Below are 276439 nucleotides of genomic sequence, written 5' to 3' on the forward strand. Positions count from 1 at the left end.
TTTTGTTTGCAGGTTGGTGGCAGGGGTCGGGCTGGGAGAGGCACACCAAGCCATGTTCAGGGCTTCCTCCTGGCTCTGCGCTCAGCGATCATTCCTGGCAGTGCTCTGGGGACCACCTGGGGGGCTGGGGATCAAACCCCGGCCAGCCACATGCAAGGCAAGGGCCCTACCTGCCATGACTCCGGTTCCTAAAATTTTTTCCCTTTGGGAATGACAAATTTGCCACATCCCTGAAAGCCGAGTTTCTCCACATGGTAGAATCTCACGGGTCAGTTTGGTCCTTCCGGGGCACCTGGGAATACAATCAACATTCATTTATCCGGGGGAAAGCCTCGCTCCTTCCCAGACCCCCAAACAGCCCATCTAGCAAACCATGCCAAGCAGGAACGTTCTAGATGACACCTTTGCTAGGTGGGTGTCTGGGGGCGTCTTGGCCATCATCGTCTGTCAGATAAAGGAGAAAGTCAGACCCCCAAGCTGGTTTTTATCTGGAGCAATATATTTCACTTTGGAGCGGGGCGTGGTTTGAGCTACCTGGTAAGGCTCGGGGGCTACCCCTGGCCCAGTGCTCAGGATTGGCCCCTGGCCCTGTTCAGGGATCAGATGAGGTGCCAGGGACTTGAGTCAGGTCACAGACATGGCGACTGTATGAAAAGCACGTGCCTCCTCCCGTTTTGTCTCTGTGGCCCTAAATTTTAAAAAAATTCAGATTTTTCTGAATACCATCGCTGGGGCCAGAGAGATCACTCAACAGGCTGGAGCATAAGCTTCTTCCTTTTTGGTTTTTGGGGTCACACGTGGTGGTGCTCAGGGTTTACTCCTGGCTCTGTGCTCAGAGGTCACGCCTGGTGGGCTCAGGGGACGCTGGTGATGGAACCTGGGTTGGCGGTGTGCAGGCACACACCTGCCCACTGTACTGTCTCTCTAGCTCCGGGGGGCATGTGCTCAGTGAGCAGGACCTGGGATTCCCCCGATGCCCCCAGCACGGCCTGGAGTAAACCCTGCGTCCTGCTGGTTGCAAACTGACCCACCCCTGCCCTCCCACACACGGGATAAGTGCCGGGGCTTCCCTGGCAGTGCCTACAGCCTCCCGGACAGGAGGGTGGGGTCTGCTCACACACACACACACACACACACAACACACACACACATGCGCGCACACACACACACGGACACACACACAGATGCGCACACATGCACACACACATGGACACACACACATACACGGATGTGCACATGGACACGCGGACGCATACGCACACACACACACACAGATTTGAATAAATTCGCCCCAAAGTCTTTCCACTCATGTGTATAAGAGAAAGTTCAAAGGGGGGCTGGACACAGAGAGCCACCCGCTTGGAGCAGAAAAGCAAATGGACTATGTGTTAAACCGCGCCAGCATGCCTGCCCGGAGGGGAAAGGGTGTTGCCCCATTCGCCCAATCCTCTCTGGAAAGAAAGATGGCGGCCGCACGGGAGCCTTGTGGACAGCAGGTCTGAGCCGGGGGTGGGGGGGCGGCAGGGGCCTCATGGGAAGGGGGGCACTCTGGGCCGTCCTTCACGCCCGACCGAGGTCACCAGCTGCCCCCCACGAGCGGCTCTCCGGCACGGCCACGACTCCAGAGCACAGAAACCAATCTCTTAACTATCTAACTTTTAATAGAAATACTTCCAGGGTTAATAAGTAAAACAGCAGAAATCCAAAACCAACATCATTTTATTCTTAAACCAAGTTGTAGAAAGCAAATCATTTCACAACGCTGTTTCAGCATGTCTGATTGGGGAGGGGGGGTCGTAAACTCTAAACAATAATGGTGCATCTTCTATCGAAACAATGTATCTAGTCAAAGTAGATAGAGTATTAACTAGAACTCATCTGCCTCACAGGAATTGGGAGGGGTGGGAGGTGGGGTTCTATTGGGGTTCGCGGTTAAAAATAAGCATTGGTAAAGGGAAATGTGTTTGTTATCTACATAACTGAGACCTAAACCTGAAAGCTCTGTAACTTTTCCCACAGTGATTCAATAAAGAAATAAATTATAAAAAAAAAAACAACAAAGGGGGGCTGGAGCGAGGTCTCCGCGATCTGGGACGCAGATTCTGAGTGCGGGAGGTTAGGGGGCTCAACCCCTGGCACCCAAGGGACCCCCGGCACTGCTGGGCGTGGCTTGAAAGCAACAAAGAGGCCAGAGGCAGAACTGGGGTGAGGGGGGGCTGGGAGGAGCCGGGCGGCCCTCACCAGGGGCTCTTGCACTGGTCCTCGGCCGACTGGCTGAGGTGGGCCCCCGGGGACCCCCCGGCCTCCTGAGATCCACTTGGGAGACCAAGCACAGCACACGAAGAACCGAACTCGGAGGGATGGAGTAACAGTGAAGCACGGAGGGCGCTGGCCTTGCATGTGGCCAACCCGGTTTTCATCCCCGACATCCCAGACATCCCTGAACACTGCCAAGAGGGATTTAAATAAAGCCAGAGCCACGAGTAAGCCCTGAGCATCACCGGGTGAGGCCTCCAAACCAAATAATAATAACAGTCATGATAATAATAATAGCAAAGTAGCTCCCGTTAATACCCCAGGTCACCCTGCCCTGTCCTTGCTCCGTGCAGGCAGCCCAATGGACCAGGGGCCAGGAACTGTGGCCCCTGCTGGTGTGTGGATGGGGGGGGGGGGTCGTTTCCAAAACACAACTGTGATGTGAGGACTGTGTGGCTCTGCTCCCCCGGCTGGGACCCTGAGTACAGACCTGAGTTGTCGGCACGGACGCGTCCGTATTCCCGTGAAGATGAGAAGCAGCTCAGTTCTGCAGCGGTGGGTGGCCCCTTCAAGACGCTCTTTGGAGGCCGGTGCCATAGTACAACAGGTTGGGCATTTGCCATGCACGCGGTCGACCTGGGTTTGATCCCTGGCATCCCATTGGGTCCCCCGAGCACCACCAGGAGTAATTCCTGAGTCCAGAGCTAGGAGGAACCCCTGAGCATCGCCGCGTGTGACCCAAAAAGCAAAAACAAAAAAGAGAGACGCTCTTTGGATGGGGGGGTGGGGGGATGGGGGCGCCACTACCACAGCAGGGCATCTGCCTGGCACACGGCCAATCAGGACCCTTCACCCCACAGCACCCCATAGGGTCCCGAGCCTGCCAGGAGTGATGACTGAGCAGAGAGCCAGGAGTCAGCCCTGAGCACTGCAGGGTGTGAGCCAAAAAGCAGGAAAAAAATTAAAGATGGTCTTTTACATTCGGTCAAACAGAACAACAAAAATTCACTTCTTTCTTTTTTGAGGCGAGCGATAGCACAGCGGTAGGGCGTTTGCCTTGCACGCGGCCAACATGGCCGACCCGAGTTCGATTCCTCTGCCCCTCTCGGAGAGCCCGGCAAGCTACCGAGAGTCTCTCGCCCGCACGGCAAAGCCTGGCAAGCTCCCCGTGACGTATTCGATATGCCAGACACAGTAACAACAAGTCTCACAATGGAGACGTTACTGGGCCCGCTCGAGCAAATCGATGATCAACGGGAGGGCCTTTACTTTACTTTACTTTACTTTACTTTACTTTTTTGAGGCGAGTGGGGCCGCATCTGGTGGTGCCGCAGGGCTGGACAGGCTCTGTGCTTGGGGGCGACTCCTGGCATGTATTTTTCGGGGGTGGGGGAGCTCCGATGTGAGAATCTGTGCTCATCCCGTCTAGCTCTCCCCGTTCCTTCTCACCGGGACAGGGGGCCTATCCCCGGTGGGGACCCCCTTCTGGGGTACCAGCGTCCCCTCAGAGCCACACCGTCCCTGCCTCCCTCTTGCTCCGGCCCTGCTCCCCCGTTTCCAGAGCCGTGTCTCACCCAAACTCACCAAATCCAGCCACCAGCCCGTCGGAGCCGAGTCTTCCCACGCCTGGCCAGAGCCGCACCTATAAGCACACAGATCAAACCGCAAGCCCGGAGGCCAACTGCCCGACGCCCTAGCAGCAAGCCGCCCCAAATCCAGCCGCAAACGCAACCAAACAGACAAACAAAATGATACCAACGGGCTGGACCGATGGCACAGCGGGGAGGGCATTCGTCTCGCATGCCGTCTTCGACCAGGGCTCAATCCTTGGCACCTTAGAGGGTCCCCCGAGCCTACCAGGAGTGACTCCTGAGTGCAGAGCCAAGGTTAGCCCTGAGCACCGCCGGGTGTGGCCCCAAAATAAACAGACAATGCCACCAAAGCAGCCCTACCAGGCCTCCCGGGGCATCCTCCCTCTGCGGGCGCCCCTCCTACCTCCTGACGCCCAGCGGTAGACTCCGTTCTCTCTGGCCGGCTCCCGGATCTCTCCCGGCGCCCCCACTTCACAAGACCCCTCCCCCCAGTGCTCGTGATGAATCCCCAGGGCTCTGCGCACCAGCCTCTGAGCTGGGAACCGGCAGGAGGTTCCCACAAGCAGATAAAAGGTCCTTGGGGTTAGGGGAGCAGCCTGGGTCACTCAGACGATGGGAGGCTGTGCCCCCCCCACCGCACCACTGTGTCCTCAAATCCTTTCCTCGGCCTCTGCCTGTCCACCCTTGCCCCTGCCAGCTCCACCTCTGACCTCTGCAGCCTTTCATATTAAGGGGTAACTTTCCTGCAAGAAGCTTGGGACCACCGGGACCCTTCTCCCCGCCTCTCCATCTCCGTCTCTCTGTCTCCCTGTCTCTCTCTCTCTCTCTCTCTCTCTCTCTCTCTCTCTCTCTCTCTCTCTCTCTCTCTCTCTCTCCTCTCTCCCTGTCTCTCCATCTCCCCTTCTCTCCATTCCCCGCCTCTAGTCTCTGTCCCCTTCCTGCCTCTCCCGTCTCTCCCATCCGGGCTCCCCTCGGTCCTCGGTGCCTGACCCAGGTGGTCTCGGAGCCCGGCTCCGGGATCTGGTGGGAGTCCAGGCAGCACTGGGGGGCTGGATGAGGACAGGGGAGTGGAAGGGGTGGGGGGGGGAGGGTGTGGGTTGAGCTCACCTTTCTTTAGGCTCCCGTTGTGCCAGCCCGTGCCTGGGTCCCGGACCCCCTCTGACAAAAGTGCGGGGGTCCCTGGAGATCTAGGACAGGAAACAGACTGGATGAGCCCAGAACAGACGTCCAGCCCCCCCCCCCACACACACACGATGATGGGGTGTAGGGTGGGCGTCAGAGGCAAGAGACACCTGCACCAGCTCCCAAAGGCAGGCCCGGGGCACCCACCCGGAGCAGTCAAGTCATGTGGTGATGGGGCGGGACCACTTGGACCCAGATGGGGCACAGGGAAAGACGCCCCTCCCCAGGGCAGGGCGAGCTCCCAGGCCCCAAGGCATCCATTCAGTTCCAGCACCCCCAGAGGGAGACCTGAGTCACGAGTGAGCCGTGAGGAGGTCTTGGGCACTGCTGGCTGTGACCCCCAAACCAAAAGCCAGCCACAGGCAAGAAGGAGTGAAATGGGTCAGAGCCACAGCACAGTGTTGGGGGGGAGGGACTCGCCTCGCAGGTGCCAGAGGCGGGTCTGGTCCCCGCCACCCCCAGTGCTGCCATGAGCACCCCCCAGGAGTGAGCCCTGAACACAGAAGCAGGAGGAAGCCCTGAGCAGTGCTGGGTGTAAACCCAAGAAAAGCCAAAAAAAAAAAAAAAAAAAAGAAAGAAAAAGTTTATTCCCAACATCCCATATGGACTCCTGAGCACTGCCAGGAGTAATTCCTGAGTGCAGAGCCAGGATTAACCTCTGAGCATTGCAGGGTGTGACCTGAAAAGCAAAGAAGAGAAAACAAAAGAAGAAAAAGTTTATGGGCCAGGGCAAGAGTCCCAAACGGGGGCAGGCACTTCCGTTTCTCTTAATGATGACTTTCTGGCTGCATGATAGGGACACTCCCCGCACCGGCCCATGGCCTCGAGTGTGACTGGCTCGTCCCCCTGAGAGGTGCTGAGGTGATGTCCCCCCTCGCCCTGCACCAGACCCTCTGCTCTGCATCGGGGAGATCTACAGACCAGACGCCCCGAGTGTGGGGGACACAGGGTCACCTACAGGCCCACACCGTCCCCGGGGCACCGGCCACCCCTCCCCCGCCCTGGCCTCCAGGGCCGACTTGGTCCCTCGCTCCAGATGACGGGGTGGGGGGGGGCATTGTGACCTCACGGGTGTGACCTCACAGGTCCAGGGCCTCCGGGCACAGCACTGGGTTGCTCATGACAGGAAGCCCAGTGGTGAGCTCAGTGCTGGGTTCTGCCCGTAGAGGTACAAAAGTCCTGGTGCGGGGGGACCAAGCTCAATGGCCCGCGTATGATCCCTGGCATCGCATGGTTGGTCCCTGGTGCCCCCACCCCAGACCCCAGATGCACACGGTCCCCCAGTTTCAGATCTGGACGAGGGCAGCCCATGCTCTGTGTGCAAAATAGCGAGAGGGTTGCTGAGGGATTCGGTGCTCAGCCAGGACCACCGCCGTGCACCAAGGTTATGTTCCAAAACTGGGACTCCAGGAGGAGGCAGAGAAACACTCAGTGGGCAGCTGGGACACCACTAGGGCCGTAACCAGTGACCCCCAACACAAACACTGCCCCATCAAGCTTAGCACCAATTCCCTGCAACCCCCGTCTCCTCCACTAATGGGAGGGGAAGGCCCACCCCTTGCACTGTGCTCCCCCAGCGCTCTCCTGGCCCCCAAGGCCCCGGGGGCCGAAGGCTTTTGTCAGCCCCCAGTCCCAGCCCCCGCTCCAGCCCCTCAACTGCCCCCTGGGCCGGGTCCCTCCGGCTTCCATGTTCTCTGCAGCACACGGGGATGTGACCCACAGAGGCAGTGCTCTCGGGGACACCCGGGTTCCTGCGACCAGCTCAGCCGTAAACGGCAGGCAACGCTCCACCGGAGGGTCAGTGATGGCAGAAGGGGCCACCCCCTCTCACGGCCCTGGCCCAGGCCTGGTGCTGAGTAGATGCTGCATAAAACCCCCAGAAGGGCTGGATGGCCGGCCTGCACCCCCGGTCAGCCCCTGGCGCACTGGCCCTGCCCTAGCCGGGCTTCCTCTGGGACAGGGGTGGACTCAGGGCCTTGGGCTTGGGGGTACCACTCTCCCCCGGGGCTTCAGCTCTGCCAACACTTACACAGCAGGATAGTGATGAGGCCAGAGACATGGGACATGGGACAGGGGGGAGGTGCTAGCCCAGGTTCGAGGAGAGGCACCCCATGTGGTCCTCCAAGCACTGCCAGGAGCAACCTCCAAGCACAGAGCTAGGAGTAAGCCCTGAGCATGGCTCCCGCCGCCCCCTTCCCATCCAAAAAAAGATAAAACAAGTAAAATAAAAGGATGACGGTCTTCGGTCCAAACCCACATATGTGTGGTTGCCTGCCAGTGGCCTCCCTGCACCCCTACAGGGGCACTGGGTCCCCCAGCACCAAAACCTCCGGCCTGCAGGGCTGGACGAGTGAGGACAACCCCGGGGCCATGAGCACGGTGGGGGCAACACCCTCCCCAGAAAGTCATTTATAAGATGGGCTCCGTGGGCCCGTGGGTGCCAGCCCCCACTGGATCCTGGTTCCATCCCTGGCACCTCGCATGGCCTGCAGAGCACGGCCAGGAGTAACCTCTGATCAGGAGTCAGTCCTAAGCACCCCTGGGCGCGGCCCCAAACAGACACCAACTGGCTTTGATGGAGATGAGGCACTCGTCTGGCCAAGTACGGGCTCTCTGGGCGGGAGTTCTGGGTTCGATCCCCCCACCCCCGTCTGTAATTCGGAGATCGCTCCTCCTCCGACATTTCTGGGACTCCCACACCAGGTGCTGGCCCTGAACTGGGCACTGGACATCCCTACCCCGACATGGAGTCACCTATTTTTGAGGGGGGCGGGTCACACCCAGCAGTGCTCAGGGGTTATTCTGGCTCTGCACTCGGATCACTCCTGGCAGTGCTCGAGGGACCCTATGGGATGCTGGGAATTGAACCCGGGTCAGCCGTGTGCAAGGCAAATGCCCTCCCCACTGTACTATCACTCTGGACTCTAGCCTCACTTTCTTTTTGGGGGGGGAGGTGGACTTTCTGGGTCACACCCGACGATGCTTAGGGGTTATTCCAGGCTCTGTACTCAGGGGTCACTCCTGGCAGTGCTCGGGGGGCCCTATGGGATGCTGGGGACTGAACCTGGGTGGGCCGCGTGCAAGGCCAACACCCTCCTCGCTGTATAAGGGCTCTGCTCCCTGGACTCCCTCTGGACACTCAGCCCCTTCAGGGCCTCCCTCTTCCCTGGACCCCAACATCTTCACTAATAAGCCCCACACTCTCACACCACCACGTTCTCTGCGCTTCTGGGGTCTGCCTGGGCCTGCAGGCTGGCTGGAAGGGCATGGAGGCGGGAGGGCCTCTGTGTTGTGTGTGGGGACAGGGTCTTTTGGGGGAGCGGTCCACCTAGCAGTGCTCAGGGCTGACTCCTGGCTCTGTGCCTGGGATCACTGGCAGGCTTGGGGCAGGCGAGCCCGATGGAGTGTCGGGGATCGAAGCTGGGGCGACTGTGTGATTTTGAAAGTTTTTTTTTTTTTGCTTTTTGGGTCACACCCAGTGATGCTCAGGGGTTCCTCCTGGCTTTGCACTCGGGAATGACTCCTGGCGGTTCTCGGGGGACCCAGTGGGATGCTGGGAATTGAACGCAAGTTGGCTGCATGCAAGGCAGATGCCCAACCCTCTGTGCTATCACTCCAGCCTCCGATTCTGAAAGTTTTATTTAAGAAACGGGCCAGGGCAGAGGGGGAAGGAGCTCTGAACAGCAAAGGGGCACCAGAGAGAGAGAGAGAGGGGGGGGAGAGAGAGAGGAAGAGAGAGAGGAAGAGAGAGAGAGGGAGACAGAGAGGAAGAGAGAGGAAGAGAGAGAGAGAGAGGGAGAGAGAGGGAGAGAGAGAGGAAGAGAGAGAGGAAGAGAGAGACAGAGAGGAAGAGAGAGAGAGGAAGAGAGAGACAGAGAGAGGAAGAGAGAGAGAGGAAGAGAGAGAGGAAGAGAGAGAGGAAGAGAGAGAGACAGAGAGAGGAAGAGAGAGAGGAAGAGAGAGAGACAGAGAGAGGAAGAGAGAGAGGAAGAGAGAGAGGAAGAGAGAGAGGGGAAGAGAGAGAGAGGAAGAGAGAGAGAGGAAGAGAGAGAGGAAGAGAGAGAGGAAGAGAGAGAGGAAGAGAGAGGAAGAGAGAGAGAGGAAGAGAGAGGAAGAGAGAGAGAGGAAGAGAGAGAGGAAGAGAGAGACAGAGAGAGAGGAAGAGAGAGAGAGGAAGAGAGAGACAGAGAGAGGAAGAGAGAGAGAGGAAGAGAGAGAGAGGAAGAGAGAGAGGAAGAGAGAGAGACAGAGAGAGGAAGAGAGAGAGGAAGAGAGAGAGGAAGAGAGAGAGACAGAGAGAGGAAGAGAGAGAGGAAGAGAGAGAGGAAGAGAGAGGGAGAGAGAGAGGGAGAGAGAGGGAGAGAGAGAGGAAGAGAGAGAGGAAGAGAGAGGAAGAGAGAGAGAGGAAGAGAGAGAGGAAGAGAGAGAGACAGAGAGAGGAAGAGAGAGAGGAAGAGAGAGAGAGACAGAGAGAGGAAGAGAGAGAGACAGAGAGAGGAAGAGAGAGAGGAAGAGAGAGAGAGGAAGAGAGAGAGGAAGAGAGAGAGAAGAGAGAGAGAGAGGAAGAGAGAGAGAGAGGAAGAGAGAGGGAGAGAGGAAGAGAGGAAGAGAGAGAGAGGAAGAGAGAGAGGGAGAGAGGAAGAGAGAGAGAAGGAGAGAGAGAGAGAGGCTAGACGAGGGTAGATTCTGTGAATCCAAAGGCAGGCGGACGCCAAGTAACCCCCACTTGCCTGAACCCCCAATTCCTTCTGGATCTGTGCCCCCTGCCCCGCCCTCCCCGCCCCTCCCCCAGCTTCCACACGTGGACGTGCAGTGGACCGGCCCCCGCCCCGGTCTGTGAGGTAGGGCCTCTGTGAGGTCACAATCCCCCGGGGGGATATAAGAGGCCCCCCAGGGACCCCGGGCTCACAGCCCACGAAGTTCCACCTTCCCCAGGTTGGCCAGCTCCACCCAGGAGAGCTCTCTCCTGCCCCCCAGCACCCCGGCCCAGCCCCCCCTCCACCATGGCCAGGTGCTGCCGCAGCCGCAGCCGTAGCCGCAGCCCGCGCCGCTGCTGCATCCGCAGGCGACGGAGCCGCAGACGGAGGAGACGGAGCTCCAGGAGGCGGCGGAGGAGAAGTGCGGGAGGGGGCACCCCGTCCCTGGGGGTGGGGGTGGTCCGTCCTCCGTCCGTCCCTCTGTCCCTCCGTCCGTGCTCACCCTCCCCTCGCCCCGTCTGTCCACCAGCATGCCGCTCCCGCTATGGGCGGTACAGAAGATAAGCGCCCGCACCAGCCCGGCACCACCTGAAGCCGCCCCCGTCCGCCCTCCTGCCACTCCTGAAGATGCCACCTTCACTGCCCGCAGGAGCCTGTTGACGAACAATGCCGCCTGCCAATAAACGTTGAGGAAATGCTCACTCTGTGTCCTTGGCTCTGGGGTCGCGACGGACGGGGCGGGCACTGGCGCCGGTGTGGGTGTGGGTGCAGGGTGGTGTGTGTCCGGGGAAGGCCAGGGGCTGGGAATCCCCGACGGCCCCAGCCCTGGGCTCGTGTCCTGGGATCTCGGCATGCGTGGCTTGACGCGGGGCTGAAAGTGGCCCAAAGTGGTCCCTCGCCTCCGGCTCATCCCGCCGCCCCCCTGCCCCCCCGCCAGCCCAAGCCTGTCCCGTCACACTGGTTGATGTGTCCCCCACCGGGCTGTGGAAGATTCCCCCCACTCAGTCCTAAGTTTCTCAACGTTTGTGAAGGAGCCCCCCTGCGCCCTCTGTCCAGAGGAAGGAGCAGTACCTCTCCTTGACACAGGGTGACTTGGCTGCCCCCTGGGCATCCCCACCCAGGGGCTGAGCTGTTGGGGGCACGCCGAGCCCTTCTCTGTGTCCGGGTCACCAAGCTCACAGTAGGCCAGGGACCCTGCTCAGCGCCACCTGGGCCTTCAAACACGCCAGCCAGCCTCCCACTTCTTGCCCCTCTGGGTCTCCTTGTCCAGCGGATCCTTGAGCAGAAGCAGAACCATGTGGGGGGACCCCAAGGACCCCAGGGAAGGGCCCTCTCTGGCCAGGCAGGGGCTGAGGGAGTGGGGCCTGTGGGTCCCTCGAAGTGGTTGGGCAGTGGGTCGGGAGCAGGTTCTCGCCTCGCGCGTCTCAGTTGGGGCCCCAGCCCAGGACGGGGTCCCCCAGGGACGGGAGGAGGATGCTTCCTGTTTCCCACAAAGGCGTGTTCCCTCAAAGCTGGCATCTCTGCCTCCCTTTTCCGCCCTACACAAACCTCGGGGCCCTCCACTCAGGTCCCCAAAAGCCCCCACAGACACATTTGGAGCTTGGGGACACCTGGTGTGCCTGGGAGTTGCCCCGGCTCTGCGTCTGGGGGGCTGCTCTCCAGAACCCCCACTGTCATGTCACAATCACTCTGGGGCCGGGGGGGGGGGGGAGCCAGGGGCTGCTGGACTCCCTCCTACCCCCGCCCCCGCCCCCTCCATCCAACCCGCCCTGACTGATTTCTAATCCTGGCTGAGGGTTCCCAGAGAACAGAAGGGCAGTCTTTGGTGGGGACCTGAACACCCCCAACCCATACGTTTTTTTTGGGGGGGTCACCACCCAGTGATGCTCAGGGGTCACTGGCCCCAGATCACTCCTGGTGGTGCTCCGGGGACCCTACGGGATGCCAGGGATCGAACATGGGTTGACTGCACACAAGGCAAGAGCCCTCCTCGCTGTTCTGGCCCCCAAGACACTTATCAGGGTGGCCTTCAAGTGGCCGGCTTCTCTTCTGCACCTGTTTCCCCTGGAGGAAAAGGCACTTCCAAGTCTGTTGACTTTTGACACTGGGCACGATGTGGACAGATAAGTGGGATGAAGCCCCCAGGCCAAGACTGTGCCAAAGGGAGTGAGGATACACTTGGCCCCCAAGATGGTGATGGAGATGCCCAGACTGATTTTTCTGTCTTGAGCCTATGCTCAGCAGCGCACGCAGGGGTCTTTGCTCTTGGCTCAGTGCCCAAGGGGTCAGTGCCGCGGGTGGGGGCCAGGGCTGAGCCCCCTGGGTGCCGAGTCTCACTGGGCCCTTGCGAGCCCACTCTCAGGTCCCCTGGAAGTGAACCAAGACGGGCTTTTTTGTTGTGTCTGTGTCACAGGCAGTGATGTTCAGGATGTCCTCCTGGCTCTGTGCTCAGGAATCACTCCTGGCAGTCTTGAGGGACCCTGTGGGGAGCCAGGGATCGAACTTGGCTCAGCAATTTGTGAGGCAAGTGCCCTCCCCACTGTCCCATCGCTCTGGCTTGACAAAGTCTTTCTGTTGATTGGTTTTGGAACGACACCCAACTGTGCTTAGGGCCGACTCCTGGCTCTGCACGCAGGGATCACTCCTGGCAGGGCTTGAGGGATGCCGGGGATGGAACCCAGCTTGGAGCACCCTCCCTGCTGTGCTATCCACCCAGCCCAAGGCAGTTTACTTTTCAACAGTTTTGAGGTTTGGTTTCGTTTGGGGGCCACACCTGAAGATGCTCAGGGGTTCGTTCCTCTTGGCTCTGCATTCAGGAATCACTCCTGGCGGTGCTCGGGGGGACCATCTGGGGTGCTGGGGATCAATCTCTTGCTTCTATCCCCCGTTTTTTTTTCTTTTTTGGGTCACACCCAGCAATTACTCCCAGCAGTGCTCGGGGGGGCCCTATGGGATGCTGGGAATCGAACCCGGGTCGGCCACGTGCAAGGCAAATGCCCTACCTGCTGTGCTATCGCTCCAGCCCCTCAGTCCCTGTTTTTATTGAACAAACTTGACTTAGACGTTGGGGAGAGAAAGAGGGAAGTCTGTGTTCCAGAGGGAGTCTGGAGACTGGGATCCCAAGAAGAGCATGTGAGGGGCCGGGGTGATGCTTAAACAGGCCGAGGGGGGCACTGAGGGGGCCTGGTCCTTCCCTGGGGCCTGGCCGGTCAGGGTGGGGACAATGGGGGGGTGGGGCCGCCGGGTCATAGTGGGGGACCCCCTTTATATACAGGCCCCCAAAGAGGGCCCGCAGACCAGACCCACGTTACCAGCATTGGCCGGCCTCACCAGCAACACGGCCAGTGGCAGCCCCCCAGGCGGTGCGCGGCCTTCGGAGAAGCATGATGTCACTCTGTGTCAGGACTCCGAGCCAGTGCTCTCTGCAGGGCCACTGGCTCCAGGACACACAGGGCCAGGAGCAGGGCCAGAGCCAGAGCCAGAGCCAGGGCCAGGGCCAGGGCCAGAGCCCCGACAACATCCATGAGGACAGGAGGCGGCCCCGTGCCCGGCCCCGTGCCCGGCCCCGTGCCCAGCGCAGTGCCCGCAAGAAGCCCTACGGGGCGCGTGCAGCCGGCCCCCGGCGCCAGCGACGCACCTGCAGACGCCGGAGACGTGGCCAGGGCTCGGCCCGCGGTGGCTCGAGCCAGTTGCGCAGGAGGAGGGCGAGAGGCTCCTGAGGCTGGAGCCCCTGGCCCCTGAGACCGCGCCCCGCCCCCAGGACCCCAAAGATGCCCCCCGGAACCAGCACGCTGAGCACAGAATGTCCGAATCCCTGCTGGGTCCCTGCCCCCCGACCCCACGAGACCAGAGCAAACCCCCCCATGCCCGACGGACGAGCCCACGAGATGGAGCGAGAAGAGCGAACAGTGTCACCATCATCCAATAAAAACGCAAGCGGCACATCTGCGTCTGTGTGTCCTTTATGCCGACGCCACACACCGGGGGTGAGAATGAATGGGGCCGAGGGGTCACCTCCCACCCAAGTCTGTGCTGGTCTCTCATCTTCTCGCTCGCTTGCCATGCTTTCTCCAAGGGTGGCCCCAAGCCTGGCGCTCAGGTGTCAGGAAAGTGGGAAGGGGCCCCAAGGTGGGACGGGCCCCAGGGTGGGAAGCAAGCGCCCTTCACTCCAGCGCAGGGGGCTGTGGTAGAGAGGATGTGGTGCCTCCCAGGGGCTGGGTCCCCACTCGCCTTGGAAGGGGGCCACTTCCAGGAGTTCCCCGGGCCTCCGCTCCCATGTCCCAGCACGGGGCTCAGTCCCATCGAGGGCCTGGAGATCAGAAAGTCCAGTGGTCCCCCCCTTGGCCTGAGGATCTTGGGGTCAGAAGCGAGCAGGATCTGGTTTATGTGCTGCTGGGTTCAGGAGCATCCTGCGGCCCCTCCCCTCCCCTGCCACGGAGGGTGCAGGGGTGTGGGGGAGCGAAGGCCCTGCCCACCCTCGTCTGAAAGGCGGGCCTGGGAGCAGGAGACGCATACAGGGGTGAAGGAACACACCTTGCATCCCGTGGTCCTGCTGGCTTGAATTCCAGCCCCCCTGGCCCGCCCGGCGCTGCAGGGTCCAATCCGGGGTGGGAGTGGGGGAGATCCTCACCCGCATCCCCACGCCCCTGCATGGACCCCCTGGTAGGGTTGGTTGGGAGTTGAGAGAGCAGCCTTGGGCATTCTGGGTATGGTGTGGGGGGTGCCCGTTGACTCCTCGTGGGTGGATCAAGGGTAATTCGGAAGGATTGGAAGTTTGGGCTTGGGTTGGGCCTTGGTTCCGGACCTTCCCTGGTGGCGGCTGCCGTGGGCAGAGCCCCCATGCCCTCTGCAGCCCCTGAGTGGCCACAGGTGGGGGTGTTCCCTGTCCCAAGGGGGGAGTCCCTCTGATTTTTTATTTTTTTGGCTTTTTGGGTCACTCCCGGCTCTGCACTCAGGAATCACTCCTGGTGGTGCTCGGGGGACGATACGGGATGCTGGGAATCGAACCTGGGTCGGCCGCGTGCAAGGCAAACACCCTCCCCGTCCCCCAGCTCTCCCTCTGCTGATCCTTCACACACTCAGTCTCACTGTGGGGAGGCATCCGTGGCTGGCCTGCTTCCAAAAAACTCTGCTTTCTGTTTTATTTTTGTTTGGAGGCTGACCCTGGAGATGTTCAGGGATGACTCCTAGCTCTGCACCTCAGAAATCACTCCTGGCAGTGCTCAGGGGACCTTATGGGGTGCCGGGGAGGGAACCCAGGTCAGAACCCGTGAAAGGCAAAGTGTCCTACCAGCTGGACTTTCTCTCTGGCCCGGCTTCCAGAAAATTCTATCTCCGACCCTCACCGGGGCTAACAGAGGAACCGGCCAGTGCCCACACTGAGGCTGGGGGTGGGGGTTGGGCTCAGGGCGTGGGTGAGGTTCAAGCCCGTTGCCGCAGCCCGAGTGAGGTATCCAAGGGTGGGGTGTCCTTTTGTGACCTCAGAGCCCTGCCCCGCCCGCAGCCCCCCTGCGACGGCGGCTCCCCCTGGGGTCCTGAGAGGCAGCCAAGGGGAAAACGGAGATGGGGTCGCGCTGTGCCAAGCTCAGCACGGGACACGGTGGCCGGGGCCACGAGTCGTCCATGAAGAAGCTGGTGGCCTGCGTGAGCCAGGATAACTTCTCCTTGTCGTCGGAGGAAGAGGAGGAGGACGAGGAGGTGGAGGAGGACGAGGAAGAGGAGGAGGACGAGGAGGTCCCGGTGCAGGGCAAGCTGCTGCTAATGGAGCCTGAGCAGCAGGAGGAGACATCGGAGGAGGACACGGTGACCAGCACGCAGAGCCCCGAGCCGCAGCCCAAACGCCCCTGACCCGCCCCGGACGCGCCCAGCGCCGCTGCAGGGAGGACGTCGAGAGAGTCAATAAAAAGTCTCTGAGCACTTCTCCTCTCTCTGGTCCCCTTCTGCGCCTCGTGGGCGCGTCGGGAAACGTCTGCGTGCACGCGTGAGAGCCAGCACGTGTGTGAGCCTGCCTGCACGTGTGCTCGGCACCCCTGTGGTCCTGCCCCTCGCCCCACGAGGTCCCCTGGCGGCCACTCAGCCGCCCTGGTCCTGGCTCCTCCGTGAGAGCCGACCTCCGCGGTCACCATCGAAGAGGAGGGGGGGAAATGAGGAAAAATGAGACCCCGAGGGAATTCCTAACTTTTGAGCAGCTTTTTAAGAATATTGGCCGGCTCAGCGACAGGGCTCAGGAACGGGATGAGCGGACCCTGAAGCGTTTGAAAGAGACTCAGGTGAGGTTCTCAGATGCTGGCCAGGATGGGTTTTGTCTTAGAATCTAACTTTCTGTTTTTCTGTTGTTTTTTTTTTTCTTTTTGGGTCACACCTGGCGATGCACAGAGGTTACTCCTGGTGGTGCTCAGGGGACCATTTGGGATACTGGGGTGTGCTATCACTCTAGCCCCTAGAACTTCACTTTGGTCCCAATGAATATTTCACAAATGAAGGATTGAGAGAGACGCAGTGGATGAGCTCAGAACCCGATGATCCGGCCCTTTTCCTTGGGCTGGCTGGCTGGTGGGCTCTCCCAGGAAGACCTCCATGTCTCACTCCTACCAAGGGACAAGTGGTTTCTCATTGCTGGGCCACACCGGGCAGTGCTCAGGAATTACCCCTGGCTCGGTGATCGCTCCTGGTGGTGCTTGGGGGACCCTCTGGGGATGCCGGGGACTGCACGGTAGATGACCGTGTGCGAGGCGAGCACCCTCCCCCCTGCCCATCTCCCGGGCCACCGATGAGGGCTGGTCTTCCGGAAGCAGCTCCCGACCGATCAGCCCAAGGGGCAGGGGACTCACCACTGTCCCTAAGGGACGGGGCAGGCGGGCTGGAGTCCTGGGCAGCAGTAGCGCCCCTCAGCCGCCCTCTGCCCCCGCCGGCTCTCAACTCCGCTTGTGCCAAGGAGCCTCTGGCCAGAGGCCAGCCCGCCGTGAGGGCGTCCTGTTCCTTTACCCCAGAGGACAGAGGTGACCTGCCTCACCCCAGCAGCACCCCCTACAGATCTCAGCAGGGTACGGGTCAGGGCACCCGGCGCTTCCCGGGGTGCCTCCACTTTTGGGGGGTTACGTGCACGGGGCCGTGGGAGGCCCCTGGACTCCTTGAAGATCCGGGCCCCCCCGCCAACTCCGTGAATCCAGCCCCCAGGGCAGCCGGCTTTGCCCACCTGCCCCCCTATCCACAGGGTGTCAGGACCTGCCCCCCAGGAGAACAAACGCCATTGCCACACGGTCTCCTGCTGAGCCGGGACACGGGGAGTCCGGAGTCGCCCCTGCCAGCCCCTCCCCCTGACCTCCTGGCTCCCCGAGCAGCCGAGGGCCAGACGAGTTGCTCTCCGCTCTGGGCCTGTCCCCCTGTTCCACTGACCATCCTGCTGACTCCAAGGGGCGAGCAAATGTCCCCTGCTGGTACTGAGGAGCGGGGCTGGACGCAGTCTCCTCCCGCCTGCCCACGGTCCCAGCTCCCGGGGATCCAGGCTACGACACGGCACCAGTGCTCTGAGGGCCGTGGGGGCCCCCGATCGGGACCTTCAGCCCACCTGGCGGATCCAGAGTGCTCCCCACAGAGGGGGGATGCAGATGGTCTTGGGGTAAAGATCCCCAGGCGGTGAAGGGCAGGGGCTTGGTGATGAGGGGGTGGGGCGCATGCAGGCCTCAGGAGCTCCACTCAGAGCCAGGAAGGGGAGATGAGCCCCCAGAAGCAGACCATGACGTATACCGGGTCCAGAGGGGTTTCGGGCCTGCCGGGGTTAGGGTGGGCGCGAAGGAGGGAGGGCCCTGAGTGGGCAGAAGGCTGAGACGTGCTGACCCTTAGGGCGACTACGGGCAGATGCGCCAACGGCTCCCTTCCCCGGGGCCAAAGCCCCGAGTGATTCCAACTGAAAGGAGGGGCTTCCGGAGAGGTGGTCGGGAGGCAGAGCCTGCAGAGGGGCAGTTTCAGGGGCCCCCTGCGGCCACATCCAGCCCCCAGAAACCCACTGCTGGAGGAAGTCCCCGGGCAGAGGAGAGCACTGGGTCCCGGGAGGACTCAACTTTCCTCACCACGTGTCTCGGCCGAGGAGGGGTGGGGACCCTCGCTACATCTCTTCCCACTGTGAAATCCAGCTGGGGAGGGACTGGGCTGGACTCGTCCAACCCCAACCCGGGAGCTGGCCAGCCCCACTGGGCAGGCACCAAGCTCTGTGTCAGGGGCCCCTCCGCCCAGTGGGATGAAAGCGAGAGGGCCTGGGAGACAGCGAGTGAGTGGACGGTGCCTGGACGCTTGGGGAGGGGGCTGGGCGCAGTGGACTCCGCGGGAGTGAGCTTGAGAACACCGACCAGGGGCGATCTGCTCCTGGTCACCCCCCATCATTAACCAGGGCAGCGGTGGCCCCCGGGGTCCTGCAGCTGCCCGCCTGCTGGCCCGCTTGTGACACTGGCCTGTGTGAGGGGCCGGCCGGCATCACAATGCGCCGAGCTATATAAGCTGGCGCCCGCCGGGCCCCCCCTGAAGCTGGGCGTGCTGAAAGGGGAGGAGGCGGCGGCGGGCTGTGACCCCCCCAAGCCTGGCCTCCCATGGACACCAAGACAGAGGCCCACTCCGCCACCCGCGCCCAGAGCCACGCCTGCCACTGGTGTAGTTGCAGTCGCTGTAGCCAGAGCCGCGGCCAGAGCCCCAGCCCGGCCGGCCACCGCAGCGGCGCCCCCGGCAGCCAGAGCGCCCGGCGCAAACGCACCATGCGGGCCCCACGCAGCTCGGCGGCAGCGCGGGCCGGCGCCCACAGCAGCCCCTGCCCCAGGTACAAGAGGCAGGAAGAAAGAAAGGCAAAGAGATGGAGAAGAAAGGCGGCCGAACGGAGCCGGTGTGCGCACCAGGCCAGGAGGCAGGGCAAAGGTACGGGGGCCAGGAGGCAGGGCAGGGCGGCCGGTGGGGACGAGCCTACGAGCAGCCAGACGGGAAGAGGCGGGGAGGGTTGGAGGGTTGGCCGGGCCCTCGAAGGGAGTAAGTGAACAAAGAACGAACAAGCCACGGGGGGCTGGTGGGCTGCGCAGGGTCAGAGGGCGTCAGGAGGCTCTGTCCGGGCCCCTCACGGGTGCCCTTCGCACGTTCTCGCCCCTAGGATGGAAGTAACCGCCGAGCCGGCCCCCACGACCGTTCCTCACTCACTTCCATGCCAAAGAGAAACGGCGACATGCGTGTCAAACATTCTGCCGGGGACACATTTCTGCAGGGAATTCTACACAACATGGATTAAAGCTTGTACACGGACAGGCAGCCCTGGTTTCTTGTGTGCTGTGTGTGTGCGTGTGCGTGAGTGCGTGTGTACACGTGTCCTCATGTGTGTGCATCTGTATGTATGCGTGCCCCTGCGTGTACGGGCATGTACACTGCGTGCACACATGCATATGTACATGTGTGTGCCCGCGAGCTTGCACACGTGTGCTCGCATAAGTCTGTGGCCACTGTGATAGTGGAGGTCTGCGGCTTGGGGAGAACCAGCCGGGGCGGGCGGCAGGCCCATGGAATGCAGGCCTGGGCAGTGGGGTGATGCCCCTCCGCACGTGGACATACGGGGGCCAGTGGGCACGGCTCAGATGTCTGAGCCTCAGCCAGGGACGTGCCCAGGGGACTTGTGCCCGGCACGACGTGCCAGGTGGCCGGGTTGTGGGCAGGGCAATGTGGAGTGCCTGCACTAGGGGGCGGGGCGGCGAGAGGAATAACCCCCACAAGGCAAACACAACATGCGATGCGGCGGCTGGTGTCTACTCTGGCCCTGGCCAGGACGGGCTGGGCGGGAAGGATGCAGAAGAAGGGGCTGGCTCATGGCAAGGATCGTTCCATCCTGCAAAGGAGCACTGTGCAGGGGTATAAGGGCACCAGAGAGAGGCACCGGGGAGGTGCTTGCCTCGCAGGGGCCAAGTTCCCTCCAGTCTCCAGCGCTTCACCTGCCCACCTCAGCCATCTCACCCATCCACCCGCCTGCCTCCTGCACCCATCCAGCTGCCGGCACTCCCTGGAACTTCCCCCTCTGTCTGAAAAGCCCTCAAGTCCAACCTCACCACCTCCAGGAAGCACTCGGGGACTGTGTCTCCCTCCCCCAATAGAGCCCCACTCCCTTGGTCCCAGCTGGTCTCTGGGGTGTCGCTGGCTGCCTCCACTTCTCCCCACTCGTGACTCCTGTGCCCCAGGAAAATGCAACCCTGGGGCAGGGGGAAAGGGGGTAAGCTACCACGGGGCACGCCAGGGACTCAGCCTGGGCAATACCGAGTTCGGGCTCATGTTGGTTCCAGCCACAGTGTCTGGAAAACCTTTCCAAGTTGCTGGACGTTTCACATGTTCAGGGACCCCCTACCCGAAGCTGGGGCGTGAGCAGACAGCTGGCCAGGCTCTCAGTGGCTAGAGCAACTCCTGGCCCCGGTGCCCTGCAGTTGGGGGGGTGCAGGCAGGGAGCGCCTGGCCACTTCAGGACTGCACCCCAGGCCAGAGGCCGCTTTGCCTGGCCAGAAAGAGAAACTGAAACTGCAGCCACACACACACACACACACACACACACACACACACACACACAACCCACCCTGCAGTTTTTGGCACCATCCTGGGTGGCCTTTGGGCTCTGCCCAGAGGGCAGGGGGGCGGCAGTGGGCTGGGTCAGGGCTCTGGGTCCTCTTGAAGGGCTCTGTGCTCCACAAGCACCGCTGGGTTTTGGGGGGGTCTCATGGGGGCCAGAGAGGCCAAGGGGCCGGGGCTTGGGGTCTCACGGTGGGCCCAATCTGGCAGAGTGGACATCCCGGCTTCCAGGCACGTGCCGGGTGCTCAGATGGTTTCTTTTCCTGGGTTTCTGGATCTGGTTTTATTTTGCACCCTGGGCTGCAGAAAAACGAAACCAAGAGGCTTCTGGGCAGTGGAGGACGTGGCCGGCGAGGGCAGCTCACGTGGACACTCACCTCTTCTACAGCTAGGATGCTGGTGGGGTGGGGGCAGGGTGCGCCCTGCAGATGACCCCCAGCCCCCCTCCCCCCTGATGGGCACCTGCAGGGCTGTGAGGCCTTGGAGGACAGGGTACATACTCTTGGGGTCTGGGTTCGGCTCTGCCCCTTGTGAGCTTCAAGACTCCTCCCCAGGCAAGAGGCTCCCCCATCTGAGCCTCAGTTTCCCTTTCTGCGAAATGGTTGCTCAGCTGACACCCACCCAGGCTTTGGCTGTGGGGCAGGGAACCCCACAATAAAGAAGGGATCCTTGCTCCTTCCTGGCAGGGGAGGGAGTCGGGGCGTGGTAACCAGAGGGGGCTGAGGTGCAGAGGGACCCCCAAGGACCCCACTGTGGTGGTCGGGGAGGAGGGGCCTGGGTCTCTCTGGGCCTGCCCCTGAGACAGGCTGGCAAGTCGAGAGGGCCCCAGCTTCTAGAAGGCACTGAGTGGGAGCTGCCGGCCACCGAACTCCCACCCAGGGGTGCACACACAGCAGACACCACAGGTACCAAACCCCTTTGCCTGCGGGGGGTGGGGTGAGGATAGACAGGAGCGCTCACAGACCGCTAGCGGGATGCAGCGGGGACACTTACAAACTACAGGCGGGACAGGACTGGCTGGTTGGGGGGCGCTGGCTCACGAGGAGGGGGGGCGCCCCCGGGCTCTGGCCCATCTCACCCCTGATCCACGGGAGCTTAGAACGGCCGCGCCGAGGGCCACAGAGGAACTCGGGGTGGGGGTGGGTGGGGGGAAGGGGACGCCGGAGGAAGGTGGCCCTGTCCCCCTCCCGAAGGACTGCCAGCCGCGGCCCAGGCTGCAGCCCGGCGGCGCGAGCCGCCTGCAGAGGCCGCTGCGGACCGGCGGCGCGGAAGCCCGCCGCTCCGGGCTGGCGTTTCGGGGTGACCCGCTCCCCCCAGCCCCGGCCCCCCGAGCGCTCTCCTCCTCCCTGGGCCCCGCAGCTTCCCCGCGCGGCAGGGGCCGTGAAGTCTCACGCGCGCGTCCCCCCAGCGCCGCTCGGGGGTGCCGGGTGCGCGGAGGGGCCGGGGCGATGCTCGCAGCAGGGAAGCGGGGGTGCGGGGAGAGGGGAGCCGGCCTGGGACGCCCGGTGCCGCGTCTGAGCGCGGGACCCCCAGCACGCCCGTATTGCGGTGGGAGGACCCAGAGCGCCTCCGCACGTGCCCCCCGCGCCCCGACCCCTGCGGGGAGCGCCCGCGTCCCCAGCTGTCGCGCAGCTGGACGCGCGCCGAGCCTGGCGGGGCGGGGCGGGGGTGGGTGGGTGTTGGGGACCGCGGGGCCGGCCCCGCCCGGCTTCCGAGGAACTGGGCCCACAGGCGGGCGCCCCTCCCGGCCGCCCGGCTTCCTCCGAAGCCCGCGGTCAGGTCGCTCGCCGCTTCCCAAGAAGTCGGGGCCGCGGACACGCGGGACGGCGGCCTGGGAGGGGCAGCGCGGGGGGCGGGGGGTGGAGGCGGGGGTGGCGGCGGGACCCCCAGGTGCGAGGAGCGGCGGCGGGCGGGTGGGCTTCTCGGGGGCGCGGGCGGCACGCGGGGGCGCGGGTGGCCCCCGGGGGCGCGCGGGGCTCGGAGCGCGGGCGGTCCCGGGGCGCGCGGGGCTCGGGGGCGGGTGGGGGGCGTGGGACCGGCCCAGCCGGCCCGTCGCGTCCGGCCCCCGCGAGAAAAGAAACCGAAAGTGGCGCTGCGGGGCGGGGCGGGGCGGGGCGGGGCGGGGCGCGGCGAGCGGGGCGGCGCGGCGGGCGGGGCGGCCCGAGCGCCCGCATAAAAGGGCCGGTGCCGGGGCGGGCGCGGGGGAGCGAGCTGCGGCCGTGGCTGCTGCACGGCTCTCGGCCCCGGAGCATGCGCCAGAGCCGCCCCGGAGCCCCCCGCCAGCCCCGCCCGCGGCGCCCCGCGTCCCGCCGCCAGGTGAGCCCCGGGCCGGAGCCGGGAGGGGGCCGGGGGTGGGGGCGCGCGGGACGGCGGGGGCGGCGCGGCGGGGTCGCGGCGGCCGGCCCCATCCCGGGCCGACCCCGGACCGCACACCCTCCGCACACGCACACGCGCGCGCACACGCACCCCGCACCCCGCACCCCACCCCGCCCCGCGAGCGCGCGGGTGCACGCGCGGGAGTCCCGCGGCGCCGCGTTTCTGCCGCTCTGCCCAAGTGGCCCGAGCGGGCGCCGATGCCCCGGCCCGGCCGGCAGGCGGCGGCCGTGGGCGGCGAGAGTCCGGGCAGGCGGCGCCCCTGGCACCCCTCCACGCCCCCCTGGTCCTCCCCGGGCCCCGGGGCCACGCGGGAGCGCCCGCGCCCGCGCCGAGCCCGCGCGCGCCCCGCTCACCCGCGCCTCTCCGTGTCCCCGCAGCGCAGCCCCGGACGCTATGGCCCACCCTCCCGGCCGGCCCCGCGTGTAGGATGGTAGCGCGCAACCAGGTGGCAGCCGACAATGCGGTCTCCTCCTCCACGGCACCCGAGCCCCGACGGCGGCCCGAGCCCTCCTGCGCCGGGGCCCCCGCGCGCCCGCGGCCCTGCCCGGCGGCGGCGGCGGCGGCGCCCGGCCCGGGCCCCGGCGACACGCATTTCCGCACGTTCCGCTCGCACGCCGAGTACCGGCGCATCACCCGGGCCAGCGCGCTGCTGGACGCCTGCGGCTTCTACTGGGGGCCCCTGAGCGTGCACGGCGCGCACGAGCGGCTGCGCGCCGAGCCCGTGGGCACCTTCCTGGTGCGCGACAGCCGCCAGCGCAACTGCTTCTTCGCGCTCAGCGTGAGGATGGCCTCGGGCCCCACGAGCATCCGCGTGCACTTCCAGGCCGGCCGCTTCCACCTGGACGGCAGCCGCGAGAGCTTCGACTGCCTCTTCGAGCTGCTGGAGCACTACGTGGCCGCCCCGCGCCGCATGCTGGGCGCCCCGCTGCGCCTGCGCCGCGTGCGGCCGCTGCAGGAGCTGTGCCGCCAGCGCATCGTGGCCGCCGTGGGCCGCCAGAACCTGGCGCGGGTGCCCCTCAACCCCGTGCTCCGCGACTACCTGAGCTCCTTCCCCTTCCAGATCTGAGCGCGCGCGCGCGGGCGCGGCAGCATTAGCGGGCGGCCGCCGGCGGGCCTGGTTACTCTGTTTCCCAGTGTTGTTACATTGTTATTCTTATTGTTATTATTGTTGCGGTCGCCGTCCCGGGACCGCGCGGGCGCCCGCCCCGCGGGGGGTGGAGGGGCGCGGGGCCCCGCGCGGCTCCCCGCTGGAGAAGACCCTCCCGACCTCCCCCCCACGGGGGGGGGAGGCGCCCCCCTTCTTGGTGCTCCCTCTGGGTCCCGCACCCCGGTTGTTGTAGCAGCTTGACTTAACTGTGTCTGGGGCCAGGACCCGAGCCCGTACCTCTCACCCCTTCATGTTTACATACACCCAGAATCTTTGCACAAAACAGGGGTTGGGGAGGGTCTCTGGCTTGATTTTTCTGCTGTGCAGAATCCTATTTTATATTTTTACACCGGTTTAGGTATAATAAACTTTGTTATGAAAGTTACTTACTTACTTTTGGTTTTCCTTTCCAAGGAAAAGAGGATACTGGTGCGCGGGCTTTGCGCAGGGGTTTGAGGAGGTCCGCGGTTCGGCATGGGGCCTGAGAGGGGTGAGGGGACACTCCTCACCCGCTCGCTGCCTGGTTAGGGGTCTGGGTGCTGGGGCATGGCGGGCCGAGCTGGCAGTGGGCTGGTCCGCGGACCACTCGACTCTCCACAGCCGACCCTGAGCCCGGCTCCTCCTGGGTCCCACAGGGGAGAAGCCCCCGGGGGCGTCTCTGGCTGAGCACCCCGCCTGTGATGTGAGAGGACCAACTGGCCCCAACTGGCCCCGGAGGAAACGTCTCTCATTCTGAGACCACAACCACTTCCAGGAGGCGGTGGGCGGGGGTGCGGCAAACGCAGTCAGACCTGGCATCCAGGGAGCCCGGGGCAGCGGGCACTGGGGCAGGGGCTAGACTTCGCGGGGGTCCCCCCACCCCGCCCCCGATCCGGCTCCTGCCCTTTCTTGGGGGGAGGAGAGAGGTGGGGTGGGGGGGAAATGCAGCTTTGAGAGCCTGCAGGCGGCTTGTGGTCTGTGGTGCTGGAGGGACGTGCTAGTGGCCTGGGGCAGGCCTGCTGCTGGGCCCCTGCTGGCCCCTAGGGGCAGGTAGGTGTGCCTGGGAGGATGGGTACTGTGGCCTCATGGGATTTGGGGTACAGCCGAATTTTGGTTGTCCCCTGTCCTGCAGAGAAGCAGAGCAGAGTGGCCCCCCGTGTTATGTTCCTGAAATTAACTTGATAGCGGGTGTGTGTGTGTGTGTGTGTGTGTTTGTGGGGTGTGTGTGTGGCAAGCTTGTTCCACCAAGAGACAGGGTTTTAGAGATGGTCTCGAGGTGCCTCTCTTTAGAACCCCGTCCCCAGGGTCCTTCCCTGGGCCTATCCTGTCCCAGGGAGCTGTCCAGAGGGCAGCCGACAGGCCCTCTGTGGGGACCCAGAGCACTGGTTAATCCCCAGGACCGGCCCAAGAGCCATGAACCTCTTCCCCATTGGACAGAAGGGAACACTGAGGCACTGAGGTCACATGGCTTGAGACAGACAGAGTTCCTTCCTTTCTCGTTCTTAGTTTTGGGTCACACCCAGCAGTGCTCAGGGCTGGCTCCTGGCTCTGTGCTCAGGGGTCACTCCTGGAGGTCTCCCGGGAGCACTGCTGGGGGTTGGCCCCTGCTCAGTTGCATCCAGGGGCCCTCCCTACCCACTGTGCCTCCCTACCCCCTGGAGCCAGACTTTTAAACTGCATCAAGGCTGTGCCACCAGGTCATGCTGCCTTCCTGCCGGTGGTCCCCACGGTGGGACTTGGGGCACTGTGCCAGGCCCCCAGTTATCGCAACCGGAACGCTCCATCTGCCCGCAGCTTTGCCATCAAGGTCTTGTTAGGCTCGAACCCACAGAGGGACAATTACTAGGTCACCAACAGTGGGAGCTTGGATTATTATTACTATTATTATATATTTGGTCTCTCTCCCCTTTAAACACAGGTCAAAAATCCCAAGTCCACGACACAAAACCCTTTTCCCTCCAAAGACCTCAAAGGAGGCATTTCTGGCGGTGTTCCCCATAGCCGGCCCCTCTTCGCGCACTTCTGGAGAAACCCAGACGTTGCTGGGGCACCCCAGACCCCAAGTGGTGCTGGGCCTTGGGCACAGGGTTGGGGGGGTGGTGCATGCCGTGTGGTGACTCCCCTGGTGAAGTGATTCTCAAACCTCAGGCTCATGATTCAGCAACACTGACGTCAATTTACAAGAATGAAAAGTGAGAGGGTGTGTGTGTGTGTGTGTTTGTGTGTGTGTGTGCGTGCGCGCGTGTGTAGGGGGGTGGGGCCTGCAGAATGGGGGAAAAGAGTCTTTTGTGGGGGCATGGGGAGGCTTTACATTCAGAGGTACTCAAGGCCATGCTGTGTTGGGGGTGAAATCCGAGGTCCGGGGCCAGAGCAGTAGCAGAGCAGGTAGGGTGTTTGCCTTGCATGCGGCCGACCCGGGTTCGATTCCCAGCATCCCATAGGGCCCCCCGGGCACCGCCAGGAGCAATTCCTGAGTGCAGAGCCAGGAGGAACCCCTGTGCATCGCCGGGTGTGACCCAAAAATTAAAAGAAAAGAAAAAAGAATTCCGAGGCGCTCGCCACCCATCTCCCTGGCCGGAGGATTTCTTTACAGGGACACGGGCATCGGGCATCGAGGCTCGTGGAGCTGGGGCGTCAAGGCCTGCTTGAGAAACGGGGCAGGGGCGGTTCAGAGAGGGGCAGTCACTTGGGGTCCCACAGCTGCAAAGTAGTCGCCAAGACGCGCCTGAGCACAGCTGAAAGAAAACGGGAGCCGCTGGGGATGTCACACAGACAGGAAACGAGAGTTTGTGTGTGTGAGTGGGGGTGTGTGTGTGGGGGGGCGGCTGCATCCCGCGGCCCTGCCTGGCGGGCTCCATCTCCCAACCGCAGCGGCAGGAAGTGGAGGTGCGGACGCCTCAGAGCACGGGGTGGCAGAGCAGCCACGTGGCCGGGCCCCTGGGTGCTGACAGCGGGGGGCTGCCCGCCAGGCCGGGCCCTGGCACCAAGCGGGCATCGTTCTAAGGTGGCGGGCTGCGGCGGACACCGCAGATCTTGCTCCCCTGGCGGTTCCCTGGCGAGGCTCAGAAAAGAAAGTGCAACCAGGGAGGAAACTGCCCGTGAGTGACGGGGTTGGGGGTGGCACAAGGGGTGTCTGGGGCGGGGCATGGGCTGGTCGGGGAGGCCTCGGAGTCCCCACCCTGGACAGACACCGGCTGGACTTCAAGCAGGGGCTAGGGTGGGTGGACGTGTGTGCAGGGATAGCGCGCCCCACTCGCCGCAGGGGAGGACCTGGGGGTGGCCAGGTGTGACCAGGCTCCAAGCTCTTCCCCGTGGGTCTGTTTCCGCCCCCTTCGTTCAGGGCAGAGCGGACCCCAACTCCGGAGCAGGATGCGCAGGACCTGCAGGGGCTGGACAGCGGCCAGGGAAAGGTGGCTGGACGCGCCCTGGGCCTCCCACCCTGCCCCCCCCAACAGGTCCCCACCCCCACCCCCGGGGCGCTCACTCAGCACCCTCTCCCGTGCCCTCTCCCGTGCGCGCTTTATTTCAGTGCGACTGTATTTCATTAGCTTCCCGGCCTGGCCCCAGCGCCCAGGGCATAGCCTTGCTCTCCTGCTCAGTGACAGCTGCTGGCCCCGGGGGAGTGTTCGTGGGCAGCAAATTCACGCAGAGGCCAAGAGCGCGCAAGGCGGGTGCCCGGGGCACCGTGGTTCCCTGGCCCAGCGATACACGCACCAGCCTGGTGGGAACTCGATTGTCCGTAGCTGGGGTGTTTGGCCAGAGGTGACCCCCCCCTTCTCTCTGCACGGTGCACGGACCCGGAGGGGATGCTGCCAAGATGAAACGCCAGTTCCACGGCCCACCGCCCACCAGCCCTTCCAGCGCAGCTCCACGCGCTCCCCACAGGCAGGACGTGGGAGGCTGCTCCTTAATGGGCTACCAAGTCCAGCCTCCATCTGAGCGGCGGCAACGTCAGCAGGAGAGCACAGTGACGTCAGCATCAGCACAGTGGCATCAGCATCAGCACAGTGGCGTCAGCATCAGCACAGTGACGTCAGCATCAGCACGAGAGCGCCGTGGCGACCTGCCACCCCGCTGGAGTCCACGTGAAGCTCCGGCCCCGCGGGGTCCCGATGCCACCGTGTGCGTGCTGCCCGCTGGCCATCAGCTGGCCGGACCCTCCAGCCCCGGGAGCGTGCCAGGGAGTTTCACGAGAGCGACCTCTCTTCCCCGTCCCCCCAAGTGCCCGGTGTCCGCACTCACACCTGCCTCCCACAGCCCCATTGTGAGATCCAGATGAAACAAAAGGGTCCTTGACACGAGGGGATATCCATGGGGGTCTCGTCTCGATGGCTTTGAAAAAGTGCCTTTTGGGGCTGGAGGGATACAGGCTGAGGACGGTGCTTGCCATGCTAGCGCCAACACCCCACAGGGTCCCTCGAGTCCCACCAGGATGATCCTTGAGCACAGAGCCAGGAGTAAGGTCAGAGCATTGCCAGGTGTGATCCTCCGCCTCCCCCCTCCCCCCCAAAAAAGCCTCTTCCTAAGCTCCAAGTGCCCACTCCTTACAAGGGGCATCCTGGGAACGAGACCCGAGAACGGCCGGAAGTGCTTTCCCGTCCCTGTCGGTCAAGCTGAAGCTCTTCCCCGTGGGTCTGTGTTTCCGGCACGTTCCCTGCTGGCCACTCTTCTCTTTCTGCGGTTGCCCTCTCTGAGGAGGGCAACCAAGGCTGGGGGTTCTCCAGGCAGTCAGGAGCCCCCGCAGCAGGTGGGGACGCCTAGACACCAATTGGCACGGGCCAGGCCAGGAAAATATGAGAGGGACGGTGACATTCAGGGGACCTGTGCAGAGAGGCACAGCCTCCCTCCCCCCGCGGGCACAGCCGGGAGCGGCAGGGGAAGAGGGTGAGGAGGGGGCAAGCCTTGGCACTCTGGGAGGCAGCAGAGGGGGCCCGGGATTCGGGTTCAAATCCTGATGGCGACAACTGCATGTCCATCGAAGGAGAGCCAGGCCCCTTGTGCCCTACCGTCGGCTCAGGCCCCAAGGCTTTCCCGCCAATCACCCCCAGAGGAATTCTCCTGATGGGTGTTCCTTCGAAGCCTGCAGCTGCCCAGACGCCTCTAACGATCATGAACAAAAAACTTCGCATTGGGGTTGGAGCGAGAGTGCAACGGGGAAGGCGTTTGCCTTGCACGAGGCTGACCCGGGTTCGATCCCCAGCATCCCATAGGGTCCCCTGAGCACCACCAGGAGTCATTCCTGAGTGCAGAGCCAGGAGGAACCCCTGTGCATCGCTGGGTGTCCGTCACTCATGGGTAGTTAAAAAAAAAAAAAGGCTCACATCACACATGCGGTTCTGTGTCCTGTTTGCTGTGCCTGGAGACCAGCTCACCCACGCCTGGAGACTGATGCTGAGCACCTCACCGAACGCTGGCGAGAATGGACATCCTCACGACGGTCATGCAGAAATGCAAGGCACAGGGGCTGGAGACGGGGCGGTCCCCAACACCGTCTGTGGCACGCCAGCAGCCGTCCCCGAGCACAGAGCCAGGACTAAAGGGCAGAGCGATGCCAGAGGTTGGCCCCCAGGCCCCCAAAATAAACACGCCATTCACGACCTACTCAATCACTTTGCCGTGAGGCTGGGAGGGGTGCCGTTGGAACTGTCGCCTTAGCAGCTGCTGGCGCCCTGCTCGTCCGCCTGATCTCACGACCTCTGCCTCGTCACGGGCACACGCTGAGCTGGCCAGACCTGCGGTCGCCCCGCTCTGTGTTGTGGCTCTTGCCAGATCTTCCCAATATCCTGCTCTTCCATGAGTGTCTGCTCCCGATCAAGTCCCCTCCCTGCCCCGTTTCCTTCTGTCCGTTTGAAGGCGGGTGGACCAGGGTCCGCTGCGGGGGAGGCAGAATCCCCTGCAGCGAAGCAGCGGTTGGAGAAAAATGCACCCAGTGCTTCTCTGTGTGTGTGGTGGGGGGCTGGGATGAGGGGCCCAGACAGACAGACGTCGGGTGTTCCTGTCACCATCACCCAAGGGACCAGCCTGCCTTCCCCCGACCTGTCGGGAAAGTGTAGGGAATCTATCTCTCTTTTTTCTCTTTGGGTCATACCTGGCGATGCTCAAGGGTTACTCCTGGCTCTGCACTCAGGAATGACTCCTGGCGGTGCTCGGGGGACCCTATGGGGTGCTGGGACTCGAACCCGGGTTGGTCGTGTACAAGGCAAACGCCCTCCCCGCTGTGCTATCACTCCAGCCCCAATGTAGGGAATCTAAATTCTATCAAAGTGGCCCTTGGGGGCCGGAGTGACAGTCCAGGGGGTAGAGCGTTTGCCTTGCATGTGGCTGATCAGGTTCGATCCCTGGCATTCCATTTGCTCCCTCCAAGCACTGCCAGGAGTGATCCCTGAGCAGAGAGCCGGGAGTCAGCCCTGAGCACCGCCAGGTGTGACCCCCAGACAAATCAAACGACCTGGTCCCACTTAATGACCCCCAGGATGGAGTCCCCCAGGCTGCCGTTGCGTACCAGGAGACCCTGCCCAGTTTGGCTGTTGTGGGTATGTGAGCCTCAGTTTCCCCAATTGCAAAAATGGGTGTGGCATCCACAGCTCCCAGGGGACGGGGGCCTGAGAGGCGATGGGAAGCTGCTCAGCGCAGAGAAAGGGTGGGAAAGGTTGGGTGGGCCATAGGAAAAGACCCCCTCCCCACTGCCCAGACCCCCACCCCGCCTCCTTATCCCCAGTCCACCGGAGCCCTAGAGCTAACCGAGGCACAGGAAGGGCGGGAGGCCACCTTTCCCCGGAGGTGGATCAAAATGAAACCACCTCGGGTCCATCCAGAAGGGCCTGCTAGCGGCCTCCCAGCCCAGGGGGGAGGAGGCTGGGGCCTGGGGCAGATGTGCCCGCGAACCTTGGATTCCAGATGGGGACACGGGAGCAGCAGCTGTGGAAACCAAGAGCTGAACGTGCACATCTGACCACGTTCGTACCCTCCCTTCTTCCTGCCATGCCCCCCTGCACCACGGAGACGACTACTGAACTTCACATCCCTTAGCTTGCATCATCCCATTTCACAGGTGAGGAAACCGAGGCCAGAGCGGCGGCATTCACGGCGCCAGCGATGCCCAGAGCTCTGTCACCCGTACTGAAACATGAGCAGTGAGACCCCCCCCCCCCCGCCCCCCGGCCCCAGGCTCCACTTCCACCATCTCTCATCAGGACCCAGCCTTTGGAACGTGGAGGGGAGGGCGAAGCCTTTGATCTGTCCCTTGGTTGCTCCTTCTCTCGGCAAACTCCTACTCGACCTTCAAAACCCCACTCAGCCCCTACCGGGAGGTGGCCATGCAGAGCTGCCTGTATCCCGCCGAGGGCAGCGTGCCTGGGTTTGCTCTGCCTTCCAGATGGGGCAGCCCGTGGAGCATGGGCTGGGCCGGTGAACTGTGTAGTCAAGAGGAGCTCATCTGCCCCTTGGGGGTCTTTACGTAAGTCTGGAAAGTCACCGTCATGAGCTCGCTGGCTGAGCACTGACAAGCTGGACGGAGCTTAGACGCGCATCTGGCCGGGCTCTCGAGAAACGGGGTGCGAGTCCCAGGAATAAGGACCCCCTGACCGTCACGGCCGGCACCGGCAGCACCACGTGCATGCAGGAGTGATGGGGTGAGCTGGATGTGCCAGCAGTGGGGGGGGGGGGGGCGCGGGAGGCCCCACCCTGTGGCTCCCAGGAGCCCCCAGCGCCCCTTCCCTCCCCGTGTCCAGGAGAAACTCTTTTAGGTTTTGTCTCAGTGTGTGTGTGTGAGGGCAAGTGGGAGATGCATGGACGGTGGGTTAGAAAGGAGTGGCCAGGGGCTGGAGCACAGCAGGGAGGGCGTTTGCCTTGCACGCGGCCAACCCGGGTTCGATTCCCAGCATCCCGTAGGGTCCCCCGAGCACGGCTGGAAGGCATTCCTGAGTGCAGAGCCAGGAGGAAGCCCTGAGCACTGCCGGTATGACCCAAAAAGAAAAAATAAAGGAAAAAAAGAAGAAAAAAAAAAGGAGTGGCCAGTCTGAGGACCACTTAGCTAATGAGAGACGGAGGTCGGAGGGCGCAGGGAGGGAGGGGACGGAGGTGAAGCTGGAGGTGACACAGGGACAGGGAGCCAGGGATGGGGTCAGGCAGAGGGGGCGGGGGAGGGGAAGCGGGCGAGGATGGCAGAGGCGAGGGGAGCAGGAAGGATGGGAGGGCGATAACCCTGCAGGGTGCAAGAGACAGGACCAAGGAATAGCACCGGGGCCAAGGCGCTGGCCTTGCGCGCGGCTGACCACGGTGTGGTCCCCAACCCCGCTGGTGCAGGGTCCCCCTGAGCACAGGAGTCATCCCTGAGCACAGAGCAAGGAGTCAGCGCTGAGCACTGCCGGGTTGGGCCCCCTCCCAAGAAACGAAAACAAACAAGAGTGCAAGAAAGGACAAGAACGGCCGGTCCCCTTAGCGCACGTCTGGGGACAGGTGCCAGGTGCAGCAGTGTCAGCGGCCGAGCGGGTCCGAGGCTCCGAGCTCCAGCCCGCGGGGCACGAGAGACACCACCATGGGGCCACTCTGATCCCGGCCTGGCCTGGGCACCCGGGCACTGGACCCTGGGCTGCGAGAGCAGTACCTGTGCCTGTCCCCTCCCTACCAGGAAGGTTGGCACCAACCCCCTCCGGTGCCAGAAGAGAAAGTAAAAGTGGACGCGGGCCTTTCCCGTCCTCGGCTGGTTTATTAGAAATCATCTGCCTAAACTCCCAGGGGTGTCGGCAGGCAGGACTGTGCCCGAGACAGGGTGAGGGAGGGAGATCGGGAAAGTTCGGAGGGGGGATGGGAAGGTGCTTCTGGGGAGCAGCAGGACTTTGATTTCTGTTTCCCTTAGGTGGTTGCTGGAGGCCTGGGGGTGGGGCTGGGGGCAGCAGGGTAAGTGGAGGCAGGAGGGAACTGCAATCTGGAGGGGCTGCCCAGAGGGGTGGCTGTTTGCTGGGCGGGAAGGACCGTGCCTGGGTGGGGAAAGGCATCTGCTGAGTGGGAGCCTGCGGCCCCTCCCACGGTCCCGACCAGCGCCCAGAGAAGACGCGGTGGGGTCTCACTGTTGTTTGTTTGGCCACATTCAGAGGTGCTCAGGGCTGACTCTCGGCTCTGTGCTCAGGGCTGACTCAGGGTGCGAGTCCCATGAATAAGGACCCCCTGACCTCTCTGTGCTCAGGGCTCACTCCAGGCTCTGTGCTCGGGGCTCACTCCAGGCTCTGTGCTCGGGGCTCACTCCAGGCTCTGTGCTCAGGGCTCACTCCAGGCTCTGTGCTCGGGGCTCACTCCAGGCTCTGTGCTCAGGGCTCACTCCAGGCTCTGTGCTCGGGGCTCACTCCAGGCTCTGTGCTCAGGGCTCACTCCAGGCTCTGTGCTCGGGGCTCACTCCAGGCTCTGTGCTCTGGGATGACTCCTGACTCTGTGCTCGGGGATGACTCCTGACTCTGTGCTCAGGGCTCACTCCTGGCTCTGTGCTCAGGGATCACTCCTGGCTCTGTGCTCAGGCTCACTCCTGACTCTGTGCTCAGGGCTGACTCCTGGCTCTGTGCTCAGGCTCACTCCTGACTCTGTGCTCAGGGTTCACTCCAGGCTCTGTGCTCAGGGCTCATTCCTGACTCTGTACTCAAGGCTGACTCCTGGCTCTGTGCTCGGGGATGACTCCTGGCTCTGTGCTCAGGCTCACTCCTGGCTCTGTGCTCAAGGATGACTCCTGGCTTCGTGCTCAGGGATGACTCCTGGCTCTGTGCTCGGAGATGACTCCTGGCTCTGTGCTCGGGGATGACTCCTGGCTCTGTGCTCAGGCTCACTCCTGGCTCTGTGCTCGAGGATGACGCCTGGCTCTGTGCTCGAGGATGACTCCTGGCTTCATGCTCAGGGATGATTCCTGGCTCTGTGCTCGGGGATGACTCCTGACTCTGTACTCAGGGCTGACTCCTGGCTCTGTGCTCAGGGCTCGCTCCTGGCTCTGTCCTCAGGGATCACTTTTGGGGATCCCCCAAGGGTCGGGCGCCTACCAGGCGAGAGCTTGACCACTGAACTTTCTTTCCAGCTTGTTTCTTCAGTTTTTGCAGAAGGAAAAACTGAACGCAGGGATCAACTGCCCAAGCGGGGCTTCTGGTGCTGTGGCATCCTCTCCCACTGTCTCCTCGCCCCCCCCATGAGGACACGCAGGGCGGAGGGCTGAGAGTGCCGGAGTGGCCTGGGTGGGCGGGCAGGTGGGGGTCATGCCCCAGTCCGGTGCCCCCCCCTTCCTCTGCTGAAGCACCCAGCCACGAGTTCCCTGCCTGCCCGCTGGTCAGAACTAGAGGGGGCAGTGAGAGCCGGCCTCAGGGTCAGCGGCAGGGCCCACCGGCCAGCTGGGGTGCAGGGTGGGTCGTGTGGGACGTCAGCTAATGCCCGGGTCTGGCTCAGTGAAGACACAGCCCCTGGCGCTCCAACCTTGTCCCTCCTGAGACTCCATTGCTGGGGGAAATGGGAACTCAGCCCTGGGCCCCAGCTGGCGTCCTCACACCTGGAGTCAGCCAGGCCTGAAGCCCACCTCTAGACTTAGCGAGTGTCTCTGGTTGCCTAGGTCCCTCGAAGTCCCGCTGCTGCCCCCGGCCACCCGAAAAGCCCTGGGCGGTCAGAATGTGAAGACCAGCTGGGGCCAGAGGTCCGGCTGGGTCAGCACAGAGCACGACGGAGTGGTGTGTGTGGAGGGGGGGGGTGGAGAGGCGGTGCTATTTGGGGCGTATGGGGCACGACGATTTCGCCTCTGGGACGAGGAGGATGCCAGCACCCCGTTAGTCAAGCTTCTTTTTGGTTTGTTTTCGGGCTATGCCAGCAGTGATCAGGGATAACTTTTGGTGGGCTCGGGGCACCCCATGGGGTGCTGAGGACAGAAGTGCCCCACCCACTGTACTACCTATCGTTCTGGCCCTCACAGTTCTCTTTAGTACTTTGGTTCTTGATACTGTAGACAAGAAATTTGGTTTTAATACTCTGGACAATACTTTGGTTTTAATGCCCTTTTTTTGTTTTTTGGTTTTTTTTTTGCTTTTTGGGTTACACCCGGCGATGCACAGGGGTCACTCCTGGCTCATGCACTCAGGAGTTACTCCTGGCAGTGCTCAGGGGACCATGTGGGATGCTGAGAATCGAACCCGGGTTGGCAGCGTGCAAGGCAAACGCCCTACCCGCTGTGCTATAGCTCCAGCCCCTGTTTTTTTTTTTTTTTTCTGTTTTGGTTTTAATGCTTTTAAGAAATTCCGCAGTAAAAAGAAAAAATCGCTTCCTATATTTTACAGACTTAATTAATTTGGTCCTTGGGCCATACCCAGTGGTGCTCAGTGCTACTCCTGGCTCTGTGCTCAGAAGGGACCCTCAGCAGGAAGAATTTGAAGACCAGCTGGGGCCAGGGGTGGGCCCCAATGGCTCAGGGGGCCATAAGTGATGCGGAGACTGAAACCAGGGTCGACCATGTGCAAGACTTAACCTGCTGTCCTGCAGCTCCAGCCCCCACCCTCCGACCCCTGGAGATGGGATGCCTGTCGGTGAACACCTGCTAATCCAGGCCCTGTGGGGTCTCCGGGAGCTTTTCCAGGGACACTGACCCTCCGGGGAGTCTCTGCGCATGCCCCCCGCCCCCGGCTTCAGCCCCACTGCCACAGTTCTTCTACACATGGGGACTTGCCCCATGCATAAGGTCTCCATTCCCAGGGTCCTCCAAGGGTGCCCGGGCGATTACTGGCCCATTTCTCAGATGAGAACATGGAGGCCCAGCAAAATAACAGGCCCAGCTGACACACGTCAGAGCCTAAACTATGCCGTGAGGCGGAACACAGGGTGGTCTGTGACTCACCCCCTGCAGGCTTGTGTCGGGAACACGCCCAGGGCCCCCTCCCACCCCCCAGCGTGCTTTGGCGGAAGCAGACCGCCCTGCTGAATCCTGAGCCAGGGGATAGGGTCTGGATGCTGCAGGCTCTGCCTTCGTCCTGGGGGATGACCGGACAAACCTTCAGATGCTCACGTCGAGTTTTCTGACGCCCGCGTGGAAATGCCCCAAGACGGGCCGGCTGGTGCCTGACTGGGCGCCTCAGCCAGTCCAGCTGCACCGGAGTCTCCATTCTGGCCCCGGTTCCTGCCCTCCCTCCTGTGGGGGCTTCACACCCTGGGTGGGCACCCGCCAGGTGCCCTACCTGGGGCTGAGCCCGGGGCCCCCACGGAGCCCTTGGGATGGCGTCAGGCTCGTGTGGGTCGGATGTGGGTCCAACCCGTGTCCTCGCCCACCTCGGGCTCACAGGGCAAGTGCTCTGGCCGCTGGCTGGACCAGGCAGCTCCCGGCGGGGCACATGACCCACGTCCAGTGCCCAGGTGGGTTGACCCTGGGGCAGGCCCAGAGCCCGGAGGATGGACGTGAGCGTGTGCACAGGCTCCACGTGGCCGTGGCTGTGGCCTGAGCGTCAGTGTGCTTCCCATAGGCCACGGAGATCCACCATCTGCCGTCAGAAGCACCAGGCCCAGCACCTCCATCCGGTGCCACCCTGTGGCTGGGCCCAGCCCGCCGCCTGCCTGCCGTGGCCCCTCCTTCCCCGCCCCCTCATTCTGTCTCCCCCCACCCTCGCCTCTGCGGCTGGGTCTCTATTTACAGCCCGATTTCTGTGAACTGGGGTGGGGGGAGGAAGTGACTTATTCCAAATCATCTCGGCCGGCCAGCGCAGGTGGCAGCCAAGAACCCTGTCTCTGATGGCCCAGCACCCCGCCCTCCCCCGCCTGGGGGTCCCCCTGCTCCACTCGTAGTTTTCTGTTTGTTTGGGGGCCACGCCCAGCGGTGCTCGTGACTGTGCTAGGGAGCACTCTCGGGGGGCTCTGGGGTGCCGGGGACCGACCCTGGGGCTGGCCGCGTGCAAGGCCAGTGTCCCCCCCGCCCCCGCTGTCCTGTCGCCCCGGCCCCTCCACCCACGATTTTCAAGGCTCAAACCGACCGACAGAAACGGAAACTGTAAGCTGTCCACTGAGCGGGGGTCCCGGGTGAAGGAAACGGGGAGCAGGTTGGACGAGCCCCCCCGAGGGTCAGCGGCAGCCTGGGGCCGCTGGGTACAGGGACGTCTGCCCTCCCTGGGGCACCCAGGGGCCCCCGCTGCTCCTGCCAGCATCCCTGGGGCCCCTGGAAGGACCCGCCCGCCCGGGGAGGGGGCAGGGGGCCAGTGACGGGCGTGGGGGCACATTTCCAGGTAGTCAGGCTGGAGGGTGACGGCGGGGGGCCGTGGAGGAGGAGGCCGAGGACGGTGCAGCCTGGTCCCCGCCGCCACCAGGCGCAGCCGGTCTTCGGGGAAGTGTCCCCGCCGAGTTCCAGGAAGCGTAGCACTGCTCAAACCTCTTTCTTGTGGCCTGGCCGTGGGGGGGCCGCTGGCAGGCCCGCACCCCGCAGGGGAGACAGCTGGGGCAGAGGCGCCCCCACACCTGGCACAGACGCTCCGACTGGCCCGCCCGGGCTGGGGGGGGGAGACAGCCAGGCCCCTCCCAAGGGGGCCTGGGCAGCGGCTGGGCCGGGTGAGCTGCGCCTGGAGGGGCCCATGGCGAAGGGTTCGTGCCGCAGGCCCAGCTCCTTTTCCTACACCCGACCCTGGCGTCATGAACATGATGGGGGGGGGGGGGCTGAGCCGTGCCCCCCTCCCCCCGCAGGTGATAACTGTCCCGTCGGGATATAAACTAGGCCCGGCCCTGAGTGAGGGGGACACAGAGAGGGAGGGGTCAGGATGGCCACCGTATGTGGGGGGGTTTGGCGTGTCCCACACAGACCCAGGCGCCCCACAGTGCCTGCCTGGGGACGGGCCCGCGCGCCCTCACTTCCCTCCTTGATTTGGGGACTCGTGGCCGCAGGCTGGAGGGCAGAATGCAGGACCAGGGGGGTGCAGGAAAGGGCCACCCCGGAAACATCGGGGAGGAGATGGGCTGCCGGAGACCACGCAGGGGAGATGCAGAGCGGGGGGTCGCCGGGGGGGACCAGAGGGAGACGCAGAGCGGGGGTCGCCTGGAAATCACAGCCAGTGGGAACGGAGGGGGGTGCGGAGACAGATGGGCAGGGGGGCACGTTGGGACAGGCCTAGCAGCTTCCACCCTGGAGAAGCACCTCCAAGGCCGGCCCGGCCCGGCCCGGCCCGCTGGCCACCGGCTCCTCACACACACGGCCGGCTCCCGGGCACAGCGGCACAGGCCTCTAGGACGGCCGCAGACCCCCGTTCCCTGCCACTCGCATGCTCCCCACGACCTCCCTCCTGGAGCAGGATGGTGGCCTTTCCGAAGCGGGGACGGTCGGGGTCCCCCTTCAGCACCCCCGGGGTCCAGAGCCACTACCTGCAGGGAGGGTGCTTGCCTCGCACGCGGCCAGCCAAGCTTGACCCCCAAGACCCCACAGGGTCCCCTGGGCACCACCAGAAGTAACCCCTGAGCACCATCGGGTGTGGCCCCCAAACCAAAGAGTGATAGACTTTGGGGTCCCCCAGGACGGGGGCAGGAGCCCCAGTGGACCCCAGATCTTGGGCGGGCCTGAGCCTGAGGGTGGGTGAGACAAGCTGGGGCTGAACACGCAGCTCCAGGGCGAGAAGGTCCGGGCAGGCACTTGGGGCCCCGGGCAGGGGACTGGGGGGCTGGGCTCACTCACAGGTTGCAAGCAGGGGCGTCTGTCCTCGCCGAGACCCCGCACACGTCAGAGAGACGCCCTCGGTCTTTTTTTCTTTTTGGGTCACACCCAGCGGCACTCAGGGGTTCCTCCTGGCTCTGTACTCAGGGGTCACTCCTGGCGGTGCTCGGGGGACCCTATGGGACGCCGGGGATCGAACCTGAGTGGGCTGTGTGGGTTGACTGTGCTTCTCCACTACAGGGACGAGGCTCAGAGAGGGCAGGACTCTTGCCTGGGGCTGCACAGGGAGAAGGGCCAGAGCCTCGATCCCCAGATCCCACAGGGCTGGATATGGGACCGAGGGCCCCTGGTGCCACAGGCAGTGTGTGTGTGTGTGGGGGGGGGGGGGTGTCCCAGGGTCAAAGAGGAAGCCAGACTTTTTTTTTCTTTTTGGGTCACACCGGTGTTGCTCAGGGCTTCCTCCTGGCTCTGCAACTCAGGAATGACTCCTGGCGGTGCTCGGGGGACCCTAGGGGATGCCGGGGATTAAACCCGGGTTGGCAGCATGCAAGGCAGCCGCCCTCCCCGCTGTGCTATCGCTCAGGCCCCGGAAGCCAGACTCTCGAACGGCATCCCGCTGGGACGGGTGACGGAAGGGAAGAACTGGGAACAGCCGGGTCGGGCCGGCCATGGCAGCAGAGGTGACTCTGGAGCACTGAAACCGGATGTGAACAATGGGGCCCCGGCCGGCCTCTGCTGGACCTGCAGGATGGCCTCCCGCAGCCCATCTGGGGGGTCCCCTATGCTCTCGGCCCCGCAGGGGACATGCAGGTGACCTCCAGGAGGTCAGAAAACTCTCTGCCTGGCCCCACTTCCCAGGACCTCTGCCCACTTACCTGGTGACCACACGGGGACCCCCTCCCTGGCCTGGGGCCTTCACTGAGAGTGAGTGGAGTGGGGGGTGGACAGCCCGAACACGAGCCCCTTCCCCCTGCCCCTCTGGGGCTGTCCCCCAGTAGGGTCCTGACTTCCTCTCGTGGACGATCCGGGCTGGCCTGCTGGGGGGGGGGGGGTAGGGAGGAGGGGGAGGCTCCCAGGGGCCCCGGCTAAGCCCAGGCTGTTCTCCCCATCCCCCACGGCTCCTCTGGGGGGTGCCTGGGGGCCAGAGCAAGGTCCACGGAGCCGCCCGCCTGCAGCCCCGGCTGTTCAGGGACGGCGGGTGGGAGGGGCGGGGGGTACAGGAAATACGGCTTGTTCTTTCTCCAGACCCCCCTCCCACATGCCCTTCCGCGTCTGAGTCGTGTGCGGCTGCGATGCCCACCCACGGGCGGGCAGCAGGGCCCAGGGAGGCCGCTGCAGAGGGCCCGTCCCCCTTCTCTCTGCTGCAGGACCTTCGCACCTGCAGTTACTCAGAAGAAGCATAGGGGCCCCGGGCGCCCCCTAGCTCCGCCTGCAGTGCTGCCTGGTGGCCCCGGGGGCCCAGCTGCTTCACTTCCCAGAAGGGGAGACGTGGTCCCAGGCAGAACAGAGCTGGGCCCCTTCAGGGCTGCCGCCCCCCCCCCCCCAGCCCCCACTGCCTGTTTCCGCTTCTTTCTGGCACCTGGGTGGGCGCAAGGCCCTGGGCTCTGGGGATGCACTGGGCGCTCCTCCAGGCTGGCCGGGGAAGGCAGCGATCTGGGCGGTCCCCCAGGCCTGGCCCCCTGCAGGTGGACACAGCAGCCCCCGTTTCCAGGTGGGCGTGCGGCCCAGAAGGGAGGGGGCTGGCCAGAACACAGGGCCGGGCCGGGCGGGCGTGGGCACCGTCCCCCAGACCCCACTGCCCTTTCCCTGGCTCCACGGAGGGGGCCTGGGGAACCCCCGAGGCAGGAAGAGGCAGAGCAGAAAGTGAAAGGGGCCGGAATGTGGTGAGAGAAAGCAGGAGGCTGGGCGGGGGAGGGGCCGAGCACGGCAGCGGGACCCTCGGGCTTCTGTTCTGCTCTGCCCACTGCAGAGTGGGGACAGAGGGTGGGGCGAGGCGCCAGGGGCGTCTTCCCAGACCCACAGGAGCGCCAGGGCCAGCTTCACCTGCACTGGGCTGTGTGGCCTTTGGCAAGTCACTGTGACTCTCTGGGCCCTCGGCAGACCTCGCTTACTTCTGGGGAGCGTGCCGAGGAGGAGCTGACTCAGGGCCCCCAAAACACGGGGTGCAGTCCTGAGAGGGCTTAGCCCCCAGCGGGTCTCTCCCACCTCCTGCACACGCAGAGAGACACACACTCAGACACACAGACAAGGACACACACGCGTAGAGACACATGCATACAAACACACACAGACGTGCACACACAAACACACGTAGAGACACATGCACACACACACAGACATGCATGCACAAACACACATGCATAGACACATGCACATACACACACACACACACACTCACAGACATGCACACAGACATGCACACACACACACACACACACACGGAAAGTCCCAGCAGCGGGCAGGCGCGGAAAAGCAGGGGGGACTCCTCAGTGCTCAGAGCAATGAATGCAGAGTACACAGCAGGTGCTTCATTAATGCTGGTGGAGGTAAGGAGGGAGGCAGGACGGGAGGGAAGGGAGGAGGAAAGAAAGACGGAAGGAAAGGCCAAAGGAAGGAAGGGGTGAAGGAGGAAGGGCTTTGAAGGGGGGGAGGCTCTGAGGAAGGAATGAAAAGGGAAGGAAAGCAGGAGGAAGGAGCAGAGAGGGCAGGAGGGAAGGAAGAAAAGGAAGGGGCCAGAGCGATGGCACACGGGGAGGGCTTTTGCCTTGCACACAGCAGACCTGGGTTCGATCCCCGGCATCCTACAGGGTCCCCCGAGCACCGTCAGGAGCAATTCCTCAGTGCAGAGCCAGGAAGAACCCCTGAGCACCGCCGGGTGTGACCCCAAAAAAGCCAAAGGAAGAAAAAGAAGAAAACAAAAGGAAGAAAGAGGAAGGAGGAAAGGGAGGAGGAGAGATGGAAGGAGGGTGAGGAGAGGAGGGAGAAGAGGGGGAAGAGAGGAGAGGAGAGGCAGGAGGGGAGGGGAGAGTGTGGGGGGGAGGGGAGGAGGAGGAGAGGGCGGGAGAGGAGGGGGGGAAGGCCTGTCCCGCTGCTGGACTCTTGTCCAGCGGGCGGGAGGTGTCCCCTGGTGCAGGTCCTCCTGTCCCACGCTTGCTCAAGACAGCCGGGTGGCGCCTTGCGACCTGAAAGGCGACACGCCCTCCTGCCGGGGGTGGGGCGAGGGTGGCAGCCCTGTGGTCACCAGCAGCCCGGGGAGGTGACAGGAAGCCCAGGGGACAGGCTGTTCCCAGGCTACCCAGAAGCAAACGGCGAGAACTCGCTGTTCTGGGACAAGCCAGGCCCCGGTGCTGCAGGGTCACCGAGTCCGGGGTGGGGCGCCTGGCCCGCTCCGGCCCCTGGGGGCGCCTCTGATCTCTGCGGGGAACCGGCTGCTTTCCAGGAACCGCGGCCCGGGGCTGCCGGCTGCGGCCACGCGCTGGACCTCGGCTTCCTGCCCTGGGACGGAGGACTGGCAGCACGTGGGGGACACGGTGCCGGGGCTCCCCGCTTGTCTGAACCCAGGTCTGCCGTGTGCAAGGCAAAAGCAGCTCCCGAGAGCAAACGGCGGTGGGTGGGTGGCACGCCAACCTGGACGCGGCCAGTGTCCACTTCCTGCGCGTCCCCACCCATCACCTTGGTCCTGCCCGGCCCCTGGCGGGCTCCCATCTGCTTCTCCTCCGGCGCATTCACCGGCCGGGAACAAGCCCGAGGACACCGCGTCACACCACCTCGGGGCCACCTGCTCGGGGTCCAGGTGACACGCAGGACAGGCCCCAGGCGGTGTCCAGGGCGCCCACATGCAGCCAGGACCGAGCGCTGGCCACCCGCCAGGCAGGTGGCCTCTCCCTGCCCTAGCGCCCCCACCATCCGGCTCCTCGCTGAGCTCACTGGACACTGCCCACCCAGCCAATCAGCGGCCGGGCCGCGCTGCCCCGGTGCTGCTGGACCTCCACGAGGCGCAGAGGCAGGACTTTCGGGTCCGGAGCGGGAGCACCGCTGATTGGCTGCGCGCAGGTCACATGCCCTAGAGCTAGTGGGCGTGGCCAGTTTAAGCTCCTCCCCCTGGGGCATTGGTCCCAGGTAGGTGGATGGGCGCTGAGTTTCCAAGTGAAGGGGGTCCAGGGGATGGGGCGGCTCAGGCTTCTGTGTCTTCCGCGGGAGAGGCCCTGGGGATCAGCTCCTGGGTCTCCTCTGGTCTCTGTCACCTCTCTGGGGCCTACGGCAAGGGGGTTCTTTTTTTGGTCAAAAGATAAAAATCCACGCTCAGCGGTGCTCAGGGCTAAGTCCAGGCTCAGGGAGTCTCCTTGTCTGACCTCCAGGTGTGTCTCTGCGGCCACCTGTCGGGCAGCCGGCCAGGGCGCCCAGCTGGGGCTTGTGCAGCTGCCTGGACAGAGTGGGAGGACGGACAGCCCAGGTGTCCTCTGAGCTGGCCAGCACACCTCCCCATGCGCCCCGCCCCGCTCCCGGGCCAATGAGGCACCATGAGTCCTCAGGGATCCCTCTGAACGGGACTCAGGGCATCAAACCCGGTCAGCAGCGCGCGAGGCTGCCCCCTACACCCTCTGCTTCCCACATGAAATCCACGGTCTCTGGGCCAGCCCCCACACCTGAAAGGACACCAATAGTCTCATATGGCACATGTCAGGAGGGGGGAGACTTTGGGGGCTGAGGGAATCCCGTGGAGGGGGGAATGCCTGGTCCCACTGGGGGAATCCAGGAGGGCTTCGTGGAGGTGGCAGTGCTGAGTCTTCAAGGATGAAGGAGAGTTAGAACGAGGTGGCGATGGTGGGGGTGGGAAGGCCGGCCCCCGGAGAAACGCAGTCTGGGAGGCTCTTGGGAACCTGTGAGGTGCTCTGCCTGCTCTGGGGACAGTGAATGAGACCGGGGGCAGGGGAGCATGGCTTGCTAAGAGATGGGGCTGCACTGTGTGGGCCGGGAAGGTCCCCCTTGAGGGGGACCCTCAAGGCCATGGAGTGGCACGGTCGGTGGGAGACTGGAGACAACCCTTGGGGCGGGGCGGGACGCTGGCAGGGCAAGGTGCGATCCCCACCCCCCGCCCCCTCCCCTGCCAAGCAGGCTGGTGCCGCATTGGCAGGGAGAGGACCCAGAGGCCCGGCAGATTCTGGGTCGAGGAGGAGGAGGCAGTTGGGGGTGTGTGGGAGAGAAGCCAGCCCTGGGCAAGTCCTGGTCCTGCCTGCGTCCTCAGTGTCTTCTCTGTGAAGAGGAGGGGGGCGTGGTGTTCACCCACCGGGGCAGAAGGAAGCCTGCAGGGCCCTCCCTGCTTCCGGCTGGAGGGGCCCCACCACAGCTGGACCTCGGGGAGTGGAAGCTGCTTCACAGGGGACACACGGGGTGGGGGTGGGGCGGGGGGCGGCTCCAGTGCCCACAGCTGGGAGAGACCAGGGGGCCCTAGGTCTGGGCTGTTCACACCCTCGGTTTCCCAGGGGGCCCCTGGGACCATCGGGAGATGCCAGCATTCCGGGAAGCCCGCCTAGGAGAGGCCCCGGTTTCCCCCTATTTGCATAGTGACTGGAAGTAGGACTCATGGTGCCTCACTGGCCCTAGGGGGATTGGGGGCATGGGGGGGGTGCTGGCCAGCTCAGAGGACTCCACCTGGGCTGTCCGTCCTCCCACTCTGTCCAGGCAGCTGCACAAGACCCAGCTGGGCGCCCTGGCCAGCTGCCCAACAGGTGGCCGCAGAGACACACCTGGAGGTCAGACAAGGAGACTCCGGGGCAGGAAGGCAGAATGTCAGCAGAGGCCGCTGGACGCCCCGCCCCGGGGTCAAAGTGCTTCTGCTCCTGCCCTGCCCGCTTCCCAGAAGGACCCCGCAGCGCAGGAAGTGGGGTAGGAGGGCGAGCGGGCAGATCCGGCCCCTCGTTTCCCGGCCCCTCATTTCCTGGCCTCTTTCCCCAAAGCCCGACAGGACTTGAAGCTGGAAGCCTGGGGTGGGGGTGGGGGGCACTTCTCGGAGATACTACTGCAGGACATGACAGATCTGGGACTGGGGGGGAGGGGGCGGAGCCGGGATGGAGCCCTGGACTTCCTGAGCCCCCGACTCCCCGCCTGGAACCTCCCGGCTGTGTGAGCTGCCCCTGGGGGCCAGCAGGGGGGCAGAAACAGGGCAGGAAGGGGACCCAGCTGGGCGCTTCTGCTGTTCGGGGCACCCTCATCTCAGGTGCCCTGCGGGGGTGCTGCTCCTGGCACCCTGGGGCCATGGAGGTGGCACAGTGTGGAGTGCAGGTGTGTGGCCCCAGGGCCCATCCCTGGCACCCAGAACCGTAGAGAAGAGGAAAATGGAGAGGGAAGTGGAGCACCCTCTGGGGGCTTCTGGACAAGGCCCCTGGGAGCTGGTACCACTGGGCATCGGTCTTCCCTCTGAGACTCAGGTTCCACACTTGCACAAGCCGCCTCCCAGGAGGTGCTGGGGGTGCAGAGATGAACCCCACGGCAGTAACTGCACCTCTGAGGCTGGGAGGAAGATGCAGGCCTGCGGGGGGCTCAGCGACGGTCCCCTGGAGAAGGAAGTGTCCCCGGACCAGCCCCAAGGGGTGGGGGGTGGGGGTGGCCAGTCGAGGCCCCTGGACACAGCCTTTGTCCCTCCTTGGGGAGTTTCCGAGCCTCTCACCCAGCAGGGGAGGCTGGCGGGGGTGGCCCCGTGCCTCCCCCGGGCGCCCCTGCTCTCCCCTCGGGCCCCCGCTGGCACCTCACGGGCTCGCCCTCTCTCTGGGTATTTTCTCCCAGTCATAGACAGCAGGGCTGGGCCCGGAGCGGCAGGACAGTGGGGAGGGCCTGGACTTGCACACGGCCCATCTGGGTTCCATCCCTGGCCCCCGAGCCAGGAGACAGCCCTGAGCACACTAAGGTGTGCCCCAAAAGCAAAACAGAAGCAAACTAGCACCCACAGGAGGCCCCGCAGCCACTCGGGTGGCCCCTGGGGACAGGGGGAGGGAGGGAGGCGCAGCACCTGCTCAGGAAGGGGCCTGCTTCACACCTCCGGCCACCCAGCCCCCAAGTCCTGCTCCAGAGAGGTCCTCTGGCCGCCTTCTCCCCAGGGAGCCCGCACCCCACCCAGCCTCCTCTGCGCCTGTTAGCTGCCCAGGGCCTCTTTCCTTCCTCAGGCTTGGTCAGAGTTGGGGGGCCGGGCGAGCACCTGGGGGGCCAGTGGGTCTGCACGCTGGGGCAGGCTCCCTGCTGGCTGGAAGTCGCCTTCCTACTCTGAACCCCCCAACCCAGACCTTCCTGGGGTGGTTCCACCGACCCCAAGAAACCCCCAAACAAGTGTGCTGTTTTTTTTTCTTTTTGGGTCACACCCGGCGATGCACAGGGGTTCCTCCTGGCTCTGCGCTCAGGAATCACTCCTGGCGGTGCTCAGGGGACCCTATGGGATGCTGGGAATCGAACCCGGGTCAGCCGCGTGCAAGGCAAACGCCCTCCCCGCTGTGCTATCGCTCCAGCCCCCAAACAAGTGTGCTTTTACCGACGAAGGTGACCATAGGAAAGGGGGTTCAGCTCTGGCGCCCCCAGCCGGGAGAGGCCCCCAATTTCCAGGCTCCCCGACCAGAACCTTCCCATGGTGCCAGGGGTGCGCTGGTGGGTGGGTGGTGGTTTGCCGAGTCTGGCCACTTGTTCTGTGGGACAGTTCTGTGTTTTCCGCCCCTGCGGATCCAGGGACCGAACCCAGGGCCTCACACGTGCAAGACAAAGGCTCTGTGGTCGGCGCTTCTGCTCACAGACGTCCCCCGGGAGGGAAGGGGAACGGAGTCTTCGCTTTACGCAAGGGGAATGCGGAAGGGGTGCAGGAGCAGCACACTGGGATTTTGGGGGTGGGGTCGGCCCCAGCAGTGGCGGCAGCCGCAGTGCCATGTGGGAACTGGGGGTCCTCCCTGGGCTGAGGTCTGGGGGGGCGCAGACCAGGAGCACCAGCAGGGCGGCGAGGGGAGGGCCGGGGGTCCGCCAGGTTGCTCCTGCCATGACCTCCTGGAGTGAGTCAGTAGGTGTCACGCCTCCCCCCCCCCCCCCCAGTCCTGATGTGACTCAGGGAGCCTCTGCTCCCTGCCCCCCTGCGTGGCCATTGATTCCCGCCCCGGCTGCCCACTCACCAGGCCAATCAATGCTGGAGGTTCGTCCGGTGACTCACCCTCATTCATTAGTAATAAGCAGCACCCCACCCCCCACCCCCGGCCAGGCGGCTTCTACCTGTCCAGGGCAGGCCTAGACCCTCTCCTCTCCCCCTGCCCCCCCGTGATCCAGAGGGAAACCGAGGCACAGTCACGCACTCACTCGTCCCTCCCGGAGTCAGGCCTCTCCCCCTGTAGGTAGAGCCTGAGAACACCCCAAAATGGACATTGTGGGGGGAACCTTCCAGCGGGGCGGCGCCTGCATCGGCCTGGGGCTTTGCCTCAGAAGTGACTATTCCCTTGGGCCACAGAGGACACGCCCCTTCATCTGCATCTTCCCCCGGGACCCCCAGGTCTTGGGGACCTCGACCCTTGCAGGGACACAGGCAGAAATGTGGTCCAGCACTCCCTGCTCAGACCACCTCCCCTCCCAGGCAGGACGGCAGAAGCTGGGGGGCAGGAGGGAGCCCTGGGAAGGCGGAGGGCTTCTGGCCAGGAAGAGACACGGTTTCAGACCAATACAGGATGGATGCCAGGGCTGTGGAATGTTCTGGAACGCCAAGTGTGGCTGAGGGTCCTCCTTCAAGCCGCGGTTTCCCTGTGGTCTCTGAGCTTGGCTGTGTGTCCCCCTCACCAGGAGGTCTGGGGGAGTGCAGGGGCCCAGGGGTCCACCCTCCGTCATTTGTTTTTTTTTTTTTTTTGCTTTTTGGGTCACACCTGGCGATGCACAGAGGGGTTCCTCCTGGCTTTGCACTCAGGAATCACTCCTGGGGGTGCTCAGGGGACCCTATGGGATGCTGGGGATCGAACCCGGGTCGGCCGCGTGCAAGGCAAACGCCCTCCCCGCTGTGCTGTGGCTCTGGTCCCACTATCCTGATCTCACAACAAAGCTACAACACTTGGCCTTGGGTTCCAGCAACCCAGCGGAGCCGTGTGGGAACCACTCAGAGGTGCTGTGCCCGGGGGGCCTCTGGGGTGACGCCTTAGGGTCTGGGCTCTGCAGGGCAGCACCTCACCGCACCTCACCCTGACCTGGCTCAGACAATGCACCCCCCTCCCAGCCCCCCACCCCTGGCCCCTTGTTCCTCTTTGTGGCTGATCTGGGATTGGCTTTCCTGGAGCTGCCAAGGCCAGAGCGGTGGCACAAAGCTGGGTCTGGCTTTGCCCGCAGGAGCCCTTGTTTGGTCCGTGGTGCCCGGTCTGGTCCCCAGAGCACCATCAGGAGGGGACCCTGAGCTTCGCTGAATGTAGTCCACTGTCACTGTCACTGTCCTCTCATTGTTCATTGATTTTGTTCGAGCGGGCCCAGTAACGTCTCCATTGGAGACTTTGTTGTTACTGTGTCTGGCATATCGAATACGTCACGGGGAGCTTGCCAGGCTCTGCCGTGCGGGCGAGATACTCTCGGTAGCTTGCCGGGCTCTCCGAGAGGGGCGGAGGAATCGAACTCGAGTCAGCCGTGTTGGCTGCATGCAATGCCCTACCCACTGTGCTATCGTTCCAGCCCAAAAGTTGAAAAAAAAAATTAAGGGGCTGGAGTGATAGCACAGCAGGTAGGGCGTTTGCCTTGCACGCAGCCAAGCGGGGTTCGATTCCCAGCATCCCGTAGGGTCCCCCGAGCACCACCAGGAGTCATTCCTGAGTGCAAAGTCAGGAGTAACCCCTGTGCATCGCTGGGTGTGACCCAAAAAGGAAAAAAAATTTAATTAGTAATAAAGCTCTTAATATAGCTCCATCTGTGAATGAATGAATACGCGGAGTGCTATGTCTGTGGGCTCTGCTATGCTCCTGGCCGCGTGCCCACTGACCAGCGGCCCTGGAAGCTCCCGCAGCTGTGCAGAGTTCCAGGAAGGAAGCAAGTGTGTGCTGTGGGCCTGACGAGGAAACCCAGGCGTGATGGGGGGACGGGTCGGGGGAGTCCCTCAAGTCCATGACCCCTGTGTGCTTGGCCCCCTCACCTCCCCCTCCAGCCCCACGGCCAGTGACCACAGCAAGGACCACGTCGGTTACGTAACCACCGGGCACGACTCTTCCTTCTAGGAACGGGCTGCCAGGAGGCTTCCTTCAAAGAAGCAGGCAGGCCCCGCCCCTGCTGGCCACTCCCAGGCCTGACCCAGCACTCTGTGCTCGGTGCCATTCTTGGCCAGGCTAGGGGGCAGTCGTGAGCTTGTCTGGGCACCCTGAGGTCAGGCTAAGTCTCTCCCCACCTGCCGAACTCCCAGGGGGTCTGCGTGACTGAGTTTGGCTGTTTTTATTTTGTTTCTTTGGGTCACGCCCAGCAGTGTTCCAGATGGACTCCTGGCTCTGTGCTCAGGGTCACTCTGGGTTGGCTGGGGGTGGGGCATATGCAGTGCCGGAGATTGAATCAGGGTCGGTTGCCAGCAAGTGCCCAGCCCTCTGTGCCCTCTCCAGCCTTCCATGAACGTGGCTCTCAACATCGATCTGTCCCTTTCCTTTGTGGCTGCCGCCCGCGTGAGGCTCCCTCACGCCCTGGAGGTCCCCAGGAACCCACCTGACAGGCTGTGGGGCTGCAGGCTGGCGCCCTGCCCCTGCGGAGCCACTCCGGCCCCTCCGAGTCCTGAGTGCAGAGTCCTCATTCTGCTGTCTCATGGCTCCATGCCCTCGGCCCATCCCGGTGCGTGCAGCAGATTTCTCCTTCCGGTGCAATCACACCCCACAACACAGGGTCCTGGGTCACTGACAAGGCGTGGGTCACCCCGGGACCCTGTCTGCTGTGCCCCCAGGTGTGGGCGAGAGCTCTGAGCCAGGCCTGGGGCTTCTCCTCGAAGAACCTGTTGACGTGGCTTTGGCGCGTGCCCAGAGAGGGGCTGCTGGAGCAGACGCGGGTTATGGGCTTGGCTGGCGGTGCCCGGGGAGGGCACAGGGGGCCTCCCCCAGGCAAGGTGCATCTCTCCGCTGCACCGTCCTCGAAGTTCTGGAACTCTCTCCCCGCTGTTTCCAGAGGGGCTGAGCTGGGGCCCCCCTCGGCTCCCAGCCGTGTGCACCAACTCTCTCCTCTCTCCTCTTGCCCCTGATGGTGCTGGCAGCACTTTATTTATTTATTTAGCTTATTTTTTGGGGGGGAGTCACACCCGGCAATGCACAGGGGTTATTCCTGGCTCTGCACTCAGGAGTTACTCCTGGCGGTGCTCAGGGGACCCTATGGGATGCTGGGAATCGAACCCGGGTTGGCCGCGTGCAAGGCAAACGCCCTCCCCGCTGTGCTATCTCTCCAGCCCCAGCACTTTATTTTTTTATTGCTTGGTTTGGGTGGATAGGGCGCGGCGGGGGGTGGGGGAGGGGAGGGTGCCCAGGTGGAGCTGGGATGTAGCCCTGGTCCAAGCGCCTGGCTTATAGCGTGCGTCCCCTGCCCACGAATGCACTTCGAGCTGACACTTTTGGGAAGCAAAGGCAGGAACGGACAATTCCCTATAGTGCCGCAGGGACATGTGTGTCCAGGGAATGGTCAGTTCTGGCTGGGGGGGGGGCTCTTTCCTATATGGAGAGCAGAGACCGGACCCTCTGAGCAGGACTGAAACGCAGGGATAGGAACCAGAGCAATAGGACAGTGGGTAGGGTGTCGCCTTGCATCGCCCATGTCAGCCTGCATTCCTAAGCCTGAGAGCTCCTGCTGCCAGCAAAATGACTCCCAGAGCGGCATCTTCAGGGCATCTGAATGGTCCAGTGCTCGCATCAGGGAATGTGGCATGGTTCAGACCCGGCTGGGGGGCGGGGGCAGGGGAGGTCTTGAGATGCCAGGGATGGGACTCGGGTCCTGGTGTGTGCAACACCCGCACCCTGGCCTTGCGTTTTTGGTCCTCCATGTCCGCAGCCCTGAGCCCCGTATGTTGGGGCGGGAGGACCCGCCCCTGCTCTGCTCCTGGGGACGGGCGGGAGTCAGGGCTTGCCTGTCCCCACCATCGGCCGCGCCCTGCCCTGGTGGCTCTGTGGGGAAGCCCCATATCAGTCCATAGCGTGCAGAGATAAGTGGGTTCGGGAGAAGATGCCCGTGGACGGGCTCCAAGCAGTTCCTGAGAACTGGCTGGCAGCGGGCGGGAGAAGGCGGGGGCCCCGCCCTGAGGCTCTGGGGCAGCCAGCTGTTGGGGTGGGGGTGCCGTCTCCCCCAGGTGAGCAGCCTGGGGACTGGGGGGCCTCAGTACCCCTATCTGTGCTGTGGGGCTCCTCCCTCACCAGGGACCTCTGTGGGAACTGGCCCCTGGACCCCGAGGTCCAGCCTGCAGCTTGCCTGGGCCAGCACGACAAGCTGTCGGCACTGAGGATGCTGGGTGAGGGCTTGTGGTCCCTCCCAACCCCCGTGGGGAACCTGCGGGGAGGAGGCCATCACTGCCCTGTCCACACCATGCCATGGGGGCCCAGCCCTGGTGCTTTCCCAACGTTTCCGCCTGACAGTTTCACACAAGCCAGTGAGCCTGTTTCCGGGGCTCGCCCTGGAACAAGCCCGTGTGTTCTGGGCCAGCACCCTCCCTGGCAGGGACCTCATGGGCTCTTTCACGGGTGGGCATCCTTCCGGCAGCACCCGGCCCTGTAGTGTGTCTCCCCCCCGCATCCAGAGGCTGCGTCCTCCGAGGCAGGGATGTGCAAACGCAGGCCGGAGCCAGCACTGGGCCGAGGGGGATGGGTGTTCTGGACGCGACCCGTCTACTGCACTCCTCCCGGCCACTTCGGGAAACAGGGAGCCCCCGGCCCAGGAGGTTCCAACTGCCCGGCCCCAGTCCCACAAGGAACAACCCATCGCCTTCTGGTAACTTTTCTCTTTTATTGCCAAGTTCCGATTTCATTTCCGCCCTCGTGCTCGGCACCCACGGCACGTGGGTCCTTCCCTGAACCTGCCCGGGCCTGAGCTGGTCCTGGACGCCCCTGCCCGGGGACAGCGCAGCTCAGTCGGCGTGGACGCGGCGGTGTCCACGGTTTCGGTTATTGCGTGGAGGGGGGCGGCGAGCCGTGGCCCCGCCTTGGTGAAACAGGGTCCCGAGCAGGGAGAGAAAATCCAGTGTGTGAGCTGTCTCCTCCCTGCTGGGGGCCTGGAGACTGCAGGGACTCGGGGGGGCCGGGGAAGGGGTGGTGCGGGGACGATGTTCCTTCTCACAGGTGGGGGCTCTGGGGTCCCCATGCTTCTCCCGGGGGCAGGAGCTCATGAACTTGTAGTGGGGTCCCAAGGGCTCACTCCAGCGCCCCCGAACTGGAGGGTCCTGGTCTTGCGGGTGCCGGGGCCAGCTCAGCCCTGAGTGGGGTGGACACCAGGCCCAGAGGAGCTGGGGGGACAGGGGCTCAGCAGGGACAGGGCTGCGGTGAGCTGCTGGTTTTGCCGAAGCCCCACCCTTGGTCCCACCCGCCTCCTCCCTGAGGCCTGCCGGCCCTCCTTCATGGTCGGACCCATGAAGACGGGACCTAGTTGGGGTTGGGGGACCTAGTTGGGGTTGGGGGGTGCTCCTTCTCCAGAGCCAGCGCGGAGACCTGCCTCCTGTGAACCCAGACCCTCCAGCCGAGGACGTGTCCTGGCGCCAGCCCAGGGCCAGGGTCCTGGCCCCACTTGGCTGGGTGGGAGTTAGTACCGTGCTGTCCCCCCTTTCCCTCTGGGGGGCCCTGGGTGGTGCTGGGGGAGCCGGAGCAGCATGCTGGTCGCCGGGGAAGTAGGTGCCCCGGCCTGCGACGGCCCCTGCCCCGGGCCACCTGGGAGCCTGCTGACGGGGCTGGCCTGTCCCCCTTTCCGAGCTGGGTCTCTGTGGTCTCTGTGCATTTGAGGCCGCGGGGGCAGAGTTCCTGAAGGGCTGAGGCCTGGCCCTGGCTTGGCTGGCTTGAGGGAGGACGGACGACCCTCGGCTAGGGGGCAGGGGGTCTCGAGGACAGCGTGTGCACCCGGCACCCAGAAGATCCGCGCAGGGAGAACAGGAGGGGGACACCCGAGTGCCTTTCGCCTTCTGGAGAGGGAGCTGGGGCTGGGGCAGCCAGGCAGAGTTGGGGTCCAGTCCGGGGGCGGGGGCGGAGGATGGTGAAGGGAACCAGCTGGTGTGTTTGCAGCCTGGACTGGGGCAGGGGATGGCACCGCCTATTGGCACGCCAAACCACGCCCATTGGAGGCGGAGCCTCGGTCGCATCAGCCACGCCCACCGAAGGCGGGGCCTGTTTTGGGACTCCCGCCGCACTGGAGGCGGAGCCTTCACTGCTGTGGCCACGCCCACTGGAGGCGGGGCCTGTTTTTGGAGTCACTCCACCCTGGAGGCGGAGCCTCGGTTGCCTCAGCCACGCCCACCGAAGGCGGGGCCTGTTTTTGGACTCCCGCCGCACTGGAGGCGGAGCCTTCACTGCTGTGGCCACGCCCACCAGAGGCGGGGCCTGTTCTTGGAGTCCCACCGCCCTGGAGGCGGAGCCTTCACTGCTGTGGCCACGCCCACCGAAGACGGGGCCTGGTTTTGGAGTCATGCCACCCTGGAGGCGGAGCCTTGGTTGCCTCAGCCACGCCCACGGAAGGCGGGGCCTGTTTTTGGAGTCCAGCCGCATTGAAGGCGGAAACTTCACTGCTGTGGCCACGCCCACCAGAGGCGGCACTGGAGGCGGAGCCTTCACTGCGATGGCCACACCCACCGGAGGCGGGGCCTGTTTTTGGAGTCATGCGGCACTGGAGGCGGAGCCTTCTTTGCTGTGGCCACGCCCACCAGAGGCGGGGCCTGTTTTGGAGTCCCGCCGCCCTGGAGGCGGAGCCGTCACTGCAGTGGCCACGCCCACCAGAGGCGGGGCCGTCACTGCTGTGGCCACGCCCACCGGAGGCGGAGCCTTTCCAGTCCCAGCTCAAGTCTGGGGACCCACAGGGAGGCGACAAAGGAAGGGGTGGGGTGGGGGCCCAGGAACAGCCTTTCCCGGCCAGGGGCCCCGACAAGGCCCAGGGCCCCCTCGCGCGTTGGCCTCAAAAGCCGTCTCAGGTGTCCAGAGGGCGACTCCGGGGCAGGGCGGGCAGGGCCAGTGCACGCGCGTCCCGGGGGGGCAAGTGGGCGTGGGGGGTGCATGGCCCCGCCGGAGGGAGGGGGGCGCGGCTGGGGCCGGGGGGACAGGCGCGTCCCCGCACCGATGCACTGACCCCAACAGGCGTCCTCCCTCTCTGGCCTGCGTCCACGCGCTCCAGCGGCCAGGCGGACTCCAGGGGCAGCGGTGCTCAGTCTTTTCCCCGCGGGACGCTGCTCCCGGTGGCCCGTCCACGTCCGGCCTGTGTCCGGCGGGAGAGACGGGCCCTGGAGACTGGGGAGGAGGGGCCAGATGGAGGGAGCCCCAACTCCTGGGCCTTGGGGTGGCATGAGGAGGAGGGACGGTGACCAGGAGGCCTCGGCCAGCGGGTGTTGAAGAACCGCTGGCTGCCCCGTGCATCTCCGGCGGAGGTCAGCAGCGTGGACCCTTCTCCGCGGGGGTCCCCGGCCCTGGACTCGGCCACTCAGTGCTCCGCAGGGGCCGCTGCGGCCTCCTCCTCGCCAGGGGCCTTGGCGGTGCCGGGGGCGGTGGGCGTGGGGGGCGGCGGGGGGACGCCGGTGAGGGTGCGCAGGTGATGGGAGTCCACGGGCGGGACGAGGGTGGGCGACTCGGCGCTCAGGGCGTTGGGGGCGTCCTCGCAGAGCAGCGAGATGGTGGGCTGCTGTGTGGGGAGGAGGCTGGGGGACAGCTGGGCGGGCTCGGCCTCAGGGCTCCGGGCCTGTGGCCGGCTGGGCCTGGCATCTGCGCCCCCCTCGTGGACAGTCAGCAGCTGGTCGGCGAGGTGGGCGGGCTGGTCTGGAGTCGTGCCTTCATCTGGTGAGGGGGCAGAAGCAGAGATGGGGGCTCAGGCCCAGGCCCGGGGGAGGGGGCTGCACACCCGTCCACTTCCTCCTGATCTGGGGGGGCGGGAAGCTGGGTCAGACGCCTGCCCTGGGTCTGGGGGGCAGCACCGGGGAGGGACCCTGCCCTGCGACAGGAAGAGAACCTCAGGGCGCAGGTCCGCCCCCAGCCGGGCTTAGGGGGCGTCTCTGGGCTGACAGGGGGCCTGGCTCCGCTCCCGGCTCCAGGCTGGGCCCAGGATCTGCACTGGCCCCAGGGAACTTGCCCCCGAAGCCTTATGAGAACAAAACGAAACACCCTCTAGAACCTTTTGTTTGCAAAACCCAAACAGCCGATCTCCAGCTCCAATAAGCACCCACAAGAGCTCAAGGGTGGGGGTCCCCACAGCGTTCCGAGGGGGCGTGGAGAGGGGCACCTGAGCCCAAGGCTGCGGCTACTGGAATCGGTGTCCCCCCAACTCTGGGGCAGGGGACAGAACCCGCCCAATGTGCCCCAGGGTTGGTCCAGCAGGATGGGGAGATGGGGTGGGGGGGCGGGGCGGGAGTGGAAGGTGTCATCCCTGCAAACCACCTAGAGCTTCCACTTCCGGTCAGTGGGAGGAGAGGGAGGGCCTCTCACCTGGAAGCCAAGTTCAGTGTTTCAGGGTTGGGGTGGGGTGGGGTGGGGGTCAGGGGTGTCCTGGCTGCAGGTGCTGAACCCAGAGCCTGAGGGCTGCTGTGTCGTCTGGAACCACTGGAGAGCCAGATTTTTTTTTTTTTTTTTAAGTTAGAAGCCAAAACAAAGTGGGGATGCAAACGGATGAGAACAGAAAGCTGAGAGCAAAATGCAGGCAGGACACAGGCAGGACACAGGCAGGACACAGGCAGGACACAGGCAGGGCGCAGGCAGGGCGAAGGACCTGCTCCAGGCTCCGAGGAGCAGAAAGAACCAGGACAGAGAAGCAGTTCCTGGGACTTGCTTCAGGGGACATTTTTTTTGGGGGCAGGGTGCAGACCCCAGGGGGACTCAGGGCTGACTCCCGGCTCTGTGTTCAGGAATCCCCTCCAGGGAGGGCTTGGGGGACACTGTGGGGTGGCAGGGACTGAACTCAGGTTGGTTGCGTGCGAGGCAAGGGCTGGACCTCCCCTTTTTTTCTTTTTCTTCTTGGGTCACACCCGTCAATGCACAGGGGTTCCTCCTGGCTCTGCACTCAGGAATGACTCCTGGCGGTGCTCAGGGGACCCTATGGGATGCTGGGAATCGAACCCGGGTCGGCCGCGTGCAAGGCAAACGCCCTCCCCGCTGTGTTATCGCTCCAGTCCCACCTCCGTATTTTTAAAAAAATTAATGACTTAACAGCACTATACACACAAAGCTGGCTTGTTTTTTTGCTTTGTTTCTTGGTCACCCTAGTGGGGCTCAGGGCTGACTCCTGATCCTGTGCCAGGGACCACTCCTGGCGGTGCTGCGGGCCCATACGCGGTGCCAGAAATCAGCCCTGGGCTAGCTGCATGCAAGGCAGCGCCCCCCTTGCTACACTCTCTCTCTGCCCCTTTAAATGGCCTCTAATATTTATAGGAAAAGAAAAAACCGCTTCATCCCTCCACCCAACAGTCCCACAACATTTCTTCTTTTCCCTTTTTTCGGGGGGGAACACACCTGGCGATGCTCAGGGGTTCCTCCTGGCTTTGCACTCAGGAATGACTCCTGGGGGTCCTGGAGGACCCTGTGGGATGCTCGGGGCGGATCAGGGTCGACCGTGTGCAAGGCAGATGCCCTCCCCGACGTCTCGTCTCTGCCCACCCCTGTGACTGTCCCACTTTAAACTTGGGGCTGTTTCCTGACCGTGGGCGATAGGGTCGCCCCTTGAGAGGGGCAAGGGGGCCCTGCTGGGTTCTGCCGAGCAGCCGTGCGACCCGGCCGTGCTCGCTGGACCTTCCGGCCAGGTGGCGTCGTGCTGAGCTCCGGGTCCAGGAGGCAGGGGAGCTGCCAGGGCTCGGATGCGGGGTGGAGGCGGAGGATGGGGGATTCATTCCTGATGACCCTGCTGCCCCGGCCTGAGCAGACACAGAGCCAGGGGGTCCCTGTGGCCCCTCTGGGGCTGGTCAAGGGCGGGTCCAGCTCCGGAGGGCAGACAGGAGGAGGGGAGGGTGTCGGGGGGAGGCGAGCACAGCACGGAGGAAGCGACATCCAAGCACAGACGACACGGAGCCCGGGTCCCTGAGCTGCGGGCAGCCTGGCCGGGGTCTAAGGGCAGCCTGGCCGGGATCTAAGGGCAGCTTGGCTGGGGTCTAAGCGCTTGGCCCGGGCCCAACCTAAACCCTCCACGGAGCTGAGCGGGGAGGGGGTCTGGGAGAAGCGGAACAGAACAGAAAAGAAGCAAAGGCGCTCGGTGCAAATCCTCCTGCCCAGCCCCGGGGTGGGGGCCTCGCCGGGGGGCGGGGGGCCCGCCCTGGCTCCCCACCTGCCTGCACAGAGGCTGCAGAGGTGCTGGCGGCTGCGGTCGAAGCACTAAACCCAGTGGCCGCCGTGGCTGTCGGCCTCCGACAGGCTGAACAGGCGCCGGCGTCCTTTCCGGCCACTCCTGACTAGAGGGAAGCACAGGACAGTCAGAGGCCGCGGGCGAGAGCGGGAGGGGCGGGGCGGAGGCGCCGGGGGGCGGGGCGGAGGCGCCCGGGGGCGGGGCGGAGGCGCCCGGGGGCGGGGCGGAGGCGCCCGGGGGCGGGGCCTGAGATCCAGAGGGGCCCAGAGGGGCGCCCCCAGAGCTAGAGAGGTGGAGAGGAGAGCCCGAGGGGTGGAGCCGAGAGCCCCAGGGGGGGACGGAGAACCCGAGGGGCGGGGCCGAGAGCCTGAGGGGCGGGACCGAGAGCCTGAGGGGCGGGACCAAGAGCCTGAGGGGCGGGGCCGAGAGCCCGAGGGGCGGGGCTGAAAACCCGAGGGGCGGGACCGAGAACCTGAGGGGCGGGGCCGAGAGTCGAGGGGCGGGGCTGAGAACCCGAGGGGCGGGACCGAGAGTCAGAGGGGTGGAGCCGAGAGCCCAAGGGGCGGGACCGAGAACCCGAGGGGCGGGGCTGAGGGTCCGAGGGGCGGGGCCGAGAGCTCTAGGGGCGGGGCCGAGAACCCGATGGGTGGGGCTGAGGGCCCGAGGGGCGGGGCCGAGAGCCCAAGGGGCGGGACCGAGAACCCGATGGGCGGGGCTGAGGGTCCGAGGGGCGGGGCCGAGAGCTAGACAGGCGGAGCCCAGCGCCGTTGGGGCAGGGCCTGAGATCCAGAGGGGCAGGGCGAGGCCTAGGGGGCCCCACGCCCGACACCCCCTGCCTGCCGGGCCTGGAGGACCACCAGCGGCTGGGGTCTACACAGGGAGAGGAGGGCTGGGCACTGCCAGGGGAGGGGCATGTACGAGCCTGTGAGAGCCTGGGTGTGTCTGAGCGTGTGAGCCTGTGTGTGTGTGTGTGTGTGTGTGTGTGTGTGTGTGAGCATGCATGAGTCTGAGTAAGCGTGTATGTACGCACGTGTGTGAGCACTTGAGCAGATGTGTACACGTGTATGAGTGTGTGTGAGCCTGCGTGTGCGAGTGTGTGAGCCTCCTTCATGGGCGCACACGTGTGAGCCGTGGGGCGGGTTCTGTAAGCGCCCTGGGTCGGCTCACTGATGTCGCCTTTCCAAAGCACCAAATGCCGATGGCAGCGAGTTCAGCCCGGGAAGTGGGCAGAGGCTGCCAAGGCATGTCCCTGTCCTGGTGAGCTGGGGCGAGGGAGGTCGTGGTGCTTCTTGCAGGCCCCCAAGTGGGGATTGTGGCAGTGCTCCCGTCCGCAGCTGGGGACCCTGGTGACGGGGCTGTGCCTCCCTCCTGCCCCCGACCCCAAGAACCCTACTTGCGGGGGGGGGGGGTGAGCATCCCTGATGCTCCCTGGGTGTCTGAGCCTTATGTGCTTATGTGGGGGCCCAGTAGGGAGGGGCAGGGCCGACGGGCTCCCAGGTCTGCACAGTGCCTGGACCCCATGATGGCGGAGACGGCGTGGGCTCCCCCAGAGCTTCTGGGACCTCCATGCGCCACCGAAGACTTCAAAACCGGGGGCAGAGCCAAGGGAAGTGGGTGACTTGTCCCCTGGGGAGGGACCTCTCAGCCACCCCCACCTCGGCCATGCCCTCCCGAGCAGGGACGCCTGCGACTCATGGGGGGTTAGGGTTAGGGTTAGGTCTGCAAAGCCCTGGGGACAAAGGCCCCGGGGTCATCCTGCCCACAGTACTGGGGGTTCTGGGCCCCCTCTTCTGCCGGCCCTCCCCACCCGGTGGGGCCTGGCGAGAGAGGCAAAAGGTGCTGGCAACAGCTAGTTCTGCTCCTGCAGAGACCGTGGGGACCGCCATGTGGCTTCTCGAGGGCCCTGGGGGGCCGCAGGGGGCCACCGGCAGCTGTGGGTGGGGAGGAGCCTGGACACGTGCTCACAGGCTGACAGGGACCCGCTGGCCCAGGTGAGGGATTTTGGTGTCTACAGAGCTCCGACAGGCAGACTGGCCTCAGGCTTTGGCTGTCACTGCATAAAAAACGGGAGCCGAACCCACCCCCACCCCTTCCCCTCGTCCCCCTCCCAGCCTCCGAGAGCGGCCAGGGACCAGCTGGGAGGGAAGAACCCTGGACAGGGCCTGAGTCAGGGCTAGACAGGAGCTGCCAGGCCCCCCCGCCCTGTCATCTCTGCGACAGAGGACACATCGGTGGCGGGGTGTGGGGGAGGTGGGCACAGGGAGGGGGGCTCCAACACCGGCCCTTGGCGGAGGCGGGGCAGGGAGCACTTGCATAGCCCACTTGGGTCACGAGGGTCTTTGTTGATTGGTTTATTTTGGCCACCTGGAGCACTCATGGCGGTGTTGGGGGGGAGGGGAGGAGAAGGACCCTGCGCGGGGCTGGTTCCATTTCAGGCAAAGAAACCCGGGGTTGGGGGCGCAACTCTGGAGTGAAGACGGGGGTGCGGGTGTGTGAGGGGGGTGAGGACAGGGCGCCTGGCACACACCACACAGACAGAGACGAGACGGGCGGCAGAGCACGGGCACACGGGCATATGGACACAGCCTAGCTCTGAGCTCACCTGATGGGGGGGCTCAGACACAGCCGGGGGGGGGCATCACCTCAGGGCAGGGCCCAGGGAAAGAGGAAGGTGTGAGTGAGGGTGTGGGAGGGTGGCAGAGGGGCCGCAGGGGTGCCCTGAGGACCCCCAGCCAGGCTGGGTTGACCCTTTGCTGGAGAGAAAGGAGTGGGTGTCCCTCCACCTCTGGCTCCGGGCCCCTCCGTGGCCCCAGCACTGGCCCCCTTGGCATGTCGCTCTGGGGGACGGACCCCAGGCTGGGCTGGATCGAGTCAGGACTTAGGAGCAGGGCCCACGTGCAAGGGTGTGTCGCTCAGGGTAGCTCTCCTCCTGGGAGAGGGTTCTGAGGCGTGTGTGTGTGCGTGTGTGTGTGTGTGTGTGTGTGTGTGTGTGTGTGTGGTGGCGGCTCCTCGGGGCGCCCCCAGGCCCACCCCAACTTCCCCTGCTCACAGGGTCATGGCATTTGTGTAAGGTCTGGGGAAGAGGGATGCAGGACACAGAGGCTGCTGCCCAGTGTAGATGCCGACAGTGGTCAGTGGCTGGTCACTGCGGGGAGAGTGAGACTCAGACTCGAGGGTGATCACAGGGCGGCGGGGGGGGGGGTGTTGGACTCGGCTCTGTCATGGTAGGAGGGCCGGTCTGTGCCGGGAGCTGGACCCCCAGACGCAGTAGCCAGGAGGGGCCCGTGCTCCCTCGTGTCTCCCTCCCCCACTGCACCCCGGGGCCAGTACCTGAGGGGCTCTGGGTGGCCGAGGGGGTGGACGATGAGCTGGGGCCGCCTGAGTCGCAGTGGCTGGTGGTCCCGCTGCTGCCGGGGCTCCCACTGGCGGATGGCGGCGACGTGGAAATGCTTTGCTGGTTCAGGCACTGGGCCACGGCGAAGCCTGGGGGCGAGGCGGCGGTGAGTGAGGGTGGGGTGGGGTGGGCGGCCTGGGCCCTGGAACCCAGCTGCACCTGGGAGGGCCCCACCCGCTCCCGGCCGCAGGTCCCTGTGGGGGAAAGCGGGGTAGGGGGGCTGAAGTGGGGCCCTGAAGCTGCCCGGCCGCCCGGGCCCGTTTGTCTGGTTTGCCTGCCCGACTCGCCTGGGGCTTCCTCCGGGCACTGCGCTGAGGAATCTCAGGCGGCAGCTCTGGGGACCCACGTGGGGGCCGGGGACGGAGCTGGGGTCAGCCGCACGCGAGGCAGGTGCCCTGCCCCGTGTGCTGCGGGCCCATCCCAACAGACGCCCCCGTCCGGGAGGGGGTGGTGGCCTCGGGAGCAGGGGTGGCCTGGCCCAGCTCCATCCTCCCTGTGCTCATCTGCGTGCCTGGCCCAGAAGCCGCAGAAGCAGACCAGGGCCTGGTGTGTGCTCGGCCCTGCAGGTCCTCGGGGTGCCTCTGAGCCTGGGGGCGTGGGGACCACCTCGTGCGGGAGACCCCGAGACAAAACCGCGCCTCCCGCGGTCCCAGCGGGGGCCGAGCATGGCCGCTGCTCCCAGACCCGCTTCCAGGGCACAGCGTTTCCGCCACAAATACCCCCTCAAGCCCAGACTCCACGGGGGTGGGGGGAGCACTGAGCCACCGAGTCCCCCAGGGAATGACCGCCAGGCCAAATGGGGGCAGAGTGGGACAGGTGTCATCTCGCCGCTCGGCTTGGTGCCTCTTGGGAACTCAGAAGCCCCAGCCCTGGACGCCGCTGCTGCCCACCGATTCACACTCAAGGCTCCTGCGCCGTGACGGGGTCCGTCCATGTGTCTATCCGTCTGTCTGTCCATCTGCCTCCCTAGAGGCAACGTCTGGGCACAGCGCCGTGAGGCCTTCTCCCCTCGCACCCAAGTCCCTGCTGGGCCTGGCCACGGGAACAAACCCCATGACACTGACGGGCAGCAAACTGGGGGGGGGGTCCATGGGGCAGCTGGGCCACATCAGGAAGCAAGGAGGGGGCTGGACAGCTCCCCACCTCTTCCTCTTGTGGGACAGCGACCTGGGCTCTGAGCGAACGGTTCATCAGTCAGGAGTGGACACTCGGACCCGGCCGTGTCAGCCGGGGGAGCCCGGGGACACACAGAGGACTGGGCAGGGCTGCGGGTCACGGCCTGTGCAGCCCCCTGACTCTCTCCCCCTCAGACCCCGGGTCTGCACACAGCAGCTCCACCTTTTTGGGTCACACCCACCGATGCTCAGAGGTTACTCAGGAATTACCCCTGGTGGTGCTTGGGGGACCCTATGGGTTGCCGGGGATCGAACCCGGGTCAGCTGCGTACAAGGCAAACGCCCTACCCATGGTGCTATCTCACCCGTCCCAGCTCTGCTCAACTTTGCTCCGAAATTGCTCCTTCACGAGAAACAGAGAAGCCGGTGGAGGGGGGGAGGGACCGTGCCGGGCCAGGGGCTGCACACGCCACCTCAGGTCACCCTGGGCCGAGGGGCTTTGGGGTCTGTCGTCAGCCCTCGGCCCACGTGGCCTGGGATGTGCCTGCTGGCCCGGGAGGAGCTGGAGGGAGGAGCGAGGGAGACGGTGGGGCCAGGCTGGGCTCTCTCCCCCATGACATCCACACCCACCCACCCACCCACCCAGCAGTGTTCCGTCCAGTCCTGCCCTGCACAGGACCAGGGTGGCAGCCTGGCAGGGAGGACCTGGGCGGCCGCTCGCCTGCAGACTGCAGCATCCACAGCCCTTGGTGCTGGGAAACAGGAAAAAAAAAGTCAAGGGGCTGGAGCGATATCACAGCAGGTTGGGTGTTTGCCTTGCACACGGCCGACCCCGGTTCGATTCCCAGCATCCCATAGGGTCCACCGAGCACTGCCCGGAGTAATTCCAGAGTAACTGCAGAGCGGGGCGGGCGGCTGGGCAGGATGGACATGCGACGTGCAACCTTCTGGTCCCCGCCCCTCAGAGACTGCCTGAGACCTGAGCCCCCGGGGAGCACAGGAGGGGCTTGAGGCAGCCGAGGTGGCCCCAGGGCGGGGGGCTGGTGCGCACAGGGGCAGGGCAGTAGGAACCGGGTGTGGGGGGGTCCCCTACAGCCCCCACACTCACCACTGAGGCCTGAGTGATGGAGAACGTTGGCTCCCTGCACTGAGCACCCTTTGAGCACCCCCTGACCGTAGCCCGCCCTGGTGCGCCTCCCCGGCCTCTGCAGAACCAGGAGGCGCAGACAGGTAAGCCTGGGAAACGGGTGTTTCTAGCTCCTCCCTGGGTCCGGCCTGAGTGACGTCAACCCTCCCCCCCCCCCCGCCCACCGGCCCCTCAATCACTAACTAGCTGCACCTCCAAACGCTTCAAGACTTTTATTTCCGATTGTGTCAAAGGGGGTCATACATTGGGTATACGAAAATAGTGGGGCACTTGCGGTCTTAGCCTATCAGGCGCTCCTTCGTGGCTGAATCCACTCGGATTCTAAGCACTAGGTCTGCAAACCTGCCGAGGAGGACAAAGGGGCTTTCAGGGGTGGCCCTCCCCGCGCCCGGCTCTGCCCTGCCCCCGCGTCACAGCTCGCAGGCTAGGTCTGGTGCCCGGCCCCTGCCCGCGCCCGCCAGCTTTACCGTTGGGAAACGAGCGACCACAGCGAGAGGCACCAGTCCCGTAGCCAGAGCACAAGCAGGGCCAGCAGCCCTGGCTCCCGCTGCCCCTCTAGGGAAGGAGAAGCAGAGGGGCGTGGTTAGACCCCAGGCTCACAAGGGGTCCAACCCTCTGGGCCCGACGGGGAAACACTGGCCACGACGCGCGGAACCCGGCCAGCAGGGAGGAGGGACGGAGCCCTCCTGGGACGGGCTGGACGTTCAAGCGGGGCCCAGCCTGGGATTACCGGGGATGGCACCCGGCTCGTCACAGTCCCCCGCCCCGGGACCACGCGACCGCCTTCCGCTTGTCAGCACTGATCTTTGCCGGCCGACGGGGTGACGGGGGACACAGAGCCACGGACAGGATCCAGCCCCGACGACCAGCTGGAGCACCGGTGTCACGGGCCCGGAGCAGCGGCCTGCGGAATCTGACCAGGGCCCTCCCTCGGTGGCGCGCCAGGCAGTCTGTGTACTGCTGGCATGGGACGCGAGCGTGCGTGTGTGCGTGCCTGCGTGTGCCATGGGGGTGTGCTCTTTGTGTGTGCGCGCGTGTAAGCGTGCTGCGCTTGCCTGTGTGCACCCTGAGGGCTGTGGAAGTGTGCTGCGTGTGCATGCGTGTGCATATAAGTGTACGTGGTGCTCTGCGGGCACCCAGGTGCTGTGTTTATACGTGTGCAGGGTGCTGGTGTGAGATGCTTACGAGCGTTGTGTATGCCACGCTGATGCACACACGTGACAGCGTGGCTTGGGCACCTGCTGTGTACATGTTATCTGCATGTCAGACGTGTTACGTTTGTGTGACGTGTTGCTGTATGTGCCGTGTGCTCATGAAAGTGCTGTTCACGCCTGTGATGTGTCGGGCGTGAGACCAGTTGTAGTTACTGGTTTTGGCATAGCGGATACACAACGGATAGCTTGCCAGGCTCTTCCGTGCGGGCGGAATACTCTCGGTAGCTTGCCAGTCTTTCCGCGTGACCGCGTGGCCGCCCACCTACCAGACGGTCAGACTTCTCCCTCAAGATCATGAACGATCGGTTTGAGGCCCTTCATGTTCCCGGAGCGAACAGACGCCATCGGGCTACACTGGCACGCGACGGGGACGAATGGAGACGTTACTGGCGCCCGCTCGAGCAAATCGACGACCAACGGGAAGTTAAGTGATTAAGTGTCGGGCATGTAACACCTGTTTATGCACGTCCTGTGTGTACGTGTTGGTGTGCGATGCACACGCGTGCCTGTGCCCATCTTAGAGTCACCTAACCACAGGGGTGCTCCCCGGTGGGAGAGCGCCGGCAGGGGACTGTGCATGGCTGGAGGGGCTCCCGCCGCGTCCCCCCCACCGGCCCGCCCCACCCCCTCCCCATCTGTCCTGACGAAGCGGAGCTGGCGGGCTGATGGAGACTCGCCCGCGGGTCTGCATTTGTAGTTTTGACTTATTTTTTTTAAGTATTATTAATATTTCATCATAAAAGTATTGATTTCCTTTAACTAAGAGACTTTAAAGTTTGCTGCATCCTTAAGCATGATTTTATTATGTCTTGGGGCCAAATGTTTCCCCCCCTCCCCCCCCAAGGACTGCTCTGCCTTTTCTATAATGTGTGTCAAGAAGAAGAAAGGAATTGATTCGCCGAATCCTGCACTGCAGGCAACTTTGATGCAGGCGCAGGGCTGGGAGGCGGACTTGACCGTGGAGACCTCGGCATCAAGGCCCTGTGCTTTTGCGGAAACGGGGGCTTGGGGGGGGCCGGGGCGGTGGCACGGTGGGGAGGGCGCCCGCCTCGCTGGCTCAATCCCGAGCCTCGCCGGGTGTGGCCCCCAAACAAAATGGAATCAACACAAAATAAAGGAGGGGGCTCCATCCCAGAGGGGACCCCCAGACTCGGGCTCCTCCCAGGCGCGGCATCAGGAAAACCTTCCCCAAACCGCCTCCCGCCACTCCTGCCCAGCCTCCCACACGGCCGGAGCCCAGGAGGACACGCCGCCGCTGGGCCGGGCTTCCCTCTGGCTCGCTGGACCAGCCCGGCAGGAAGCAGGCGCAGGGCGGCTGGCGGGCCGAGCGAAGGCGCCGTGAAACGCGTCGGCGTCGAACATCCTCGCTCCTTCCTCCCGTGTATTAGTAACCTGGGTCCGCGTCACCACGTACCACCCTTCTTCCCAAGAATCCAAGACACAACGGACAACGCCAGGGCCGCCGAGGAGGGGGTGGGGGGGTGGGCGTGGGCGATTTGGGGCCCCCCCCCCCTCTCTCTCTCTCCCTCTCCCTCTCTCTCTTTCCTCCCCTTTACGGTCAGCCCCACGTGCTCACAGCCGCCAGTTCCTGGAAGCGTCTCAGCCTCTCCCTGACCCCTGGCGCCCGCAGGCAGATGGTTGGTGCCCCAAATATCGACAGGCTGCAACTCCTTCCCCCAGCCCCCCTCCAGAAGGGCGCGGGGTCAGGGGGAGGCTCGGGGGAGGGCCGGATCACCCTGGGGATGGAAAAGGTTTCGGGAAGTGTCACCGGGGGCCCTTCTCCCGGGATTCGATCCTGTGGGCTCAGAACAGAGCTGCGGGGGGTGGGGTGGGGGGGTGGTCACGGGAATGCCCGAGGGGCCTGGCTCCAAAGCTGGCGGGGATGGTTCCGGAGCTGCTGGTGGCACTGGCAGCCATGTCAGGTCCCAGGGGCACCGGTGCTGGGTGCTGGGGATTCGAACCTTCCGTCTTTCCCTAGGACAAGGCAGCACTTTGCCTTGGGAAACAGATAAGGGGGCCGGGGGGGGGGTGCGTTGAGGGTGCCAGGCCCCCAAACCAGCGGCACCTCTGGTCACCCCTGCACCCCACCAGAAGGGAGATACTTCCTGGGACGTGCCTGCCAGCTGGCCGGCCACGGGGAAAACAGGCTCCATGCTTTTAGTTTTTCCCCTTTCCCTCCACTGGGCTTTTCTTCATCCAAGTGAAATCGTCCCGAACGCCGGGCCTCCAGTCCCACCGGCCTTCGAAAGGCGGGACTCCATCCGAGATCAATGCTGGCCCCTGGATCGCCGGCTAATTTTATCTTTCCCTGCAGCCTGCGTCCCGCTCGGCTCTCGGGGCTGGCTGCGGGGGGCTGAGGGGCACGTCTTTGCCCGAGCCCCCAGTTCCCGGGTGCCTGGGATGGTGCTTTGTTCTCTGAGTCCACGCCCCCCCGATCCCCGCCAGCCCCTCCGGAGAGATTCCTGGGCAAAGCCGTCAGGTGGCCTGGCTCTGGGGACCCCCTTCCTGCCAGCCTCCCTGTGTGCCCGACGTGGCGGGTGGCTGGCCACTCGGGGGGTGGGGGGCGGCAGGACATGGCACTGGCTTCTCCCGCCTGTCCAGCTGCCCCCGGGAGTGTGGTGTCGCTGGGGCGGGGGGAGGGGGCTTGTTGCCTGGGCAGGTTTCTGAGCTTGTGGGGGGCGGGTGCGCCCTGGGCAGCTGACTCAGGCTCTGGTTTCCAGGGTGCCCTGACCCGGACGACCTCCTCTGGTGGCTGGAGAAGGGAATGAAATGAGTTCCTGGGTGGGGGTGCAGGGGGAGCCAGCCACCACCGAGACTCTGCTGCAGGGAAGGGAAGGGGGCTCCCTTCCTGCTGGGGGCACACAGACAGGCACCTGGGGTAGGGGACGTCCATACACCGAAGGCGGCCTCTGAGGACACCCTGGCTCCTGCAGGCAGTTCCTAGGGGGTAAGGGGGGGATTCCGTACCCGTCTCAGTCCCACTGAACCCCCAGGATCTCCGACGATGACCTTCCTGGGAAAGAAGGTCATGCAGCCGTGAGTCCGTCAGGCTGGACCCTGACCTGCAGGACCCCAAGTTCTTAGAAAGGGGGAACAGCGCCGGACGCCAGAGCGAGGGAAGTGCCTGTCCTGCACGCGGCCTGTCGGGGCTCCATCCCTGGCCCCCAGAGGGTCCCCGAGCCCCACCAGGAATGATCCCTGAGTGGCGTTCCAAGCTCCACCCCCCCATGCCAAAAATAAAAAAGTGGGGGGGTTGGGCTGAGGAAGAACTGGGGGAGGGGTGGCAAGCCAGGCCCCTGAAAGACCCACCCGGGTGGCTTCCCACGGGCTGACCCCTGCGCCCACCCTCCAGGCCTGGCAGCTGCCACGCCCCTTCCCGTGAGGTGCTGCCCATTGCCGGCAGCAGGAAGTTGGCGACCGACACACGGGGCAGAGCGGTTGGAGGGGGAACCCGAGAAGCCGGACCTCCCCGCAGAGATGCGGCGGCGGCGGAGGGGACGGGGAGAGTCCCCAGAACCAGAGTTCTGATCCGATTCCAGAACCCACAGCAGGCAGCCCCTGTCAACCACAGACACACGGTCTGACGCTAAACCCCAAGGCCCCACTGCTCTGCGACCCAGAGCCCCCTCCCCCTTTTCTCCCTTTTATTTTCCTTCTTTTGGGTCCCACCCGGCGATGCTCAGGGCTTCCTCCCGGCTCTGCATTCAGGAACCACTCCTGGCGTTGCTTGGGGGACCCTGCGGGATGCTGGGAATCGAACCCGGGGCAGCCGCGTACAAGGCAAACACCCTCCTTGCTATACTATTGCTCCAGCCCCCTCCCCTTTTCTCAGGGGGGTGCCCACGGGGGCCCCGGGGGTGACTCAGGCCTTGACTGTAGCACATACAGGCCCAGAGCTGGTGGCCGGAACTCAGGGCCTCTCCTGACCAGGCGGTACTGCGGGGGGGTGGGGTGGGGGGAAGGGGGCATAGCAACGGCTGGGCAGCAGACTTGGTGCCCGAGAATGCCACGCAGTGCCCCCATCCCTGAATTCTCGAACGCTTCGGGCATCATTTGCCAGGGAGCCCAGACATATGATAAACTGAGTCGCGCCCTCAGCTGGTCTCAGGCAGCGAGGGTCAAACACCACACAGGAAAGACACACACGCACACACACACACAGTGAATGGTGCCCGTGTTGCTCTGAAGGTGCAGACACCACTTCTGGCAGGACTCGGGGGTCCTTAGGGGATGCCAGGACAAGCAAGCAGGTCGGTCTCATAGAAAGCGAGTGCCCTCCTGCTGTGCTGCCTTTGGCCTCTGGAGCGCTGGAGCACCGGCCTCCCATTGTTCATGGATTTGCTCAAGCAGGCACCAGTAGCGTCTCCTTGGTAAGACCTGTTACTGTTTTTGACATACTGAACAGGCCACGGGGGCCTGCCAGCCTGCCAGGCCCTGCCGTACGGGCGAAATATTCTCGGTAGCTTGCCGGGCTCTCCGAGAGGGACGGAGGAATCGAACCTGGATCCGCCGAGTACGAGGCAAACGCCCTACCCGTGGTGCTATCACTCCAGCCCATCTCTGGTCTCTGATCTTTAAAAATAAAGACCGGCCGAATTCACCTACTTTTTGTTTGTACTGGTTTCGGGGACACCCCCAGTGATGCTCCAGGCCCACCTGGCTCCGAGCTCAGGCATCACTTCTCGGTGCTCGGGGCACCACAGGGGGTCGGACCCGGCGGGCGGCCTGCCAGGCAGGTGCCTTTCTAGCCATCCTACGGCTCTGGTCTTCATCTTTTCTTTTTCCATTTTTTTTTTCTTTTTAGCAACTAACAGCCAGAAATAAAGCAAGCAAACAGCACAGAGAAGGAAGACAGGTGAGCACCGAACGGAAACACAGCCCAGGTTCGTCTTGGGGGTGGGGGGATGGTGCCAGTTTCCTCTCCGGCCCCCCCCCCTTCGCCCTCTAACTTCCTACACGTGTGTCAATGCTCCGCCCCGTGAGAGCACACGGCGAGCCGTCACGGGGACCCCCACCCCCTCCCATCCCCCTTCCTCGGGGCCAGCTCACCCTCAGGCTCGGGGACCTTGAGGGGGGCCCAGGGGACGGTTCTGCCCCCCCCCCAACTCCGGCTGCCACGAGCTCAAGGAGCCCCTTGGCGCCTCTCACCCCCGCCACCGCCAGTTTGACTCAACGTCTCCCGGGTCCCGCTGTCCCTGACGGCTCTGCCCCCTCTGGCCTTTGATGGCTTTTCGGGAGTTTATCATATCGAACTCCTGTCCCTTTCCAGGAAACGCTGTTCCACTCTCTTCCCTCTCCCGAGTAATAAATGACCATGCCAGTTAAGTGTGTCTTTGCAGCGCGCGTGCCCTGCCCCCAGATGCAGCCTCGGGGGTGGGCAACGTGGGGCATCCCCGCACCCCCGCCAGTTAGCCCCCGGGGGGGTCTCCTCCAGGAGCTGCCGTCCATGCAGCTGGAGCGCTATGCCCCCCGCTGTCCCGGGTGGGGGCTGGAGCCAACTGCTGGGGGGTTCAGATAGGCCTGGATTTTCCTGGGCACAAGACAGCAACACACGCCTCCTCGCCCAAGGAGTGTGGGAGCCCAGGAGCCAAGCTGGCCCGCAGCCACCACCAGCCAACCAGGGTGGGTGTGATGGGCACTGAGGCCGGCCCTGAGTGGGCACCACCAGGCGCCACCGTCCACCCCCCCCCCCGGCCCCAGCAGGGATGCACACAGCCCCTGCCACTTGCCTCGCAGGCCCGCACTGTGCCCCGAGCGTGCAGAGCCCAGGACCTGCCCTTCCCCAAAGTCCTGTCTCTGAGGTCAGACCACAATCCACAGAGGTTTCTGGAAGGGAACGAAGGGCAAACAGATCGCAGAGTTTACAGGAAAGGCAGGGGGAACAGGAGCCTATTTTACTAGCGAGAACAGCATCCTGTCTTCAGAGTCCAGAGAAAAGGGAAAAAGGCCAGTTGGCTGACGTCCGGGGGGGCCGGGCCACCTCCCAGCCTCCACGTGGCCTGGGGACGCGCCTGCCGCACCCAGGGGCCCTTCTTCCCATTGGGCTGCCTTCCAGGAAAACGCGGCATGAATTGGATTCTTTGACAACCAAAGCGGGGCGGGCGCACGTGAAGAAAGCGATCTGGTCTCTGGAGGTGACGGCCCGAGGCAGCCCAGCACACTCAGGGCCCGTGGACTGATACCCGCACTGGAAGGGGCCAGCTCAGGAGAGCCAAGTGTTTGGAGCGGCACAGCCTGCAAGACAGGGGCTGCAGGATCACACGTGCACACGCGAGCATGCACACACACATGCACGCACACATGCACGCACACAGGCATGCATATGCAGGCACACACGCACAACCACACATACATATGTGCACATACACCCACACCCAGACCCACACCCACACACCCGCCACGGCTGGCCCTGACTGCAACCCAGGGCCGACTCCCACACTTTCCCCTGGATTCACGCGGAACTGCCCAGCCACACTTTGAGCTGGCCGCCCCTGCCTGGGTCATAAATCACCTCATTCTTCTCATCAGGCTCGAGCCCAAGAACTTTCCCTCCCAGCCGAATTCATCAGAAGGATGTGCAGGGTCAAATTCCACCTCGCCGCGTCCTGCTGACAGGAGGGGTGTGGTGGGAACCCGGGAGAAAGAAGCCTGGCACCTTCCGGGAAACCGGGACCTTGGGCCGCCGGGACCCAGAGGGGCAGCGAGGGGGATTGTGAGTCCGGTCGAGGGCTGCAGGGTCCCGGGCGGCTGGGGCCTCCTTCCCAGGGAATCAGGGCTGCCTGGATCTGCTGGCTGTGTGGCCACTGGCTGGCCAGTGTCCTGCCTCCCTGGCCGCAGCGGGCACCTCCTCTTCAGACCCTCCCTGGACTCACTGCCCTGTGGGTCCCTCTCTGGTCCACGCCCCCAGCTCCAGAGTGAGGGGGTCGGGGACACAGGTTTTCTTCAGGGTCCCCTCACGGTGGCAGCTCTGGACAGTCCCTGGGGCCCAATGCCCGAGAGCCGAAAGGGCCCACCCCTGAGTCCAGAGTGACCAGTGCCAAGCACACTAAGGGGCACCAGAAGGGTCGCTGGCTCCACCAACCAACCCGCCATCCTCTGTCCCTCACCCGTCCATGCGTCCGTCCGTCCACCCATCCATCCATCCACCCATCACTCATCATCCACATCCATCCACCCACGGACTCCCTCCTCAACGACCATCCACACATTACTCACCCCTCAGCCATACGTTTACTCGTCCCTCCCTTCCTCCCTTTCCAAGTATCATGCATCTATCGCCAGGTGATGCACCAGGAGCCCGACATTCGACATTCAGCAGGAAACTCTCTCTCTCTCTCTCTCTCTCTCTCTCTCTCTCTCTCTCCCTGTCTCCCTCCCTCCCTCCTTTTCTTTTTCCCTCTCTCCCTCTCTCTCTCTCTCCGTCTCCCTCCCTCCCTCCTTTTCTTTTTCCCTCTCTCCCTCTCTCTCTCTCTCTCTCTCTCCTCTCTCTCCGTCTCCCTCCCTCCCTCCTTTTCTTTTTCCCTCTCTCCCTCTCTCTCTCTCTCTCTCTCACACACACACACACACACACGCACGCTGTCCTGGCACCCATCAGAGGCTGCAAAGCTTCACCGCTCTCTCTGGCCCTTTAAGAACCGGTCAGTTCCCTGCAAGGGTCTCAGGGCACCCAGGGTGGGAGCGGCTAACCCCTGGGCATCTCCCGGGCAATGCTGACCGGTGCAACCCACAGGAAGAACAGAGGATGCCAGGTCTCTCCCCTGGCACCGTGTCCCCTGCACGCTGCCTTTGGGGGTGGTGAGCAGTAGACGGGACCCCCAGCACCTCTAAAAGAATAAAGCATTCCCCCCCGCAAGTCCACGCTTCTGCCAAGGCTGCCCCGAGTTCAGGATCCATTGCGGCCAGAGGCAGAGGGTGCAGGGCGGCCCGTGCTGGAGCTCGGGGCAAGGTCAGGGGTGAGGAGGCGAGGCCGGGGCCGTGCCCTGTGTGTGGCAGCTCCTCCGGGCCCGGCCACCCTGAAGGCCTGTGAGGGTGCGGCGGGGGCAGTGTGTGGACCCTGCACCCATGCAGGGCCCGGCTGCCGCACCCAGGGGCCACTACAAAGAGCGGCAGGGCCACGGCGGTGCCCGACATGCGCCGGCAGATAAGACCGTCCGAGGGGAAAGTGTCGGAAGGAGCTGGTGCAGGTGGGTGGCGGGCGGGCGGGCGCTCCCACCCACCCCCTGGGCAAGTCTGCCCCAGGAAAACACGCTGCCCTGCTCGCCTGGGGACAGAAGCCGCGGGGGCAACGGGCTCACGGCGGGCAGCGGGTAGCTGTGTGTTGGCTGTGGCTGTTTCAGGGCCACACCTGGCGGTGCTCCAGGGTTCCTCCTGGCTCTGCACTCGGGAATTACTCCTTGTGGTGCTCGGGGGACCACATGGGATGGCAGGGATCGAACCCGCGTCAGCGGCGTGCAAGGCAAACGCCCTCCCAGCTGTGCTGCCTCTCTGGCCCGCCCACAGAGCAGTTTCACCCAGATGTCCAAGCGAGTGACTGATGGACACGGAGCGGTCTGGGAAAGTTGGGGGCAGGCGGCCCTGGTGGCCGCTGTCCCAGGCCAGGGTGAGGCCTGGGCCCCGGGGTGGGGTGGTGGGCGGTGTCCCGCCAAGGTGGGTCCGGGCGGTAGGTGAGGGACACGCACTTCTCAGGAACTGAGACCTCCTCCCTCTCCCGGGGGCCAGGCCGGGCACGGTGGCCCCGTGTGAGGGCACCCGTCTTGCCAAGAGGGCTCCCCCGAAGCGAGGGCGGACATGGGTGTGTTTCTGGGGTGGGCCCAGAGTCGCTCCGTGAGAAGAAGCATCCTCAGGATTCCTTCGTCCATCAGGGCCTGAGTCGGGGCCACAGCCTGGGTGTCCCTGAAGAAATGGGCCTGATGGTTCCCGGCCTGGTTCTAGGCTCCGTGCACTGTGGGGCCTGGAGCCGGCTGTGCTGGGGGGTGAGGTCGCAACCCGGGAACGCACCCCAGCGCCCGGAGCTGCGTCTGCCGACAGGGAGAACAGTGCCGGCTTCCTTCTGCCCCAAGGGCTGGAGACGGGGAGCCTGGCGTGGACACTGGGCTGGGGGCTGGGGGGCAGGGCTGAGGCCCCGTGAGCAGTGGCTGGCTCCCGGCCCCCGGGCTCCCGGCGCGGCTGCAGGAAGGCGCCCGGGAACAGTTCACTTTTCTGGTCCCACTTCAGTGCAGGCGTCCAGAAATAGATTCTTCTCCGGCTGGAACGTGCCCAGGGGCGGGGCCCGGCGATGCCCTGGCCCCAGACCAACAGGGTCTCCTGTGGCGGCACGGGGAGGCCGTTATCTCCAGAATCGGAATAGGAGAGTTCAACCCAGAAGTGTCAAGCCCGTGTCCGGGATGGCTGCGGGGGCTGATGGGTCTGGCCGGGGGGGGGAGGTGGCGGAAAGAGCCAATGAGGACCCAGCAGGAGGCGGGTCGGGGCTGGGCTCCCTGAACCCTGTCCCAATGTGCTGAAAGCCGGGGACTGCACCTTCCCAGGGACCTGCACAAGGAACTGTGTCTGGGGCCAGAGTGATAGTGCAGAGGGGAGGGCGTTTGCCTTGCACGGAGCTGACCGGGTACGATTCCCGGCATCCCATAGGGTCCCCTGAGCACCACCAGGAGTCATTCCTGAGTGCAGGGTCAGGAGGAACCCCTGAGCATTGCCGATTGTGATCCAAAAAGCCAAAAAATCAAATTAAATGAAAAAAAAAAAAAACCCACCCCACAACAGTGTCTTACTTATTTTGGCAGAGCTCTGGGATCAGTCCTGGCTCTGTGCTTGGGGATCGCTGGGGGAGGGGGGGGTGCTCAGGGGACCATGTGGGGTGCCAGGGATTGAACCCACTTCCCTAGAGCTCTGGCCCAAGGGGCAGCGTTTGGCCTCGGGAGCCGGGCGGAGGGAGTGAGCTGCAGTCTTAGCTTCGGAAACAGGAAAGGGCTGCCTTGGCCACCAGCCGAATGAACGCCCGGGGGGGACCCAGAACGTCTCTGAGAAGTGGGAACATCCTCTTCTCTCTCATCCTTCGTTTCCTCCTGGATGTCAGCTGCGGGCCAGGGGCCTCTCCCTGGTCACCTGCCGCCTGGCCACCGGACAGCTCGGCGGTGCTCTGGGCCACCGAGGCCGCCTGGGCAGACAAAGGGAGCCCACGCGGGGGGCCAGCGCCAGACGCCTGGGAACGGGCGGTGCTCGGGGGTGGGGGGGGGCCCGCCACGGGAGCCAGACGCAGAAGGCCACGTGCCCGGCAAGCCACAGGCGCCGTCAGAGTAAGGAAACCCAGCCACGGGGAGAGGGCACGCGGCCATCTGACGGCGAGAACATGCTGGAACCGGGAGAGGCCCGGTGGTAGCAGGCTGTGGACGCAGGGACGCCAATGCCACTGGGCGGCCCCTGCTGAACACTTTGCTCTCAGCTTCCCGAATTTCCCCTGGTGAACAAATAAACTCCACCCAGGGAGTGGAGCCGGGCAGGGCTCTGGACCACATGAGGTGGCCCCTCCCCCGAACGGCCGGGGCCAAGGGTGACAGCAGCCAGTGAGGTGCACACGTGGGGGGTGTCTCATGGATCAGGCAGGCTGGGAAGGGCCGGTCCTACACCGTGGGGGCCCGTGAGACAGCAGAAAAGAGGGGCGGGGCCGTGCCCACACCTCGGCTCAGGTCACTGGCGACCATCAGGAGAGTGCGTGAGTGTCCCCCCACCTGTCTTCACTCTGTGCCTCCCGGCCTGGGGGGCCCTAAGTCCTCCTGTGAGGGGCGACCTGCCTCGTGGCCCCACAGAGCGAGTCCCCTGCCCTGGCCCCCAGGGGATCCTCTGGTCTGCCTGGTGCTCAGATGCGGGAAGGTGCCAGCGTCTCTCCGCTCGCTGGGGGGGGGCGGGTCTGGGCCCCAAGACGGGAACAAGGGGACAGACGGACCTGCCCTGCTTCCCTGCAGTTCTCCAGTGGCGGGAATGACGGTCGGGAGGAAGGGCAGGGGGGTTCTCAAAGGGGGCTCTGGGGAACCCCGGGGGCGTCCAGAGTGGACGCGATCACAAGGGTGTTTCCCTTGTCTGTCGGCTGTCCTGGGAGTGTGGACGGACCTCCGGAGGCCACGCGACCACAGGGCTGGGTGCAGAGTGGATGGGCAGCCTGGGGTCCCGCGCGGGGGCGGGCAGGGACACGGGCGGGGGGGACATGGGTGGGGACGCAGAGCCCCTTCCCCCACCCCGAGCGGCTTCGGCATTTGCGTGCAGGGAGCGGGCGTCCCGGCCCCTTGAATGAACGACCAGGAGAAGCGCGCGTCTGCTGCCAGAAGCTTCCGCAGATGTGATCTAGAGGACGCGGGGAGGGGGACTGGGAGGCCCGTCTTGGGGGGGCAGGGGCAGAGCAGGTGTGGCTGCGGGGTCTGCATGCCATCAACCGAGGGGCAGCGGGAGGAGCCGGGGGCCTGGGGGGACACGTCGCACCCAGCTCTGCTGGGTGTCCTAGAAAGATCCTCCTGGCTGGGCGGCAGGGAGGGACCCACGGCCCGGGGCTTGGGGCGGGGAGTCGTCTGGGGGTCCAGCGGGGGCAGGGAGCGAGAGGGCAGGAGGCCCCCAACCCTCTCCCCTGGCTGAGACCCTCGAGGTGGCCCCTCGGCCGAGGTGGGAGGGCAGAGGCCTCCGTGAGATATATGTGCCATGGTGGGGGGGTACTTGCAGGGGTGGTCAGGGGGGAGGCCCCGCCAAGGGCGGCTGCCCGGCTCCCGGCCAGCTCCCAGCAGGCCCGGCCTCGCCGCCCACTGTGCCGCCCTCCCTGCCCGCTGTCCTGAGGGTCCCTGCCCCGCCCCCCAGGCTGCACCGCGGAGAAGTCCCTAGAAAGCGCCAACATAGAAGGAGCATGCGTGTGGGAGGAATGTGACATCCGCAGCCCAGCCGGGTTTATTTACACACCGGGTGCCAGAAAGGGCCGAGCCTGGAGCAGAAGCCGCCCCCTCCCCCCTGGCTCGGCACCTTAACCCCTACGCTCCCGCAGCCCTGGAGACAAGCCTACTGGGCCGGCCTTGGCTAGCGAGACCACAAGCCCGGTTTTCCCAGGCGCCTCGCCTCGCAGACGAGGTTTTCGTTTTTTTGAGTATTTGTGGTTCACACCCGCCGATCTCGGGGGCTACTCCTGGCTCTGGGTGGTGGTCGGGGGTGGGGACCGTAATGGATGCTGGAGGGGAACCCAGGGGGGCTGCAGGCAAGGCAAGAGCCCTCCTGGCTGGACTACGGCTCCAGCCCCAGGGGTGAGCGTTTGAACGGAGGGGCCTGCCGGAGCATCTCACGGGTCCTGGGCACGAGGCCAAGGGCAAGGTCGGGGTGCGGAGAGGCCGGGGCGGCCCGGGGAGGGTGGACACAGACACGCCGCAGCCCGCGCGCCACACGGACAGACCCTTCTGGAAGGACACGGCGGAGGCGATGCCCTGGAGACCCAGGCCCGAGCAGGCTGCGGCCTCACGCACACGCGGGTCCAAGTCCCTCGCCACATGGCCTCGGGGCACACGGCCACCCTCCCCTTCCCTCTCCCCCTCTCTGCACCCCCAGGTCACTCTGAGGCACACAGCAGCCTGCAGACCTGCACCAGTGGGTGCCCGGGGACCCTGCGGTAGGGGGGATGGGGCCGGGGTCGGCCATGTGCAAGGCGGGCACTTCCCGGCTCTCCATCCCCCCACCTGGGCTTCTTTGTTTCGTTCTGGGGCCACACCCGGAGGTGCTCAAGGCTGACTCGGGGTGGGGTCCGGGAGCCCCTACGGGATGCTGGGGATCAAGTCCTGGTTCCCTGTGTGCGGGGGCCAGGGCCCTCCCAGCTGGACCACTGCTCCGGCCCCCTCCCCCGCCCACTGGGGTTTTAAGCCACACGCCTCAGTCCGTGTGTTTCTAAAACAAACCAGGCAGCTTGAGTGACCGCGGGGCAGGGGGTGGGGGCCTGCTTCCCACCACAGCCGCGTCAAGTGCCAAGAGACGGTGAGGCTGGACGGGTCAGCGGGGGCTTTCCTGAGTCTCGTCACCCAGGGGAAGGCTGGTCCAGGGCCGGGCGCCTGCCTCCCTCCTCGAGGCATCCGACTTTCCTGTCCGGCTTCTCCCTGGGAACTGGAGGAGCCGGGAGGAGCCTCGGTGGGGGCGCGGCCGCTGCCCGGGACCCCGAGGCCGCACCTCTCCCGGGCCTCCTTGAGGAACCACACACACGCGCGCTTTCCAGTCAGTTCACAGGGAGGAGGAAATCGGAGGAAATCGCTCTCCCCACAACCACATTACTGATGATCTTACTATTTCCAAGAAATTTCCAAGAAGTTTCTGAGTCTCCCTTCTGAGAAAACGCTCCCACACCCCCAACAAGCCTCTGGAAAACCGAACCCAGGCGGCACGACACCAAAGGTTTCTTTCTGGGGCTGCGACGCGCCTCCCTCGGGGCGCAGCGGGATTCTAAGAACAGGGGTGGGTAGGGGGGCTTCAGGGGGCTCTGTGCAAGGCGGCCTCGGAGCAGGGAGATGCTCGCGCGGGGCCCCCTGCCTGCAGGAGGCAGCCCAGGTGCTCGCCTGCCGCTGGGAGCGTGTGCGGGCCGGGGGCTTACCTGGTACCTTGTCCACAGACGCAAACACCGAGCGCTGGACGGTGGGGTCGCTGCTGCCCCGGCGGCTCTGGTCATAGAAGCGGAAAGGCAGGTGCGACGAGGACGAGGAGCCGAGTCCGAAGCCCAGGACTTCCGTGGCGGGCTGGATCGGGAGGTCCAGGAGGGCTGCGGTCAAACAACACTGTGGTAGCTGCTCCCGCGTGGCATGGCACAGGCCACCAGACCCGCAGGACGTGGCACGTGGCACCAGACCCATGGGAGTGGCTGAGGTCCCCATGGCCACGGCCTGACCCTCACGGGCACGCTGCCTGGGACACGCCACAGAGGCAGCTGGGGACCCCAGTGAAACTCCCGAGATCCCGCCCGGGGCTCAGATGAGCACTGCTGCCGGGGGATCTCGGGAGCAGGTGGGGGCCAGCCCCTTCTCAGAGTCTTGGCTTCCACATACGACACACCAGATCCCAAGGCCCAGGGGGAGGCGGGGGGGCTGCCCAGCCCCTCAGATTCACAGAGAGACTCGCCCAGGAAGGGCGTGTGGGACCCCGCACACGCGCAGGGCGTGCAGACACCCTCCCCCTGCCCCCACCCCCTCGACCTTCCCGTCCACCCGCACACACACAAAAAACATCTCATGACAGAGCGACTTGGAGGGGCTTTTAAAATCAATTTAAGAGACACCCAAGCCACTCGTTCCCGCAGCCACTTGACAGCACGATTCTCAATTTTCCAATGAAATATTCAGCCTTCGCGCCAGCAGCGAGGAATCGCCTGGCGTTAAAAAAAGAAAAAAAAAAAAACCCTCCGAAAATAAATCTTCGGGGAAAGAACTGAATGATTTACGTCACTTTGCACATTACAAGCCGCTTCTGTAATGATTCTGCAGGCCAAGTTTCAGGCGAGCGAGTGATGAGCGGGCCTTGGGCGGTGGGCAGGAGACAGAATGAAACCGTCACCGACATGCAGGCGTGGCCCAGCGGGGGCTCATGACCAGCTGTCCCCGAGCTGCCCAAGATGGGACTCGTCCCCACCCCCCTCAGCCTGGTCCATGGTACTCAGGCCACAAGGATCCGGCGGTGCTCAGGGACCACACGGGGTGTTGGGGACTGAACCCGGGTCACCCGAGTGCCCGGCCAATGTCCTACCCACTGTGCGACCTCTCTGGCCCCCGCACCTCTGAGACACTGCTTCTCAGGAAGTGGATCCTCCTGGCCCGGGGCAACGCGGGGGGCTTCCTGCGAACTGCCCAGCGACCCCCATGCCTCAGAGTCCAGCTGGGTGGCCCCGGGGAGGGGCGAGCTGGGGCAGGAAGGTCAACGTGGCAGCCCCTTACTGGACACGCCCATGTGCAGTGGGACGGAACAGGCCCTCCTGACGTCTGGCGAAGGGGTGGACACGTGTCCGCCTGTGCGGCTCTGTGGCCCCCACGCTGTGCTGCCTCTCAGAAGCGTCGGCCCTGCCCTGCCTCCCGGCCGCTCTCTCCAGGAGAGGGATACTCCGGGCGGGCACTCGCCCTGCTGCCCGCGTTGGCCCGGGCCAAAGTGGAGGTGTGGGGGCCCTCGGAGCCGGCCCCCACGGGGGACCCCACCCACTCACTCACCCGCGATCCTCTGCATCTTCATGCGGCGCGCCTGGATGCGGCCCTTGGCCAGGCGCTGCTTGGCGATGATGCAGCGGATGTGGTCGGAGAAGACAAAGGTGGCCTGCAGGATGGGGAAGGGCCGGGAGTGCGGGCTGGAGGCCGGCTTATGGATGGTGATGTTCAGGGCCCGGCTGTCGTCCTCCACGCCCGTCACCTGCATGTCCTGCGGGAGGCAGAAGGCGGGAGCGTGTCCGGCGGGCTCAGGAGGAGGGGGCTGCTTGGAAGTGGGGGGACGCATGTCCATGTCCGGTCTTAGGAAAACAGGTCACACCAACCCCCACCACTACCAGATTCAACTACTTTTTTTTTTTTTTTTTGCTTTTTGGGTCACACCTGGCGATGCACAGGGTTTCCTCCTGGCTCTGCACTCAGGAATTATCCCTGGCGGTGCTCAGGGGACCATATGGGATGCTGGGAATCGAACCTGGGTCGGCCGCGTGCAAGGCAAACGCCCTACCCGCTGTGCTATCTCTCCAGCCCTTATTTAAATTATTTTATTTTTTTTTGCTTTTTGAGTCACACCCGGCAATGCTCAGGGGTTCCTCCTGGCTCTGCACTCAGGAATGACTCCTGGCGGTGCTCGGGGGACCATATGGGATGCTGGGAATCGAACCTGGGTCGGCCGTGTGCAAGGCAAACGCCCCACCCGCTGTGCTATCTCTCCGGCCCCTCAACTACGTTTTTGCTTGGTTTTGTTTTGGGGTCACACCCGGCGATGCTCAGGGGTGACTCCTGGCAGGCGTGGGGGGGACCCTCTGGGGTTCCGGGAGTCACACCTGGGTCAGTTGTGTGCGAGGGCAAGTGGCCTGCCCCTCGCGGTGCGCTGGCTCTGGCGGCCAGGCTAGCCCCAGCAGGAGACAGGGAGGAGCGTGGGAAGCAAGGAGTCCCCCTGGGCAGCCGACACTGACTGTGGGGGCCTGACGCCTACCCCAGGAGCATTTGTCAGCTGGAGAATAAAATTCACAGAAGCCAGGGGTAAGGCAACAGTCAACCCCCAAAGATTCTTTGTTGTTTTGGGGGCCACACCCGGCGATGTTCAGGGGTTACTCCTGGCTCGGCACTCCGGAATTGCTTCTGGCAGGCTTGGAGAGACCCCCTGGGATGCTGGGGCTCGAACCCGGGTCAGCCGTGTGCAAGGCACACAGCCTCCTCGATGTACGATCACTCCTGCCCCCGCCAACGATGATTCTTGATTCTAAGAATCAAGAGATAATGGGCCAAAACTCCTGGTGCCATCTGGCACGATCTTAGATCTAATCCCTTGGCTTCCTGTCTGGCCAGGGACAGCCTGCAGAGCTGCTGCACCCAGAGGGGCTGCCTCCCTTGAGGGCTGGAGGCGAGCGCCCCTGAGAACCAGCACCTTTCTGGCCTGAGCCGGAGGAGACGGGGAGGCTGGAGGGAAAAAAAAAGTCAAAAATACTCATGTGGAGCTGGAGAGATAGCACAGCGGGTGGGGCGTTTGTCTTGCACGCGGCCAACCCGGGTTCGACTCCCAGCATCCCATAGGGTCCCCTGAGCACCGCCAGGAGTAACTCCTGAGTGCAGAGCTAGGAGGAACCCCTGTGCATCGCCGGGTGTGATTCAAAAAGCAAAAAAAAAAAAAAATAATTTAAATAAGGGCTGGAGAGATAGCACAGCAGGTAAGGCATTTGCCTTGCACGCGGCCGACCCGGGTTCGATTCCCAGCATCCCATATGGTCCCGAGCACCGCCAGGAGTAACTCCTGAGTGCAGAGCCAGGAGGAACCCCTCTGCATCGCCGGGTGTGACCCAAAAAGCAAAAAAAAAAAAAAAAAAAGCTCATGCTAGGGCGGGCAGAGGGCAGAGTTTTTGCCTTGCACCCGGGCAACACGAGTTCGATTCCCAGCACCCCACAGGGTCTCCCGAGCACCGCCAGGAGTAATGGAGTGATTCCCGAGTGCAGAGCCAGGAGGAACCCCTGAGCATCACGAGGTATGACCACCCCCCAAAAAAAGCTCATGTTCTGGTGATCCCACTTGGCATGGGGTCTCTGCGTGAAAATGTGGCGGGGGGAACCGAGGGCCAGTTACACGTTTGGGCGGGAGCACTTGGCACACAGCGACAGACTGACAGATTGCAGCGGTTGGAAGACAACCAAGAAAAAAAATAAATAAATCAAGAGGTTTCTGTGGCTCTCACTGTCTGACAGGACACGCATTCATGTCTCCAGGGCGGAGAAACGCTTTTCTGACACCAGTGAGGCTTGAATCCTCCTAAAGGAAACGGATCAGCAGACTTGATGCAGGAGCAGCTGATCCCCGTGACGGGCGTCCCCTCCCCGTCTCGGGACGGGAGAATCCTGGCTGCCGCGTCCCTTCCCTCAGACTTGGCACAGGGCAGCTAGTGCCCAGAGCTGGGCAGCTCTCGAAAATGCGAACTTGAGCGGAGGAGAAAGAGCCGCAAAACAGCGTCTGCTGAAGCCTGGGGGGTCATTCTGGGGAACAGCGCATGTGCGTGTGAGTGTGTGTGTGTGTGCTGTGTGTGTATATGCGTGTTTTATGTGTGTGTGCATGTGTTTGTGTGTGCGCGCGTGTGCATACGTGTGCTGACATGCCCTTGGGGCGCTCGGGGACAGGTATGGCGGGGTTGTGGGCTGGAACCCTGAGCTGTCTACGCTTCCGGTCCTGTGAGCTGGCGCTAGTCACCATGAGGGCACAAGGAAAACCCCAGCCCCAAGCCGGCGTTTGGCACTTCAGAGCGGAGCAGGGCGAGGACAAGGGAAGCCTCACCAGCCGCCAACGCCAACAATCATTTTTCGAGAGGAATTTGGCAGGATTTGTGTCTGCTAAAAATGGGCCTGTTCCAGCTGCCTGGGCGCTGCCTGCTCGGGAAACCCAAGTCCCGGCGCCCGAGGACGCACAGGCTGTGGGCGGGAAGTGTGGCCTGGCACCCTGGGCGGCAGCAGGAAGCCCCACGGACTGGGCCTCCACCACAGCGGTGCTGAGGGCACAGGGACATGGTCTCTCACACATACGTGTGACACACAGGGACACTGTTGCTCACACATGTGCACCCCTCACTTGAAAGGAGCCTGTGAACTTGGATTTGTGCGTGCAACGAAGCAGATGCCAGTTCTGGGAGAATCCTGCTGGTAACAAGGGAGAGAGCTTTTTTTTTTTTTTAAAGCGTGTGTGTGGGGGCTGGAGCGATAGCACAGCGGGGAGGGCGTTTGCCTTGCACGCGACCGACCCGGGTTCGATTCCCAGCATCCCATATGGTCCCCCGAGCACCGCCAGGGGTAATTCCTGAGTGCAGAGCCAGCAGTTACCCCTGTGCATTGCCAGGTGTGACCCAAAAAGCAAAAAAAAAAAAAAAAAAAAGGTGTGTGTGTGTGTGTGTGCGCGCGCGCGCGCATGCTTGGATTACAGCCAACAGTGCTCAGGGATCACTCCTGGCGGGGTTCAGGGGACCATACAAGGTGTCAGGGAACACACCTGGGCCAGCCAGGTGTCAGGCAAACGCCCTCCCTGCTGTACTGTACGTCCCCAGGCCCCCGGCAGGGGGTTCGGTGGGCAGCTGCAGTGGCGGACTTCACGCCCAGCACGTGTGAGGGTCCCAACTTGGTCCTAGTGGTCCCCGGCAGCGCTGGGCCGGAACAGCTGGCTTGGGGCTGCCAGGCGCGTCCGGGCCAAAGGAAGACCCCATCCCGCGCACGCAAGGCGCCAGCTTTTCCCGACCCCCGCGTGCGGTGGGCTCCTGGCCACGGCCGTACCTGCAGGAGACCGGCGAACTTGACCACGCCCCAGCCAAGCCTGGACACGTCGGGCTCCACCAGGCTCATCTGGTAAATGTCCACGGCCAGGAAACGCTGCACCATGCTGCCATCCTTGGTGATGACCGTGCAGGCGATCAGGTCGCTGTTGTCTGTGGAGAGAGCGTGGCCCTGTCAGACGTGGCAGCGCGCCTCCTGGGGCCGCGTGCTCGGGCCCCCACCCCTGCATCTGACACCAGCCCCCTCGGGCCACGCTGGGCTGCGGCGTGCGCGTGGGTGTGAGTGTGCGTGTGTATATTCGTGGGTGTGTACCCACGTGTAGGTATATGTGTGAGCACATGTGTGTGCTTGCGTGTGTACGTGTGTATGTGTGAGGGTGCGTGCCCGCGCGCGTGGGAACTCCTGTCTCTGTGCTCCGGGATGCGTGTGGGGCAGGAGCAGCCCCTGCACCCCTGGGCCCGATTGGGGTGTGAAGCACTTGACACTCGACCGCAGCGAAACCAAACCCAAGACAAAGGAGGACACAGTGAGGGCCTCGGGCCAGGAAACGGGGCGGCAGGCGGTGGCATAGGAGAGAGAGCATGCGGGTGCCCGGAACACACACCAGAAAGGCAGCCCTTTCTTGGCTTCTGCGTCAGCGTGTCTGCTCAGTGGGTGGCAACCAGCATGGGCGCTCTGGGCCAGCAACACTGGGTAGGGGAGCACTGGGCAGGGAGCACTGGGCAGAGAGCACTGGGCCAAGAGCACAGGACCCCGAGCACAGAACCTGACCAGACGGTGTCGACGGCAGCTGACCCAAACTCCACCCCCACACCTGGTGGTCCCTGAGCACTGCAAGGGGTCGGCCTGGGTAAAGCCGAGTGACCCCCGGTGTGGCAGGGCCTCAGCAGCACCCAAGCCCCACACAGCTACCCACAGGAGGCCCCCGGGGGCCACAGCAGCACCCAAGCCCCACACAGCTACCCACAGGAGGCCCCCGGGGGCCACAGCCAGCAGGGAGCACTGGGGAGCACTCAGGCACTGCTCCTGGCACAGCTCAGGAAGCCACATGTGGCGTTGGGTGGAACCGGGGGCTTGGCCCTCGGAGCCGCCTCTCTGGCCTGCACGGGTGATTTCAAGGAAACGACACAAGCAGGAACCAACTCGAAGGCCTCCTAGAAGGGGGCGCCAGCCCCCCGCCCCGTGGAACGCCAGGGCCCTGTTTCTTTTCTTTTCTTTTTATTTTGCTTTTTGGGTCACACCTGGCGATGCACAGGGGTTCCTCCTGGCTCTGCACTCAGGAGTTACTCCTGGCGGTGCTCAGTGGACCCTATGGGATGCTGGGAATCGAACCCGGGCCGGCCGCGTGCCAGGCAAACGCCCTCCCCGCTGTGCTCTCTCTCCAACCCCAGTCAGAGCCCTGTTTCAATCTCAGCCCTGGGCAAGCTGAGGAGAGCGAACGGCCTGTGGGAGGCGGCGTGTGGAGGGAACCTGACCTCCCGCCCCACCTTCCACCTGCCGCCTGCCCTCAGTGAAGAACCGGCGGGTGGGTGACGGTGCAGGAAATGCTCTGAAATGCATATTAAAAGCCCAAGTCAAAAATCAGACATGCAGACAGACCACTGGGATGGCTCTGGAAAAGGCATTTGAAGTTGACTGGTTGGCTGATTGGTTTCTGAGTCACACCCAGGGGGGCCAGGGGCTCCTCCTGGCTCGGTGCTCAGGGGCTTGTTCCCTGGGGTGAGGCTTTGGGGGTGCCCGTGGGACCTCGGGCTGTAGAACCTGGGTCCTCTGCATGCAAAGCTTCAACTCCAGCCCCCAACTGTGTTTTGGTTTTTTGTTTCTAAAGCAACTTCCTGGGGCTGGAGAGACAGTTCGGAGGGAGGCTAAGCCCCTCGTCATGTGGTCGGCCCACCCACCTGATTCCATCCCTGGAGGGGGCACAGATGCTGGGATGACACTAAAGGCATTGAGTGATAAGTGATTTTTTTTTTTGGAAAGGGGGGCAACCCTGGAGCGATAATACAGCGGGGAGGGCGTTTGCCTTGCACGCGTCCAACCTGGGTTCGATTCCCAGCATCCCATGGGGTCCCTTGAGCACCACCAGGAGTGATTCCTGAGTGCAGAGCCAGGAGGAACCCCCAAGCATCGCCGGGTGTGACCCAAAAAGCTAAAAATAAAGAAAGGGGGATAGTTGGCAAAATGTTTGGGTGTCTTTGGCTCAGGATGAGAACTGGATCTTCCTCTGCCACCAAGTCACATGTCTGGAAAAGACTCCCTTTGTGGGGGCTGGAAAGAGAGCGCGTTGGGTACGGCGCCCGCCTTGCACGCTGACAACCTGGGTTTGATCCACGGCACAACCAGGAGTGATCCCTGAGCACAGACTAAGTCCCGAGCAGTGTGAGATAGGACCCGTTTCCCACCTCCCCTACTTTTTTTCAAATTAAAAAAAAAAAAAGTGATTCCCAGAACAAGTTCACACAGAATCTATAGATCCTTTGTCTAAGTTATTCTTAGAAAAGTGTGCGTGTGTGTGTGCGTGTGTGTACGTGTGTGTGTGTGTGTGTGTGTGTGTGTGTGTGTGTGTGTGTAGGGCAGGAGGAAGTTTCTTTTCTCCAGTTGATATCTGAGACATTTTCCTCAATGAGCAGCTTTTCCGAAACAGAAGACAAAACTCACCCCCTGCCCTGAAGGGTGCTCCCTGCTCCCTGCTCCCTGCTCCCTTCCTCTCCTCATCCCCCTCCTCTTCCCTAAACAAGCCAGGCCGGCCAGCCAGGAGGGGCTCCAGGGCCACCAAGAACAGAACCGGAAGAGCAAAACCCCAAAGAGGAAGCTTTCAGAAACGCGATTGGGACATCAAAGGCCGTGAGAACCGGGCGGATTTCAGAAGAAAACTGAAAGGCAGAGGCTGTGGCCATGGAGACGACCAGCCGCTCGGGGAGGGGGCAGGGCCCCCCACTTTCCAGAAGCGGGGGTGGGCAGTTAGGAGAAGCAGCTAGCCTCGTCCCAGAGCTGCAGTGGGCTACGGCCACTTTCGGGCTCCCTGGACCCGGTCTGGTCCTAGAAAAGTCCCAGCAGGTGGGCAGGGAGGGCCCAGAGGTGCTGGACACAGGGGGCTTCGGGCAAGCGGGCCGGTGGGCTTCCTTGCTGACCCCGGGCAGGTGCCCCCGGGGGGTCCAGGGTCGGACATCAGTCAGTCCCTGCCTGATCTGGGACAGGAGAGACGGGAGGCAGCGCCCCCCCACCCCAGCTACCCCCTCACTGTTGGAGCCCTGGGGCCTGGGTTCGAGAGATGCGGCTGTTTCTGCCCCTCCTCCAACTGGGCATTTCCCGTGGTCCTGCTGTCCTCTCAGCTGGCCCCCGGGTCTCCTGCTGTGCCTCCCCACCTCTGGATGGCCTGGGGCCCCCAGGGGACCTCGTGGCGGGGGGGGGGGGCGGAGGGGGCAAGACAGAGTTTGCAAAGGAGAGGAAGGAACACAAGCAAATAAAACTAAGGGTGATGGACTGGGCCCAGCACAGGGGCACCCTGCTCAGGGCGGAAAGTCAGAGAGGGGGAGGAGGCGGGGAAGGGAGGAGGAGGGGAGGGAAGGGAGGAAGAAGGGAGAGGGAAGAAGAGGGGAGGGGGAGAGGAGAAGAGGGAAGAGGAGGGAGGAGGAGGAGAGAAGGGGAGGGAAGGAGGCGGTTGTATCTGCGAAAAGCTCTGAGCCCAGGACAGATGAGGAGACGGCGCCCGGACTGTGCCCAGGGAGGTGCCCACCGCCCAGGAACCCAGGAAGCAGGCTGCCTCCTACCCCCGGCTGGCAACGCTGCAAAGGTCTGGTGGCATCTAGTGCCAGCAAGAACCAGGAGCTCCGCATTCTCTGGAATGCCAGCAGGAGAATCCGCGGGCATAGAACCCGGGAGGGCCCGTCAGCGCCTAATCAGCCCAGCATTTCCTGTTGCCCTGGAGGGGCAAGCACAGGCCGGGTGGGGGCAAAGGCACAGACACGGCTTAGGCAGGGGGGTGTTGCCTGGACACGAGGGACGAGGGGAGGATGGCACAGGGGTCGGTGCGGCCAGGTGGGCAGCACATGTCTCTGGGGGGGTCCCCCCGGCTCTGCAGACCCCATGCCCACCCGCCGGGCGGGACCTTGCCAGGTGGATGGAGAGGGGGATGCAGCCAGACGTCAGGGCTGGTCAAGGGTTCCACGCACTGAGGCACTGCAGGAAGGGCCCCAGAGCACTGAGCGGGGAGCAGCCCCAGAGCCCCACCAGGTGCGGCCAAACCGAGGACAAGGACGAGGACGTATCAGATTGGACAGAGGCACCATCAGGCGTATCGGAGTCCTGGGAGGACGTCACGGCTTAACGATGATTAAGCTCAGTTCTACCCACCCAGCTCTGTTTTGTGTTTTGGTTTGTTTGTTTGGTGGGGGGTGGGGGGCACGCCCGGCAGTGCTCAGGGCTGACTCCTGGCGGGCTCAGAGGAGCACTATGGGGAGCCGGGTGCCCAGCCAGCACCCTCTCCGCTGTCCCGTCTCTCCTGCCCCGGGATTCACGGTTTATCAAAAGGGAGCACCGACCCCATGGATTCCCACAGCGCCCGGCGGGGCGGCCAGACATGGGCTGGTCCTGCAGGCCCGTGCAGGGGTGAGGAATAATAGCCCTGAAGGACTTGGGAAGGGAGAGGCGGATCCCGCCCCGCGCCCCTGCCTGGCCTGGTGGCCGTGACCAGCGGGGCGGCCCAGCTGCGTTGGCGGAGAGGCGGCTCTCTGCAGCCCGGACTCCCTGGCCTCAAGCCCTGACTCCCGGGGGCGGTGTGTGTGGGGTGTGCTTTCTGCAGAAAGAGCTTCTAGACTTGGGGGCTTCCTGGAAGGCGTGCTGGGCGGCGAGGGGCAGCTCCGAGAGGCCTGGAACTCCCCTCCTTGGCGGCTCCAAGCCCTCCCGTTCCCCAGCGTCCTGCTGACCCTGATGCTGGGGTTGGGGCTCGGGGGTCGGGGTGGGGTGAGGGCACGGCAGAGGTACCAGCGGGCCAGCATGGCCAGCACAGGGCCCAGGTGTGTCCCAGCAGGGCCTGGGAGGTGCCTCAATGTCCAGCACCCCCAAATCCAGCACTCTGGACCCTTGGACCCCAGACCGCCCACTGGCTCCGCCTGGCCCGGTGGCGGTTGAGACCAGCAACTCCAACACCCTAAGACCGTAGGGCACAGGAGCTGAGCGGGGTCCTGGGCTTCCTGCAGGGGTGACTTTGCCCGGGGCCAGCTGAGGCTGGCCTTGGGGGCATGGCAGCCCTGGACCCCTCTTGGCCTCCATGATAGATGTTGAACCCAGGGACAGGGTCGGTGGGGGGGGGGGGGACACGGCAGGGGCTCAGACCAGGCCACCACGTCCGCCTGCGGGAGCTGGTCCCACCCAACGGTCCCTGACTCGCTGCCCCTCTCTGTGTCTTCTGGGTCCATCTACACAGACTCCCAAGGACCCCCACCCGCCCCGTAAGGGGTGATGTGCAGGGCCTGGTACAACCTCCTACCCCCCCCCCCCCCCGCCACTGTCCAGGCTTGTTACCCGGGGCCAGAGAGGGTCCCTGTTCTCGCATCCCTCCAAGAAGGGCTGCCCCGATCTCAGGGAAACTGGGGGAAAGAGGAGCAGGGGTCGTGGGCTTCCGGGCCAGGGGTCACTAGGTGGAGTTGGGCGTCTCTGGGAAATTGGACCTGGGGCATTGACGGCCAGGGACAGGAGGTGGCGGGGGGGTGGCCTTGGCCGGCCCAGAGATGCTGGGGCTGCAGGGGGCTGGGAGGGGGCAGAGTCCACTCACTGGGGGCCCTGGGAGATGCTGCAGGATCCCCAAGGGGGCCGGGTCGGCTCTGGGCGAGGAGCACCCCAACCTTCCGGAGCCCAATCAGGGCAGGGAAAGGGCGCTGGGCTTTCTGGAGGCTGAGCTGGGTGGAAGGTGGGTTCCCGCGGGGTGCGAATGGGCCCGTTCAATTACACCCGCTCCTCCTGCCGCCCGCCCCATCAATCCCGGGAGGAAAATTAAGTTTCTGCACCAGCCCAGCGACAGACAGCGAGGGTTATTTGCTGCAAGGACCAATCAATGACTCTGTCTTCTTTGAAGCTCCCTGAAGCCGCCCTTCCCAGCAGGGGACCGGGCGCTGAGCTTCCTGGACGGAGGGCGGGAAAGGAGGGCCAGCAAGGGCTGGGGGGCGGGGGCAGTGTCTGGGGGGGCCAGGCGAGACCCTCTCCTGAGCCCAGCAAGATGAGTGAGTGCTCAGTGCACGGTGCCAGGGCAGGACACTGGGGTGCGCCTGGAGGGTGCCGGTGCTCGGCTGAGGGGCCCCGCGGGCACAGGAGCCCCGCCACCTTCTGAGGCTGAGGCCCGAGGGCCGTGCGGAGGACTCAGCCAGACCTGAGTCCCATGAGCCTGGGGGGCCCGGAGGCTCCGTCCCTCCAACGCACGTGTGGCCTTCCACACCACTCGTGTGTGCACAGCCCTGGGGAGAGAGAGAAGCGTGTGCCCGTGTACACAGGCACGCGAGTCCCTATGCATGCACACGTGGGCACGTGCCTGGTGACAACGAAATCCTCCCAAGGCAGGAGTGAAAGCCCAGCGTGCAGGGGGCAGCCCAGGGGGTCTCCCCGTCCCCCGCCAGGAGCAGGGCTGGGGAACACGGCAGGACTTCTCGCAGCTGGAGGGGCGCAGGGCTGGCGGTGCAGCAGGCAGAGGGAGGGGAGCTGGCACCACCGACGGCGTCTGCTGACCGGGTACCCGCGGCCGGGAGGCGGGGCGGGTGGGTGCTGAGGTGCTGAGCCCCACTTTCTGGGAAGGGGCTCCGGGACGTGCGAGCCACGGCGGGGGACCCACTGCCCCTCATCTCCGCCCGCCCTCAGCCCTGTCTCCCCGCAGGGTCCCCAGTTCCTCCTTCTCCAGAAGCTGAATTCACGGAGAGGCCGCGCTGGGCGGGCGATTACCAGAAACCGCGGCCCCGCGAGCCGGTTCCGAGTAGAGCCTTATCGGCTGGTGCAGCGGGGCTGACGCTGACGCGCAGATGAGTTGATCAACCCCCCCACCCCCCCACCCGCGTATTTGCATGGGGACGTTGCGTAATTTCCTCCCCGCCGAGGGCACTCGGCTCCGAGTCACCTAGCCGGGAGGCAGCTGAGCGGAATCCTCGAGATTTCCAAGAAAAGATCTGAAAGCCTCAGAGCAGCATCGGCAAGGCACCGGGCAGAGCGGGGCGGTGTGGGAGGGGGCAGGGCACTGACTTTTGATTTCAGCCCGCAGGCAGCGGAGTTCCAGCCCTCCTGGGGGGTGGGGGGCGGCATGTGCCGCTGCTATCTGGGGAGGCCCTGGTGCCCGCTCCCTTCCCTGCTCGCGCCCCTGCCCCCCCCACCTGGGCACAGGCACTGGGCGACACCACGGGGCGCCAGGGGCGGGGGGGGGGGGGAGGCGTCTCTGTGCCTCAGTGTCCTTATCTGGAAAACGGACTCACAGCTCACGTCGAGCAGAGCCTGGGAGGAGCCGTGCCAGGAAGGAGCAGGCAAGGCTGTGAGTTCTCTCCGCAGGGCGGGCGGGTGGGCACTCCGCTCTCTCCCTGGGGGACCTGGCCTCCGGACTTACCAGGCCCCGCCCACCACCCCCTATTCAGGGGGGAAGAAAAATCACTGTGTTTGGCGGCCAGTCTCGGTGGTGCAGGGATGGACGGTCTCCTCCGCTCCTCCCGGTTCCGCCCGCCAAACGGCGGCTCCTCCGCTCCGAATTGAGGGGGTTGGGGACGGGGACGGGGGCGGCCTGCCCCCACACCGCTTTTCTGATGGGAAGGGACATCTAAATTTCCTACCAGGGGACACGTTTATGGCCGCCTGGCAGAAGCGAGTCCAGAGCGAACGCTTACCGGCACAGCAGTCTGACTTTTAATTAGCTTGTGGGAATCCGGAAGACTTCAGACAGTAACAGTCAAATACGGGGAGACCTCTACTGGATGCGGGTCACACCTTGCCCCGAAACTGGAGCCCCACACGTCACACGCATCCCCCAGGCCCACGCGGGCCGGCAATAAACACGCGGCACCAGGGCACCGCCGCCGAGGCCGTTCTCGCCCCCACACAGCCCGACGTGCTCAGCTGGGGGGGGCTTCTCGAAATGAGGAATCGGGGTTTCAGAGGAGGCGCAAATGAGACGCTCAGCTGTTTCCCGTTGAATCTTTTCTCTCTTTAGAAATATACTCTGTGGGGCTGGAGCGAGAGCACGGTGGGTAGAGCGTCTGCCTTGCACACAGCTGACCCGGGTTCGATCCCCAGCATCCCGCAGTGTTCCCCGAGCACTGCCAGGAGTCATTCCTGAGGGCGTGAGCCTGAGCACCCCGGGGGTGTCACGCAAAAAGCCGAAAGAGATCGCTGTCACTTGTCTTGTCCTCCCGTTGTTCATGGATTTGCCCAGTAACGTAAGTAAAAAAATAAATAAGTAGATGAATGAGTAAGTGCTTTGTGGGGTCAGAGCGACAGTACAGCAGGGAGGGCACCTGTCTCGCACGTGGGGCTGATCCGGGTTCCACCCCTGGCATCCCATGTGATCCCCAGTGCACCGCCAGGAGTCATTCCTGAGTGCGGAGCCAGAAGCAAACCCTGCGCATCGCCGGGTGCGACCCCAGAAAGTCACAAAAGAAAACACAAATATATGCTTTGGGCTGGAGGGATAGCCAAGAGGGGAGGGCATCTGCCTGACACCCAGCTGACCCAGGTTCCAACCCCGGCGCCCCACGTGGTCCTTTGAGTCCAGCCAGGAGTCAGCCCCGAGCACAGAGCCCGGAGTCAGCCCCGAGCTCCGCCAATCATGGCCGTGAACAAATAGAAGTAAATAAACTTGAGTTCGTACTGTTTGATCAAATCACACATCGCCTACACATGGATCCTCCCCTCCACCCATCTCTCCGGCTCTCGCCCATCCGTGTCCATCCGCCCATTGGTCCAACCACCCATTTCTGCGTCCACCCAGTCATCGCTCCCCCCTGCCCCTCCCATCTCGCCCCCTCACTTAGGGCAGGTCGTGCTCACCTTGGAGGCCTGGCCTGAGGCCCGCAGGGGAAGGACCCAGGTCATGTCAGGGGCAGGGGTGTGTGTGGGTGGGATGGGCGTGGGTGTGAGCAGGCGGGAGGGCCTGGGGGGGAGGGGGTGGTGGAGCTGCAGGGCTATTTATTCAAGCCCACAAGGAGCAGGGGGCGCAGGGAGGGTTGTCGTGGCAACGGAAGGTCTCCGGTGGGGTTCCTGATGGAAACTTAATCCAGGTCTTCGAACAGAAGTTTGTAATTAAGACGCGGCCAGGGACTTCGGCTCCCCGTGAAAAGACAAAAGTGGGGGGTTTACTAAGGATCCAAAACCCTCCGACGGCACTCCCACCCCTTCCGTGATCAACGAGCCCACTCGATACCGCGACACTGCGTGTGCCCGCTAAGTACCAAGGACTCGGGGGCGAGAGGGGCCCGTAGCCCCGGCCCCACCCACCCACGCCGCTCGCAGGCTGCAGGCGGGCTGTGAAGACACGTGGAGTTCTGTTGGCGAGTGCTGGGCCAGCACGGTGGGCACAAACGGGTCAGCGCCTCCTGCACACAGGCTGGAGCCCACAGGGGCCGCAGGCTACCAGAGCGTCCCCCGGCATGTATTCTGGGGAGCGGACGGCTTGGAGGGAGCACGGAGACCCGCAGGGAGGAACGGCGGCCATCGGCGAGTGTTCGACGGGAAAGCTGGGGTCCAGCAGGGCACCCTCCCCCCTGCACCCCTCGCACACCCCCAGAGGAGGTCCAGTTCCTCCACACACCCGAGCCCCGATCCTGTGAATGGGTTCCACGGGCCCGGGCTCGGGACCAGCCGGGGAAGGGGCGCGGACCCCCAGCTAAGGCACAGCCTTGCCCAGAGCCGGGCAGGGCCAGCGGGAGGCAGTTCCCCCCAGTTCTCAGCTGCCCTGGCTGAGTACTGGCCGGGGAAACCCAGGCCTGAGACCCAGGAGGAGGGTGAAGAGAGACAGACACCGGGGTGGCTCTGCAGGGCCCGCTCCAGCCCTGCCCTGGGCCCGGCCTCCAAGGACCAGCAGCTTCTCAGGTGGGGTGGGGTCGGAGCAACCCCTGGAGGGGAGCCCCTGAGGGGCTCCTGGGCAGAAAGCGGAAGTCCCGAGGGCGGGGAGGAGGAGCAGAAGATTCCTCTGTGCCAGGCCCCAGGCCCTGGTCCTTCCCATCCACAGCCCAATCTTGCCCAGGATTCCGGGGATCGGATCGGTCTCAATGCTCAGCCAACATCGGGCTCTTGGGTCTGAGGGTCTCCCTCCCCAGCCCCCCCCCCCCAGCTGCTGGGCCAGTCACCTGCCCGGGGGGCCCAGGGTGTGGCTAGGACAGGGCGCCCTGAGGGCACTCTGGGGTGACTGCAAAGTCGGCAGATGGAGGCATTCGAGTGGCCTGCTAGTGTCACCCGGGGGCGGCGTCCTCCTCCCCCAGCCCCCAGCCCCCAGGCTCAGGCCTTGCATCAGGGCTGCAGGCGCCAGGGGACTCACGGCCTGGCCCACATTCCAAGCAAAACAAAACACAAATTCTGTTTTTCTCTCTCTGGACTGAGACACCAGGAGGCCTCGGGCCATTCGCCAAAGGGAAGCGGGCAGGGCCTCGGCGGAGGGGGCATCTGGGTCTGTCACACCGCCCTGGACGCGAGCAGGTCGCGGGCGCTCTCTGCTCTTCGGCTATGGGTGACTCCAGCAGAGAAGACGCAACGTGACCCGTCAGCGGGGGAATGACGTGAGCTAAGGTTGTGGAAAACATTTCTGGTGTATCAAATTCTTTTTTTTTTTTTAAAGCTTTTTGGGTCACACCCGGTGATGAACAGGAGTTGCTCCTGGCTCTGCGCTCAGGAACTACTCAGGGGACCCTCTGGGATGCTGGGGATCGAACCTGGGTTGGCCGCGTGCAAGGCAGACGCCCTCCCCGCTGTGCTATCCCCCCAGCCACGCCCCCCACCCCAGTGTATCAAATTCGAATTAAAGATGAACACACACACAACGGAGATGTGAAAAGGCACTGACAGGGGGTGCCTGGCCCCCGGGCACGGGCTGGGGCCTGGCTAGGGCAGGGGGACGCGGCAGACCGGCAGAGCGAGCCGGTCAGGCCCAGGGGACCCGGCTGGCTGCTGTGAGCCCGGCCTTCCCCGAGGGCCTCTAACCTGGGCCTGCCCTTGAACGTGCGGACCTCCAGGGTGGCCAGAGATTCCAGTTCCTGTGTGGGTGGGGGGGGGGGGGGCAGAGGGAGCCATGGGGCAACGGCAAAAATCTCTGGATGAGGGCAAGTCTGAGGCCGGGGGAAGCCGGCCAGGCCCGGGGAGGAGTCGGTTTGTAAAGAGGATGGAAAACTGTGGCCCAGCCAGGACTTCCCTCAGTTCCCACCAGCGCCTCCCTGAGGCCAGGCCCAGGCTCTGTGGGTTCCGACGCCCCGTGGCCGCTGCCACGCTGTGGGTGGACACGACCACAGCGCTGCTGGGGCTGCCCATGAGGGCCGAACCGGTGCCGTGGACACTGCGCCCACCACAGCACCAGCACCGCCGGGAACCGTTGCTTGGGACGGCCGAGACCATCCTGGCACCCCCTCCTGGAAAGCAAAGGGAGGTGACGGCCAGCGGCATCAGGAGACACAGGCCTGATGCGGACAGTCACGCCACGGAGCCAAGGGGCGACCTGACTCGGTCACAGTGGGCGGCTCATCTCTATGACGGATGGGTCACACTTTCATTCCCAGAGACTGGCGAGAACGTCGGGGTGGGGGCAGGGGGTCCTCTGCAACCTGGGTCCCCCTGGGCTTCCCAGGAGAGGAGTCTGGAAGACGCACCTGGCGCCCTCCAGGGGAGGGGCTGCGGTCTGAGGACGGCCCTGGGCAGATGGGGCGTGAAGGGGAGTCCACGCAGACACTGGCTTCCAGGCTGAAGCCACAGCACTGCTCCTGAGACGTGCCTTGCACGCAGCTGACCCGGGTTCGATCCCCAGCAACCCATATGGTCCCCCGAGTACTGCCAGGAGTGATTCCTGAGTGGCGTGACCCTGCGTATTGCTGGGTGTCACCCAAGGAGCAAAAAAAAAAAAAGAAAAGAAAAGAAAAGAAAAGAAAACATAGCCTGGGGATGCGCTTCCCCTCCCGTCTCTGGCTGGCTCTGCCGTGTGCCAGGGCAGAGCAACTGTGGGAAAGGCCCAAACCGGCTGGTGAGGAGGAATTGGTGGGGGATGCCAAGGCCCCGAGCCTGACGTGATGTGTGTGTATGTGTGTGTGTGTGGGGGGTGCGCAGTGTGTGTGGGCGCAGCCGTCGGCGGGTTTTCTTTGTTCCCCGGCCCCTGGCTCTCGCTCGCGCCCCCCGCCCGCCCCCTTCCTGTCTCCCCGCGCAGCCAGGGTCTCCCCGGCCCAGAGCCCGGCCACCCACTCGTTCCTGCCACCACGGCGCACACCGGAGACGGCGTGCCATTTAAGAGATCAGCGGCTCAAAGAGGGAAGGGGCGGGAAAGTGGGGGCCGCCCCTCACAGGAGAAACCAGTCACGGAAACTCTGACAGGGCCCGGGCTGCGCCCGCCTGCACCTCACCAGCTGAGGGCCCGAGGAAGCCCCAGGGTGGCAAAAGGTTACGTGTCTTTCGGTGGCGGGCCCGGGCGGGGTGGCTTTTTCCACCCGGCGGGGCAGACCTCGGCGACGCCCCGCTCTCGCTCCCAGAAGGGACAGGTAGGGCGCCCTGCTGGCGTCCGGGGGTGTCGGCGTGGCCGGGGGCCGCTCCTCGGGCACCCCCACAAAGCTGGCCTTTCCGTGGCGCCCCGAGAGGGGACAGGCCTGGCGCAGGGGGGCAGGCGCCCGAGGAGAGGGCAGGGCCACTTCTGCAGAACGCCGTGCGTGAGGTCAGTTCTCAGGAAGGACATGCCAGGCGGGGGTGGGGTGTCAACCAGTGCCTGGAGGGAGGAGCGACCCTGTGCAACCTGGGCCCCCTCCCCCCAGGCCACCTGCACACACCCCCTCCCAGCGGGCGGCTGGAGTCGGGAGTGGGGGTGGGGCGGCTGGAGTCAGCTGGGACGGTCGGTCTGGGACCCGACCCGGGTCCCTTCATTCATTCTCCCTGGGCAGCAGTCGCCGGCGCCTGTCACTGGGCCGGCCCCCCCCCCCCACCAGGCAGAGCCGAGTGCAGCCTCTGCCCCCCCCACCCTCACCTCTGTCCCCCCCAGAGCTCAGTCCTCTCCCTACACCGCGCCTCGTGCCTGGCCCATGTCGCCTCTGGGAACGAGCTTGGCTGCGGGAGGTCCCAGGGGGCTACCCCCAGGGGCCAGGCAGCAGGTTGCTCCCCAGGCCCACGGCGGCCCCCCTTCCATGCAGGGAGACAGGCTGGTGTCCATCGCGCCCCCCTCAAGTCGGCTGGTGATCAGGACACGGGGGCTGGAGACCCTGTGTCTGCACGCTGGCCCGGCCCAGCCTGGCCTCTTTGCTTCAGATGCCCACAGCGGGCCACGGCCTCAGGCTCCCCGACGGGGCAGGGCAGCAGGGGCTCAGGACAGGAAGTGTCCGGGGGGACAGGGCAGGAGGAAACGGGCTCAGGGGACAGGGGACGGCTCAGCCTGGCTTCCCAGGACACTGCTGCACGTGTACACATGCGTGTGTGCGTGAATATGCGTGTGGGGTGGTCACTACCTGCTTCTAGCCCTATTGTCCACTTGGCACAGGGTGGCCAGGCCCAGTCAGCGAGACTGACCACTGCCCACATGGAGCTGTCTGGTGAGAGCCCCCACGAGACTGGGAAGCTTCTGGCACGGGGGTTCGATCCCCCAAACCGCCCGGTTTCATAGAGAAGAAACGGGTCTGGGCTTCAGACCTCGGCCACGGGCCACACAGCAGAGGGGACCAGGCACCCTCAGCCCAAGCCAGCCAGAGCCCAGGGCGTGCTCCCCCCACAGTGCTCGGGCAGGGGATGGACGCGAAGGGAAAAGGTGGCCGTGTTTCTGGGGGAGAGCTGAAGCCGACACAGTCCCCACCGGGGTCCGCCAAACCGCCCTCGGGGGGTGCAGCGCCCACCCAAGGCAACCCCACAGTGAGCCCCGCCAGCCGGTGGGCACAGAGCCACCCGCTGGACCAGTCCACGGGCCTGCTTTCCTGGCACAGATAGTGGGGTACTCCCCTGGGGGTGTCTCCGGTCACTGAGTGGCCTCAGAGACTCAGTCCATGGCCCCCGGAGGTCGACTGATTCAGGCGCTGTGCTGGGGTGGGTGGAACCACCAGTTCCAGCAGAACGCCCCAGCAGTTCTAGTTCCCAGAGAAGGGAGCACTCAGACCCGAGTCCAGGAGGGAACACTCAGCTTGAGTCCAGGAGAGAGCACACATGGCCCCGGTACCTCATGGCAGCCCTTCAAAAGGGGGTGGGGGGTGGGCACTGCCCCCAGCACACAGGCTCCCTCCCGCGCTCCAGAAGGCCGAGCCCCACTCTCGCCTCTGCCTCTGGGTGGAACCGGGTCACGGGCAGGCAGGACACGCGCTTCGGCCCTGGGCCCCCTCCCCCCTGCTGACCTCCTGGACCTGATCCGGGTCCCCTGGAGCGGCCCCGCTGCCCACCCAGCCTCCGGGAGTGTGGGGGTCTGGCTGCAGCCCGAGGACGGCGGCTTACCTCAGTCTCTGCCAAGGAGCGGGGCGCAGCGGTCAGCGTCCATGGGGCTGTCCAGCCCCTTCAGCAGCCCCCAGGTCCCTGCTCTGCTCCCCGCAGCTCAGACCGTGTGCCCGACTCCACAGACGCAGGCAGGAGGGAGGCAGGAGGGATGGAGGGAGGGATGGATGGAGAAAGGGAGGGTCCAGCCGTCGGGTCCAGGCATGGGTGCGTGTGCGCCTGCGGGCGCCTGTGGGCGCGGGGGCCGGACAGCCCGTCCCCGTGCAGGGGCCAGCTCTGGGTTCGTCTGAGGAGGCAGGGCTGGGGGTGCCGCGCAGTGCTCTCACGCCAAGGAGATCTGGCCAGGCCCCAGAGAACAAAGCACACGTCCTTCTGGTACCGTTTTAAAATAAACGGGTGCGAGGGGGCGGCTGGGGGGGGGGGGCAGTGTGTGTCTTGAGACGCAAGCTGAGTGGGAGGGACAGGGCCCAGCCAGGAGCCTCATTATGGGGAGACAGGACCCGGCTGGGACCCTCACACGCTGGTAGAGGAGCAGCTGTCCCTGAATGGCCGGTGTCCACGGAGCCATCCCCGAGCTGGCGGCCCCCACCCGGCGGGACCCTTCAGAGCGGGCCTCGGCACAGGGGAGAGGCTGACTGCGGCCGGTGAGGCTCTGTCTGCAGGATCCGGCCACGGACAGTGGTCAGTGGGGGGGGGGTGTGGGACAGTGGGCATTTTCTGCAGGGGCAGTCTCGTGGCCACTGGGGCCCCCGGCAGCCCACATCTCACCAGTTCCCGGCCAGGACCCTGGGCCTGGTGGAACAGAGGACTCCAGGGGCGTGCGCACGTGTGAACTCCCTCCGCAGGGCTCCATGCCCGGGCCAGGGCCTGTGGGCAAGCAGGGTGCAGGAGAGCCCCTTTCCACTGCCTCTCCCAGGGACGCCAGCCATGCCCGGTGGCACCAGCCCAAGGCCCGTGCAGTAGGGACCCGTGAGTCTACATCGGAACCCCCAAGACAAGGCGGCAAGCAGGGGCTTCCCACAAGGCCGGGGGAGCTGAGCGGCATCCAGTCCCCTGGGCTGAGACTGATGGCGGCCTGCTGGGGGTCCCGGTCTATCTGGAGACGCTCCTGCCCGGAGGTGAGCGTTTTGCACACGGAGGCCCTGGGATTCGAACCCTGGCACTGGAGGTGACCAAAACCCCAGGATGTAGAAAGAGAGAGGTGGGCTGCAGCACCAGGTGGGCTGGACTGGGGCAGGGGGCGGGGTTCAGCCGAGTCAGGTTTTCTTAGGGGTATTGGGACCCCCCCCTCCCCGCCCCGTGCCTCTGATCCTGCCACAGAACCTGCAGTCTGCACTGGGTCAGGTTAGGCTCTGCTGGGCGAAGTGACAGGGACGGACAGGGACAGCTGAGGCACAGGAGGCCAACACATGATCCCTGCCTGCTGTCCTGACAGGTAGGCTGAGTCACACGGGGGGGGGGGGGGCAGAGCAGGAGCATCCCCCAACCCTGGGGCCCCCAGAGTGGGGAGTGGGTTGAGCCCAGCGCGGCCCTCTGGGTGCTACCCTCGCAGTATCTGGGGCCTGGCCGCACGTGCTTCGAGGTTCCTGGCCAGGGAAGCCACCTCGGGGGGCCGGGGAGGACCCCCAGGTGAGGCTCGGTCTGATTTAGCTCCAGTGCTGACGTCCTGACCGGCCTTCAGCGCTTCCCGGGGGCCTCTCGGAAAGGGGGCGGCGGCTGGCTCTCTCCACGAGGCTGGCCCAACCGCCCGGATTCTGACCCGCTTCCAAGTTCCTGGTGCAGGGACAGGCCCCTGTGGGCAGCATGTGTCAGAGCTCTGTCAGAACACGGCGGGTTACGGGAACGCCCGGGGCTGGTCAGCCCGGCTCGCTCCGTCCTTCCCATTCATTCACGGCCTGGGTTGTGCTTCCTCTCCCGGCTGCCCAGGATGGGGAGGACCCTGAATCACCGCCCGCTTTCCGGCACCGGGCAGCAGGAGGATGGGGAGATGGGCGGGAAGGGCAGGCTGGGGGCCAGGGAGGTCCGCGGGGGGCAGCGGGGAGAACACAAAGGCAGAACATCGCACGGATGGGGATCAGCCAGGGTCAGCACAGGGGGGTGCTCAGCTGGGGAGAGGGACGGCCTGGCTGAGGGGGGCCAGGGTCAGCTGCCCCGCAGCCGGCGGAGTCCACACATGTGGTCAGTAGGGCCTGGCCAGGCCCCTGCTGCAGCCGGGAGGGAGACTTCGGGGGTGGACCAGTATCTGAGTCTTCCGGGCTGGAAAAGTGGGTTCTTTTTTTTTTTTTCTCAGGGCTCTACACTCAGGAATCACTCCTGGCGGTGCTCAGGGGACCCTAGGGGATGCTGGGAATCGAACCCGGGTCGGCCGTGTGCAAGGCCAATGCCCTCCCGGCTGTGCTATTGTTCCAGCCCCAAAGTGGGTTCTTTCTGATCTCCCCTAGGGGATCAGGGCTGGCTGGGGGTGGGGGCTGACTGGGACCCGCACCCCCACCCCAGGTGGGGCTTCACCTGCTCCATGAGCTGTGGGCTGCCCAGGGCCGCTGGGTCTGCAGGGTTTTGTGTTTTGCTTTTGGGTCACACCCTGCAATTCTCAGGGCTGCCTCCTGATTCTGCACACCGGGACTGCTCCTGGGATGCGGTGGCTTGAACCTGGGTCAGCCGTATGCACGGCAAGCACCCTCCGTGTGGTGCTCTCGCCCAGGCCTCAGTCTGCAGGACTTCTGCCGGCTGCTGCGGGGTGCGGGGTCAGGAGCGTGAGATGAAGACTGGTGGGGGGAGGACCCCGAGAAGCCCTGCTTTCTCCCTAAGCAGACAGAGACGCTGCCACCCCATGGGAGAGCTGGCCGCCCCCGGCGTCCTCGCCCGCCCCAACGGAGCTGACTGAGAGACAGATGAGGCCCCCCCACGCGCTCTCGGGCCCCGCCGGGCAGGTCCATGTACCCAGTGGGGCTGCCCGGCCCCGCTGTCAGCAAGACTGGCCCTGGCCTGTGCAAATGTTTCTTTCAAGGCTGAGAGACCACTGCAGGCAGGCAGGGCCCCGGGAGATGGAGGCGCCTCTTGGTCCCCCGAAATCCTCCACAGACTGGGGGAGCAGGTCTGCCCACTGTGTCCGGGAAACAGCCTCATGACAGAAAGAGGGGAGCCCGGGGCAGGGGCTGGGCTGGGGGCTGACATGCCTCCGAGCCGGGGGAGTCCCCTGAGCTGCACCCACATGTTCCGTGGGTGCAGACAGGGTCACCGGGGTCTGCTGTAGGGAACTCAGCCTCCACCCAGGCGCGGGGACCCCCACCCCCAGTGCTCTCATGCAGGACGCCCTGGCTGTGCTCCCACCTGTGGGATGCCCACTGGAGAATACTCGACTCCAGGCCCTTTCCCCGGCACCCCAAAGTTCCCGTGGATGCCCTGGACGCTGCCGCCAGGACCCTGCCCTGCCCACTGCCCGCAGGCCCAGCTGGTCTGGGTGCTGCGGGCAGACAGACTGGTGGCAGCTCTGGGGCGTGAGTGCCTGCACCGGGCACCGTCCCCACCTGGAGTTGGATCCAGCCGGCCTTCCGAGTCCTGAGTCCTGGCTCAGCAGGACTGGTCACTCTCCCCTGCTGGACCTCGCCTTCTCCCGGTCCGCCGGATGGAGCGGAGGCCACCAATCTCGCCCCCGGGAAAGGTCCAGTGTGGCCACCAGGACGCCTGGGTCCCAGCCCTGGAGTGACCCCGGGAGCAGAGGCCCTAGCACAGTGAGGGGGCGGCCCCTGAACACGGCCGGGTGGGTGCCAGAGGAGGGTGGGACGCGGCTGATGTCGGGGCCCCCCATGCCAGGCTGGGGGGGTCTCAAGGCAGGGCGGAGGCGGGGCGCGTGGGAATCGTGCGCAGCGAGACAGCTGGCCAGGGCCGCTGGCTCCCCGCCAGGAGGGAAGATGCCACCTCGAGCCACCAGCCACGGGGCAAAGGGCAGCGGGAGCCCTTTCAATGACAGGAGGTTTCCTGAGTCTGCTGCCCTGTGGAAAGCCCTGGGTGCATCGAGAACACAGGCCGGCCGCCTCGCGGCTCCAGGGCTGCGAAGGGCGACGCACACAGGGAAACGCAGGAGGGAGTTCGGAGGCTCCCGGTGGGAAACCCGGCCAGCAGGGGCTTTTCCGGGGAAGGGTTTGAGTGGGACTTGAACTTGGCACGGAAAGGGAAAGGAAAGGGGGGCAGAGAACTCGGGGTTCTCCGATCTAGCGCAGTGGGCCGGCCTGAGACGGGGGAGAGGGGGGAAGGGGAGGTCAGTCCCGCGGACGTGGCCACCCCCAGACTCGGCGCATCTGGGTCAGGGTCAGCTGCCCGGTCTACCTGGCAGCTCCCAGGGGCCGGGACGGGCTTGAGGGTCGCGCTGTGGAGGGCACTGGTGAGGGACCCTGTCTGTGCCCCGTTCGGGCCTATAGGTCAAGGTCGTACAGCGTCTGCCAGTCCACGTGTGGGCTCCTGCCACCCTCTGAGGAGGCGCCCCCTGCCCCAGCGGTGGAGCTGTGGCCCCCTCCCGTGCACAGTGACCGAGGACTTTACCAGCCTGCTGAAGAGACGCAGGCCACGCCTCCCATAGGACACACCCCTCGCGGGCTGCACCCCTGCAGGACATAACTCTGCAGGACACACCCCTTCGCAGGACACTCCCCCTCATAGGACACACCCCCTTGCAGGACACGTTTCCCCCCCCCCCCCCCCCATCCTGGTGGCCTGGAAGGAGGCTGGACCCCCAGGGTGCAGCAGGAGAGAGGGGACCGCCACACCAGGCCACCACAGCCAGCTCACCTGACGCGAGCTGGCAGATGGGCTTGGAGGGCTTCAAGGGGGAGGAGCTGGAATCCGACCCCCACGACCTCCCTCCCCGCCCCACACAGGTCCCCTGAGCGCCGGCAGGGGTGAGCCCAGAGCTAGAGCCAGCAGTGAGCCCGAGTACTGCTGGGTGCGGCCCCAAATGAAGACCAACTGAAAAAGAGTGCGGGTGGGGAGCGGAAACTGGAACTCCTGGAGAGGGGAGGGAAGAGACTTCCAGAACATTCCTCACTCTCTAACCCTGTGGTTCTCACCACTGGCCACAGGCTGGGCTCCCCCAGGGAGCAGGGAAAAGACAGAAAATCCAGGGCCCGGTTCGTGGGACAGATGACTCACACGGCGGCAGCTGGCATTACCGAGTGAAATTACTTCCCAGGCGCCGGGGTCAGCCAGGGCCAGAGGGGACCCCGAGGTCCGCCGGGCCATGGCCAAGCACAGCTGGGGCACATCCCTCGATGGGTCCAGCACTCCTTGGCAGCACCGGGCACAGCACACAGCCGACGTGCCTTTGAGGGGCCAGTCCCGAGACCCTGGGATTCCTCCTGCCAGCCAGGGGAGCCGAGAGCCCACCGACCCGTGTCTCAGCTCGGAGGTCCCCGTGTCGGCGGCATCCTGGCCTCGCGCCTGCCCTTCCCGGGGCTCCCGACGGCTCCTACTGACCCTCGTCTAAGCGCCCCCCTTTTCTTGATGCTCCACAGGACACGCATCTCCCAGTTGCCCTCCTGGGCTGGGCAGGGGTGAGGGGGATTCCCCAGGAGGAATCCGACCCCCACGACCTCCCCGAAGGGCCAGGTGGGAGGACCGCAGAGGACAGTGTCCTGGGCTGGGGCAGCTTCAAGGTTCCTGCAGGGGCATGGCAGTGGATGAGAAACCCCAAGGCTGGAGGTCGAATGCCTGTTCCCCCCCACGGCCCCAGGCTGCTGACGGGCTGGGGGAGGTGGGCAGACAGCTCAGAGGGGCTGTGGCCAGGGAGTACTTGAGAGGCAACGGAGCCCCCAGCCAGCCACATGTGGCCCGGGGCACAGGAAGGAGCAAAAATTGGGGTGCGGGAGGGAAGGGGCATGGGGAGGGCCTGGTAGGTACTGCCAGGCCCGGGGTCACAGGGCCAAGGGGAGCCGTGGGCTGCGGGCGGGGAGTGGGGCTGACCCCGATCATGGTAGTTTCCAGCAAGGAGGCTGGGCAGGGTGGGGGCCCTGGAGATCGGGAGGGTGGTGTCACTGGCGATGGGGCAGGGTCAGATTCTGGATCCACTTGGCCGGCAGGATATGCCCGGAGCTTGCGGGCAGGACAGGAGGAGGGAGGCAGGGCCTGGGAAGGTAGGGATGTTCTCAGCCAGGAGGGGCCGGCTTCGAGTGGGAAACAGCTGCCAGTCTTCTAGGTGACACCTGGGACCCTCACTGCCTCACAGAGCCCTGGGGGGGAGTGGAGGCAGCCCCTCCCCTCGCTGGCCACACACACACACACACACACACACACACACACACACACGCGCGCACTGGCAACACGCCACAGACGCCAGGGGCAGTGCCTGAGTGACGGGGTCCTGAGCCCCCTGCTGCCTGGCCCCCAGAGAAGACTTCCAAGGGTGGGAGGGGCTCCCCGAGCACACCAGAGCCCCTCAGACCCCTCCGATCAGAGAAAGCGAACTTGTGCCCAGTTCCAAACGCAACCCGGGAAAAGCGACCTTCGTCCCACGGACAGGAACCGGTAATCGCGAGGCAAGGATGGGACCAGCTCGGAGCTCGCTTCTGCTAACGCAAAGAGTCTCACCTTTCGATGCCTGCAACGGCACCGGGGAACTCTGCTCTGCAGAGGCGGGAAGAAGATGCCCGTTTGTGCCCTTTTCAGAACGAGGAACGACTTCAATCCGAAAGCCCCCCAGAAAGGCAGAGCCATTAGGTGACCTTGAGAGGTCAAGAGAGCATGTGTCTCTAATGCAGCTCAATTATGATGGTGAGTTTATAAAACAGGGCCAGATTACAGGAATATACATTAAACCACATCAATGAGCAGTACTGGGGGGAAAAAAAAGGTCCAGCAGACAGGTACCAATCAAATAATCAATACGCAGGAAACCGCTCCATGGCCCCGCTTTAAGGGAACCAAATAACGCTGCAATTGGATTTACTCAAAAATCTCCCACTTGAACAAAACTGACAGCTGTGTTATAATCACATTTCCAGTCACTCGATGAGATACAAATTTCATTTCTCCGTATTTCGACTTCATTTCTGAAAAGGGGCCAGCGGCGTCATGCACCGGGCCCGCGGAGAACAGGCTAATTTATGGGGGGCCTGGCGGGGGAGGGCTGTTAATTCCATACTTTCCCTTAGAGAATCGATGGTTTAATTCAAACAGGATTTGATTCCGAGCTGTCTGGTTCAGGGTCCTAGGCCCTAGGAGAGAGAGAGACAGAGAGACAGAGAGAGACAGAGAGACAGAGAGACAGAGAGACAGAGACAGAGAGCGAGAGAGCGCAGTATTTTGACCCTGCGGAAAAATAACTCGGGAGAGCTCAATGGTGGAAATGAAGATAATCTCCACTTTGGGAACACCCTGAGTGGGTTTAAGATTCCTTCTATTCCTGGGGCGTGGGGGAGGGGGTGCACTGAGAACCTGATGATCCGAATCGACCAAATATCCGATAATGACCAACAAAGGCTCTTGTGACGCATATCCCAAATGGCACGTGGACAGGCCCCCTCCTGTGGGCACTAACGAAAGCCCGGGGTTTGCCGGCAGGAACTGCGTCACCCAAAGGCTCCTTAGGCGCCAGGCACGAGGGTTGGAGGGGGCTCAGTGAAGGATCTCGGGCGGCGGGCACAGGACGGGGCTCCCTAAACGACAGTGAGGAGGACGGGCTTGGCTGTGGAGTGGCAGAGGGCACTCAGCAGGCCCAGGGTGGGAGCACAGAGGGTAGGACGCTGCTGACCGGGGTTCAGTCCCTGTACGATCCCCCAAGTCTGCCAGGAGTGAGCCCTGAGGCCTGAGGCAGCAGCGAAAGCCAGTCCAGGGGTGGCGGCGCTGGGGGGTACGGAGGTGAGAGCGGGGCCTGGCTGGGGACCCCGAAGACCCTGGGGTCAGAGGCGATCAGGGGTGGTTCCAAGTCGGCAGACGGGGATGACGGGTGAGGCGATCTCTCCCTTCTTGGCAGGGCAAAGCCCCGGGGCAGTGCAGGCCAGCATCCCCCACAACACAGTGACCTGGAAGGGCTTGCGACCACACGGAGCACTCCACGGCCGAACCAGTGGGCCTCGGAGCCCGACTCAGCACCCTGCACCCAGGGGTTCCACTTCGCTGCCAGCCGGCACCCCCTTCCCTGCACATCACCCTGCATCTGCCACCAGGAGTGGCGCCTGCGTCCTGGCATGTCCTGCAGACAGTCAAGGTCAGGGCGCTGATCCCCAGCCCTCGAAGAAGAGACCAGCCCCGTCCGGTGAGGCGGTCCAGCGGCCCTTCCTGGAAAGCTGGAACGGTGCTGAGCACAGTTCTCCCTTGTGGATCGGACTCCTGGGCTTGTGAGCCGCTATCGGCCGCAAGCACCAGGTTCCCGCTGAACAGGTGAGAAAGCCTGGCTCAGAGAGGCCGGCAGGTTCGCCCGCGGCCACACAGCTAGGACTGAGTCCGGAGGACGCGCACCTCGCACGCTGCTGACTGGGGTTCAGTTCCTGTACAATCCCCCGAGTCTGCCAGGAATGAGCCTGGCACTCGGCGTTACACTGCGTCGGTAACGCAGGCCCCAACCCTCACACTGCACGTGCCCTCTTCACTCAGGGTTGATTTTCTTTTCCTTTTTTTGTAATTTTTTTTTGGGGGGGGTCACACCCGGTGATGCTCAGGGGTTCCTTCTGGCTCTGCACTCAGGAACGACTCCTGGTGGTGCTCAGGGGACCCTATGGGACGCTGGGAATCGAATCTGGGTTGGCCGCGTGCAAGGCAAACGCCCTCCCTGCTGTGCTACGGCTCCAGCCCCGTTTTTTAATAATTTTTTAAATTTTATAAAGTGGTTCACAATAAGGGTTGGTTTTCAAGGACTGAACGGCCCTCCTGCCACTTTCTCCAGCTCTTCTGCTGAGAAGTTTCAAAATACCCCTCGGCCTTGGAGACCCCCGGTTACACCGGCGGTTATTCTTCTTCTTGGGGGGGTGGGGCCAACAGGGTGGCTCTGGTGGTGCCAGGGATCGAGCCTGCGGCCCCGAGCAGGGCCCGTGGGAGCTGCAGGGTCTCCCAGCCCGGCCCTCACAGCTGGCAGGGGTTCATGCCAAGCGGCTTCTAGAACATCCCTTCTAGCCCCGGACTTGCCTCTCCTGGTGGTTTTTCTCTGCTCTGGGACGCGAGGCACCTGCCACTCGCACACTCAGCAGCCGGGGGAGACGGCCGAGACTGGACGGGGGCGGGGCAGGGCGGGGGGACCACAAAACCTCTCGGTAGCCGTGGGAGAGAAGCAGATCAATGAGCTGCATGGACCCGCCATCAACCACAGCGCTCCATTACGCGCTTGCTGGAAACGCGCCCGGCAAGCAGAGGCTGCCGCCCGCTCGGGCCCACAGTGCTCGCCTGCACGGCCTGAGTGCAGGGCACGGGGACCAGGGGACCGGGGAGACAGTCACGCTCACGTCCACGTGAAAGGAGCACCGGTGGAGGGGCTTGGAATTGGGGGTCTGGGGCCTTCTCAGCCCCCGTCGCTCACTGGGTCCTGCATGAACCAGTCCCCAAAACCCGCAGTACAGACACAGTGAGGCCGGGGGCATGGGGGGACTCAGCCACGCAGGTGCTGGGCTCTGAGTGTCTCCTGCGACAGCACAGAGGGACCACGTGGAGGTCATGCAGGGCAGAGGCCACCAGCTGCCTTGGTTTTGCTTATTTGGGGGGTGGCGGGGGGCGGGCGCACCACGACTCCGGGCTCTGTGCTCAGGAGCGAGGCCTGGCAGTGCTCAGGGGATGGTCCGTGGGGACGGAACCAGAAGTTTGTGGCACGCAAGGCAGGGACCTTACCCGCTTACTGGCTCTCTGGCCTTGGACGTGGGTTTCAAGCGGACACAGTGCCACAGGGGACAGGGCGGGCCAGTGTCCCGTGAAGAGTCTGCTGCCCCCAGCCCCATGAAAGCCGCCGGCAGCTGGAGAGTTGGTCGGACCCAGCGACATCTGTGCCACGGCCGCACGGATGTGCAGACAGCAGAAGTGGGACCGAGGGACAAGACGAGGGTCAGGGGGAGCCCCGGGTTCCATCCGGCGGCTGGAGCTGCCCCGGCAACCAGGGTGCAGAGGTGGGGGGCAGCTGTGGGGAGCCTGGGGCCCCCGGGCCGGTGCCGAACAGAGCTACGGACAGAACCTGGCCCTCAGGTGCGCACTGAGTGTGGGTTCAGGCCAGGAGGCTTTGGGGAGGGGCAGTCAGCCCCCTACTGCCCAGGGCCACAAGAGGAGGCACATGGGAGTGCCCTGCAGCGGACCAGCGCCGAGACTGACCACACGGAACCCGCTCCCAAACACCCTACCCATCCCTGGCCCTGCCGTGGGTGCCCCCGCCCGGGGCAGCAGCTGGCGGCCCCTGTCCCCACACTGGGCGCTGCTCTCTGCGCTCAGCCTGGACGTGAGAAGACGCGGCTGCCGTCCCAGGTCCCCTCCTGACGCTGAGCGCGTCTGGGCCCCACTGTGCCGCCGCCTTCAGCCACCAGCTTGGGGGCTCGAATGCCAGGGGAGGGGAGGGCAGGCTCAGGGCAGCCGGCTGGGGTGGGCGGGGCCAGGGTGGGCTACAGTGACAGCAGCTGCAGAGCCGCGAGCCCGGCTACACCCCAGGATGCGGGGGTCTGGGCCCCCCGCACTGAGACTGGCTGACTGCTCCACGGAGCCTCACACATCCGAGGTCTGTGGCTCGGTGGCAGGGCCGCTCGCCGGGCCCCCGACTTCCTCTGGGCACTGCCTTTCAACGCCCACCGTCCGGGAGAGCAGCTCCCGTGACTGATGCGAGCGGGTGGCAGCGCCCCCGCGGCTCCCTGACTGTCCTCCCGGACGGCGCCCCACGCTTGGCAGCCACCGACCCGGCCTGTTCACGAAACGGCAGAGCAGGAAGCTTGGACTGGTCTTAGCACCTCTCACGAAAGCACGAGCAGGCAACCCGACGCCCAGAGGCCTCTCACTGGCCTGGGGAATCGCTGGGCACCAACTGGGCTGGCCCCGGCCCCTGGCAAGTGACTCGGACCAGAAGCCCGAGGCCTGCTCATCAATGGACATTCCGGGGGGCTTGAGAAAGGGGCGGGGGGCTCCCTGGCAGACGCCGTGACCAGGATTCTCACACACAGCTGCAAGACTCTTTTTTGAGGAACAGCCATCTCGGTTCTGACAGAACCCAAGTGGAAACGGCAAACGGCCTGGGGCATGTTGACGGTACGGGCTTGGCTGGGGGTGGGCCACAGGCCAGGATCTGGAAATGCAGGGGCTGCCTGGCAGACGTTTCACAGAGAAGAGGCCAGCTTCTTGGAGCCCCGTAGCAGCCCTGATGCCCCCCAAGCCAGCCGGCACTCTGTCACCAGCACCGAGGGGTCCCACGGTCGGTCCCCGACAGTCCCTGGCAGACTTTTCCAGAACCACCCGGGCCTCACAGCCTGGAGAGCCTCAGCTGGGTCATGGCTGATGATCCCGACTGCATGAAGAAGAGCAGAGGCCGGGGGCCGGGGGCCGGGGTGCACAGCACGCAGGGGTCTCGGCCCCTCTTGGGGTTGGTCGCCTAGTCTCAGCCCTGGCAGCCGCCAAGCTGCAGCAGCTCCAGGCGGGCAGGTGGCAATGTGGAGGAGGAACCCAGAGTCCTTAGCCGGCAAGCACTCGGTGGCAGCACCATGAGTCTGCCATCTGCCATCGCGGAGGAGGACGCCGGCTGAAAGGGCATCAGACGTGGGAGGGGACGGCGGGCCATCCGGGAGTCGTGATTTCCGCTCAGAGAGCCCAACTCGCTCGCCTGCCCACTCCCTCTCCCTCCCTGGCACAGACACGAAAAGCACCCACCACCGGGGTCTGAGGCACAGCTGGCTTCTTGCTGGGTCCCTGGGGCTCCCCCACGGCCCCCCTGCCTGCCTGACCCCGAGTCCTGGTCACAGGGAGGCGGCACGGCTTCAGAGGCCATGCTTACGGTGTTCCCCAGCTCGGTGAGCCAAAGCCGGGCTGCCGCCGAGCGGGGCCAGCTCGTTCCCGCACCGCGATCCCGTGGAGGGAGGCCGAGCACGGCGCCAGAGTCAAAACGCAGCTCGGAAACGCGGGCCCCGCTGCCGTTCAGCCGCACACGCGGACGCCTGCTCAGACCTGCTCTGGCGGGTGCCCGCCTCTGCATCCAAGCACGGGACACTTTCCCCTGACAGCAGCGGCACAGACCACACACCCCCAGCGAAACCAACCAACAGCACACGCGCGTCTCTCTCCAGCAGCGCGTACTCGAAACGCGTTACCGCTCGGGGTTGGTGCCCGCTTTCACGTGTGCCACTGGGCTGGGAGCGACAGCCACCGGCTCGGGCACCTTGAGCCAGCCATATCTGAAGGTGGCCCGGCTCCGGGACTTGCCCCCTTATCTTCCTAAGCCAGTCCAAGCTGGGTGGTCTCTTGGCACCAGAAAGTTCGGTTCCCTCACCAAGCCTGTAAGACCCGAACCGTCTCGGCACCGGCATACACCTAGCGCAGAGCAAAGGAAGAAAGGGGACGCTATGCGAATCCAGTTTCAGTTACGGCTCACACCCGCGGCCTCTCAAGATTTCAGTTCCCCCGGAACAGACAAGCCCCTGGTTCCATACAGCCCGGGGTACCAGGCTGGCCTCCGAGCCTCCTCGACACCTAAACGCCGGCTCTTCTTCAAACCTCTCCCCTTTCAACACCGGAATCGTCCCACGAATGCTCAGCTACCTCCCAGAGCTAGGGCCCTTCCGCAGATCCCCTGCATGCCCCCACCCGGGCTCCAAAGGGCAGAACCCCCGTGCCGAGGGCCGGGGACCCTGTCTGGGGAAGCTGGCTGGGACCCGGTCACGGAGCCACACCCGAGGCCCAGAAGCGTGTGCCCCTGTGCATCGGCCCTCCTGCCCCCGGCCCCGCGCCCCCACTCACTCAGGTCCAGCACATCGTCCGTTTTGATCAGATCTTCCTCCCGCGTCAGCGGCAACTGGGTCTCCGGCTCGTTGCGCAGCTGTAGTGACAGAGCCCGGAGCATGAAGAACACCCGGATGGCCTGGACACAGGGCAGAGGGCAGAGGGGAGGGGGGTCACCGATGGGCGCGCTCTGTCCCTGGAGCCTGCAGTCTCCCCTGCCGGCGCCAGAGCTGAGTTGGGGGGGGGGGGTCCAGTGTGAGACAGAAGCACTCCAGGGACCGAGCCGGTGCAGGCGTCCATGGGTGCAGGCTCCAGCCACTGACCCCCGGCAGGGACCCTGTCACCTGCCAGCACCTTCCCCGGGGCGCCTGGTCACCCCGCTGGACCGCTCTGCAAGACCCAGGGGGGTCGAGGACACAGCCTTGAAACCCAGACCACAGAGAGGACACGAGCCCTGGGGAAGAGCCCAGTGGCCTCAGAGGCCCCGAGCTTGTGAAGCCCCTTCCTGGTGGCCTTCGGCCTGATGGTGCTGACTGGACCCTGACAGGCCCCACGACATCAGTCCCCAGTGTGCCTGGTGGGGGACAGAGGCGGTGTCACCAGCATTGGCTTTCTTGGCCAGGGAAGAGGACCTGGACAGGGCCCAGTGTGGCCATCTGCGAGCAGGAGGAAGCCACCTTCCACCCGGGCCCACTCTGCCCTGACCTTTAGGGCAGCTGCCCAGTCTTGAGGTCCACAGGAGGGCCCATGTTTGTACCAGGCCCTGAAATCCCGGAGTTTCCGTCTCCCCTTGGTGGGATGGGATGTGCCCCCACTCCCCTCCCTACCCCCAAGAGGCTGCTGGGGACCAAGGGTGCCGGGGGACAGTGGCCAACAGGAGCTCTGGAGGGCCTGGTCACCAGCCCTGCTGCCTATGACGAGGCTGTACCTGCCTGAGGGGGCTGCCTGTTCTGGACCCCAGGGCTGCCACCAATAAGCAGCCCGCAGTGTCCACCCTGGAGGGCAGCAGGCCGGGCCCAGGCGTAACTGTCTGGCTCATTTGACTTGATCTATATATATATTTTTTCACTCTGTAAGAGGTGGGAAAGAAAGCAGGAATGGGAGTTCTGTCAGAAGCGAGCAGAGAATTCCAGGAAGGCTCCCCTGGGGCTGCAGGGGACTCGGGAAGGGGGGCAGAGGGGCGGCCGCCCCGTCTCCAGGCTCCAGGGGGCTGGGAGGATCCGGGCAGGGCCCCAGGAGGACCCCAGTTCCACAGAGTACTGAGGCGAGTCGCGGGAGTCCCGCTGGGGAAACGGGGCCCCTCACTGGGGCTCTTGGGAAGGGGACACCTGAGCTCAGGGCCAGACCCTGGACCCGACGATACCCCCCCCCCCCCCGCCATGCACCTGGCAGGGGGGGGGTGAGCTGTAGGGGGAGCCTGTGGGACATGGATCAGGCACCAGGGAGCGTTGCCCACGGCCCTTCAGACCCTGTGAGCCACAAGACCCACTTCTGGGAACTCCCCGTAAAGAAAGGGCTGAAAGAAAGAGGCTGCGTGGGGCTGCTCTGACGGCGGAGGGGAACAGAAGCCGACACCGGGGGCAACCCAGATGCCTGCGGGTGGGCGGGACGGGCGGCAGGAGCCAGTGGTCACGCTTGCGTGCCAGTAAGGAATCAGATTCAGGGCCAGAGAGACTGGCCTGGGGTTTGGGCGCTGGCCTGGCTCCTGGCTGTCCCCAGTCCTCCCTAGTAACACACGGTCCTCCCGGGGGGAACCCCCAGCACTGTCCTGAGAGGCCCCTCAAACACTCCCGGGGCAGCTCCCTGCTGCAGGAGAGGGTGGGCAGCAAGGCCACGGCCCCCCATCAAGAAACCAGGAGACTGTCCCTTCACGCCCATCGGTGCAGGATCCTCCTCCTGCATCCTTGAGGCCACCTGCTCACTGCGTGTGATTCGGGACGAACGTGGGCCCTGGCAGGACGGAGGAGAGGCTGGGAGAATGCCGACGCTCACCTTCGGGCTCACAGACCTGGCCCCTGGGGAGATCTGGTGTGCGGGTCTGTGTCCCAGCTCGGGGGGGAAGTGGCACTGTTCTGACTGAGCACGGATGGGATGACTCACAGGGGGCCTACAGCAAGCTCCAGGCCACACAGCAGGCGGGGCTCGCTCCCGGAGTGGGGTCCATGTCCTGCCTTCTTGGTGTTTTGTTTTGGTGCTCAGGGATCACCGCGGGCAGGGCTTGGGGGCCATCTGGGATGCCAGGGATGGGGCCCGAGTAGGCCCTGGGCAAAGCAAGTGCCCTCTCCATTGTCCAGTGGCTCTTCCTGTCCTCTGCCCAGCAGTTCCAGGGCTCCTCACTCCCACGGGAATCTCCCTTCTTGTGGGCCGGGGTGCAGCGCTCAGGCCATGCTGCACTCTCTCCGAGGATTCATGATCACGACCATCCTGTTGTTCGTCGATTGCCTCGAGCAGGCCCCAGTAACGTCTCCTTCGTCCTAGCCCTGAGATTTTTTTAAAAAGTGCAATATTCAAGGCTCTTTCAGAGTTAGGAGAATGAGACCCTTCATTGTTACTGGTATTTGGCATATTGGGTACGCCACGGGGAGTTTGCCAGACTCTGCCGTGTGGGCAGGCTACATTCGGTAGCCGGCCAGTTTGTCCAAAGTAGGAATGAGATGGTAAGATGTCGCGTGGCCGCGAATGCAGCCGCGCGCTTCCGGGAGCTGGGTTTTATAGTCTCTGAGTCTTGGCCATTGATGGGATTACACGGCGCCAGGGGGCCAGGTGGTGGGTGTGACCCCTGCCTACTGGAAGATGGAGGATCTGGGTGGAGGATGCTCAGCCCTGATCCGAGCAGGCTTGGAAATCTCAGCCCTGGGACCCACGTGCCTTTGTTCCTCTGCCGGTACCTTCATGCGTGTGGACAGTGGTCTCAGCATGGTGGTGGCTGGTCCTGGAGGTCTTCGGCTCCCGGAGCCCTGATCAGGGCGGGGAGGAAAACTCAACCCGCTCCCCTCCAAGGTGCCCCGGCGAAGACAGCCAGGCACGCGGGCAGGAGACTCTGCGCCTTTCTCTTTCGGGAGCTGTGTTTTATAGTCTCCGAGTCTTGGCCGTTGATGGGCCAATGATCGACTGGCCAATGGCCAATGACCTCCGAGGATTCATTTACTGTCTATTCTTTCTCTTGGGGGGGATGGGAGGGAGGGAAGGGGAGTCCACACTGGGCGGTGCTCAGAGTTGCCTCCTGGCTCTGCATTCAGGGATCACTGCATTCAGGTAGGGATCGGGGGACCCTATGGGTTGCCGGGTATCGAACCCCGAGGTGGGCCACGTGCAAAAGGCAACTGGTGTCACGGCAGGACAGGAAGTCATGCAGCTGCGGCCCTGCTGTCGTGATGAGACAGGAAGGGATGCACACGGGGCCCTGCTGTCCTGACAGAACAAGAAGGGATGTGGCTACGGGCCTGTGGTGACAGGGTGTCGTGACAGGACAGGAAGGGATACGGCTGTGGCCCTGCCGTCGTGTCAGGAACCGCTGTCATGACAGGATGTCGCGACAGGAAGCGCCACGGCCACTGTGACGGGATGGCGTGACAGGACAGAGAAGGACGTAGCTGCAGCCCTGCCGTTGTGACAGGGTGTCGTGACAGGACAGGTGATGCAGCTGCGGCCCTCGCGACAGGACATGGCTCGCATGGGGTAGCACAGGGCTCCTCTGAGAGAGAGAGCAGGAATTGGATCTGACAAAGGTGTGAGAGAAAAATTCACCAGCTGGCAAGGACTCCCCACTGAGGTCTGCAGTCTGGATTCTCTGGGAAGAAAAAACTCAGGGTGTGTTCTTGGAAAGGGTCAGCCTCCCAGAAGGAAAAAGAAAACACAGAACTAGTTGGTGGAAAATTAAAAAAAAAAAAAAAAGGAAAGCGAACGGTCGAATCCAAAAGGAAGAAATGGAATGTTCTCTGGATTCAAACACAGAACTTGAAACAAACCGCAGGAGCCCTCGACTGCCTGCTGGACCGTCCACTTCCTTCAGCTGGATTCAAAGCTCACCAGTGTGTCCTGCTGCCGGAGACGGATGAGCAGCTTCTGGAAGATTCCACCCAGCCGGACACAGAGCTGAGCTGAGGTGAGTTAGTGCTTGAAATTGGACCTTCTTTTGGGGCGGGGGCGGGGGGGAAGAGGCTCTGAAGCAGTTTTGGGGACCCCAGGCTCTCCCTGATCAGGCCAGGAGGGACCAGGCCGGGTGAGGTGGGCAGCAGGGGCCCCGAGTCTCCCGAGTCCTTGGAAAAAACAGTGTCCCCTGATCTCTGCCCTCGCCGCCCTGTTCTTGCAGGGGTTGGGTCCGTCTGCCCCGGCCAGCAGGGCACAATGTCCGGAATCCGCATCGGGCATCTGGCTCCTCACCGGGCTCCGAAGACGCGGGATGACCTGTCCCCTCCCCCCCGGCCACACTGGCCTCACTGACTGGGGGTCCCCTCCCTGGACATCACGCAGGTGCTGGGCCAAGGGCCATCCTGGGCCTGCTCCACCTTCGTCTCCAGATAGGAGTGGACAGCCCGCACTGACACACCATCAGCGCCCGGGCTGCAGGCCACCGTGAATGACCGCACCCACGTGGGCCTCACCCTGACACCAGCGTCCCCCGGGGGGCGGTGCGCACTCGCCTCCCTCCTGAACTTGGCGCGTGGCTGCTAGACTCCGCGAAATCCCTGCATGGACGCGGGGCGGAGGCCTCTGGAAGATTCCGTCTCTGAGCCCCGCTGCTGATGCCCAGGGGCTGCTCTTGGGGGTGCCGGGGGTGGTGCCCGCGCTCCAGGGCCCTGGGCAGACCCTGCTCGGAGGAGGCCCTGTCCACCCCGCCCCGGAAGTCAACCGGGGGCGACTCTCGCTCACTCACCCGCCGGGTCTTCTCCACGTCCCCACACGGCAGCCGCTTCACAAAGTCGATGCCCGTCAGCGGCGTGCCCGTGGGGGGCAGCAGGATGGAGGCGTCCATCATGAGGTATTCCACGTTCATGGGCTTCATCTGGAAGACGCGGCGAGGGAGCCTCAGCGGGCGGCCTTCCCGCCGTCCCCGAGAGCCCGGCGTCCCCCTCCCGGCCCGGCCACGCCCCCACCCCCCGCATCGCCCCCGCTCCCACCCAGCCCTGTGTCCCTCGTCTGGGTCCTGCAACTCCCCCCGCCCAGCCCTGTGTCCCCTTCCGGCCCCACGTCCCCTCCCCCTGGGGCAGGAGCGGGATCGGGGAGAGGAGCCGCCAATCGCCCCTTCTCTGCCCTCGTGCTTCTGGCGGGCCGACCCTGAGTGGTGGCTCGGCAGCTGCCCCCCTCCCCGGCTGCAGACCTCTTTCTCCAGTGCTCCAGTGGCGCCCCCCAGCTGCCTCCCCCTCCCCAGCTGTGCCCCCCTCTCTGGCCGCACCCTTGCCCGTCTTTATTTCTGCTTCCTGGCTCGCACCGGGTGATGCCCAGGGCCACGCCTGCTCTGCGCTCAGAACCACCCCCGGCCCCTCTTCACCCTCGCTCCACATCCGCAGCTCACTGGGCAGGAGCTTCAGGGGGCCCTTCCGGCAGCCCCGGGGGTTCCCTAATCCGCTTCTGGGAAACGGAGACTCAGGCAGGTGATTTCCGCTGACCGACTGACCACGTCCCCTCATGGCCGAGCCCGGGACCATGGGCCGGGGCCACTGACCAGGCGCCTGTCTGCGAGGGCCGGGATGTGCAGGCTCGTGCCCAGGACACGGGGGCCACACAGGGCCAGGCTGCGCCGTGTCCACGTGGCTGACCCCGAGGTGAAGCCACCTGCCCTGCCAGTCACGGAGGGAGGCTGCAGCCCCAGACCAACCCTCTCTCCTCTGGGGCGTCACTGGGGGCTCCCGGGGGGCCGCGAGTCTCCCTGGACAGTCCCCAGAGACCCAGGCGTGAGGCAGGACAGAGCGGAGGAAGGAGCACCGGTTCACGCCCTGCCTCAGCAGCCGTGGGCTTGGGGGCCTGTTTCACAGATGGGAAGACCAAGGCTGAGCACAGGACCCCCCACCCCCAGCTGCAGGGCAAAGGGAAGGGAGGTGGGGCGGCCCAGAGAGCCTCCCCTCCCCATGGGAGCAAACTGGAGGACCGGGGGTGGGAGGGCCAGAGGAAGCGGCCAATGGCCACAGAGCCCCTCCAGGCCACTCACAGACGGGGGGGTGGGGGTGAAGACAGATACTGCTTGGGGCGGGGGGGGGGGGGCGGGTGTCACAGGCCAGTCCACACACTTCGGCCGCCTCCCGCTGGGCATCCACAGATGTAAACTGGCCCAACGCAGACGTTCCCTGGCCCTGGGTCTGCAGAGGCAGCCTCTGCGCAGAGGACCTGGGCCCAGACTCAGTGCCCACTGCTGCCCACCTGCCCGCCTGTCTGCCGCCCGCTGTCCACCTGCCTGCTGCCTGCACCCCCTGCCTGCCTGCCACTCTCCACACAGAGGTGTGCTGTGAACTTCCAGCGTCGTGGTGGGCCGTGGGCACGGACAGGGCCCCTTCCGCCCTCTCTGTCGAGGGGCAGGAGACAGGGATGTGGAGGCGAGGGGCCCAGCAGAAAGGGAGGCGGGGACGCGGGTGTCTCCGCAGCCCACCCCCTCCCATGGCCCCCGCCACACCGCCAGGGAAACTTCCGGGCTGGCATGGCAGACTCGGGGAAGGAGGGGCAGCCCCCAGATGGGGGAGCAGGGAGCCGTGGGGGGGAGCCCCACTCAACCACTCTCTTGCAGTGGGCGAGACGCCTGCTCAGTTGGGGAAACTGAGGACTGGCAGAGACGGGCCTGCAGGGCAGCGCCCACGGCGGGCACGGCGAGATGGCCTGACACTCACCGTCATGCTCCTGTGTTCATCTTCAAACATGTCCAGGAAAATTTCTTCTCCCTACAAAACAAAACAAAAAAGGGAAAAAAAAAAGAAAGGAAGAAAAGAAAGGAAAGGAGCAGATTATGCCTATTTTTTTCCATAAACAACAAGAGTTTTATAAATTCCAGCTCGCGGCTTTGGGGGCATCTGTTTCCCATTAGCGAGTTCTCCAGTTCTCGTAAATCACCAGGAAGTGAAGCACACACGTGAAGCCGGACACTCTCGCCCCGCGGACGGGCCCAAGATCAAGTTGCATTTGCAACATTTTTTTCCGTTTTTTAAAAAGCTAAAGCTTCTATCGTCACGGAGTCTTCTGTTGCTGACAAGTATGAAATGAGATAAAATAAGACTGTACAGTGGAAACAGTGATGGCTTTGAAGGGTGGGCTCCGTCGGGGGGGCCGGAGAAACGGGGACCCTGGCTGGGGTGGCGTGGGGGGCTCACTCCTCTGGAGGGCGGAGAGGAATTCAGGGTGCAAGGGGCCGGCCCGGGTGTGGCCCTCAGATCCACACTGTGGGGTAGAGCCCAGCTCAGGGGTCAAAGCCCACCCCCACCTCTCAGGGCCGCCAGGGACAGTATACCCCTGGGAGCAGGGCTCAGCCGAGTCCTCCTGCCCCGTCCATTCCCTTCCCTTCTTGTTCCTTTTTTTGTTTTGTTTTGATTTTTGGGTCACACCTGGTGATGCACAGGGGTTCCTCCTGGCTCTGCACTCAGGAATCACTCCTGGTGGTGCTCGGGGGACCCTATGGGATCTCGCAGTGCTCAGGGCTTACTCCCGGCTCAGTGCTCAGGGGTGGGGTGTGGGTCACGGGGGTGCCACCCCGCCTGGGCACGCTCACCACACAGGCAGAGCTGCACGGGAGGCGGCTCCCTGGGTGGCGTGGCCCGCCCGTCCCTCCACACGTGCCGACACTAATCGTCCTGTGACTGTAGGAGCTCCCCGTCACACTGGACACTCAGTGCCCATGAGGGCAGGAGGCGACTGGAGACACGGAAGCGCCTGCAGCTCAGGCCCCAGGGCTGGGACCCTCGGAGAGAACCCCCGAAGGACACACATCCGCACACACGTGCCGGCATACACGGCACACGGGCTCACACGAACTCCCACCCACGTGGTGGCTGAGTCTGGGCCACTGACCTTGTAGAAGTACCGCACGAGGTGGACGCTCTCTTCGCGGGCGCCCTGGGGAGAGAGGGGGGAGGCGTGAGGGGACCTGGAGGGGAGGAAAGCAGGTCACAGTGACGGTGCCTGAGAACCAGGTGGGCTGGACGCGGGGCCTGCGTGAGAGGCGGGACAGCGCCGAGCGTGGGGAACCGACGACAGGGGCTGCGATGCTCGAGCCTCACGGAAAGAAACGCCACTCGGGGGTCGCATGTGAGCGACAGGCGTGTCTGGACCCACAAGGGGAAGCATCAGGGGCTACCGGGGCTACTGAACTGTGCGTGTTCTGGACTTCTGAAAACCAGGGAGTGCGGCTGAGCGATAAAAGGCCTTTAAGACGACGCATGAGGCTACAGGAAGAAACGGGTAGCAGCCGTGCGTGGGCTGGAGCTCCGGGGCAGACGGTGGGCCGCGGGTTTGGTCCCCAACCGACCCCCATGCGTGAGGCCCCCGGGCCCACTGGGGAGTCCCCTCACTGTCCCCCCGGGGCTCGGGGGACGCGACGGCCTCACCTCCAGGCAGGCCAGGTGCACGTCCTTGATGATGCAGCCGGCGGCCGTCACCACCTGCTGCTTCAGCTGCAGGCAGCTCAGCTCCAGCGTGGCCAGGCGGATCTTGCCGTCTGCGGACACACAGCGTCGGCTCCAGGCTGACCTGGCCCAGCGCAGCCACCACGCGCGCCCGCCACCCCCTCGAGGCTCCTGCCACTGCCTTGGGAAAGGTGGGGTGTGGCGACCCCCCGACTTCCTCCGCCGGCGGCTACGCGGGGAGCACAGGGGCCGTGACGAGTCCCGGACTGTCCCGGGCGCACCCCAGACTCCGGGCATGCGGTGCTGTCCCTTCCCAGCTGGGGGCCGTGCTCCACCCCTCCTCCCACCCTGGACACGGCCCAGCGTCTCTTCCATGGTCTGAACCACCCCCTAACCCACAGAGCCGGGCGTGGACCCCCCAGCTCCCCTCTACTGAGGGTTAAGCAGCCACCATGCAGGACTCTGCCCCACTCGGGCGACCCTGGTGCCATGCCTGCACCCCCACCCCGTGGGCTCCGGCTCCCACAGCCCCCGCTGTACCGACAACCCAGGGAGGCCCCCCACCAGCCACGCCTTTCCCGGGCCTGCCGGTCATCGCTGCTGGCCATCAGGTTGGGGAGCAGGACCCCGGGCTTCTCCTGTGCTGTGCTGACCCCCAGGGCCTCCCGACGTGACCCGGGGTCCCTCGGAGCTGCCCCCAGCTGAGAAGCACCACAGCAGCCCCCGCCACCCCCGGGCACACACACCCGGGCGCTGGCAGGAGCCTCAAACACCAGGCGGCCCTCAGCTGACACAGCGTCCGTCCAGGCTCCCGGCCTGGCCCGTCCACTCCAGCCGCGGCTCCCGACACAGGCCCGGGCGCCCCCACCCCGAGCGGCGCCTGCACCTTGCTGGGCCGCGTTGTTCATGATCCGGATGAGCCGCTCGGCCAGCAGGTGGTTGTAGCTGCTCTTGTCGGCCGTGCCGGGCGCCGGCAGCTGGATGCGCTCCAGTTTCTCGGGGCCCATGCCTGCAGGGGACACGCCGTGAGCAGGGGACGGTGCCCACGGGGAGGCTCCCCGGAGCAGGGCCGCCTGCGCCCCCGCCCTCTGCTCCCTCACACCTGGCGCTGAGTGTGGTCCAGCAGGTGCTGGCCGGCACCGATGGACACTGGGTGAGAGGCCGACTGAGTCTCAGGGCTCTGCCAGTGTGCCAGGGAGAGAGAGTGGCAGCTACTGACCGGCGGGCACCCGGGGTGACCCATCCCCGGAACAACTTCACCACGAGACCCACGGCCACCTGAGCCAACCTAGGACACAGCCCCCACAGCCCCCCAGAGGCCACAGAGGCCAGCAGGAAGGACAGCATGGTGACATTCGGGTGACACTTGGGTGACACTCGGGGGGCATTCAGACGACACTTGGGCTCCCGACCTGATTTCATGGCCTGGTTTCTGGGCAGCACCCTGGATCGGGGGATCCCATGCAGTGCCAGGACGGATTCTGGGCCAACAGGCTGAGAGGCCAGCAACCGCCTGGGGTCCGGTCCCCTGTCATCCCCGCAGTAGGAACTCGGCAGAGGATGGCGGCTCTGCGTCACCCGTGGACGCGAGGGAGGAGGAGGAGAGGCGGGACCCGGGAAGATCCGCCCAAAGGTGCTGCCCCGAGCTCTCGGACGCACCCAGAGGGGGCCTGTGCCGCAGGGCACGGGGAGGCACTGGCAGGAGGGAACCCTCGACCCACCCGTGTGCTCCCAGGGAGGCCCCCAAGCCCATCAGTGGGGGGCGGCTCTTTCCCTCCAACAGACACGGCGCAGGGGGAGACGGGGCGGGGCGGGCTCGGTTCCACACCACGCCTGCACACCCCCTTGGAGAGCCGGGCTGCAGTGGGACACATGGCTTTGCGCGTGGGAGCTCGGGGTCGGCCCCCAGCACGGCACGGTCCCCACAGCACCCCCGGGAGTGGACGCCCAAGCACTGTGCTGGGAGTAGCCCTGAGCTCTGTTCCTCGATCACCCCGAGCACTGTTTCTGGAGCAGCCGGCGCAGCTTCAAAGCAAGCACGCAAATCCCCCTTCGGACATCCCCCAACTCCCTTCCGTGTCCTCTCCACCTTCTCCCCGGGGACCGGGCGTTTCTCCCATTTCTGTCTCGCCCAGGGCCACTGAGGATCCACTCGGTGCCTGGATCCTTCTCCCTGGGTCCCTGGTTCCCCCTTCAAGTGCTCTATGGGGCCCTGACAGGGCACGAAGGGAGGGAAGGTGACAGGCGTCTGCAGATGACACGGACGAACACGCAAACACACACAGCTGGGGGAGGGGGGCAGTGCTGTCCGGACGGCACCAGCCCTGACCGCCGATGCGGACACGCATGGCACCCACGACCCACACGGGACCCACTGACTCCTGGCCGGCCCCTTGCTGGCCTCCGCTGCCGCTAGGCCCAGAGGGGTCGGGGGTCTCCCCCACCCAAGAGTCACGCCACAGTCACGGGGCAGGGGCTGCAGCTGCCCCGATCTGCAGCAGAAGGGAGGGGCGGGGCCCCCCTCGCGTCAGGAGCCAGTTACGGGGGCCCCACCCGGTTCTGACTTCCGGGTTTTCCCCGAGGAGTGGGGGGCCCCTCCACAACGAAAGCGGGAAAGGCCCGGGCCAAGCAGGAGCGAACCCGGGGCTGGAGCGACAGCCCAGCAGGGAGGGGGTCGGGTCCCCGGCACCCCGTAGGGTCTCCCAAGCTCCGCCGAGAGTGACCCCCGAGTACAGAGCCAGGAGCAACCCCTGACCATTGCTGGGTGTGGCCCCCAACACCCGAAAAAATAAATAAGCAGACGCCGAAGCAAAGCACTCCGGGTGAGGAGCCGGGGGAGCAGCAGGTGAACAGCGTTCCGCAGGGGGATGCGCGTCCCCGCCTGCTGACGGCCATCACAGACACTGGCCGGGGGTGGCCCGCGGCCAGCACACGCCCGCCCGCGCCGAGGATGTGTCGGGGCAGAGAGGTGGGGGCGGCCCGGCCAGCCCGGGAGAGCGAGAGCTCCCTCTCGCCTATCACCTTCCGGCCTTTCCCAGATCTCTCGCCCGCCCGCCCGTGTTCCAGGAACTTCTCTTGGCTAAACAAAAGCCCAAAACCCAAAGCCCAGATTCTTCCTGGAGGAACAATGGGAACGGCAGGAGCCAAGAGGGTGTGCGTGGGGGGCGGAGCAGGAGAGACTCGTGGATCCAGCAGGAACAAAGTCCCGCTGGTCCCCACTGCCTCCCTGCTACACACGGGGGCCGGAATACAGGCCTCAACCCGGCTGATGAGAGAGAGAGAGACAGACAGACACCCAGGGAGAGACAGAGACACGGAGACAGAGATGGAGAGACACCGAGAGACAGGGAGAGAGACACAGAGACACCGAGAGACAGAGACAGACGTGAGGTCCCAAAGCAGGCAGCCATGACAGGCTGCAGCCAACATGAAGTCTCAGTTTCTGTTTCCCCTAAGCAGGACTTGCAGTTTCTGGTGAATTCCCGGTTGAGTAATCTGCCAAGAGAAGGAATTGGGCAGTTGGGTCTGGCCGGTCATGAGGGGTCACTTTCCCCTCCTTAGACGCCGTTACTCACCATTGCCTAATTGCTGACCACCATAGGGCCGATGCTAAAAATAGACCAGCATCTCAGTCGCCTCTTCACTCTGACCCCTATAGACACCGCTTGTGATTGGGAGTCGGGGTCCTTGTCAAGACTCCACTGCACTGGATGAGACAGACTCGGACCCTAGCTCAGGCTAGCGCTGGCTGGGGCCAGCAATGAAGTTCCACTGCTTTTGCATCACCATGTGTGGACTTGGTCTCCCCGCAATCGGAGACCCGAAATTCGGGCACAACAGAGCCAGAGAGGGACAGAGAGGCAGCGACAGAGAGAGCGCGTGAGCCTTCTTGCACTTGTCAGCCCCCTTGGCTGGGGGCCGCTCGTCTCGCGCCAACTCGTTAGGACTTACAGGAAGGCGTGAGCTGACGCTTGGTTTGTACTGCCGTTGCTTCTGACTCGTCGGTGGTGACCAGTGTATTGGAAAGAGCCCGGGCCGTGAGGGGCTGACGGTGGCCAACCCAACACGCAGACCGCCCAACGTGGACCTGCCCCAGGAGACGGGGATTCCCCGGGCCCCATGGCATCCCTGAACTCTCGCCCGCCCCCGCCCCCACCCGGCCTCGGAACCCCATGCCCACCAGGTCCAACCCAGCACAGTCACCACAGCCTCAAGCCCACGTCCCGCCCCCAGGGTCCTCTCCTCAGCTCCCGCAGGGCAGGGGCCCCTTTCACTGAACCCCCATGTTCAAGGCAGTGGCCTGCCTGGCTCTGGAAGCCAGTAGAAGCTGCGGGCGTGTCTGTCTCTGTGGCCAGCTGACTCCATCCATGTCAGCCCGGGCTGGGACCTGCTTCCGACTGAGAGTCCCCACTGGTATCCGCTGGGCATGACTCAAGAACTACGGCAGGAAGAACAGCACCAAAATCGCACAAGGAGAGCAGATGTGGAATCATTCCCAGACATCGGCAAACAGAATCCGGCCACGCACCAGGGTGTCCCCACGGCGGGTGGCACTGAGCCCCGAGGGGCATCGCCTGCAGGCGAAGGCAGTTCTGGGCAGGCCCCAGGGGAGGGACCAGTCACAGGTAAGACTGACACAGAGAAAGGGCAGCAGGACAGTCTGCAGAGTGGACACGGGAGACACAGGCAGGAAGGCCCGCAGAGTGGACACCAGGCAGGGCGGACAGGCATGTCGGCCCTGCCCAAAGCAGCTCATTTCTCTGGAAACATTTCCACATACACAGCCGTTCCCGGGAACCCTGAGCCCAGCTGCCAGACTGTTCCAGAAACGCACAAGGCGCCGAGATGGGAAGATAGACCTTCAGCCCTAGGACTTGAACCGAGTCGAATCGAGACCGACGCCCGGGCCAAGATTTGCTGGAGGCCCAGCCAGGGCCCCGGAGGGCTGCTTGGCGTGCCCTGGGCCCCGTGCGCCCCCACTCTCCCTCTGGGACTTTCTCCACGCAGTAAGTTCCCGAGAGGCGGCTCTGGCTGCTTGCAACCTAAAGAACATTCGAGTCCGGGCACTCCCGGGCAGCCAGCCGTGAGTTTCTCCCTCCAGAAGGGTCCAACACGATACGCACATCGGGCTGGAACCAAGGGTCGGGGAGAGGAAACAGGGGCAGTGAGAAGGAGCCGGAGGGAGCTTAAGGAGAAGATGCTGGGGGCAGAGGCGGCCCAGGGCCCTGGGGTCACGGCAGTTCTGGCCTCGGCTGGCCACTTGACCAGCACCAGGAGTGGCTGCGATGAGCTTGGGAGCGAGAGATGCTGACAGAGCCCGAGAGAAGGACATTCTAGAGGGCACCTGGGAAGAACGGGGAGAGAGGGCGAGGGGAGGGGAGTGGCGAGAGGGGCCCTGGGCTGGGAGCGAGAGCATCGCCCCCCCGCCCCCCACCACCGTGGGCCGCGGGAACATCTGCCAGCAGCTTCGGTGTCACTTAGTAAGAGGAGGACGCGTTGAGCAGTGGCGCAGGGGGAAGGCAGGAGCCGAAAACGTGTTGACACCCAAGCCCCGGCAGCAGGCAGCCTCCAAGCACTGCCGGCCCGGGGCCTCCAGGTGTGGCCCCAAGATAAGCAGAAAGGAACAGCCAACAGACTGGACATCTGAGCTGGTTCCGAGGAAGAAGGGACACAAAGGGGAATTTCTCCACGGTGTGACCTTTTGCCAATGTCAATTTACTTTCGCCATCCAAGGCTGAGTGATAAACACTTCCCAAGGTCGAGTGGGTTTTATTTTTTGCAATGTCTGGAATCCCGGCGGTCTGAGTAGAACCCAACCCCACCTACTCTGATAAGCGCAAGAAAGACCTGCGAAGGCTCCCCTGGTGCCAAGCCTCGTGGGTGCAGACCGGCTCCTGCCAGGGGCCAGAAGGAAAGTCTCAGTCTCCTCCTCAGGAGACAGAGGGGCGGCAGGATGGTGGCGAACTCAACGTCCTCAGCGCTGAGGCGGCCGGCAGGGAGGAGGACAAGGGGCAACACAGCCACTTGTCTTCCGGGTCCTGGCCAGGCTCCCGAGGCTGGAGGCTGGCACAGGACCACGTCTGAGATAAGCGACTCAAAAACAGCTGGGGACAAACTGGGCATCGCCACTTTAACTGGCACCCCAGAAGAACACGCCAGCAATGAAAACGTCCCGGTCTTAGTTCCCACTCACAGTGACATCAGTCTGGCGTGAGGAACAGACATGAAAGACGGAGCAAAAGGAAACGGGCTCGGTGGGTTTGGGCATGAACCACTGATCCCTTGCCCAACGTGCTTCACACCTTCAAAGATGACGATGCCACTGGCTTTGTGGGGGGGAAAAAAGAAGAACTGTGGCACGGAGGGTGGAACTGTGACATGGGAGGAGGACTGGACTGTGATGCTGAGGAGGGGGTGGAACTGTGACGCTGAGAGGATGGGACCGTGATGCTGAGTGGAGACAGAGCAGCGAGGCAGAGAGAGAACTGTAACACGGGGGAGAGACGGCTCAGAAACCCAAGTTCAAGTCTTCTGGCGCCAACTTGTCTTGCAAGAGAAGAAAGTGTCCACAGAGTGGATGGGCACTGACTGTGCTGACCGGGCATCTAGACTGCGGGGCAATATTCAAGCACGGCCCATCTCTCAATCTCCAAATAAATTTGACCTTTCATCTACCAAAAAGAGAGGGAGAGAGAGGAGAAAGAAGGGAGAGGGGGAAGGAGAGACAGAGAGAGACGGAGAGAAACAGAGACAGACACACAGAGAGAGAGAGAGAGAGAACCAAAGAGGGAGAGAGACAGAGAGACAGAGACAGAGAGTCTCTAACGGGTTTTCAAGCCAGGCGGCACCGCGCGGGAGTGACTGAAGAATCCCGATGAAGCACCCACCCAGCAGCGCCAGGAACCGGGGCCGCCAGCGGGACGGCCACACCTTTCATCGGAAAGGAAATGACGCCGCCCCGCCCTTACCCGGGGTCTGGCTTAGCTCTGCGCCCGGAGCAAGAACAGCTATAAATAGCGAAACCCAGGCCAGGTGTGAGTGATGTCAGGTGCGGGGTCAGGAAGGAGGTCACGCCCGCCAGCTACCCAGCCGGGGGAGAGCACCGGCCGCGGGGTGACCAGCCGCTGGACAGTCCGCCCTGGGACCCTCCCCCCACACTGCCAGAGTAAGCAGCTGCAGACAGACGGTTCCTCGGGGCGGCTGCCTCCCTCCCTCCCCTCCACACAGCGGAGGGGATGACAGCGAGCGTGTCATGGCCACTGGACACGTGTCGGGGCCACCGGGTGTCACAGCCACCGAGCACGCACGTCACGCCGAGGGCACGCCTACCTTTGTTGTGAGACATGGCGTAGAGGAGGCACAGGACAAACAGCGCGTGGTAGTCATCGTCTGAGCTGTCCAGGGCGTGGTACACCATGTCCAGGAAGGGTCTGGAAAGGGGCCACACAGTGAGCACCTCCCTCCTCCCACCACCCCTCCCCAGGCCCACGCAGCGCAGCGGGGGCTCCAGCTGGAGGAAGCTGCTCTCAGAGGGAAACTGAGGACAGACGCCTCGGTCACTCCGCGAGCATTCACGGGGCAGGGTCACTTGTGAGCACTCACTGGCTGCTCCGACACTGGACACCACTGGCCCAGCATCCTGCTGCGGCTGTAGACCGCAAGCCAGGGGCAGAGAAAGGGACAGACAGACACATCCTGACTCGAACACACAACAGGGGAAGAAGAAAACAGAAGAGCCGGAGGCAACGCCAGCAGAGTCAGGAACGTGGGGCTTGAGTCGGGGCCTGGTCTGGGTCCGCTAGAGGGCCGCAGACCCACGGGCCGGTCAGCCAGACCTCGCCTGTGCGTGTGTGTGTGTGTGTGTGTGTGTGTGAGAATGTGAGTGTGAGGGAGTGTGTGTGTGTGTGAGTTTGTGTGAGTGTGTGTATGTGAGTGTATGTGCGAGTGTATGAATGTGAGTGTATGTGTATGTCTGGGTGTGTGTGTGTGTGTGTGTGTGTGTGAGTGTGTGGGTGGGTGTGTGGGTGGGAGGGGAACCCGGTGCCTCCTGGGCTCCTTCCAATACTGAGCCCAATGGCCACAGGGCCAGGCGCCTGGGGAACAGCACGCAGCACCTGGGGGCTGTGACCGGGCTTCTGTTCTCACACTCGTAGCAGCGCCTCCTCCATCTGACGGTGCAGGGCCTGGCACAGCCACACCTCCCCACGACCTTTCTCGACGCTACAGATGGCCAGGCAGTGCCTCAGCCCTCCAGCTTGGCAGGGCAGAGCCAACACAGCACAGGCCCCTTCCCGGGGCGGGGCCAGTCCAGAGAGATTCGGACAGCGGGACAGCGGGACAGCGGGACGGGAGGCTCCGATCCCGGGTCCCTCTGCGGTTGCCTGGATGCCAGCCTGAAGCTAAGCGCCTCAGTGAGTGACCAAGGGCCCGGGCCTCGGACCCAGCGGCGGCCAGGCAGGCGGGCAGTCCCTGGCGAGACGCGGGTCTCTGCCGGACCTCGATGCTGTGTCATTGTGAACTCCAGAATGGACCGACACTTCCGAGCGTTAGGATGAAAAAAAGCAGACAAACCTGTCCCGACCTTTGCGATAAGCATGGGACACACAGAAATGAAGAAACCCCTTCCTGGGGTGCGGTCTTGGGAGCCCCTGGCCACCGCGCCCAGATGTCAGATGTCGTTACAGGCAGCTGCGGGGAACGTGGGCCGGCTCTCCCTCGGGGGCACTCTGAGGCTCCGGGGAGGGGAATTCCATTCTCTCCTCTGAGAGAACAACCCAAATTCGGCCTTGAGGGCTGACAGTAGGTAGGAAAGGAGAGACCGGGAGAGAGGGCAGGAAGGGCACAGCCCAAAGGTCTCCGAGGGAGCGCCCTAGGGTGCAGCCCAAGGACACTTTCCCCTCTCTGCTTTCCAAGGATTTTTGTTCCGCTTTTTCTGAAGCACTTTTGTCAAGTTTTATAAAGTGTGTGTGTATGTGTGTGAGTGTGTGTATGTGAGTGTGAGCGTGTGTGTATGTGAATGTGTGTGTATGTGAATGTGTGTGTGTGCGTGCGCGCGTGCACAGCACGGGGGACCAAACCCAGGGCCTCACACGTGCAATGACTATTAAAATGGTCAAGCTTTCCCAAGAAACAGTGTTCTGAGCAAGTTTCAGTCTCGTCCACCTTCCGTTCACCCGAGAGCAGACAGCCACCCCCCGAGACAGTCCGCTCAGAACAGCAGCCGTGACTCTCGAAGCTCAGGCCCTTCGTCTGCTGAACGCAAGCCCCATGGCCAGTCACCTGAGGCCTTTCCAACCCTCCAGATTCAAGACAAGCTGGGCCGAGCCCTCCAAGTGTGTTTTCTCCGCCCTTTGTGTTCAGAACAACTTCTCATGATCAGAAATCTGGGAGTTGGCGAGGGGACGGGAGCACCCGTGATCCCTCAGAAGGATGGGAGCACCTATGACCCCGCAGAGGAATGGGAATCCCATGACTCCTCTGAGGGACGGGAGCACCTGTGAACCCTCAGACGGATGGGAGCACCCATGACCCTGCAGAGGGATGGGAGCCCCTGTGGCCCTGTAGAGGGACAGGAGCACCGCTGATCGGTGTTGTGCGGTCTCTGCTCTGAAGCAGTCCCGTCACGGTCCCTCTTAGGAGGGTGCTCCCAGCCCCTTGCGCAGGGGGAGGCGATGGGGAGGTCCAAGGCGGGGGAAGCCTGGAAGGTGGGACGGGCAGCAGTTGTGACGGTCATCCCCGGATGGACCCCTGAGTGCAGGTGGACGGTGGACAAGGGCACTGGATGGTGCATGGGGGGGGCCCTGCAGACGGTGGGTGTCAGGGAGGGATGGGCAGAACCGGCTCCCCGGGGGATGGCTCCAGGGAAAACCGGGCAGCTGGAAGCCTCTGCCCCTGGGGCAAGGCCCAGAGACCCTCCCGCCCCCCAGCCAGGGAAGGGCAGACCTGCTCCACAGCGCCCCCTCGGCGCCCACGCCCGTGGCCGCCGCGCTCTTCTCCTCGTCCGTGGTGTTCTGCTCCTGCACGGCCGGCTCCGGCAGCTTGCTGGGCTCCATGATCACCATCTCGATCTCTGCCAGGAGACACGGGGGTCAGTGGGAAGGAAGGAGGGGGGGCGCCCACCTCCCAGCCTGCTCCGGTGGGGGGTGCGGGGAAGCAGGAGGAGTGTCGGAGGGCCGAACCGACTCTGCCGAGGCCAGCCCAACCCTGGTGGCCTCCCTGCACCCTTGGGCGGCACAAAGGGGCTGGGAACCTCATTTCCTTTCACCAGACGCCAAGGCAACGGGCCCGGGTGGCAGAGCGCGGCCTCCAGGGACGCGGGGCAGACTCTGCCCCCATGTCTGCCGGACGCTCAGGAGGCAGCCCCCCCCCCCACCACGTCCCAGGGAGACACATGGAGGGGAAAGGCTGACGCCAGGGGCACCCCCACACCCGAGTCTCCCGCTCCTCTCTCCTCCCCTCTTCCTGGATGTCCCCACAGCCGATGGGGGCCACAGCAGAGGTTGCCCTGGAGACCTCACCTTCGCAGCCCTTTCCAAAGCCCACCTCTTCGCAGACCCCAGCTCCGCACCAGCTTCCGCTTCTGTCTCTCTGGAAGTGGGCCTGGCCAGCCTGCCACCCCAGCACAGCTCCTTCCTACCCCAACCCCTTTCTCCTGCTACTGTCCCAGCTGGGAGAACCCCCCCATTCCCCGACTTTGCCCGAGGGGAGCCCTTGGGTCGTTGGCAGAGGGTCCCGCCAGCCTGGGCGAGTCTGATTCTCTGATGAGGGGTAGGGAGACCCCAGCGGGGAAAGCCCTCCCAGGCCGTGACCCGGATTCCTGGCACGAGGCTGCCCAGGGCCCTCCCCAGGAAGGGTGCTCTGCCTCGACTTCCACTCTGATCTCCCAAGCAGGCAGCGGGCTCGGCCCTGTACGAGCGGGTCTCAGGGGGGCTGGGGGGTGAGTTCTGGCTGCTGGAGGGGGTCGCTACAAGGGTCTGCGTTGCTCTCCTGCCCCGGCTTGCCGAGCCTGTCTGGGCACTGGCACTTCATGCGGACGCCCTGCCCCTCCGTGAGATGCTCGGCGGATGTGAGGACCAGGGGGAGGCTTCGGGGCGAGGGTGGTACCCGGCCCGCTGCTCCTGGACAGACTGAGGTATCTTTCAGCCAGGGCACCACCGAGAGGGGGGACCTACCCCCATCACGTGGGGTCACCGTGCAGACCCCAGCTCGCCACGCAGCACTCCCGCCACCAGGGAAAGCAGAGCCAGGCCCGCACGGGACACAGGGTCCTGGCGCTGGTGAATGTTTCCGGGGGGCTCCGCCCGAGCCCGTGGCCCCCACCCCCACCCCAGCCAGGTTCCCGCTTTGGTGGCGGGAGGCAGGCACAGAGGCCCAGCCCAGTCCCAGCCAGCTGCCGGCTCCCCAAACCCACGGTTCTGGGTCATTCGCTGGGATGAGCCGAGAGACCGCCCCCCGCCCCGCGACGTATGGGCGCACATGTACCAGGGAATTCACAGCAGCACCGTTTGCAGAACGCTGGAAAGCACCTAAATGTCCAGGCACGGGCTGAGTAAGCGCAGGGGCATGTGGGAGCTGGCAGGGAGCGGAGGCTGGAGGGGGCTCGGGGCAAAGGGCAAAGGGCAAAGGGTGGCAGAGCCCACAGCGCAGCCGCCCCCGTGAGCACGGAAGACGAAGGGCAGGAGCATGTCGGCCGGTGAGCTCCAGGAGGCGGGGAACAGCCTGGAGGGACCGCGGGAGGGACACTCCTGGGGACGGGCCCTTGGTTCAGATCTGCCTTGGTTAATCCCTGGAGAGCCGGGCCTACACAGGCAGAGGCGAGGTTGTGCGTGCGTGCGTGCGTGTGTGTGTGTGTGTGTGTGCGCGCGTGTATGGATGCCTGTCTCCAGGAGCATTCTTTTTTTTTTCTCTTTTCGGGCCACACCCAGCAATGCTCAGGTCTCCTCTTGGCTCTGCTCAGGAATTACCCTGGGCGGTGATGGGGGGACCCTATGGGGTGCTGAGAATCGAACCCGGGATGGCCGAGTGCAAGGCGAACGCCCTCCCCTCTGTGCTATCACTCCGGCCCCTCTGGGAGCGTTCTACCATATGCCTGTGCTCCCTGTCCTGCTGCGGCCCCACCAAGTGGGCCCCGACCCAAGCCCAGACCCCCAGGAGCAAAGAGCACCCTGGCCGTCCTGAGCCCGCCCCCCGGCACTGCTGCCCAGGGACAGAATCGGAAACGGCGAGTCCCCGAGTTAGGAGAGCCGAGGGCAGGGGCTGGGACTGTCACAGGCGGCCCACCCAGGTGCGGTCCCGGCATCCCACAGGGTCCCCCGAGCACCCCCGGGAGGGTTTCCAGAGTGCGGAGCGGGAGCCGGCCCTGGGCACGGCCAGGAGTCCGTCTCCCGGTGGAGAAAGAGAAAGTGAAGGACCGGTCGGGGAAACGAAGGGGTTTCCCGTCAGGCCCGAGCGGCGGCCACCAGAGGCTCCTCACGGCCACAGCTGGGCCACCGTGAGTCCACCTGTGAGAATGGGCCAAGGACAGAGACCCCTGGGTGAAAAGGGCCGAGAGGCTGATGAGGTGCGGGGACTGTCACTTCCCAGCGGGGACCGGGAGCGCAGCCCGCCCTGGAGGGAGCAGCAATGCCTTGCCTGGTGGCCCCAGGGAACAGCCCCCGGGGCAGAGGCGACAGCACCCCAGGACATGGCATCCTCTGAGCCACATTCCACCAAGCAAGCGGAGCCCCGGCCTAACCCTCAACCCAGCCTGGGTCGGAAAGAGGCACGTCTCGCGGACACCCAGGCGGGGAGACACCGCAGGCCTCAGGGACATCAGTCCTGCCAGGGGCAACGGCTACGGACATTAGGGTCCAGCACGGGTGGGGGCAGAGACGCGGCGGTTAAAGGCCCACCCAGTGGAGGGGAATATCGAAGGAGAGGCAGGGTGAGGCCAAGGCCAGAGGGCCACAGCGCTGTGGGGATCCCAGGGGCTCTGCCTGGGACCCGGAGGCCAGCTGAAGGGGTCCGAGGGAAGAGGCGAGAGGGGCGGCCCCCGTCCAGCTGCAAAGGGACCAAGAGAGGGCACGAGGCAAGAAGCACGGCGCCGGCGAGGCGGTGAGAAGGGAAGCCTGGCGAAGGTGTTCCTTGGTTTCGGCCTCAAAAAGTCTTTACTTGGGAAACAACGTTCACATACAAAATTTCCGAGTGCACGAGACAAGCCCAGGCTCCGTGAGAGCACAAACCCAACCGCAAAATGCAGAGAGTAAATCGGCAGGTGCAGGGGGCTGCATGTGCCTGGGAGGGGGTCCGGGGATAGGAGCCGGCAGAGCACCGGGCCGAGAGGCCCCTCAAGCTCCCCACAGCCCAGAACCCATGATCCGTCCCAAACCGCCCCAGACTGGGCCCTGCTGACCAAGCCTGAGCCGTTCCAGAGGGAGAAACGAAGACGAGGGGGGCTGGGTAGTGCGGGCGGACGTGTGCGTGGGACCCTGAGCCCCGCCAGGAGTGACCCCCGGGGGCAGAGCCGGGAGGAAGCCCTGAGCACCACCGCGTCTGACTCCCAAACGAAAGTAAAGCCCCCAACTCAGGAAGGCCTTCAGCTACAGGGCCGGAAGCTGGGTGCTGCCCAGGCCAGCAGGCGGGGAACCACGGTCAGGGCCCCGGAAACACAGCCCCGCACGCCCACTTCATGGATGCCCCGGAACCCCGGAGAGACAGGGCCGGGGCGGGGCGGGAGCTGCCGGTTCCTGGAACGGGGCTCGGACGGGAGAGGAGGGTCTGGGGATGGTGGGGGCAGGCACTGGGCGGGCAGGACGGCTGCTCGCTGCAAGGCCAGAGCCCGTCAGCCCCGCGGCGTCCAAGCAAGCCGCTGGCACGCTCGATTTGGAAACGATCAGCCGGGCTGGGATGACGAATGTCCTCATCGGACGACTATTCGGGAAATGCAGCTTCTAGGGCCTGGCCTCGGGTGGGAACGCCGCTGACCCCTGCTCCAGGCCGTCTGCAGCAGCGCCTGAGTGCTGGGCCCTGCGGACAGATGCTGGGCGGCGGGAAGGGGGAGGAAAGTGGCCCCGGGAAGCGGGGACGCTGTGCCGGCCGGCCCCGATGTGGGCAGTGTGGTGGGACAGCAGGGCACTGGCTGGCTCCAGCGCAAAGACTCCTGGTCCCAAAGCACCGGCCAGCACGGGAGTGCGTGCGCGAGCACTGGGGCTGAGCTCTGCTCCCTCTCAGCCTGGGCGGGCAGCACCACGGCGAACTCAGGACAGCCCTCAAAGGAGATCTCTTCGGGAGACCTACCCGCACTCACCTCCAACCCTCACCCCCAACCCTCACCTCCCTCACCTCCAACCCTCACCTACTAGAGTCACCTCCAACATTCACTTCTAATCTTGCTGCTTGGGCCCCGTCGAAAGGTCCTTCTCCCTTTCTTCCTTCCCATGAATGTGCACACACACACGAAGACACACGCAGACACATGTGCAGACCCGCGCACACACGCACACGCACACACACTCTCTTTCGTTATCAGCTTCTGGGGGGTGGGGGGGAGTCACTCAAAGAGGTGCTGAGGAAGTTCGGGGAACCCACCCTGGCAGTGCTCAGCCCACCCGGCCCTAGTAACTCGATGCAAGTGCCCAAGGATGTGGCGTGGACACGGTGTGCCTCAGCCTTTAGGGCTCCCCGGGCCCCCGGTGATGCGCAGGGTCTCTGGGGTCCCCACGTGGGAGAGGGAGCCGCTTGGGCTTGGCTGCACTGCAGGCCTGGACTCTCCCTCCGCCCCGTCCCAGACACTACTGAGAGATGAACCCCAGGGAAGGCGCCCCTCCCCGAGCACAGAGCCCCCCAGCAAACTCATGGCCCCTCCGGGCCCCTCCCTCTACTCTCCACCTTCCGGGGAGGGCCAAGCCGCGGGCAGGACCCCAGGGAGGAAGGCGGAGCAGCGCGGAAAGGGGACGCATGATGCGCCCAGTTCAGACCCAGGTGGCGCAGGCCGAGATTAGGTGGGGAAGCCCCTGGGGGCCAGGCTCGGTGCCAGGAGGCGGCCGGGCCTCCCTCCCTCTCCCGGGCACGTCCCAGGAACTAAACCACCAGCAAAGTGCGGGCTGCAGCTCCCGGGCTCGGCTTCCCACTGACACGGCTGGTGCAAAGCCAGCTCGGGTGCCGTGGTCCCTACCGCTGCAGGTCGGAGGGACGGCGGGAAGCCGCGGCCCATGCCCCCCGGGCCCTGAGCAAAGCCCGAGTTCCCACAGGAAAGTTCCAGCCAGCCTGAGAGTGAAGCAGCCGCGTCCAGAGGGCTGTCAGGGCATGGCCAGGCACACTTGCTGCCCGTGGCGGGTGGACGGGGGCCGCCCCTTGCTCCTCGCTGCACCCAGAGGGGCCCCCAGATGGCCTGGATTTCAGAATGAGTCACCGTCCCAGGGACACGAGGCAAAGGGGGTTTCTCTGCAAAGCCGGGCTGGGGTGGGTGGTCTCAGGCATGGATATAGCACCCCACGTCCCAGGCCTGGCCCACAACACAGCGCCCTCTGCAGGGCCCAGCGGAGCCCAGCCTCGGCCTCGCCCCCAGGCCAGGCCCGTGCGTCTCGTTCCGCTCAGGCCCGTTTCTGAGGTTCTAAAAACTTCCGGATTCTGCCGCTGCCAGGGCCCAGCCGACCTGCATCTGAAACCAGCAGCCCCATGAGTCAGACGCTCTCGGCTCAGTTTCCAGGTGGGAACAAGGGGGCGGGCGTGTGTGTGTCCAGGGCCTAGAGACCCTCCAGGGACGCCTGGAGCCAAGACGCTGTCGAGGCAGGACTCAAGCCAGTGCCTCCCTTCCCAGCCCCCCACCCCCCCTCCCCGCCACCCTCTAGCCCCCTGCAGAGGTCGCCACAGGCCAGACCCCCAACTGCATCCCCCCCGCCCCGCACGAGCGTGACGAGGAGATCTGAACCACAACCCGGGAAGCCCGGAGGCTGGTGGGGGTGTCTACCCCCTCCCCCCCTCCCCCAGGGAGCCCCAACTCCAGCCCAGCAGCCTCATGCACCGCTGCCACCAAAGCCCCCGGCGCCAACTCCTCCCACGGTGAGTCCGAGGTCACACCGGGACTGTCCACCCCTGTCAGCCTCGGGCCAGGCCTGGAGAGAGAGCAGCCCTGAGAGGGACAACAGAGGGAGCATCCTCGGAGACAGGCCGAGCAGAGCACAGGGTGGGGACGCGGGGCAGGACAGCACGGCCAGTGTGGATGCTGTTCTCCCCACTGACGCTCAGAAGATAAACCCCAACATTCCAAAGCCACAGGCCAGTGGGGCTTGGCCCAGGCGGCCACCCCACCCTGCCCGAGCGGCACCTTCCAGCCAAGGGTCCCCAAACCCCAAACCTCCCTGACTCAGAATGCGCCCTGCGGGCTCACATCCCTCCTGGCAGGCTCCGGGGGCCTGATGGAGTAGAACCCGGGCCGGCTGTGTGCAAAGCCAGGGTCACACGTGCTGTACCATTGTTCTGGCCCTGAACCAGCCTCGTGGGAAGCACCTTCAGGGTGGGGACCCGCGTCAACCCCTGAGAATATGGGTGAACACGGTGCAAGCGACGAGGCTGACACCGTGAAGGGGCCCCGCGTCACTGCTGGCACCGGGAGACGTTTCCAAACGACACACTGGCCTGTTTGGAAACAGGTCTGACACAGGCCAGCTGCCACCCACCCTCCGCCCGAGGGCAGATGGTGCCACGCCTCGCCTGCTGCCAGCCCAGGGGTGGGCACTGGAACAAGGGGCTGCCCAACATCTGGGGGGCGGGGCTGCAGCAGAACCTGCACACATGAGCGTGTACACACACGAATGAGTGTGTACACACACACACACACACAAACACACAGACACACACAGGCACATACCCATACACACACAAATACACACACAAGCACATCATACACACACACACACAAAGACATAAACACACACAGGCACATAGACACAAACACACACACACACACAAGCACATACACAAAGACATAAATGTACACAGGCACATACACAAAGAGACACACAGGTAAATACACAACACACACACACACACCCCCAGCGCTCACCTTCGTTCTCCCCGCTGGCCTTGCTGCCCTTGGGGCCCTCGGGGCCCTTGGCCTTCTCGGCGTCCTCGGGGCCCTCCTCGGCGGAGCCCTTGTCGTCGTCCTCGTCCTCGCCCACGTTCTTGTAGTTGGGCCGCTTCTGCAGCCGCCGCCGGCCCTTGTGTTTGCTCATCTCCAGGGAGCGCTCCAGGGACTCGGCGGGCTTGGTGAAGCACCGGATGCTGGGCTGGGCCTGCAGAAGGGACAGGGGCGGGGGCCTGAGCGCCGGGCTCCCCGTGCCCCGGCAGCCTCCCGGCCACCGCAGTCTGTCCGCTGCTCCGAGCGGGCCCAGGCCGGTGTGAGCACTGAAGGGTGAGCGTCGGGGTGAAAGACCCTTCTGGGGACCCTCGCTGTGATGCACTCTTGGGTTTTTTGGGGGGACGATGGGGTCCTGGGGACAGGACCCGGGGTTCCCGCCAGCGCCCCCGCCCTGAGCCTCCCCCTGTCCCCGTGATGCTTGGTCTCTGCCGATGCTGTTCTCGGTTCTAACACACCGGAAGGTCACAACCAGCCCACAGGCACTGCTGCTCTGTCCTGAGGAGGGGTAGGGGCTCGGGGGCACCGGCCAGGAGGGGCAGAGCTGGGTCCCGGCTGCTTCTGGGGCCCCAGGTAACGTTCAACCAAGATCAGCCGACTCTTGCTACAGCTGCAGCCGACGGTGCCAGGAGGCGTGGGCCTGGGCAAGCTCCCTGCCGTGCTCGGACCCCCTAAGCAGCCCGCACAGTGCTCAGGGGCAGGCAGTGCCAGGGATCTCACTCTGGGCTCTGCACACACAGGGAACGAGCTGGACCACTTGTGCTCCCTCCCAGGACCCCAGGACCCTCTTAGCCACTTATTCTGTGACTTTGGGGAGCAGGAGATGTGGGTCAGACATGGCGGTGCTCAGAGGCTGCTCCCTGGACGGTGCCTGGGGGACCATGCTGTGCCAGGGATTGACCCCAGGCTTCCACTGGTAAAGCAGGGGCGCTAGTCCCCTGAGCTGTCCCCCCACTGACTCCTTAAATAAACTTTGTTGGGGGTTGGAATGATAGTAGCAGGTAGGGCGTTTGCCTTGCACGCGACTGACCCGGGTTCGATTCCCAGCGTCCCATAGGGTCCCCCGGGCACTGCCAGGAGTCATTCCTGAGTGCATGAGCCAGGAGTAACCCCTGAGCATCGCTGGGTGTGACCCAAAATGAAAAAAAGAAAAGAAACTGTCTATCTGTAGATCTGTAGAATACTAGTGTCCTTTGCTATCAAGAAAATGGCAGAAAATAATAATTTAAAGAATACCCAAGGTGGGTGGGATGCAGCTGAGCGTGCGGCTGTGACAGAAGACAGGGGGGCTGGATGTTGCCCCACCCGGAAGTGACCTGCCCAAGGTCACCGCGCTGTGATGCAGAGGCGGGATATGGTGGTGCTGGTTCTTTCGTGTGGGGTCCACACCCGGGGGTGCTCAAGGCTTCCTCCTGGCTCTGCTCTCGGGGATCCTTTCCGGGGGGCTCAGGGGGGCGTGTGGGAGACTGGGGACCAAGCCAGGTCTGCCGCATGCGAGGCCAAGCACCCTCCCCACCGTCCCACCGCTTCAGAGTCGGAATCTACACGGAAGCTCGTCCCATTCCAGGGGGAGATCCCCAGGCACCCAGAGGCAACGCCACACGCCTGCACCTAGCGGGGAGAGGCCCCAAGACACCGTCGGGTCCCAAGTGCCAGGGCCGAGGCGGACGCGCGTCTCTGCGTCCAGAGCACAGAGGCCATTTGGACAGGCCTTCATCGGAATGAAAAAGGAGCCAGTCTGGAAGTGGACTCCTCCGTTCCCCTGATGCAGACGATCCATCTTCTGAATTCCTCCCCCAGCCCCAGCGACGCGCCGCCCCCCACCTCCCGCGACCCACAGCCCTTGCCAATAAGCAGGATGGTCTCGGGGAACACAGATTAATTTCAATAACGCTCAGAATGAAACCTAATTGAAAGCTAAATTAGCATCCAAATACAAACATTAATTTTTATTCGCCCGCTATGAATTCATTCATCCATGCACACGCACAAAAAGTGACAGGTGAATTGAGCTATGGTCCGAAGGCCCCGGAAACCAGATATTCATGATGAGGCTGACGGCCCGGGGCCCAGAGCTGGCAGAGGGAGGGACCTCGCCTGACCCGGGGAGAGGGGTGCGGCCTGGCGCCCTGCATCTCCTGGCGCACGGAGAGAGAAGATGAAGATGAAGCAGCCGCTTGCCCCGACCTCTTCCCCGTGAGGAGGGGGGGCACGCGCCGCCATCCATCACAGCCTGCAGAGGAGAAGGCCGCGCTGGACACCAGGAGACGCTGCCCACCGGAGGTTCTCCCAAGGAAGCCACGGGCTCAGATGCCCACCGTGAGCGCCAGTGGGGCAGACTTGCCGGGCACGAGGCGGGCAGAGCGGCAAGGGCAGGAGGCCTGGCGGGAACAGGCCCCCCGCAGCCACGCACGATGCCGGCTTGGGGAATGTCCAGGCACAGACTCAGGCGAGAACACAGCCCCCGGAGGCAGAGTTCCTTCCGGGGGGGGGGCTGGAGTGAGAGCAAACGGGGAGGGGCGGGGGCGCGTGCCTGGCACACGGTTGACCAGGTTTCAATCCCTGGTACCCCCCGGGGTCCCCTGAGTCCCTCCTGGAGTGGCCCCTGAGCACGGTCGCGTGTGGCCCCAAACACCAACCCCGAAGAAGAGTTCCTTCCGGACCTGGCCCCGGTCCCCACCCAGCACGCAGAGTAGGAGATGAGCAGCTGGAAGCAGCACAGGTGCCAAGGGGAGTTGGGGTGGCAGGGGAGGACCCAGGCACCGGGGAATTTCAGACATTTCAAATGCAACCATGCGGGGACCCACGGAAATACCCTAAATGCCCATCTCCCAGGAGCAGTGGGTGGTTCCGGCTGGTCAGCGTGGGAAGCCACGCAGATGTCTCGGGGACCAAGTTCTTACCGATCCGATTTGACTGGAGGCCATTCCCAGCGGTGCTAGGGCTCACTCCCAGCAGTGCTCAGGGCTGACTCCTGGCTCTGTGCTCAGGGCTGACTCCCGGCTCTGAGCTCAGGGCTTCCTCCTGGCTCTGTGCTCAGGACTCACTCCTGGCTCTGTGCTCAGGGCTCACTCCTGGCTCTGTGCTCAGGGCTGACTCCTGGCTCTGTGCTCAGGGCTCCCTCCCAGCAGTGCTCAGGGCTTCCTCCTGGCTCTGTGCTCAGGACTCACTCCTGGCTCTGTGCTCAGGGCTCACTCCTGGCTCTGTGCTCAGGGCTCACTCCTGGCTCTGTGCTCAGGGCTCCCTCCCGGCTCTGTGCTCAGGGTTGACTCCTGGCTCTGTGCTCAGGGCTCACTCCTGGCTCTGTGCTCAGCGCTGACTCTTGGCTCTGTGCTCAGGGCTCCCTCCCAGCAGTGCTCAGGGCTTCCTCCTGGCTCTGTGCTCAGGACTAACTCCTGGCTCTGTGCTCAGGGCTCACTCCTGGCTCTGTGCACAGGGCTGACTCCTTCTGGCGGTGCTCAGGGGACCCGACAGGGTACTGAGGCTCCAGCCCAGGTTGGCCGCGTGCGAGGCCAGTGCTGGCGCCTACGCTCTCCCGCGTCCTTCTCCTAGAGAAGGGCGAACGCAGGGTGAGCTCCGGGATGCAGAGTGTGACAGCAGGCAGGGACAGGACGCAGGGGAAGGCAGCTGCCCTGCATGCAGCTGACCCACATTCGGTCCTGAACCACCGGTGGCCCCCAGAGCACCCCCGCCCTCCCCAGCGAGGAGGAGGAGCTGTGTGCCGAGGCTGCGGGGGGTGGGGGGACACTTTCACCTTCCCGTCCCGTGGCCGGCTGTGTGGCCCTGCTCCCACCCAGAGGTCAACGGTCACAGGTCAGTGCCAGCCACTGCACGGACCCAGGTGGAGGGGTGGGCCTGCCACGAGAGCCACGTCCTGTGTGTTTCCTCATGGTGAATGAGCCAGGCCCGCGGCCTCAGGGGCGGGGGCAGGCCCGTTCAGCTCAACCCAAACAAGTGAGCCCTGGTGGCCCTGGCCATGGAGGATGCCGTGACCACTCACCCCTCTCGCGGCGCTGCCTCATGGCCGGGAGAACTCCGGGGTGCGGGGTGGAGGGTGGGGGGACTGTGCCAGGAGGGGCTGGTTTCCTGGTCTAAGGCAGGCCTGGAACGCTAGAGAAGGTGGGGGGGGGGGGCGCCCCTGGACACAGGGGCTCCGGTGGCTCACGGGAAGCTGGGGTGGGGCTGGGCCACCCAGTGACCTGTCCACTCTCTGCAGCCAGCAGGAAGAGCTGCCGGGGTATCCCTGCCCTGAGCCCAGGGCCGGATTTCCTTGCACCGACTCAGACGTGGGGGAGCGGGGTGGGGGGCACAGAGGTGTTTCTTCAGGGAAAAGTGTCACTCCTTGTTCTCGGCTAGGAGGGGCCAGGGACTCCCCGTGCCCAGAAGGGGACAGCAGCTCCAGCTGCAGCTCAGTGGACAGCGACGAGCAGTGCGGGTGGAGATGGGGCGCAGGCAGCCGGGGCCGGGTGCCAGCCGGGGGACGAGAACGGACGGGACAGTGGCCGGGTGCTGAGGGGGGTCCGGGGTGAGGCGGCGGAGACGAGCCAGCATGTCCTTCCTGGAATGCGCCCAGAACCCTCTCCCGGCCTCAGGTGCCCCTGCTTCCGGCCTCCGTCCTGCCTGGGGCTCTGACCCGCCTGCCACAAGCTGAGCTATGTCCCACGCACGGCACAGCCGCCTCCGCAGGGAGTCCTGAGGGCCAGCGCCAGCCCCCCGGGGCACCCGTCACCCCTCCGCTCCCCCACTGCTGCTCTCTCTCCCCACATCCCCGTCACCGTTGCCGGCTGTCTCCCGGCCCGGAATGCCAGACCCGGGGGTTGGGGTCCCTCCAGTTCCCGGTCCCCTCAACTGCGAGTTGAGTCCTTGCACATGGCCTCTCCGTTGGGCAGCGCTGGGGAAGGCGTCCACGCGGGAGCCATCTGCACAAGTGACAACCACACCGACACAGCGGCAATGACTGTGACGTCTGCTCACTGGCCAGGGCAGGGGCGAGCACCGAGGGCCGAGAGTTGGACAGCCCCAGGGGGCCGGGAGCGACAGTCCAAGCACCAGGCAGCCCCAGGCTCAAACACACACCCCCGCCCCCCCCCACCCCACCCCAACAAGCACCTTCCGGAGCAATCCCTGAGTGCAGAGTCAGGAGTGATCCCTGAGCATCACCAGGGATGCCCAAAACAACAACAAAAACTAACCCGTCTCCAGACTCAGCACCAGGCGCGCCCTCACTCCCACTTTTTAAAAGATCGTTTAAAAAATCATCTGAAAAAAGGAGCTGGAGCCATAGCACGGCGTGAAGGGCGTTTGGCCTTGCACCCGGCCGACCCGGGTTCGATCCCAGGCACCCCAGAGGGTCCCCCGCACACCGCCAGGAGTAATTTCTGAGCGCAGAGCCAGGAGGAAGCCGTGAGCATCGCCGGGTGTGACCCAAAAAGCAAAAGCAAAACACAAAAACACCAGAAAGCCCTCAAATGTCCAGGGAAGAGGTGCAGGTTGATGCTGTCAACGGGCTAAGCTGAGGACAGAAGGGACAGGGCCATCCGGACAGAAACCAAACGCACTCCTTGTGGCCCATCAGTGACAGCCCCCCATCCCCACCCTGCCCCAGCTGTCCTCAGGATGGTGTGCCCGCAGAGCTGGTGTCTCGCCAGGCTGGGTCATTGTCCCCTGCCTGCCCACCTAGAGTGCCCTGGGAGCCCCTCCTTGAGGGGCAGCCCCAGAACACACCCCCCCTCCATCCCACTCCTGGCTGATGCCAGCAGCCCAGCCCAAGGGCTCCCACCAGCTTCCGGCCTGTCTCTGCACAGCGGGGCTGGTTCCCTGGGACGCTCCGTGTCTCCAGAGAATAGTCTGCCTGATCCTCTCCGCGAGTCAAAACTGCCTCATGCAGGGGCTCCACGCTCAGGCCACACAGACCCAAGGCCCCTGCCACCCCCTAAGTGGGGGAAGCCACAGTGCGTCCCGGAAGGCAGCCAGGCAGTGAGGTCCAGGGTCTCCAGAGTCTCTTCCTCCCTCGGGCTGTGGTGGCGGCACAAAGCCTATGCCTCGAGGTGCCAGGCCACTGTGCCCTCAGCCCACGTCCTGGCAGAGGGTCCAGCCCGGGAAACGCGGGGCCCACAGAGCCAGTGGCAAGCCTTACTCTCGGGGAATCAGCAGCAGGCACCCCCCAGTCCCATGCCCGGTCACTTCACTGCAACGCCTCAGGCAGGAAGGAGCCAGGTCCCCAGAGCCAGGGGCCTCGGTCCCCTCTTGGAATCTGCAGTGGGACCCGGGCTGTGAGGGTCCTCGGGCCGCCCCTGCCGTGAACCTGCCACCAGGACCCCCTGTGTGCCAGGGCCCACGTCGGGGTGCTGGTCAGCTCAGGCAGCGGCCAAGGACGGACACACCCTGGGACGCAGGCAGGTGGGGCGGCACCTCGTGCAGGCGCGAACTTGCACCTGGCCAACTGGGGGTTGACTCTCGGCACCAGGCCTGGCGTCCCCAGGCCCCGCTGGGAGGGAGCCCTGAGCGCAGAGCCGCACAGCACACAGAAAGACGGAAGCCTCGAACCCGCCACCCGTGGGCGCTGTTCTCCGGGCGCCTTCGCTCCTGCCAGCGGCCCAGGGGGGTCTGCCCCTGGGAACGGGTGGGAAATGGGGCCTGGACAGGGTGAGCCAGCCCGTAGCCCAGCCCTGGCTGACCTCAACAGCACTCCCAGAGCCAGTTTCTGAGCAGAGCAGGGGTCCGGAGGGTCAGACTTGGCCTCCTGAGAGTCGTAAAGAACATTCAGGAGGAGCAGGGAGCACCCACATCCCCGCTGGACACACTCCTGCAGAGAGCACCCCCACATCGCTGGCTGGGCCTGACAGCTCAGGGGGCGCAGGCAGCTCCCGGACTCTGTCTCCGGGGCGAGTGCAGAGACGCAGCTTCCCAGAACACCGCCCTGCCCTGCAGTGCAAGACACGGAGGACCGGGAGTGGAGCCCAGGGCGGAAAGGGCCCTCGAGCACGAGCTCGCGGGGAAGGAAGCGCAGCCCCAAGCCCGCCTGCAGGTTCCTCAGGGGACTCCCGGGCCCCAGAACAGCTTCTGAATCGGGTCCTCTGACTCTCCCGGCAAGAACTGTGCGCGCTTCAGACGCCAGCTCGCGGCCGGCCCCGCGCGAGCGGGAAACGGAGGGTCTGCACGCACAGACGCGCTTCAATCAGGCGCTGATCTGACCACCACGCCGCCGTGTTTTAAATTTAACCCTGAATTACAGACTTTTCAAATAACTCCCTGCTCCCCCGGCCTCTCGCTCTTCAATTTTGGTTTGGTTTGGTGAAAGGTCTGCTGGTAAAGAACTCGGAGCAATACCAGTAACTTATCTACAAATTACGGGAAGGAGAAAGTAGGTTAAACAAGACCAAGACACTCAGAACAAGTGAGACCAAACCACATCCGAGTTCGGCAGGAAACAATAGGAGCCGGTACTGCTGGAGGGGAGGGCGGTGCCCACCAGGGTCCCACGCCCCTCCCGGACCCCAGAGGGGGTCAGCGATCAGAGCACAACAAACCCCCGACTTCCCACAGGCGAGCGGGGCAGAGACAGCCCCGCCGGAAGCAGAAAGCTGACACTTTCGCTTGGGCTGGCAGCTCCTTCCCCGTCAGTCTCGTTTTCCGCTCAGGCCTCTACCCTGCAGGCTGGCGGCAGGACCCCTAATTAGAGGGAAGCAGCAACGGAAAGGAGGGGGAGGCGCGGGGAGGGGGGAGGGGGGCGTCCAAGGCTGGGAGGTGGCACTTTCTGCAACTTGCACACTCGGGGACATCCGTAGTCAGGGGCATCGCTCTGGGTCCAGCCCGGGGACCACACGCCCATCCACTTCGACCAAAAGGCAAATAAACGAACAGGCCGGCGGCAGCGCCCCAGGTGTCAAGACTGGGAGGGGAGGGGGCAGCGTCTGGGGCACACACCGCCGGGCAGACACCGGCAGGGCATGTCCTCTGAGGGCCTGAGCCCCGGCAACACAGGCCAGGCCAGCAGCACCTTGTCACACGCCTGCACTGAACCAGGGCCTGCACACTGGACCTCGGCTGGCTCGGGACAGGCTCCGAGCTGGCCTCGGAGGAGAAACTTCCAGAGCGTCGGAGCCTGGAGCTTATGAACTTCCCTTCTGAGTGCGGTGAAAAGCAAACCAGACGCTTGCGGAGCAGGGCTGTGCCCTGCGAGGCGGGCACCCCGACTGTGTCCCACCGGGTGGAATAAGGTGCGCCAGGGGAACGGGGGCTCTGCCTGCGGGGGCCCAGGTTCGATTACGGTGTCTCACTGCTAGGAGTGCTGCCCCGGCACTAAGCAGGGGCCCCACCACCACCCTGCAAGAACAATCAGTGGTTGGGCGGGAGCGATAGCACAGCAGAGAGGGCGTTTGCCTTGCACGCGACTGACCCGGGTTCGATGCCCAGCATCCCATAGGGTCCCCCGAGCACTGCCAGGAGTGATTCCTGAGTGCAGAGCCAGGAGGAACCCCTGTGCAGCGCCGGGGGTGACCCAAAAAGCAAAAAGTAAATAAATAGAAATCAGAGTTTCCCGAACAATGGTTGCATCAGCCCCGGTCACCAAGTCCAGCTCCCTCCCGCAGAGCCCAGGAGACAGGAGGGTGGAGGGTCCCTGGGCCAAGCACTGTCGGCAGAGCCTGGGGGGGTCCCCGGCTCCAGCATCATGTGGACTGTCCGAGGAGTCTTGCACATGCCCAGGACAGCGCGATACAGACAGGGATGACGGAACCAACCAGAACCAGGGACACAGCAGGCAGAGACGACAAGAGGGCAACCCCCTCCCGCTGCCCCTGCCCATCTCACGCTGACGTCACCCAGGAGCACGGGACCCTGGCAGCCTTTCCAAGTCCCTGAGCTCTGTCATTGCGCAGAGCAGAGGGGCCATCCCTGTGCAGGCCACAGCAATGACCAGAGGGGACTGGGGGGGGGGGCCGAGGGCAGAGGCCGGGCCCATCCCCCCACACTTTGGTTTCCCAGTCCTGCTCCGGAGCCGATGGGGGACCAGCCACCTGCCCCCGGCAGCTCAGGGCCTGCTGAGACCTGTGCAGAGGAAGGAGCTGGGAGGAGCGGAAAGGTGGCCTCGCGTCCAGGACCTGGGGGCAGGCTGGGAGCCAGGAGCCGGGCCAGGCCGGGATTTCCCTTCTGCTGGAAGCCCGGGCACAAGCGTGTCCTGAAGACAGCACAGGGGCCGGGCTGAACTCTGCAGCCCAGCCCATGTCCAGCCTGCAGCTACTCACATCACACTGCGCTCCCCACGCCCCACTGCCCCCCACTGCCTCCTCACCGTCCCCTTATGCCTCCCTTGGGGCCACTGTCATTCATGCGTCCTCCCCGCCCAACCAGTCTCGCCCGTCCCCTGGCCAAGGCGTGCTCTCACCCTGTCCCGGTGCCCGTGACCACCCGATGCAGAGCCCGCGGGCCAGACGGGGTAAGACTGTGCTCCGGTGTCAAGTCCCCATCTCGAGGCGGGCACCGTCGTGGCCCCAGGGACCAGCAGCAGCCACGGCCGTGGGTCACGGCGCAGGAAGAGCCCCGGCCCTGGACACTTACGCTTCTCGGGACGTCCTGCTCGGTCTCGGCGGGCAGCTCCGACGGGTCCCCATTCAGGATGACCTCCGCCAGTGAGTTCACCAGGGGCGCGTGGTGGATGATGAGGAAGACCTGGTGGGAGGTGTGGGCGGGGGGCACTGGTGTGAGCGGAGTGTTTCTGGGCACCCCCAGGATGCCGGGCCCACCCGGGGTCCCTGACTCCCCCCATCTGGGGCCAGGGCCCTCTGTGGAGGCAGTCGCCTGGCCAGCGGGCAGCAGGAAGGACAGCAAGGCCAGACTGTGCCTCGTGTCTGCCTGACACCAAATGGGGTGTGGAGCCACGGGAGGGAACCCACCGGCACCATCCCCCCCCCCATCAAGAGGATGCTCTAGCCGCAGGGAAAGGGGGGCTCGGCCCGGTCAGCACCTAGGAGCTGGCACCCCCGCGGGAGGTCCCGAGCAGAATGCCACAGCGGCATGGGAGACGTGGGGAGGCGGGGAGACCGGCCCCGGTCCACCAGCAGGCGCTGTTCCGGCTGTGTGCCCTGTTCCAGATGTCCAGCTGGGCTGACACACTCCACACACTCCTGCCACTGCCACTGTCTGAAGATGCCCAGAGATGGCACAGCAGGGAGGGCACTTGCCTTGCACACCGCGCACCTGGGTTCAATCCCCAGCATCCCACAGGGTCCCCCACGCCCACCAGGAGTGACCCCTGAGCACGGAGCCAGGAGTAGGCCCTAAGCACCACCAGGACGGCCCCAAATTAAACAGAAACAAAAATTCCATGGAGGCAAGAAGGTGACCCCGAGAGCCGGTGTGAGACCAGGCGTGGGGGGTCCTACTGACCCCGGGCAGGGGTCCAGACAGAGGCCTGGGCGAGGGTCCTGCTGGCACAGGCAGTGATCACAGCGAGGGGGACGGGGGTGGGAGTGACCCACAAACAACCCGGCCATGGAGTCTGCAGTGGCCACGCGGCCTCTGTGCCATGTCTGAGCGAGGCCTGAGTGCATCTTTCTTCCTTCCTGTGCTCAGTGAGCCCTGCCGAGGCTCGGAGCACGGACAGTCCCAACTCCGGCTGTGGACGGACGCGGTACGTGGGGGTCGTCCCTAGGACCGGGGTGGGGAGTGGCAGACAGAGACACACGGACACGGACACACACATACATACACACGCATGCACACATACATACATACACACATGCACAGACACATATATACACACATACACATATACACACACACGCACGCACACACACGCACACACACACACACACACACACACACTCTGCAGGGACTTGGTAGTGGACGCGGGCCACAGGCCAAAGCTTGTCTCAGTCAGACAAGTGCTCGGTGGTGGGGCCCAAGCACGCAGAAGCCGGGCCAGTGGACGGGGCTCATGCCTGCTTGGAGGCTGTGCTAGAACTCCAGGAGGCTCGAATCTCAGTGCTTGCACTCGAGTCCCGGAGGAGCGTCCAGCGGGCTGGCGGCTCTGTGAGCCGTCGCGGCCGCAACCGCAGGGGCCAAGGTGGGCTGGTGCTCAGGGAAACGCAGGACCAGGGAAAGGCGCCCGCGGCGGGAGACGGGGGCCGCCTCACCCCGACCGATCCGCCCCGATGGGGAAGGGGCCCCCCAGGGCCACCGGGGGCCTCGGAGCTGCCGGAGAGACCCCAGGTGGGGCGCGGGCCGCAAAGGGCCTCGGCTCTCTGGGAGCCCGCGGGGGCAGCAGGCCAGCCTGCAGCGAGGCGGCCCGAGCGTCGGGGCTGCTCGCAATAAAAATACTTCCCGGGTTATGTAACTGGGTCGCCATGGAGTTTTTCCCTTCTTGTAAATATTACAGAATCCGGAGGAGGAAGCGCCTGTCGGAGGGGCAGGAAGCAGCCCGGCGGGCGGGATCAGGAGCCGAGAAACCTCCAGGGGGAGCCACGGGTGTGGGGCCCGGGCAGGGATCCACTGGCGATGCGCTAACGGATGCACACCCGGGGCGCCCTAAGCCCGGGGCCCCGAATGAGGACCCCTGCAGTTCGCCGCCCAGGGTGTACAGAACATTCTAGAACCACCCGGCCCCAGTTGTGCCCGCGTGCATTTTCCATGTGTCTTTATGTTTGTTTTTGTCTGTTTTGTTTTGCTTTTTGTTTCACACCTGGCAATGCTCAGGGGTTACCCCTGGCTCTGCACTCAGGAGTGACTCCTGGCGGTGCTCGGGGGACCCTATGGGATGCTGGGAGTCGAACCCGGGTCGGCCGCGTGCAAGGCAAAGGCCCTCCCCGCTGTGCTATCGCTCCAGCCAGCCCCTGGCACGCGTCTTTAGAGGCCCAGCCCCGAGTGTGTGAGGGCGCCTCGGGGCGGCCCAGCCACACTCCACACCCCAGAGCACAGACCTACCTGGGACAGCAGGTAGAGGGACACCGGCAGGCTGATCTTCGGCCTCTCCCCTCCCTAGGGAAAGGCGCAGAGTGAGTGGCATAGAGCCAGCGGGTGAGGCTGAGGCCCCCTCCCCCCACACCCCTCCACCCCCGCGAGCGCTGGGACCCTGCAGCTCCTCCCTCCATCGACGCTCCTGACACAAGTCGTCGTGCTGCAACTAGACGGCTCAGCGCCGGGCGGGCCCCACTTGGCCTGAGGCATCACCCACAAGGCTCTCGCGAGCAGGGGTGCTCGCGGCGACATATCTGGGGCGCTCGGCCTCGGGGAACCCCCATATCTGTCCCGAGAGCCAACAAGCTCCCACTCACTCCAGGCCGGAAGGACTTTGGGGAGGATCTGCATTTGGTGCCCGGAGGGAGAGGCCGAGGGTGACCCTGCGTTGCCTCCAGGCGCGGACAGACCCCCGCTCCCGCCCTGGGGAGCTGCAGCCCCCGGGCCCACCATTGGGTGGGACGTGGTGACGTCGGTGGGCCCCACGGGTGGCTCGTGTCCACCCTATCCTGCCTTCACCGAGAAATAGCCCCAAAGTTGGGAGAGGATTGGCAGCTTGACCTCATGCAAATGATCAAGGCATAAATATCTATCGGCTCCGATTGACAGCGTCAGTGGGTGAGCAAGAGCCCTTCCAGCCTGCACTGAGAAAGCCGGAAAGGTGGCTTGATGCTTCTCTAGCCGCTCAGAAAAATCTGGACGCGGGAAGTCATTTCCTATCAACCAAACCTGTAGGTGAAGGAGTTACTCCTTTCCATTTTTTTAATGATAGAAATGGGTATGGCGTTACGATGCCTCGGTTCCTGTTGCTTTGACTCTTGCGTTTGCGAAGACAGCAAACCACTCTGTCCTTACTGGGTAAGAAAGGACCTTCCACTCCTCCAGGGTCTAATCATCTCAAGGTGACAGCCCTCCGTCTAAGTGACCTGATCTTTGCTTTCAGGTAACTTCGGGAACCGACCAATTCGTTGCCTGGGGTCCACTAAAACTAAGGCAGCATGAGATTCCACCCCTTACGCGGGCAGGGTCCGCCCCCCTCTGTCAGCATGAAGCAGCTCCACAAGTCGGAACTTCGACCATTTTCCCCTTCAAGATTTAAGGCGGTGAAATCTCTAGGGGGAACGATGGTGTAGGCAGGATAGGGAAGGCCCCTTCCCAAGGCAACGGCGAAGATTTCCTGGGAAGAAAGAGCCTCGGAGTTGCTGGGAGAGCCCGATAAAAACCCTCAGAAGAAAACGGGAAAAAAACAGGAACCAAGGCCCGATGAGACCCTCAACCATCCACAGCCACAGACCCAGAGAAGCTCCTGCAGAACAAAGGAATTTCAAAGAAGGAATTTCAAAGAAGACCACCACCACTCCCAACCCCCCGAACCTCCTTAGCCAGGAGCTTTGACTCAGGTAGAAGCCCCACGTGGGGGCAGTTTGGAGAAACCCTAGAAAGGCCACCTTGGACCGAGGAAGCGTGAAGATGCTGCCCAAGCCCGTGTGCTGCTGGTGCCCACGTGGCCGGGCACACGCGGTGCCTGGGCATACGTGCTGCTCGCATCTCCCCTCTTGAGATGGGGACTTTCACGCTCTCCTGTCTGACGCTGGGGTGTGTGCAGGGGCTCTCTCTGCCCTTGGAGAAGCCCGGGCTTTCTCTCAAGCACGTTCCTCTCCACTCTCTGCCACTTTCTCCCCCTCCTCCCTTCAAAACCTACAAATAAACACTGCGATTTCACGGCTCGTCTAAGTCCTTCCTGCGAGGCAAGACAAGAACCCAGTAACCCTGGGTCCCGGGTGGCTCCGCAGGGGCGGTCGGGGAGAGAGTGACCGTCTTTCTCCCCCCCACTTCACCTGAGCCAACCGTGGCGCCCACTGACATCAGTGGGGACCCACAGGAACTGTTCCGGGGTCACTGCCTGGCACGGCTTCCGGTGTGCCTGGGGGACCCCGTCCCGTCCTCCCAGCGCCACTGCCTCTCCCGGTCAGTGAGCTGCAGGGGGGCCCCCCCAAGAGGGGCTGCACAGACACCGAGGGGAGGGGAGGGGAGGGAGGGGGTGGCGGAGCAGCGGCCGGGAAGGGCCAGTGGCGTGCTGGCCGTGCCCACCTTGCCCTGGTTCTCCAGCGAGGACACGTAGAGGGGCAGGAAGAGCCGGTTGAGCAGGTGGTCCGTGAGCACGTCGTTGAGGAACTCGCAGTTGATGATCAGGATGTCGTTGAGGTAGTGCAGGTGGTCCAGGTGCTCGGCCACCAGGTCGCTCAGCTTCCCCCTGTTCCGGTGCCTGAGGAGGGGGGGAGGAGAGAGGGAGGGAGAGGGAGAGAGACAGGGACAGAGAGACAGAGACAGAGACAGAGGGAGAGAGGGAGAGAGAAGGAGACAGAGGGGGGAGGGAGGGGAAAGAGGGAGAGAGAGGGAGGAGGGAGAGGGAGCGCACTCAGGCAGGGTGGGCCGACTCCTATCAGCCCTCCTGACAGCAGGGACCCACGAAGGGCAGGTGGGCAGGGCCCTGTGATCGACTCGATCGCTCGGGGCGCCCCCGGCCGGACCAGCTCACCCCGCGCCCCCTGAACAAACCCACCCGGGCTCCGAGCAGTCCAGCCCAGGGGCATCGGCTGAAGTGGAGAGAGCCCGAGATCCAAGCGGTCTAATGGGACAATAAGCCCGGCCGGTGACCAGGCCAGGCCGCAGCAGCCACTGCCCGCCAGGACGGGCCGTGCCCCCCTGCGCCCTGGGAACTGTCAGCATGCCGGCCGGGTGCCAGGCAGGTCGGTCCCACCTCCCCAAGGACAGGACCCCCACCAGCTGGGGGCCGGTGTCCCCTCCACCGGAGCTTGGCCCCGAGGAGCACTGTGGGAGGAAGACACTGGCGCTGGGCCCGGGTTACTGCTCGGTGCTGCTCCTCTGGTGAGACAGAAAACTAAAGGAGGAAGCCTGGTCCGAAGACGCCGGCGCCCTCGAGAGCCTGACACGGCTCCGGCCCCCGGCCGTGTCCCCAACATGGGTGACCTGCGTGTCCTTGAGGGAACTCGGCGGCCCTGGTGCCAGCCACGCGGCCCCTCTCAGTCCCTCTCAGCCCGTCCGCGGTGTGGCCTCCGGGGCGGCCCCCACTGAGCTTCGATGAAACCTGCCCTGCCGCTGGGACGAGGACACAGCTGCCGTCAGCAGCGGCCAGGCAAGCGCCCCACAGCCTCGACGGATCCTCAGCCGGCCCCATCGCCTCAGCAGCTCCATCGCCTCAGCCGGCTCCATCATCTCAGTCAGCTCCAACACCTCAGCTGGCTCCATCAACTCAGCGGGCCCCATCGCCTCAGCAGCTCCATCGCCTCAGCCGGCCCCATGGCCTTAGCCGGCTCCGTCACCTTAGCCAGCCCCAGCACCTCAGCGGCTCCATCATCTCAGCAGGGTGCACGGCCTCAGCAGCTCCATCACCTCAGTCAGCTCCATCACCTCAAGCCGGTTCCATGGACTCACAGCCCCAACACCTCAGCCGGCTCCATCAACTCAGTGGGCCCCGTCGCCTCAGCAGCTCCATTGCCTCAGCCGGGTACATGGTCTCAGCAGCTCTGTCACTCAGCCGGCCCCACTGCCTTAGCCAGCCCCAGCACCTCAGCAGCTCCATCACCTCAACCAGCTCTATCACCTTAGCTGGCTCCATCACCTCAGCGGGTATAGTGCCTCAGCAGCTCCATCACCTCAGCCGGCTCCATGGACTCAGTGGACTCCACGGCCTCAGCTGTTTCATCACCTCAGCTGGCTCCATCACCTCAGCAGGGTGCACTGCCTCAGCAGCTCCATCACCTCAGTCGGCTCCATGGCCTCAGCAGCTCCATTACTTCAGCAGTTCTGTCACCGCAGCTGGCCCCATCACCTCAACCGGCCCCATCACCTCGGCAGCTCCATCACCTCAACTGGCTCTATCGCCTCATCCAGCTCCATCACCTCAGTCAGCTCCATCACCTCAGCCGGCCCATGGCCTCAGCAGCTCCATTACTTCAGCAGTTCTGTCACCACAGTTGGCCCCATCACCTCAACCGGCCCCATCACCGGGCAGCTCCATCACCTCAACTGGCTCTATCGCCTCATCCGGCTCCATCACCTCAGTCAGCTCCATCACCTCAGCCGGCCCATGGCCTCAGCAGCTCCATTACTTCAGCAGTTCTGTCACCACAGCTGGCCCCATCACCTCAACCGGCCCCATCACCTCGGCAGCTCCATCACCTCAACTGGCTCTACCGCCTCATCCAGCTCCATCACCTCGGCCGGCTCCATGGCCTCAGCAGCTCCATCACCTCATCCGGCTCTATCACCTCAGCCAGCTCCGTGACCTCAGCGGACTCCACGGCCTCAGCTGTTTCATCACCTCAGCTGGCCCCATCACCTCAACCGGCCCCATCACCTCGGCAGCTCCATCACCTCAACTGGCTCTACCGCCTCATCCGACTCCCTCACCTCAGCCGGCTCCCTCACCTCGGCCGGCTCATGGCCTCAGCCGGCCTCTACGCCCTTCCCGGGACGTGCCTGGGCTCCTCGCGCCACGCGGGTCCTTCCGCGCCGTGGGCTCCCTCGCCTCTGCGCCCCCGCCCGGGGCTCCCCCCTCCCCACGGCCTCGGGGGCGTCCGCGCGGCTGCCCCCCCATCAAGACCCCGCGGGGGCCACTCACTCCTCGTCCGTCTGCACGCAGTCGTCCAGCTCGATCACGTGGCTGCCGATGAACCAGACCAGGTTGGAGAAGTAGGGGACGGCCGTCTTGTCGCGGATGTAGTGCAGCATCGCCTGGTTGTCCACTGGCCGGGGCGGGGGAGGGGGCGTTGGCTGCGGGCCGGGGACGCGCCCACCCCCGCAAGCAAGGCAAAGGGCCGCGGGTCCGAGCCTCTGCCTCTCCCAGGGAGCCAGCCGGGCCGGCCCGGCGACAGTCGGAGCTGCGGGAGGCCGGGGACGGCCCGGCCCGCGCGCGGGCGCCCAGAGGCCAGCGGGACGAGGCCCCGCGCCACGCGAGGCCGCCGGGCGCGCGCGGGAGGGGGCGTTTCGAAAGCGGAAAATCAGAGGCGAGTGACTTACATGACACTGGAATAAGGAAGGCGGGAATCGGCAGTGAAGGCAAGGCAAGAACAGACAGCGGTTAACGGGGTCCGAACCGAGCGGGGCGGGGGACTCGCGGGCCGGGGCGCCGGGCTCGGGGCCCGCGCTGGGGGCAGGGCAGAGGAGACAGAGAGAACAGAGCACAGAGGGCAGCGGAGCTGGGTCTGGCGGCCGCGCGGCTCGGTGGGCAGCTCGGGGCCGCCCCGGACCGGGGGGCTGAACCCACGTTCCCTGATCCCCAGCACGAGCCAAGCCCTCCCGACCGGAACTCTCCCCTGCCCCCAGGGACCCCAGCTGCGGAGGCCCCGCGGGAGAAATGCTCTTCTCGGTTCCGGGGGTTCTGGGCAGGGGGCTGCAGGAAGCCCCTGGGAGCCCACCTCCGGCCCCTGCAGGGTCCCCTCCCAGGACACGGAGACTCGGGGTCAGAGCTGCCTGCAGCAGAGAAAACGGGCTCATGCCAGTGGGCAGAGGCCGGGGCCGAGACCGCTTGCCCCGGGGTGGGGGTGCGTCTCCATCCAGCTCAGGCACCAGGCAGCTGGCGGCCTGTCCCTGCAAGCTGGCCGGCGGGTTGGGGATACAATGCTGCCCCCTGCCGGCCAGGACGTGCTAAAGACCACGGACCCCTCAGCGGGCCACCGGGAGCACAGAGTCCCACCCCGCGGCTGGGATGAGCTACCCGGGCCCCACGGGAACTCCTGGGGTGTCTTCACACGCGGAGGGCTGAGTGGTTGGGACGGTAGTGGGGCGGCCGGCTAGAAGCCCGGCGTGGGCTGAACCGGCCGGCAGGACCCCGGGAACACCCCCGGGAGCCCCCAAGGAGGGGACGCAGGGTCCCGGAGCCCCGCACCCACGGGGACACGCACCTTTGTAGACATTCAGCGTGATGGTCCTCACGGCGATGCGGACCATGCTTTCAGGGTGGTTGAAGAACTTGATGGCTTCCGTGTACAGGGCGAAGTCATTGGTGTGCTGAGACAGAAGGGGTGTCCGCCCCCCAAGTGAGCTCCAGACCCCAGTACTGGGCCAGCCCCCAACCCGAGCCCCCGGGAGTCAGAACCATCAGACTTCAGTTTGGAAAAAAAAAATAAAGATACTGGGCTGGAGCGATAGCACAGCGGGGAGGGTGTTTGCCTGGCACACGGCCGACCCGGTTTTGATCCCAAAAAGAAAAAAAAAAAACAAAATAAGGACACTAATGGAGGAAGACCGCCAGGGGGGACCCTGCGGGCTGGGCCAGGCCCAGCAGGGAGAGGAGGAGAAAGGGCCAAGCAGGGCCCGACCAGGACCTACCCCTCCCTCCCGTGTGATTCCTACACCTGTTTCTCACCCCCGTGATGGAATCACTTCCCTCCAGGATCCTTCTGGACCAGTGAGATGCCTTGGGGGACCAGAGCGGTAGGACAGGGGTGATGGCGTCCGGTTTGATCCCTGACGCCCCACACAGTCCCCTGAGCTGGCCAGGGGTGATCCCCAGGAGTGAACCTGGAACTTTTTTTGTTCTTAATTTATTTTTATTTATTCTTGCCTTTTGGGTCACACCCAGCGATGCTCGGGGGTTTCTCCTGGCTCTGGACTTAGGAATTACTCCTGGCCTGGGGGACCATATAGGATGCCGGGGATTGAACCCGGGTCAGCCATGTGCCAGGCAAACGCCCCCGCCGCCGGGCTATCGCTCCAGCCCAAACATGGAACTCTTGGGTGTGTTGCCCCCAACCCAAAAGGGCAAAGCAAAGGAGACAGAAGAGGGAGGCGCTGGGCAGGGGGAGTGGGGGGCTGGGGAGTGGGGTGGGGAACCACGGGCCCGGGACATGAGCACCACCAACAACGCTGGAAATCGCAGACCCTCCGGCATTTTTCAGAGGTTTTCTTTAAATGAGACGGTGAATCTCGTATGTTAGGCTCTCCCCGTAGCAGACTCTCGGCTCTATTTCTCGATTCATACATAGTAAAAGGACAAACATTATCCCGAAGGCCGAGGGTGCTGGGAATGTTCTCACATTGAGCAGAGACCATCAAGGGGCCGGAGTGACGGGACGGGGGGAGGGCGTTTGCCTTGCCTGTGGCCTACTAGGGTTTGATCCCCAGCATCCCAGAGTCCCCCCAAAACCTAGCAGGCGTGATCCCTGACAGAGAAGGGAGGCGACCCCAGGAGACGTCCCGGTCAGGCCTGAGCGCCGCTGGGCGTGACCCCCAAACAAAACGAACAAAAAAACTTGAAAAATTAGGTACGTTTCATCAGGCTGGAGGGAAAGAGCCCAGGCCCGGGTCCCACGGAGTGACTCTGCTGCCCCCTTCTGGCGAGTGCCCCCCACAGCCCCCACAGGCCACCTGCGAGGGAAGAAGCCACAAGCACCCTCAGCCAGAAGACGCGGGTCCCGTGGAGCCTCGCCCACGGGAGCAGGAGGCAGACGCTCGCCACGTGCTGGCTGCCGTCCACGGAAGGCGGACGCGAGCCCACTGCAGGAAGCCGCCCAATCCCCTGCGGGACACACCCGGCTCCTCCACCCCTGGCCTCCACGCCCAGCAATGGCCTCGGGCCCGGCTGCCCCTGAACAGAGGGAGAGTCCCGCCCAGCAGGTGGCCACTGCGGGGTGGGAGAGGCCTGGGGGACGCAACGGCACCCCTCAGGGCCTGACCATGGCTACCGAGCGCGTGCGACGGCCAGCCCTCCCCAGCTCAGACCCGGGGACAACTGGGGGGGAGGGGACGGTGACGAAACCTAACACGGCAGGGGCTAGGCAGGCTCCAAACACGGGCCACGGTGCCCATCAGAAACCCGCAGGACAGCCTGATGCCCCTGCCCTCCTGGGCCCACCCCTGGGCTCCCTCTCCCCCTGGGGTCCCCGCGATGCCGTGGGACCTCGGGGGCGGGGCTGACTGTCCTGGTTTCCTGGGTCGTTCCTCAGGGGACCACTGGCCTGCCAATGGATCCTCCCACCCCGACTTGGACCTGCGGTGGTCACTTCCAAAGCATCGCCTGCTCTGTCCCAGGGCTGGGTGGGGAGGCTTCCAGGGGAGGGGGTGTCAGGGAGCTGGAAGGGACAGAAAAGGGAGGCGACCTCAGGAGACGTCTGGGCAGGGGAATGAGTATGTGATGGCTGGAACCACGGCTGGGGGACCAGTCTGAGGTCGTGAGGGGCTGAGCCTGGGGCCTGGGTCCCCCGTAAAGGTGGTGCCACAAACAAGCCTGGCCTGGGGCGAGCCGGCACCTCCCATCCCTTCTGGTCTGCACACAACTCGACTCTGCTGTCTGGGCTCACTCCTGGCGTCTGCTTTTGCTTTGCATTTGGGACCCAGCCCCGGCAGGGCCCAGAGGCTACTCCCGGCTCCGGGCTTGGGGGTCACTCCCTGCGCTGCTGGGCTTCAGGGTGCTGAGGAACCCACAGGCTCCAGGCTCCCACTCATTGCGAGTGTTGGTACCCACCCAGGTCATGAAGATGAGTCCTTGGACGCTGCCCTGCAAGCAGGAAGCAGAACCGGGATCCCACACTGCACTACGTGGGTGAGCGTTAAGTTTGAGAGTCTGACTGATAGAGCGAAACTAACCCTCGGCGGCCAGCAAATTCCTGCAGCACAAAGCAGCCGCTTCTCCTTTTCACGTATTTCAGACCTCGCTAAACTTTAGATTTAAATCATCCTCTCCTGCTTATCACAGACCCCAGGTGTGAGGAGGTCCTGATGGGACTGAGGATGTGACCTGTGTAATTGGCCACATTTTTCTTCTCGTAACTGACTGTGTTCTCATTCCCTCTGGTTCTTTGTTCTTCCCAAGCTGCTGAATTTCACTGGTGGTTCTTACCACGCTGCTGAAATTCATTGGCCGTGGTTCTAAGCCAACAAATAAAAGGAGGCCGAAAAGATTGCTCTGTCACAAGATCTGAGCGAGTCTCGTGATCCTCCGTGAACCGTGATTTCTTTCACATTCCTTGTCTCAGCGCCTCAGACGGCCTAACCCAATGTCCGTGCAACGCAAGAGCAGCTAGTGTGGATGACTTAAGCGGCCAGATGAGCTCCTGGAGAAGCCCTGGGGACGGCAGCTTATTAAAAAGCAAAACGAGGCGGCGCGGTGACAATTCTAGGGAGCCAGGGATGTGCCAGGAGGACGACATCGCTCCGTCTACCTCCTCTCTGGAAACCCGACGCCTTTCTGCAGGCGAGGAGGCAACTGAGGTTCAGAGGGCTGGGGTGTCCCATGGCTGGATGGCAGGAAGTGGCCAGCCAGGAATGACCGGAGCTTCTCTCTCCCCCTCACCGAGAAGTAAGACCCCAAGTCAAATTGTTTTCATCGTCTTTTTTTTTTCTTTTTGGATCATACCCGGCGACGCTCAGGGGTTTCTCCTGGCTCAAAAACTCAGGAATTATGCCTGGCGGTGCTCAGGGGACCCTATGGGATGCTGGGAATTGAACCCGGGTCGGCCGCGTGCAAGGCAAAAGTGCTCCCCGCTGTGCTATCGCTCCAGCCCCCCAAGTTAAATTCTGAGCACTAGGTCTCACCGAGCAAGACTGACTCAGAACAATTACAACTGAAGAGAATCCTAGAGCAGTTAACATGTTAGAATCGTTCATGAAGTGGGCGCAGGGCAAATGTGTTGCTGCGTGAACAAGGCCACAGCCGGCCGACAAGCAGACTCACGGCCCCCATGGACGGGGGCCACCCTGACCACTAGGCTTCCTACCCCAGCCCCGCCTCCGGCAGTGACTCACCTCGTTGTAAAAGAAGTGGACTGTGTGGTTGTTGAGCTTCAGCGACAGCGTCTTCAGGAAAGATATGTAATACGCCATGATCTCCTCGTCGGAAAAATCGAACTTATGGACAATGATGGAGTTCACGTAGTTATTGGAGAGCAGGTAATCTGGAGGGGGAAGGGCCACGAGAGGAGAGAGAGAGAGAGAGAGAGAGAGAGAGAGAGAGAGAGAGAGACGGTCGGCGTGTGTGGGGAGAGACACTCGAGTACCAGCAGCCTCTTCTGGGGCTGCTAGGGTCCGACAAGCCATTGGGGAAAGGGGCCCCGGGGCGCCACCACCAGAAGCCCCGAGCCAGCCCAGGGCCGGGCCTGGCCAGAGTCCCACCCACACGGAGAACAAACCCTCTGCTCCGGCAGGAGGCGGAGCTGGTGGGGGGTTCCGCAGTCAGGTCACCTGCTTCACACAAGCACCGCGCCAGCCTGCGAGCTTCCCGCCAGCGTCCACATGTGGGACGAGAGCACAGAGCACGCCCAGCCTGGCCCGGCCTGCAGGTGAGTGGCGAGACAGCCGGGCACAGAGGTGGGATTCAAACTGTGGTCTGCCATCAAAGCCGGGTTTCAGCCGCCGGCCACCAGCCTATCGTCCTCGCCAGTGGGGACCAGTAACAACGGCAAGTCAGTGACTGGGGCCCGGAGCACCGTGGCCAGCTGAAGAACAGTGGTGGCCCTCCAGCTCTGACTCTGGGGGGTCCGAGGGAGCAGCCGGGGCTCCTGAAACCCCTCACGGCGTGACCCACTTTCTGCGGTCTCCCTCCCACACCAGCCCCAGTATCTGGAAGTGACCTCGACCCCGTGGGACTGTCATGCAGGCCACAAGCCCCTGGGCTGTGGGCACACTCGGGAGGACGTGGCTGGTCGGAGGAGAAGCCTGGAAGCCACGGTGATGTCCATAGCCAGTGGCATGAGCTCTCCCCGCACCCCGAAGTCCTAAACCAACTGGGGGCTGGAGAGGCGCTCCCGAATGGCAGGACGGGACTGGCAGAACCTGCACCCTGTCTTTAGCATGGTGGAGGGGGCACATCCCGCGATGCTCGGGGCTCACTCCTGGCAGGGTTCGGGGACCCTGTGGAATGCTGGGGGTGGAACCCAGATGAGCCGTGTGTAAGGCAAGTGCCCTCCCCATGCTGCTCGTGCCAGTGTTTTTAAGCCTTGAGTGGCCGCCGTTGCTTTACAATCACGTCTTTCTCTCTCCTGTCAGAAGGGGAAATCAAAGGTCCTGGTCCTCACTCGCTGGCACCAACCCGGGTTCTGCAAGCAGGCAGTGACTCCAGCAGCCCTGTGCCCGGCAGGACTTAGCGAGGGTAACTCGAGCCAGGGCCTGGGGGAGTGTGGGCCCAGCGAGCCCCCAGGGGCATGGGGTAATACCCCTTGCCAGCCCCTCTCCGCCCCCAAACCGGCTTCGCAACTCCCCCGTACTCCTGGGAACTGTCACTCTCCCGGCCTCAGGGACTGTGCTGTGTGGGGAGTTTCCTCCCTAAGTACAAGCATGGGTGGACCTGGTGGGATCTCGGGCCAGCCCCTACACCCTCGAGCTGGGTGTTCTCAGACCTCAGGTCACTCGCAGCAAAAGCCAGAGACAGGAAATCAGGCACCTGGGCCAGTTAGCCGGCAGCACAGGCCTGCGGGGGACACCTGGGCCCACAGCACCCTCTAGTGGCCACACCCCAGAGCTGCGGCAGCTCCTTCCTCCAGAAGGGCAGATACCACCCAGTGACCAGAAAACCCACCCGGGACCCCCACTTGCTCCGTCACTGACATTCCAGGCTCTGTCCTGTCTGCCCATTTCCTGCGAGAGACTGGGGCTAGGAGCTTGGCTGGGGCTTCTCCCCTGGCACGGCACGGGCTGGGGACTGACAATCCTTTGGGGCAGGCCTCCTCCCCACTGGCCCCATGACTGCCACCCCAAATGCCTCCGGATGTTGGCAACGCCCTGCGAGGCCCAGCACGAGGGCTGAGCCCTGATGACAGCAGCCAGGCCGGCGCTGCTCCTGTGGGCCACAGACCCTAACACCAGGGGCTTAAACATGGGAGCAGGCCTCCTGGGGTCACTGCCCCTGAGGCAGGACCACTAGCCAGGGGAGCCTGGGGGCTGGAGCAGGTGGGGAAGCCCCCCACTCCTCCCTCTGCCAGTCCCAATGCTTACTCTGTGACCCCACGTCTTTAACAACCCCGTTTGCAAAGAAGGGGCGCAACCCCTTGGTCTCTAAGCCAGGAGAGCCACCTTCCCCATACCCCACGAGGCAGGGATTAACAAGGTGCCGGGGACCAAACTGCGAACCCCCAAACTCAGACACCCCAAAGCCTACACCCCCACCCAAGGTGGCTGGGACGGGTCATGCAGAGGGGAAGGTAACGGCCAAGGCAGGGCCTGACACCCAAGAGAGAGGGTAGGAGACTCCCTGGTGAGGGCCAGGGGCAGAGGCCAGCAAAATGGGGGGGGGGGGGGGGGTGAGAGGAGGAACCTCCCAAAGACACCCTGATGGAGGGCTCGCAGCCCCCAAGCCCAGGACGTTAAGACCCTGGTGGGCGACCTGATGGCAGCATGGAAACCACGCCCACCCGGGAGGCCACGCCCATCGTGAATGACACGCCCACCAACATATCACACCCACCCTGGGCCACGCCCTCCCAAGAGGCCACGCCCATCGTAAATGACACGCCCACCAACATATCACACCCACCCTGGCCACGCCCTCCCAATAGGCCACGCCCATCGTGAGTGACACGCCCACAACATATCACACCCACCCTGGGCCACGCCCCCAGAAGGCCACGCCTATCGTGGCTGACACGCCCACCAACATATCACACCCACCCTGGGCCATGCCCTCCCAGGAGGCCACGCCCACCGTGGATGACACACCCACCAACATATCACACCCACCCTGGGCCACGCCCTCCCAAGAGGCCACGCCCATCGTGGGTGACACGCCCATCAACATATCACACCCACCCTGGGCCACGCCCCTAGAAGGCCACGCCTATCGTGGGCGACACGCCCACCCTGGATGACACGCCCACCAAAATATCACATCCACCCTGGGCCACGCCCGCCCAGGAGGCCACACCCATCGGGGGATGACACGCCCACCAACATATCACACCAACCCTGGGCCACGCCCCCAGAAGGCCACGCCCATCGTGGGTGACACGCCCACCAACATATCACACCCACCCTGGGCCACGCCCACCCTGGATGACACGCCCACCAAAATATCACACCCACCCCGGGCCACGCCCGCCCAGGAGGCCACGCCCATCGGGGGGATGACACGCCCACCAACACATCACACCCACCCTGGGCCACGCCCACCCTGGATGACACGCCCACCAAAATATCACACCCACCCCGGGCCACGCCCGCCCAGGAGGCCACGCCCATCGCGGGGATGACACGCCCACCAACACATCACACCCACCCTGGGCCACGCCCACCGCCCCGCCCACACGAGGGCCACGCCCACCCGGAGCCACGCCCCCGCAGAGGGCCGCCCCTTACAGAGCGAGGTCTCGTGGCTGATGTTCTCGAAGAGGATGTTCAAGGTCTGCAGCAGCTGCACGCACACGTAGCGGCCCGACTTCTGCCGCAGGATGTTCAGGAAGAAGACGAACATGTTCTTCTCCAGGAAGAAGCTGGGGGCGGCAGGGGGCGGCGTCAGGGGTCATCTTCCCTCCCCATGAGGAAGCCCCGAGCACTGGTGGCCCCTGAGCCCACCCATCGGCCTGACCGCTCGTCCCCCTCGGTACTGCCCCCGCCCCACCGCCGCCCCCGGCCTTGCTCCCCGGGCCATCCAGAGAGCGTCGGTTCCCTTGCAGGTTCGTAGCTGCCGGTCTGGAAGGGAAAAGGAGCCAGCGGGGTGGGCGCTGGCTGGCCCCCCAGGATGGCTGCTCTCCTGTCTAGGGGACAGCACTCTGGAGGTGCAGCCATCTCTGCGCTGTGGACAGGAGGTGGCAGTCCCTGTGCCCTTCCTCATAGGCAACCCTCGTCATTTCTGCTTCCACGGGCTCATGGGCGGACTGAGGTGAGCCCTGTCCACTGCTCGACTGTCCACACAGCTGTAGCCGGGTCTGCCGGCACCCTGGGGCAGGGTCATGGGTCTGGCACTTGCTCATAACTGGCACCTGCAAACTCCCATGTGACTCCGGGCAGGGGGAGGAAGAGAAACAACCTGAAGACGAAAGAAACCCCCCCCATACCTCGTCCAGCTCTCCCCCTCTCCCCCTAGAGCTGTGTCTAGTGATCTGTGCTGCCCACAGCACCCACACAGCCTGCGGAAGTGCCAGTCCCTGGGTCCTGTGCAGGATCGACGGAAATCAGTGCAAAATCCAGGAGCCTGGATTTTAAAGCACACCCAGGGAACTCGGGAATTCCGCGGGGGGAAGTGGCTGATTCTGGGGCAAGGGCAGGGCAACACGAGATGGCACAGAAGTCAGGGTGCGAGTGTGCCTGTGCCAACCTGGATGTGACCCCAGCACCACAGCTGTTCCCACGGTCAGTCCCGGCGGGGCCCTGGGGACCATGTGCGGGGCTCACAATCGAGCCCAGGTGCAAGGCAAGCCCCCTACCTGCTGTGCTATCTTTCCAGCCCCCTGAGTTTCTTTTTTTGGGGGGGGTCGCACCCGGCGATGCACAGGGGTTCCTCCTGGCTCTGCACTCAGGAATGACTCCTGGCGGTGCTCAGGGGACCATATGGGATGCTGGGAATCGAACCCGGGTTGGCTGCGTGCAAGGCAAACGCCCTGCCTGCTGTGCTCTCTCTCCAGCCCCGAGTTTCTCATTTTTAAGTCCAGTGACCTTTTCCATTTCAAAACAGATTGCCAACAAAACCCACCCACAAGGGACCCCCAAGAAGCCCGACCGGCTTCCTGAGAACACGGGCGCAGGCTGGCCCGGAGCGCACGTCCGCTCTTTACCTTCGGAACCAAGGAAAATGTGGGGTTGTCAGGAAAGGCGTCACCCCAGACCACGGGGTCCAGGCCCCCCTCCGGAGCCCCCCCAGACAAGGCCACTCTCCGCCCCCTTAGATGGGCTTTGCCGAGAGCCTCAATACTCATCATTGACATTCTCTATAAAAACAGTATCTAGGGGTTGTCAGAACCCAAATCGTCCTGCAGAGAGACCTGAGGGGGTCCCGGGAAGGGGCTTCACGGGACAGTCCAAGAGCAACATCCTTTGTCACTGTTGTTCGGGGGCTACACCTGGCGTCGCTCTGGGCTTGCTCCTGGCTCTGTGCTCAGGCAACCCTGAGAGTACACCTGACCGCACTCGGCTCACCTCGGATGCAGGGCGGGGGGAAAAAACTGGTCCCTTGGGGCTCAGGGTCTGAGCACTGTTCCCCCCTCTGTCAGGGGGTGACCCAGCAGGAACCCCCGACCCCAGGCTAACTGAGAGATCTGCAGCTCCTGTAACTGTGGGCCTCAGTGGCACAGCCAGGGGGGGGTCCTTCCTGCACCCCCAGAACCTGCCCCCACCACGGCAGCTTCTCCCTCCTTGGGGTGGATCAGAGACACCCCCCACGCCCACCCCAGGAAAACCATCTCGGCTATTTTCAGATTTTTGTCCCCGCGCTCCCTGCCCTGCGCTCCCTCCTTCTCAGCTGCCTTCCCCGAGGGTCCCGGCAGGCAGAGACACAGGCTCGGCCCTTACTCAAACACGGAGCTGTCATTCTGGTCGCCCCAGATCAGGATCTCGGTGATGGAGCGAATGGTCTCCACCAGAAGGTTCCGGTTCTGCTCTGTCACGGTCGTGTTCTTGGTCAAAACATGGTACAGATACCTGCGGGGCCGGAGAGCAGAGAGGTTAGCGGAGGGTGGGACGGGCCAGGAAACCCGAGCCGAGCCGGGTCCAGCAACTGTGGGCGCCGTTCAGGGGGCCAGCACGGTCTGGACATTCAGGTTCCCTTTCCCTCCGTCTCCCAGGCAGGCGAGACACGCCTCCGGGGCCAAGGAAGGGCCGGTGATGCTGGGGCCATGAAAGAGCCCGGAAGCGCCCGCCCAGATGGAAGCAGAAGCATCGCCGGCCCCTCGCAGGCCACCATCCTCGAACCCAGGTGAGCCAGAGAACGTCTGGGTTACCGTGCTCCCTCCCCCAGTCTGTCACATCCCCCCACTATTCGGACGGAGAGGACAGCAGGGCTCAGGAGCAGAAGCAGAGGCAGAGACGGGCAGGTGGGCAGCGCCCCAAGGCCACAGCTGGGGCTCCTGCCGCCCCACCCAGCACAGCGCCCGTCGGCACTGAGGGCTCCCAGGAAGCAGGCAGCCCACAGACGCCACCTCTGCTGAGATTCAGTCTCTGGGGATTCGGAATCTCCAGGGCTGTGAGGTGCCATCCAAGGGGTCCCACCGTCCTGCGGTCTCCCGGTTCCCTTTGCTCGGCCGGCTGGGAACGTGGCAGTACCGCACGGGGGTCTGCACGGGAGTCTTGCAGAGTGGTGGCTGGTGGGGCTGAGGGACTTCCTTCTCTGGTTACCCCGGAAGCCTCCTGTTTGGGGGCCACACCCGACAGTGCTCGGGGGTCGCTCCAGGCTGTGCTTGGGTCTAACCAGAGGCTCTGCCATGCACAGCGAGAGCTCAGCCCGAGTGGCTTCAAGACTTGCAGCGGAGCACTGTCGAGGCAGCTGTTTGGGGGCGCTCAGGATCTGAGAACGGGGATCCTTCCCATCTCCCCCTGGCGGGAAACACATCTGGCTCCTCGTTCTCTCTGTACAGCGGCTGGTCTCTGATGCCTGGACCCCAATGGCGATTCCGCCCAGGTAACCAGTCTTCCCCTCAGAGAGCGTTCTTTGCTTCAAATGTAAGAAATCCCTATCTCCAAGGTTGTGAAGAAAGGATGTTTCCTTTTTTTCTTTTATCTTTATTTTTCTGGCTTTTTTTTGGGGGGGGGGGTCACACCCAGTGATGCTCAGGGGTTACTCCTGGCTCTGCACTCAGGAATTACTCCTGGTGGTGCTGGGGGATCCTATGGGATGCTGGGAATCAGACCCGGGCCAGTCGTGTGTAAGGCAAACACCCTCCCCACTGCAGTATCGCTCTGACCCCGTTTTCTTATTTGATTTGGTTTTTTTTTTTTCAAGTTGCACCCAGCAATGCTCAGGGGGTTCCTCCTGGCTCTGCACTCAGGAATCACTCCTGGCAGTCTCGGGGGACCCTATGGGATGCCAGGAATCGTACCCAGGTCGGTCACATGCAAGGCAAATGCCCTCCCCGCTGTGCTCTCACTCTAACCCCAGTTTTCTTATTTGAAAGCAGCAGCTGCTTTTCCCTTCACATGACCCAGTGTCCCGGCAGCTGGTTTCCCTGCGGTCTGAGGCACCGGCCCAAACTCTGCCAGTGGACTCCACCTCAGGGGCCAACAAGGGACCGACAAGGCCGTTTCCCCAGTGCCCGTCAGTGTCACCGTGGCCGTAGGTGGCCTCCCACCCGTCTGCATGTGACAGCCCCGTGCCATCAGCTGAGCACAGCTGCTGCAACACGCAAGCCCCCCAGCCCTTCCTTCCAGTTCTCTCCCGATCCCAGGGGCGGCGCTGGACCCTTTGCTTTCCATGTCGATTTAAAAATCACCTTCTCCGGGGCTGGAGCAAGAGCCCAGCGGGGAGGGCGTTTTGCCTTGCAGGCGGCCGACCCGGGTTCGATTCCCAGCATCCTGTAGGGGCCCCTGAGCACGGTCAGGCGTAATTCCTGAGTGCATGAACCAGGAGTAACCCCGGTGCATCACTGGGTGTGACCCAAAAAGCAAAAAAAATACATAAATAAAATAAAAATCACCTTCTCCATCCCCAGAGAGATGCCGGCGAGGATTTCCTCTCAGGCTGCCCTGGTTCGGGAGGAGTGACACAGCAGGGGGGCTCACCCGGCTGATTTCTAGGGAGCAGGGGTGGCTCCCTCGTGAGGATGCCCGGGGGTCGGGGGGCTGAGATACTCAGCACAGACCCCACGTGCGCTCTCCGGGTCTGCCCTGCTTCCTGGGGGCCGGCTCATCACTCAGGACCCCGATGCCCTGGCTCTGGGTAGGGCCCAGGAAAGAATGCCGGACGGATTCACGTTCAAGGTCTGAACACTGCGCCCGAGTCCAGGGCTCCGCGAGGGCCAGAAACACAACTGCCCAGAGAGACCTTGACCACGTCCCCGTCGTAACCAAACACTCACTGGAGGCAGGCTGGACATTTCAACGGCCAAGAGCAACGGCGAGGGCTGGAGTGATAGCAGAGGGGATAGGACATTTACCCTGCACGCGGCCAACCCGGGTTCGATTCCCAGCATCCCATACGGTCCCTGAGCACACTGCCAGGAGTGATTCCTGAGCGTAGAGCCAGGAGTAACCCCCGAGCATCTCCAGGTATGACCCAAAAAGCAAAAAAAAAAAAAAAAAGAGCAACGGCGATGGTGCCTCACACCTGCCTGGAAGTACCCAATGCCTGCGGCCTGCGCTGGTTCCCTGGGTCTTTCCCTGGGCTGCGGGCGATCCAGGGTGCCGAGGGTCTGAGTCCCTTCCTGGGCCCACATTTTGCCCCACCTCCTGATGACATCAAAGCAGCCATGGCTCCTGTCACGACACCGATTCCCAGACACCTGCACGGCCACCAGGAGAAAAACTGCAGAGGTCTGCTCCGCCGACAGCGTCCCCACTCTAGGGAACATCGGGTTCCCCAAAGCAGGTGATGTCTCCCAAGGGCCACTGGAACCCTGGTGGGGCAGTGGCACAGGCTCTAGAATGACCCGAGGGGAGGGGAGGGGCGGGGCGCCTGTTTGTTGGCTTAGAGCCAGCAGATTGCCAGGGCAGCTCTGAGTCCTGTTAAGAAGCGGGCAGGTGGCCAAACACTCCGGGACACTCTGGTTTAGGGGGTCAGTAACGTGTGTGATCCCCAGCATGACGCAGCCCCCCACCCCCTGCCCCTGCCCTCCATTCTCCTGCCCCCGAGGCACTGCCAGGAGTGATTCCTGATAGCAGAGCCAGGAGTAAGCACGGCCAGGTGTGGCCTAAAAAGAAAACACGCAAAAAAAAAAAAATAGAAGTTGAAGAAGCAGAAGGCGGGCCCTGCTACGAGGCCATCCCAGTGCAAGGCTGGGCCGGTCTCTGAACTGGCCAAGGAGGCACAGTTCACTCCAGTGTGTGTGTGTGTGTTCAGGAATGGAACTCAGGACTCACGCATGCCAGTCCTGGGCGTGACCACTTGTACCACCTCTCAGGGCCCTGGGTTCACATTTTTATACCCTCCCGGGAACAGCTGCAGCCCCGGCTGTGAGAACCTGGGCAGTGCCTGCAGAACAACGCGCCCACCCACAAGAGCCTCCCGGCTCCCCGGCGGGTGAGTGCTCTGGGGTCCCAGAGGCAGGGCCCAGCCCAGAGTCCCACACCTCAGGGCATCTGACCCCAGATCCCAGGATTAGAGCCACTCTCCTGGACAAAAAAAAAAAAAGAAAAGAAAAAGAAAAAGCAGGGCTGGAGTAATAGCAGAGCGGGTAGGGCGTTTGCCTTGCATGCAGCTGACCCGGGTTCGATCCCCGGCATCCCCCGGGGTCCCCCTGGCACCGCCAGGAGTAATTCCTGAGTGCAGAGCTAGGAGTGACCCCTGAGCATCACTGGGTGTGACTCAAAAAGGAAAAAAAATGCAAACAATGTGGCCGATGCCAATGATGGCCACTCCCTGGCCTAAGGCTCGGCAGGCCTGACTGTAAGGAAACCAAATGGCCGTGAAAACCTGAGCCACAGGGGGACCCGGCTCCTGGCATCTCGGCAGGTCCCTTAATCCCTTATTGGAAACGCCGTCAGCGCATCCCGTGGTGCATCGAAGCCCCTGGAGGCTCATCGCCAAGTGACAGACTTTCCATGCCAGCACACCCTTAGCCCCTCTCTGCTCGGCAGACAGAGTGGAAGCTCGCAGGGCGCCCCCCGCAGGAAGACCCCAAAGCTCCTCCGCAGGCCAGAGTGAGGGGAAGAGCAGAGTGATGAGACCGGGGGACCATCCACCCGTCCACTCGGATCACCCTCAAATTACAGTGTCCTGCGCCCGCCCACACAGAACCCCAGCGGCTGGAAACCTCCACACTTCACAATCACCACCCAGCTCCCGGCCGGGCCCCAGGGCTCAGACGAGCCTCATCCCAAAATCGACTTGTTGAAAAACGCAGGGATGTGGGTTTTGTAACTGAAATCGCCAGGCTTTCACCGAGTCGGGGGTGGGCTACCTCCCGCTGTCTCCCTGTACTTCTTCCCAAAGCCCCGGCAGTCACATCCACACCCCAGAGCCATCAGCCGGTTCAATTTAACTCCAGGCATATCACCCCATTAAACCTTTTGGACACCCTGGGTCTCGACCCTCCAACACTGACAGACCAGGAGTGGCACACGGGATCGGATGGGCCGTGACGCAGAGGGTGACCAATCTCGATGACCAGATCGCAACACAGACAGCTCAGCCTCTGACATCTCAGTAAACTTAGATGAGGGCTTGCAGGCTCCGGGGTGAGACTCAAACCATCTTCACTAACTTTCTTCTACCGGAAACCTTTTTTGATCATCCTTTTAGCAAATTACCGAAAACAACATAAAATAAGTGACTTGAGGGCCTGCTAAGGGGATAGGCTTAAGGGGTGGTTGGGAAATTGGAAATAATGGTGGTGGGATTGGTGTAGGAAAATCGAATGTCTATAGCTGAACTGATGACTTAATAAAGTTATAAAAAAAAAAGTAACAGAGCCCAAGGGGTAGGGCAGAGGGGCTGCCACCCCCCAGAACTTCCCCGACGCGCCCTCACTTTGCACTGCAGAAACCTCCCCTGGCAAGTGGCCAGGCTGGCGGGCAGGATGAGGAATTGTGGGTCGGGAGGATGGCGGGCAGGAGCCCCAGATCAGCGGGAGGGTGTGCTCCCAGAGGGGCTTCTCCTAAGGTGTGACGCCGGCGCTGGGGCCCTCGGCGAGTCCTGGGATCCCGCCCCAGAAACGGCTGCTCCATCCCGTCTTCCGGGGACAGACGCTTCTGGATCCCCGACTCTGCCGGGCCCCACCAGGCCACGCGCGTGCTGAGAGACGCGGCAACACGTAACACAGTCAGACCACGGGGCACAGCACGAGGACGCGCCTGTACCGTCACCCCACGCGGGGCAAAGCGGGCGGGGCAGAGTGCCAGGGCCTGGAGCCGGTCTGACGGGGAAGAGACGGCCGTGGGCGCTGACAGGGTGCGCAGGGACCCATGAGTCACGCCGAGGGGGGGGGTTCCCGGCTGCCATCAGCAGGGCCGTCTCAGGGCAGAGCCACGCTTTAAGGACCCAGGCGGGCACCATGGGTAGGAAGAGGCAAGAGCTGAGAAGCAGCTGGCAGGTGGCGAGGTAGCACCACGCGCCCCCCAGCAACACCCCGCCACTCCGTGTCCCCGCTCTGGGAGCAGGCGGACGCTGAAGCCCAGGCCAGGAACATCAGCGCTCACTCTAACGCCGGGGGGTGTCGTGGGCGGGTCCCTGGGGAGCCCACTCTTCCTCATCCTCTGTCCACTAGAGCCGGTGGCCCGGAGAGACCACCCTGGGTTCAGCTGGCTCGGGGGAAGGTGGGGGCAGCTGGAGGCCCCCAGCACCCCAGAGCGGAGGGACCAGGGCAGCCCTCAAGGACAGGGCCAGACCTTCCTCCTGGGGATCAGGCCAGCCCAGGTGGGTCTCTGGCCCTTTCCTGCCCTGACAGAAACGCGACAGAACCCAGGGCACAGCGGGAGCCCGCAGAAGTGGTCCTGGGGGCGCAGGTCTGGCTGGGCAGAGGCCATGTGTCCTGTGCCCCCAGCACACCGGGGGTGCCGGTGCCTGGATGCTTCCTCATCAGGAGCTGGGGGGCACCGTCCCCCGCAGCCCAGCAGCGGGAGGCTGAGCAGGAAGAGAGCTTCCTAGCTGACAGCTGCAATGAGATGCAGGATTCTGCGATCCCAAAAGGGCTCCCGGCACCTCATTATCTTCTCCATTTTTCTGTGACTCTCAAATTGTGCTTAAAAAAAAAAAAAAATATATATATATATATGTGTGTGTGTGTGTGTGTGTGTCTATTTTTAAAAGGGGGGAAGGTTCCCGGGTTCCCGGATCCTTTCGTGTGCTACACACACACACACACACACACCAAGGTGTTTCTCAATTCTGTGAAATACCTCGATCACTCCTCACCTCCACAACACCATGGGTCAGAGCGTACCAGAACTCTAATACCAGAACTGTGGCATCAAAACAGTGGCACTGGCACCGTGGCACCAGAAGTGTGGTACTGGAACCGTGACGCTCTCCCAACCTGTACCACGGACCAGGGCTCTCGCAGTCCAGCACTGACAGTCCCTGAATCCCTGGAGCACTGGACAGTCATCGTGTCCCTCCCGCTCCCTCCCCCCCCCACTGCCTGCTCCGGGGCGCCTCCTAGGAACCCGCCCAAGGTCCCCACGGGAGCCGTGGCTGTGTGACCATCCGGGCGGTCTCACCCCTCAGCCACGTCTCCTGCCCTACCTACACACTCCCTGGGGCAGGGGCTGCCTGGCACCCGCAGACCCAAGGCCTGCGACGGTGACGGCAGAGCTGCGGCCACTCACTACCTACGGCCTCCCCCCCACCCCCCACGCCAACACGCGAACCGCCGAGTTCCTGAGGCTCTAACGAGTCTGGTCTGCCTGACCCACACACACAGTTCAGGTTTCCGCAAAGTCCCAAGGGCCACTGGCAGAGGACACGATGGACCCTAATGGACACACAGCAGCTCTGAGGCAGAGACGCCCCCACCAGTCCCCCCAGGCTGGGGAGGAAGGGGTCCTTTATTTCTCTATTTATTTTGCTTTTTGGGTCACACCCAGCGGTGCTCAGGAGTCACTCCTGGTGGAGCTCGGGGGACCTGGGAATCAAACCCTGGTTGGCCACGTGCAAGGCAAACGCCCTGCCCACCGTGCGATCGCGCCAGCCCCGGAGGCTGCTGTCCTTCAAAGGCCGGGGTATCCAGACCCACTTTCAGCAGTCCACCCGACACACACACACCCTTGGGACACGCAAATTCGACCCCAAAGCTCAGTGTCCGGAAAGACACGGCCAAGAGTCTCCCCGACACCCAGCCAGGGGAGGCCAAAAAACGCACTCAAGAGACGCCCAGGTAATGAGAAAAGGGCCCGGGAGGAAGGAAGTGGCAGGTAGCCAGAGGCTGGCCCCAGGCCTGGGGGGTGACACGGTGACACGCCGCTCCCTCTCCCGGCCACCTGCCCCGCACATTCCAGCGGCCCCACACCCCCACCCCGCGCCCTGGGCAGCCTCCTCCCCGGGACGGTCATCTGTACCCCCGAACCGATCCTCTGCACGTGGCCAGCCCCAGACCCCACTGGCGGAGATGCTCCCACCTGGGGTAAGGCCCCCTGCTCCAGGCCAGAGGGGTCCGGGGTGGACACGCAGGAGAACCCCCAAGGAGCGCTCAGGGGGGCTGCATCTGCCCCCTCTCCCGGGGGTCCTGCAGGAGCCCCCTCCCGGAGCCGGTCCAGCCACCCCTCAGCACCCCAGGCCTGCCTGCAGCCCCCTCCCCGACCCTCGGCACCCTCAAGTCCCCATCCCGGGCCCTGCTGGACCCCGTCTGCAGGCTCAGGCTCTGCACCTCGCCCCCCCACTCGGCCGCCTCCTTGACTCCTGGGGGACCCGCAGGGCCCTGGGCACGGGGGCCCGGGCCCCCTCCCAGCAGAGAGGCGGGAGCCAGTGGGACCCCGGGGTGCCGGAAGAGGAAGCCCCCGGGGGGACGCGCTGTGGCCGGGGGGGACCTGCCCGGCCGGACCCACGAGCGACCCGGGCCGGGGTCTGACCCGCGGGGGGGGGGCGGGGAGGGCAGCTGCGAGGGGGTCCGCGGCGGGACCCCGGCCCCGCCCCCCGGCCCCGTCTCTGGGGCGCCCCCCGGGCCCCCTGCCACCCTCGGACCCGGCTCCAGGCCCCTGCCCGCCCCCTCCCCCCCGCCCCGCGCCCCCGCCCGCGCTCACTTGAGGTGGTCCAGGGAGTGGATGTTGCGGGACGACCGGCCGGGGCCCCCGCCCACCCAGCTCCGCGAGCGGCCGAACATGGCGGCCCGGGGCCGGGCGGCGGGTCCAGCCCAGGGGGCAGCGGCCCGAGGGGCGCCCAGGCAGCGCCGAGCAGCAGCGTCCACCCGGGCCCGCGGCCCCGCACTGACATTCAGCCGGAACCGGCCGTTGCGCCGCCCGCCGCGCTTGACGGCCGCCGCCGCCGCGCTTGACGGCCGCCGCCGCCGCGGGGGCCGCCGGGAGTTGGAGTCCGGCCGCGAGGCGCCGGCCCGCGGGACTCCGCGCGGGGACTACAAGTCCCGGCGTGCCCCGCGCGGGGGCGGGGGCGGGGCCGGAGGCGGCGAGTCCGCGGTCCCGGGAACTTCGGGCGGGGCGGGGGCAGGGCGGGGGCCGGGCGGAGGGCGGGGCGGGCGCGAGTCGCGACCCCCTCGGAGAGTGGAAGTGAAGGAGGATCGCTCGGCGGGCCTGGGGGGTCGCCCCGAGGGCCGGGGCGCCTTCCCTGCGTGCACGGGACCCGGGTTGCCTCCCCGCCGCCGCAGTCCAGCGAGCGAGCAGCGCAGGGGACAGTCCTCGGGCCCGGGAGCCCCGGGGAGCCACCCCCCACCCCCTTGAAAAACAGCTTTTGCAGGGGCCGGGGAGATGGGACAGCGAGGAGGACGTATGCGTTGCAGGATTGACCCCTGAGCGCAGAGCCGGGAGGGAGCAAGCCCTAAGCACTCCTGGGTACAGCCCCCCTCCCCCCATCAAATAATAATAATAATAATTAATAATAAATAATAAAGGCCCTCCCGTTGATCGTCGATTTGCTCGAGCGGGCCCAGTAACGGCTCCATTGGAGACTTTGTTGTTACTGTGTCTGGCATATCGAATACTCTCGGTAGCTTGCCGGGCTCTCCGCATCAAATAAATAAATAAAAATAAAGCTGATTTTTATCCTAGGAGCTGAAAAGACGCAGCTTGTGTATGACGCATTACTCTGTGACGCTGACCTAAGCACTTGATACTATAAGGCTGCATGATTCCCACTGACTGAGGAACTATTACTGCTTTCCCCATTTACCAGGACCGAATCACACTGCGATTGATTTGTTCAAGATCTTGCACTTCTGCTCCAGCACCCTTATTTTTATCTTTCACTAGGCCACACTGCACCAAATCAGACTTTTTGTCCTTGCGCTCTGTTCCGTCCCCCCCCCCATTAAAAAATAAATATTGGGACAGGGATATGTGAGGCCCAGAGTTTGCTTCTTGTCAATAAGTGAATATTGTAAGAAATGTCCCCAAAGGTATATTCTGTTCTCCCAAGGGATTTTTCTTTCAGGGAGTCTTCACCCCAAGCCCATGCCACTCCCATTTTGTTTGTTTTGTTTGGGGGCCATACCTGGTGGTGCTCAGGGCTTACCCCTGGCTCTGCGCTCACAGATCATTCCTGGAGGAATCAGGATGATATGGGGTATCAGGGATTGAACCCAGGTTGCCATGTGCAAGGCAGAATCCATGATAGTGTGACTCCAGCCCCAGTGCCTATCACTTCTAAGAAGGAAGGAAGGAAGGAAGGAAGGAAGGAAGGAAGGAAGGAAGGGAGGGAGGGAGGGAAGGAACAAGGAAGGAAGAAAAGGAAGGAAGGAAGGAAGGAAGGAAGGAAGGAAGGAAGGAAGGAAACGTCTTAACATACCCAAAGTTTCTTATATAAGTCGAGAAGATTCAGGCATATTTCTTTCTTAGATGAGGAGAGGGAAACGGTGACAGTACAACTACCTGTTTATCATTTATTTGCTCATTCATTTCTATATCTCATAGTTATCCAAGAATGCTGAGTCCTGTGACCTGGGCTCAGGACAAAACAGGTGCCAATGTGCCCTAGCCCATGTCTTGGTGCTTAACAGGTGTTCAGCAAAGTGAATGAATGAACTCCAGTCTGCCCCACCACCAGCAGGCAGATGGGAGAGAGAGAACTTAGTGGAATTTAATGGCTTGTGCTAAAATTCAGCTACAGTGACAAAAGAGAAAGGTTCTAGCCTGGGAATATATATATACATGCGCAGGTCCACCAGCTGCTAGGCTTTTGCCATTGGTCTCGGTCTCTTTTTGCCCCTATCTATAAAATCAACGCCCTGTGGCACTCCACTAAAGCGAAACGTGTCATGCCCCCAATGTTGTGTGGTCTGAGATGTAAAATTCGTTCACCTGCTTTGAAAAGTGCTTTGCACAAGATCAGCCTCCAGAGAGATGTTCTCGGGTAGCCCAGAAAGAGGGAAGAGGAGGAGGGGACACAGGCTTCTCTGCGTCCTTCTCGGTCGTTGGTTTGACCGCCTGCGCGTTTATTCTTCGACGATGTGGCTTACCGAGTTGGGAGTTGTTTTTTGGGTTTTGTGGTTTTGTCTTGCTTTTAAGATCTGGGGCGTGATTCGGTGGTAGAATCGCATTTATCTTCCTTGTGCTCTGGGTTGGATCCCTACACTGCAGCGATCAGTGAGAATAATAATATGAAGAACAGGGAAACAAAAGCAGCCTGGTGCCGGCCGTCCGGCTTTATTTTATTTTTACTGGTAAACTGAGTCCCAAGCGGGGCCTTCCCCTCAAGTCCCTGCTGGAAGGTGCAGTGACCGGGGCGGTCTCGGGAGTAGTTTTCCACCCGGCCGACTCGGGCGCGGCAGGGGGCGGTTTCCCCAGAGCCAATCAGGCTTGAGAGGGGCGGAGCGCCGAACCCGGAAAGCGGCTCCGAGGCCCGCCCCTCGGGCAGGCGCGGGCCAATGGCCGCACGCCGGGCCCCGCCCCCCCAACCGCGGCGAGGTGGGCCCCGCCCTCAGGAAGGCGCGGGCCAATGGCCGCGCGCCGGGCCCCGCCCACACCCCCCACAAACCGCGGTGAGGTGGGCCCCGCCCTCGGGCAGGCGCGGGCCAATGGCGGCGGAGGCGGACCCCGCCCTCGGGAAGACGCGGGCCAATGGCCGCGCGCCGGGCCCCGCCCCCCCCACCGCGGCGAGGTGGGCCCCGCCCTCAGGAAGGCGCGGGCCAATGGCCGTGCGCCGGGCCCCGCCCACACCCCCCCCCAAACCGCGGCGAGGTGGGCCCCGCCCTCGGGCAAGCGCGGGCCAATGGCGGCGGAGGCGGACCCCGCCCTCGGGAAGACGCGGGCCAATGGCCGCGCGCCGGGCCCCGCCCCCCGCCCCCACCGCCCCACCGCCCTTGGGGCCGGGCCAATGGCCGCGCGCCGGGCCCCGCCCCCCCACCGCGGCGAGGTGGGCCCCGCCCTCAGGAAGGCGCGGGCCAATGGCCGCGCGCCGGGCCCCGCCCCCCCCACCGCGGCGAGGTGGGCCCGCCCTCAGGAAGGCGCGGGCCAATGGCCGCGCGCCGGGCCCCGCCCCCCTCCACCGCGGCGAGGTGGGCCCCGCCCTCAGGAAGGCTCGGGCCAATGGCCGCGCGCCGGGCCCCGCCCCTCCCACCGCCCCGGGGCCCGGGCCAATGAGCGCGCCCGCCGAGCGGGCCAATGGGCGCGGGGGAGGCGGCCCCGGAGGCGGGGCCGGGAGCCACGCCCCGCCCCCGCCCCGCCCCGCGGGCGACGCGGCGGCCAGCGGCGCTGGGCGCTGGGCCTGCGGGGCTGCGCGGGGGGCTCGAGGACCGGCCGCCGCGGGCCGGAGGCGCCGCCGCCGCCGCCGCCGCCGCCGCCGCCCGGACGGACCCTCGACGCTGAGCGGCGCCGCGCTCCCCGCCGGAGCTGCCAGGGCCCGCGAGCGCGCGCCGGGAGCCCGGGGCCGCCGGCCGCCGCCGGTCACTCGGGCGGCCGGAGCGCGACCCCCGGGGCGGCCGAGCGGCGGGGCCGGCGCGGGCGGCGGTGCGGGGTCCGGAGCGCCCTCCGCGGGGCCCGCGGCGGGCGGCCCCGGATGGGCGAGGGGCCCGCCGCCGCCCCCCGCACGCCCGGCGCCCGGGCCCGGCCCGCTGGACGCGCTGGCCCGGCCGCCCCCTCCTCTATGTTCTACGCGGGGCTGCTCTTCGTCAACGTGCTCATCCTCTACTACGCCTTCCTCATGGAGTACATCGCGCTCAACGTGGGCCTGGTCTTCCTGCCCGAGGACATGGACCAGGCGCTCGTGGACCTGGGCGTGCTCTCGGACCCCGGCGCGGGCCTCTACGAGACCGACTCGGAGCTGGACGCGCTGGACGGCCCCCTGGAGTAGCGGGACGGGCCCCGTGAGTGCGCGGGGCCGGGGGGCCGTCGGAGTCGGGGACCCCGGGACCCCCGGAGCCCCCCGGAGCCCCCGGCCCCCTGGGCGGGAAGCTCCTCCCCCTGCCGGGCCAGGCGCCGGGGGGTCGTGGGCTGCCCCTCCGGCCGGCCCCGCTCGGACCGGCTGATGGAAAAAGCCCTGGCGGGCGCCGCCGCTGGCCGCGGAGCCTTTGAAGGCGATGCCCGCAGCTCCTCCCCCGTCCCCAGCCCGGCCCGGGGGTGACCTTGGCATTTGGGGGGTGGCTGGACGGAGCCCGGCCGGTCCAGGGCTCCTGAGGGGCAGGGGACCGGGCTCGGACCCCCGCCCCTCCTCTGGCCTGTGCCCTCTGGGGACCCGGTGGGGGCCAGGCAGCGATGGGCAAGAACTCCTGCTCCCCTGGGCAGCTCCAGCCTGGGGGCGGGGGGGAGGGATGGGGGTCTGCCTTCGGCCCCCCCCCCAGGGTGGTACTGGGTCTGGCTTTGCCCACGGCATCCATGCCCCAGCCCAGGGTTGCGGGCTGGAAGGTTTTGGAGCTGGGATAGGAAGGAAGGCCCAGGCAGGAGAGGAACTTGCCAAGGAGAGAGACAGAGAGGGAGGGAGGGAGGGGGTGTGGGCAGGGCTCAGAGGGGCTCCTGGGCTGAGCCCCCCAGAGCTGCACAACGGGGAGGATCCTGGCGCAGCCGTGAGGGCCCCCTTTGGAAAACAGGCTCCCACCGTCCCCCCTCCAGGCCACCCCAGCACGCCCCTGCCTTCCCCTGCCAAGGGGGCCACAGTCAGGGCCAGGTGGGGCAGGGTGGGACCAGCTGGCCGTGGTCTTGGGGGTGGGGGGGCCCACGGAGGAGGTTTTCTTAAGGAGAACCAGATCCGAGCTTGGCTGAGGAGTTTTGGCAAGAGGCACAAACAGGCCGGGCTGCAGCCCGCCCCGAGCCAGCCCTGCCGCGGACGGTGGGTGCGGAGTTTCCGGGGTGGGGGTGGGGAGAAGGATGCTTGCAGAGTCAGACAAGTGGAGTGACCAGGAAGGACCACAGAGCCTGGGGTGCCGTGAAGACCCCAAAGGAGGACGGGGCGCCCCCTGGTCTGTTCCCTGAACGGTGCCTGGTGCCCAGAGGGGCCTGTGAAGGGCTTGGGACCAGCAGAAGAGAGGAACGGAGCTGGGCTGCTTTGGCTGGGCGGCTGGAGACGGTGCACCCCAGCCTTGGCAGGGGGCACCAGAAACACAGGCGGAGTCGCCCGTGTGGGGGGGGGCTCTAGGAAGACCCCAAGAGAGGTGGGAGGCCACAGTGCGAGGCGGGGGCAGCCCCATTCACTTCCCCCTCGGTGGAGATGGCTGTGGGCAGAACACTTGGGCCAGGCCGGCTCGGGACTGTTCATTTGTCCTGCCCGGCGGGACACGAGGCCAGCAGGAGGCCAGTTCGCCCAGGGGGAGAAGCCCCTTCTGAGCCCATGGGCCTCTGGGAGCCCTTCAGAGCCATCCCAGGTCTCGATCCAACTCGCGCCCTGGAGAGTAAGTCCCCGCAAGGCGCACCTGGCCCTCACCAGGACCGGGTGGGTGGTCTGCTCCGTCATCCCTTCCAGCTGAGCCCACACGCTGGCCGCGAGCACTGAGCACTGAGCACTGAGCGGATACAGGAGGCGTGTCTCAGGGGCACCCTGGCACGGGGCCAGGCCTGTGGTCTGTGCTTCCCTTGCCGCGGGCTGGCAGGTCATGCTTTTGCTCCCTCCTCCTTCCGCAGACACGCTCATGTGACATACCCGTGTGCCCCACAAAGCCGGGCCAGGAAGCGCCTGCCCGGAGGGGGTGGGGTGCCCTGGCTGTGGGCAGGGTGGCGCAGGGGACACCGCCAGCTCCCACCCGCGCGACTCAGTTCCTGGGGGAGGCAAGACTGATTGGCATCGTTCCCGGTGGCAGCCCCCGTCCCAGGGTGACCTGGGCCTGGGCCTCCCTGTGCTTCTGTCTCCCTCCCGGCGATGCTCAGGGGTTCCTCCTGGCTCTGCACTCAGGACTCTCTCCTGGCGGTGCTCGGGGGGCCCCTCGGGGGTGCCGGGGATCGAACCAGCTCAGCCATGCGCAGGGCAAGCGCCCTCCCCGCGGTGCTACCACTCCAGCCCCAGGTGTCCCCCTCTCTAAAGCAACCCCCCCAACACACACGTACACGTGCTGGGTCCTTGCAGAGCCCCGGCTCTGAGCTTTTCTGGTCATTGTTGCAGGAAGCAGGAGTGGGGCCGGCCGCCCCCTTCTCAGGAGCAGGTCACGGTACCAGCCGGGGAGCCTTAAGCCAGGCAGGTCGCTCGGCTGGGTTGATTGGTCCCAGTGCCTGATGCAAGCCGCCGCTGCCTGCCAGCCTCCCCTGGCACCGGGGCCGGGCACGGGGAGGGAGCCAGGCTCCTCCGGGCCAGAGACAGGAGACGGCGGGTGGCAGTGGCAGCGTGGCCTGGGGGCACCACGTGTGGCGCTGAGGGTCCCCAGACCCACCTTCCCGGGTCACCCGTGCCGTCAGCTGGACGTGTCCCTGCCCTGCTCCAAACCTTCATGGGTTCGGGGGGGCGGGCAGGTTGTTGTGGAAGTGGGGTTGGGGGTTAGGGCATCATCCAGGTGAGAGGTGACCCCCACAGGCCACTGGCTGCCCCCCTATTATTTTTGTTGTTGTTGTTTTTTGCTTTTTGGATCACACCCAGCAATGCTCAGGGGTCGCTCCTGGCTCTGCACTCAGGAGTTACTCCTGGCAGTGCTTGGGGGACCCTATGGGATTCTAGGAATCGAACCCGGGTCGGCCACGTACAAGGCAAACGCCCTCCCTGCTGTGCTATCGCTCCAGCCCCCCAAGCGCCCATCTCTACTGTGAGATCTCTCCATCGTCATAGAAAGATTCCCCGCTGAGCGCCGCAGTTTCTGGGGAGAGCCGGCAAAGGAACCGCCCCCCCGACCCCCCGCTTGCTCACACGTGCCCACCCGTGTTGGTGTCTGTGGCACACACGGGCTGGTGCAGCTTCAGTGGGTCTGTGTCGGCCAGTGCGGCCGTTCCCGTGGCAGGTGCCTTGGAGAGGGTGAGTTTCGGTGTGGGGCGTGTGTTGCAGTCAGCCGGACATTTCAGTGGCTGCTGCCTTCTTCCCCCTCGGGACCTTCAGCCTCGAAGTTGGGAGATTCCACCCTCAGAGCCACTGGCCTCGGGTGGACAGTCCCCCCACAGCAGCTTCCCCACGGTGCCCTTTTGTGAGGGCCCTCCACAGGGGACGGGGTCCTGGACAGAATCCTGCCACCCTGTGCACGGTGGCCACTCCCCTCCCAGTGGTACACTTTGATCTTTGATCTTTGATCCCTGCCACCCCGGAGGGTCCCCCGAGCCCTGCCAAGAGTGAGCCCTGAGCACAGAGCCAGGAATAAGTCCTCGCTCTCTCTCTCTCTCTCCCCGGGCACTCTCTTGCCCTCTCTCCCTTCAGAGCTAAGGCTGCTGGCTCTAGTGTTTTGCTTTCTGAAATTCTACCTTCTCTGTGAATGCAGTTTTCATTTTTCGGAGGGGGAAGGGAGGGCGCCACGTCCATCAGTGCTTAAGGGACCATCTGTGGCATGGGGGCGAAGCCCAGTGGGGTCAGCTGCCTGCAAGTTGCCCACTGTCAAGTTGCCCACGGTCCTATCTCCCCGAGCCCTTTGGACGCGAGTTTCTGTCTCTGGAAAGGTAAACCCGCGTGCCCGGACGTGGATAAAAATAGTAAGTTCCGAAGCCATTAGCTTCGGCCAGACCACGACCGGCCACTGAAGCCCAGGGACTTGGGCTGCGGATCCCAGTTCCAACGAGGGCTGAGGGCCAGAGTAGGGGTAGGCGGGGAGGGCATCTGCCTGGCATGTGGCAGAGCTGGGTTTGATCCCTGCCACCCCGGAGGGTCCCCCGAGCCCTGCCAAGAGTGAGCCCTGAGCACAGAGCCAGGAATAAGTCCTGAGCACCTCGGGGTGTGCCCCCCACCCACACACACACAAAGGGAAGCTGATGCGGGGGTGGGACAGGGAGTCTCGGCGTGACCGAGGACCGGAAATGTCCCCACTCTGGCTCCGTCACCCTCACTGTTTAAGGTTCTCCTCTGCCCAGCCCCTAAACCTGCCACCCGAGGCTTGCTAGTCGGACTGCCACGACCCTCAGTGCCAGCTGCACCCACACCTTGGACAGGAGGCACCACCCCCAGCCTCAGTTTCCTCTCTGGGAGCCTGGTGCCAGCCCGTGACGGGAAGGCAGATGGACACCACCCTTCTGGGGAGCAGCAGTGACGCTGAGGGCCGGTCAGATGGGGGAGGCAGCCTTCCTCCTCCTCCCCGGGGCCTGCTGTCCTGGGGGCGTCTACGCGGGCGGGCAGCGTCCCAGAGACTGACGCGGAGTCCTCCCTGAGTCCTCCCTCAGGGTGCTGCAGCCCAAGCTTGGGGGTGCTGGGGACCGTTTCCGCCCCCCCCCCGGGCGGGCCCCATTCCTGAGATTCCTGCCTTGTGGGGTGTCGGAAATGGCCGCCCCGCCCCGGCATCACCCTGGCTTCCCCTGAGCGTCACCCCGGGAAGCAGGCCGGGAGCGAGGCACCAACACACCCCAGGGGCCTCTGCAGGTCCCAGGCTGCCGCCCCTGGGAGGCCTGGGCTGGACCCGGGCCTCGCCCCCACCCCCACACAGCCCGGCCAGGTCAGGAGCCTGGGCCCAGGCAGGGAGCAGGAGGAAGGTGCCCGAAGGTGCCCACCGTACCCTGCCAGCCCCAGCTTGCATGAGGAGCCCCGAGGGAACGAAACTTCATCCAGAGACCCCCCCCCCCCACCTCCAGCCTGGCCAGTCCTGCCCCCGCACCTCCTCCCCGTCAGAGGCAGCTGCTTCCTCGCTGGCCACCTCTGCACTCCCGACGGTCATCTCGGGGACAGCCCAGAGTCCCTATCCGGCCCGCAGTCCCACCCAAAGATGGGAAGTGGGGAGGGGCAGAGGACCCAGTGCTGGTGGCCCCAGCCCCAGTCTCTGGGGGCTTTGGACACCCCCTGGGACCGAGATGAACCGCGGAGGCGGGGTCCTTAAAACTTTGGGCCCAGGGGCTAGAGGAATGGCACAGCAGAGAGGGCGTTGGCCTTACATGCGGCCAACCCGGGTTCGATTCCCAGCATCCCATGAGGTCCCCCGAGCACCACCAGGGGTAATTCCTGAGTGCAGAGCCAGGAGGAACCCCTGAGCATCGCCGGGGTCCCCAGCACCCCCAAGCTTGGGTGCGGCACCCCGAGGGAGGACTCAGGGAGCACTCGGGAGGACTCAGCGTCAGTCTCTGGGACGCTGCCCGTGTAGACGCCCCCAGGAAAGAGAAGCTGTTCTTGGGAACAGAAGCAGCCGGGCACCTGCTGGTGCCGGTGCACACGGAGCCTGCGAGGGAGTGGGCCGCTGACCCGACCTCAGCCGAGTGGAAAGCCGGGCAGAGACGGGGTCTGCCAGGCCCCAAGACCGAGACATGGCTGTGCCCAGCCGGGGTGCTGCCAGGGGGCCCGACCTGCCGCTCTGCCTCGGCCACGGGGCTCGCGGAGGCCGTGCTGGCCCCTGGGCAGTGGGACAGTGGGCTGGGGCGTTCCCCGAGGCTGGTGGCAGACCCCACACATTAGAGGTTGTCCTGGCCGCGGGTGGGACCTGTTCGGGTCCCAAGGGAGGCCTGGCAGAGATTAGACTCTGCGGGCCAGGAAGGGGCTCCGAACTGGGGCTGGGTTTGCAGGAACCGGGCCAGAGGCACCCCCCCACCCCACCTGCACACAGAGACGGGAACTGGGGTTCCTGGTGGCCAGAACCAGGGGGTGCTGCTGGCCACGGGCTTCCTAGGGGCTGTGGCGCCTTTTCTGGGTGAGCGCAGGGGACCCCGGAGTGCTTCTCCGCTCGGCCAGCCCAGGGCCTTAAGGAATAAGACAAATTGAGTTTAAAAAAAATAAAAAAAGAGGAAGGATCGTGAATAAAAATGATAGGAATGTCTCCAGCCTGGGGTCCCCAAGAGGGAGAGTCCCCCTGTAGAGTGTTCTGAGGCCTGGGGCCGGGACCCCTGCCCCGACACAATGGCAAGTGGGCCTCTCAGTGTGTCCATCCCAGTAACGCTCCCTCTGCTCCTCCTCCCCAGGCCCGCTCTCCTCAAAAGCTTTGTGCCAACAGAGGGGCTCCTGTCCGGACCCCAGAGCCGGGGACAGAGACGCGGAGACTGAGAGCCCCTGTCGGGGTGGCCGGGCTCCGCTGGGGCCGCCCCAAGACCTCCCCTGCCGCCCGCGCCTCCAGCCCGGACCCGCCCTGCCGCCCATGGATGTTTACAGGCCCCCGCCGGCCCCCCCTGCACCTGCTCTGTCCACTTCGCCTCCGAGAGGACTTGCCAAGCCGGGGGACGCCTCCCCCCCCGCCCCACGCCAAGCCACTCCCAGCCATGTTTGATGCCAGGGCCAGCCCGGGCTGGCAGCCACCCACCCCGCCAGCCTCGAGACCCAGGGGACAGCTGAGAAGAAGCGGGTGGGCATCTCGGGTGGGGTGTCCTTCAGTTCAGACCTCGGTGTCGCCTCCGGCCCACCTCCCCGGCCACTGCCCCCCTGCCTGGGAGGGCCCAGGAGACTGGAGGGGCACGCAGATACTTGACTCTGTAAAGCAATACTGACGGGGCACCTCTTCATTAAAGAGCATATGCAACTCACGGCCGCCTCTTCTGCCTGGGGCCTGCGGGGGGTGGGGGGGCATGGGGGGGCTGCACCAGACTCCCCGAGCTGCCGCCCCAGCCCCAGTGAAAGCTGCTCCAGCGACCCCCTGACCCCACACCCAGGGCTGGCCCCAGAGTCTCCCAGATCCCGTCACCTCAACCCCTCCCGGACAGGCCAGGCGTGGGCAAGTCAGCTATGTGACCTGGGGCATGGTGCCAGGTGGCCGTGTGTGGCCCCGGGCCGGACCCCACACCCTGGGCCAGGGGCCCTTGTGCAGTGCCCAGACTGCACCACCGTCCGGGCCGCCCTGTCTGAACAACCCCAGCCCCCGGGCCCTGGGCCTCACACGAGGAGCAGCCCTGCAGGGGCCCAGCCCCCCTGCTGGCCGGGACAGCAGCCGGACACCAGCTCACCAGCCGGGTCCCACAACAAGCTCCACTGACCCGCGGGTGAGGACCGTCCCTGGAGCCTCCAGAAGCGCGGGGGAGACCTTCTGGGTGCACGTGTGTGTATGTGTGTGTATGTGTGTATACATGCGTGTGCGATGGCAGGGAAGAGCAATGCCCCATGGCCAGAGAGGCCAGCAGTGATGGTGGAGGACTCTGCGGGCTGCTCCTTGAGGTGACAGACCTGCTCCAGCCCGCGGCCGCCCCAGCTCCTACCCGGAGGGGGCCACGGGGGCCGGGAGGAGCCCCCACGGGGCCAAGGCCCTGCCAGATGCCCTGGGAACCCTGAGGGCTGATGTGTGCGTCTGTGTCTGTGTGTCTGTATGTGTGTCTATGTTTGTGTGCGTGTCTGTGTGTCTGTACGTCTGTGTGTTTGTGTGTGTGTGTCTGTATGTGTATCTATATGTCTGTGTGTATGTCTGAATGTGTGCATGTGTGTATGTCTCTGTGTCTGTGTCTGTGTGTATGTATGTTTGGGGTCACACTCCTGTTCTGTGCTCAGGAGTGATTTGTGGCAGAGCTCGGGGGGCCCTACGCAGTCCTGGGGATCGAACCCAGGGCCTCGTGTGTGCGAAGTACAGACTCTCCCTCTGAGCCGCCTCCCGCAGCCTCACGCCGGACCCTGAGGCACAGACAGAGCCTGTCCTGCTGCCCCCAGGGTGCGGGCAGACAGTGAACGTGGCACCGGCCCGGGTGCTCTGTCTGGGGTGGGTTCTGGTGCCGGCGGGAATCAGGTGTGGACTCGGTAACACCAAGCTGCTGAGCCATTCGACATGTCAGTGATGTAGTGCTAGAGATACAGGCCCCGAGGGACGCGGGGGTCCTGGGCACCCGGGGCGTTTGGCCGGACCTTGCAAATAGTGAGTCTGTGGACAGAGGCAGCTGCACCAGCAGGTCGGACACAGGGGGAGTCCCCAGGGGGGTCCCCGGAGCCGAGCATGCCCAGTTGGGCTGGCGCCATCCCTGGCCAGCTCCTGCCTGGCCCCCAGCTTCAGGCAAAGCCTCGGGGCACCTGGAAAGGGTTGCCTTGGCCACCAGGTGGCCGTCCAGTCATCCACCGATCCATCTGTCCGTCGTCCATCCATCTGTCCATCTGGGCCGCAGGCGACAGAACCAGACTGGGCCCTTCCTGCGCCTGGCAGGTGCCCTGAGGGCGCAGGGCCGGGCGCTAGGGTCGCGAGCAGCGGAGTCGGCGGCATCAACCAGCTCAAGGTCCCGCGTGCTCCATCCACAGAGGAGATGCTGGGGGGGGGAGGGGGCTGTCATGAAGGAAGGGGTGGGGGCAGCTGAACATCCCCTGCCGGGGGCGGGGGCTGAGACTGAGCAGGGAAGGGCCGGGAGGACAGAGGCAGCGGCACGGAGTTTGGGGGGACAGTGTCTGGGCCCCTGGAGGGAGGCTGGGGGTGCCCAGCCCCTGCTCTGCCCACCAGCAGGGAGCCCCCAGGGTCCCGGGCGGAAGTGGCCACGGGAAGGGCCTCGAGCCTTCCAGGGAAGAGCGGCCCAGAGTGGGGGGTGGGGCGTGTGTAGCCCCCGTGTCCCCCCCGCCAGGCCGCCCATGTGGGGACCCTCAGGCCCACACAGCTCAGGGGCGAGGAGGCCCCGGGTGACCTGGGTTCTGGGGAGGGTCCCCCGGCTTCCACCTGCTGCCCCTGCCACTGTGTCTGGGTGTGAGACCCCAGACCCCAGGCCCCCAAGGTCCCCCCTCCCCAGCACCCACTCACCTCATCCCTGTCCTGCTGGGGTCACCTCAGGCTGATCCGGGAGTCCAGCAGTTGCAAGTGCTCATGGACACCGAATGGGATGGTGGGTGTCCACAGCCTGCAGGGGGGGAGAGAGAGAGGGCCGTGGGGAGTGGGGTCCCCGATCCCTGCTCACGTGACAGAGAACCCGGGTCCTGAGTTCTGCGTCTGATGTTTACTTTTGGGGGGGTGGGACACACCTGGCAGGGCGTGGCGTGCTGGGCAGTGAATCCAGATGGACTGCACACAAGCTGAATGCCTTACCCACTAGTTCTATCTATCTCCCTGGCCCCCCTTTGCTGCCTTTTGCTGTGTGGCCTCAAAAAGATGAATCAACCTCTCAGTGCTTCATTCTCCTCATCGTTGCGAAGGGGCCGATTGAGAGTCAGGCCCTTAGCAGAATCCAAGGGTTCGGCATATGGAAGCACTTTGGAGGAACTGGAGCCCTAGCACAGCGGGGAGGGCATTTGCCTTGCACACAGCCCACCCGGGTTCGATTCCCAGCATCCCATGGGGTCCCCTGAGCACCGCCAGGAGTCAGTCGCGAGTGCTAGGCCAGGAGGGACCCCTGAGCATCGCTGGGTGGGACCCAAAAAGGGAAGGCGGGAAGGAGGGAGGGAGGGAGAGAGGGAAGGAGGGAAAGGAGAGAAGGAAGGAAGGAAGGAAGGAAGGAAGGGAGAGAGGGAGGGAGGGAGGAAGGGAGGGAGGGAGGGAGGAAGGGAGGGAGGGAGGGAGGGAAGGAGGGAAAGGAGAGAAGGAAGGAAGGGAGGGAGGGAGGGAGGGAGGGAAGGAGGGAAAGGAGAGAAGGAAGGAAGGAAGGGAGGGAGGGAGGGAGGGAGGGAGGAAGAGACCTGGAGTGATAGCAGAGCAGGGAGGGCATTTGCCTGGCACACAGCCAGCCCGGGTTCGATTCCCAGCATCCCATGGGGTCCCCTGAGCACCGCCAGGAGTCATTCGCGAGTGCTAGGCCAGGAGGGACCCCTGTGCATCGCTGGGTGGGACCCAAAAAGAAAAAGTTAAAAACTACTTTGGAACAGAGCCAAGTGTGATATTAGGCCTCAGACTCATGGTGGTCGGAAAACCAGGTGAGTGTAAAGCGTCACCAATTGCCAATTTTGTCGTTAAAACGTGTTGAGGGAGGGGCCGGGCTGCTGGCTCAGGGGGCAAAGCCCCCCGCATGCCAAAGCAAACGAGGATGCAGCCAAGTAGTTTTGGGTGGGGAGGGATGCTGGCCCGCGCGCCCTGGTGGCCACGACTTACGCCAGCCTCTTCACCTGCGGGCTCTTCTTCAGGCTGGCGGCCAGCTGCTGCGCGCCCGACGCTGTGAACTTGTTGTACTGGACACTGGGGACAGAGGCCTGTGCTCAGGACCCGCCAGCCCTAGCCCGAGGTCAGCGGGAGACCCGGCGCCACCCCGCAGCCCCCCTCCCCAGCCTCCCCCTCCCCGACCAACTCACTCCAGCTCCTGGAGGGTCCCCATCTCGGGCAGCACGTGGGCTAGGCTCTGAGCTCCCTTGTCGCAGATGCAGTTATTGTACAAGCTGCCGGAGAGCGAGGTCAGGCTCGGGGTGCGTGGGGACCCCACCCAGCTGGGCTCACCGCCCCCTTCTCCGGGCTGCCATTCTCCTGGGTCAGGCCGTGGGTGTTGGAAGGCGGCTGGACCCAGAGGAGGGGACACTCTGGCCCAGGTTCCGGCCCGGGGTGCCTTCACGGCCACTTCCCTCCCGCTTGGGACATGGACGTTCTAGGGACATGGTGGGGAGGAGCCCGGGGGTGGGCGAGGTCTGTGTGTATTTGGGGAGGGGGGCACACCTGGCCGGTGCCCTGGGGGTCATATAGTGCCAGGGCCGAACTAAAGGCTTAGCTGTGGTTATGGTCAGCTCCCGGGGGGCCTGGGGCCAGTCCAAGGCGTAGAGGGGACAGAGCAACCCAGAGTACACGGGGCCAGCCTGCCTGGAGGCCAGCGGCAGGGGCTCAGGGGTCCCGGGCACCCGACGGCCAAGCTGGCTCTAATTTCAGGGCTGTGATTTGGCCGCGACTCCGTCCCAGGTCCGAGCTAGGACCGCGGGGGCAAGCAGAGGGAGCCGGGAGGATCCAGGCCGGATCGGATCGGGTCCAAGTCCTGGGCCCCGACAGTAAAACAGGGTGGGAAGCCCTGAAGGCAAGAGGTGTTGTGCCACAGCGCCAGGAAGTGGCAGTGTAGGCCCTGCAGGACCAGCCGAGACCCCAGTGCTGGGGACCCCAGAAACGCTCACCGGCTGGTCCCTGGGAACGTGGCCGGCGCCGTCCCCAGGCCACGGGGACAGAGGCGTTTTCCAGCCGACGAAACGTGCTCAGGATGACCAAGCGACTGGGCCAAGTGCCCCCCCCGGGCCCCGCTATCCGCTTCTTGCCGGGGCATCGCCGACCCTGGGGGTGGGGGGTGCACCCCCGGCTAGTCTCAGCATCCCCACCCCGACCCCTGGCGGGAGGGGCCTGCTCACCTCAGCCTGAGAAGGGAGGCGGCCAGGGCGGGCAGCGCCTCCGCCAGCTTGCAGGCGCCCACGTCGGTGATGCTGTTCTGGGACAGGCTGTGGGGTCATGGGGAGGAGGTGTGGTGAGAAGGGGGCACGGTGAGGGGCGTGGCGAGGGGGAGCACAGCTAGGGGAGCACGGTGAGGGGCGTGGCGAGGGGAGCACAGCTAGGGGAGCACAGTGAGGGGCGTGGCGAGGGGGAGCACAGCTAGGGGAGCACGGTGAGGGGCATGGTGAGGAGGAGCACAGCTAGGGGAGCACGGTGAGGGGCGTGGCGAGGGGAGCACAGCTAGGGGAGCACGGTGAGGGGCGTGGCGAGGGGAGCACAGCTAGGGGAGCACGGTGAGGGGCGTGGCGAGGGGAGCACAGCTAGGGGAGCACAGTGAGGGGCGTGGCGAGGGGGAGCACAGCTAGGGGAGCACGGTGAGGGGCATGGTGAGGAGGAGCACAGCTAGGGGAGCACGGTGAGGGGCGTGGCGAGGGGAGCACAGCTAGGGGAGCACGGTGAGGGGCGTGGCGAGGGGAGCACAGCTAGGGGAGCACGGTGAGGGGCGTGGCGAGGGGGAGCACAGCTAGGGGAGCACGGTGAGGGGCGTGGCGAGGGGAGCACAGCTAGGGGAGCACGGTGAGGGGCGTGGCGAGGGGAGCACAGCTAGGGGAGCACGGTGAGGGGCGTGGCGAGGGGGAGCACAGCTAGGGGAGCACGGTGAGGGGCGTGGCGAGGGGGAGCACAGCTAGGGGAGCACGGTGAGGGGCGTGGCGAGGGGGAGCACAGCTAGGGGAGCACGGTGAGGGGCGTGGCGAGGGGGAGCACAGCTAGGGGAGCACGGTGAGGGGCGTGGCGAGGGGGAGCACAGCTAGGGGAGCACGGTGAGGGGCGTGGCGAGGGGGAGCACAGCTAGGGGAGCACGGTGAGGGGCGTGGCGAGGGGGAGCACAGCTAGGGGAGCACGATAAGGGGCATGGTGAGGGGGAGCACAGCTAGGGGAGCATGGTGAGGGGCATGGTGAGGAGGAGCACAGTGAGGGGGAGCACAGCAAGGGGAGCACGATGGGGCATGGTGAGGGAGAGCACAGCTAGGGGAGCACGGTGAGGGGCGTGGCGAGGGGGAGCACAGCTAGGGGAGCATGGTGAGGGGCATGGTGAGGAGGAGCACAGCTAGGGGAGCACGATAAGGGGCATGGTGAGGGGCATGGTGAGGGGGAGCATAGTGAGGGGAGCACGGTGAGGGGCATGGTGAGGGGGAGCACAGCTAGGGGAGCACGATGAGAGGCATGGTGAGGGGGAGCACAGCTAGGGGAGCACGGTGAGGGGCATGGTGAGGAGGAGCACAGTGAGGGGGAGCACAGCAAGGGGAGCACGATGGGGCATGGTGAGGGAGAGCACAGCTAGGGGAGCACGGTGAGGGGCATGGTGAGGGGGAGCACAGCAAGGGGAGCACGATGAGGGAGCACGATGAGGGGGCATGGTGAGGGTGAGCACAGCAATGAGAGTATGGTGAGGGGCACAGTGAGGGGGCATGATGAGGGGGCATGGGGAGGGGGAGCACAGTAAGGGGAGCACAGTGAGGGGGCACGGTGAGAGGGCATGATGAGGGGGAGCACGGTGAGGGGCACAGCAAAGGGAGCACGGTAAGGGGCACAGTGACAGGACATGGTGAGAGGGAGCATAGTGAGGGGAGCACGGTGAGGGGGAGTACAACAAGGGAGCATGGTGAGGGGCATGGTGAGGGGCATGATGAGGGGGAGCACAGCTAGGGGAGCACAATGAGAGGCATGGTGAGGGGGAGCACAGCTAGGGGAGCACGGTGAGGGGGAGTACAACAAGGGAGCACGGTGAGGGGGCATGGTGAGGGGGAGCACAGTGAGGAGAGCACAGTGAGGAGAGTATGGGGAGGGTAGCCCAGCCAGGGGAGCATGGTGGGGGAGCACAGCAGAAGGAGCACAGTAAGGGGAGCATAGCGATGGGAGTACAGTGAGGGGGCACGCAGAGGGGAGCATGGGTGGGGAAACGCATTGAGGGGGAGCATGGTTGGGGGAGCACAGCGAGGGGAAGCACAGCGAGGGGAGCACGGTGAGGGGAGTGCTCCTTTCCTACCTACACTTCCTGCCCCACAGCCAGCTGGGAAACGCTCCTCTTACAGGAGCTGCGAGGCATGGGCAGGAGCTGGGAGTCCGAGGACCCCTGGGCTCGCACTGGGGTTCAGTCAGTGTGAAGCGCACAGTAGGTGCTCAATAAACATGGACGTGAGCAGGGAAGCGAGGGAAAGGAGAGGGACGAGAGGTCTAGGACCCCAGGACATTCCAAGGGGGGTGCGGGTGCAAATCACCCCAGTGGGTCGCAGGAAAGAAAGGAGGCCAGGATGGGGGCCGGGCAGGGAAGAGGCAGAGAAGTTCCGCCCCAGAGTGTGATAAATCGGGAGTATCCCTAAGTGAGTCGTGGCGAATCCGGGGACTGTTTCGGTGGAGCCACGGAGAAATTGGACAGACTCTGAGGACTTTGCCTGGCTTGGCAGAAAAGCACGTCGCTGTTCGTTGTGGAGGATTGGGCGGATGAATGAATGAATGAATGAATGAATGAATGAACGGATGGATAACTCGGCGAATGCTTGGGTCAATGGATGGGTGACTGGATAAGTAACGAGTGGACAGATCAATGAGTGAGTGATGGCTGGGTGGGTGGGTGAGTGGATGGATGGATGATGGAATGGGTGGCAGGAACGAGTGAACGGCGGCAGGGGTGACCGGACGAGGGAGGATCACCTGGATCACAACTAGGCCAGCGGCTGAGTGGACGAGTGGACGTGTGAACGGGAGGGAGAGAGCGGAAGGGCAGACCCACTCACTTGAGCGTCTCCAGGGCCTTCAGCCGGGGGAAGGCGGCCGAGAGCAGAGTGACTCCATCGTCCCCGATCTTGTTCTCACTCAGCGAGTCCAGGCTGTGGTTTGAACGAGACGGTCCAGGGACACATCAGCCAGTGCCCCAGAGACAGTCTCCCGCCCTCGTCCCCGCACCCTCCCACACCCACCAGGCTCACGGGAACAAGTCTCCGCCGAGGCTGGGCAGCCACAGTCGGCCAACTAGGAGACCAGGTTCAAACTCCCGAGGGACTCGAGTCCCAGAACCGTTTCTGGAGAGTTCCATGAATTTGGACAACTTCCTGAGCCTCTGAGGACCCAACTTCCCAGGGGCTGCTGCCTCCCATGCCTCTGGGGGCTGTGGATGGGGGGGGGGTGTCCCTGAGTGGGCAGAGTTCAACGTTCGCCACAGGAAAGGTCAGTGTTTTCACTGTGGGGGTCCCCCTCGGGCGGGAGAGACGGGGAGGGTGGCAGGGGAGGGGGCAGAGGCCAGGGGCAGGGCTGGGGTCCCGGGCGTCCTACTCACTCCAGGTACCGAAGGGAGGAGAAGGCCTCCAGGATCCCGACCAGTCTGGGGAAGGCCTGGGGACCCCGCACGGGGCCCAGCCTGGGAGACAGAGAAGAGACAGTCAAGGCCCCGGGCGGGACGGGCAGAGCAGAGAGGCCGAGGCCCCTTTCCATGCCCCATGCCTGCCCACCCCCCTCCCCTCCAAGGCCCCCAAACTAACTAGCTTCATCTCCAGTGGGGGGCTGATTCTCACTGACACCCCAGAAAAGCGGGCCCACAGGCTGGCCCCGGTCCCAGGAGTCGGGGTGGGGGCAGAGCTCCGCAGATCTGAGCTCAGAGCCCTCTGACAGGAGGGGAAACTGAGGCACAGAGCACCAGCCGCCTGGGCTGAGAGTGCACAGACAGGGGAAGGCTGGTGGGCTCTGGCGTGGGGGTTGGCGACGCCCCCTGAACTGCCTTCTGTCCAGGCACCAGCTGTGCTGGCCTTTCTGGGTCTCAGGGATGGGGGAGGCGGGTCTGGCCCGAGATGTGTCCCCGCCACCGCCCGCCACCTCCAGTACCGCCCAGGGCAGTGCCCGTGCACCCCAAGCCCTGCTGCGCCTGACCACTGGCCCAGAGTGCCAACCGAGGGGCCCGGGGAGAGGCCCTGGGTGCCACCATGGGGGCGGATCTAATGTAAATGAAGGACACGCGTGGCCTTGGCGGAGCAGGGGGGCAGAGGACAAGCCAGAGAGCCAAGACGCGGGCAGGAGTGTGGGCAGGAGCTAAGGATGCGGGGTTGCGGCTGAGAGGGCCCCCGTGAGCACTATTGGGGGTGCAAGGACGTGGGGAGGGGCGGGGGGCGGGAACATCTGGCAGCAGCATCGTGGCAGCCCCCAAGGCCCAACTGTGTCTCGGAGCCTGGAAAGAACGTGGCAGGAAGTGGGGTGAGCCCGGGGTGGGCACCGATCAGGGAGGACCCTGGTGACCAGCCGAGCCCCCACGGGGTGCGAGCGGCTGAACCTGGTGCAGGGGGCGCCCGGTGGGGGGGCGGCAGAGGCGGCCCTGGGCTCCCGGCTCCCCTCAGAGCACCTCCCTGCCTCTTCCTGGCATCCTCACTGGGGCTCTGTGCTCTAGCTGGCCGGCGCCCCCCTCCCCATTCCGGGCCGTTCCACCCCACAGGCGCTGCCACCCTGAGCTCGGGGCTCTTCAAGCTGAAGATAACCCAGCCTGAGGGTTCCGCGAGGGTCCGACTGTCCCTGCCGCTTCCCCTGCGCAGCTGCTGCGTGCTGGTTTCCGTCCCGAATAAGAAACGTGTGGGTTCTGCTGGGTCATGTGGGGGGGGGTGGGGGCATTGGATCGGGAGGGACAGACAGCACGGGGAGTGAGCTGTGGACCTTGCGCAAGGGACCGGGCCTCCCAGGGCCCCCCGGTTCTTCCAAGTGTGAACTGGGGGTGATCCCGAGCCCCCAGGGGCTCAGTCAGAGGGTGCGCGGCACACACCGGCCGAGGCTCCCGGCTCCGTCTTGCTAGGAGACTGCAGAGCCCCAAGAAGCGCCAAACGCAAATTCAACCTTTGTCTTTGTCAGACCCAGAGCTGGGCTCAGCGGACAGATGCACAGACGGACGGACAGACAGACAGACGACGACAGGTGAACAGACAGACGGACAGATGGACAGACAGACAGATAGTCAGACGAACAGAAAGACGGATGGACAGACGGATAGACAGACAGATGGAGGGACAGACAGCCGGGCAGACAGATGGACGGGCAGACAGCCAGCCAGACAGCCAGTCGGGCAGACAGACAGATGGACGGATGGACAGACAGATGATGGGTGGAAAGACAGACGGACCGACAGACTGCCGGGTAGACAGATGGACAGACAGACAGATGGACAGACAGACGGATGGACAGGCAGGCGGATGGACAGACCGACAGACGATGGACAGGCAGACAGACAGACAGACAGACGTACGTACAGACAGAGAGACGTGCCACCTACGCGCCTGCACCTGTGTGCGGGGGCTGGTGATGATCCCCAGAGGGGCTCCCCAGGCTCAGGGGTGTAGGTGTCCCACCCGCATCCCGAGCTTCACTGCTGCCCCCTGGGGCGCACGAGCTGGGTGTTGCCCCTCTCGGTCACCGGGGCCAGCCTGGGCCCCCAGGCCCCCGCTGCTGTGCCCTCCCCCCCATCTTTGGCAGCTCTGGCCACAGGGGGGCGACTGAGGCTTTCCCTGCACGACGCTCAGGGCAGAAATCGGCACCGTCCCCAGCCCGGGGGTGCTCGGCTGGGGTGCTCGGCTGGGGTGCTCGGCTGCCCAGGCTAGGAAGCTCCCGGGCGTCCCTTGAGGGAGAGCCCCTGTTCTGAGCCTCAGGCGGGAGGGCCTGGGCACCCCTGCTCTGGGGGGGGGGGCAGAGGTCAGCCTGGAGGGGGTAGTTGTGCCAGAAAACCCTCCGGCTGGCCGTGGACACACACACGAGTGGGCACGGGGGACAGGTGGTGTGTCCGTGGGGTGTGCGGGCAGTGTCCTCCAAAGACCGAGCCCCACCCCCGGGAGAACCTTCTCTCTCCTGCGGCCTCCCACGCACCCCAGGCTGACGCCTTCTCTGCCACTTGGCTCTTCAGTTACCTCCTCCGGGAAGCTCCCCCAGCCTGCCCATGCTTGCCCTCTCCCCGCCCGAGTGGTGGGGTGGCAGGGGAGGGATGATTCTGGGGGCGCCCACCCGGTGCTGCTGAAGAGGACGGCGTGTGGCACCCCGAGCAGGCACCCCCCGACTTACGCAAACTCCAGCTTCCTCAGGCCCCGGACAGCCGGGAGCTCCCCTGGCTCGGCGTCCCCGGGGGTCCCTCGGGCCCTGCAGGAACGGCGGCGTTAGTGGGGGTCGGGGTCCTGCTGCCTCTGAGCCCAACGGCCTCCCCGAGACCCCTCTCCCCGGTGTGGCGGCACGGCACGGGGGTCAGAGCACGGCCCGGGCACCACCCACGACGGAGCAGCCGGGCCAAGGCTGGACCAAGCGCCTCTGAGCCCCGGGGGCAGCAGGGCAGGACCCCTGAACGCCGGCCCCCACCCCCCCTCACCTCTGCAGCTGCACGAGGTCGATCAGGTCCTCCACGTCCTTCGGGGACTCGACCTTGAAGGGTTCGATGGTGAATTTGTCCTCTGCCGCCCGCAGCAGCCCGGTCTGTCCCTGCTGCCGCAGAGACCGCCACAGCGCCACCGCGTCGCTCAAGGCAGCCCTGGGGAGGGAGGGCCTCAGAGTGAGAGTGGTGGAGGGCCAGCCCCGCTTCCTGCAGGAAGCCCTCCAGGACCACTCCCGTCCCTCTCCCTCCCTCTCCCTTCCTTTCCGCCCCCTCCACCTCCCTGCTCCCCAGAGACTGTCTTTCCCTTTTCCTTTTCTTTTCTTTTTCGTTTTGCTGTTGTTGCTCTGGCTACCAGGAAGCTCAGTGCTAAATTCTAAACCCCAGGGCTGGAGAGATAGCACAGCGGGTAGGGCGTCTGCCTTGCACGCGGCCGACCTGGGTTCGATTCCCAGCATCCCATAGGGTCCCCTGAGCACCGCCAGGAGTAACTCTTGAGTGCCGAGCCAGGAGGAACCCCTGTGCATTGCCGGGTGTGAAACAAAAAGCAAAATAAATAAATAAATAAATTCTAAACCCCAGCAGTGCTTAGGGCTTACTCCTGGCTCTGTGCTCTCTGCACTCCGGAATCACTCCTGGTGGGGCTCAAGAGGCCCCAGGGGGACGGAACCTGGGTGGGCTGTGTTCAAGTTCGGCGCTCTCCCCACTGGGCTATCTCTCCGGCCCTCACTGCTAAGTCTTGATTGAGCCACCGCGGTGGTGGTGCCGGGTTCCCCGGCCTGGCTAAAGCGGGTCCTGGGGCAGGTCCACCTGCCTCTACTTTAAAGACGGGGGCGAGGTGACCGAGCGGATTGTGGGACTTCACTGAACCCAGAAGGTGAAGGATCTCCCACTGGGAGCAGGAAGGGGCCCTGGAGGGTCAAGCAGGGTTGGGATAGGTCAGAGTCAAGTTCTGGAGGATGACCCAGGGGTTGGCTATAAAGTACATTAGAACAGAGAGGAGGGAGGCAGGGAGGCCTGAGGGAGGCTTTGGCCTTCATTGTGTGTGTGTGTGTGTGTGTGTGTGTGAGAGAGAGAGGGGGCAGGGGTTGGCAGCCACACCTGGCGATGCTCAGGGATCACTCCTGGCAGGCCCAGTGGACCCTATGGGATGCCAAGCATTGAACCCAGGTCAGCTGCGTGCAAAGCCAGTGCCCTGAACACTGTACTGTCCCTCTGACCCTGGTCTATTTTCTTAAAACAAAAACAAAAAAACTTTTACATGTGGGGGGCTGGAGCAACAGCACAGCGGGGAGGGGTTTGCCTTGCACGCGGCCGACCCAGGTTCAATTTCCAACATCCCATATGGTCTCCTGAGCACCGTCAGGAGTGATTCCTGAGTTACAAAGCTAGAAGTAACCCCTGAGGATCGCCAAAAAGCAAAAAGCAAAAAAAAAAAAAAACAAAAAAAAAACTTTTGCGTGTGTGCCAATTCCGGCAGTGCTCGCAGCTGCTCCTGGCTCTGTGCTCCAGCAGTGCTTGGAGACCCTGAGGTATCGGCAATTTCCAGGCCCCTTGCATGAAAGCTCAGTCCTTTGGGACAGTGGCCGGGAGGCCTGGATCTAACCATGAAAAGAAAAAAAAGGAAGAAGGGGCTGGAGCAATAGCACAGCGGGGAGGGCGTTTGCCTTGCACGAGGCTGACCCGGGTTCGATTCCCAGCATCCCATATGGTCCCCCGAGCACCACCAGGAGTAATTCCTGAGTGCAGAGCCAGGAGTAACCCCTAAGCATCGCCGGGTGTGACCCAAAAAAAAAGAGAGAGAGAGAGAGAGAGAGAAAGGAAGGAAGGAAGGAAGAAAGAAAGAAAGAAGGAAGGAAAGAAAGAAAGAAAGAAAGAAAGAAAGAAAGAAAGAAAGAAAGAAAGAAAACGGGCTTGATGAGAAGATGGAAAACGAATTAGAACCCGGGTCGCTCACCCTTGACTGGGGTGGAGAGGATAAGACTGCCCCTCCCAGCCTGTGGGACCCTGGACCAGCCGCCGTCCCCTTCTCTGAGCCTCGCCCGCCCCGTCTTGGAAAGGGAGGGTGTCCCTCGAGCCCCCCGACGGCCCTGAGACCCTCTGGCGGGCTCCTGCCCCCACCTGACACAGGAGACGCAGCTGAGTCCCACGAGGGTGGCCAGGCCCGGGGGGTCAATGCCCGTGCTGCGGATGTCCAGGGTGAAATCACGGCCGGCGGCCTTCAGGGCCCGGGCCAGCACGTGCACATCGGGGGGCGCCAGGCGGGTGCCTGGGAAGCCGAGGTGGGCGGGGAGCCCGTGCAGGGCGTGCTCCCAGAGGCCGGGGTCCTCCGCCTCGTGGGCACAGTGCAGGAGCTCCAGCAGCCGCCCGGCTGGCAGCAGCCCGGGCTGCAGGCGTTTCAGGTACCGGCTCAGCATCTTCTGCTTCCTGCCGCTCACGGTGGCCGCCACGGGCCCCACCAGTGCGGCCAGGCCGTGGGCGGGCGGCTGGAAGACCAGCCCGGCCAGGAAGCGGGGCACGGCCTCCAGCCAGTTGTCGTAGGGTCTCTTCTTCCTGGGCGTCAAGGCCAGGTACTGCGGCAGCTCCTTGTCCTTGACGTGGGGGCTCCGGGCCAGCCACACGGCCGCCAGGAAGCACTGCATGAGGAGGCTGGGGAAGGCCAGCTCAGCCTCGTGGGAGCCCGGCACCGGCTGCAGGAGCCCCGCAGCCCCTGCCCAGGCCCTGAGCTCGGCCGACGGGAGCTGCTCGGCCCGCAGGGTGCTGTGGTGCTGGCGGCCCAGCTCCCAGGCCAGCCTGGCCAGTTCCTCCAGGGCCCCCGGTGGGCTGCCGCGGACGGCTGGGCCCAAGAGCCCCACGTAGAGTCCAGTGAGCGTGGAGGGCAGCGGGGCCCCCTCCGCCTGCCCCACGAGGGTCTCCGCGAGCCGGCACACGGCCTGGCACGCCGCGGGGATGCGGCAGTGGCCGAGCAGGAAGGGGTGTGCGTGGAGGAGCCGCAGGGCCTCGTCCTGGAGCTCCGGCCTGTCCCGGTGCGCCCAGTGGCGCCTCACATAGGCCTCGGCCTGCCGGGCGGAGAAGCCGGCCACCTCGAACAGCGCGTCGGCCTTGCTGAGGCTGAGGGCCAGGCGGCCGCGGGGCCGGGCGGCCAGCAACATGGTGCAACCTCGCAGGAGCTTGCGCTGGAAGAGGCCGGCCAGCAGCACCCGCGGCGAGCAGGGCTCCGTCCACGCGTGTCCACTCGCACCGTGGGGGGGCCCGTCCTGGGCTTCCAGCTCTTCGAACGCGTCCCAGATGAGCAGGACGCGGTGTGGCCGCTTCACAACGTGGTCCAGGACCTCGGCGTCCAGTGGCTGCGAGGCCGCGAGGGACAGCAGGTCCTGCAGGCGGCACGGGTCGCCCAGACGGTCCAGGCAGTGGCCGCGGAGGAGAAAGACGAAGTCGAACTGGGGCAACTGGCCGCTGGCCCAGGCGCGGGCCACGCTCCGCACCCACAGGCTCTTCCCCTGGCCGGCTTTGCCCAGCGCAGCGATCACCTGCGTGTCCTGCGGCCGCCGGCGGGCCCCAGGGGCCAGCAGGATGGCGGCCAGCCCTCCACGGGCCGGCTGCCGCTCGGTCCAGTCCAGGATGGCCAGCTCCCGCTCCTGGCTCTTGATGCTGCTCCTCTCCAGCCGTGCCCTCACCAGGTCCACCTCCACCAGGAAGCCTTCCGGGCCCAGCGGCTCCGCCTGGTACTTGTCCCGCAGCGAGCGCTGGAACCGCTCCACACTCTCTGCAGGGGTCAAAGGGGGTGGGGGGCAGTTACGAGCGGCAGGACTGGTCTCCAGGAGGGCACCCGGGGGCTGTCCAGCTGCTTCATCTACTGATTACAGCGTCCACTGGGGCCTTCTTTATTAGCAGCCTCTTTCACTTAGCCAGGCATCCATCCATCTGTCCACCCAGCAGCTCATCTATTCATCCAATCATCCATCCGTCCATCCATCCATCCATCCATCCGTCCACCCAGAAGCTCATCTATTCATCCAATCATCCGTCCGTCCGTCCGTCCGTCCATCCATCCATCCATCCATCCATCTGTCCACCCAGCAGCTCCTCTATTCATCCAATCATCCATTCGTCCATCCATCCATCCATCCATCTGTCCACCCAGCAGCTCATCTATTCATCCAATCATCCATCCATCCATCCATCTATCCATCCATCCATCCATCCATCCGTCCGTCCACCCAGCAGCTCATCTATTCACCCAATCATCCATCCGTCCGTCCGTCCATCCATCCATCCATCTGTCCACCCAGCAACTCATCTATTCACCCAATCATCCATCCATCCATCCATCCATCCATCCATCCATCCATCCATCTATCCATCTGTCCACCCAGCAGCTCATTTATTCATCCAATCTTCCATCCATCCATCCATCCGTCCATCCATCCGTCCATCCATCCATCCATCCATCCATCCATCCATCCATCTATCCATCTGTCCACCCAGCAGCTCATCTATTCATCCAATCTCCCATCCATCCATCCATCCATCCATCCATCCATCCATCCATCCCCACACTCACTCATCTTTTCCCCCTTACTCCATCCCTGCCTTTGCTCCCAAGCCCGCTGTCCATCTGGAGGGGCGCACGTGAGTGATAGTACAGTGGGGAGCGCGTCTGCCTTGCATGCGGCTGACCTGGGTTCGATCCCTGGCATCCTGTAGGGTCCCCCGAGTACCGCCAGGAGTAATTCCTGAGTGCAGTGCTAGGAGTGACCCCTGAGCATTGCTGGGTGTGACCCAAAAACCAAAAATTAAAAAAAAAGATCGGGGGTGCTGGGAGACCCTCTGAGCATGTGCAAGGCCCCCAGTCTGATTGCTGATGGGGGTTGACCTGGAGGCCCCCAAGTCCATGCCAGGTGCAGGTGGCCACATATCCCTGGGAGTAGTGTAGGGTGCCCCCTTGCACCCCATCAACGGTCAGAGGAGAGCGGAGCCTGTGTGTCTGGGTTCAAGTCCTACTCCTGCCACAGATTGGTCTGAGTCTTCTCTACTACCTGTTCCTCAGTTTCCTCATCTGAGTCAGAGCAGGGCTGGCTGCAATGCCAGAGATCGGAGATGGCAAAAGTGCTCAGAAGCCCCCTGGGGCAGAGCCGGGCGTCCTTTGGGTCACTCTTCTTTTTTTGCTGTTTGGGTCACACCCAGCAATGCTCAGGGTTGGCTCCTGTCTCTGCACTCAGGAATCACCCCTGGCGGTGCTCAGGGGACCCTATGGGATGCTGGGAATCGAACCCGGATCGGCCGCATGCAAGGCAAACGCCCTCCCTGCTGTGATATGGCTCCAGCCCCTTTTGGGTCACTCTCATCCGTGGCCTCATTCCTCCTCGGTCTCCCCTTCTCTCCCACTGGTTCCCCATCCGCCAGCCCCTCCCTCCTTCACTCCCCCCCCCCCCCATTTTTTCTCAGCCTGGCAAATGCCTCCTGGGGGCTTCTGGAGGGCCCATAAATAGAAACCTTTGTCTTTTTTTTTTTTTTTTGTAGGGGGCTGGGTGTTGCCTGGCCATGCTCAGAGGTTCTCTTTCACTCTGTGCTCTGTGATCTGGGCAGGGGTGACCCCTGGCGGTGCCGGGACGGAGCCAGGCAGCTGCTTGTGCGGCAAACACCTGAACCACAAACTCTCTTTCCAGCCCTTCCTAGACATTTTCTGAGGGAGAGAGGCCGAGTTGATGTTCGAATCAGGTAAGAAAATGAACAGCGGAGAGAGCTAAGGAAGCAGGATGCTGTGGGAAGAAGTCACGAAATAACCGGATGGGGAAATGGCCCGGAGCACAGGGGGGTCACCTGGATCACCCTTGGCCTCAGAGCAGAGGGAGGAGGACACAGAAGGAAAAAACTTAGGGGAGAGGCAAGGAGAGGAAGGGGAAACGAGGGGGCCAGGGCTCCGTCACACCCGTGATGTGAAAGTACACTTCTAGACCCAAAGCACAGACTCAACCACAGACACTGAAACTACAAACACCGGATCTTTGTTTTTTTTTCTTTTTGGGTCACACCCGGCGATGCACAGGGGTTCCTCCTGGCTCTGCACTCAGGAGTTACTCCTGGCGGTGCTCAGGGGACCCTATGCGATGCTGGGAATCGAACCTGGGTCGGCCGCGTGCAAGGCAGACGCCCTCCCCGCTGTGCTATCTCTCCAGCCCAAAACACTGGATCTTTGAAACACGTCTGTCAAGGCAGTGGGTGGAGGGGAGGAGGGGAGAGGGCACAGGAGGGAGCAGGGGACACTGGGGGAGGGAGGTTGACACTGGTGGTGGGGTCGCTGTATAAATCACAGCTCTAATCAGCTTGGAAATAAAGAATGGGTCTAAAGAGATAGTACAGTGGGCAAGGCTCAAGTTCCATCCCCAGCATCCCACAGGGTCCCCTGAGCACCGCCAGGAGTGATTCCTGAGCACAGAGCCAGGAGTAACCCCTGAGTATCGCCGGGAATGACTTAAAAGTCAAAAAGAAAAAGAAGAGGGAGAGAAAAGAAGAAAGGAAGGAGGAAAGAAAGAGAAAGGAAGTGAAAGTAGGAAGGAAGGAAGGAAGGAAGGAAGGGAGGAAGGGAGGAAGGAGGGAGGGAGGGAGGGAGGGAGGGAGGAGGGAGAAAAGGAGGGAGGGAGGATGGAAGGGAGAGAGGGAGGAAAAGAGGGAGGGAGGGAGGAAAGGAAGAAGGAAGATGGATAAGTGTTGAGAAAATGAATGAATGAATGAATGGAGCCAGACCCGGGCACCCAGCAGGGTCCCTGCCGTAACTCACCAGACCATGTTGGGGGCTTGCTGGCCTCTGCCGGGCCGGGGCTGCGGGTGGCCGCATCCTCTGGGGAAGCAACAGCTGTCAGCGTGGACGGCGGGGCTGCCCAACTCTTCCCTCCCCGATGGCCACAGGCCGCAGGCCCCCTGGGGCGGCGGGTGAGGTTCTCCTGCTCTGGCTCCAGGTCCTGGCCTGAGGCCTGCCTGGCTCTGGGCTCTCTGAACCCCCCACCCAGCACTTGAGCATTGGGGCCCCGAGGGTCTCAGCCCCTGGAATACCTGCGGTGGGGGCCTGCGACGTCAGGGTGGGCTCGGGCAGGCCCGGAAGGTCGGAGGCAGACGGAGCGAAGGGGCTGGTGGAGCCTGGCCGGCCCGGGGACTCGGGGAGGCTCTGGATGCCGGGGGTGCAGGGAGGGGCTTTGCGGCCCGCCTGAGGCATCTGACCTACACCGGGAGGGAGGGAGAGGGGCATGAGGACAACGGTCCCCCTCCAGCGCAGAGGGGGGCTTGGGAACACCTGGGGGCCAAAGAGGGGGAACTTTCTCTTTTTTTTGGCTTTTGGGGTCACACCCAGCGATGATCAGGAGTTCCTCCTGGCTCTGCAATCAGGAATTACTCCATTGCTCCTGGTGGTGCTCAGGGGACCGGGGGACTGTGTGGGATGCCAGGGATTGAACCTGGGTCTGCCGTGTGTAAGGCAAATGCCCTCCCCGCTGTGCTATGGCTCCAGCCCCTCATTTTTAAAAAAATCTATTTATTTATTTATTTGCTTTTTGGGTCACAGCCGGTGATGCACAGGGGTTCCTCCTGGCTCTGCGCTCAGGAATTACCCCTGGTGGTCCTCGGGGAACCCTATGGGATGCTGGGAATCGAACCCGGGTCACAGCCCCTCCAGCCCCTCATTTTTAAAGGAAGTTTATTCTGGAGGAGAAACTCGGCTCTGGAGTGCTAGGGCGGGGTGGGGGGGCTGGAGAGACTCAGCCCGGGGCAGGGCACACACCCCAATCATCTTGGGGTGCTCTGAGGCTCACTTTGGTGCGGGGGAACTCTGGGACGGGAGGTCACGAGAAGGGCCTGGCGGTGGGTTGCGGGGGAGGGCACTCACTTTGGTAGATGAGGATGGGGGTGCCTGCTCCGGTCCCCGAGATCTGCCAGAACGTCTGGGGCTGCGTGGGGATGAGCTGAAGGGGTCCGGCTTGGAGATGCAGGCACGTCGTCGGGGAGTCGGTGGGGAGTGGGAGCACTGCGGTGGGGGTAGGGGCGGCGAAGGCATGACGCCTGGAGGCCTCTCCCCCCCCCCCACCCTACCAGCATCACCCCAGTGCCTCTCCGCCCAGGGGACAGGCTTGAGGGTGCTGCTTGAGCCCGGGGGCCACCAGGGCTGAGCCCAGATTCATGCCACAACCATGCCCAGGAATGTGCCCAGGCCAGCGTCCAGGGGGGCTGGGAGGCCATGCAACGCCAGGCCAGGGCTTGGTCCCTGCCCCTCTCCCCAGGCACCCTGATTCCCTTCCTGCTCTCCCCAGCATGCGGCCGTGAGGGTCTTGGTGACCCCCCAGAGGTGGCACGGGAAGTGCCCTGCAGCTGGCGCAGGGCCGAGTGTCCGCTGCCGGAGGCGGGCCCTGCCCTGCTCACAGGGTCCGGCTCCTTCTGGGACCCTGAGAATGGCTCTAGCCGGGGCAGCGGGGGTAGCAGGGGTGGTGGGGCTGTGGGGTCCTAGCTCTGGGGGTCCTCACCTGGCACCAGGACGGCCTCCGGTGGGCTCTGGCGAAATGCGGGCTCCTCGCTCAGCAGGCCAGGCGGGACCAGGGGGGGCTGGGGCAGGAGCTCCGGGACTGGCACCACGGGTGGGTCAGCTGTGAGGGAATCAGAGAAATCTCTGCGTGGAACAGGTGGGGTGCTCGGGGGAGAGCCCGGGGAGGCGGGGCCATGGGGGCGGGGCCTGGGGAGGCGGGGCCTGGGAGGTGGGACCTGAGAGGCGGGGCCTGGGGAGGCGGGGCCTGAAAGGTTGGGCCTGAGGGCGGGGCCTGGGGAGGCGGGGCCTGGGGAGGCGGAGTCTAGGAGGTGGGGTCCGGAGGCGGGACCTGAGAGGCAGGGCCTAGGGAGGCGGGGGCTGGGGAGGTGGGGCCTGAGAGTCAGGGCCTGGGGAGGCGGGGCCATGGGGGCGGGGCCTGGCAGGTGCAGCTTGAGGGCAGGGCCTGGGAAGGCGGAGTCTGGGAGGTGGGGCCTGGGGAGGTGGGGCCTTGGGGGCGGGGCCTGGGAGGTGCAGCTTGAGGGCGGGGCCTGGGGAGGCGGAGTCTGGGAGGCGGGGCCTGAGAGGCAGGGCCTGAGAGGCAGGGCCTGGGGAGGCGGGGCCTGGGGAGGCGGGGCCTGGGGAGGCGGAGTCTGGGAGGTGGGGCCTGGGGAGGTGGGGCCTTGGGGGCGGGGCCTGGGAGGTGGGGCCTGAGGGCGGAGCCTGGGGAGGCAGGGCCTGGGGAGGCGGGGGCTGGGGAGGTGGGGCCTGAGAGTCAGGGCCTGGGGAGGCGGGGCCTGGCAGGTGCAGCTTGAGGGCGGGGCCTGGGGAGGCGGGGCCTAGGGGGCGGGGCCTGGGAGGCAGGCCTTGGGGAGGCGGGACCTGAGAGGCGGGGCCTGGGGAGGAGGGGCCTAAGAGGCGGGGCCAGGGAGGCGGGGCCAGGGAGGCGGGGCCTGGGGAGGGCTGGGGAGGCGGGGCCTGGGGAGGGCTGGGGAGGCGGGGTCTGGGGAGGGCCGGGGAAAGCGGGTCCTGGGGGAGTTGCCTCTTCTCTGCCGAGTGAAGTGGGGTTGATCAGAGCTGACCCCAGCAGCCGCCCCGCAACCCTCGGCCCCCAGCCCCCAGGCCCTCAGCCTACTCCTGCACTGCCACCTTCAGCTTCCTGGATGGAGAGTGGGGCGGGGCAGGATGGGGCGGGGGGTGAGGGTTGGCTGCAGCCTCGCCCACCCTCTGCGGCCTGTCCTTGGGCTCCGGAGGCCCAAGCAGCACCCGGGGCAGGAGGGGGCCTTCCCGGAACTGGGCCTCTCAGTCTGGCTGCTGCCAACTCCAGGCTCTGGGGAGTCCCCCCGGGGTCTTCCTGGGCAGAGCCACCTCATCAAACAGGGACACCCTGCAACCCACCTGGGTCTTCACGGGCGAGGGCTTGGCACTGCCATCAGGCTGGGACTTCCTGAGGGCAGGGACTGGGCTTCCTCCATCAGACTCTGCCTTTCCTCCCCTGTTCCTCACTTGGCACATGGTCTCCCCCCCTTATAGTAATAACCGCTGGGATGGGGGGATGGTGAGTTTCCAGGGGCAGGGGCTAAGGAGGCAGGAAGGTCCTAGGACTCCGGGCCTGGACACCTAAGGGCCAGTGGACGTGGGGTGAAAGGAATGGGACTGGGGTCTCAGGTCCAACAACAACAACAAAAAAACATAAAATAAAGATGGGAGGGGCTGGCTGGGTTTTTTTTGGGGGGGTGTGCATGGGGAAGCTTCCTAAAAGAAGTAGAATCTCCCCACAGAGCCTGGAAGGGAATCCTGGTCTTGCTTTCAAGTCTCGAAGCACTGCTGTGTGACCTGGGACAAAAGGCTTCACCTCTCTGAACTTTGCTCTTCCAAAGGTCCGTTTGTGCGTATCTGGAAGAGGTCCCTTTTCTACCCTGAAGTCTCCCTGCCCCCTGGTCAACAGGCAGTGCACCCCTGCCCCCACCCCGCCCAGCTGCTCTCTGCATCCTTCCTGCCCCGCCCCTCCTCACCCAGCTTCCGGTGCTTGGGGTCTGCGGGCAGCACCTCCTCCGGGCAGGCTGCAGAGAGAACATCCTGTCAGCAGGCAGGCCCCGGGGAATTGGATCTCCTCCCCGTGGAGGGGCCCCAGGACAGGGCACGGGTCTGGTGTCCATGGAGAGTCTGCTGTCTGTGTGGTGAGGGGGTGAGGTGGGGTGGGCTGGACAGGAGGCCTCATTGTCACACAGAGCACTGCCAGCAGAGCCAGCTTGGCCCTACTCAGCTGCTGCCCACGTGGAGGTTGGGGGTGAGAGGAGCCAGGAAATGCGGGTGGGCTCAGGGTAACCAGGCCCAGAGACCCACATCGGGTCACCAGGAAGGGGATGGGGGCAAACCCCGGACAGGGCAGACAGACTTCACTGGAAATGGGGGGTCAGCCGGGGACGGGTCACTCACATCTCTTTGGGCCCCGCTGCCCGGCCTCCTCCAGGGCCTTCCCGCTGTCTCCCGCGCTGTCTTCCACGCCCATGTGCTTGCCTTGAGAGCAAAGCCAGAGACCAGCGCTCACTCTGGTGGACGCCCCTGGGGAGTCCCCTTGGCCTGTGCATGCAGAGGGGGCCACCCCCAGGGGGAGGGCCAGGGTGGACCCCCCAGGGGCAGAGAAGGAAGCAGGGCTGTGGGAGCTCCAGACTCACTGAAGGCATCTCTGCTCCAGCTGTCTGGCTGGGCGTCCTGGAAGATGTAGGAATCCAGGTCCGCTGTGTACGACAAAGTGAAACCTTTGAGCTGGGTCCCCCACGTGTGTGGCCCGGGCCTGGACAGGCCCCGGGGGGGCTGGCACACAGTAGGTGCCCGGTGGATGTCTGTGGAACAAGGGAGGCTCGGACAAAGAGGGGATGCTTCTTCTTGTGAAAGGGGTGCGCGGGCTCACACACACGCACACACATGCATGCACACATGCACACTCATGCACACACATCCATGCACACACATGCATACTCAACACACACGCACGCACAGTCATGCAAACACACATGCACACACATGTATCAAGGGGCTGGAATAATAGCACAGCAGGCTGGGCATTTGCCTTGCACGCAACTGACCCGGGTTCAATTCCCAGCATCCCATTGGGTCCCCTGAGCACCGCCAGGAGTGATTCCTGAGTGCAGAGCCAGGAGGAAACCCTGAGCGTCGCTGGGTGGGACCCTTGGCCTCGCCCACCCCTTTCCTGACCCAAACATTTCCTCACCAATACTGTTATAAGCTTCCCTGGTCTCTTCGTCATCTTCTATGTCACAAAAGAGACCATGGAGCTGCTCACAGTTGATGGTGTCCTTGTCGGGTTCTGGGGAAGAAGGGTAAAGGTAAAGGTAAAGGCCCTCCCGTTGGCTGTCGATTTGCTCGAGCGGGCCCAGTAACGTCTCCATTGGAGACTTTGTTGTGACTGTGTCTGGCATCTCGAATACTCTCGGTAGCTTGCCAGGCTCTCCGAGAGGGGCGGAGGAATCGAACTCGGGTCGGCCATGCTGGCCGCTTGTAAGGCGAACGCCCTACCCAAGGGAAGAGTGGAGAAAGTCTTCCCAGGAAGGATAGGCTGGGACCTCGGAGCTGTCCGTGGTGCTGAGCGCAGAGCAGGGCCTGGCCCTGGTTCCTGGCTCCACTTGGGGATGGGGCCGGGCGGGGAGCGGGACGGGCCGGGGAGGGGAGGGGAGCAAGCCCACCTGAGCAGATGTCCGTCTCCTCTCCAGCCAGGTCCAGGTGGTCACAGAGGTGGTACAGCTGCATGGGGTCAGCATTGCTGTTGAGGAGGTCCAGGTAGCTGCTCTCTAGGGTCCCCAGCTCCATGGAGGTGTACTGCCCGGGGCCTGAGAGGGAAATGCTTTCCTGTCATCTCAGGGGTGCTGGGAAGACACAGACGATGAACGACACCCCCCCCCCCCCCCCAAGCTCCTAGCCAGGAGGGCCAGGCGAGACCCGTTCTGCTCTCGCCTGTGCTCAGGGCAGCGGGGAGCGGACGTCACATCCTCTTCCTCCACGGAGCACCTGCACAGCAGGGGCAGGGAGCACCCAGAGCACCACTGGGGGAAGTTGGGGTCTAAGATGCCACCAGCTGGCAACTGACTTCTCCGTCCGGCACTGCTGTGAATGACTACAGCTGAGATTTCTTTTTCTTCCTTTTTTCTCTTTTGTGGTTTTTGGGCCACACCCAGCAGTGCTCGGGGCTGACTCCTGGCTCTGTGCTCAGGGATCCCTCCTGGTGGTGCTCGGGGTAGGGGACCCTACGGGAAGCCGAGGGTCAACCCAGCTCAGCCATGGGCAAGGCCTCCCCAGTGTGTGGTTCCCGTCCTGCCCGTGGAAGCACATCGGAGACAAGGACAAAGCAAGCATCCTCGTGATGTCGGTGGGCCCCACGGATGACTTATGTGAAGCGGGAAGGAGAAAGACGGTCACTTTCTCCCCACCTGCCTCTGCCACCCGGGACCCAGGGTTACTGGGTTCTTGTCTCGCCTTGCAAAAAGGAATTTCAGGAGTAGAAAAGCAGTGAAATAAATAGATTTTATCTGGAGGATTTTTAGGTGCGGAGGGAGAGAGAGAGAGAGAGAGAGAGAGAGAGTAAAGTTAGACATGAAAGCACGAAAGTCCACATCTCAAGAGGGGAGATGCGGGCGACACATGTGCTCGGGCAACTCATGTGCTCGGCCATGTGGGCGTAAGCCACATGGGCTCAGGCAGCATATGCGCGCCTGCATCTCCCCTCTTGAGATGTGGACTTTCTTGCTTTCATGTCTAACTTTACTCTCTCTCTTTCTCTCTCTCTCTTCCCCTCCCCCTCCGCACCTAAAAATCCTCCGAATAAAATCTATTTATTTCACTGCTTGTCTACTCCTGAAATTCCTTTCTGTGAGGTGAGACAAGAACCCAGTAACCCTGGGTCCCGGGTGGCAGGGGCGGGTGGGGAGAAAGTGACCGTCTTTCTCCTTCCCGCTTCACATAAGTCACCCATGGGGCCCACCGACATCAGATGATGACCATGAAGGGACAGGCAGTGAAGAAATCCACGAGGAAGGAGGTAATCTGTGGAAAATCTGCTGTGGAGGTATGCTCCCTTGGAAATCTCTAGGGGGAAAGGGGGAGGAATGTGATAACCTCTGTGTGAATGTGTGTGTGTATGAGCACCCTGATAGGTCCTCCTATCGGGCGTGATTTTGTAGCTCCACGACCTGGCACTCTTAAAGTCCCTCTAAAGTCACGGAGCTCGAGTGGGCTGCCTGCGATTCCACGGAGAACATACGGTCAAGGGTGGCACTGGCATAGCTGCCGGTCGCAAGTCACAATGCTGAACCACTAAGGCCAAGTTCTCCACCGGCCAGGCAAGCATCTGAATGGTCTCTGCAAAGAGGCACCCCTCCTTTGTCTCGCATCACCGTCCACTATGGGAGGGACGGGAGGAAAGCCCATTAGTGAGAAGATTCTGGGAAACTAAAGCAGATCAATTTCCAGGCAGAAAATCCTTTTCCCTACCCAGTCTCAGTCTAACTAGAAGATCAGCTAGAGGTCATTTGAAATGCTAATGAAGGCAGTCCAGAGGTCAGGCAGAAAGAAAAAAAAAAGGGTAAAAGGCAGGTGAGAAGCCTGAGGAAAGCAGCGAGCCATCAAAAAAGCAGGGAAGATATAGCAAGCTAAAAAAAGGCAGAACTTTTTCAAGGAGCAGAGTTTTAAGACCACAGCACTAGGTTAGGCTCGGGCACACAGCTGTGGGTCTGCCCGATGCCAGGTCCGCCCAGGGACACCTGCGGTGGAAGCAGAGGCCATTGGTGGAGACGGTCCAAATCCATTGAGCCTGTGAGTGAAGGCCTATCCACGAGGGGTTAGAGTCCCCTTGGGAGAAGCCAAAGTAGAGGCCAATTTACAGGGGGGGGGGGTTAGAGTCCCCTCCGGAGAGGCCAGAGTAAAGGCCAAATTACAGGGGGTTAGAGGCCCCTTGGGAGAGGCCAAAGTGATAGACCTGGAGAAAAGTTTTGCCAAGGAACCATCTTTTTCATAGATTATTGCTGGCAATTAGGAAATATGGGAAATTCTACATCAGTACCTAAATATTCTCCTTTGGGTTGCTCGTTAAAACACCGGAAGAGCTTCCAAGTAGGTAGTTTAGATAAGGAGTATCTTGTTGACCTCTGTAACACCGCGTGGCCTGAGTATAAGTTAGAATATTGAGAAGGATATACAGTGAATGGCAGTTTGCATTACCAGATCATTTTGCAGTCAGATCTTTGCAGGTAACAAAAGAAATAGGATCATCAAAGCAGAGGCGGCAGGAAAAATGCAAGATCGTGATTAACTGTTTGATATCAGAAACAAAGAAGTGCGTCACTAATGCAGCCTATCTCCATGCCTGATAAGAAGGTACCAGCTCCCTGCCTCAGAACTAGCCTTGGCCAAAATATGGTAACATCTTTGTCATAGTTTATTTTGCCGGCTTATATCAACAAAGTAAAGTACAAAAGCGCTTTCTTGACCCGTTTTTAACAAACAGGAGACTGGCTGGTCAGGCTGAGAAACGGGGAGCAGTGTTCCCAATTGGCCAACAGGGTTTCTTTGCCCTGGGGACTGCTCCTTCCTTTCTCAGTCCATCAGTTTTCTCCCTGCCATTTTTGAAGGGTCAGATCGATCGATCAACTGCAGATGTGTACACATGTATGTGTGGTCTTTAGTCAGTTCATTGTCTGTCTGTCTGTCTGTCTGTCTGTGTGGAACACTCGAGTGCTGGAACCAGGTTGAAATCAGAAGTAGAAATTCTAGAGAAGTCAGTGATATGCAACTCAGTGATTGAAGGAATGCAGTTGTTTTTGGAACTTGCTAGACAAGGTTTAAACGAAGATTTCTTATCAGAAGGTTGAGCCTACAGAGAAAGCAGAATTCTCAATCTAGATTTCTTATTAGAAGAACGTTAATGATTAGTAACAGTTGAAATCCTTTTGAACTTAAGAATCTGTACTATTCAGGAAGAGCTGCGGAATCAGAGCCTGAAACTAAAATGAAATAAAGTCCAGAGAATGCAAGGCTTTATCTTACAAGCCTCAGCCAATTGTAATGAAAGTTAGGCCGTCTTTACAAACAGAGGGACAGAAGCCACTAAAATAAAGTTTCCTCATATTCATAAATAGTTTTCTTATGTTCCCATAAACATTGACAGTCCAAGTGCTTTTTCTTATGCTAATATCAAAGTTTGAAAAAACTAAAGGGCTTTTTCTGTGTCTGAAAACACGTTTGTATTCTTGTGGAATTGGTAAAAGTATCTGGTGTAGAAAGCTTATGATTTAAAAAAGTAAGGTATAAGAACTATTGAAATGAAGCCAAAGAAGTTTTTATCATGTTTTATATTAATTGGTGGTTCAAGGGTTTTATGCCGTTATATCAATGTACATATTTGTATCTGCATTGGATTAGAATATTTGACCTAGAAAATATTGTGAGTTGAAATAATGTGGTACATAAAAACAGGTTCATATTTATTTTAAAATATGAGTTTCTAGAGTTATAAAGTTTGTTGCAAAACTTATCCTACCAGTGTTTTTATTTGATCTATGAGACTTTTGGTAACTAAAATTTCTAGAGGTACTTAGCAAAGAATTATAAGTGATCTCAGATGTCATCTTGATAGAGTTAAGCCATAGCTTTGTGCCTTGGTAGAGAGTTTGAGATAAGAATGGAGAATCTCATGGAAATGTGGGAACTTTTACTGACTATTAACCAGCCTGTCCTGTATGTGAAAATGCAAGCTATTATTATGATAACTTAATTTCATGCCAAGTTTTGTCTCCAGGTATCAACCTAGTCCTGACCTTCACAGAACTTTGTACCTAAGTGTGAAATGCTTTCTGTTTCATGGTCATCTATGAGTGTTTTAATCTTTTTGTATCTGTGTTTTCCTAGAAATCAGAATACTAAGATGTCTCTTGGTTCATTTCTAATGTGAAGTGAACTTTTACCTAGTGAATATATGTTGTAAGAACTTTTGTGAGCATCTCTAAAGCCTTTTAAAATATCTCTAGAGCTGATGTAATGCTTTTGAAATGGTACTGCAGAGTAGTTTTGTCATGTTAAATGAGATGATTGGTAACTAGTGTCCAAACTTGGGAGATCATGTTGTGCTAAGTTCAGTAAAATAAGAGTTTAAACTTGTGGGATGACTATTAGGAATATAGAAAGTAATGGATGGAGATATCAGTGGGAAAAAGGAAAGGAATCCTGTTAAAGTGAAGTTGATTTTTACAGAATGAATGTAAAGGAATGTGTAGAAGGTTTGAGGTTTTAAAACAACCTTAAAACGAAAAGGAACTGATCAAATTGTTTTGTAGCAAGAAACTCTTTAAATCACATGCAGAATTGTTCTAGTAATTTTTGGTAAGATCTATGGAAAAGATACTGGACGGATTATCCAGACTCCTGTAACAGTGCTCTTAAGATAATTAAATTTTTCAAAAGTTGCAGGAAATCAAGAGTTTTTGACATGGGATTAGTTAGACATGTTAAACTGTACACTGGACTCCTGGTAGAGTGCTCTTATTAATGAGAAGTTAAAGTTTTCCACATGGGATTGAAAACATGTTAAACTGTATGCTTTATTTATACAGATTTTAGCTTCTCTGACTAGGACCCACAGCAAACGGGTGAATTGCATCTCACTGTGATAAAGTGAGAGGCTTGCTTTTCTCTTCTTTTGTACCTTCAGTCAATTTTTAATGCTTCATGGCACTATGTTGGTTTGCATAAATCCAGATAAGTCTTTCCTCTCTGTAATAGGGTCTACCCCTCATGCAGACAGGAAAAACCAGCCATGGGACCCCAAAGCCCTCTTCCAGGAAAACAGTCAGGGGATCTGTCTAAATGACAGGAGCAGGGACTTAACAGGTACTGTTTCAAATACCCTACAAACCTCAGGGCGACCCTAGAGGCAGGCCGGCTCAAGGAAAGACTGGAAATCATCACTGCTATGGAGAATGAGGAATCTAGGACTCTGCAATGACTTAGTCTGGGCCTACTCTCAGCATCAAGGAAAAACCTGGAAACCAGGATTTCTCTCAGCCCCGAAGAAGGGATGGGATGGACTCCTTTCTGCCGGGGCATCTCTGTGGAAAATGAGGCCCAAAGCCACATCCAGCTCAACCTGAAGGCTCGACGCCATCCAGTTCGTCGCGGGACATCTTCTGGCCAGGCCTGGGTAGCTCTGACGTGCCAGATAAGATTAATGCCACTTTTGGTGTGTCTCCTGTCTTTAGCCGACCCCCAGGACTTCTCAGTAAATAATGGGGTATCCCAAATGGAGAGTTCTCTCATCTTTCTGTGTTTATGCAAAAGAACAAGCCAGGTTTGTTAAGCTATCTTGCAACGTTTTAAAATGAAGGTGGAGAGAAAACCATGTTTCTGTAACTTGCTTTTTGTAAGAATCAGATTCTAATTCTACAGAGGTGATTGAATAAATGTATTTAATCTTGATCTAAAAGGTACTTCCTCTTTTGGGAAATTTAGATAAAAGTTGGCTGCGTGCAAGGCAAACGCCCTACCCACTGTGCTATTGCACCTGAACTTGGTTTACAGCCTAAATCTATAAAGGACCTCAATGTTATACATGCTGTCACTAGTCTGATCAGAGCACTGGAAGCCAGAGCTTTACTAGGGTGAAGCTCATCTCAAAGTGCAGAATTGCATTCCCCCAGTCTGTGAATTGGCCAAAGTGTCAAGAAAGGGCATCTAAACTGGTTCAATTAGAATGGATTAATATCTCGTTCTAAAATACTGTGAATTTTCTTTCTATACTTTCTGTATTGCATCTCATTTTCTGAGAACAGTCATTTGGAGAGAACAAGGATATTAACAGCTCTTAATTTTTGTTGCATTGTGGGGTTAACACCAGAGAATATTTCCTCTAAGCCAGAACGCTCTGCAGAAGAGGAACGATGGACACTGGAGGTTTCCAAAAGGAAGTTGATGGATTTACCCAACAAGGAAAGTTGCTAACTCCTGGACCAATGCAGTGGAACAACTCTGTCCTGACTGGGTCAGAAAGGAACTTCTACTCCTCCAGGGTCTAACCATTTCCAAGTGGTATCCCTCAGTCTAACCAATCTGATCTTTTCTTTCAGATAACTTCAGGGGCCCAACCAATTCTTTGCCTGGGGCCCATTTTAAACTAAGGTAGCGTGAGATTCCCCCCTTGCACAGGTAGGGTCTTCGCCCCTCTGTTAGCATCATGAAGCAGCTTCAGAAGATGGACCACCGACCATTTTCCCCTTAGAGACTTAAGGTGGTGAAATCTCTAGGGGGGAGGATATGATGTAGGCAGGTAGAGAGGGAAAGGCCCTTTGCAGTGAAACAAAGTTTCATGGCAGAAGAATTCTAGGAATGACCCACCTTGTGGATACAGAAAAACAAAGACCTGATAAGACCACCCAAGACCATCCGCAGACCCTGAGGATACAGGCCTCCTCCCCCTGAAATTCCTCTTTTTGGACCTCCCTGGTCACCCCCTTAGCAACGGACTTTTACTTGGGAAGAAGCCCCACGTGGGGGCAGGTTGGAGAAACCCTATAAAGGCCACCTGGAACAAAGGAAGGGCGCACAGATGCTGCCTGAGCCCATGGGTGCTTACGCCCACGTGGCTGAGCACATGTGATGCCCGAGCACATGTGTCGCCCGAGTACATGTGTCGCCCACATCTCCCCTCTTGAGATGTGGACTTTCATGCTTTCGTGTCTAACTTTACTCTCTCTCTCTCTCTCTCTTTCTCTCTCTCTCTCTCTCCCCCCCTCCGCACCTTAAAATCCTCCAAATAAAATCTATTTGTTTCACTGCTTGTCTACTCCTGAAATTCCTTTCTGCGAGGCGAGACAAGAACCCAGTAGCCCTGGGTCCCGGGTGGCAGCGGCGGGTGGGGAGGAAGTGACCGTCTTTCTCCTCCCCGCCTCACACAAGTCACCCGTGGGGCCCACCGACATCACTCATAGCTCACTGTGGAGCATGCAGGCAGGGCCAAGTCCCCGACCTCACCTGGGTGAGCGCACCTGAATCTCTCAGCCGCCTGGGACTAGGGAACCTGAGACCGTCACAGAGGCAGGGGTGGTGGAGGGACGGAGGAAGGGAGGGTTGGAAGGCAGACGTGTCGAGGGGACACATCAAGGCAGAGAGGGGTGTGTGGTGTGTGTGCGTGAGAGAGAGAGAGAGAGAGAGAGAGAGACTCCGTGCACACATGCTCGCGGCGTGGGCACTGACCTCACCACACCTTGTCTAATGTGGTGTCTGCTGGCTGGGACTGGCATCATAACCCCTTTCCCCCAAGGAAAAGCATGAGCCACACTTGGCATTGGTCCCCCAGGTAAGAATGAAGAGAGGTGGGGAGTCCCAGGGGGAGGGCCCATGGAGAGGCCCGGGCACTGAGGCCCTCCCAGCCAGTGGCTCAGTCCTTGAGAGCACCACCAAAGGCCCTGGGGCTGCGTCCAGGCACCCTCTGAAGGTACTGAGAGGTGGTCAGGTAGAAACTGCTGGGGCAGGTACTGGGAGAAGGGGGCGGGCGTTGAGCAGAGGCTTCACCCGTGGAGGTCGGGGAGCGAATCCCTCGCACTACCTGGTGTCCCCAGCACTGCCGGGAGCTACCCCAGGTGGGACCCCTTCAAACCCGAACCAACCAGGAAGTGGTTGCTAACATCCACAGCACAGGAAATGGCGGTGCCAACCTTCTGCAGACCCGGTGCCAGGAACCATGAGGGCAGGGAATGCTAAGGGTATGGGGTCATCAAGGAGGCACAGGGCTGCTAGTGACAGGGCGATCTCTGCCGTGGACGGGCTGAAATGGGACAAGGACAGGGGCTCCTGCAGGCGGACAGATGGACACAGCCCAGGGCACCCGACTCAGCTCCCACAGTTTCAGTGAGAAAGTCCCTGTAGACTGGCCGCCGCCCTGCAGGAGGCTGTGTCCAACGCGGGTCCCCCCAGGCTCCACGGGGTCCTCTCCAGGACCCCGCATCTGCTGCCACCAGCGCAGGGCAGGGTGGGGTGGGGCGAGCCAAGGTGAGCTCAGAAAGGGACATGGGGTCCTAACGGGCAGGACAGGGCCAGGCCTTGAGACCCACGGCAGTGGAGGAGGAAGCAGCGCTCCAGCCAGCGTGGACGACCCGGGACAGACAGACAGATGACAGAGAGGATGTGGGCCATCAGGTGGCACTGACACTTTCACTTCCTGCTGGGCTTTGAGACTGTCCCAGAGGCAGGGGTGGCGGAGGGACGCAGTGATGCCGAGGGAAGGGACGGTTGGAAGGCAGACGTGCCGAGGGGACACATCAAGGCGGAGAGGGGTGTGTGTGTGTGTGTATGTGTGTGTGTGTGTGTGTGTGTGTGTGTGTGTGCTTTTGATGTGGGGCATCAGGCCAGACAAGCTTTTATGTCTGGAGGGCTATGGGAGTCCTTTGGTGTGGGCGACGCTCAAGGGTTACTCCTGGCCCTGAACTCAGGGATTCCTCTTAACCCCGCTTGGGGGAGCCGTGTGGGATGCTGGGAATCGAACCCAGGTCAGCCACGTGCAAGGCAAGCACCCTCCCCACTGTCATATCTCTCGGGCCCCTGATGGGAAGTTTTCTAACCCTGGCTCTGCCTTTGACCTCAGCCTCCTCGTCTCACCAACCAGGCCTCGGCTGGGGGTCTGGGCTCAGAGATAAGGCGGGTGAGGACACGGTCCTCAACGTCCCGAGCCCAGTGTGAAGGTGTCAGCCCCTGCTGCTGCCCACGCCCCGCCCCCCCCGGCCCACTGTCTCCCACCCCTCGGGAATCAGCTCAGGGACCCTCTCTGGATCTCTGCCTGCTCAGAGGCGATGGTGCGGGGGGCTGAGTGACGGGGCAGGGGTGCGGGAGAAACGCTTCTCTTCTGTCCTGCCCTGTGCACTCCCACTGTCCCTTGCCACACGGGAGAAGCATAAGACGCTCAGCGGCAGGGTACTGAGTGCACCTCCCCACCTGGACGCCAGCTCAGAAGGAAAGGAGGGCTGTGGGAGGAGTGTCCGGCTGGAGCGAGGCAGGACGAAACGGCCTCCGAGCGGACACGAGGGACATGAAAGCAAGGGGGCATCCCCCCACCCCATGGAGGGCTTCTCAGCACTGTGGGGAGGGCTGAGGATGCGCACAGGCCCAGACAGGCGGGCAGGCGACATGAGCCCAAGCCCTGCTCTGCGTGGTCCAGCCTGTGTGACTCCTTCCCTCTCTAGTCCTCGGTGCTCTCACTGCAGAGCCAGCAGCTCTAAGGCGGCGACTCGCACTCGGGAGTCCCAAGTGCTCTTCCAGGGGCCACACCCTGGGGCCCCCAAGGGATCAGCACTTCACAGCCACCAGTGGTGCTTCACATACGTGACTTCGCACGCCACGGGGCCAGGTCACTCCTAACACCGCCAGCACCCGGGATACAGCTCCAGAAGTTGGTGGTGGGGTGCAGCCCGCGGCCCTCCACACTCCCAGTGCTCCAGCCTGGGCTCTGGGTGTGGCGGGGGCCATGCAGGCTTCGCCGTCTCCGGCCACGTCTCTGTGGCCCCCCTCACACGCCCGTATGCGAATCTCTGTTTGTTCCCAAGTCCCCCCTCGTTCGACTTCTCCCCAAGCAGGAAACCCTCCCAGAACCAACCAAAGACGCCCCCACCAAAGGCCAGGAGTGAGCCTCGGACCTGTGACCCATCCACATGGCATCTCAGAGCATGGTGCTCAACCCCCGAGACCTTGATGCGCGCATGTGCCCTTAAACCCAAAGATACGAGGGGCTGGGGAGGGACATGGCACGGGCTTCAGGGGGAGAGGGGCGGCGGGGGGCGGTTCAGGGCTGGTCTAGGCATAGGTCGCCCACAGAGCCCCTGGTTCCCGCCCGCCTGGGAGTGTCCCTCCGTGAGCCCCACACTGACAGCCACGTCCAGCCGCCTGGAACAGAGTCTCACAGGCTTTTCCAGGAAGGGAATTTGAGTCTCTTCTTCTTCTTCTTTTTTTTTTGCTGAGGATAGAGGGGAATGAGGATGTTGTGGCTTGGGGCAGCAGCCCCCGCCTCGCCCCCCCCCGCCCCAACATCCATCCCCCACCCCCAGCATTTTTGGGAATCTGGATGTTTAGATGAGCAGTTCCTGGCACACCCACTTACACCCAACCTCTAAGGCGGCGACTCTCACTCAGGAGTCCCAAGTGCTGTTTCAGGGGCCACACCCTGGGGCCCCCAAGGGATCAGCATCCAGCCCTGAGAATTGAGACCACATTGAGGGCCACCAAGGCCCTCCCGGGTCCAACTCTGAGAAGATGTCGCCCCTCCAACGCACAGGGCTTCAACTCGTCCTGCACACAACACCCCCACCCCCAATTTGGAATTTGCTACCCAAGACACACACAACCACCAACACGTGCAACACGTGTGCTCTCTCTCTCTCTCTCTCTCTCTCTCACACACACACACACACACTCTGAAATACTCAAATGTTCCCCGGGGGAGTGTTGCCAGAGACACCCCAGACTTGTGGCGCGGTGGATTTTGCATTTATTTTTGGTCCTCGCCTGTTCAGACACATTTCACTGTGGCCACCTTTCCCCCAAACCCCTCCCTGCCACGCTCCAGGGACCCCGGGTTTAAGAAGCCGGGGCTTATGCAAAAGAGAGAGCACAGGGACCAGAGCGATGATAGCACAGCGGGGAGGGCGTTTGCCTTGCGCGCGGCCAACCCGGGTTCGATTCCCAGCATGCCATAGGGTCCCCAAGCACCACCAGGAGTGATTCCTGAGTGCAGAGCCAGGAGGAAGCCCTGTGCATCACCGGGTGTGACCCAAAAAGCAAAAAAAAAAAAAAAAAAAAAAGAGAGCGAGAGCACAGTGGGGTGGGGGGGATGATTGCACACAGCCGGCTCCGCTTGGGCCCCCCACAATGGTCCCCTGAGCACCACCCAAGTGACCCCAGAGAGCAGAGCTGGGAGTGAGTCCTGAGCCTCAATGGGTGTGCCCCCCCCCCACCCCGGCCCCCAACAGAATAAAACTAAACAATAGAAAAAGAGGAGTAGGTTTGCTGGAGAAATGACATTTGCCTTGCCTGTGGCCAGCCTCAGTTCGACCCCCTGCACCAGACGGACCCCTGAGGACTGTAGGGAGCAATCTCTGAGCAGGGCTGGGAGTAGCTCCTGGTGCACCCCCGAGCCCCCTCCCCCAGGAAGTGACCCTTAGACCAGCCTTTCTCCACTAGGGGTCATACGGCCACCCAGAATGTTCCAAGGGAAAACCGCTGGGAAAGAGGCTGAGGGGCAGTGCTGAGGGCACGGGGGGGGGGGATGTGTGTCCCCCCAGAAGAACCCCCAGAGCCCCACTCCTGCCACCCTCCCCCTGCAGCAAGCACTTCCGATTTCCCTTCCCAGGCTCTCTGCTGCCCCCTGCTGCTGCCGCCTGGCCTCGCAGACCCAGACCCCAGCCCACCCTGGACCTCCCCCCTACCCCGAGGCTCTCCTCTGCCTCCGTTGGTTTTTCTCTACGCACCCACTGGCCTTGGTGTCACCTGAGCACTTTCCTTAAATAAAAAATCTACTCATACTTCCTTTTTATTGGTGGGTGGGGTGAGGAATCTCCGCATTGGGACACTCCTAGCCACGCTCAGTGAAACGCTTGGACCTGCGGGTGCAGTGTCCTGCCAGGCCGAGGTCCACAGGGCAACCCTCGCGGTGCTCAAGTGTGCAAACACACCTGATAAACCCAAGATCCGTGTACTCCAACACTCAAGACCTTTGGGGCTGCACCCAGAGCGCTTGGGGTGCTTGCAGGGAGTGGAACTGGGCTGGGTGTCTGCACGCGCCGTCTCCCAATACGCTCTCCCCTGCCCCTGCACATTGGGGTGGGGGTCCGGGGGCTGCCCCAGCAATGCAGGCTCCATTCCTAGCTCCGTGCTCAGGACTGGCCCAGGAGGGGGCGGGGCCATAGCACAGTGGGGAGGGCGTTCCCCTTGTAAGTTCCCATCCCGGATTCGAACCCCCGCATCCCATATGGTCCCCCGAGCACCGCCAGGACTTATTCCTAGGCGCAAAGCCAGGGTGAACCCATGAACATCGCTGGGTGTGACCCCCAAACTAAAAGTCTCTTAGAGGTGCCGGGGAGTCGGACAGGGGTCACCAGCATGCAAGGCCAAGGGCCTAACCCCGCACTGTCCCTTTAGCGCCAACAGATATTTCTTTTTTTCTTTTTTTTCTTTTCGTTTGTTTTGGGGCCACACTGATGATGCTCAGGGTCACTCCTGGTTCTGTGCTCAAGAATTACTCCTGGCAGTGCTTGAGGGACCATATGGGCTGACGGGGTTGGAACCCGGGTCGGCTGCAGGCAAGGCAAGTGACCTCCCCGCTGTCCTACCACTCCAGCGCCCTATTTCTTTGGAAGAAAACTTTCTCGGGCCGGAGAAGCAGCTCTGAGGCTGGAATACAGAGGCAGGGCTGAAATCGGTCCCCTGCACTGGGGGCTCCTCCGTGGCCCAAAGGTGGAAGGAAAAACAAGAGAACATGAAAGTAAAAGTAAGGACACTTGTGGCAGTTCTCAGGACAGACCGCAGGCGCTGTGGCCCGAGTATCCGTCCACGGGTGACAGGACAAAGGATGGTCTGTGCTCCACCTGCCCCCGGCCCCTCGGCAGCCAGACCCTGAGAACCGCCTGTCTAGGCCCGCAGAAACGCCCAGCATGTCCTCCAGAGGGACCGCCGCTTACCGCCTGTCTGCCCGGATCACGGAGCGAGCTGCCAGGACTTTCTCACGCATCGGCAGTAATGGTTTCAGCTCAGCGCGGACCTGAGGGCTGTCGGCTGAGGCCGAGGCTCTCCCCCACCTGGCTCCTGCCGGCCTGAGGGAGAGCCTGGGTGGGTTTTGGCAAAGTGCTCCGTGAGTCACTCGAAGAGACACTCTTGAGAGGCGCCGCTTGTCCAGGGCAACAGAAGGTCTGAAGGCCAAGCCAGACGCTGTCCCCGCCCTCTCCGACAACTCCCTCCCCAGCTCACCGGGGGACCCAGGGGAATTTTCCTGATCCACAGCTCTCAAAGGACGCGTGCAAGCCCCTGGTCTGCTGACCCACTGATCCTCAGGAGCGGGCCTGGACAGCAGCGAGGGCACACTTGCTTCGCATGTGAACCACTCGGGTTCGATTCACCGCTCTCTGTTGGTCCCCTGAGCACTGGCAGGAGAGATTTCTGAGCACAGAGCCAGGAGTCAGCCCTGAGCACAGCTGGGTGAGCCCCAAAACTAAAAAAAAAAAAAAAGAATGACTATCCAGAACCTTCCCTGTGCTGGAGAGGGTCACACGCACACATCCACGTACACATGCACACACATACATGCGTACACTCAGGGTCGTGATGCTCAGGGTCACTCCTGGTTCTGTGCTCAAGAATTACTCCTGGCAGTGCTTGAGGGACCATATGGGCTGACGGGGTTGGAACCCGGGTCGGCTGCAGGCAAGGCAAGTGCCCTCCCCGCTGTCCTACCACTCCAGCGCCCTATTTCTTTGTAAGAAAACTTTCTCGGGCCGGAGAAGCAGCTCTGAGGCTGGAATACAGAGGCTGGAATTCACACACATACATGTAATACTCTCGGGCACACACATGCACACACATACACATACACACGCGTGCACCGACTCTCATGCACACATCTGCACACACTCGTGCACTAACCCTGCAGAGTGGACTGGGCTCTGAGGGGGCCTGGCTTTCACCCTGACCGCTATCACCTTCGTTGTGTGACTTTCGATTAGCAGAGCTGGGAGCCGGGGCGTGACTCCGCGGCTGGGTAGCTGGCCAGGGCTTGATCCTAGGCAGCAGGAAAATATTTAACTATGTCCGGAAAAAAAAATTAATCTGACTCCACTGGGTGCAGGGGCGGCTCAGAGGCTGAAGCACCTGCCCAGCACATGCCAGGCCCTGAGTTGGGCGCCCACTGCTGCCCACGTGCCCTGCCGCCAGGGTTCTCCAGCTCAGCAACCGCAGGGGCTGGCCAGGCCCAGCGGCAGCAGCAAAAAGAGGAGGAGGGAAAAACCGCTGCCTCGGGGAAGTCCTCAGAGGTTTGGTAACGTGGAGAAGACCAGGTGCCACTCTGAGCTTCTGGTGCAGCTGTGACCTCTGGACCTCTGCCCGGAAGGCAGACCGGTGTCCTGCCCAAGGCTCAGCCAGTGCAGGAAGCGTGGCCTGGGTTATCTCTGAGGACCCCCTGCCTCCCCCTGCGGGGGATCCCAGTGCCCGCCTGAGAAGGCTGTGATTTGCTGCCTCATTTCCTCTCGGGCACCACTGTAGCGAGAAGCGCGCCCCCTTCCGATTGCTTCTTCCCGGCTGCAGGGGGCCAGAGGCCGCCCCCAAAGTGAGCATTGCCCCAGACAAAGCCAGGCGGGGCCCCTACTACCCCGGCGCTCTGGGGCTCCCACTGACACGAGTTTCCAGGATGATTCGTTTCTCTCCTTGCTGGCGCCCCCTCCTACCCCAGAGGCAGGGGGGCTGTTACCAGGAAGCCCCTCGGGGGTCAAGGAGAGGCCAGGATTTCTCCAACGTGTTCCCTAACGGGTCAGCTCCACAAAGCGCTTCCTGTGCAGAGGACACCCCCTCCCCACCACCCGCCGCAGAGCCACCCCCGCCCAAAGTGAGTGCAAGCTGGGATGTTAGGAGAGAGGGGAGGGGGGGTTTCCCAGGTAAGAGGGGAGAACGCACTGCCCCCCACCCCTGCACGCCACGTCCTTGCAGGCTGCCCCTGCCCATGACTTGAACACCCCCTCAAAGAGTCCCTGTCTAGCTGCTCAGGCCACCAGGGGGCTCGGCTCACCTCCCGCTGCTGCCCCAGGTCCACGCGCGCCAGCTCTGCTCCAGGGCGTGGGACGGGACACGAGCCTCTCCTTCTCCCGCCAGCTCCCCCACGCTCTGGGTGCTCGGCCGGGCCGTGCTCAGGGACCCCCCCACCTCGCCTCCGCCACCTGCGGCAACTTATCTCTTTCACTTTCTCTGGGCACCCAGTGCCCCCGCCCACCTCGTGCTTTCTTAGAAGCACCCTTAGTTCCCGCGCTGACCAGCGTCCTCCCGCCAGACCGTGAGGGTGACAAAAAAAAAAAAATCAAAAACAAAACACTGCACGAAGCCATGAGAAGCCACGGGCTCCCTGGGGAACAGGCGTTCCAGGGCCGCCTTCAACACAGCCTGGGGGCCATCGGCTGCCCTTCATCTGCCCGGGGTCCACCGAGGGGTGGTGGGGAGGGAACCCCCAGCTCCAGGGAGGGCTCGGAGCTCGCCCTGGAGGGTCGAAGGTTACAGAGGGTCGGGGCCTCGCTAGCATGTGACTAATACCACCAGTTCAACTCTGGCAGCCCACAGGGTCCCCCCAGCCCCTCAGCACCGAGTCAGGAATCACACTTTGGGCCCCTCCCTCACCCTCAGGAGCGCCCCCCTCCCCACCACCATCTCCCACTGGAAATTTGACACTGGTCTGGGGGTGCAGAGGAAGCCACGTCACCTCCCCCCATAATCATGGCAACATAGCTCAGCCTCTGGGGATCTGATGGCTTTGAGCCCTCCCTGTGCCCTGGTCCCCAAGTTTGGTCTCCACTCCCATCCAGAGCCCTGAGTCCCATCCAGGGCTCAGCCCGGTGGGGGTCCCAGGGCCAATCTGTTTCTGTGGGAGAGGGAGAACCCAGCTTCTTCTCCAAACATACTGGGGCAGGGGGGCATGCACAGGTATTAAGCTGCGCGCCTGGGGCAAAGCTGATTCCTGATTGTTCCCCAGCATCCCTGATCCTCACCAGGAGTGATCCCTGAGCACCACGGATGTGGCCCCCAAACCAAAAATAATCATTAACGCTACTTGGAAGCTGGGGAGAGGGGGCAGTGTGCGCTCAGGGGACCGGCCCCCCTGTGGGCCCCCTGCTGCCCTGGGGAGGAGGTCCTGCCCCCTAGTGAGAGACCCTCCTGGTCGAGCTGGTCAGGCAGTGAGCACAGTGAGAGCGATCACTCCCCCCGACCGCCCCCCCCCCCACACACTCCGCTTCTAGAACCTTCCGGCACTGGCAAAACCTTTGGCTTTCCAGGTTCACTCTCCTGCCAGCGGCCACAGCTGGCCAATCGGCTTCCTCTTTCCGGTAGCCCCAGCTGGACAGGGGCCCCTCTCTGCTCCTGCTCCCCACCCTCTCCAAGAGACACAGGACCAACCGCGCCCACACACCCAGACTGCCACCTTTTCTTTTGCTCTGTTTTGGGTCACACCCAGCAGCCGCAATGCTCAGGGTTGGCCCCTGGCTCTGAGCTCTGGAATAACTCCTGGCAGTGCCCGGGGGGCCCCCCGGGGGTGCCGGGGGTTGAGCACCTGGGGGAGTTGCATGCGAGCCAGGTGCCCTCTCCGCTGTCCCGTGGCTCCAGCCCTCTCCTCTTACCTTGGGGGTCTGGCCGGTAGGAGCCGGCGGCGGCACGTGGGACCAGGCAGCGCATTGTGAAGGGAAGGTGGGCCCCCAGGTCTGTGGCCACTCCTGGTGTCCTTCCTCAGCCTGTCCGAGGAGGCTGGGGAATGCCCGGCTGGGGAGCAGGCGCCCACATCACCGTGTCTGGCACGCTCGGCAGTCAGGCTGTCCGCCAGGGCCCGGCACACGGAGGGCAGCCTGCCAGGGAGCACAGAGACGCACCCTCCCCGCCGGGGGTGGCCCCAAGCTGTTAGGCTGCAGTTGCCCAGAGGAGTTTTATTTGACACAGTCCCTTCTGCCCTCCCTCTGATGTTGATTTCAGTTCCTTGTTGTGATCGAATGGGTTGACCACAGAAGTTCTGAGTTGTGTGTAGAACGGCTTCACTGGGGCAGGGGGTGGGGGCAGACACGGGCGCAGCGACACTGGGAGAGAGAGAGACAGAGGTGGCAACGAAACCAGCTGGGGCCAGCGGCCACCACCAGCTGTCGAGGTGGGCACTGAGGTCTGAGCCCCTCGAAGGCCACGGAACCAGCTGAGCATCCGCGTGCCCCCCGCCCCCTGTGCCCCTCAACTTCCCGGGAGAGCACCAGAGACCCACACAACGCCCCCTAGCCCCGAGATAGCATGTGGAAAGACACATGACACTTCCGGCCCCACCTCTGGCCCCCCTGTCTGTCGTCCCCCTGGGGATCTGTGCCTGGCCCTCCCCCCCACCCCGCCCACCTCCCACCCGCCACTTTTTCACCTCTACCGCCTGCCAGCAAACTGCCCACCTTGTGCCCTACTCATTTTCAGAAAATCTGTGACTCCGTATCTGGCAACACGCCCTGAACTTCCTATTTCATTCATGGCTACGTAATACCGGTACTCTATTTTCTGACTTAAAATACACACGAGGGGCTGGAGTGATAAGACAGCGGGTCGGGTGCTTGTCCTGCACGTGGCTGACCTGGGTTGGGTCCCCGATATCCCGTAGGGTCCCCCGAGCACTGCCAGGAAGGATTCCTGAGCACAGAGTCAGGAGTAAACCCTGAGCACCGCTGGGTATGGCTCCACACACACACACACACACACACACACACACACACACACACACACGACTCCAAGCTTGTTTGAATGAATAATCGGAATAAGACTTTGGCCATAACAAGTTTCTCCTGGAACGACGTGTAAGTTGAAAGTTGCTTTTTCTTAGGGTGTTTTGTGCCCAGGTCACCTGCTGAAAGACCCAAAGTAAGTGATCAAGAAGGAGGGACGGGGTGGGGGGGGGAGGGGCGAGGTGGGCGGGGGAAGGAGACGGTCTGGTCTGGGTTTTGGGGACTGAACAGAGAGAAACTGGCCTGGAGCCAGATCGGGACTGGTCTGCGAGAAGGGCCGCTAAGGGGGCAGCTTTGCAGGCGCGAAGGCAGGTGGACTGTTGGTGTCGAGACGCCGAGTCAGGAGGGGAAGAAGAGGGACACAGCGATGGCCGCCCTGGACAGTGGGGAGTGCCCGGGGACCAGCCCCTGATATCACCATCACATTACAGGACAGAGAAGGCCCCAAACCGTGGGGTGGGGGGCGCTGGGAGAAATAGGTTGAGGCTTAAGACGCTTGGTCCCCCAAACACTGCCAGGAGTGATCCCTGAGCACTGTCGGGGGAGCCAGCCCCCAAAACACAATACAAAAAGAAAGATGAGGGGAGAGGGAGGGCAGCGGGTAGGTGGGCCGTGGGTGGGGGAGAGGGGCGGGAAGGATGCTGGAAGGACTCCATGAGAGGAGAGTCGCTCGAGGAAACAGTCATAACAACAGTGAGCAGAAACTGCCCGGCGGGCTGGGCACTGGGACTGGAGTCCAGCCAAACGGAAAACAGGCTGGGAAAACCCATGGGGAAGCGCCAAGTTCCAGGTGCAGGTGTGGCACCTGCAGCCGCTCCCGGGCGTGAAGGTGAGTGTCTGCCCGCCCCGGACTGAGCCCGCCAAGGAGGCAAAGGGGCTCTGAGGGGAAGGGGGGAGGGGCTGGGGCGGCTGCTTCTCCCGACCAGGCCCAATGGGGAAGGAAGGACACCGAGGCTGGGAGCTGGGTGGCCTGCAGCCTGTTCCTCCCACACAGCCACCCGGAGAAGCTGGCAGCAGCCTTTGCTCTCAGGGTCCCTCAGGGTTCTCAGAACCCTCCTGGCAGAGAGACCCGCGTGCCAGGAGGGCGCAGGGGCCGGGCAGACGCTCACCTTGCAAGCGGATCACCCGGTTCCGTCCCTGACACCCAATATGCTCCAAGGGTCTTCCTGAGCACTGAGCCAGGAGTAGCCCCTGAGCACCCACGGGTGTGTTTCGACCTGCACACCTACTCGGGGGGCACAGAGCGGGGGATGCTGCAGCCTAGCAGATAGACCTCATCCCCAGCACAATTCCGAGGCCACGGGGGAGCTGCCCCTGGCTCTGCTCACCTGGCCCACCCCTGCCAGAACCGCACAAGACTCTCTGGATGCCACGATGCTATTGAAGGGGAAACTGAGGCCCACAGGGGTCGCAGGACGTGCTCGCAGCCCCCTAGGAGTCAGCGGACTGCCTTTAGCGCTCAGGCTGGGGGAGGCCACAGCCCTGGGCCTCCCCAGAGGTGGCACCAGGGGACCCAGGACTCATCTCTCAGGGGTCCAGAGCACCCGGCTGGTGGGGAGCACATGCCCAGATACTGACTCGGCACCCAGTCCCTGCCCTGTCCTTCCCTGCCGACGTCCCCTGGATGCCAGCCTGCCCTCTCCCACATGTGCGTGCATGCGTGCACACACACACACACACACACACGCACACACGCACACATGCACACACGCACACACGCACACATGCACATGCGAGGTCCCCAACCCATCTCACAGAATCGAACAGAACCCGTGTTCGAAAAGACCAGACTGAGGGGCAGGGTGGCCTATCTCGGCCCGAACCCGCCATCCGCCAGCGGCAGGGTCAGTCAGGGCTGTCCAGAGCCCAGGCTGCTGGGGTCCTGCTCCGGGGCCCCTCGAGGCCGCCCAGCTCTGGACCAGCTGGATGGGGCTGTGGGTGCCCGTGAAACTCCCCGAGGCGGCCCAAGGGGTGGTGATTCTGCAGAATTGCAGCGGAGCACCTGGAGGTGAGTCATCCTGCTGCAGGCAGTGTGGAGCCTTGGCCTCCCTGTGGCAGGCGGAGCCCTGCAGAGTCCCTCGGACTGGGCAGAAGTAGGCCTGGACTCAGAGGCTCTGGCTGCCCACAGGCCTGTGACCCAGAAGCACATCGCTGACCCTCTCTGGGAGATGCTTCCTTCACTTGCGGAGGGAAGAACGGAGTCCGTGGACCAACCATCAGCCCATTTCCCTTCCACTCGCCCCCTCCACCTTCTATCCACCCTGGCCCCATCCCTCCTTCCTCCATCTCTCATCCTTCTTCCCTCCCTCTCTCCTTCCTCTCTCCCTCCCTCCCTCTCTCTCCTCCCTTCCTCCCTCCTCCCTCCCTCTCTCTCCTCCCTTCCTCCCCCTCCCTCCCTCTCTCTCCTCCTTTCCTCCTTCCCTCCTTCTCTCTCCCTCCCTCCTCCCTCCAGCACTGCTGCTCAGACCTCACACTCGATCTTTGCCAGCACCAGGCGGGTCTTGGGGACGCCTCCTCGGCCACCCACAGATCCCTGCTCTGGGGCGAGGGGTCAGTCAGCCCCTCACGTGACTGTGACCTGTGCATGAGGTGTGAAGGCCAGCAGGCGGCCTGGTCCAGTGTGTGCACCGGGGCTGGTGATTCTCATGGGACCCTCGGGGGCGTCTCAGGGAGCTGCTGACCTGTGGGCTGAGCCTGAGGCAAGAGGAGGTTGGCTCTGGGGGGTCTCTGGGCAGGGGGAGAGCCAACGCCAAGACCCCTGAGGGCCACAGGGCCTATCCAGGAGCTCCAGGACAGGGGTGGGGCTTCGGGTACCTGCCTGCGTTGATTTATGATAAATAATTTGGGGGTCCCTTTTCCTCCCATGCGAGGCCGAGACCAGCAGAGTGGGGGTGTCTCAGAAGTTTCCCTGCCCCTGACCTCCCTGGGTCCCTGGGTCACACCGACCCACCCCCCACGGGCAGCCCCGCACCCACCCTGCTCGGGGCCTGGCTCAGCCAGTGACAGCGAACCCGAACCCGGAGGTCCCCAGAGAGGCGAGGGGCGGGGCCTCGAAGATACCCTGCAGCAGACCACACCCCACCCCCGGTTCCCTTTTAGCATCGCAGGGGATCAGAAATAAATACACGACATCCCCAGGGAGGAAATGGGCGCAATAACAGGAACCCATACTCTCAGCGAGAGAAAGGAGGGGTGCAGACGGTGCGAGGTGGGAAGGCGCCCATGGGAGGGGCGGATCAGCGGAGAGAGGAAGCCCCAAGGGTTTCCTGGTGGCCCTTGGCCAGCATTGGCCCTGGCCAGCACTGTCACACCTGGGAGAGGTCAGGGAGATGGGGAGGCGGGGGGGGGGGCACGGGAGTTGGCCTGGGTGGGGGCATGGACCTTCCCCAGACCAGGTTTGCAGGCAGGGAGGGGCTGGTCGAGGAGCCTGAGGGGTCCCCAGCCCACCCCGTGGTGAGAAGGAGCAGAGTGCAGACCTCACCCACAGGAGTCCGGCAGAAAGCTCTAGAAATAGCTCCCTTGGCCTGGGGGTCCAGGACAAGCCCCCTTTAGCGCCACCTTGAGGATGAAAGTGCTATCGCTCCTCCTTGGGGGCGTGGCTCTCTGTGACTTGCCTGGGGGGGGGGGGCGGACGACTGGGTGTCCCCCCACCTGCCAGCAGTGGGCAGGCGTCTGCGGGCCTTTGTGGTGTGACGCACACTCAGCCCTCAATTAGAGTTTTTCCGAGAGACTGTCTCACTTTTTTAAATCAGGGGAGGGGGTGTCAGTGGTGCTCGGCCCAGAGGTCACTCCTGGTGGGGTTCAGGGGGGTGGATGCCTGGAGTGTTGGGCTCTGAGCCGGGTGGCCGTGAGTTCAGCAAAGTGAGTGTGCTGAACTCTCACTCGGTGTCCTGTTCCACGTTTCTGAAGTGGCCTGGACACCATCCACGGCCCGAGCACAGAGGCCAGCACAGGCCACCGGGACATGGGCTGGGACAGGCCCCGCCGTCTCTGGAAACAGCTTCTGCAGCAGGGAGACCTGCCTCTCTGCACGGGGAGGGGAGGGGGCAGCCGCGGGGCGAGTGGGGAACGTGGGTGGGAACGGAGGGACCCGCACTGGCCCGTCTGGGGGCAGATGCAGCGAGCCCCATCGATGCCACTCTGAGAAAGCCACGGGCGGCAGGGAGGGCCTTTGCCTTGCACCTGGCTGAGCCGAGTTCTCTCCCTGAGGCTGTGAGATCCCCTGAGCCCACCAGGACCCCCCAGCACAGAGCCCGGAGTCCGCCCTGAGCACCGCCAGGTGTGCCGCAGACCCAGACAAGTCCGCAGCCTTCTCGCCACCCCGCTGCTCCTGCCGTTCCCTGCCTGCTCTTGCCTGCTCCCTCTCCCTCCCTCCATTCTCCTCCATCACTGTCTGTCTGTCTGTCTGTCTCCCCCCATGACACACACGCACACATGCCCTTGCCTGCACACGCCTGAGCACACACGCATGTACTTGCTGCCTCTTCCTCTCCAGGACTCGGCCCCGCCTCCCAGCGGCACCCAATTTCTCCATTTTACTTTTGTTGTTGTTATTGGGGTGCACTGCCGGGGATCCAACCAACCCAGGCCTCAGACGCGCGAGGCGGGTGCTCTGCCCCCAGCCGCATCCCTAACCCTCCTTTCTCCGCTGTTAAATTCCATGCACTGGGTCTGCACCCGCCATCGTCCCTGCAGATGGTCACCCCCCTGGAGGTGCTCATCTGTTCCCACGCTGTCCTTCAAGCCAGTGCCCGGAACAGGGCAGCTCAGACCACCAGCCCCCCCCCCCTGGCATGGGGCAACTCCTCCCTGGCCATGCCTGCAAGTGAGGGGCGCTGACCTCCTGCCCCCCACAGCACCGGATGGGGTCCTCCATGCGCGTGCCGTTCCCCGGTTCCCAGCCAGATGTCCCGGGACCCGGACGATGCCCGGGCTGACCCATCAGTGGCTGCAGACAGCCAGAGCCCAGGGGATGCCAACTCACCAGCCTGGCCCTGGTCGCCCAGGCCCCTCTCCGCCACGGGAGTCTGCTGCCCCTCGCTCCAGACCCACTCCAGGAGGGCCACGTTGGGGTCCCCTTCGCCCAGCAGGGTCAGAGCGATCTTCCTGGCCAGCGCCTCACGGTCGCGCTCCTGTGTCAGCGTGCAGTGGTACTCCCTGGACAGCAGGTGCTCCTCCAGCAGCCGGTCCAGGAGGGTCCGCGCGGGGCTCGGCTCAGGCCCTGACAGCAGTGCCCGGACCAGGGGCAGGATGGCCTGGAAGCGGTCCATGACTACCCGGAGCCCGGAATCTCTGCAAGTCTCTGGCCTGCAGCATCTAAAACATGAAGTGAAAAATGGGATGCGGGAACCGCTGAGCTTAGGGGCCGCCGATTCCTGTGCGAGTTGCTTCCCTCATTGGTCCAGGGTGGCCGGGGCTTCCGACGGCGCAGGACTGCGAGTGGGTGCTGGGCTTGTCGGGACACAGTGCTGCTGGCTGGGACCCCCACCCGGCCTGCCCCATCTCGTTCCCAGCCTACCCTGCATGTGCCAAGAGGGAGGTGGTCCTCGGGGCACCTTGGGGTGTGGAGGTGAGAATGGAGGCCACATACCTGGGTTCAACCCCCCAGATCTCCCTCCAGGCACATCACAAAGCCCCTCCCTGCCTCAGTTTCTCCTCCTGAAAAAGTGGAGCCAAGATCAGGGAAATGCTCCCCTGGGATATTGGAGGGTGAAGTAGGGCGAAGAGTCAGAGTGGGGAGCACAGGGCTCCGGGGTGATTGCAGCCCAGTAACGATTAATATTTGGGAGGGCAGCATCCCTGGCAGTGCTTGGGGCAGACTCCTGGTGCTGCACTCAGAGATCCCTCCTGGTGCTGCTTGTTTTTGGGGGGTCACACCCGGCAATGCACAGGGGTTCCTCCTGGCTCTGCACTCAGGAATGACTCCTGGCGGTGCTCAGGGGACCACGTGGGATGCTGGGAATCGAACCCGGGTCGGCTGTCTGCAAGGCAAACGCCCTACCCGCTGTGCTATCGCTCCAGCCCCTCTGGTGTTGCTTGAGGGACCATGCTGGGGATCGAACCCGGGTCGGCCACATGTGTGGCCAGCGCTTTGCCTTGGGGCTTCCTCTGCAGCTCTATCACCATTATTATTGAGGGGTCACACTCCTTGCTCACTTGGGGGGTCGAAACCCCCCCGGCCTCCCCGAAAACCGCCCCGTGAGAGTCGTCTCGGGGACTAAGAGTGATGGACTAAGTCCGAAGGACGTAGGTGGGGGCTGGAGCCATAGTCCAGCGGGGAGGGCGCCTGTCTGACATGCAGCCCACCTGGGTTCAATCCCCAGCATCCCGTATGGTTTCCCTGAGCACTGCCAGGAGCAATCTCTGAGTGCGGAGTCAGGAGTGACTTCTGAGCGAAGCCGGTGTGACCCAGAAAGTCAAAAAGGAAAAAAAAGGAAAAAGAAAGAGAGAACAAAAGAATGTGGGTGCAGGTGAGGGTGGGGGATCATGGCCTGTTGATTCATTGAACCCCAATTTCCCAGTGCTTTGCATAGACCAGGAAGGAACCTATTTTTTTTTTAAATCTATTGTGAAAATCCCCAGCCCCAGTGGAAAAAAAAAAAAAACCAACAAACTCACAGTTGGCTGCTCTTCCTCTGAAAACCACGGGCCGTCTTCCCCCTGCAGCAAGGCCCCTCAGAGGGACCCGCCGGAGGTGTTCATTCAAGGCGTCAAATATAGACCTCCACCCCCAGCCAGGCTGACAGCCCCTAAACAGCCAACTCTGAGGCCACAGTAATAATACAACAGAGAGGGCACTAGGTACCCACAGCTGCATACACACACACACACACACACACACACACACACACATAATATATAGAATATTATACATAGCACTGTAGCACTGTCCTCCCATTGTTCATTGATTTGCTCAAGCGGGCACCAGTAACATCTCCACTGTGAGACTTGTTACTGTTTTCGGCATATGGAATACCCCACGGGTAGCTTGCCAGGCTCTCTGAGAGGGATGGAGGAATCGAACCCGGGTTGGCCTCATGTAAGGCAAACACCCTACCTGCTGTGCTATCGCTCCAGCCTCTCCCCTGTAATCCTCCCCTTTACCTTCCCCCATAACCCTCCCCTGTAACCCTCCCCCCATAGCCCTCCCCCACAAAACTACCCTTATAGTCCTCCACAACCCTTCTCCTATAACCCTCTCCTTTACCCTCCCTTATAACCCTCCCCATATTACACATAACATATATTATACATCATATATATGTGGGGGTGGGTGGGTGGGTGGTGAACCCGGTCTTAAATCCATTGAAACTATCCTTTAGGAATACAGGACAACCAGACATTCTCATATTAAAACAATAACAGGCACAAACGTGGCCAACCCAGTTTCGATCCCTGGTACCATGCATATAGTCCCACTGGAAGTGATCCCTGAGCACAGAGCCAGGAGTAACCCCTGAACAATGCCAGGGTTGCTCAGAAACAAACTGAACAACCAACTCTTCCACAGAGGACAGACATAAACCTGGTGGCAGAGGCAGAAAAGAGCCACTATTTTTTTTTTTTGAGTGGGGTCAGTGCTCCAAGAGGTACTCAGGGGACCTGGGAGCCCTCTGGCCGTGTTCAGCCAACCAGACCGGAAGTTCAACGCAAGGACCCACGACATGGTCTGTTTGGACCTTGTGGTGCTGTGGATTCCCTGGGTTGCCTCAGTGGTGCTTGGGGGCTTCCAGGGATACACCTGAGGATGTGCAGGGGACCAGGTGGTGCCAGGAATCCAACCCGGGCCAGGTGTGCACCTACCATGCGCTGACCATTCTACTCTCCGGGCCCCAGAAGTCACGAGGCAGAGACAAGGGAGATAGAGCCAGGCCGGGAGGAAGGATGGATTCCAGTTAGCAGAGGACATGGATGTCATTGGTGAATTCCCAGAAGAGAGCCTTGAGTTTTGCTCAAAGGCGATCTTCGATCCGTGCCAGGTTTGACAGCTGACACTCAGAAGGACACCGCTTTTTTTTTCTTTTTGTGTCACACCCGGAGAGGCTCAGGGGTTACTCCTAGCTCTGCACTCCGGACTTACTCCTGGCGGTGCTCAGGAGACCCTATGGGATGCCAGGAATCGAACCCGGGTTGGCCATGTTCAAGGCAAATGGCCTTCCCGCTGTGCTATCGCTCCAGCCCCAAAGACACCGCTTTTGGGGTAACAACCTGAATAATGCAAGGACAGAATTTTGGATACAAGTAGCTGCTGCAATGTAGGGGCTGAAATTCCCACAAAATGATCCAAGTCTCTCCAAATCCTGTATCCGAAGCACCCGTGCATTTCCCTGATCCTTGACCCGCGGGTCCATTTTGCAACCTGAGGTGGGGAGAGGGATTCTGCATTTGATTTCAAACAAGTTATGAGTCTGTTAAAACCCCAACACGGGGGCTGGAGCGATAGCACAGCTGGTAGGGCGTTTGCCTTGCACGCGGCCGACCTGGGTTCGATTCCCAGCATCCCATATGGTCCCCGAGCACCGCTATGAGTAATTCCTGAGTGCAGAGCCAGGAGTAACCCCTGTGCCTCGCTGGGTGTGACCCAAAAAGCAACAAAAAACCAAAAACAAACAAACAAAAAACTCCAACACAAACAAGGCCACTCAGGACTGGGGAGATAGTGCAGGAGCCAGGGCGCTTGCCTTGCGTGGACCTGATCCAGCCTCCTGGGCACTGCCTGGTGGGCGCAGCCCTGGTGGTCCCCGCTCTGCAGAGTCCAAACAGCACAGCATCCCCCAGCCCCCACATTAAAGCACCTGCCTGGCAGGCTCCAGTAAACCCCCCCCCCCCCCACACACACACTGTTTACTTGATGGAAGAGTTAAAATAACCTCCTCTTTGCCACAAGTTGCAGGGGGGAGCAGTTAGGACAGAGAAGGGACCAACCACTGTGACAATGACAGTTGGAAATGATCACTCTGGAACAATACTGAGTGCTGAAGGGAGGGAAAGGGATACATGTGAAAACCCTTAGTGCCTGTATTGCAAACCATGATGCCCAAAAGGAAGGGGGGAAGAGAGGGAGGGAGGGAGGGAGAGAGAGAGAAAGAGAGAGAGAGAGAGAGAGAGAGAGAGAGAGAGAGAGAGAGAGAACTCTGCCATCAAAGCAGACTGGTCGGGGAGGGAAACTGAGCACACTGGCAGGAAATGTGCATCTGTGAAGGGACAGATGTTGAAACATTGTATACCTGAAATGCAATCGTGAACAACTTTGTAGCTGTGTATCTCACAGTGATTCAGTTAAAAAAAAGAAAAAAGAAAAGATACTACAGATACTACATAGTATCTGTAGCATAATGTCTAAAGGAACTTAAACATACTTATCGAGAGTATTCGATATGCCAAACACAGTAACAACAAAGTCTCCAATGGAGACGTTACTGGGCCCGCTGGAGCAAATCGACGATCAACGGGAGGGCCTTTTAAACATACTTAACACCCCAATGGAGAAAAGAAGAATGGGGGGAAAATATTAGGAGAAAGGAAGTTCCGATGTTGGCCCAAACTGGGGCAAGTGAAACAGGAGTGGGCTGTGAAGCATCTTTCAGGCAGGAGGGTTCAAGAGCCACCACACCTATGGGCATTGCCGTGGCGGTGATGCAGGACAAGAAAGGCAGCCACGACGGCAGGCCTCACCCGAAAGCGAGAAGACGGACAGAAATGGGGGAGCACTGGCAAATGATGGTATCTTGTCAGCAACCATGAAAGGCGGGAGACAACGGAGCAATGTCTTGGAATAACTGAGACGGGAAAAGTGTGTTTCTGTGTGTCTGTGTGTCTGTGTAAACACAGCATCTTAAATCTAGTGAAACTGTCTTTAGGAATACAGAAAAAAAAAAGACATTCTCATAGTAAAATAACAGATGCCGACAAACTAGAAGAATATGGTAATATGATACAGTCAGACCTGAGCTCAAAAATACCCAAGTTCAGGGGCTGGAGAGATAGCACGGCGGGTAGGGCGTTTGCCTTGCATGCAGCCGACCCGGGTTCGATTCCCAGCAACCCATGTGGTCCCCCAAGCACCGCCAGGAGTAATTCCTGAGTGCATGAGCCAGGAGTAACCCCTGTGCATCGCTGGGTGTAACCCAAAAAGCAAAAAAAAAAAAAAAAGAAAAGTTGATGGGTATGAATCGAAGGTGGAAATTCTGAAGTGCTGCATCTCCCCTAATAAACCTCCTTTTAAGCAAGCAAAGGTACCAATGTAAATATGAATCCTGGGATAACTAATTAGCAGCCAAGAAAGGGCATAATTCTCAGGGAAAGTTGATCGGTTTGCAATTGGGTATCTTAAGAGATGCCTGTGGACTCACAGCAAAGAGTCGCTTTAGAATCCCCAGACGATATTTGATTTTGGTGGTGGTGGTCAGGGGTGGGGGAGGGGGGAGGGGCCATACCTGGCAGTGATCAGGGCTTACTCCTGGCTCTGTGCTCGGGGATCACTCCTAACAGGACTCAGTAGACCATATGGGGTACCAGGCATCAAACCTGGGTCGGCCACTTGCAAGGCAAACTCCCTGCCCTCTGCACTCTCTGGTCTCTAAATTTGACATTTTTTTTTGCTTTAGGGGTCACACCCGGCAATGCATAGGGGTTACTCCTGGCTCTGCACTCAGAAATTACTCCTGGCGGTGCTTGGAGGACCATATGGGATGCTGGGAATCGAACCCAGGTCGGCCGTGTGCAAGGCAAACGCCCTACCCGCTGTGCTATCGCTCCAGCCCCACTTCCATTTCTTTTTTTTTTTTTTTGTCTTTTGTTTGGGGGCCACATCCTGATGCTCAGGGTGCAATTCCTGCCCTGCACTCAGGAATCATTCCTAGTAGGGCTCCAGGGGAAATATGGGATGCCCAGGATCAAATCCATATTTGCTGAGTGCAAGGCAAACGCCCTCCCTCTAGACTCTCCCTTCGGCGCACACATCAATTTCTTGAAAAGGGAAGTAATGCTGTCAATTATCCCAGAGAGAAAAGGAATTTGAAGAACTTCAAACTTAGGGAAGAAGGGACCCAAAAAAGAGTTTTAGCAGACGCAATAGAAAGCATGCAGGCTTCTGCTGAGTGGACGGTCCTAAGCAGCCCAAGTGGCAGGTCTTTGCTTGGAGGAATATATGAAAAGGAAACTGTGTTCTCAAGTACAGCAAGTTTTGTTCGTTTGGGGGCCACACCCAGTGATGCTCAGGAGTTACTCCTGGCAGTCTCAGGAAACCATATGGGATGTCAGGGATTGAACCTGAGTTGGCCAGAAACAAGGCAATCACCCTCCCCACTGTGCCGTCACTCCGTCACTCTGACACCAAGTACCACGCATCTGAGTCACGTAAGAGGTCGAGAGAATCCATGACCCATGCAGTAGGGATGAGGACCCAGCCTTGAGAACTGTCACACATCCGAACTGGGCTGGAGAGGTGGGCTAGCAGGGGAGAGGCTGGCCTCGCACACAGCTGACCTGGGTTTGATCCCCCCGGGCACCTTCTATGACTCCCTGAGCCCCAGCAGGAGTGATGCCTGAGCACAGAGCCAGGAGTAAACCCTAAATACTGCCAGATGTGCAGCCCCCCTGCCCAAACAAAGAAACAAAAAGGAATCATCATGTGTCCGAAGTAGAGACGCGTCAGTGATAGTCCAAACCCCAGCATGGCAGCGGAATGATGCGACAGCATCTTTGGGTGCCCGGGCTGGGGTGGATTCTCTGCATCCACGCTCACTACCTTCCTCTTTCCTGAGAATTCACCGCCATCCGGCCATCGAACCCGGGGGAAAACCACAGAGACAGCCTGCCTTCACTGCTGACTCACCGAACCGCGAAGGGCAAAGCGTTTGCTCCCTCTGGGTCACAATTTTGCCCATGGTGAAAGTAGGCAGCTCAGCCGAGGCTGGCACTTCCTTCAGCTGTGGAAGCGGCTGATTCCGGGGCCCGCTAACAGCTGCAGGATGCCGAGATTTCTCTGCACGATCACCGTCCCCTGTGCCGTTCCCTCTACCCTGACCCTAGCTTCATGGGTGGGTGCCCGGGCAGGCTTCGACCACTCATAGTCACAGGCACGCGGCGCTCTGCCATGTCCAAGGTTTCACTCTCATTGGGCGCATTCGCACTATTGATCACGAATAGGATGCTCGTAATTGTGGCAAAGTCCGGTCAGGTCAAGTTGGCAACTGGGCCACGAACACCGGGAAAGCAGAATGAGGGTATGGACATTTAGGGGAGGGTGTTTGGGGGGCCACACCCAACGATGCTCAGGGGTTTCTCCTGGCTCTGCCCTCAGGAATTACTCCTGGCGATGATCGGGGACCATATGGGATACCACTGGGTGAGCATGGGTGTTTAGATTGGGGTTTCTCAGCCCTTTTTTAAATCTTTTTATTATTATTATTATTATTATTATTATTAGTGAAACACCATGAGGTACAGTTGTAGATTTACAATTTTTTGTGCTTGGGTTTCGATTATACAATGATCAAATACCCATCCCTCCACCAGTGCCCGTTTTCCACCACTATGGATCCCAGTATCCCTCCCATCCCCCAGCCCGCCCATCCCACCCTGCCTCTGTGGCAGGGCATTCCCTTTTGTTCTCTCTCTCTCCTTTTGGGTGTTGTGGTCTGCAAAAGAGGCTTTGAGTGGCAAACATGTTCAGTCCATAGTCTACTTTCAGCATGCTTCTCCCCTCCTGGGAGGATCCTCCAAACACCCTTTATTTGGTGCTCCCTTCTCTATCTGAGCTGCCCTTTCCTCTAGAATGCCCGACTGGCCTCTAAGCTATGGAGTAATCCTCCTGGTGCTGATCTCAGCTATTCTTGGGTATTAATCTCATACTTTGTTACTTTATATCCGCCAGATGAATGCAATCTTTCTATGTCTATCCCTCTCTTTCTGACTCATTTCGCTTAGCATGATACTTTCCATATTGTACCACTTGTATGTAAATTTCATGACTTCATCTTTTCTAACAGCTACATAGTACTCCATTGTGTAGATGTACCAAAGTTTCTTTAACCAGTCATCTGTTCTTGGGCATTCAGGTTTCTTCCAGTTTCTGGCTATTGTAAAGAGTGCTGCAATGAACAAACAAGTGCAGATGTCACTTCGACTATACATTTTTGCCTCTCTGGGATATATTCCCAGGAGTGGTATTGCTGGGTCAAATGGGAGCTCAATTTCTAATTTTTTGAGAATACGTCCATACTGTTTTCCATAAGGGCTCTCAGCCCTTTTCTGACCATGGTACCATAACCCTCTTGTCTTGTGCCATAACCCTCCTTATGTGATTTTTTCCCCCTTTTTTTCTCATTTCTTTTTGCGTCACACCCGGCAATGCACAGGGGTCCCTCCTGGCTCTGCACTCAGGAATTACTCCTGGTGGTGCTCAGAGGACCCTATGGGATGCTGGGAATCGAACCCGGGTCGGCCGTATGCAAGGCAAATGCCCTATCCACTGTGCTATGGCTCCAGCCCCCTTATGTGATTATTTTTCACCTGTAGCTCCTTAGAATATCCAGGGGGCTCTTGGGGAGGGGGTGTAGCATGCCCCCTCCCATTTGAGAACCACTGAATTCAGTTCTTGAAACTTGGTGACGTGTCTAATCCCAAGACAGCAGTGAGCCCCAAGAGTCAGGGGCTGAGGTTGAGGAAACGTTCCTGAAACCCTCTTAGCAACGTAGAGAGGGGCCAGGAGGGGCGAGAGGCACCTGCCGCTCTGGACCACATGGAGCCCAGAGCAGACCCTTGGATGAGCAGTTTGGAAGACCACAGAGCCCGCGGAACTCATGCCCCATGAGTCCTTCAACCGAAGGAATATTTCTTATTTTCTTATGATGGCAAAATTTAAAAAAAAATCCGAGAGAGGTTAATCAACACTAGGACAGACGTGCACATCTTTATAAACATCCTGTAATTCTGTGAGTACTGTGGCTTAATTTGCTATTTTATTTTGGGGGACCCCACTCAGTGGTGCTCAGGGATCACTCCTGGCGGTGCTCAGGGGATCATATGGGGCACTGGGGATTGAACCCGGGTCAGCCACATACCAAGCAAGCGCCCGACCTGCTGGACCATCTCTTCAGCCTCCCCAAACTATGGTTTTAATGGATTCGATGTCATTGACACAGTCAAGGGGAGGATAACAGAGAGGAGATGAACTTAGCCCTATCACCGACCCACTGGGTTATGGGTAATATGATAATTATAACTGGGTTATGTGAGTGTAATAGCTGTGTTTCTGATGTTCTCTGGGTTCCCTGCCCCCTGGGGTTACGTGTCAAAGAGAACCGGAAACTGAGAGATCTCAAGACTGTTCTACTTTCACCAGTGACCCTCAACTCAGGTTTCTGAGGTTCTGAATTTAGACTGAACTCCCAGCAAATGGTTGTGAGCTTGCCTGCTGGTTCCTCCCCCGCCCCCGGGGCCTGGGCACTCATGGTAGCCTCCTGCGATTCTTTCCAGAATCATCACAAGGGACATGTCTCCAGGGTTTTCTAAATGCACTCCCATGAAAAAATGAATCATTCGAGGGGCCGGGCAGTGCTACAGTCCTTAGGGGCCAAGCCAAGCATAGGCTTGACCCAGGTTCCATCCCAGCTGCCCCATCCTTGGGTCCTTGCATTGAACCAACAACCCAGTTGGCTGAGAACCACTGGTGGGGACCCTGGTTCTCCTGGACACCACTTGGGAGGCTCCTCCCCCCACCCCCAGCAAAGAACTTAGTAATTGTAGGGGCTAGAGTGATAGCACAGCGGGTAGGGCGTTTGCCTTGCACGTGTCCAACCCAGGTTTGATCCCCGGCATCCCATAGGGTCCCCTGAGCACCACCAGGAGTCATTCCTGAGTGCAAAGCCAGGAGTAACCCCTGAGCATCGCTGGGTGTGACCCAAAAAGCACAAAAGAAAAAAGTAATTGTAGAGAAAAGTACTGTCCTTATGTCTTGAGAGGCAGCATCTTTCAATACTATGTGTCTGACAATCCATCGCGGTAAAAGCACCAAGTCAGGGTGGCTGGGCAGAAGGAGCCAAGCCAGGTGACAGGAGAGTTTGCCTTCCGGGGCCCTGGAGGCCGCAGTCCCAGACCTGACCTGAGCTTTGCTACAGAGTCAGAGTCACAAGTCACACACGGCACTATAGCCGCACTGTGCGGATCCAGACCAGCCTCGGGCGATGCTTGAGGGGTCCCTCATCCTGGGTGACATTTCTGGTCAAAGTCAAGAGGATCCAAAGGACAGGGGGCGGGGGGGGGGTGATGCAGAGAGAAGGTGGCACAAATGCCCCCGACCTCAGCCCGCCGGGCAAGATCAGCACTCACATGGCACTGGGGGGTCCCTTACCTGTGAGGGAGCTGGAGTCACCTTCCCCTGGTCCCTCTCCTCCCAGTGCTGCATCAATGACAACAGTCAGTGACCAAGAGGCCAATGATGATGACGACCACCATGACGCATCAGAGCACCCAGACAGCAGCGCCAACAGCAGTCTGACAGAGGAACACCGTTGCCGTCTCACTTTAAGGACGAGACCTCAGAAGCCCAGACGGGAATGCCACACTCGGGCTTTGCTGAAGGAGAACAGTCCTGGCTTCTTCCTCCTGAGCAAGGAGGAAGCACTTCGGGGCTTGGGAGCGGGGACACGGGCTGGGCTCTGCGTCTCAGCTTGAGTCACCCTGACCACCGCTCGGGCTGTTGAATCCTGCCTTGGCGTCTTGGGTTTTCCCCAGCACCTGTGGGGTTTGTGCCTGCCTGGGGACTGTGCGGGTCAGGGGATTGCAGGTAGGCACTGGCAGGTCCACAGGATGGTGACCTGACTCCGCGCCACTCATGTGGGCCAGAAATGGTACCGAGAAAGCTCAGCCAGTGCTCACGGCCGCTCCCCACACGCTCAGGCGAGTGAACATATTTCTGGACCGCACGGCCACAAATGCGGCCGCATGACACATACTAAGACACTCCCTACCCATTTTTCTTTCTTTTTTTTTAAATGAACTATAGTTCTCTTATTTATTTTTTTCCTTAAATTTTTATTAGTGAAACACCATGAGGTACAGTTGTAGACTTACAAATTTTTGTGCTTGGGTTTCAGTTATACAATGATCGAGTACCCATCCCTCCACCAGTGCCCATTTCCCACCACCACGGGTCCCAGTATCCCTCCCACCCCCCATCCCTCCCCATCCCACCCTGCCTCTGTGGCGGGGCATTCCCTTTTGTTCTCTCTCTCCTTTTGGGTGCTGTGGTTTGCAAAAGAGGCATTGAGTGGCAATCATGTTTGGTCTATAGTCTACTTTCAGCATGCTTCTCCTATCCTGGGAGGATCCTCCCAACACCCTTTATTTTTCCCTACCCATTTTTCATAAGTACCACACCACAGTTGATGGGGTTCAAATAGTAGGCAACAAATCATAGAGGGAAATATATATATGTATATATGCATACACACATATTTTCAGATATATATATATATATATATGCAAAAGGGCTGGAACAATAGCACAGCCGGTAGAGTGTTTGCCTTGCACATGGCCAACCCGGGTTCAATTCCTCTGCCTCTCTGAGAGCCCAGCAAGCTACTGAGAATATCTTACCCGCATGACAAAGCCTGGCAAGCTACCCGTGACATATTCAATATGCCAAAAACGGTAACAACAAGTCTCACGATTTGTTGTGAGACATTACTGGTGCCCACTCGAGCAAATCAATGAACAACGGGAGGACAGTGCTACAGTTCTATATATACAAAAGCTCATATCACTGAACCTTTAACAATATGTTATTTATATCCTAAAGAAGGTCTTAATGGTCTCTGCCAAAATAGAACAGTCTTCACACTGTCTCCTTTATGGATACTTTTTTGCACCATTTTCAGCGTGTTTTTTTTTTCAGTTGTGCTTTGGGACAGGGATTGGGGCTTGGGAGGGAAAGATCCCAAATTTGGTGGTGGGAAGGTGTCATGGTGGTGGGCTTGATGTTTTTTTTTTATTTTATTGACTCACTGTGAGATAGTTACAAGCTTTCATGTTTGGGTTACAATCACACAATGATCAAACACCCCTCCCTCCACCAGTGCTCATTCCCCACCACCAATATCCCCAGAATACCCCCCCTCCCACCCTCCTCCTGCCTCCATGGCAGACATGATTCCCAATAATCTCTCTCTACTTTTGGGCATTATGGTTTGCAATACAGACCCTGAGAGGTTATCATGTTTAGTCCCTTATCTACTTTCTGCACACGTCTCCCATCCCCACCGATTCCTCCAGCCATCTTTTTCTTAGCGATCCCTTCTCTATTCCAGCTGCCTTCGGGCTTGGTGTTTGAATATTAAAAAATGTAATCAAATATTGTGAACTACCTTATAAAATAAAAATAAATTAAACAGTTGGCCAGAAGCCTCACACTAACAGCTGACTGACATATATTTTGTATGTTATAAAAATTATTGGCTGTATTCTGACCTTAACATGGCAGAGCCTGGCCAGCTCCCCGTTGCGTATCCGATATGCCAAAAATAGTAACGATAACATGTCTCATTCTCCTGACCCTGAAAGAGCCTCCAATATGGCACTGTTGGGAAGGACGAGTAAGGAGAGGCTGCTAAAATCTCAGGACTGGGACGAATGGAGACGTTACTGGTGCCCACTCGAGTAAATCGATGAACAACGGGATGACAGTGATACAGTGATATAAGAAAAAGGAACATTGGGATATCAGCCCTGCCTTGAACGTAGTCACTCTGTCTCCATCATCATCCACTGTCACGGTCACCTCCTGCACCACCTCCTTCATTACCACTTCCACATTACCACCACCATTGTCACAAAACACCACCAACACCACCACCACCACGACAAACAACACCACCTTTTCCCTTTCACCATCTCCATCATATCACCATCCCCACCTCCACACCTCCCCACCACGGTCACCATAGCAGCCAACACCACCACTAACACCCTCCACATGACCACTGCCACGACTACCTGAACCATCACTTCCACGGGCTTCACCTCTGTCAAGGTAAGTCTAACCACTACCTTAGTATCATCACTTCCTCTTACTATCTTCACACCGAATGCCATCCACTTTTGCACATGTTGAGTGGTCTTGCTTCCGCTGTGACCTGTGAAGCCCGAAACAGATGCCGGCCACGCCTCAGGGACTCCTTTCAACACTTTGCTGTTGTTGGCGTTTTTGGGTCACACCTGGCGATGCTCAAGGGTGACTCCTGGCTCTGTACTCAGGAATCACTTCTGGCGGTGCTCGGGGGACTCTCTGGGACGCTGGGGATTGAACCCGGGTCAGTCGTGTGCCAGGCAATCACCGTCCCTGGTGTATTATCACTCTGGTCCAACCTCTTGATGCTTTTAACGGAGTCTCATGGTTGATACGGAATCTGGTCCCATCTGGGAACAGTGTCTGTTTCTCCCAGCGAGTGGGTGCCGTGGAGGAAGAAGGAGCAGACAGCTCCTGACAGGCCTGGAGCTCCAAGGCTTGGGAATTCCTGAGGCCCGTGTCCCAGGCAGGGTCCCGCCCGAGCACATGGCAGGAGTTGATCTCTGCCGTCAAGTTCATCACAAGGTCTGGGGGAGCACACGTCCTTCACACACACAGAGGCTGGTGTCCAAGGACACGAGTCACCCAGCTCTCTTCAAGAGAACCTGGCACAGGATAGTGGTCAGCGGCCAGTGGCCAGCCAGGTGCTGCCTGCTCGTTGGGGACAATGCCAGGTAGTTTCCAGGTCATCTCAGGTCAATGACTGATGCTGTCATCAACCACTTCTAGGCACTGGGGACCCGCCATGGGGTGTCTGGCTCCAGGCCACTGTTGACCTGACGGCACCACAGCCATGGTGGGGTCCTGCCTAACCCTTTGCCGTCTGACCCAACTGATTTCTCATTGTGTTTGTCCCTGATCTCCATATCACTATTAAATAAAAAGTTGTAAGACTGATTGCTGGCTTTGGCAAATATGTCCTTTATTTATTTTTTGTTAGTTTATTTGTTTGGGGGCCACCTCCTGTGATGCTTGGGGATTATTCCTGGCTCTGCACTCAGGGATCACTCTTGGATGGGTTCAGGGGACCATCTGGGATGCTGGGGATAGAACCCAAGTTGGCCACCTGCAAGGCAAGTGGCCTCCCTGCTGTCCTAAGGCTCTGGTTCCTGTCTTTTCCCAAGCTATGCTTAGGACTTAGGGTCATTTCTTGGCAATACTCAGCCCGGTCATTTGGACTGATGGTTTAGTGCTCGGGCCCAAAGTGCTCTGGTGCTGTCAGAGTCACACCAGGCATGCCGGAAAGAAGCTGCAAAGCTGGGGGTCCAACCTGGGGTATTGCTGATGGAGGCCACGTGCTCCAACCTTGGAACCATCCACCTGGTCCTAGGAATTTGTTTCATTATTGGCGAACTATGGTCAGTTGTTGTTGTTCTTGGATTTTCTTAAACTTCTCTTTCATTTAAAAAAATGTTATTCCGGGCCAGAGCAATAGTATAGCAGGGAGGGCATTTATTTGCCTTGTGTTCAGCCCCCGGCATCCCATCTGGTCCCCCAAGCACCCCCAGGAGCGCAGAGCTGGGAGTAACCCTTGAGCATAGTGGGGTGTGACTCAAAAAGCCCCCCAAAAAGGAAATAAATAAAAATTCAAAAATAAAATAAAAAATTATCATTCTTTTGGGGTTTGGGGGATACACTTAGTGGTTCTCAGATCACCTTCTAGCTTAGGGCTCAGTGGTCTCTCCCAAAAGTACTTGGGGACCATGTGGTGCCAGGGATCAAACCAGGGCTGGCCACATGGTGACAAAGACCTTCCCCCCCTCTATTGTATCTGCGGCCCCTGTTTCTTCTTCTTCTTCTTCTTCTTCTTCTTCTTCTTCTTCTTCTTCTTCTTCTTCTTCTTCTTCTTCTTCTTCTTCTTTTTTGCAACATGAATCTATTTATCTATCTATCTATTTATTTATTTTTGCTTTTTGGGTCACACCCAGGAATTATTCCTGGCTGTGCTTGGGGGACCATATGGGATGCTGGGAATTGAACCCGGGTCAGCCGTGTGCAAGGCAAACGCCCTCCCCGCTGTGCTATCACTCCAGCCCTTATTTATTATTTTTTAATTTATTTTTTAACGAATCACCATGAGATACAGTTACAGCGTTACAAACGTTTGTGATTACATTTCAATCATACAATGATTGAGTACCCATTTCTCCACCAGTGTCCATTCTCCACCACCAATGTTCCCTGTATCCCTCCCACCACACACACCCCATCCCCCCGCCCCTGCCTCTGTGGCAGGCACATTCGCTTTTATTCTCTCTCTCCTTTTGGGTGTTATGGTTTGCAATATAGGTAGTAAGTGGCCATCATGTTTGATCTATAGTCTACTTTCAGCATGATCTCCCATCCCGAAGGACCCTCCAGCCATCATTCACTTAGTGGTCCCTTCTCTGTCCTAGCTGCCTTCTCCCCCAGCACATGAGGCCGGCTTCCAAGCCATGGAGCGATCCTCCTGGCCCTTACCTCTACTGTCCTTGGGTGTTAGTCTCCCATTCAGTTACTTTATATTACACGAACAAGTACAGTCATTCTATGTCTGTCTGTCTGTCTCTGTCTGTCTCTCTCTCTGACTCATTTCACCTTGCATGATACTCTCCACGTTGATCAACTCATATGCAAATTTCATGATTTCATTCTTTCTAACAGCTGCATAGTATTCCATTGTGTAGATGTACCAAAGTTTCTTTAACCAGTCATCTGTTCTCGGGCACTCGTTTTTTTTTTCCCCCAAATTCTGGCTATTGTAAATAGTGCCGCAAGCCCCTGCTTCTTTTGAAGCTTTAAATATATTCAGTGACCTTTGACTAAGTGACAGCTGGTTTTCTTCCCCAAATAAATAAATGAACAAACAGATCACCTTGAATCACAGCGCTTGCCAACCCCTACCGTGCCTGGTTTTAACACAGCATCACCAGTGACGGGGTTAGGGAAAGTTGCTCCCAGATTGCTCTCTTGAGATCATGCTTCTGTCAAACACGTTTGCTTTTGCACCTGAAGCCCAGGGCTGTTTCCAGTCTGCTGTTTCTGTTGGTTTCTATTCACAGGACCATGCTTCCTTTCCACTGTAATTTTTTTGAGGGGCTCTCAAGCAGTGCTTCAGGGGACCCGGAGGCCCCCCCCAACAACACTTGGCCACCCAGCGGCACATTAGAGCCACCAGGGCCACACCTGGCATTCCTCGGGGTAATCTGGGGAGAGCCTGTGCCTGGGGGAACCAACCGTGCTGAGACGCAAAACAAACCCTGCTAACCCTTGGCTCTCTGCCTGGTGTGATATGTTTTCAAAGCGAGCCGTCTAGTCTTTAGAACTTTATTGAACATGAGCTTTGAGTCCTGGCATAAAGTGAAGCTCATTAGGGAGCGGTTGACAGTTGACAGCGTTTTTGTTAGTCCCTGTGGCTGCAACTTGCAACTTCCAACATCATTCGATTAAATTATGTGCACCTGATTTCTTTTTTCTGCTGAGGTAATGTGAATTTGGGGCCCAGCCCTGTGCAACAACAGGTCAGACTCTTTTTCTTTCCGAAGACTGGAACAAGCGTGAGCAAACAGAGTTGACAAACAGAGTCAAACAGAGTTGACGCCCAGTTGGCCTACTCCATTTCTGCTCAGCCTGGTGGACAGGAGATGGTCCTGCAGGGCCCCCTCTATAAAGGGATAAGCCCAGAAATCTTCACCTGGACTTGCCCTGGACACAACCTTTGCCACCTTCAGAGCAGGAAGTTGTCTTTTTATATAAAAAAAAAAACATATAGTATGAGACTATTATCCATGGACAATAGGAGGGCCCGGAGGACCGGTCCACAGTTGGAAGCTTGTCACAAGTAGGGGAGGAGGGGGGGAGGGCATTTAGGATAGAGAAGGGACCCCTGTGACAATGACAGTTGGAAATGATCACTCTGGAAAAGAACTGAGTGCTGAAGGGATATACTTGATAACCTTACAGGACCTGTACCACAAACCACAATGCCCAAAGGGAAGGGAGAGGGGAAGGGGAGAAAGAGAGAGAGAGAGAGAGAGAGAGAGAGAGAGAGAGAGAGAGAGAGAAAGAGAGAGAGAGAGAGAGAGAGAGAGAGAGAGAGGTGTCTGCCATAGAGGCAGACTGGAGGTAAGGGGTGGAAGGAGGGATTCTGGGAATATTGGTGGTGAGGAAATGTACATTGGTGAAGGGATGGGTGTTGGAATATTATATGACTGAAAATCAATCATAAATAACTTTGTAACTATCTTAGGTGATTTAATAAAAATTTTTTTTAAATAAATAGGGAGGTTCAAGTTCTCCAGAGTTTGGTAGGAAAATGTGTGGGGCTGGGAGGAACTGGCTTTAGCGAGCACTCACCACCCAGCTACCCTGTCTTCTTTATCAATCGTTTAGACTCCTCTTGTTTGTTTTGGGTCACACCCAGCCCCAGCGATGCTCAAAGGTTACTCCTGGCTCTGCACTCAGGAACCACTCCTGGCAGTGCCCTGGGGACCATATGGGATGCTGGGGATCGAACCCGGGTCAGCTTTGTGCAAGGCAAACGCCCTCCCTGCTGGGCTATCGCCCTGCCTCCCAATTCTCTGAGCTTTTTCTGCTTCTACGTGGTGTATCTAAGAGACACCATCAAGTATTTTGCCCAGAATTTTAGCAGCTGTAGTGGGCAGGATCTAATGATACCCAGTCCTCCCAAGGGCGGTAATTAGAAGTCTCTTTAATACTTCTAATACACCCAGGACTCCCAGGTGGTGGGATTTATTCAGAGTGTTTGTCTTAGCTGTCATTCTCCTCGACAGAGTCCGTTGTCCCTCAGCTTATAAAACACTGGCACACTTTCCCGCAGTTGCCATGGTGGCTCTTGTTACGAGGGTTCCTTCTGCAGCTACTTATGACAAACTTGCACTAAAGAAAAACCCTTCTGACCTAAAGATCAAGCTGCCTAACTACCACGTGGCATTGAATTCTTCTACTCATGCTCCCAACCACCCCCGACACCCGGCTACAAACTGCCCCTCCTTCCTAGTGCCCTGAGTAATGGATGATAAATCCTGCACCGCCTCCTGGTCAGAAACCTGGGGTTCACCTTCCTACCCCACGTTCAACCCCCTCCTTGCATATGCTCATATTCATTTATAAGGTCAAGGGGTTCTAGAGTCCGTCATCCACCTTTCTCCAGGCAAATTATACTCTTTCTTTATTTTAGTTTTTCAAATGTAGGAGTACTGCTATTTATTCAGCCACTGATTAGCTGATTGCATTGGGCATGAACTCCACCTTATTTTTTTTTATGATTTTATTTATTGAATCACCGTGAGAGCAGTTACAAAACTTTTGGGTCTACGTCTCAGTCATACAATGAAACACCTGTACCTTCACCAGTGCCCATTCTCCACACCCAACAACCCCAGTATACCCCCACCCCATACCCTCCCGCTACCTGTGGGGCAGATAATTTCCACATTTTACTCTCTACTTTGATCACATTCAATATCTTGGCACCAGACCCACCATTATTATTTGGGATTTTACCCCAACACTCGGATCTGTTGAAAAGGCAACAGTAGACAATTTGTTTTCTATTGCTGGTTATGAATAACATATGATGTCGCGTGGCTACAGTAGTGGTCGCGTGATTTTGAAATTCCAAAATTTTAACATTTAAATCTGGAGGGATTTCTGCCAAAACCTGCTGGGTTCTGAGATTTGCTCCTGAGTCTCTGGGATCATGGCTGTTAAGCAGCTTGATCAGGAGCCAGAAAGGCCATTCCTGGGCGGCGACTTGAGGTCTCGTTGAGACGGGGAAGAAAAGACTGGCTCCACCCCCATCCCATGAGGCCCCGTGTGTCTCGTCACCGAGGGCCCAAACCTGACTGTTCAGTGGCCTCTGGAGGATGGTGGCCACGGAGCCGCCTAGGGGGAGCAGGCAGAGGGACAACACCCTTACCCACCTGGGGTGGCCTGGTGACAGTAACCTACTGCAGGGTCGGAACGCATTTCTGACAAAAGCCACTGGGCTTCGAGATTTGTTTCTGAATCTCTTGGATCATGGCCGTTAAGCAGCTTGATCAGGAGCCAGAGAGGCTGTTTGTGGGCAATGACTTGGGGTCTCATTGGGACGGGGAGGAAAGGACCAGCTTCACCCCCATCTCGTGAGGCCCTGCGTGTCTCGTCACTGTGGATCCAAACCTGACTGTCCAGTAGCCTCTGGAGGATGGCGGCCACTGGGCCACCAGGTGGGATAGGCCAAGGCACGAAACCTATTCCCACCTGGGTTGGCCCAGCACCGACCTGCAGGGACTGGACGCATTTCTGCCAAAAGCTGCTGGGTTTCGAGATTTATTTCTGAGTCTCTGGGATCATGGTCATTAAGCAGTTCAATCAGGAACCAGAGAGGCCATGCCTCCAATTACATAGCTGAGCCGGAGGTGGTTTGTGGGTGTGTCTCCAACATACCTAACTTTTGGCCATTTACTTTCTTGGTAAACTTTGCCCCAAGTTTTTGGGGTCTGGCCAAAGGCACAGCAGCAATTTGGGGGTATCTGGAAGTCTGAAGGCGCCATCAGGCTGCTGATGCACTCGCCTCACAGGTACAGATTGACCTGCTGGCAGCACCATAGCCCCTATACCCTTTCTTTAAATCCTCCTCACATCTTATCTAGTCTCCTACACAGCCTTCACCTAAGTGTAATGAGGAGGGAAGGACCAGATAATCAAGCCCTTTGGTTGGTCCCTTAATTGTCTTCGTGATGCAATCGTTATTTTACAAACCCTTATTAAGGCGTATGAAATCTGATTGGCCATCCTACAATCCTCCTTTGCATAAAGGCATATGCAATCACCTTATTAGGGAAGGTGCAATCTGATTGGTCATCCCACAATCATCCCACGTGCTCTCATTTACACATATGATCCGACTGGTCTTTCCAATCAGATGACCACATAGGACGTAACCACTAAGCAGTGGAGACAGTAATAAGTATATTACTGTATAAGAGACATATATGAGATATGTGATAGATCACTGTAGAGGAGAGAAGGAAGAAGAAGAAAGAAGGAAGAAGAAGGAGAGAAACGGTGACTGGGGTTGCTGTCCTGGATGTGGAGGTTGCTGTTACTTCTAATGCTGAAAAATCCACTGAAGACTCAGCCCACAGAGATATGCCTACTAGAGCTGGGAAATGACGAGCTGTAACTCTGAGGACATCTGATGGGTAGCATTCTCTTCCTTTTTAAAATGTATTTTTTTTTTGCTTTTTGGGTCACACCCAGCGATGCTCAGGGGTTACTCCTGGCTCTGCACTCAGGAATTACTCCTGGTGGTGCTCGGGGGACCCTATGGGATGCTGGGATTCGAACCCGGGTCGGCCGCGTGCAAGGCCCTACCCGCTGTGCTATTGCTCCAGCCCCCTAAAATGTATTTTTAATCCTTTTTTTTCCCCATGGGGTGGGGGCACGGGTCTCACTGGCATCAAGTCAGCCAGGTGTTCATTTGTTGCTGCCATGGGAGGGAATTTGTCATTCTCCAACATCCCTTCTGACAATTTTGGACCTTCTGTGTCTGCAAGGATGACAATTTTATTTTGCAAATAGTGGCAAGCACAGAGATTGACTAAGACCAAGAAAGACGATGTAAATGCAGTGGACAGAGCCAGACCGTCCTGAGAAGTCCCGTGCATGAGATAATGAATTGGGCCAATGTCTGTTTCCTGGGTCAGAGGGACCCTTAAGGGAGGTGAGACGGGGGCGGGAGGGACTGGGAAGAGGGCTCGTCACTCACTTGATATTGCTTTTGCAAAGTCTTTCACCGAGATGGTTTCAAAATGTAAAATATCACAGAAATAATTCACAGCTAAGAGGAGTCTGAGGTAACACAGAGGCTGCGTACATGAACATTAAACTTATAGATTAAATTTTACTTATTTTTATTTTCTTTTTGGGTCACACCCGGCGATGCTCAGGGGTTCCTCCTGGCTCTGCACTCAGGAATCACTCCTGGCGGTGCTCAGGGGGCCATATGGGATGCTGGGAATCGAACCCGGGTCGGCCAGCGTGCCGCATGCAAGGTAAACACCCTACCTGCTATGCTATCGCTCCAGCCCCACAGATTAAATTTTAAACGGTAAAAACTTTGGGGGACCGTCGGAGGTGGGAGGCTGAAGCCCTGGCAGCCGCACTCACACCCCAATAGCCGTTGCCATGCCAACGGCCAGACTTCATACTCCACAACTTTGCTCTGTAGAGATGCCAAATTGCTGAAAATCTCAGGGACACCATTTTTTTTGGCTGAGAACTATAGGGTCTTCTCAGAGTGGGGAAGTCTCCCCCTATCCTATTTCCAGAAGAGCCAGCAGCCACTCTCACAACCCAACCACCACCAGCACGCAGGCTCACTCCTCAGTTAAATATTCTGGAGTTTCTGGAGTGTGTGGCTGTATTTCAGCCATGAAATGTCTCCAAACTCTTAGGGACTGGCAGCCCAGTGGAGCACACCACATGAGAAGGGCAAGCAACATAGATGCCAACTCAGCTCAATATTAATAAAAAGCATTATTAACACAGAAGGCTCAACTAGCAACAAAAACTTAGGAAACACCTCAGACAAGGATTTCTTCTCCCCATGGTGAGACATACCAATTTTCACAAATTTTCTTTTATTGGCTGGAGCGATAGCACAGCGGGTAGGGCGTTCGCCTTACAAGCGGCCAACATGGCCGACCTGAGTTCGATTCCTCCGCCCCTCTCGGAGAGCCCGGCAAGCTACCGAGAGTATTCGAGATGCCAGACACAGTAACAACAAAGTCTCCAATGGAGACGTTACTGGGCCCGCTCGAGCAAATCGACGATCAACGGGAGGGCCTTTACCTTTACCTTCTTTTATTGGAAGTATTCTTTTTGATATTTTAATTAGTCGTCTAGTAACAATAAGCCCTGTCACTGTCACTGTCCTACCGTTGTTCATCAATTTGCTCGAGCGGGCCCAGTAACGTCTCCATTGTGACAATTTGTTACTGTGTCTGGTCTATCGAATACGACACAGGGAGCTTGCCAGGCTTTGCCATGCGGGCGAGATACTCTCGGTAGCAATGAAAAAGGAATTATTTGGATCTGCTAAGGGGGCAGGCCTAAAGGGGTGGTTTGGACAGTAGTGGCAGGAAGGTGACACTGGCTATGGGACTGGTGGTGATGGAATACTGAATGCTTGTGACCAATGCATGATGAGCAACTGGCTTCTGGGACCTGGCGGGGACCCGGAGCCCCTCCCCGTCCTCCACCTTCACTCGCGGGCCAGTGAGCAAGGCTGGGGGGATTTCAAGGCTGGTGTGTTCGGGAAAGTCCAGCTGATGGCAAAGCCTGCGGCCAGCACCTCTGCACAGCCCAGTCTCGGGCTCGGAAGGGGAGTTGAGGGGTGGCTGGGGGCCCGCAGCGAAGCGGGGAATATCCATTTTCCTCCCATCCCTGGTTTCTTTCTTGCCCCCCGAAACTGGTGGGTTCTGTGCCCTGCCTGTCTCCCACGCTCCATCCCCCCTCCACACAGTCACTGACGCGTGCCGTCTGCAGCCCAATCTGCTGGCCTCCGGCCCGCGTCCTGCCAGATTTCACATCCTCCTGGGCCAGGAAGGCGTCTGGGCTCAGCCACCCCCAGCTCCCCACTTCCACACTCCCTCGCCCCGGCTTCTGCTGCAGCTGCGGCCCCCGGCAACCCCATGCAGGCTCGCTGCCCTGTGAGCTGGGCTCTCGGGCCACAGGACAATCAGTGCCTGGCTCTCAGGGTCTCCGCGCAGGGACCCGGTCCACGGGTCTGGGAAGGGGTCGGAAGGCAGCCAATCGGGAAAGTGGAGGGGGAGGAGGAGGAGGAGGAGAAGGATTTGGGGAGCTTACAGGTGGAGGGAGAACTTGGGGTGCCCCCACCCCCGACACTCCCTGCTTTTCTGCCCCATCTCCCAGGGATCCCGTGTCTGTGCTCAGCAGGCAATGAGCCTCAGGTGAGGGGCTATGAATCACTCTGGTTTGAACCAGCTGAATCACTCCCGGATTTCAGGAACAATGCGCCCCCCAACCCCTCAATTGTGACGAGCCTCCCCAGCTTCTTTTCAGGTTTCTCGCTTGCTCCTTGCATAGGGGTAAACTGAGGCACCCAGGGGCCAAGCCCCTGGCTCAGGGGCTTCCAGCATGCAATTCAGGAAACACCCGCTCTCCCCCATTCCTCCTCACAGACCTCCCAGGCTTCTCCAGACCCCTCTCCCGCCTCTGTCCAGGACACTGCATTCAGCGGGAGCACAATTAGTGCATCTTTGAAGCCGCTGCTTCCAGAGCAGCTGAGTAGCCAGGCTCAGATGCACTCTTCGGCCCCGCCCGTCCCGGTCTCCAAGCCCTGAGCCCCGTTGTGACCCTCCCCCCTCCCCCCCCCCCCCCCCCCGCCCCAAGCATGCATTCAAAGCGTTCAACATGTTTGGGGAGAAAGAATGTCTCCGAACTGAGTGGGGTCTTGCCGTTTTCTGTGTTTTCACGGAACTTCCTGCCATGATGCAGAAACCGCAGCCCCGAGTTCTCCTTTCCAAAGAAACACGTGCACCAGCTTCTCCAAAGACTTCGCGTTGCTCTGGCCAGGCCAGCCTCGTCCATGCAGAGGGTAGCCAAGCTCCCATCCCCACGCCTCTCTCCACACACGCCCCCTGGGGTCAGAGGCACCGCACGGCCATTCTGTGAGGCTGAGGTGGTGGCCGGGAAGGGGACTCTGCGGGCTGTGAGCCAGAATAGGCAGGCAGTAGAGGCTGAGGGAGACCAGGCCTCCCCCCAGCCCCCTCACTCCCATACGGAGGTGCAAAGGCCCTGTTCTTTAGGGGGTGATGTTCCGAGATGGGGCCCTTCGAGAGGTTTGTGGGAACGGCAGAGGTCACATGGGAGTGGAGTGAGACACTTGGGTCCTACGAGGTCACCTTTGGCTTAGCTTCTGACGCTGCGTACAGTCCCCTGCGTGCTGCCAGTTCCCTCCTGAGCGTGACTCAGTGACCCAGAACCAGCGAGTAAAGCAACAGACAAGTCAGGGTTCTGAGGGGCTGAAGTGAGGAGTCGGAGTGAGCACTGCTTCAACGCCCCCATAGGGGGAGACTGGGGCAGACTCAGAAGAGGACATCTCCGGCCCGAGGACAGAGGCCTCAGGGCCACACCTTGCGCAGGCCCGCCATCGGGGATGTGAGCCCTCCAGTCAGTGGGCGTGGTTATGGGCTATGGTTATGGTTATGGGTTATGGGCGTGAGCCGGGTGTTATGGGCTCACTGGGCACAGCCCCCTCCCCCTGCCTCCCTCAGGCCTGCTTCTCGCATCCATGTCACTTGGACACTTTCCCCTAGTCTTTATTGTGGTAAGGTACACAGGACATAACACCAACCATCATGAGCACTTTCTTTTTCTTTTTGGGTCACACCCAGCGATGCACAGAGGTTCCTTCTGGCTCTGCACTCAGGAATGACTCCTGGCGGTGCTTTGGCGGACTCTATGGGATGCCGGGGATCAAACCCGGGTTGGCCACGTGCAAAGCAAACGCCCTACCTGCTGTGCTATTGCTCCGGTCCAGTTCGTGAGCACTTCTAAGGGGACTGTTTGAGCACATTCAGAGTGTGGCCCCCGGCCCCCAGCCGTCCTGAGAGGGGATTTCATCTTGTAAACCTGCCTCTGGCCCCTAGCCCCCAGCTGCTGACAACTATCTTTCACGCTTTTCATCCATCACTGTTCTAAGAACTTCATACAAATGAAACTGTCTGTCTGTAGCTCTGTCTCTCTGCCTCTCTGTCTCTGTCTGTCTTTGTCTTTTTCTCTGTCTGACATTCTCTCTCTCTCTCTCTCTCTCTCTCTCTCTCTCTGTGTGTTTTATTTCACCAAACATGATGTCCTCAAGGCTTCCCCATATCGGAGCTGTGTCAGAATCATTGAGGTGGAATGCTATTCTAGGCTAGACCTATGCCACATTTGGGTGGTCTGCTTTACCTTCCACAGGTAAAGCAGAGTCTCCTGCCCCCGCGCCTGGCTGTCCTCGCCGGGGCCCCTAGGAGGGGAGCGGGTTGAGTTTCTCTCCCTGCTCCGACCAGAGCTCCGGCAGCCAAAGACCTCCAGAACCAGCCACCACCATGCTGAGACCACTCTCCACACGCATGAAGGTACCGACAGAGGAACAAAGGCATGCGGGTCCCGGGGCTGAGATCTCCAAGCCTGCTGGGTTCGGGGCTGAGCATCTTCCACCCAGATCCTCCAAATTCCAGTAGGCGGGGGTCACACCCACCACCTGGCCCCCTGGCGCCGTGTAATCCCATCAACGGCCAAGACTCAGAGACTATAAAACCCAGCTCCCGGAAGCGCGAATGCGGCCACGCGACATCTGATTATCTCATTCCTACTTTGGACAACCTGGCAGGCTACCGAATGTAACCTGCCCACATGGCAGAGTCTGGCAAACTCCCCATGGCGTATCCAATATGCCAAATACCAGTAACAATGATGGGTCTCATTCTCCTAACACTGAAAGAGCCTTGAATATGGCACTTTAAAAAAAAAAAATCTCAGGGCTAGGACAAAGGAGACGTTACTGGGGCCTGCTCGAGGCATTCGACGAACAACAGGATGGTCGTGATTGTGACCGTCGTGATCGTGATCGTCGTGATGGTGATCGCTTTACTTTCCACAGACAGTAGCTGGTATAAACGTGGGTGTGGAAATACCTCCTTAGACCCCAGCCCTTCTGTAACAGAAGGGGTGTCAGGGGAATTGCCAGATCGTTCAGAGTTCTATTTTTCTTTTTTGGCTTTTTGGGTTACACCTGGCAATGCACAGGGGTTACTCCTGGCTCTGTACTCAGAAATTACCCCTGGCTGTGCTCAGGGGACCATATGGGATGCTGGGAATCGAACCCAGGTCGGCTGCTTGCAAGGCAAATGCCCTACCCGCTGTGCTATTGCTCCAGCCCGCTTTTCTTTCTTTTTATGGTTGTGGAGCGATGCCCGGCTAGGCCCGGGCTTTCCTCCTGGTTCTGTGTTCAGGGATCACTCCTGTGGAGCTCGGGGGACCATAAGCAGTGCCCGGGATGGAACCCAGAATGACAGGGGGCCAGGTGAGCTTTCTCGCTCCACCGCTCTGGCTCCCTCTGTTTCTCTGGCAGACAGAAGGGTCCTGTTGCTTTCCACAAGGCTGGCCCCACTGGACATTCCTCCAGGCTCTGCTTCGACCCCTGCTGGGCTTCTTTTGTTTTGATAGGGATCACTCTAATGGGTTCACAGTATCATTTTAACTTGCATTTCCTTAATTCGAATTTCCTCTCGAGGCTTTTTGTAGGTATTCTTCAGAGACGTCCAAATCCTCTGCTCATTCTGGATTAAGATGTTGCTTCCTCATTGTTGAGTTTTAAGAGCTTTCCAATAATCCCTTTCCAAACACATGATTTATAAGTATTTCCTCCCGTTTGTGGGTTGCCTTGGATGGTTGATGGTTGGTAGTTTATTTTGTGGCATGTTAAAAAAAAAAAGTGGGGCTGGAGCAATAGTACAGTGGATAGGGTGGGTGGTTGCCTTGCACACGGCCGACCCTGATTCCATTCCCAGGATCCCATATGGTCCCCCGAGCACCGCCAAAAGTAATTCTGAGTGCAGAGCCAAGAGGAACCCCTGAGCAGCGCTGGGTGTGACCCCCCAAAAATTATAGACATTTTGGCCATTGTGTCCTTAGTGTAAAATCCAGGGAATAATTTCCAGATTCAGTACTGCGAAGATTTCTCCCTATGTTTCCTTCCAAGAATGTCATAAATTTAGTTCTTCCACCCGGGTCTTCGATCCACTTGGATTTCAGTTCTGTCTACGGGGGGAGGTCAGGACCGGGTCTTCTTTTCCTCGTGGACGTCCAGTTTCCCGAGCATCGTCAGTATTCCCTAAGAACAGCTTAAGGAACTAGAAAATGAGAAGAGGAAATTAAACCGAAGGCTGTCAGGAAGGAGGTCAGGCTACAGATTAAAGTGAAAGCAACAGAGATTGTTGACTCGGTAAGAACTTTCCCTCTGAGAACGGGACCAAGGCCAGGACGCCCGCTGTGCTTCTTTCCCCTGGGAAGGAGTCTTGGTCCCTTGCCAAAAGTCACTTGACCGTTCCTGTGAAGCTCTCTTTCTTGGCTCCCGGTTCTATCCCGCAGGTCCACACATCTTGTCTTTAGGTCAGCACCCACTTAGGATTGCTGTTGACTTGTAGGAACTTCTGAAATTAGGAAGCGCGAGTTCTCCAACTTGGTTCTCCTTTTTCAAGATTGTTTTGTCTCCTCATGGTCCCTTGAGGTCCCATATGACCATTAAGATGCAATTTTTCTATTGCCGAAGTGAAAAGAAGAACTATAGGTCTCTTGACGGAGATTGATGGCATCTGGAGACACTTTTGAACCATTCAATGTCTCACCGACGTTGAGTCATGCCGTCCATCAGTACGGGATGTGTTTCCACTGATTCACATCTCTTCTGGTCTCGTTCAGCCAGGTTACGTAGTTCTCATTGTAGAAGTCCTTCACCCCCTCTCGGCTATGTTAATTCCGAAGTATTTTGTTCCTTTTGCTCCTGTTGTAAATGGAAACTTTTTCTTTTCATTTCCCTTTCTGGGTTCTCACTGTTAATGTATAGCAATAAAACTGATTTTTTTTGGGGGGGGGGTGTGGTTTGGGCCTATACCCAGGGCCTGGGCCTATACTCCTTGCTCTGCGCTCAGGGATCACTCCCGATGGGCTCAAGAAACCCTATGGGACCCCAGGGATTGAACCCAGGTCTGCCGCATGCAAGGCAAATGCCTTCCTCACTGATACTATCACTCCACCCCTACCAATACAACTGATTCTTGTAAGTTAACTTTGGATCCTGCTACTTGGCTGGAAAAATTTCTTATCTCAAGTTTCTTGGTGGAAATGTCAGGATTTTCTCCATAGACGATCATATCACATGGGGACGGAGAGATGGTACAGTGGGGGGGGGGGGGGTATCTGTCTTGCTAGTGGCTGACCATTATGGTTAGATCCCCAGCATTCTGTAGGGTCCTCTGAGCCCCACCAGGGATAATTCCTGAGTGCAGAGTGAAGAGCAACCCCTGGGCATCACAGGCTTTGGCCCCCAAAATGAAAAAAAGAAAAATAAGAAGAGGGGGCTGGAGCAACAGCACAGCGGGGAGGGCATTTGCCTTGCATGCAGCCAACCCAGGTTAATCGCCGGCCTCCCATAGGGTTCCCCAAGCACCACCGCCAGGAGTAATTCCTGAGTGCAGAGCCAGGAGTAATGCCTGAGCATTGCTGGATGGGACCAAAAAAGAAAAAAAAACCTGAAATACAAGAAGAGGATGGTGTCATCTGGGAACAGATATTGTGTGCTTCTTCCTTTCCACTGTGAATGGTTTCTTTCTTCTTCTTCCCGCCTGATTGTTCCATTGGCACTTCTGCCCCGTGGTGGCAGTGGCAGTGGCCTCAGTGGGTCTCCAGAGCACAGCGGGCGTCCTTGCCCAGTCCTGCTGCAGAGGGACCGCTCCACCACAGCAAACAGCCTCTGCTGCTGCCTCTTCTCCTTCACCCTCACGCTTTCTGTCCTCCTTTCTTTTCCTCTATTTTTTTTTTTTTGCTTTTTGGGTCACACCTGGCAATGCATAGGGGTTACTCCTGGCTCTGCACCCAGGAGTCACTCCTGGCGGCGATCAGGGGACCACATGGGATGCTGGGAATCGAACCCGGGTCGGCCGCGTGCAAGGCAAACGCCCTCCCCGCTGTGCTATCTCTCCAGCCCATCTTTTCCTCTTCTTTTATCCTAGTTCCTTAAGTCGGAAAATTGGCCTGTTGAGATCCTTCTTTTATTTTTATCTTTATTTATTTTTTGCTTTTTGGGTCACACCCGGCGATGCTCAGGAGTTCCTCCTGGCTCTGCACTCAGGAATGACTCCTGGCGGTGCTCGGAGGACCCTATGGGAGGCCGGGTAATTGAACCCAGGTTGGACGTGTACAAGGCAAACACCCTCTCCACGGTGCTATTGCTCCAGCCCCTCCTTTTTTTTTTCACCTTTTTAAAAATTTTTCTTTTGTCTTTTGCTCCTTGGGTCACACCCGGCAATGCACAGGGATCACTCCTGGCGGTGCTCTGGGTGCTGGTGATCGAACCCGGATCAGCCACATGCAAGGCAAATGCTCTACCCGCTGTGCTATCGCTCCAGCCCCTATTTTTACTTCTTTTGATTTTTCTGGGTTTTCTTTTTTTGGGGGGGGGGTTCCTTGGCTACCCTCTGCAGTGCTCGGGGCTCACTCCTGACTCAACGGCAAGGCCAGCGCCCTTCCTGCTCCTGCTCTTCTCTCTTTTTCCGAATGCAAGCATTTAGAGCGAGAAAGGACCCCCTTGATTCTACTCTAGCTGTGCCGCACGATTTGGGGAAGGATGGCCTCTCCCCCCGATGCCAGACCTCCAGGAACCACCGCGTGCCCAGAGTAAGCTTCTCTCAGCACGGGGACCCCATTCCCTATCTGCGAGCGTTCTTGGGTGTCTGGGGGCTTCTGCTCCCCCTTCCTCGTCCACCTTCTGGCCTGCTGACGTCCCTCCTTGCCTGTTCCCAGGACGCTATTGCCCTGTTCAGCTGGTTACTGCCATCTTGCAGGTGTGGGGGGGGAGGGGGAGGGGGAGGAGGAGGAAGAGGGAAGGGGAAGGAGGAAGAGGAGAGAGAGGAGGAGGAGAGAAAGGAACGGAGGAGGAGGGAAAGGAGGAGGAGGGAAAAGGGGAGAGGGAGGGGAAGGGGGGGAGGAGGAGGAGGAGGAGGAGGAGAGGTGAGGAAGGAAGAAGGGAAGGGGGGAGGAGGAGACAGGGGGGTGCTGTCAGATGCTCCTCACTGAACACCCCCTCCTCACCCTAGTTCCGTTCTGGACTGACTGCACCAGCCTGGACCTGAACCTGGCCCAGAGAAGCCTCCAACAGGCCCCGACTTCCGGTTTCAGCCTGAGTGTGAGGCCGCCCAAGTCGCCAGAAGGTTTTGCAACCTCTGGAAACCCCCTAAATCTCCTACCCGGCAAGGGGGTGAGGCTTGAGGGGCTTCAAGGAAACCCTCCCCCAGGCCCCCAAGTGACTCTCCACTTGCCAGCAGGTGGGATCCCCACCTGGGCCCGCTGCCCGCCCCCAGCAGCCTCCTTTCCAGGACACAGGCAAAGCATGTCCTTCTAGAAGCTCCTCCCAGGGAGAGCTGGAGAACCCCAGGCAGGAACTGCAGGCAGGTGAGGTCGGGAGGGGGGAACATGCACTTAGACAAACAGACACCCACTTCCCCCAGCAGATAGAGGGAAGCTGGGAACAGGGAACCCAGAAAGGAAAACGAAAGTGTGGCCCAGGGCGGGAGGGCTGAGTTCCCCCTGACGCAGGCTGGGGAGGGGGTGTCTTCCAGGGGCCAGGGGCCTGGAAATATCTCTTTTCTTTCTTTCTTTCTTTCTTTCTTTCTTTCTTTCTTTTTGAAGGGGATTCCCAAGCATTGCTCAGGGGCCTTGGGCTTCTCCTGGCAAATCTCAGCCAATGCAGTTGACAAAGCAATGCAGGGACCCAGTGCTGCACAGGCCTGAGGGTCCTGGGGGGCCACCAGGGTCACCCCCTGGCAGCGACATGGGTAGGGCCACGGGGCTTGAATTCCGGCTCTGGTCGTGCCAGGCCTGCACCCCAGCGGAAATGCTGCTGCTTCCTGTGACTCGGAGTCTGGTTGTGATGCCGTTGGAGTTTCTAGCATCGAAGTCCCCAGTCACTGTTCCCACAGTACAACCTGCCCAAGCCCCTTCTCCCTGTCTAGGGCCTCTTCGGGCCCCTCTTCATCCTCCTTCCTCCTTCCTCCTTTGTTGCTTGGCACCAATCGTTTGTTTTAGGTTTTGTTTTCAGTTTTAGTTTCCATTTAAAATTTTTTTTTGCTTCTTGGGTCACACCCGGTGATGCTCAGGGGTTACTCCTGGCTCTGCACTCAGGAATGACTCCTGGTGGTGCTCGGGGGACCCTATGGGATGCCGGGGATTGAACCCAGGTCAGCCGCGTGCAAGGCAAACGCCCTCCCCGCTGTGATATCACTCCTGCCCCCTTAGTTTCCATTTTGGGGCAGGGCTCAGGGCTTAGTTCTGGCTCTGAGCTCGGGGATCATTCCTCAGGGCTGGGGAGACCCTAGGGATAGAGCCTGGGTGGGGGATGTCCTCCAGGGCTAGCTCCCTCACCTCTGCGCTCTCACCCCACACCCTGCAATGACGATTCTGAGGCTCATCTGCCAAGGTACGGGCTGAGAAACCCGAAGTTGTGTGGGGGGCGCTGAAGGGTCTGCAGCTGGACACACCTGCCCCTGGTCCACTCCGTCCCTCCTGGTGCTCAGGAATCCCCCTGGCCTCTCTAGGCCCGCTGGCTCTCCTGGGCCAGAGGAACCAGGCTTTGCTAATGCCCTTCTGTCCACCCCCCAGGACACTGGACCCCCCGTGTGACTCAGGGGTACAGGGCTGGAGAGCAGGCCCGGGGGGGGGGCGGTGCCTGGCACTGCACGGTCCCCAAAATGGTCCCCACAGCACGACCCCATGTGGCCCATGAGTGAGTTGAGAAACCCTCAGGCAGGCGCAGCCGTATCCCCAGAGCTGGGGCCGGACCCCAGTGTGTGGACGGATCCCCTCTCTGCCACCTGCCCAGGGACCAAGTCACTTGACCTCCCTGGGTTGACTGAGACGTGGCTCAAGTGTGGTCCAGTGTTTGCTTCCAAGGCTCCAAGCCAAGGACTGAGTCTGACACCATGGCCGGTCCTGGGGAGGCCCTTTCTGCTCAATGGCTGTCTGAGGCCCCCTCATCGCCCTGATCTCCTCCGCTTTCCCTGCAGACCAACTGACTCGAGGGGAGGCGGCCTCCCTACCGGGCTAGAAAACCAAGATTTAAAGCCAAATGTCGCCTCCACAGCGGATGCGTGACCCTCTGTGCATTGCTGGATGCTCCTGACCCCAAAGACTCCCGCAATGAATCTGCCATGCCCACAAGCCACATGAGAAATCCGGCTCCTTCGGGAGACTCAGACCTCCTGTGGCAGGAGACGGCCTCTCCGTCCCCCAGCAAGTTGACCCAGCCCTGCGCCCCGACTGCCACACTGCCCCCCTTTTTCTGACACCCAGGACCTTCTCCCCCTGGCCCTGGGCATCTCTCTGGGAGGTACTGACCACTTCCTGGGTTTGCCGGTCTGGTCTTTGTCCCACACGACCTGCCACTCTGACCTGGCTTGACCCCTAAATCCCTCTCTCCTTCCCCACTTCTGCCTACACCAGCCGAAGTTTGGTTTGGTTTGGCTTTGGGGTCAGCCCTGGCTGTGCTCAGGGCTGACTCCAGCCTCTGCACTCAGGGATCAGTCCTGGAGAGCCATATCTGGTCTCAGGAATCAAACCCAGGTCAGCTGCATGCAAGGCAAGCCCCTTAGCCATGGGCTTATGGCTCTGTACCCTAAACCAGCACTTCTTTCTTAATTCGATGCTATTTTGGGGGGGGGGTTGTTTGTTTTTGCCTTTTGCTTTTTGGGTCACACCCAGCCATGCACAGGGGTTCCTCCTGGCTCTGCACTCAGGAATTGCTCCTGGTGGTGCTCAGGGGATCACAGGGGGTGCCGGGAATTGAACCTGGGTCAGCCGCATGCAAGGCAAACGCCCTCCCCGCTGTGCTATCGCTCCAGCCCTTTAATGCTATGGGGACCACACCCTGCGATGTTCAGGGATTCCTTCTGGCTCAGCATCCGGGAAACACACACAGTGGTGCTGGGGACCCTATGGGGTGTTGACTTGTATGCAAGGCAAGCACCCTCCACGCTGTGCTCTATCGCTCCGGTCCCTAACCCAGCATTGTGTAACTTGGTCTGCAGAGTGCAGATGCCCTTTCCTGGGTGCCCTGGAGTCAGCCCCTTCCGTGGGAACAAAGCGGCCAGCGGCCAGCTGCTGGGATATGGGTGCTCACTCGGCGTCCCGTGCTCCTGAACTGGGAGAGGACGCGGCCTCGCCGAGGGGATTTTGTCTTCTAAGCTGCATTCTTCAGCCTCCGGCACCCTGGTGTGCAAGCCGAGTTCCGAACTCCTCAAGCTCCCTCAGGGCCAGGGGCCATAACAGCCTCCTTCACAGGAGACAAGGGAGTGGACACTGCAGCCGTCCCCCTGCAGGGCAGGGAGCTCCATCAGTCAGTCCCCAGGCGGCAGCCTAGGAGCAGTGAGGCTGCATGCGAAGGGCTGCTGTGGGCTGGCCAGAGGCCCAGCTGCAGGACTCGCCCAGCCTGTTCCAAGAGACACTGGCTCCGACTTCCTCACCCCGTGGCCCCGGTCCAGCAGGGACAAACAGCCCGCGCCCTTTCTGCTAAGCCAGGCGTTTCCCGTAAGCTGTGTAGGTCCCTGGCTGAGACATACACAGCCAGCCGTACCTGGGCCACTCTGAGTCACCAGGAGCCGCTGCCCGAGGCACAGGGCCAGTGGCCACTACACACCGGCCTCCTCCTTCTGGCCACCCGGGTCCTGAGAGCTGCTTCCCGAGGCCGGGCTGTGGGTCCTGCAGCGGCAGACCCTGGGCTCCAAACAGCCCGTCCTGCCTGAGTCTCCACCAGGAGCTGTTCGCGGAGGGTGCAGGCTGGGCCGTCCGTGCTGCCCACACCTCCCCGGCCCCCTCTCCGTCCCTCCCCAGGCGTGGCCGACCCTCGACCCTGGGCCTGGCAGGGGGCACCGGTTCTGGGGGACGTGGCACCCCTGTTTGGGGGTCTGACTGCAGCCTCACGTGTCTCCCAGCTGGCCTCACCCAAGCTACCCCTGACCCCTGGTCTGGGCAGAACCTCACCGAGCACAGAGAAGAGAGCACAGCTTCAGCGAGGGGTGGGCCAGGACAGCCAGGAGCGACCCCGCCCCTCGGGAGGGAGGGGTGAGGGTGTGGAGGGGCGGGGCTCTGGGAGGGCTGAGGGTGGATGGGTGTGGCCACGGGTGGGCGGGGCCTCGGAGGGGTGGGGCTTTGGGCGGGCTGTGTATGAATGGGTGTGGCCACGGGTGGGCGGGGCCTCGGAGGGGTGGGGCTTTGGGCGGGCTGTGTATGGGTGGGTGTGGCCACGGGTGGGCGGGGCCTCGGAGGGGCGGGGCTCTGGGAGGGCTGTGTATGGATGGGTGTGGCCACGGGTGGGCGGGGCCTCGGAGGGGCGGGGCTCTGCGATGGGGCGGGGCTTAGTTGGGCGTGGCCATCGGTGGGCGGGGCTTTGCAGGGCTGGCACAGAGCTGCTCTGCCAGGCACGTGGCGCAGGTCAACACCCCAAGCCTGTGGCCACACAGCAGATGGTACTTCGCAAACCCTGCAGCCTCCCAGCTCAGGACAGTCAGTGCCTCTCACTACCGGATGCATCAGCTGCAGGATCCCCAGAACCTCATAAGCACACCGGGGAGGGTGGGAGGGGAAGGGGTTGCGGGATGCAGGACCCCAGAATGTGCAGGACGATGCTGTCCCCTGTCAGACACTGCAGGGGGACAGAGGCGCAGGACCAGATGAGCACCACTTTCACACGCCCCCAAGGCGGAGGGGACCGCCGGGTCAGCCCACAGGAGACACCCCCCCCACACACACACACTACTTCCTGGGTGCTCTGGTCTGGCTGGGGGGACAGGACTCGGGTGCGGGGAGGAGGAAGGGGTGGGAGCTCAGGGTCTCTGTGCAGACCCCAGGCCTTGTAGCTGCAAACACTCCCACGAAGGGCTGGCACTTATACAAAGGAATGTTTCTGTTTTTCAGTTCCCCAGAAAGGGCACCCACATTTTCACTTGCTCCACCAGGCCCCTACTGGGGGAATGGTAGGACCACCACCAGGTGCCAGGTGGAGGGTCTCAGGGACCCACCCATGCCAGGTTGAGGGCAGGAGTGGCTGCTGGCTGGGGAGTTGGGTGCAGCTCACGCCCTTCCCAGTTCTGCATCTCATCATTCTCTGCCAGCTGCTCTCCCACCGGAAAGAGAAGGTCCAGTCAGACCACATAGAGGCCAGTGGTCATCCCGCGCTGGGGTACAGGGGTCTGGCCACAGGGTTTGAATCAAGGTTGCTCCTAGTTCCATTCCCCAGTGACCCATCCCCCACCCCACCCCCGCCATGCCAAGACCAGCCGGTGGTGACTTGTGTCCCCGGGGCCATCCAAGTGACACCAGCTTGAGGGGAGCTCAAGTGACCCTCCCCCAACTCTCTGATGCCAAGAATTGCCCCCATGATCCCTGTAGCGCTGTCCTACATCGATTTGCTAGTGGACCCAGTAATGTCTCCATTGTGAGACTTCTTGTTACTGTGTTTGGCATATCGAATACGTCACAGCTAGCTTGCCAGGCTTTGTGGGCGAGATACTCTTGGTGGAGGAATCGAACCTGGCTCGGCCGGGCCGGCCATGTGCAAGGCAAACGCCCTACCCACTGTGCTATCGCTCCAGCCCACCATGATCCCTAAGGAAAGCAGATTCACTGGTCCAGCTCCAGAGGCTCAGAAGCAGTAAGCATGGTCCCAGCCTCTAGATTGAACTGGTGCCACCGTGCACGGCGGCCAGTACCCTGCCTCTGACTCCGCCTGCCTCCTGGTGTAAGGGAGGGGTATTCCTGCTCCCGGAGGGGGTCGCGAGCCCAGGTCTGTCCGCTCTGCAGCTGTGGGGTGCATGGGAGAGCTGGAGGGGCCGGCAACACCCCTAGCATGTTCCCCAGAAGGCAGGAGATGTGACTCTCTCAAGCACCCCCCTGCTCCGCGTCGAGGGCTGAGAGTAACCGTTGGTCCTTGCTGGGGCTCTCAAGGGGGCTTTCCTGCCTCACAGCTTTGGGCATTCTCTGAACCCCGATTTAACTTACCACCACTGCTCGTTCTGGGGGGAAGTCCCTGGGTGCTCACCTCACCTGGTTTCTGTGGCGACTCTTCCCTCCCCCCCCAGAAGCTGGAGGGGGGCTCCCCGGTCTCTGAGTCTTGTTAGATGGCCCTGAGTGGAAGTGGGGCGCTGGGGGAGGCAGCCACCTGGGACCCCCCAGATCCTGAGTATGCCATCGTGGCTCCCTGCGGCCCGGACACTGGAGTCCCTCCGGAGGTTGAGTTTAGGGGAGGGTGAGGGTCCCCACTCAGGGGCCAGGCAGCTCCGCTCCTGGGCACGCTGCAGGCAGGGACCTGGGGATCAGAGGCCCTTCTCTGGGTCACCAGGGTGGAGCGGGAGGGGGGGTCTTCTTTCTGGGGACACCTGGGGAGCCCCCAAAAGTAACACTGCAGATTGGCTGCTCACAGTGCAGACTGTCCTGTAGGAAGCGTCACTGGTCAGTCCCGGTCTCCGAATCTCTTGGCCCTGAAATCCTAAAGGGGTGGGGGTCCCTGGGGGTGAGTGAAGCCATCCCTGGAAGTCCCAAGGCTGCCCCCCACCCCACCGCAGGGGGACTCTTGGATTTGCATTGGTTTGTCCTCTCTTTCTCCTCAGGGAGCTTAGGTTTATTGAGCCACTCCCGCCACAGTGCTCCCAAGCCACACTCAATTCTCCCTGTTGCCCTGTGTTTATCTTTGACCTCTCCCTGGTGCTTTTCTTCCCCTATCGGCTAATCACTAATATCCCCAAATCAGACCTGTAATCCTGTAATTTGTAAAGTTAAGTTCTTCTGTGGGCGCTGGATTTTGTACATGGAGGTGAAATAGTCGCTTTTCTCCTTCCTTTATGTCTTTTGTGTACTGGAGCGATAGCACAGCGAGTAGGGCGTTCGCCTTACAAGCGGCCAGCATGGCCGACCCGAGTTCGATTCCTCCGCCCCTCTCGGAGAGCCCGGCAAGCTACCGAGAGTATTCGATATGCCAGACACAGTAACAACAAAGTCTCCAATGGAGACGTTACTGGGCCCGCTCGAGCAAATTGACGATCAACGGGAGGGCCTTTACCTTTACCTTTACCTTTTGTGTACAGACACGGGGAGAGAGTTGATGCTACGCTTTTGTAACATGAGCGTCCGTTGACTCAGAATAATATTCACTCCTGGGAAATCTGTCATATTCACTTAAGCCTCAGTTTCTGTTACTTCCTAATACCCCCAAAAGGAGGGTCTTGGCAAGGGACTTGGGTGGACCCGGGGCAAGCCATAAGCGCCCCTGGCATCAAAAAGGGACAGGCCAAGCGCCATAAGAAGTAGAATAAGTTAAGAGCACAGTCATGGAACAAACTCTGTCATGACCCAAAAGGAAGTAACTGAATAAGGACCCTGCGAGGGTTAAGGAAAGACTCACTTGGCCTGAGGACGACAGTCTGGGATATATGGCAAGATGGTCCCAGGAAGAGCCGCCCTTAAAGCTTAATACAACTCCTCCTGTGTGAGGAAGAAGAGGCTGCTAAAATCTCAGGGCTCGACACAGGGGATTGCCCTGCCACAGAGGCAGGGGGGGATGGGGGAATAGGGTGGGGAGGATATTATCCATGGTGGTGGAAAATGGGCACTGGTGGAGGGATGGGTATCTGATCATTGTATAATCAAACCCAAGCACAAAAAATTGTAAATCTACAACTGTACCTCATGGTGTTTCACTAATAAAAAAAAAAAATTAAATTAAAAAAAAATCTCAGGGCTCGGAGGAATAGAGACGTTACTGGCGCCCACTGGAGCAATTCCACGATCCACAGGATGACAGTGACACAGTGAGTTCAGCTGTGTCCATACAAAAACGACTAGAAATATTGTTAAGTAAATTTAACGTGACTGTTCAAATGGATACTGGCGGGGCTGGAGCGATAGCACAGCGGGGAGGGCGTTTGCCTTGCACGCAGCTGACCTGGGTTCGATTCCCAGCATCCCATAGGGTCCCCCGAGCACCGCCAGGATTAACTCCTGAGTGCATGAGCCAGGAGTGACCCCTGAGCATTGCCGGGTGTGACCCCCCCCCAAAAAAAAAAATCAAAGCATGAGCTGGAGCGATAGTACAGGGGGGAGGGCGTTTGCCTTGCCTGCGGCTAACCGGGGTTGAATTCCCAGCATCTCACCTGGTCCCCCGAGCACCGCCAGGAGTAATTCCTGAGTGCATGAGCCAGGAGTGACCCCTGAGCATCGCTGGGTGTGACCCAAAAAGCAAAAAAAAAAAAAAAAAAAAAATAATAATAAATGGATACTGGCTAAGGAAATCAAGACACCCCCAGATGGAATCCCACCTTGGGGCGGATCTCCTAGCAGGAATCCAGGGTGCCGAGTACTTGCATGAGGTTTTGTCCCTGATTCAGTCCCCAAGAAGAGCGTCCCCTAAGGAAGGGCTTGGACGACGCTCAACCGCACCTATGTGTAACTGTTGCCACAACCCTTCGTGATTTCTCTAGAACACTGCGAGGCTTGAAACCGGCCACTGCGTCCCAGGCGGCCTGCGGTTCCTTGTCCCTTGGTCCGTCCATCCAAGGGTGACCGGCCTGAACGCACCAGGGGAACCTCGGGTCACCGCGGGCGGGCCAGTGCCTCGCCAGCACAGCGGCGGGGGACAGTGCGGGTGCTGGGGCTCCACCCCTGGCCTCCCTCCCGGGGGCCCAGCTCAGGGCTCAGCCCCTGAGCCCTGTTCCTGGCGCAGCTGGCAGGACCCCTGGGTGGTGAGATTCGGGGGGGGCCCTGGCCTGGTCCAACACTGGTCACCCACCACCTTCTCCTCTCCTCCCCGGACTGCCGCTCCCGGCACGCCGAACCCCTCCCGCCGGGGCTCCGTGTCCGCGCGCCCAGGGGTCCCCGGGACCCTCCCCTCCGCCCCGCTCCCGCGCGCGCCTGCGCCGTGCGCCCGCCGCACCCCGCACCTGCGCGCAGGACGCGGGCGCTGCCCAGCCCCGGGCGGGAGGCGTCCAGGTGCGCGGCTGGCCAGGATGAAGCAGGTAGGGCGGCGGGCGGGGCTGCCCGGGGTGCGGGGCCAGCCGGATCCCGCGGGGCTGCGGGGGGGCGCGCGCCTGGGGGTGGGGGGCGCAGAGGCGGGGCGCGGGCCGGGATGCTGCCCCTGGGTGTCCCCGCAGGCCCTGGTGGATGACACCGAGGATGTGTCCCTGGACTTCGGCCGCGAGGAGGAACAGGCGCTCCAGAAAGCCAGGATCAGGTACGGGGCCGCTGGTGGGGGCGCGCGGACCCCCACCCCCCACCCCAAGCCCCGCAGATTCGCCCGTCCCCATCCGCCCTCTCCTGGCTCCTTCCTTTCTTCCTTCCTTCCTTCCTTCACCCAGTGGACAGGCGCCGGCTTGGAGGCCCCCTCAACCCGCGGGCAAGCCCTGCCCACTGCAGGCTGGGCGGTCACTGAGCCCGCCCCCAGGAGGTCAGCAAGCGCTTTCAGGGGATGGGACAGAGGGGTGGGGGGTGAGGAATGAGCTGGATGGTGGGAGTGGGGGTCCCTGAGCCCCATCGCCACGGTGCGGCCGGCGCCCAGGGGTGACGCGGGAGCGGGAGCACTGGGAGGAGAAACCTCACCCCTGCAGGCTGCGACTCCAGCGTTGCAGGTGGTGAGCGGTGGGCAGGGGCAGGGCAGACCCGCGTCTGGAGGGGACCGCGGGAGCGCCCAGGAAGGGGGCGTGGAGCAAGGGCTTGAATTTGTACTCAACCCCCCCCCTCACCCCCACCCACCACCCTTTCAGCTCGGGACGCACAGACAGACCCACTTGGTGTCCTGGGTCAAGTCAGTTATCCACCCCCAATGCACAGCGTCCTGGGGTGGGCAACCCCACAACCAGCTCGCGGGTACAGAGGCTGGAGTGCACAGACCCGCCTCCAGGGACCCTGTGTCCATCCCCCAGCGCTGCTGGAACCCCTGACCTGAACTTACTCCTTCACACAATGGAAAGTCAGCCTCCGGCCCCGGGACGCACAGCTGAATCGCGCCTGCAAAGTCCCTTTGGCCCTTTCATGTGACCTTCGCCCCATCCCCAGGATGTTGGGGACCCAGTCATGAGCCGGCCACCGTGATCCGTGATTATGTCTGAGAAAAGACATTGAAAGAACCCCAGAATTCCGGGGAGAGGAAGGAACCAGGGGGCACCTGAAATCACCCCAGTTCCGTCTTGGTTTTTTTTTGTGGGGGGGTCACATCTGGCGGTGTTCAGGGTTCGTACTGGCTCTGTGCTCAGATCACTCCTGCTGGTGCTCAGGGGACCCTACATTGTGCCAGGGATTGAAGCCGGGTCAGCCAGATGCCAGGCAGGCTCCCTCCCCGCAATACATACAATCTCTCCAGACCTGATTTTTTTGGCTTGGGAGCCATACCCGGCGGTGCTCAGGGCTTTACTTGTAGCTGGACGCTCAGTGGAGCTGGGCTTGGGGCCAGAATTGGCCACCTGCAAGGCAGGAGCCTGACCTCACCGGGCCCCGAGCCTGCATCTTCAAGCCACTGTGCTCAGTGACAATACTGACCTACTCTGGGACCTTCCAGGGGTCAGAGCGACAGGACAGCATGTTGGGTATCTGCTGACCGGGTTCGATTCAGGCATCCCCTATGGTCCCCCAGCATCCCCAGGAGTATTCCTGAGTGCAGAGCCAGGAGTAAGCCTGAGCATCACCAGATGTGGCCCCCAAAATAAAACAAAAATAATCAAAGCAGGAGCCTAGGGAGACCGCCTGGAGGAGCCATTGTGTGGGTGCTCTGGGGAGCAGTTTGCACCCCCAAGGCCTGCAGGAGCAGAATCGCCCCACGGTTGAGAGCGGGGCTGTTGGTTTCTGGGGCTGGCGAGGAGGTTGCACTCTGTCCAGATTCTACCCTTGAGACGCCAGGAGCACCCCACCCTGTGGCAAAACCGGAGAGGTGGCTGGCGAGGGGATGCACAGGGCAGGAGCACTGACTGTGCCGCAGCCGAGACTCCGTCCCTGGCACTACAGAGTCTCTGAACACTGTGCCAGGAGTCGCTCCCGACATCTCCAGGTGTGACTGAAAAAAAAAAAACAAAATAAAATTGTCTTCATCAGGGGCTAAATGTCCCCTGGTTGAGAAGTCCTGGTTGCTTTTGTTTGGGGGCCTCACCTGGCGGTGCTGGGAGTTTTCTCCTGGCTCTGAACTCAGGGGTTAACACTGGGAGGGGCTCGGGGGCCAGTGCTGGGGATGGAACCCAGGTCAGCCACATGCCAGGCAAACGCCCTGCTCACGGTACCACCTCTGGCTTCAACCATGATTTGTCTGGGGGTTGACTATGGGGTCTGCAGTTGGGAGTACTCAGAACTCCCACTTCCTCATGTCTGACAGGACCCCAGGAGGCCATGAAGGCACAAAAACACTCATTCCCACCCCGGAAGATCCACTCTGGGTTCCCTCTGTTCTTTCAGAAAGTCTGTTCCCCCAGGGCTGGAGCGATAGCACAGTTGGGAGGACGTTTGCCTCGTTCGCAGACGACCCAGGTTCGATTCCCAGCATTGTACCCCCAGGAGTAATTCCTGAGTGCGGAGCCAGGAAGAACTCCTGTGCATCACTGGGTGTGACTCAAAAAACAAAATATGTCCTCCCATTGTTCATCAATTTGCTCGTGCGGGCCCAGTAACGTCTCCATTGCGAGACTTCTTGTTACTGTGTTTGGCATATTGAATACTCTCGGTAGCTTGCCGGGCTCTCCAAGAGGGGCGGAGGAATCGAACCCGGCTCAGCAGGGCTGGCTGTGCGCAAGACAAACGCCCTACCACTGTGCTATCATAACCATTGCAAAATGTATACAGTTCGATTTACCAATACTTGATACACAGTGAAAAAGTAAGTCATTATTTGAAATCTAATCTGTCTGGAAATGCAGAAATACATAAAGTGAGTTAAAGGTAGAGATGGTCACTGTCATTGTCCTTCCAATGTTCATCGATTTGCTCGAGCGGGCCCAGTAACATCTCCATTGTGAGACTTGTTGTTACTGTGTTTGGCATATTTAATACTCTCGGTAGCTTGCCAGGCCCTCCGAGAGGGGCAGAGGAATCGAACCCGGCTCGGCCGGGCTGGCTGCGCGCAAGGCAAACGCCCTACCGCTGTGCCATCACTCCGTGCGTTGGTGGTATAGTGACTCAAAAAGCAAAGGGAAAAAAAGTCTGTTTCCCGTGGGCTCTGAACACCCCTCCCTCAATCCCTCCCCACGCCAGTCCCTCGAGAAATGCAGAAACGGGGAGCGGAAGCTGGACCCACTCCCAGGCCATCACTTCGTTTTAGGGAAAGTTCTTGATCACCCAGGAAAGGCGCCCACAGAATCAAGGAACTGGCCGAATTTCGGTTCTCTCTGATCGGGTCTCCGACCTCAGCTTTTGAAAGCAGCCCCTTCTAGCGTCTTCACTTCCCCGTTTCCATTTCTCGTTGACGTGAGTGCGATTACATAAACCCCAGCACCCATCGCTCCCGAGAGGGGCGGGGAAATGACCTGCGGGTGCGGGGGACCTCCCGACCATTACGGTCCTGGATGTTCCCTAGCAAGCGGCCACAGGGCAGGGGTGGGTGCGGCCCGCGTGCGCTGCCCCCCAGGGTGATTCCAGGGAAGTGGAGTGCCATCTTCCTCCGTGTCTGTGCGTTTGTGCACGCGAGAGCACGTGTGTGTGTGTGTGTGTGTGGGTGTACGTGAGCCTGAGTTTGCACGTGTATGTGTGTGGACATGTGCAGGAATGGGTGGGGGGCTGTGGGGCTGGAGTGACGGCACCACGGATAGGGCGTTTGCCTTGCACGCAGCCGACCCGGGTTTGATTCCCAGCATCCCATATGGTCCCCTGAGCACCGCCCGGAGTGATTCCTGAGTGCATGAGCCAGGAATAGCCCCTGTGCATCGCCGGGTGTGACCCAAAAAGCAAAATAAATAAATTCAAAAATGACATAGATTGTGTGGCTATGCACGTGTGGTCGTGTATGTGTATGTGTATGTGTATGTGCGCTCACCCCCTCCAGGGTAGGGGAAGTATTGTCTGGACAAGTGACCCTGCTGGCCAGACAGGTTAACACTGGCAGAAGCCCTCCGTCCAGTGGAGGGCACCCCCAGAGAGCCCCACGGTCCAAGACCACCCTCAGGAATTGGGGCCAGTGAGGAGTGGCCTGGGGTCCTGCACGTGCCATCTCCGTGTGGCCTCAGGGGGGGATGTCACTGTTACTCTCCCACTTTAGAGATGGTAAAACTGGGGCTCTGAGCAGTTTAGACGCCTGTCCGGGCCTGGGTGCAAGGCAAGGACAGAGCGGGAGGGTGGGGTCGGGCTGGTGCTGTGGAGAGGAGGCACCCCTGCCCTCTTTCATTCCTGCTTTGGCATTAGAACTAGGAAACCCAGAGGAAAGGACTGCTTTCTGGCATGTTCCTTATACTGTGTCACTCCATGCCGCTTGGGGGGGGGGGGGGGGTCAGCACACGAGGGAGGCAGGGAGATGCTCCCCGCAACGAGGAGGAGGGAGGCTTGGGCGTGCAGTGGGAGGATCCCTGAGGTGTGAGGGAAAGCCACGCTCAGAGGGGGAATTCAGCAGTGGGGCTGCTTCGGAGTGAAGTTTCAGGAGTCACAGCTGCTAACCGGGCCGGAGCCGGGGGTCTGTCACCAGCAGCAGCCCATGGCGTTCCCGGGGCACAGAAGGGGAAACAGAGGCAGGGAGGTCGCGAAGCCACGGCAAAGTCAGGCCTGGCCGCCTGCAGTCTCCAGTGGGGGCCCAGAGGGAGCAGGTGGTGGAGGTGCAGGAGAGGCGGTGTGGGAGGCGGGTCTCGTGGCCCGGCCGGTCAGGACCTGTTGCCCCCCGCCCGGGCAGGGCCGAGGCCTGGACAGTACCCAGCGGGAAAGGAGTTGCTCCCCGGGGCCTGGCCTGGTGGTCTTCGTGGCACAGTTTCACTTGGTGTCATAAGGCCGCCTACTCCCAATTAGCCAGGACCCGTGTGGAACCTTCCAGCAACTGGAATTGTCAGTATTTTATTTGGGGAACCAGAGCCCCTGACGAGATGTGTGGGGAGACTGAGTCGGGCTCATCCACGCCCACTCGGCCCTGGTTACCCCGCTTCTTGGGCCTCTCACATCTTCCCAGTCTTTCCCGGCAAAGAGGACGCCGGCTTCCGGTCACCCCCAAGCAACTCAGTCTGAGGCTGGACGGGGCAGATCCTTTCTGGGAATCCGCAGCCCCAGGCCCAGATCTGCCCGGACACAATCTCTAGCCCCCGGCGGATGGGGAAGGGGAAGAATTGGATGAAGGCGTGGAGAGACGGTCAGGCTATGGCACGGACTCCTCGACCCCTTTCTTCTGGAACGTTCTAGGTTGGCAAGTTGTCTGTGATCCCCTCTAATTCTTTTCGGGTGGGGGGCGCAGGGGAGACCCTGCAGCCAGGGCTGTGCTTCCGGCTTATATGCCGGGCTCTGCACTTGGGGGTCTCCTGGCATTGCGGGGTCGGTGGCACGTAAGGCCAGTGCCTCCGCCCCTGGACAGACGACTCGCGCTGGCCCCGACGTGTCGGATTCTTCGAGGTCAGGGGCCCTCCCCCGGCTGGCTGATCCTGGTTCACCTCTGCACGCGGCCGCGCCGTCCGTTACAGGCGGAATGACCCAACCTTTGCCTTTGGGGAACTGGCCGGGCGCTGGGGCCGCTGGGAGGAGCCAGGTTCCCCTTCACTTCCACTTCGGCGTGACCGAGTCAAAGGACATCCTGAGTCTTGGACCCCGGGACTCCCGCCGGGGGAAAGTACAGGATTCTTCGAAGGGGCTTGGCAGCCGCAGCCGCAGCCACCGGTGACCAGCCCTCTGGCCTCTGCCCAGGCACCCGCTGGCCACCTTCTTCCACCTGTTCTTCCGTGTGAGCGCCATCGTCACCTACGTGGGCTGTGACTGGTTCAGCAGGAGCTTCGTGGGCTGCTTCGTCACCGTGCTGCTGCTCCTCTCCCTCGACTTTTGGTCTGTGAAGGTGAGGCCGGGCTCGGGGCCAGTTTGGGGGGGTGAGGGGCGGGGAGCTGGGCCGTGAGCCTCGTCTCAGTGAGAGGCATTGGAGAGAGGCTGGAGCGATGGCACAGCGGGGAGGGCGTTGGCGCTGCACGTGGCCGGCCCGGGTTCGATTCCCAGCATCCCACGTGGTCCCCCGAGCACCGCCAGGAGTCATTCCTGAGTCCAGAGCCAGGAGGAACCCCTGAACATCACCAAGGGTGACCCAAAAAGAAAAGGGAAAAAAGAGGCACTAGAGAGACACAGACACCACAGCACGGGCTTTGCAGGCTGCACCCTCCCCTCCCGCACATGGCTGACCCTGATTCCATCCCGACACCACAGGGAAAACCCCTGAGCACCACCAGGAGTGCCCCTGGGCACAGGGCCGGGTGTGGCCTCAAAACCAAACCAGCTGGGGCTGAAACACAGGCTAGTGTGAAAAAATGGCCCGAACTGATCTGCCACTTGCATGTCCGGAACCCAGGGGCTGAGAGTTCTGGGGACAGCTGACCTCTGCCCAATACATGGTCTGCGGCTGTGGAAGCTTTGAATGTGGTCCAGGGCTGGAGCGATAGCACAGCGGGGAGGGCGCTTGCCGTGCATGTGGCCGACCCGGGTTCGAATCCCAGCATCCCGTAAGGCCCCCCCAACACCACCAGGAGTAATTCCTGAGTGCAGAGCCAGGAGGAACCCCTGAGCACTGCCGGCTATGACCAAAAAGGACGAAATAAGTAATCAAAAACAAAAAAAAATGAATATGGCCCGTGCATGAGGGTGCGTGCCCGCCCCGGCCTCAGTGAGCCTGGCGAAGGACCATGAGGCTCCAAGCTGACTCTGGGCCCCCAGGTGGGAAGTGGTGGCCGGGGCTCACCAGGACAGGGCTTGGGTCGCTCTCGCCCGTGGACATGCGTGTCCTCCCGCCGTTTCCTAGAACATCACCGGGAGACTCCTGGTGGGGCTTCGCTGGTGGAACCAGATCGATGAAGACGGCAAAAGTCACTGGATCTTCGAAGCCAGGAAGGTACCTTCGTGGCGGGATGCGCGGGGCGGGACGGCGGCTCAGGGGCCACATGGGTTCGGGGGGGGGGTGCTCGGTGCACGTCTGCCCCCGCCCGCGTGGCACGGGACAAGCCCCGGGGGACCCCCGCGTGCCTCTGCAGCTGCTCCCGCGCCCCCACCGCAGGCCTCTCCACACCACGCAGCCCCCACAGAAGCCGAGGCACGCGTGTTCTGGCTCGGCCTCCTCGTCTGCCCGCTCATCTGGGTCGTCTTCCTCTTCAGCACCTTGTTCTCCCTGAGGCTCAAGTGGCTGGTAAGGCCTCACCCCGTCTGAAGGCGTCCCAGGGCCGAGGGCGCAGGCATGGGGTGTGTGTGCGTGTGCGCGTGCACGCGCGTGCTGTTGCAGTGTTCGGACCACAGCCAGCGGTGCTCGGGGCTACTCCTGGCTCTGTGCTCAGGGGTGACTCACTCCTGGCAGTGCTCGGGGATCAAACTGCATCAGCTACTTGCAACACAAGCACCTTAACTCCCATCCTAGTCTCTGGAGAGGACTCACGTGCCCAGTCCGTCTCCAGCGGCCACACCTGGCTTTAGGCCATTTTCCCGCCCGTCAAAGAGCCCCTTAGGGTCACCCACACCCCCCCCCGTGTCAGATTCCCCAGCCCGGTGGGCCCACTTCCTAGGTGGGTGGAATCCCACGCTGGGTGTCTCAACACCTGCTATTGGGGCTCCCCGCATCCCAGGGGGCACCCTGAGGGCTGAGGGACTGGTCCTCTGGGCCATGGCCCCTTCCCGCCACTTCCCCATTCACCCACTGAGCTCTGTCGCCTTTGGCCTCCGGGAATGAGGTCGCCGCGAGAAGCTGCGTGTCTGCTCGGGCTGCAGTGGTGTCACGCCCCACGCACCCACAGGGCCACACTGTGCAGAGGGACCCACGGGGGTCTCTGGCCCATGAGCGTGTGCACAGGCCCCTTGGCCCAGAGATCGTCTTTCACAGAGCACAGGACACGCTCGTTCAGACGGGGAACTCCGTGCGTGCAGGGCGAAGCCGGCCCTGCCTCCTGTGGTTTTCTCTCCCACTGTGGCCCTGATCTGGGTGGTTCTGTGCGAGCAGCCGAGAACCCTTCCAGCTGCAGGAGGCAGAGCTGCAGCTGCAGTAGCCGGACTGGCTCTGGGACTGGGGGTCTGGGTGCAGGGCTCATAGAGGCCCTGCGGCTGCCGCTGAGCTGGGGAGGGGGCTGAGACGCGCCCCCGGGAACACGGCCCCCTGCCCCTCCTGACGCAGGCGCTGGTGATCGCCGGGATCTCCCTGCAGACTGCGAACCTCTACGGCTACGTCCTCTGTAAGCTGGGGGACGACAGCGACGTCAGCCGGGCCACAGCCGCCCTGCTGTCCCCAACGGTGTTCCGCACGGCCACCCCCTAAGCGCCTCCCTGACCTGCAGCCTCTGCATTCGGGCCCTGCACGACTGTGGCTGACCACCCGCCCGGGCATCTTCCATCTCTGTAAACATCTGCAAAATCCTGACCCTCGAACCTGTTCCTTAACCTGTGCCGTGGGTGCCGCGGGGTGCCAGGACCCAACCTGGCCTCTGGTCCTTTGATCCCCATCCAGGGAGCCCCAGGGCCCTGCCTCTGACCCCTTCAGCGGAGTCACCCTTTGTTCTCTGTCCTTGGGCGCCAGTTTTTGTTTTCCTGCCCTGTTTCCTTCTCTGGCTGTGCCAGGAACCAAAGCCAGGACGTGGCATCTGCAGCCCAGTCAGAAGCCCCACAACTGGCCATTGTGTTTGTTTTCCATGATTTTATAAAAGCTCCAGAATGAAGAACCACAGGACCCTTCCAAACCCAACCCGGCAGTGTGCAAAGGCATCTTAAGAGGGACCCGACCCCCCTGCCGCGGTGGCCTCGTCTCTGAGCGGGACCG

The 276439-nt window shown here is 62.2% G+C and overlaps 7 protein-coding genes across 7 annotated transcripts; 5 read left to right on the plus strand and 2 right to left on the minus strand.

Moving 5' to 3' along the window:
• Positions 1 to 15289: 15289 nt before the first annotated feature.
• Positions 15290 to 15574, plus strand: PRM3 (protamine 3). The gene has a single exon (XM_056107432.1). It carries the CDS (start codon positions 15290 to 15292, stop codon positions 15572 to 15574), a length of 285 nt encoding a protein of 94 aa, XP_055963407.1.
• Positions 15575 to 18309: 2735 nt separating this feature from the next.
• On the plus strand, positions 18310 to 18865 carry LOC130016698 (nuclear transition protein 2-like). Its single transcript, XM_056107433.1, has 2 exons — positions 18310 to 18628; positions 18855 to 18865. The coding sequence occupies exons 1-2, from the start codon at positions 18310 to 18312 to the stop codon at positions 18863 to 18865; spliced, it is 330 nt and encodes a 109-aa protein (XP_055963408.1).
• A 3643-nt stretch (positions 18866 to 22508) lies between these two features.
• Positions 22509 to 24210, plus strand: SOCS1 (suppressor of cytokine signaling 1). Its single transcript, XM_056107404.1, has 2 exons — positions 22509 to 22618; positions 23056 to 24210. Exon 2 carries the CDS (start codon positions 23106 to 23108, stop codon positions 23742 to 23744), a length of 639 nt encoding a protein of 212 aa, XP_055963379.1. The 5' UTR covers positions 22509 to 22618; positions 23056 to 23105; the 3' UTR covers positions 23745 to 24210.
• A 29789-nt stretch (positions 24211 to 53999) lies between these two features.
• Positions 54000 to 171668, minus strand: CLEC16A (C-type lectin domain containing 16A). Its single transcript, XM_056107411.1, has 23 exons — positions 171561 to 171668; positions 163248 to 163376; positions 161100 to 161233; positions 157560 to 157708; positions 153719 to 153824; positions 152437 to 152560; positions 149883 to 150057; positions 147759 to 147812; positions 145395 to 145505; positions 135765 to 135993; positions 128666 to 128792; positions 126053 to 126153; positions 119610 to 119732; positions 118706 to 118815; positions 118170 to 118214; positions 116999 to 117049; positions 115057 to 115185; positions 110199 to 110319; positions 82704 to 82855; positions 78930 to 79134; positions 77333 to 77497; positions 60199 to 60351; positions 54000 to 54380 (listed from the first exon to the last, which is right to left on the minus strand). Exons 1-23 carry the CDS (start codon positions 171638 to 171640, stop codon positions 54031 to 54033), a joined length of 3123 nt encoding a protein of 1040 aa, XP_055963386.1. The 5' UTR covers positions 171641 to 171668; the 3' UTR covers positions 54000 to 54030.
• Positions 171669 to 175448: 3780 nt separating this feature from the next.
• On the plus strand, positions 175449 to 182429 carry DEXI (Dexi homolog). The gene is made up of 2 exons (XM_056107410.1): positions 175449 to 175789; positions 181908 to 182429. The coding sequence occupies exon 1, from the start codon at positions 175483 to 175485 to the stop codon at positions 175774 to 175776; it is 294 nt and encodes a 97-aa protein (XP_055963385.1). The 5' UTR covers positions 175449 to 175482; the 3' UTR covers positions 175777 to 175789; positions 181908 to 182429.
• A 2204-nt stretch (positions 182430 to 184633) lies between these two features.
• On the minus strand, positions 184634 to 205929 carry CIITA (class II major histocompatibility complex transactivator). Its single transcript, XM_056107434.1, has 18 exons — positions 205806 to 205929; positions 205334 to 205429; positions 204777 to 204839; positions 204538 to 204618; positions 204114 to 204161; positions 202103 to 202201; positions 201472 to 201609; positions 200646 to 200810; positions 200374 to 200448; positions 195714 to 197358; positions 193593 to 193751; positions 193295 to 193369; positions 190548 to 190628; positions 190009 to 190101; positions 187135 to 187221; positions 186109 to 186192; positions 185912 to 185995; positions 184634 to 184730 (listed from the first exon to the last, which is right to left on the minus strand). The coding sequence occupies exons 1-18, from the start codon at positions 205927 to 205929 to the stop codon at positions 184655 to 184657; spliced, it is 3273 nt and encodes a 1090-aa protein (XP_055963409.1). The 3' UTR covers positions 184634 to 184654.
• Positions 205930 to 267521: 61592 nt separating this feature from the next.
• TVP23A (trans-golgi network vesicle protein 23 homolog A) lies at positions 267522 to 275957 on the plus strand. Its single transcript, XM_056107435.1, has 5 exons — positions 267522 to 267745; positions 273355 to 273499; positions 274448 to 274537; positions 274700 to 274828; positions 275801 to 275957. The coding sequence occupies exons 1-5, from the start codon at positions 267522 to 267524 to the stop codon at positions 275939 to 275941; spliced, it is 729 nt and encodes a 242-aa protein (XP_055963410.1). The 3' UTR covers positions 275942 to 275957.
• The last annotated feature ends 482 nt before the right edge of the window (positions 275958 to 276439 follow it).

This window comes from Sorex fumeus, unplaced genomic scaffold (genome assembly GCF_029834395.1).
Source record: "Sorex fumeus unplaced genomic scaffold, SorFum_2.1 ptg000165l, whole genome shotgun sequence".
Lineage (NCBI taxonomy): Eukaryota > Metazoa > Chordata > Mammalia > Eulipotyphla > Soricidae > Sorex > Sorex fumeus.

Excerpts from the sequence above, each read along its gene's own strand:
- PRM3 (XM_056107432.1), top strand. The coding sequence starts at position 15,290 with ATGGGGTCGCGCTGTGCCAAGCTCAGCACGGGACACGGTGGCCGGGGC.
- LOC130016698 (XM_056107433.1), top strand. The coding sequence starts at position 18,310 with ATGGACACCAAGACAGAGGCCCACTCCGCCACCCGCGCCCAGAGCCAC.
- SOCS1 (XM_056107404.1), top strand. The coding sequence starts at position 23,106 with ATGGTAGCGCGCAACCAGGTGGCAGCCGACAATGCGGTCTCCTCCTCC.
- CLEC16A (XM_056107411.1), bottom strand. The coding sequence starts at position 171,640 with ATGTTCGGCCGCTCGCGGAGCTGGGTGGGCGGGGGCCCCGGCCGGTCG. Across the intron at positions 147,813-149,882 it reads CGCTGGAGAACCAGGGCAAG|GGAGGGGAGAGGCCGAAGAT; the intron begins GTGGGCACGGCC and ends GCCTTTCCCTAG. Across the intron at positions 77,498-78,929 it reads GAAGATGCAGAGGATCGCGG|CCCTCCTGGACCTCCCGATC; the intron begins GTGAGTGAGTGG and ends GTTTGACCGCAG.
- DEXI (XM_056107410.1), top strand. The coding sequence starts at position 175,483 with ATGGGCGAGGGGCCCGCCGCCGCCCCCCGCACGCCCGGCGCCCGGGCC.
- CIITA (XM_056107434.1), bottom strand. The coding sequence starts at position 205,929 with ATGGAGCTGGGGACCCTAGAGAGCAGCTACCTGGACCTCCTCAACAGC. Across the intron at positions 193,752-195,713 it reads AGCTGCGTCTCCTGTGTCAG|GGCTGCCTTGAGCGACGCGG; the intron begins GTGGGGGCAGGA and ends CTCCCTCCCCAG. Across the intron at positions 186,193-187,134 it reads GCCTCCCTTCTCAGGCTGAG|CTTGTACAATAACTGCATCT; the intron begins GTGAGCAGGCCC and ends GCTCTCCGGCAG.
- TVP23A (XM_056107435.1), top strand. The coding sequence starts at position 267,522 with ATGAAGCAGGTAGGGCGGCGGGCGGGGCTGCCCGGGGTGCGGGGCCAG. Across the intron at positions 267,746-273,354 it reads CTCCAGAAAGCCAGGATCAG|GCACCCGCTGGCCACCTTCT; the intron begins GTACGGGGCCGC and ends GCCTCTGCCCAG. Across the intron at positions 274,538-274,699 it reads GGATCTTCGAAGCCAGGAAG|GCCTCTCCACACCACGCAGC; the intron begins GTACCTTCGTGG and ends CCCCCACCGCAG.